The sequence below is a fragment of the Podarcis bocagei genome, assembly GCF_964188305.1.
Source record: "Podarcis bocagei genome assembly, chromosome: 11".
Classification (NCBI taxonomy): Eukaryota; Metazoa; Chordata; class Lepidosauria; order Squamata; family Lacertidae; genus Podarcis; species Podarcis bocagei.
The window spans coordinates 42,677,378-42,930,132 of NC_138136.1; the positions used below are offsets into that span (position 1 = coordinate 42,677,378).

Below are 252,755 nucleotides of genomic sequence, written 5' to 3' on the forward strand. Positions count from 1 at the left end.
AAAACAATGCAGCAGCAACATCTGCCTGTTAAAAACTAGCATAGATGAACATAAGGGGTCTTTTCTACATGGAGGCATTATGGCATAGGAACTGGCTGTCATGTCTGGAAGGCTCTCAGGCAGGGCCAAGCTGCACTCCTGTTGAAACATCCGCCTTCTGAGGCTCAACACTTGGTAAGTGGAGGAAAGGCAAAGTCCTGCATGCTATGTCTGCTGAAATTCTCTCTTCTACACAGCACTTAAAGGTGCAGGAGCACAGTTCTCTTTTGCACCTGGGCATGCTATAAAGAAGGCACACAATCCAGCATCTAATCAGAGGCAGACTTAGGGCAGTGCTACCGGTTCTGCCTTTTGAATTATGGAGCTGGAGGAGACTCTTGAGAGTCCCATGGACTGCAGAAAGATCAAACCTCTCCATTCTTAAGGAAATCAGCCCTGGATAGATCCTGAAGCTGAGGCTCCAATACTTTGGCCACCTCATGAGAAGAGAAGACTCCCTGGAAAAGACCCTGATGCTGGGAAAGATTGAGGGCACAAGGAGAAGGGAACGACAGAGGATGAGATGGTTGGACCGTGTTCTTGAAACTACCAACATGAGTTTGACCAAGCTGCGGGAGGCAGTGGAAGACAGGAGTGCCTGGCGTGCTCTGGTCCATGGGGTCACGAAAAGTCAGACACAACTAAACAACAACAACTGATTCTGCCGCACTGGGTGGCGAATCGAGGGGGCACTGCAGGGCATCGCAACTATGGCATAGTGAATTGAACAGAACGGAATGCTAGAGGTGTGGGGCACCAAATTTTGGCCTTGCACAGGGTGCCACAAAAATTTGGAAGACCAAAGTCTGCCCCTGATCTGTAGTTCCAGGTGGAAACGGACCTCTGGCCCAGGGATTTTGTCTGAGCAATAATGCAAAGCAGCAGCTGATGATTCCTGTCTTTTGCTAAAGAGAGTTCAGTGTGGAAAGCAAGGAACTTGGCTGCTGAAAGGTGACATGTAGCGTTTGGGAGCAAGTCCAGCAATGACTTTTTCATGGTGAACTTGGATTAGTTGAGTGGAGGTGTTAAGAACATGAGGCTAAGGCAAAAAAATTCAATGAGCTAGTGTTAGGGTTGCCACCTTTTTTATTTTTCTGGCAAGGTTTCTGTGCCTTTGAGCAGCTGCATGGACAGGAAAGAATTCAACATGGACTGTTTCCCCCTACACCCAGCATGGAGAGGTCGAATTGAGCTTTTTAAATTATTATTATTCATTAATTTCATGCTGGTGTCAAACAGAGTCAAACAACGTCTGAAAAGCCACAGGTTCCTCATCTCCTCTCTTAGGTGAAGGGCTGTAGCTGAGTGACAGAGGACATGTTTGAGTAATTCCATGAATTCGTCAACCTACAGATCTATTTTTCATTTTCATATATATAGCTAACATGTTTTACGTCATTTTAAAGATAATTTTTCAACATTTTGTGATCTGGAAACAGTTTTTCCAAAATGGAATTTTAGACATGAATAAAACAACCAAAAGCATGACATGCAAGATGATTCAGAATTCTTCATTTCCCACCCCACTAAAGTTCTGTTAAAGACCTCTCCAAAAAATAGACAAAATGTTAATGACTTTTTGCTTTCTCATTTGATGAACTGACAAAATATGTTAGGATCAAAATCAGATGAGCTCACATTGGCTGATTATGTAACATAGGTCACAAACCACACACAAATGAAAAATCTATAGATTTTTAACTTCATTCTCTTCTTTGATGTTCTTAGCATTAAGAAAATGCGATGTTACCTGAAATGTGTTTAATGGCAACATTTCTTCTGACCAATGTAACACCATTTTACATAGCATCAATGTGCTGTCATGTGTGCCATTTCAATCTCTTGCTAGCTAGGGCTGTCATAATTAATTCCTGAGAATATTGTGATTCTTAGGCCTATTATTTTTACCATACCATCAGATGTAGGGTATTTGATGGAGTTTCACAAAAATAAATAGGTGTGAGTAATCAAGAGGCTTAAAATATTACTAAACCAAATAATGGTAAGGCTGTACAGTATGTAGCTACTAGCTGCATTGACTACAGTGGTACCTCAGGTTACATATGCTTCAGGTTACATACGCTTCAGGTTACAGACTCTGCTAACCCAGAAATAGTGCTTCAGGTTAAGAACTTTGCTTCAGGATGAGAACAGAAATCGTGCTCTGGCGGTGCGGCAGCAGCAGGAGGCCCCATTAGCTAAAGTGGTGCTTCAGGTTAAGAACAGTTTCAGGTTAAGTACAGCTCTCTGGAACGAATTAAGTACTTAACCCGAGGTACCACTGTACTGTATATTCTGCCTTCACAGTCGGAGACAGTATATATGCTCCTGAATTCCAAGTTGATGAAAATCACAGAAATTAGACTGCTGTTGTGCTCAGATTCTACTTGCAGGCTTCTCATGTGTGAGAACAAGATGCTGGACTAGATAGGCATTGGCCTGATCCAGCAGGATTCTTCTTATATTTTTATGTTCTGTAAGAACTAAAGTACAGTACTGTCCTTTGCTTCTTTTGTTTAGGTTTTGAACTTCACATGCTTTCACGATAACATAAAGTATGCTAACATCTTCAGTATAGTTCTGCTCCCAATTAGCAAGAAAATCCAGAACAGCAATACAGCCAGGATTTCCCCCACTTCTCAGCTCATCAGGTTTGTTTCAGTTATGCTGAATGTAATATAAAGACAAGTACTGCAGAATGTAATATAAAGACAAGTACTGCAGTGCAGACTATGGGTAGCTGAGCTTTCAGTACCAATTCAAAAGGCAATTTGCAAAACTGATTTACAAAAATGGCTTAAGCATTCATCCTTATTGCCAAAGGATGTGCAAAAGAGATCAAGTCATTGCAAGGCAAATGTAATATTTCTGTGCCATCTTATGCAACATTGTATATGTAGTGCAACTGGCAAGGAAGTAAAGACTGCAGCTCAAGATTAATAAGGAATCCATCAGGAAATGACTATCAGTAGCTACGTTAACGGAGTTCAGGTCTGCTGAATTACTTCCTAGGGAACAAAAAAATATATATCTTGCTGTCAGAACCTTTTGAGAAATCTTAGAAAGCAGATAAGGTGTTACAGAGCTGGAGACAGACAGATGTCTCAATCTTCAGGAAAAGGTGATCCCAGGGAACTTGAGACCAGTCAGTTTGTCTCTGAAAACAAGGAAGATACTAGGAACAGATGACAAAGGAGTCAATTTGTAAGCATCTTATTAGTGGAGTGATTAGCAGGAGTCAGCATGGATTTGTTAAGAAGAAATCTTGACAGATGAATCTTATCTCTCTCTTTTTAAGAGTGCTTATTAATGGTGGTTCATCAACATGGAGGAAACACAATAGTCTTCAGTGTTTTTATCAATGACAGCACATTTCACACCCACATCCCGAGAATTCTGGTTCGTTGTAGTACAGTTCTCAGCAACCCTTAACAAACTACAACATGGAAATGGCTTATTGAATACTTACAAATACACTGTAAACAGATAAGAATATTAGCAGGATTATTGTAATAACCAGTTTTATAAGAGTGTATATTTAAAGTAGATGAATAAATGAGCAACTTAAGTTAATTTGGATATGCAGAAAATATTAAAAATAAATTTAAGGAACTGTGGAAAGAGGGGGAAGGAAGTCGAGTTTTGAAATGTTAAATTGATTGTAACATTATTGAAATGTATAAAACTCAAAATAATAATAATAATAATAATAATAATAATAATAATAATAAATAAAAAAGAGGTGGTTTAACAACAACTCTCATCATCTTTGATCATTGGCTAAACTGACTAGGAAGTATAGGAGTTCTAGTCCACATCTGGGGTCCCAAGATAAAAGAAAAAGAACACTGCCTAGAGGAGTGGTGGGTGCTCCTTCACTTGAGGTCTTCAGGAAGAGGCTGGATGGCCATCTGATGGGGACAGTAGCACCCTTGCGATGGGGCAGAGCTCCTCACACTGGCAATGCTGCAACTTGTCTGGATGGCGATGTGGCAGGGTAGAACAAGGTTGATGAATGGGTGCACCGAAGGAAGTACCAGATTGTCTCAGCCAACTCACCCACTCAGCTCTGACGTCCTGCCCTGCCCCACCTATGTAAGCTGCAGTCACTTTGGTGTCATGATGACATCTCTGACCTACTCCACAGCCTGCTACCTGTTTTGGAGTGCTCTCACTTTGGATATGAGTAGGAGATTGGGTTAGGTGACCCACAAGGCACCCTCCAACTTCTGCCTTAAGTCCCAGTGGGGGAAGTTCCTGATCCCAAGAGTAGCTTCATATGCTCGGTGATTCACATCCTCAGTGTGATTGTGTAGACTGGTTCCCACAATAACTACATTTGGCTGAAAGTGGATTTGCACTTTTTTGTAATGTAAATGCTTTGGCATGTGACCCTTAAAGTAGTTTCCGAACAAACCACAGTGGCTGATCCAACAGAGGACTGTGAGAATCACATTGTGAAGTCTGTTTTTAACTTAATCTTGTGGGTTTCCTCCCCCACTGCATCCCGTGACGTCAATTATTATTTTGATATTGTAACAAAATTCAGCGAGTGCTGGGAGTTGTATGTCCACATATGAGAAGTTTGAGTTTGGTCCAATGGACTTTTATTAGTGTTTTAAAATGAAAACTGTTGTGAACTAATGAGTTCCCTTGGTACAGCTGGCAATGGAAAAAAAATATTGTTATGTTTATGGCTCAACACAAAGCATTGCTGACCTCTGTGAGCACAGATGAATAGTATTATTAGAAGCTCTGAAAATCCTGCCCTACAGAGATGCTTCTCATAAATTTTAAGGCTGTATTTATCAAAGCATAGTATATGCTTCATCCGTACTTGTTGCAGTTCTCTAGGATCTTACAGATGCTGGGTTGCGTTTGTTTTGCAGATATACATATGCTAATTCAGTGAGTGTAATCCAGATGTCATCCTCTCCATAAATACTTCCACTTCAGGAGAATGGCAGTTTCCCAGCACCAAATGTTTGCGGGAAACAATGGACCATATTCAACTATACAGTTTTGCTAGTGGGAGCCTGTGCAAGAAGTTCTACTAGGGCAATTGGCGCTTTCTTTCTCTCCTTCTCCCAGGTACACCCCCCCCCATCATCTCTGTGGGGTTGGGAGATTCCCCCCAGAGCACTGTCAGGGAGGAGGAGAAGGGAGATTGTGAAAATACTTGTGCTGGTGGAGCAGATGCAATACTGCAACATTTACGTAATCTCACCTACAGATTCTTGCTATGGTAAACACAACAAAATTGTTAGTATTGAAGCAGTGGAATAGCACTTGTGTCCTAGCCTCTTATCAGGCAGTGCCTCTGACATCACTGCAAGAAGCATCATAAGCCTTCTTACTGGAGCCATTTTAAAAAACGCATCATCATTTCAGAACACATCATCATTTCAGAACACATTTTTGCTTCCCCCTCGCTACTCTTACTACTCAAGGATCTGTGCCTAGAGTTTAGACCTATCTTTTATGCAGGTTTAGAAGCCCCTCTCATAGTGATTTCTTGTTTTGCCTTATGAGCAGTGTAATTTTAAACACTTTTAAGTATTTGAATCTGTGATAACTTGTAATTGAGTAGAGTGTTAGACTGTCCTATATTCTTCAAATAAATAAATAAATTCATGTTTTGTAATATTTGTATTATTTACTCTTTTGTAAGTAGTCTTGGGAATGTCAAGTGGCCCTTGAAGGGTGAGATATAAATGTCAGAAATAACTAAAGTGTGATTAGACTAATCTACCTGGAACTACCGGTAAGTGTAGTTACCCAGAACTCATGAATCGAAATAAAGATTGCAAGCACTTAATAGTTTAACTCCAGCAATCTTATTGTCGTAATAGTATGCACATTGCATAAACTTCTTAATTATTATTTTTTTACAATCCAAAGTGATTATTGTAATGTCCACTAGATTGTATGCCATGATACTGACTCATTATCTGAGTGCCTGTATAGCTAAAACATCCTTGCACAAGAGTGGAAGTATCAGCAGGTTTATTAAAATGGAGAAGTGGAGGGGAATGGTAATGGAATGACTGGTTTAGTTGGATGCAGGAGCAGGAGCACTCCACATTGCAACATTTTGTTCTACGGCCCACTAGTGACTAGTCATTTAGATATCACATATAAGGAAAGGCAGAAGAGAAACTCGGCTTTGTAGAAAGTGCTTGAACAATCATTTCTGTAATTTTATTTGCATTTATTTATTTATTTATTTGCATGGAGACCTGTAGTTGTTGTTAAATTCTTTTTACTGTTAACCCATGTCTCTATTGTGTCATCCTAGTTTACCACCTTGCCAACTGAGCTCCATTTTCACAGCGCATGAGGCCATTTTCACTTAAACTAGATTCCCCCCACATATCAATCAACTGTAAAATGTTGGTTATTGCTAGAATGCAATTTCAGTCATGTAATATTGTGGGGTTTTTTTTGCTTTCTATGCCTTGCTAACAATATTAACAAGTAGCATATTCCAGACTAAAAAGCGTTCTTAATGACACACTATGGAAAATGTCCTGAACCTGAACTCGAAGGATCAGGAAACAATACAAGGAATCTTTAATATTTATAATTCGAGAACTTGTCAGTCTGCTAAATCCTGTTTGACATTGCTCTGTTGCCTTGTAGGTTGACATTCTATTGCTCAACTGTTTCTTGTAAGTGTCGGTGAGGTTGTAAGGTGAAATAGTTTGGACATGATGCTTGAATGCTGAGAATGTCGCATTGAGTAGTTTTGTTGTAGCACAGGGGTTGGCAAAGTACGGTTCGTGGGCTGGATCAGGCCCGCGAGGGTCGTTAACTCGGCCCGGCCACTGTCTGAGCTGCTTGGAAAAAAATACAAAAAAGAGCAAAGCTGCCATGCATTTTCACACGAAGTCCTCCTTCAGGAGGTGCAGGAGGAGGAAAAGGAGGCAGAGTTGCCCCTGGCGGGAAAAGAGGCACCATCTAGGGTGGGGGAGGAGGCGATTTATGGGAGGAGGGAAAAGAGAGAGGGTGGGGAGAACAGGCAGGAGCTCTCCCTGCTGGCTGCTTGGTGGTGATCCGGCCTCCGCTGCTGGCAGTAGGGCCCCCATCCCACCCCCGAAGTGTGGAAGAGGTGCCAGCAGCAGGAGGCCCAGCATGCCACAACACACCACCAAACCCAGGTGATGACCCTCCCCCCATTCAAACAATGACTATCATCAGTGCAGGTAAGAAAAAAATTATTTTTAATTTTTATCATCTACAATACTGCCTGGCCTGCCTGGTGCTCTTGCATGGAATGTGTCCTTTTAAAATGCATCTGTGGGTTATTTGTGGGGCCTGCCTGGTGTGGATATTGTGCATAGGAATTCGTTCATTCCCCCCCCCCAAGAAATACAGTCCGGCCCCCTACAAGGTCTTAGGGACAGTGGACCGGCCCCCTGCTGAAAAAGTTTGCTAACCCGTGTTGTAGCATCAAAGGACTAAGTGGTAGTTTTGAAATGCCTGTAATAAATACATACTCAGAAAGATAGAATATTGGAAAAAAACTGAGATTATTATTGTTATTATTAAGAACTTTATTGAAAATTTTAAAACCAGTTACCAAACACAGTGTTGTCTTCCAATACAAATACATACAGTATTCAGGTGTTAAGTCCTGTATGCAGTCAATTCTATATGTTACATAACCATATTCTACTATAACAATTGCAGTGGAAGTTTCAGCTGGGCAAGGGGGTAAAATTTCTGTGGCAAAATATCATTTTTTTATGTTGACAACAACCACAGCAACAACACCCTTCCTTAGGGAAAAACATAGTTCCCCTGATATAGTCATTGAATTGGTGTGTATGGAACAGCCTTCCTTTCAGCTAAAATGCAGTATTTCCAGATTGTACAGTGTTAGGTCTGTTATTATCAGTGAGTGAATCACTGATCTCTTGGTTTTATAACTGATTTGCATACTACAATCTCTTGTATTCAAAACAGATAATTAAGATGACAAGGCATGGATTGCAAATCATTTTAATATGGGTAATCAACTTATTTCCACATCCCACACACTTTTCCAATAAGGTTTTAGACAATAAAATCAGAGAGCCAACACTTCCTGGAATTTGAAAGCACATTGGAAATATAATTCCTCTTGTTATATATAAAAAATTCAGAGTTGCATACACATTTCGGACTCTTCTGCTGTCCCACTATGTCAGTGGAGCAATTTGTGTATTTTATATCTCAACAAACCTTATTACAATATAGGTTGAGATATAAAAGTTCAGCTAGTAAGTTCCAGGGCTTTACAGTGATTCAGAGTCAACGTTTCTGACTAAGACCCGTCGCAATCCATTGCAGCTGGGACTCCCCAGGACATGTTGGGTTTTATTTAATGCAAGTGTAGCTATATAGACAGATGTAATGAAAAACACGTGTCCAATCTCTCCCTTGCATAATTTTATCACAATTAAACCACCTCCCTGAATTTTATTGTTATTTTTTTTAAAAAAATACTTCTTTCATTTGTATTTTTAAGAACTGACAGACAGGGCGAGGCGAGGGGAGTGAGAGAACAAAAATCACATCTCCTCCTTTAAATGCCCATGACCGCTTCCGGCAAACTGTGAGGAGAAAAACTGCGCGCGCGCGCGCCCATCTGGAAAGCGTAGGGGGCGGGAAATGAAGGGCGATTGCCAGCCTCCTGGTGGAGAAACGTACCGGCTTGGAGAAACGTACTTGAAACGTCGGAAAGAGAGCTCTGATTGGCCGCGTCGGAAGTCAACGAAAAAGAAAGATTGGTAGGATGAAGGGCATGACGGGGGTGGGAGAGAATCGCTCGGCGGCGGCGTCGCGAGCCGGAGCACGCCGGCGGTGTGGGCGGAGCCTGCGCGAACCCCGCCTTCCCTCCCTTGGTCGCTCCCCTCCCCTCAAAGCACCAGCCCGTCGTCCGCGAGGGCCGCATAATAGTGGCGGCGCCTCAGGAGGTGCTTTGTGGTGCCGTCGGGGAGAGAGAGGGAGCGTGCTCCGCGAAACCCGCCACCCCCTCTCTCCTCCTCCCTCGTCGCCTCAGCTGGCCCTGTGGCTGGATGCGGCTGAGCTCGGGCTCCCAGCCTCCGCGCCCCTGCCGCTGTTCGTGAGCCCGGCGCGGTCCAGACGGAGTCCCGGGCGCCGCCGCGATGTTTGACAAGACGAGGCTCCCTTATGTGGCGCTGGATTTGGTGTGCCTGATACTGGGTACGTCTCGGCCGGCCGGCCGCCCTGAGGGGAAAGGGGAGGAGGGAGGCGGCTGCGGGGAAAGGGAGGCTTGACGCCGGGGATGCTACTTCGCTACGCGCTTCTTTTCCCTCTCCCGTCCCCCCTTCACATAACACCCTTGTTTCGCGGGGCGGGCGCTGCTTTTTTGCGAGCTGCTTCGCGAACTACGCCTGAGAGCAGCATTCGCATATGTACTTATATATCCCGTACCTATATTAATATCCGGTGTGTGGAGTTTCACATGCGGTAGGAAAAAAAACTCGCGTTTAATACGCGCTTGAAATATGGGTGCGTGTGAACATACATACATATGCGATACGTGTGTCCTGGTCTGCTTGGCTTCCATTGCATGTCAAGGGGCTAAACTTCGCTTTTCCCACCTCCCGCCGCCAAGGCTGTGAGGAAGGCTTGGAAAAAAGAGGGCGGTGGGGCAGTGGGCTGTAAATACCATACTTGCTTCCCCCATGTGCTCTGCCATCTTCCCCGCTTGCCATCACATTTTATTGTCACTGCTGTTTTCTCTGTGCTTCTTCCATCCCTAAACTCACCTAAATTCGGAGGTCAACCCCCAATTGTCTCACCTGAAGAAACTTGGTCACTGCAGCTTCTTCTGTCCATAGCAGGATTGTGTAGAGTGGACTGATGTAAGAATTGGTTTGAATCACTAGTGTACACCGAAAATTAAGAAACCTACCTCTGTACACTGATAGTAGGTAGGACAGCGCTGGTAGGGTTTGTTGTCATGAAGCTGAAGTTTACTGGAAAACTGATGATATCATTTCCCTCCTATCTGGACAGGCTTGTATTTTTTTTAAAAAAGGAATAGCCGTGAACAGTTGTTCAGGTTGTTGATGTAAAAAAATGCAGATTTCCTTGATAACCGCGTCCAGCTTTCTTTGTCTATAGCTGCTGTTTGTCATCCTTACAAGCTGTGAAGAAATAGGTCTTCCCATTTCGGTCACAAGATGTGAACACTCATTTCTAGGCTTTATTTTCTGAATATTATTTTCCCTTTTTCTGATCAAATGAGGAAATGAATATCCATTAGAGAGCTAACTGGAAAAAAAGTGAGTAGTGTGCAGGTTTTCTTTTCTCAAGAATGGTAAGATTTCTTATCCTTTTGCATTAGGCAGTTTTATGTTGTGTGGCCTTAGAGAGCCTTGTTATGATAAGGATTGTGACTTAAATGTAATTTTGGTACTAAATGATCAATTGCCTTTATAACTAAATGTTTAGAGACTTTTCCTTGGCAAGTGGTACTCTTAGTTTGCTAGACACTCATCATTTAATTACTAGGAATGATGACTGATATCTATAGTTGATGAGTACTGGCAGTTTGACCAATGCTAAACATTACAGATTAAAGTACAGTTACAGATAGGTAGCCGTGTTGGTCTGCCATAGTCAAAATAAAAAAATTCCTTCCTGTAGCACCTTAAAGACCAACTAAGTTAGTTCTTGGTATAAGCTTTCGTGTGCATGCACACTTCTTCAGATACACACTGAAGTGTGTATCTGAAGAAGTGTGCATGCACACGAAAGCTTATACCAAGAACTAACTTAGTTGGTCTTTAAGGTGCTACAGGAAGGAATTTTTTTATTTAGATTAAAGTACAGTAGTTGAAAATTTGTCACAATGCAAGAAGAGTGAGTGAGGGAACTTCTTGCTGTGTCTATTCTGGCATTTAAATAGAAAGAATGAGGGAATTTCTGTGCAATTGTCTTCTGTCAAAGTTAACGTAAGATCTTGAGCTATGTCTTACCTTATCTATTTGAAATCCTTTCCAATTCTGACAGCAGACAGCAAAGAGGCAACAGGCCAATTTCAGTGTGACCATTTTTCTGCATGGGAGAATATATGAGAAAAATCTGTACTGTACCTCTGAATACTGTAAACGAAAAACCTGCAAAGAGGAGTGAACAGGAAACTAGTATCCTGTTTGTGGCATGCTGTTATAAAATCCATGCAGGTTTCTTTCTTTTGCTAATAAATTATATTGCTAGTGGTTATGCATTTGAAAGGCCTTAGTTTTTACCATGAACCCAGTAGCTGGTTTAAGGCTAGTTTGTACACCGCTTAGGGAGTGGTTTATAAATCTTCTAAATAAAAATTCAATCTCAGATCTCCATCTTTTTTATATTGAAATACCTTACAGGGTTACTGTAATACTTTCAAGTTCATGTATATGTGAAGCTTCTTGAATTAAGTGCTATACAAATGCTTTATAGTAATAAAGATATACATTTCTCCCAATGGAGAAAAGTTTCTGGAACTGGTTTTATATCTGCCAGCTAATGCATCTGAATAAAAAAAGGATGCATGCAGCATCTTTTTTTTTTTTTTTTTAGTACATGCTCCTTACTTGAATACAGTGTATAGTTCATGGATGACCATTTAACTGAAAAAGGGAGAGTTCATGTGTGGTTTTCTTCAGGTTCAGTGGCGTTCAACATTTGGATGAAATAGTTGATACTTCCAGAAGCTCAATTCAGATATGTCAAGCCATGTTTAAGCAAGTTGAACAATTGTTGGCAGGGCATAAGCAATGGCTTCTGATGAGCTAGCAAACCAGAACTGGAAAACATGGAAAACATGAACCAGGGTTTGTGATAACGAAGATTGCATTTCCCCAAATATAGCCAAAGAGAAGCCCCAGCAGCAAAGAGTGGGCAGAAGGTAATACAGTAGTTATTTGCAAGCTGCAAACCTGAGATTCCAAGGGATTATATTGCAACAAAATTAATAATTTACCCATGTATACTTGAGGTTACGGTGGGTGATTTGATAATTATATCTCAAGCGGTGATGTCAGTTGTATCTTGCATCATTCTGTTTCAAGCATCACAGGTGGTTAAAGTGCTGTAGATTATCTCTCATGTCTTAAGAATTGAAATGGTAGCTCATATTGGGTGGCATCACTATATAGGTGACACCCAGCTGTATTTCTTCTTGTCATCAGAATCAGGTGAGGTCATGTAGGTGCTGGACTAGTAGTCTCTGATCATTGTAATGGGTTGGTTGAGGTTGTATAAATTAAAACAGAATCCTGATAATACAGATGCTTTAGTTTCATGGTTCCTGGCTCCAGGAATTATGTGAATGACCTGTTCTTGACAGTGCTGCTCTCTGCTTGAAAGAACAAGTGTGTAGGTTGGGAGTGTGTGCGCTCGCGCACTGTTGGATTCTACCATGTGACACTACATTGCAGCAGCAGCATGGAATGCTTTCCACCAGCTATGGCTGTTTCTGCATGGGGATACTCTGGCCACAGTAATCCCTGCTGTTAATGTCTCATTTGGATTACTATAATGCTGTCTACTTGGGGCTGTTCTTGAAGATGACCTGGAAACTCCAAGTAGTGCAAAATGAAGTGGCTTGGCTTCTGAGTGGAGTTCCCACATCTGTTTTTAAAAGATTTGCACAGGCTGCCAGTACATTCCCAGTCTCAATTTTAAGGTGTTACAGATGACTCATAAAGCCCTGAATGGTTTGGTATCTAAATACTTGAAAAAGAACTTCTCCCTATATAGTCCTAATTTACCAGGGTTGCTCTCCTTATCGTCCTTATTGTGGGAGCTTTATAACTGGAGCTGACTTGAGGTGGTTCCCCTGCCTTGGAACTCTTTGCTTTATGAAATCTTGCTAGAACATGCACTGCTGTTATTTCAGTCTGAGCTTAAAACCTGATATATTTGGATTTCTGATCTTTAAAAATTGAATTTTTACCTTCTTTTGTGATTTTATTGATGTTGATAGGGTTATTTGGCTGAATTTGGTGTTACCCTGTCCTGAGATATTCAGATTAAGGGCAGGATATAAATAGCCTAGCTATGGGTCTAATACCTGACCTGCTTCTTACATTACTTAATTTCAGAGACATGAAATAGCAGGATACCTATTTCTGTGTGCTCGAGAATACTGAATTTTTTTTTGTTTTTGTTTTTACAAGAGTGGTTATTATGTTAATTCAAGAGAGTGGTAAGAGACAGAGAGTATAATAACATAAGAAGTGTTTGTTGAATCAGATCAAACCTACCTCATCCTGCATCCTGGTCCTCATAGTTGCCAGTCGCCCTGTGGCATGCCTTTCATGTAGTAGCTTGTAGGGTGATCTGATGTTTGCATGAAATTCTTGTTGCTTGTCTGCCAGGCTCTCTATATTTTGGCTGCTGCCAGCAGGAATCTGATAGGGTGAAACCAGTGGGAGATCTGTGGTTGGTTTCTGTTGGAGTGCTTTGCACAGCAGTCCAAAAGGAAAGATTTTTAAAGACAGGATTGGTTAAATCACTTAGAGATTTTTGTGTTCTACAGGTGTTAGCCTCAGTCTTTAAACATTGTGGGTATTTTGTATTGCAATCTCAGATTCTAAGTGTAGAAGTAATGTAGGGCAGGCTCCACCAGGAATTAATCCAATTAAAGACTGATTATGATAGGATTGCTTTTATTTTGTGTAGTTCTCAGTTAAAGGAGACCTTTGCCTAAAAAATATTCTGGTGGGTTGTGCTCCATGTTCATATTCTGTCACCCAACACCCAATCACAATGTATTTTCCTTTCTGGAGATTTCCCCCCAAATATGCTATAGTTGTTTGAGCTTGTTCCCTGGGTCAGGGACTGGCAGATTTCAGGTTTGCAGGATGTGCTGTGTCTGTGTCTTTCTTGTCTGTCTGTTTTTACTAGAACTTTCAAGATCCACCAACCACAGCCAAGCGCTAGGTAATGGGTTGTGTTGTGTTGTGTGTGTGGACATATATTTATGGCGGAAAGCCTTTTAGTTGTTGTGGGTGTTGTTGTTTTTTAAAAATACTGGGACTCAGAAACCCTTGCTGATCTTACTGATAATCACCCATAGATCTACCAGTACATGCTGAACTGCCTTTTGATTACCCCTGGTCTGAGTAATCAAAAATCGATGCTGCTTATTCTGTGTTTTTAAATGGTATGTTCTTAATTGGAACATGTGGAAGTGGCTATAACATTTGTGTGGATATCACCCATTAGGGCCATGTGTTAGGAAAGCTGTTTGATCAGCTTCAGTATCTCTACCTTGAAGTCTGGCCCTTTGGATTATTCAAAGTGCATGCAAAGTGTGTTATCTGCTGCCTTGTGGGACATCTTTGGGAGAAGAAAAGGCTAAGAGTAAACTCTACAGAAATCCGGAGTAGAGTTTTTAAGGCGGTTGGATGTCTTGTACGCCTCCTTCCGGCAACTCCTGCAGCCAAGCTGGTGCCAAATGTATTGCTTTGCTTTGTTTTGGACCACATCGGCAAGGCTGAGAGAGGGGGGCATCTTGGAGTCTGGGTAACCTAGGACTTCCATACACACAGCCCAGGCCTCTGCTTCACAGAGGAGATGCACTCCATTGTCTCTCAAGACAGACAGGTGCCAACAACAGTGTGAAGTGTCTTGAACATTCAAAATGCTAAGAATTATAAGCTCTTAATTTATTGCTGAAAGACCATATTTATTTTTAGCTGAAGTCCCATGTTACATATGTTGTTCAGTAGGGAAGTTATGAATCCAGGATTTTGACGGATACAAGTAGAATAATCCTATGTGCCATTTTCTAGAAAACACAAAGACTCACACTATATTTAGCAATTGGGGCTATAGTTCTACCCTATAGAAACACTTGGCTCTAGATGCAATGAGGAAATACATTTTTCCTATTTCCTGTCAATGACTCTAAATTACTGCTCTCCTAATACAGCTGATGAAACAATTCTGGTGTTTAATTTACATTTGGCTTTAATTATGATGTTTGCTTCCAAAGCTGTGAGTAATTTAAGTTCCACTACACTTCAGGTTTGCTTGCCTACTTTCTGTAAAAATGCTGCTGCAGGGTGACTAAGGCTGCGGTCCTATACCCATTCACCTGGAAGTAAGCCATACTGAGATCAATGGGACTTCTGAGTAGACATGTCTAGTGTTGTATTGTGGAATACTGCTGATGGGGCCCAAAAACAGGTTGTAACCAAATGTGTGTTACGGCTGCCTGATTATCCTTTCAAGGGGGTACAGTAAAGGAGAAGCAGTGGGGAGGGGCATCTAATCCTTTTCCAGCTAGTTGTTTCCCTTATTCTGCCCCCCCCCCCCCGGTAACTTCTCCCATAGTGTGTTAAGTGTGTATGCCCCTTCCCATTTAAAATTGTGGCAAAAAACCAGGAGGTAGCAAAATTTAGTTGCCCCCACTTTCTGCTGCATTTCCACTCCCCAGCACTGCAACAAAAAGTGATTTCCTTCCTTTATCTGAACAAGAGCAAAGTGTACTTTATGTCTCTGACATAAACATTACTTTTAGTTAGTTTGATCCTCCAGTCATTTGACTTCTTTTCTCTGTAGGTAGAAGGTTACAGCTTCAATACAGATCTGAGATTGCTCCAGTTCTCTGTGCTCCTGCCAACGTAGCAGTCTGAAAGCATACCAGTGCATGTAGATAAATAGGTACTGCTGCGGTGGGAAGGTAAATGGTGTTTCCGTGCACTCTGTCACTCATCACGGTGTCCCACTGTGCCAGAAGTGGTTTAGTCATGATGGCCACATGACCTGGAAAGCTGTCTGCGGATAAATGTCCACTCCTTTGACCTGGAACGAGATGAGTGCCACACCCCATAGCTGCTTTTGACTGGACTTAACTGTCCAGGGGCCTTTTACCTTTTTACTGTGACCAGTTCTCTGTGGGCCTGTAGACCAGTCTGCATTGCTTGAGTATTACCACTCTCCTTGTTCACTGTGAGTCCCAAGGTTCTGTGTAATACCACTTAATCATACCATCACAGGGATAATAGACTTCTGAGGAAGAATGTTGCTTTCTTTTCTCTCTGAGCCTTTATAGATACACCGGATGACAGAACTCTAGATGTCTAGTGGTAGAACTCTAGATTTCTAGGTGTAGAAGCTGATGGCAGTGCCAGCAGTTTCTAAGGCTTCTAAGAAGTTCTCTCTTTTGGGTCAGAAAGAAGAGCATAAATGGGCCGTATAAGAGGTTGCCATTTCTCTTCTGACAGGGTTTCTTCTAACAGATACGTAACACACAGAAATGTTACATTTAAATGCTGGGGGAAACGACAGCACTTAAGACATAAGGTGCATGCCTAATAAAGGTGGCAAACTAATTGTGCTGTTGCCCATGTGCCTTGTCATTCTTATGCTGTCTTAATGCTTTAGGCAGCCATTGTTTGTAGGATGCATTCTTGATACAGAAGATATCATAAACATGCTTTCAATGGACTGAAATCAATGGGAAAGCTTCTTGGTAAATGTGTTGGTGATTGTTGTACAGTTTTTTAAAGATGGGGAGTGATCTTAAATTGGAAAGGCTTACTTTCAAAATATTGTTGTAAATATTCCTTAAGTTCCCCAAGGTATTAAAAGATCACATTTTATTGTGGAACAAAGCAGAAGGGCTTAAATTGCAAAATCGCCCCCCCCCCCCGGTCTGGCATAGTTTCTCAGTGGTTGGTCATGCCTGTGATACTCTTGCTGCCAAGAACAGCACTGGGGAGCGCTGTCATTGTGTAGCATAATGGCAGTCTACCATACCCAGGCCCAGAGGCAGTTAACCTTCATCATAATTCTGTTTGCTGCAGAGGAAGTGAAAGAAACCAAACTATGGTTTTACTAAGCCAGAGTTGGTTTTGGGCATCACACTAGATGTTTTCTTTTGAAAGCAGGGCAATAAGACAGTTTAGCCTGAAGTCATCAAAGCCTATCTTACCACCAATTAATTATAACAGTTTTCTATCTAACAGGAAGTTGTACAACTATACTTGAGGGGTTTGTAGCTTTTATTCCCATCTGTAACTCATGCATTAAATTGTTAAGGACTTAACAACTGGGGCTTCTGTTCTGGCTTTTTGTGTACATACTCAGATTGCTGTGCTAGACAGTCCAGTTGTTCTGTAGACAATTTTCCCCCATTTATGGAGAAACAGCCCATAAATATGGCTTGAAGAAGAGCTGGAAGTAAGGGCAACTGAAACATGTTCTCAGAGTTGTTGTTGAGAAGCACTTTTACAATTGGTTGACTAAGAAACATATTTTCAATTGGCTTGACCATGTGGGAAGTATAGAAATTGCTTTGCCTCTTGCATAGTTTTATATACCCAAATCTGTTATCATGCAGTCTGGCATTTTTCTCTTGACAGCAATTATTTCAACCATATGAAACTTTCTTTGTATTTGCATGTGTGTTAAAAAGTGTAAAACAATAAATAAATAGCAACAAAAACAATGATATTTCCCCCTTTCCCCAATTTTTCCCATATGGACCAAATCTGGATGACTCTTGATGCCACAACATATTGGTGGAATAAACTTTGAATATGTAGTGAAGATTTAAAACCCAGTAACTAATGTTGTATGTTTACAAGTAAAACAAAATGGGCGTTTTAAACCAATTTAAACAATGACCATCAAGTGATGTGACAAACTGATGAATTGTGTGATAGAACACTTTATGTTGGTTGATTTAGTTTAGTGCAATTAAACTGGCATTTGACAGTTAAGTGGTATGTTTGGGTCTGTGAATCAGGAGACAGTAAATAAGAAACACTGTATGGAACAATTTTGTCTGCTTTGTATAGTCTTCCTAGTATATGCTCTTAAAATATGAATAAAATCAGAAATTACTTGTGCCTATTCCAAATTTCGATGGTTTAGAGAGAACTGTGATTTAAATAGTTCTCTGATAAGCCTAATGCCATGCTTTGTATGCACGTGTGTCTAATAAGACCTCACAAACTGGTTGCTTCTGTTATGTTTTCTTGTAATACTGATAGTCCATCCTTGGACCATCTGGGAATCTCCTGACTTTACCTTGGAAACAACAGCTTTTGTCATCTTTGTATTTAGTGGGTGTGTCTCTTCTTGGGAATGATTGAATGAGTCTCAAGGTGGTATTACTGTGGGGGGGAAAATAAAACTCCAAAATGCCCCTTGACTCTTTAATTGACCTATAGTTGATAGGATTTTCTGCATGAGCAGGCCTGTAGTAGTTTAGCTACATGTGTTGCCAAATGGCTGCAGTTAACTCTCATAAAATATAGTTGTACTGTCCTGAGCAGTGTCCTTATGATTATACTAGTATTTGCTACTATATTAGATCAGTTAGATAAGCTGACAGCAAAGATTGACAGTAATCCCTCATCTATGCATCAAGCCCAATTCCATATACATGAAAATCATATATAATCAAACCTTTGGAGCTACCCTGCAGTTAGCAGGTGTGTGGGGTGGGGGAGAGAAAGAGCATCCCCAGCATGCCCAGATCCAGTGCACTGAGTGGGCCTGTGAACGGGCTTTTTGAAAAGTAAGAGAAAACCTGGACGAAGTCTCCATCTTCCACACTTGTTGCAAAAATTAAAGGGTACTTTGACTGGCATAGTCAAATGTTTTTTAGGGAATTTTCCATACTCCATGAAATGATGGTTTGGATTGTTACATAGGAACTTATTGCTTAGCGTATATTCACACTTACGGCATAACTTCAGAAGTGAAGCTTCTCAAGGAGAATTGCCATGTCCTTTAAAATACAGAAAGATTTTTATTCTGCAGGAGATTCCTCTCCCTTCAAGAGTTGCTTGCATTTGCTTTGGCCAGAGCTGTGGCTTTTTTAAAAAAGAAAATTTTATAATGGTTATTCTCACATTTTGCTGGAAAGGATGATGGGTTAGTTTTCCACCCAAGAAAAATCCCAAACTGCCCTTCACATTTGTTAAAACGTGTGTGTGTGTGTGTATGCGCGCGCGCGCGCACACACACACACACACACACACACACACACACACACACACATTTTAGGATGCCCATTACTGGAGCTCTTTGCTACCTTAGAAATATGAGCACCTATATATATTCTATTAAAATATTTTACTACTTAAAACATACATTGCAATTTGGTTTATGTCCCACAATATAAAAATGACATGGTTTTAAAGTAAGTTCTGGAAATGTTTCCAGTCTTGCATGCTATGGAAACTCCAGTGTGCCAAGGGAAAGGATGGTTCCCATTATATCCAGAAGGGCTTTATGTTTAGTACTTTTGTTTCACGGTGCACTTCATGTAGTACGAGGTGATAGTCTAGTCTAGTTCAGTATTGTGCCAACTCTGGCTTATGTTATACCATAATGTGGTTATGAAATGGCTATTAGTTTGTTTGTCCCCAGTTTCCCACTCCCATAGTCCTATTGAAAGAAGAAGCGTATACTGGAAGGAGAAGTATTTGAATGTTCTTCCTGTTACTCAGATGCTGTGTACAAAGTTCATGGTCATTCACTCCCTTTTACGCAAAAGTGACAGTAGTGTAATACTTTCCATTAGGTACCATCAAAATTTACAAAGTAGTGCACAAGCTTTCAAGTTCAGCTTTTCAGTAGTTGCTCAGTATTTTGTGATTTTTTGTGATGCTTTAAACACTCCTCTTTGCTTTGGATTTTCTCTGATGGACTGGCATAGCTACCAGTTTCTTTTTCTTTTTCATTTAGTGTGTGCACACCAGTTTAGGGTGGAGACAGGTTTTAAATAATTGGCTGATTTTACAGGCTTTATATGGAATAGAAATATACTAGATTATAAAAAGAAGTCTTTCTAATGTGAGAAAGTATGCCTAATACTTGCTTGTCAACATAAAGTGTTGCTTAATAAACCTAGTGACAGTCTGTTAAATTTCCAGTGTGAAGATTAAATTGTCCAGCATAAAATGAAATGTGCTTTTTAAAAGGCCTCATTTATACCTGTACTCTAGATGAAACCATGATGTGTGACTGATTCTGAAGTGCTTTGTAAAGGGGCGCTCTCCTTCTCCAGTATTTGTAAAAAATATTTCCCCACTCCACAGTACGTATCTGGAATTCTGTAACTGATTTTTGCATTGGTTTTTCTGCCGTGGGATGTTCTGCCATAAAATGTTCTATATAATCTAGAGGCAGCCTTCTCTGAAGCCGCCTTATGAAGCTTTGTTTTCCCATCTTGCCCTTTTATTTATTTTCTTTTCACAGTTGATAAGACTTTAAATAGCCATGGTGAAAGTACACAAGATCAAAGTAATTTTAAGCAAACAGACCTGTGATCCACGTTGCAATAGGAGAGGAAGTTGGCTGACCCTCTGAACTATTGCATTGAGAGAGGGTTGACATGTAAGTCCTAGGTTCAGCACCTATCATCTTGAAGAAAAAGGTATCTGGTTGAAGAGTAAGGAAGAGTTGCTTTCTGTGAACTTTGAGACCTGCTGCAAAGCTTGGTAGATAATACTGGACTGAATAGACCAGTGGTCTGATGTTTTATAAAGGCAAAAACTTCTGTTCCAGGTGTGGGGAACCTTTGGCATTGCACTGTTGCTGTATTACAACTCCTGTCAGTCCCAGCAAACATAGCCAGTGGCCAAGGGTGTTGGGAGTTGTAGGTCAGCAACATGTGGAAGACCAGAAGTCCCCCATACTTGTTTTATTCCCACAGTACTTAGGTAGTAACTTATTTCTTTGCACTGGGGCCCAGTCCAAGGGTTGTATCCAATGCTGTCAGTCCGCTGACTCAAAGGCCCTTGTGCTAGTGATGGATTCCTGTGTTGCACAGCATTGAGAAATACCGGTAAACCAGCACAATTGGTCTGCTGGTGAAACCAATGATTTGATTAATTTATGTTGCATATACTGTAGTACTTAATAAAAGCAATCTAAGTGGTTTGCAAAGAAACCTACAGAGATAGCCAATAAATATTTAATCAAAGACCTATGTAATTCAACCAAATTAGAAAGTGAAATAATTAAAATTGCACTAGTGGAAAGGGCTCATCAACCTTGGGAAGGTAGCTTATCTAGGAGAAGGAAACCTCTGCTGCTGGAAGAAGTGCTAAAGGAGTAAACCCTAGACAAATCTGGAGTGGAGTTCCTAAGATGGTTGGATGGTGCCTTGTATGCCTCCTTCTGGCAACTTCGGCAAATTTCTTGCTCTGCTTTTCTTTGGACCACATCAGTGAGACCAAGAGAGGGTTCTTGTCGTCTGGGCAGCCCAGGACCTCTATACACACTGCCCAAGCTTGTGCCCCAGGGATGTCACTTCAGTGCAGCTAACACAGCGGTTTGACTTCACCCCTGGAGATGTACTCCATTGTCTCTCAAGACAGGCAGATGCCAACTACTACTACTACAACAACTACTACTAGTGGAAATATTGTGAAACTATTTTTTATTTTACTGCCCTGTATGAATTATACATGCAAATGCAAGATTTTGGGAGAAGTCCTGTTGTGCAGTTGGAAAACAATGCGAAGATTGTATATTTATTATTATTTCACAGTGTTTATGTACCATGTGATTGTAATAAAACCTCATAAACTGAACTATAATACAGGATTGCTATTTTAGCCTACAGATAAAGCAATTCAATACTTAGGAATTATTTTTTTGTGAAGGATAGCTTTAATTGATGGTACTGAGAACACACATGATTATTATTTTTGAGACTATTTTGTTTCTGGTCTGTTATATCTGAGAATGAAAGAAAATATGAAAGATGGCTTTATTAACATTACCGTGTGCATGCTTCAGTATGTTTTAAAAAACCTTTTATTAAGAAAGCTGCAATATACAATTTATTTAAATCCAACAATTAATTAGTTGTGATCACCTTAAAAAAAAAATCTGTTCACAACCTTCTTATGTTTGGTTTTTGATTGCCTCTGCTGTGCTGCTGCTGTAATCTAACTTCTTGCTTCCTTTAGTGATTTGAACTACAGAATACTGTTTACCAGGAAAATATTTCTGAAACCAAAGCTCTCTTTGTATCTATTCAAAACAAAAGAAAATGCTTGAATCTGTGAGCAAAGTTGGAGGGGGCTCTATTGCTAGAGCCTGATGCTGTTCCTGCCAAATAGCATTTATGGCTTCTGTCTGTGTTCTGCAGTAGCTCTTTTCTATGGCAAAGGATACCAAGCTTCCTGCTAGAAAGCCACATAGCTGCATGCAAATTCTCTTAAATTCAGGAATACTCCCTGTGCACCCTTTGTACTTTCCTTTGTGGTTAAAAGCGGAAATGTGAGCTGATTTCACCATTGAAATGCCAACTGTTAATCAGTATCATGACAGAAAAAATATAGCATGGATCAATGTGGTGGTTTCAGCTATGAAGTTGGCTTTTGTATTTGCTGCATATGCAAGAGATCGTTGAGGGACATCATGTTATGTTAACAGAACATCTTGTTATGCTAATCGGGCATGGTTGGGCTATTTTTGCTGTGTGTGGTGATTTTCCAGGGCTTATAAAAACTTCAATCTTAGCTGGAATATTTTCCTAATGTAAACCGATTAATTAAAAAACCAGGCATATTTTTGCCAAGGGAAGCACATTTTTCACCTTTGGATATTAACATGTTGGCACTCCTTTTCCTGTGGACTTTAACTTTCAGAACTGAGGATTTCCTTTTGGTTCCCCCGCCCTGCTTGTGTTTCCTTCCCTAAAGGCTTCTAAGCCAGGACAATTGTGTCCAATTCTCCCAACTGAAATGCTTGGCTTTTTGGCTAGCGGATGCTGTGGTTAGATAAACTGGTGTTAATTGACCGAAAGTTCACATTTGTGTTGGATATAATTCCAAAAGTTTTAATTCTGTAATTTATTTTTAATCTTGTCATTTGGTACTTTGAAAAGGATTATGATAATTTTTATTTATGTATATTAAGCTATTTTATATGGGTTTTCAGGGCTGTGTGACCCTCTCAGGGTGGTTCACTTAATAAAATAATAGATCTCTCCATATAGCAGCAGTGAATAAATTACTTTTTAAAGCCTGGACCAACCTCAAATAGGTTAAAAGTGAATGTAATGCAGCCAATTTCTTTAAAAGCCACTAATGAAAGAGCAAAGAGCACTTCTGTGGGAGGAAGTTCCATAATGAGGATAACAAATGCCCCAAAATTAGGCTGGAAAACAGATTAGAATTGAACTACTGTAAACAATCAGTATCTTAGAGAAACACCTGGAACCATGAAACCACCCTTTCCAGTATCTTATTGAAGAGTGGAACGTGAGATATTGGCTAATAGTTATTAATAGCCAGAGGGTCCACATTTCCATTTTTTGAAACATTTTTGTCTAACCATTGCTTCTCTGAGATCAGTAAGCATTGCACTCTCAGAGAAGCATGAACTGCCACCAAGGTAAAGGTGATAAGCCCTAACCTGGCAGATTTTAATAATTAGGTAGAGTAAGGATCCATAGGCAGATGATAGGCCTTAATTCTCAACTCTCCAATACATTTGTCCATGTCACCAACTGGCATAAGCTGCAAAGCAGCCAGCACCACCTCTGTGACTCCTTCTGTAAGCTCAGACAAGGAGATTGTTACTCAGCAGGGCAGGTGGTACAGCAGCAGAATCTAAGGCTTATCTCTAGTCCTTGACACCATGTAGAGAGACTGAGAGCTAGCTGTCTGGACACACATTTGCTTTCCAGCCATGTTTCAGTAATGCAGCAAGAAGTTAACAACTTCCCATTAGTTGATCTAACATTCACAAAAAGCACCTTGAAATTGTGGGTGCCTACAGAATGGAGAGGGAGCACAGATACCTGGCTCCCTTTCATCTACCACGTCTACTTCTCACATGCCATAGCATCCTCCGCTCCTTAAAATCCAAATGGTGGCCTCTTCTTCCTGCCCCCACTTCATTCCTTATCCCTAAATTCATTTTAGCTCCAACTGACTTAAAATTCATTGATAGAACAGAGCCACCAATTCCAATTAAATATAATTATATCGTTAACGTAGGTGAGAAGAGAAATATTTTCTTTGGCTTTGTGGAAGAAAAATGATAAAGTTGGTGCACCATCTTGCATTTGTGATTCTTCTCTCTTGTTGAGTGCCGGAGCGGTTAAGATATAGCACTCCACCTGACCAGGGTATATAGTCCCTTTAACCCAGAGCCTTCCAAACTGTGTGTTGCAATACAGTGTGTAGGTGTGTCGCATGAACACTTCCTGCATGCCTCCCAGGGCTAGAAAGGGGTTAGTTTAACCTTTGGTTTGCTAGTAAAACTGAATTACTTGTTTCACAAAATGATGCATGTCTAAAAACTGTGCCACCAATATGAAAAGTTTGGAAAGCTCTGCTTTAACCCAATCTGCTTTGACTGACAGCAGTTGTTTAGGGTTTACTTATCCTTTGAGTTGGGGATGACAAGGTGAAGACCTTCCTGAATCCAGAAAGTATGCCATATCATAGGAATCTTGTCTTAGTTTAGACAAGCTGAATCATGAGCCTGATGAAAATAGGTAGCAGCTTCCTTGTCCTTTTATTTGTCAGGTTTAATCAGACCACAAGGATTAGATCTGTACCTCAAGGCTTGTGACTTCTAGTCTCAGAACTGATTGTATGCTTGTAATTTGGTTGTGAGCATTATTGACGTCTCCCCTATAGGTTGTGCCTCCATTCCTGAGAAATCAACACAATTGCCTCCTTCTCCATCACTGTTGAGATTGTTCATGAGCATTAGTGGCTGTGTCATAGAATGGTAGCTGTGAATTGCAGACAAGAGCTACAGTTGTCCTTACTGAATGTCTACACAATATTTGGTGTATTTTAAAATATTGTATTTATGCCCCCTCTCCTCATAAAGGCTGCTTGAGGCAAATGCAGGGTTGTTGATGTTTTTTAAATTCTGGTTTCCATGATTAGTGCTTCCTGCTGTATCACATAAGTAAGGGCCGTGAAACCTTTTTCAGTCTGAGGACTACATTCCCTTACTGGCAACCTTCCAGAGGCCACATGCGTAGTGGGTAGACAAGTGCATGTAAATTTTACCTTCATACAATAGACTGATTTCTATTCACTGTCTCACACCCCTCTCTATCTTATATCCAGGCAAAGAAGATTTAATACCACTTCAAGGACAAATTCCAGCCAGACAAAAACACTCAGAGGCCTAGCTCCACAACCTCCTTTAAGGAGTGTGGCCTGTGGAGAGTCCAAAGGGCCAGACAGAAAGGCCTGGAGGACCACATTAGGTTCCCCTTTCTTGACTTAAGTGATATTGTATCTTTCCTTTTTTTTAAATGGTAAATGAGGTCAAGATTCCTTCTCTCCCAGATCAATGTTCTCTTGTTTCCAGTACCTCATATGGTCTTTATTTTTTAATAGCTCCACAGCCACTCCCAGTTCATATTTCTGAAATGTTATGAATGCTAATATAGGACACACTAGAACTTGCAATGACTTGTTTGTAATTGCTGCTGCTTCTAGTTGCATATTGTTGAGAGTGAGCAATGTTCAATTTATAGGACCTGTCTCACCAAGCTCCTTTAGCAGTTCTATTTTCCTAATGTAAGATAGGCTTTTTATTTGGTAATTTAGGAGGGGCAAATAAGGCACACCTTCTAGTAATTCATTGGCTTGCATCCAGAGATGTTTTCTGATAGTCGAAAGGCACTTCCATGTGCACAAAGCAGCCCTGCTGAATTCTCCTGATTCCCCGTCCCATTGCAGCTCTTCATGTCCCATCAACCCCTGTTCCAGATGGTCCCTGAAGCTTCTGAAGTGGCTATTTGGGGAGGCCCACAGCTTGTAGTGGAAGAGGTCAGCAAGGTCCTCTTGTGCTAATGGAGTTTCCCTTATCCAGCTCTGGCTCCAACACTTTATATGAAGTCTATTTTACAGTTTCCCCCCTCTGATTTAGTCTGTTTTATCTTGCTCAAGATCACCGAGTATATGGGCAAGCTGGGGTTGCAAACTTGGTTGCACCTGCTGCTTGAATGGAGCTCTGTTCACATAGGATTTCCCTTTCCTTTTCACCTCACTGTACACCCCCCTCCAAATCTGCTCTGAAGAATCCCTCAGCCCTCTGGAATAGTTGTTGAGGGTGGGCTTTAGGGGAGAGGAGGAAGTTCCATTGTGCAAGCGAAAGTCTGTTACATGAGTGGAATGGTAGTGTTGGATACCACTTTACATCTTGCACAGATCAACCATTCAGTCTGTTGGACTAGCTCTTATGGTACCCTAACAATCTATAACTTAAATTTAATAAATTTTGTCCATAAACTTTTTAAAAACTTCTTTAAAAATCTAATACAATTTTTAAAATCATGGTTTTTTAGAGAAAACCTAAGAAGAAGAAAAATTAAGGATAGGGATATGGAGTAAAGAGCTGTTGAGTTGCCTTACTTAAGGCCATTAAGGTCATACATGCCACTTTAGAGCACTTCTGCAGGTATGTATTTATGTCTTGCCCTTCTGTTAAAATGTAATCAAAGGTACAATAAAGGTAAAAGAAAAAAGTAGCAGAAGTTTTAAAACAACACATGAAAGCTGGCAAGGAGAGGAGGAGATGTTGGGAAACCCCTGAAAGTTCAGCAAAAGGAAAGCAACTGAGCCTGTCAGTGTTTTAAAAAGGCATTTGTGCATACCATCATTGGAGTGTGTACTGGTATTTTAAGGTTTTTGAACTGGCATGGAACAGTAGAGGTGCAAATGACAATAATAGTTGCCTGCTAAGTAGGTAATGTAAAGAGGCTGCAGTATGCAGTGCTTCAGTTCATGTATCACACCAGCTATGGTTTTGCAACCAACAGTTACGAACTTGCAGACTTACAGCAGTTAAACTATGGTTTAGGCCTGTTTGTTTGTTTTCATTTCTTATCTGCTTAGCACTCCAGGCTCACTCCCATCTTCATGGTTCACTCCCCGCATTGGCAGGAAAGACTGCCTGAGACCCTGAGGGACACTCTATTCCATACCCTCCAACATTTCTCTGATGAAAATAGGGACACCCCATTCCATAAGGATGATTTTACTATTTATACTCCACATATCTTACTGGGTAACCCCAGCTACTCTGGGCAGCTTCCAACATATATAAAAACCACAATAAAACATTAAAAAACTTCCCTATACAGGATTGCCTTTAGACAGCTCAGGGGTCATATAACCCCATACCCTCCAACATTGCTGCAAAGAAAATAGGGACATCCTAAGGAAAACTGGGGCATTCTGGGGTCAAATCAGAAACCGGGACAGCTTCTCTAAATCAGGGATGTTCCTGGAAAATAGGGACACTTGGAGGCTCTGCTATTCGTATTTCTCTCAACATTTCCCCCTTCCATTTACCGGGGGGGGGGGGGAGAGACATAATCAAATAGTTTTTTTGAGGTGTATGTTTTGAGGCAATGTTTTATTTGTATTTTCTTTTCTTTTTGTGTGTTGCCCTGGAAGCTGTGCTGAAGGGTAGTATAGAAATCATTTAAACAATTAACAAACAATTCCCATGGGCCTTGACGTATTTGCAGTAATCTGTTAAAATTGAAGGTGTGCCTGAGTCCCATGGAAATTAATGGGACACAAGCACAATGTTAAACACTTGAACCCAATGACTTCAATAGAGCTTTTGTTACACTTGAGAAGAACAGTCTGGCTGGATCAGATATCCTTCAGTCATCATTTGGTTTCCATTAGGAAGCCAGCTAAATACATAGAGATCACAAAGATGATAGCCAGCACTCACTCTGACCCAGTATGTAGTATTGCTAAGAGAAGCATACTGTTTCTCTATATGAAGGTTCATTTAGCTGTCATGGTTAATTGCTTTTGATGGTTTTATAGCCATTAAAGCTAGTGGCCATCATCACATCTTGCGGCAATGAATTCCGCAAGTTAATATATCTGTCAGTATGTTTTTATATGCAGGATCCTACTTACAGAATTGGTATAATTATTCTCTCCTGAGTGAATCTTTCTCCGTGACTGTCAATGACCCTGGTTTCTATTCTGTAATTTAGCCAAATATGAAGGGGGAACTTTCCAAGGCTGCTAAAAATGAAAGTGCAAGAGAAGGGGTTACCCTTGAGAAGGAACATGGCAAGGCAAAATGCTACTGATAAAAGCTTACTCTTAACCATAAAGTGAGTGAGTGTGGATGGTAAAAACAAAAATGTTTTAATACTACCCAAGTTAGAATTGTTATGCTGCACAGAGTTGAATGGTAGCCAGAGTCTTGTCCTTCCTTTGTCACCTTGGCATTATTTCTTTTCTGAATTGCCTTGGGGGAATCAAGTTATCCTCCCTATCTAATTTTATAGACTACTGTTAACATTTCTAAACTTGCCATGTATGCTTGATAGAAACCAGACATCCTCATTACTGAGTTTTTGCTGTGGAAGACAGTGGAAAAAATGGTTGCGAAAAGCTAGGAACCCTGGCAGGGGCAGTTTGGCAAGGAGTGTGGGGACATCATTCAACAGAACTTTGAGTTGACTGGTAAGGGTGTTGTGGAAATTAAATGTGGGGCATCTGTGGAGCAGTTGGCATAGTGAGAGACTGAGTATACATATTGAAAAACGGTGCCATGTTTTAAATAAACCTGTAACAATTTATGTGCATGTCCATCAAATAGCAAATTCAGGTTGTTCACTTTTCCCTGAATGAACACTGACTGTACTAACCCATAAGGCAATTAAAATGGAGCATTTGCATATAAGCCAAGTTAGTGGCACTGTATGCATTCATGGGGCTGCAGTCCTATGTTCACGTGAGAAGTAAGCCCCATCTAACCCTGTCGAAACTCCTTCTGAGTAAATATAAGCAGGTTCAGGTTGTATATCTGCAGAAGTCATTCAGCAAAAATAGTGTTAAATCTAAGCTTGGATTAGAGTGTGAATCATGCTGCCAGATCCTGTACTTCTAGGTAGTTACAGCTATAATTAGAGAAGCTTTGAACCAATGCTTGAAAGGGCACAGAGAACCTTTTATTTTTTTAACTATCCAGGAATTGGTATAGGTGAAGATTCATATTCATATTCTAAAGCAAGGTAGAATAACAAACACTTGTAAGATTATTTCTTTTACTAACTTGGTTCTCTCTCCACCCCTCAAAAACTGCTAAATAAGTTGCTGGATAAAATGAGATACCACTATGCTTAAGACTTGACATGGGCTGCTTTCCATGTTAATGTTATGAGAATTGCTTTGAGTTTGCCACATCCACGACTTTCCGTTCTTAAAGTTCTGGTAAGCTGCAGGTTCGCCTCTGTTCATTTCATCCACACTGCTTTGGCACCCTGACCTGTCTTATTTTACTCTCAGACCCTTTATCCCTCCACTCTGTTCGCAGAAATGGTTATCTAGGATTTTTTTTTAAAAAAAAGGTTGGTGTTTTGATCAAAATGTACAATTGAATGAGCAGAAGACTATTTTATTATTTATACTCATTAAATTTGTATATTGCCCTTTACCTGCAGTTCTCAGGGCGTTTACAACATAAAATCACAATATAAAACACCAAATGCACAATAAAATTGAAAACCAAAATAACCCAATAGCCCCCATTCCCTTTCTGCTAGTGCAACACCCTGCACTGTATTCCTTACTATTCTGTAGCCCGCCCAACTAATTATAACCAAGGGTAATCTAATCTCATTATAATCAGGGGTAATCAGTAGTTTTACTCTTAGGAGTAATACTCCCCATATATTACATTGCAAGGTGCTGAAGGCCTGCGAGAATTTATTTACCCTTTCCTTTCAAGGGAGTGTATGTGGTTTCTCCACCCAAATTCTACCTTTAAAAGTAGCCCTGTGAGGTAAAGATGAAAGATAGTGACTAACCCGAGGTCACTCAGTGAGCTTCATGGCTGAGTGTGGAGAACTTGGGTCTCCCTGGTCTTAGTTCAGCACTCTAACCACTGCACCACACTGGCTTTCGTGGGTCATGTAGGCTTTTGACGTAATCTTGAACCAAAAAGCAAGAATGGTTTTTATTTCTGTGGTTAGTATGACATTTGCAGTAGTGCTAATCCTGGGATTCTGTCTCTGGATAATGAATGGTAAGCAGCTTTGCTGCGGAAGTGATGGTTTCACTGTGGTATCCTGTAAATATGTGGTTGTGATTGTGGGGAAGGGGGATGGGGAGAGCAAAGAGACTGAAGAAGTAATGTCCTATGGAGAGAGGGTTTTACCTCACTTACCTCACTACTATTCACAATTTTTAAAAAAATGTTGGTTAGGGTTATTTCTCACTTAAAAAAAAAAGTTGGAAGAGACCTTTTTTGTACATCTCTTTTTGCTTTGGGTGCTTTGGTAAATTCCTTTTCTCATTTTGGAATTTACCTTGAGATTAGAGTCGGTTCAAGCAGTCATCAAATGATGATAATGCATACATCAAATGTTAAGTTGCATTTGGATAATAAATAGCAGAGGCTGACGTGAACACAACACACAACATCACAGGCTGATCCTCTACTCAATGTAGGACATTTATACATTCAGTTATGAGAGCCAGGAAGGCATGGAGGTTAGTGCCTGTACATCTGAGATGCTAGAAGTTAAAATACCACAAGGTATGGCACAAAAAGATACTGGGAGAGGGGGAGGAATAATCCTCAGCATAACAAATACAGGGCCCCCTTTCATGTTTTTAACCTGGAAATTCTAAAAGGCGTAATGAATGATAAGAAGTGGGTTAAACTTCTCAAGCTGAGCTTCACTAACCAGGCAAATCTGCCATGGAATGAGCAATGGGCCTACCAAGGTCTGGGTTTTTCCAAGCAGTCTTCCTTAGTATGACAAATATATTAAGAATGACACAGACACCATGCTTGTATTCCTGTGCCTGCAGCTCTGCCTTCTTGAGAGTCGCAGCTACTGTCACTGCTGAGAGGAGCCTTGACCACCCTTTCATTGTCAAAGCTATAGGCCAAATAGGGGTCTTCTAATTACAGTACCTCTTCTTAAAAGTTACAACTCAAACATCAGTGATCATAGGGCTGCAAACTATCAGAAGAGCTGAGTACCATCTTCCAACACTTGATCCCTCAAGACTAGATTTTTCACACTACATCCCCATCCAGACAATTTAAAAACAACAATTTATTTAAGGTTGCCACATGCCCCCTTTTTCTGGGACATGTCCTCTTTTTCATGGGTAGGTAAAATGAGAGTCCGTAGTCAGCAAATGTGTCCTCTTTTTTGTTCTTCAAAAAAAGACTGAGGGTAGGCAAATCTAAAACTACAGCGGAGTTTGGGTACTAACCAGCACAATCCACATTTCAGCATATTATAAAAATCTCTATGTAAGTGGACATGAAGGTGTACAGTCTGTGTGTGCTTGGGGCTGAGGGTTGTTCCTGTCTTGAAATATGCATGTTGGGATGAATGTAATATTTAAATTGGAGAGTATATACGAGTCCCATCTCAATATGGGAAAGTGAAGGGGAAAAAACAATCCACAGTGTATCTCCCTGTAAAATATTTCACTGGGATACAACAATGTTTTGTTTTGGTGGTTTTAGTTGTAGCAGTTACTGATGTCAAGGAGTAAGCCATAAAAATAAGAATCCATGAAACCCTACGCCCCCTCTAGCAGGGAAGAGGCATTTTCTCTTGATATATACTGAATGTCAGAGAACCGCTAAGGTGTAGTGCAACTATAGATAGGATTCCCTCTTCCTTCCAGCTTGCTATACTTGGGATGCAGGGTGCTCATCATGTGTGATAACTGGCAAGGATGCTACAGTGATTCAATAGACACAGTTAGTTCAAATTGTACTTCTACTCTGTAACTTCATTAATAACCAGTGTTCTTCATCAAGCTTTCAGAAAATTCTTCCCTTTTTTCCTGGCTTCAAAAAACATTGTCTCATAAAAATAAGCCCTACATTCCTTGCAGTCGTTCCAGTTCTTATTTATATTCTGTCCAAGTTTCAAATTCTTTCCCTTTTGATTATTTCCATTCCCACGTTATCAATCCAAATAAACATAGCAGCTAAATAATTTGCCTCATAACTTGCCTTATGTGGAAAGCATCATTCTGGTATCTGAACTCTGCGCTATTCTCACTTCTGCAGTTGGCAGGCCTGGTTGCTGGTATCTATGGGACAGATAGGTAAATGGGGCTTGGAAGTCTAGGCAGTTTGTGTGCACTGCATGATACTGAATACGCTACACTCTTGAGTTTTGCATGTTGCTTAGTAGTTTCGTCCATGCTTGATAATACGTATAGATAAATATTTAACTGTGTATCTTTTTTTCCCTTCCCCCAACAGCTGGCTTACCCCTTGCTGTTCTAAACTTGGCAAAAATAAAGCCGTATCAGAGGGGCTTTTTCTGTAATGATGACAGCATCAAGTATCCGTTCCATGACAGTACCATCACATCCACTGTCCTCTACGCAGTGGGGTTCACACTGCCCATTTCCTCTGTAAGTAGCTGGCAGCTGTGTGGGGAGAGTCTGAAGTGTGTGCTGAGAGCTCATTATTTGACCAAGTCTTTGAGAAAAGAAAAGGAAAAGGCTTGGCTTAAATGTACTTGGCTGACTAAACATTTGTAGTAACAGAACGAGAAGCCTCTGTGAAACGCATTAATAAAGCAGCGATGGTGAGCCTGCCCCATCGCCCCATTTCAACTCTCATTAGCCCCAGTCAGGGATGATTGGAGCTGTATTCCAAAACTTATGAAGGACACCAGGTTGGGGAAGTTGCTCTATTTAGTTGTAAGGTAAAGGTAAAGGGACCCCTGACTATTAGGTCCAGTTGTGGCCGACTCTGGGGTTGCGCACTCCTCTTGCTTTATTGGCCGAGGGAGCTGGCATACAGCTTCCGGGTCATGTGGCCAGCATGACTAAGCCGCTTCTGGCGAACCAGAGCAGCACACAGAAACACCGTTTACCTTCCCGCCGGAGTAGTACCTATTTATCTACTTGCACTTTGACCTGCTTTCAAACTGCTAGGTTGGCAGGAGCAGGGACCGAGCAACGGGAGCTCACCCTGTCGCGGGGATTCGAATTGCCGACCTTCTGATCGGCAAGTCCTACGCTCTGTGGTTTAACCCACAGCGCCACCCGCGTCCCCTATTTAGTTGTAAACCAATATAATTGTTGGCACAATTAGTGTGTACTGTTAATATGTATGCTTCCTTGGGAAATGTGTGCATTTCAAAATGGGAAGCCACTTTAATCGCTTATTTGAATATTGTTGGGAAATTTAAATTGGTTATATTATTTAAATTTATCTTAATTGTCTTGATTTAAAGCAATTCACCTTGGAACCAATTAAGAATTTCTGCTTTGGTGTTGAAGGGACTGCTGGGTGAATGAATGAATGAAGTGAGTTTAGAAAAATGTGTTCAATTAAATAGGTTAGCTTGTCTTTGTATTTAAAATTATGCTGAATTAAGAATGTCTGTATGAGGTACGCTCAGTTAAAATGACCATTTGAGAGCCTCAACACTTCCTTAATTTAAATGTAAGATGTTTAGCATGACCCCTTTGATATAAGATTCACTGAATTAAGTTGTGTTTACTCCTAAATAACTGTATATGGGATTTTATCCTTGGGATCATGGGGGTGTTTGTGAGAGATCCAAATCCATTTTTTACTCATGCACAACCTTTTATCATTGAAATACTGAGCTACATCTATTGGAATTGCTCATTAAAGGCTCTTGCAAATATAGCGAAGTGTGTTTTAAGAGTCTTGCTGTTAAAATAAAATGAGGACCACCATTGAAATACCTTGAGCAGTTGAAATATGCCTAACTGCTAAGATCACACTAATTTGTTATAGTAAACCTCTTCTTGGAAGTAATATTTCATTTTCAGTCTACACTACCCAAAGTCAATAGTGCTCATATGTTTGCTCTTTACTTCAGACACATAACATTACAGTGTTAATACTCCAGATCTCTCTAAAAGCAAATAAAATTCTTGCCTCTTAAGCTTGTACATGCTGCTGACACTTAATGCCCAAATAGTTTACTTCAGCTGAAAAATGCTGTTGGGATATAGGAATGTCATTTGCTTTCTTGTATAAAGAAAGCCACTTCGGTTTAAACTGTACATTAATGTACAGTCTTGCCAACATTATTGTGTATAAATACACACCTCTTGTCATATGTAAACCTAGAAAGTAAGAAAATGATTTCATCTTTGTCAAGAACATAGAAAATATCATTTAGTTTCAGTACAGCATATTTGGAAAACAAGATTATGCCCTGAAAGGATTATGCGCTGTGAGGAGAACTAGATGCAATGTCATGTATGGGTCATTCCATGTCCTGTCAACGCGGTCATGTCACCCACCATCTTGGATTTTGATGAAACTTGGTGTACACCCTTCCCTTATGGTTGAAAGAAACCCCCTTAAATTTCCCCCCTTCATCTCAAATGGTTTTAATTTTATAGCACTTAAATTTTCATGAAATCTGAGTTGTCTGTCCCTCTTGAGACCCTTGGCACATGTACATTTTATATTTTTTCTCCATAAACAATGATCAGATCTCTTTGAAATTTTACACAGAGCTCAATAAGAGGATGAGGATTTCAGGAAAAAATACACCAGCACTCAAAAGATTTTACAAATGCCTATTTTTTATATATATAAATGTACTTTCTTTAGTGGAAAACCTTGGTTTAGAAAACCTCAATTTTCAGCTTGTGGGCATGATGGAACCCCAAGTTTTTGATGTTGAAAATGATTTTTTTTTGTTTTTTGGACATTGTGGGGAAAAATGGCTACTGGGTACAACTTTCCTACAACCCACAGCTGTAATAGAAGAAAATAATGAAAGCAAGTTGTTCATTATAAAAATTAACATAATATTGGTTATTATAAGTTTTTTAAAAAACCCTTGTTTTTTGCGTTGATTTGATGTGGAATGACCCCATGGATAAATTTGCTACATTATGTAGCGTAATAGAAAATGGATCTAAATTATGCAATTCAAGGATTCTGAGAAGATAAAACCTAGCTAAAAACAACAGCAGCTGTCGTCCTTCAAAATATTAGCAAATGTCTCTAGGTTCTGGATAGGCTTGAGCTCTGAAACAGAAGGCTTTCTGCAGTGGTTTACATTATAGTTGCTGTGACTTCTGAATGAGAATTGATTTCGTTCAGCTCCTCACCTAATCTAAGGTATTATCCAAACCATATATTTAAAGCACTCTTATACCACTTCAACAGATATGTCTTCCCCCAAAGGACTCTGGGAACTGCAGTTTACCCCTCACAGAACTGCAGTTCTGAGCACTCTTAGCTACTTTGGGGGAAAGCTATGACTGTTAAAGTAGTACATGAATGCTTTAAATGTATGGTGTGAATGTGACATAAGATTCCCCCACCTCTTCCAAGGTAATGGAGAATAACGTCTGTGAATGTGTGGTTATGGTTTCTTAGCAATTCAGTTTAGAAAACAACACCAATGAGTGACTTGGATAACACAACATGTTTCAGATACTCGCCTATATACCCCATGGTTAATAACTCTGCCTTGTTCAAGAGCACCGTTAACTTTTCCCGAAGGGTAGCCAACTTGGTCTGTTGTAGCAAAAAACAAGAGTCAAGAGCCATAAGAAATGTGTTAGTCTTTAAGGTGCCACAGGATTTTTGTTTCTTTATCATCTTTAAGCTAATCTGACGTTGTGGGTTAGGTTTTCCATCAAGGCTAATCTCCAAACACGATCATACCAGTTAGTTACTGTAAATGCCAGGGACATTTTCCATCCTCCCGCTACTGTCATTCTGGCAGCTACTAATAAAAGAATAATGAAGTCTTTATAGAGCACTTTGGAAAGGGAGAGTAAGGCTAAAGAAGGATATCTAGGCACAGTGTGATTCGTGAATATTGGAAAGGTGATTAAATCTTGGATCCCAAAACCAAGCTACATGAAGACAATGCTACCATGTATGAACATAAGAGCCCTGAACAGAGCAAGTGCTCCAGCAGTTAGGAGACAGAAGTTTGATTCATATAATTTAATCCTCCTCTGAAAAACCAGTAGTGCACCATCTTTAATGTTGCCTCCCGTCCTGTGGCTGAGATGGCTTTAAAGGGAGGGGAGGACCACAGAGAGTACCATATCAAGTCTACAATGGGTTCACCAATATCTGCTTCCCAGGCTGCTTTTAAACTTTGCAATTTTCTATATTTGATTCCCAGTAACATAAATTAAAGAGCAGAAACTACTCCCTTGCACTGATTGTATTTCCTGAGCCTGTGGTCGAGGGGGTTGAGAAAACAAAAGTTTTCAGGCACTCTGCTCTAACTCAGATTAACAGCTGTTTAATAAATGAAGATCAAGAAGATCAAATCTATCCATTCTTAAGGAAATCAGCCCTGAGTGCTCACTGGAAGGACAGATCCTGAAGCTGAGACTCCAATACTTTGGCCACCTCATTAGATGAGAAGACTCCCTGGAAAAGACCCTGATGTTGGGAAAGATGGAGGGCACAAGGAGAAGGGGACGACAGAGGATGAGATTGTTGGATAGTGTTCTCGAAGCTACCAGCATGAGTTTGACTAAACTGTGGGAGGCAGTGGAAGACAGGAGTGCCTGGCATGCTCTGGTCCATGGGGTCACGAAGAGTCGGACATGACTAAATGACTAAACAACAACAACAAAATGAATGATAGAGATTGGCAGCAGTACTCAATTTCTTTAAAGCAAGGCTTGCTATGTACTTTTAAGTGCCCGAAGCCACTGCCTTTCAGGGTCTGGCAATGAAGCAAGAAGCTGCACAGGTGTTTTAAATTTCCCATTAACATATAAGTCATGCAGATGAACAAGCCCCGCCTCTTCCCAGACCCCAACGTGACCATAACACTTTGGGCAGGAAAATTTTTGATAATCTTGGTAGGGGTGTAGGGGGGAGAGCATCGGAGCTAAAGCCTGCTGTCATCTCCTCCACACATACAGCCTAGTAAGAAGAATGGGATTTTCAAGACTTTGGAAGGCAAGTTGAGAAAGGGTACCAAAGGACAGGGTTTAAAATCTTGGGGACACATGGGAGTAGTCCATTGACCCAGGAGACATCTTTGCTATGGTTAATAATGGGTAACAATTGCCTGAGTTGGCAAGGTTCCCAATACAGGCATGGATTGGGGACTGCTATACCTCAGTTCTTAGCTTTCTTTCTTTTATTTTCTTTTAAAAGACAAGTTTATGAACCCATAATCTTTCCCCGTGGTGAAAGAAACCTATAGAGAGACAGGGAGAATAATAGGAAGTGTATGAAACCACAGTAGCCATGGTTTAATAACAATAGCTGACACACAACCAAGCTAAGAGAGTAGTAAAGGATGCCAAGAGATAACATCTTGCTTAAGACGCTTCAACAGAGGATCATAATTGTTCCTTCAGAGTTGGGCTTGGTCTTTGGTTACCAGAATTCCCAAATATTTGAAAAATGTTTCCTGAAGTGTAAGATTGGACTTTTGTGCAAGAGAGACATCATCAGAGACCTCATCAAACCTTGGGATGTGAAGGCATATAAGTTGGGATTTTGTATAATTCACTTCTAAGCCATATTTGTTTGTCACTCAAGCAATGCCACTTGTAGGCAGTTTCTTTGCATGTTTAATGAGAGGTCAGTCCTGGTGTATGGATTGAGGGTTACTCCTAGAAAGTGTGCATAGGGCTGCAGAATTGGATATTTGTGGGGAAAATATCAATCGGGTATCCTGATTAAGCTAGAAATGAATAATGATCAAATAGCAAAATTAGTCTCTGTGTTAAATCAAGAAACTTGGCATTTGCCTATTGAGCCATTGGCCAGTCTTTTTCGCTATTCTGCCAGCTTTGATTGTAAAGCCATTCTCAGGTGCTGCTGAACCAGAATCTCTGGTGCTGAACAACTTGGAAAGCTCTTGATTATTGTTTAGCTAATACCTTGAGGGCCTGAGTTTAGAATGCACTGCACATGAAAGTACATTCTGCAAAAAGGGGGGGGGGAAGCATGGCAAAAGGGAAGGGAAGGATCAGTGATTTCCCTGGGGCTGCTCCTCTTTTGACTCTCGTACAATTCAAAATGAGTCACTTTGCTATTATTCATTAAGAATTTGAACAGCTGAAACCATCTGTTTAAAATGCACAAACATGGAGCATTAAATTGCATGTTGTGAGCCAGTATAACTTGATGTTGATGTCTAGATGAGCCCATTTGAATGCTGTGGAGTAAACGCCCTCCTGAGCTAACTATGTCTTTATGTTGAACTAACCTTTACGTTAGACACACAATAGTGTGTGTAAATGATTAAAGGTAGCATTTTTCCTATAGCAACCTGGCAAGAACAAAACTGAACAAACATAATATCCTACCATTTTGCTTCTTCTTCTTCTTTTAAAGTTACTTCATAAAAAGAAGGCCTTTGTAAAACTTTATGGGTGTAATCTGTATATTGGGTGTATTCTGTCTTGTTCTTTATTTTGTTCATTATTATTCATCTGTGTATAATGAAAGGTTTTATGTTCTGAGGCTAAAACAGCTTCAGAGGAATGACTGTATGTTTGGGAAGGGCTATTCCCCTCCGGGCCCCACGCTTGTGGTCCTAATCCTTCTTCCTGCCTAAGATAAATAGTGCCCCCTAAATCCTTCCTGTGTTAATTCCTTACGCACAAGTAACATGTCTAGTTGCTGTCTATGTTCAGTGCTAAGATAACTAATTCCAGGGACAGTACTTGTATGTACATGTACATGTGTGACCTGCAGTAAAATGTAAGAGTGTACAGTGGTGCCTCGCAAGACGAAATTAATTCGTTCCGCAAATCTCTTCGTCTTGCGTTTTTTTCGTCTTGCGATGCACGGTTTCCCATAGGAATGCATTGAAAATCAATTAATGCGTTCCTAGGGAAACCGCCTTCAGACCAGGTCCGGGGACAGTCTGTCCCCGGACCTCTTCTGAAGGCTGGGGGGGGGGGACAAGGGCTTTTCTTCCCACCCCCAGCATTTTAAAAAACCCCGGGACAGCGGAGGACTTCTCCGCTGTCCGGGCGATCTTAAAATGCTGGCGGGCGGCATTTTAAAATCGCCCCGGACAGCGGAGGACTTCTCCGCTGTCCGGGGCGATTTAAAAGCCCCTGGGAAGGCAGGCAGGGGGGACAAAGACTTTTGCCCCCCGCCAGCCTTCAGAAGAGGTCCTGGACCTCTTCTGAAGGCGGGCGGGGGGCGAAAGTCTTTGCTCCCCCCCCGCCTGCCTTCAAAAGGTGTCCCCGCGGCGGCGGGAGGTGTCCCCTGCCCCCCGCCCGGCTTCGGAGCACCGGGAGAAGCGATCTCCCCGCAGCCCCTTGCTGCAAAAGACGTCCGGGGGAAGCGGGGAAGAAGCGCTTCGCTTCCCGCTGCCCCCGGACCTCTTTTGAAGCAAGGGGCTGCGGGGAGATAGCGATCTCCCTGCAGCCCCTTGCTGCAAAAGACGTCCGGGGGAAGCGGGGAAGAAGCGCTTCGCTTCCCGCTGCCCCCGGACGTCTTTTGCAGCAAGGGGCTGCAGGGAGATCACTATCTCCCCCCAGCCCCTTGCTTCAGAAGAGGTTCGGGGGCAGCGGGAAGCGAAGCGCTTCGCTTCCCGCTGCCCCCGGACGTCTTTTGCAGCAAGGGGCTGCAGGGAGATCACTATCTCCCCCCAGCCCCTTGCTTCAGAAGAGGTTCGGGGGCAGCGGGAAGCGAAGCGCTTCGCTTCCCCGCTTCCCCCGGACGTCTTTTGCAGCAAGGGGCTGCAGGGAGATCGCTATCTCCCCCCAGCCCCTTGCTTCAGAAGAGGTTCGGGGGCAGCGGGAAGCGAAGCGCTTCGCTTCCCGCTTCCCCCGGACGTCTTTTGCAGCAAGGGGCTGCAGGGAGATCGCTATCTCCCCCCAGCCCCTTGCTTCAGAAGAGGTTCGGGGGCAGCGGGAAGCGAAGCGCTTCGCTTCCCGCTTCCCCCGGACGTCTTTTGCAGCAAGGGGCTGCAGGGAGATCGCTATCTCCCCCCAGCCCCTTGCTTCAAAAGAGAAGACCCGCTGTCCCCGGGGCAAGCTTCGTTTTGCGAAGCAAGCCCATAGGGAAATTCGTCTTGCGAGGCAACTCGAAAACGGAAAAACCTTTCGTTTTGCGAGTTTTTCGTCTCGCGAGGCGTTCGTCTTGCGGGGTACCACTGTACGTTTGCACCATAAGAGGAGTGCCGCTCCCTTAGCAGGCATCCCATCCCTCCTGATTCCTCCCCCCGCCCCCATAGGAATGTTGACTGTTGCAGGTCTAGGATCAGGTTGAAACTAGGAAAGTAGCTTATGGTAACCCTGCAATGTTATCTGTTGCTTTTATCCCCTTTGGAGGCTGAGCCAAGTGAGTAGTATACAGCAGCCTTCACCAACCTGGTGTTGTCCCGGTGGTTTGGACTACAACTTCCATCAGCCCCTGCCAGCATGGCTGTGCTGACGGGGGCTTATGGGAGTTGTAGTCCAAACCATTTGGAGGGCACCAGGGTGGCAAAGACTGGTATAGAGCAACCCTCTGCATTGTAGTTTGCTGTTATGCAGCTATTGTTCATTGGGCTGTGCTGAGACTGTAGCTTACGGCAGCCCTCAAATGTATTCCATAGTTAATACTGGAGATCAGGGGCAGGCCTAACACTGGTTCAGAATCACAGTCAAAGCTCCCTCATGCCTCTCAGTTTGCAGCAAGTCAAATCTATTTAAATTGCCCTCTCAGATTTTTTAGCATGCCAAATCCAGCACTCAGTTGTGTGCAGAAGCCTCACCCATCAATGACTTACAAGCAGACTAATTGCAGTTTTAATGTCCCAAAATGAAACATACAATAATTTTTTTGCACATGAAGTAGAATCTGAGATAGAGCATAGTGCCTGAGTTTGTTGTTAACTTTTGTTTTCTCAACCCCCTCAACCACAGGCTCAGGAAACACACACATCGCAGATATACTGCAACATTTTGTTGCAAGACCGCACTTGTATATACTAAAAATAAACTCATTCCCACAGTGCCTGCCCTTATGTGGCAAAATTGCATCACCCATGAATAGGAGGGAGGCATTGGCATGCGTGGGTGAACCCCAAGGTTTGCAGAGGTACGAAAAATCTTTAGAAAAAACTCAAAAGGGGGCTGCCTCCCCCCATGGTTCGTCAGTGATTGATTTCTCTCCCTCCCTCTTAAAGAGTAATTACATTTGCTCTGCCTGTGGCAATAAAGATGTCTACTATTCTGGGACTTGCTTTAATTTATGAACTCTCATTCCTGTATATAAGATGTATGCTCACAAAATTGAATGTGCACATTACAAACCTCCCTTGTGCAGCCTTTTCCTAAGGAATTTAGGCTGTGCCTTTATAACCTGTTTCAGGGCTGTGCCAGGATGTAAACATTACTGCAAGTGGAAGTAGACTGGGTTTCACAGGTGTAAGAGCAGGTTTTGTGGGAGTGGTGAAAACAAGATACATCTTGGTAACATGACTGGCTTAAAAAAAATCCCTCTATTTTCTATTCCTTTAAGTAACTTCCTGTTGTTGTTGACCATAATGAGCTTGTGGCAGGCAGTGTAGCCCAATGCATAGAATAATGGTCTTGGATCTGAAATATTTCTTCATATTTGAACTTAGCTGTAATCTGCCTTGTGTTAGTAATACGTAACTTTCTTTTCCTCCCCATCTCCCCCCACCCCAAAGGTATTAACATCTTTAAAGTATCAAATAGGATTTAAGGCTGCTCCACAGATTGCAAAGTGTGAATTCGGTACATATGGGTGATATCCAACTAAGTTATACTTGGAGTAGACCCGCTGCAGTCAATAAATTTAAATAACTTATTCAGCTATGACTAATGCATCTGGAAGCAAGGATTGGCTTTAGCTCCCTCACTAGGTGTCAAACCCACGTTTGCCTTTAATGTGCGAAGCTGTTATTATTGTAAGGATAGTCCAGGCAAGATTGTGTTTTGGCACATTATTTATTTTTCATTTTAAAAGTGCTATATAAATGATCTCAAAGCAGGCCTTGAAACACTTGTTTAGGCAGCAATGTTGAAAAACAAGTTTGAGAAGTTTAGATAATTAATGTGGTTAGCCAGATGGGCAGTATTGTGCACTTGTTATTGTTGGGTTTGCATGTGGCACACAAACCTAGGTTCAAACTCCTGCCTCCCATTCACGAGTGACCATACTTGAGTGTCTTTAGGTAAGTTACAATCATTAAGCCTAACCTTCACTATAGGCTTGTTTGTGAGGCTAAAACACTGCCTTGAGCAGAGAGTGGAATGCAAATGCAAAAAATAAATCAATTAACATTTCCTGTCAAAACATTTCTTAATTAAGGAGTAAAGACTAATGCAAACAGACTTAAGCCTTACGTTTGAACTCCCTTTAAAATCTTTGCCAAACTAATTCAGTTACTGATTTGACCAGCCTGATCCTCAAAAGGGCTTGTTGCAACCTGAACTGAAGATGGAGCATGCACAAAACACTGAAGTGCAAATAGAAAATGAATTTGAAAGAGGCTGGAGGTACATTTGCCATGCCGAGTATTCCAGTACTACTTCTGAACTAGTTTATTTTGTTCTGTGCTATCTGCACATGGGATTTTTAATTCATTCTACTGCTCCCTCCTCCATGATGAATGCAATAAAGTTTTCTATATCTAGGGTCTGGAAAATTATGCAGAGATCACAGAAAATATCAGTTTGTAATTCAGTCCAAAGTTTGGCATGAAAATCTAAACTCTAATTTAAAACAAACACACAAACAAACAAACAAACAAACAAACAAACAGGAAAGATAAGTTTTAAAGTGTATGAATAATGTACTTTAAACTAGGTGGTCACTGTAAGATTGATAGTGATCAGGATGGGTAGGTTTTGCATAGCACTTTGTTCCTTATCCACCCCCATGTGTGGCTGCATCACAAAGCTGCTTCTGAGAATTTCATGAGTAGTTTTCATTGTGCAGTATGTATGTATGTGGGTGCTGTGCATTCTCAGACATCTCTTAGGGCAAAACTATACAAGGAATTAACATTACTTCATCTCTTTCCTTCTGTTCTTCATAATGTCTAAATCTATCAACATAGAATTAACATATGTGATAGGTTTTATATTCTGATTTTACACTGTGAACCACCCTGAGACCTGCGGGTATAGGACACTATATAAATTCCATAAATAAATTCATAAATAAATAAAAATAGGATGTGATTTGACATTGTGTGTCTTGCTCTGTCTCATCTTATTGACTGATAGGATGTTGTCATGTCATGAATTGGCTTGAATTTAGGCATTATGAGGAAGAGAAGGACAGAGGCTGGTCCCAGCTGAGAGGAGAGTCTCATCTAACTCCTTTTTCTTCCATAAGGTCTTCCTGAGTAATGGCTGTTGAGAAGTTACTGACAAATTCCTACCCTGGGTAGATTGATTAATTCTGCCCATCTTCATTGGCAGGCCAGCTTTCAGCATTTTGGACAGAGGGAACATGAGTAAAATAACAGTTATTGGAAGATTTGGTACCATGCTGGAATATTTTCAGTGTTAGATTAGAACTGGAAATGTGCAAATCTCTTTTAAAGGCATACTGATTAAAAACTTTGTTGTGACTATGCCTGGAAAAATTAGAAACAAATGACCTTGTTCCCAAGTTCTTGGGCGTTCAGTTGAAATATGCAGATTATGACAGGAGACAAGAAAGAGATAACAGCAAAAAGAGCAGATGGTTCTTAGACTTCAAAGCTCCTCAATGTAAATTTGCAGAGCTCCTATTTGTATTAGTGAAGTTTACTTATTGCTTGGACTTTGTGCATGCCATACCACACAAAGTTTGGCATGCAACATGGAGCTGTCTTCCTGAGACTGTTTTTGTTTTATAAAAGTGTAGAAAAATTATAATCTTAAGAAACATGGAACAGTTTTGAAATCTCTGTACATTGTTTGCTGAACTGCTATGATTGATATAGTGGTGTGTGCAAGGGAGGCAGCAGGTTTAGTCTTCTGTGCCTACTTGTCTCTCCATCCTCCAGTAGCATTATAAATGGGAAGATTCCCTGATATAATTATTAAAGTAGATTAAAAGTGTTAGGCTTCCATGGCAGAGATTTTTGTTGTAGAATACGTATATTTACCTCGGTTCATTGTTTTCTCTGTTTACATTTGAGCTCTGTACTTTGTTTGCTATGGACAGTTGATATTGGGCAGATTTCCTTTATTGGCAACCTTTTAATGTTTATTTTTTTGTTGATGAACAAAATAGGTTTCAGCTACTAATTAGGACTTTTTTTTATCAATTTACCCCACCCTCTTTACTGATGTGTTTAAAATGTCCTGTTGAATAGGGGCCACAACCTCCAGCATTCCTGAAAGGACATATATTAATCCCTATATATTTCTGACCACTATGGAATTTTGCAATTGAGGGTTTCTGAGGGCTGATCTGACATTTAATTATGGAACAACACCTACTTCTTAAAAAAAAATAAAAATACTTTTTGACATGTGTATCATAATGGGCACATTCTAATATTTGGGTTACTTGCATGGTCAATGAACCAATGTTTTCCTGATGTTTGTGCAAATAAAATTTTAAGGATCACAAGTGGAACTCTGTAGTCTTTGATTCCAGTAAAGCAGAATGTTCCATGGGGTTATGTCTTTGAAGTAATGTTTATGTTATTAACTGGCTTCTGTAGTTAAGTGTTCACCATTTTCAGATTTTGTCATTTTGCTATTATCTAAGAAAAATACAAGTGTAGTTCTTAGCAGATTTAATTTTGATGTTCATGCTGAGCACTTGGTGCTAAGATAGATTCCTTGTAGTTTGCTGATAAGCTGAACTCCTACCACTTTTTTGCAGTGCCGTATATCTCCTGTTCTTTAGGTTTGTTAACTTTGCATGTTAATTTGCTCATAGCTCTCCCAATTCTGGAATTAGTTTTATCCAGTGTTTTTTTCTGAAAAAAAAGTTTAGGGGTACTCTCATTTTCCTACTCATATTGAAATACTGCCCCTCAATGAGGCCAAACTTAAATTCACAAAATGTTTAGGGTGATGCGTACTCCTACACCCCCCCCCAAAGCACTGATTTTATCCAATCTCATCGCATTACGTTCATTTCTAGAAATAAGTTGCAAGCCTAGATGTACTTAACTGACTATGTGGTCTTACCTGCCAGCTTCATGGCAAATTATGCCTCCTCTGAGGTAGTATCTGTAGGTTGAGCAGGTCAAAATGTGATTCTTGTCACTACCCCTCCCTCAGATTCCAGCTGCAGCAATGAAGTGTGGAGCATCCCAAAGTTTATAAGATTAAGGGACTAGAAGGAGTTGACGCCTGTGTGTCCTTTTCATTCCTACATCTCTTTTGCTTATCATTCCTACAATCATTGTCTTCTGATCTGTTGTTTGGATTTAAACCTGAGTTTGCTTACTTACATCATTTGACAGCCTTGAGCCTGCCTCAACTAAAAATAAGGTAAAATGTATTCTAGCTTAGGCTTTGAAATTCTGCTTTATTTTCATTGATGGATATTTATGGATTCTTGTGGTGAAGATATTTTCAAATAAGGTGAGTGTGTAGAAGGCAGAGTTTGAGGCAGAAGTCAGCGATAATGCTGGATGCTTTACAGAACAAGCAGTGACCAAGTTATACCAGGTTCCTCTACATTGTCTCCTCCTGCTTTGGCATCATTTATCAATCCATTTCACAAGTGTCCCTGGGTAGAAAAGTTGTCTTGGGATGAAGTTGCAAATCTGGTCTGCTTATGGGCAACAAGCTAACTCTGAGGGCACTGGAGTTGCCATAAAACTATCTTGAAGAGCGCAAATTTTACAAATTGAATGTGCACTTACCACACTTGTGTGGGTGGAGAGATGCTGGAAAGCTCTTCCTGTTCCCTTTGTAAAAAATTTATTCTTCTAAAAACCTTTAATGCATCCATTAAATCAGCATGTAAAGGTGAAGTGGTACTATTTGCTGCATGTCTCCTTCACGCTCTTGCTTCCTGCTCTGGATGGAAAGTGCTTGGGGTTAAACCTTTTTGAAATACCCTGTGTAAAATAATTATCTTATTCTTTTTGCTAGTTGGCTTGCCTTTTGCAATTCTGACTGCGAGGAATACTCCCTTCAAACGAGGAGTGTTCTGTAATGATGAATCCATCCAGTATCCTTACAAAGAAGACACCATTTCATATGAATTATTAGCGGGGATAATTGTTCCCTTGGATTTAATTGTTGTAAGTTTCCAGCTCATTTTCCTCCATTACATTGCATTTTGAAAAGTTGTCATACCTTGTTTGCTATTGGATAACCTGATGTCAAAGGAAAGCACTCTTCCTGACCTGGAAGAAAGAAGTTTCAGTTCTTAGTGAAAGTGAAACTGAGCAATAATACTGTAATGACATTGCTCCATGGCTAAGCATTTATTAAGAAAAAATTGCCTAATGTTAAGGTGGATTGACATTCATCTTCAGACATTGAAAAACAATGTTTATTAATGCTTTTTATCTTACTCATTTGCATGTAAAGCCTGCTCCATTCTAAAACCTCAGAGCAGCTAATGCAATATTTAAGCACCCACTCACATATAGATACATACACTATCTACTTTCTTTAGACTCCAAATGGAAGAATTGAAAATCTAGACCCACTGCTTGCTCTTAAAAGTCAGCTAAAATAGGATAATCCTGCTGTGTTTTCAAAGCATGGGTAAGGGAAGAAGTTCTAAAGTTCTGAGACATCTGGGGAAACGAAAACAGCCTCATGATAAGAACATGTTAAAACTGGATCCAACTAAAGAGAACAAAAATGAACCTTGAATATTTTGCTCTTTATTTAATATTTGATTGGTAGTCTTGAGCTTGATACAAACATTTTTTATCTATGCAGCCGTCCACCCTAATTCCATAACATTTCCATTAACTAATATATCCATCCCAACCTATCTTCCTATGGCTCCACACAGGCATGAGGAGAATAGTTTAAGCCCCCTAATGGTCACTAAAAGACAGTTTTATGCTTTTAGATGGTGCCCTTAGGCCAGTGGTGGCCAAACTTGGCCCTCCAGCTGTTTTGCAACTACAATTCCCATCATCCCTGACCACTGGTCCTGTTAGCTAGGGATAATGGGAGTTGTAGTCCAAAAACATCTGGAGACCCAAGTTTGGCCACCACTGCCTTAGGCAGTTTGATTCTATCTATCTTGCTCAGGGCTACAGAGCAGTAAAACAATTGAGATAAGGTGAACTTTCTGCAGGAACCTAGATGAAATATGTGCCTTCTTTCTGGGGCACCTCAATTTTACATGGTATGGATTTACCTTGTATGCTCTCCCAAAGGTCCGTTCCCCCACTCAAAAGGCCAGTTTGCCCACAGGTGTCAAGCCTTCTGTTGACAGGCTGCTTTCCTGATCTAAATCACTACCCAAAGCTGCTGTTCCCACTGCAGATGAAAAAATGCAGGGATAGCACTTCAACTAGTGTTCTCTACATCCCTATAAAGCTAATACTGTTCATGTGATTTTATTTCAAGAAAAATGGCATAGAGGAAGGGTTAAACACGCCCCCCCACAAGCAATTCATCAGGGTCCTCATGGTTGCCTTTTTTAAAAAAAATGGACATCTTATCACATTTTTTACATGTCATATATGTTTGCTATAGACCAGTGTTTCCCAACCTTTTTTGGGCAAAGGCACACTTGTTTGATGAAAAAAATCTCGAGGCACACCACCATTACAGCCCCGTGACGTCAGCGCGCAGCGTCACGCTGGGAGGGACGCACGAAAGTGTAAGTTTCAATTTTTTTCCCTCCCCTTTGCTGGGGAACCTCCAAGCTTTGGGGGTGGGGGGGAGGAGGCAGCAAAGCGAGGCAGGAAGGAGAGCACGGCTTGGCTGGGTGAGCTTTGGCAGGGGCAGGGAATGAGAGCCGCGAGGCGGGCGCTGCGGACGGAGGCGCTGCCCGCCGAGCTCGCAGGCAGCCAGGCAGGCAGACGGCGAGAGCCCCGCGCTGGGCGGCCTCTCCTCGCCGCCGCCGCCCCGCCTCTCGCCGCCCGACTCGCCCGCCTCCCTCCAGGCAACATCTCGCGGCACACCAGGCAACATCTCGCGGCACACTAGTGTGCCGCGGAACAGTGGTTGGGAAACACTGCTATAGACCAAGCTATTTCTAGTGAAGTTTTTCCTTTACTGGGAAATTGATTGTGCTATAGTTAGCTAGAATGTGGTCATTTGCTCAGGTGTACTGAGCAGTCAGTGCTAACTTGTAAAAGTAGAGCCAAAGTTGCTATTTAGACAAATTGCTAACTTGGTTGCAACACAGATGAGAAGGTGAGTTTGTAATTCTTATTTTTCTCTCTCTCTCCCTGCCCCTCAGTTCAAGCAAAAATAAACTTGTCTGCAGCCTTCTTTGTTCAGAGAACTCATTTCCTTCCAGTGTCTCTAGTTATTTTTAATGCTCCCTGTTCTAAAAGCAGTTTCAACACTTTTCAGCCAAGGATGATCAGTGCTCTATGGGCATGATCAAGAGTAAAGGCAGTGTCTGGTTATTTCTTGCTTATGCTAGACAATTAAAGAAACAAACCTGATGGATTTCTAGCCTTTTTTTGAAAAAATAAATGAAGTTTTTACACTTATCTTATGGAAAGCCAGTTACTTTCAATATGATGCTATTATAACAAAACAAAATAACAACAACAACAGAAATGTGCATGCAAGCCATAGATGCAGGGAGTACTTAACACTTTAAAAGTGCATTGAAATGTGTCAAGCCCTGATGACTTGTTTAGATCCACATGTGTTGGAGGGAGAAAACCCAGAGAGAGAGAGGGGGGGGGGAGAGAGAGAGAGAGAGAGAGAGAGAGAGAGAGAGAGAGAGAGAGAGAAAGAGAGAGAATTCTATCCAGCTCTTCATTGCAAGCAATTTCAGAGCCGGTGAAAAATTAAAAACCTAAAACACCTGCATAAAGCACTATAACAACAGAGCCAAGCAAATAATAGCCAAAATCATTTTTTGATGGAGGTGTGCAGCTGGTTCTGGATAGAGCTACACTCCCCCTGAAGAGTCAAGTACACCACCTGGGACTTCTCCCAGACTCACTGCCTTCTGTTTAAGAAAGTACAGGTGACATTGGTGGCGAGAAGTACTTCTTACAAGCTTAGTGCTGCACCTGTCAAATCCATGGATTTAGCCGCAGTGACATACGTCTTGGTTATGCCCAGGCTACATTGCTGCAATGAACTCTTGAATACTGTTTGGAAATAGCACAGAATGTGGGAGCCAAGCGTTTGGATTATATTACACCAATTCTGTTCTGGTTACAATACGATGTAGCTCTGACTCATTCAGTTGGCTGCATCTTTCAGGTATTCTAGAATGAGTGATACAACTGCTAGGGCTTGCGTATAATACACACGCAGGTTTAGTCGTTTGAGGACTATCCCTCCCTCCGGGTCTGGTCTTGACCGGACGGATACTGGAATCAGCAAGAGATACCCACATGACCTGAAGGTGCTGCTGTGCAATGCCAGGTCAATGATTCATAAGACCACTGCTATCCATGACTTGATTGTGGATGGAGGACTTGACCTGGCATGTGTAACAGAAACTTGGTTGGATGAAGCAGATGGGCCTGTCTTTGCCGCTGCTTGTCCACTAGGTTTCTCTTACGCACAGCAACCCAGGCCCTGTGGGCGGGGAGGGGGGGTTGCAGTGATTTTGAGGAAGTCATTAGTTTGCACCAGGCATCCTATTGGGAAGACCCAGTTCTCTGAGTGCATGTTCTGAAAGTTGGGCAATAGGGGCAGTACAGGATTCATTTTGGTGTACCGACCTCCCCGCTGCACCAAGGATTCGCTGCCCAAGCTGCTTCAGGTTGTGGCGGATGTTCTCCTGGAGACACCTAGTTTGGTTGTCCTAGGGGATTTTAACATCCATGCTGACACAACCTTACAAGGGGCCACTCAGGACTTCGTGGAAAGTATGGCCTCCATGGGGCTGTCCCTGAATAAGTCTGGCCCAACTCATGCCTTGGACCTGGTGTTCATGATGTTGGTGATCTGACACTAAGTAAAAGCGAGACTAAAGAAGTGCCATGGTCAGATCACTTCCTGGTGCAACTGGACTTCTCCGTGACCCTTCCCCTTTGCAGGGAGGTGGGACCGATTCGGATGGTCTGCCCCCGCCACTTAATGGATCCAAATGGTTTCCAGAGAGTGGTAGGGGATGCTTTATCCCATGTTGATGACCTTTCAGCTGATTCCCTGTGGCCTGCTGGAATGTGGAGTTAACCAGGGCTATTGACTGTTTGGCTCCAAAGCGCCCTCTCCGATTGCATGGAGCTTGGACAGCCCCGTGGTTTTCCACAGATCTGTGGGCAATGAAACAATTGCTGAGACGGCTAGAGCGCCGGTGGCGGATAACTCATTCTGAAGCTGACCAGACACGGGTTAGAGCTCAATGCCAAGCCTACCAAGTGGCGGTAGCTACGGTGAAGAACACTTTCTTCACTGCCTCTATTGCATCTGCAGAAAACAGCAGCAGGAGACTCTTTCAGGTGGTTCACAATTTTGCGGAACCACCTGCTCCATCAGGGCCCATATGGACCACATGATCTCCTGCAATGATTTTGCAAAGATTTTTTGCAGATAAAATCACTCAGATCTGGGAAGAGGTAGACTCCACCGTGGGAGCAGGGCCGGGGCGGGAGAGTGCTAGAGTCCTGTCTAGTCAAGTTGCATGGGATCAATTCCAATCTGTTACCTCCAAGGATGTGGACAGGCTACTTGGACGAGTGAAACCAACCACCTGTCTCTTTGATCCTTGCCCATCCTGGCTTATAAAAGCTAGCTGGGAAAGGCTGGGCTATGGGCTTTGCGGGGTGGTGAATGCTCCTCTCTGTGAGGGAGCCTTCCCAGACCCACTGAAAGAGGTGGTTATCAAACCGCTTCTTAAAAAAACATCTTTAGATGCGGCCAATATGACCAACTATCATCCAGTCACAAATCTTCCATTCTTGGGCAAGGTGATTGAGCGAGTGGTTGCTGAACAACTCAAGGCACGCCTGGAAGAACCATTTGGATCCCTTCCAGTCGGGATTCAGGCCTCATCATGGGACTGAAACTGCCTTGGTTGCACTGGTCAATGATCTCCGGCAGGCTAGGGACAAAGGTGAGAGCTGTTTCCTAGTTCTGCTGGATCTTTCAGCGGCTTTTGACACCATGGTCCAGAAGGATGTTATGGTCAGTCTAGAGGGGATAGGAGCTGGGGGCACTGTTATACAGTGGTTCCTCTCCTTCCTCCTGGGCCGTGTTCAGAAAGTGGTGGTGGGGGATGAGTGTTCAGACCCCTGGGCTCTCACTTGTGCGGTGCCTCAGGGTTCTGTCCTCTCCACCATGCTTTTCAACATCTACATGCAGCCGCTGGGAGAGATCATCAGGGTGTTTGGGCTGGGTGTTCATCAGTATGCGGATGATACCCAGCTCTACCTCTCTTTCAAATCAGAACCAGTGAAGGCGGTGAAGGTCCTGTGTGAGTGCCTGGAGGCGGTTGGAGGATGGATGGCGGCTAACAATTGAGGTTGTATCCTGACAAGACAGAAGTACTGTTTTGGGGGGACAGGAGGTGGGCATGTGTGGAGGACTCCCTGGTCCTGAATGGGGTAACTGTGCTCCTGAAAGACCAGGTGCGCAGCCTGGGAGTCATTTTGGACTCACAGGTGTCCATGGAGGCGCAGGTCAATTCTGTGTCCAGGGCAGCTGTTTATCAGCTCCATCTGGTACGCAGGCTGAGACCCTGACCTTTAAAGCCTTAAACGGCTTCAGTCCAGTATACCTCAAGGAGCGTCTCCACCCCCATCGTTCTGCCCGGACACTGAGGTCCAGCACCGAGGGCCTTCTGGCGGTTCCCTCGCTGCGAGAAGCCAAGTTACTGGGAACCAGGAAGAGGGCCTTCTCGGTAGTGGCACCCATCCTGTGGAATGCCCTCCCACCAGATGTCAAAGAGAAAAACAACTGCCTCATTTTTAGAAGACATCTGAAGGCAGCCCTGTTTAGGGAAGCTTTTAATATTTTAATATTCTGTTGGAAGCTGCTTAGAGTGGCTGGGGAAACCCAGCCAGATGGGCGGGGTATAAATAATAAATTATTATTATGCACATAATCCCCGTAGCAGAGGTTGCCAACATAATGCCTACAAATGCCAGTGTGCTCGCCAGTACCTTCTGCGGTGCCTGCAAAAGGGCTTCGTAAATATCTCCCGAACACTTTACAATGCATGACTGTTAATTCAGTTCCTGTTTGTGCTTGCTCAGCCTCTCCTGCATTGAACATGTCTTCTTAAACATGTCCACATTTTATTACATACCACCAGCTTGTCCTATGTGATGTCCCTTCAGCAGCCATTTTCTTAATGGTGCCCAGGACACTTTATCAAAATTTCAAATGGGCTTACTGGCACAAAAAGTTGGCAGCCGGTATCTTACAGCCTGCTATTCAAAACTGAGAACATGAAAACATTAAGGCACATGGCATCTTAAAGCTTTTAAGAACTGAGGCTCCAATTCTGTAGAGCCACCATTATCATTAGCATCACTTGTTGCCTTTTAAGTCCAGTATAATTAGGCTTGCCATTGGGGCTGGCCTTACCATTGGGTGGAGTGAGGCCACTGCCTGGGGTGGCAGGGAGTGGCGGTGAGATGTTGGAGGACAGGTGTGTGGGCCACATTCATTGTCTTCTGTTGCCTAAGCTAACCTGCTGCACTCAAGTATCATCATCAGTGTTGGAGTAAAATTCAACAACCACCAGTTATTTTCTGTATATGGAATTTGTTGGGGTGCCATCCAGTCCCTGAGATACCAAAAATACAGTGGAACCTTGGTTGTCGAATGTAATCCATTCTGGAAGACTGTTTGACTTCTGAAATGGTCGGCAATTTCAATGGAGAAAATTGAGAAATTTGCCTCGGAAGCTGTTCAACTTCCAAGGCGCGTTCGAAAATGGAAGCAATTACTTTCGGGTTTTCGGTGTTTGTAACCTGAGGTGTTTGTAACTTGAGGTACCACTGTGTTTACTAGGATTTATTTTAGAAAAGCTAGATCTCTGACTACCCCCTTTTTCCTTTAACAAAGGTGACATTAATGCACTTTGTGTTGAGAAATGTACCAGTACCATGGTATGTGCCCTTACCAAGCAAATATTTGCTGGTTTGACATTTGTTTTCAGCCCATGACTTTAGCTTCCTTAAATCCACTAACTTACCTGAACTGCAGTAGGGTATGAGCCAAATATATTAGGGAATCTGCCTGGTAAGGAGGCAAAGCTCAGAAGCCCCCTAAGATTTGAAAATAGCTATTGGTGACCACAGTATGTGGAAGGGTAGAGATTTAACTCTTGTCATAAGTCTGCATAATTACATTGAAATTAAATGTTTATACACTACAAAACAATGGAGTGGCTCTGGTGTTAACAATTAGATAAGCACCTGCCCTGAAACTCTCTCAAGGTGGTAACCAAGCAACACCCAATAAATGTGACCAAGCACCTGAAACCAATCTCAGGTCAAGCACCTTGCCAGCTGCATTAAAGTCAGTGAGGTCATTGTACGTCATCAGTTTCTGAGAGGAGGCATCACCCAAGTTCACATTGGAATTTCTTGGAGCAAATGTCCTAGGGCACCTCCTAAACCAGCTTCCAAGAATTCTGTCTCGGATGACTGGTATGCATGTTACTGGAAGGTCTGTATACAAATGAGTTACCACCTGTGGGGCTGATGGAAGCACAGAAAGCAGCCGTGCTCAAATATATAACTGTTCTCAGGTGGATTGTCTGGCATGTTACATAGCATATCACACCATGTTTTGCATAAATTTATCACTGAGAATGCTGATCCTGACTAGTTTGTAAAGACTCTGGGAGGCCTGAGGGGCTTCTTTCTCACTGCAGCAGTCAGTTTTCTAAGTGTTGTTGTGGTTACCTTCTTGTATGAGGCCTGGAATAAGTGCTTCCATTGCCCACCCATCCCTCCAAAAGAAAGGAAAGCAAAACTGGTGAATAGCCCTGCCTTTACAGAACCTATGGTATTCATCCAGGTCCTAGTTACACATGTAAGGTCTGTCGGATGCTCCATGTTGATGACTGAATGTGAATTCAGAGAGATCTTTTAGCCATTGGGTTTTGTGGAAAGGCTTCTTATTAACGCTAGAATCCACAGAGATTTAAGTACAAATGGAAAACATTTATTCCTGTTTATGCCCTTATAAATGCAATAAATGTTATTCTTGGGCGGTGGTGGTGATACTTAAAATCAAATTCTATGGGACAGAGGTGCTATGTGGACAACGTTCTGGATGTTGGTGTATAACCCACTGTTCCCTATATTCTGTTTCAGGCTCCTAAATATTTATTTAATCATATGCTATCCGCAAGCTTTTGGATATCTTAAAGGCCTAGTAAACATTCGTGATCCTATTGTATATGATGCCCTACTGATTCACTTGCAGCATATTGATATGTTAGTGACGGATGGCTAACCAATGTGCATATCCAACATTGCCACAGTAGGAATTGTATTCATTTTTGTAGAAGTAGATTTTTGTCATTTAGCCTTGGCTAGAGATTTTCATTAAGGGGAAAATCTTCTAACCACCCTAACTTCAGTCAGGTACTTATAGTCCATGTTGTTAGCCTCCAATTCACATAATCTCTGACACTGGCTAAACTGGCTGGGGCTGTTGGGAATTGCAGTTGAATTCCCACAGTTTCCCCATCCCTGCCTTAACTGGAAATTACCCACTCTTGTGATTCTCTAACCTTGCTTGTGGACCAACTACTGTTTAGAATTGTTTCCTATTCTGTTGTGCACAGACTTCTATTTTAAGAGGAGAAACTAAAATTAGTCCCAGTTATGAAACAACAAGCACGAATGCTTCTCATGCAACCAACTTGCTTAAACTTGAACATCACCTCCCCCATAACAGTCAAGTTACAAAGCTGTATCTTCCTGTAGATTTCCAAATCTAGCACTTTTATTATTGTTTCAGTAAAGCTTCACATCCTGGAGGAAGGATGCTCTTTTAAAATACTCCATTTTGCTGAAACATGGGAGGTTCCCATGTTAAAATCTGGCCTTTAGCAACCCTGGCAACTGTGCTCTCGTCTAACCCTTTAACTTGGTTCCTGAGTTTCCAGAATGATCACGTTCTTGGCAAAGAAACTATTTCTTTTGAGTAGAAGGTTAAGAATGAGTGGAAACTTGATGAGGAATAAAATGTGCTGTGTGCTGCGGGTGCTACTACTGGGTCTTTTGTGAAGTAGTGTGGGAAAGGTTGTTATCTCTGGAAAAAAAGGTGAAGGGTTGCCTTCCATTCATTCATTAAACCTTTGCTTCATAATCAAATGAGGGAAAAACCAGAGGTTCCTGTTTACTTCAGTGATTTTTGGCTCAGCCATTTGAACCAGACATCCAAATGATTTCCAGAAATTGTTTGTTCTTTTTATCATTACTTAAATTTCACATAGTCAAAAATCAAATTTACCTATCCTGAAAATCAATAAAATGAACTAAGAAACCCCACCATATTTACCCATGTACGAAGCAACTTTTATATCAGATATAACATTTTAATGGTGTTTCTTTAACTCATGTCTTTCTGGTTTCTTTTTTTCTATTTCAGATAATCATAGGAGAGGCACTTTCTGTGTATTACAACCGCTTGCACTCCAATTCATTTGTGCGGAACAACTATATTGCCGCTCTTTACAAAGCCATTGGGACATTCATTTTTGGCGCAGCTATTAGCCAGTCTCTTACGGACATTGCCAAATACTCTATAGGTAGACTGAGGCCTCACTTTCTGGACATATGTGTACCAGATTGGCCACGGATCAACTGCAGTGCAGGTTACATTGAAAACTTCAAATGCCTTGGAAACAAAGCAAAGATTAATGAGGCGAGGTGAGTCTGTTAATTTAAGATATTTTGGCATGAAGACTTGTATGATGAAATTTCCTGGCAGAAGTGGAAATTCTAACTACTTTCTAAGTGGGGTACTGATCCCAGCAGAAGTGAGTTTTGTGGTGATGATGTACTTGAAGTATAGCTCAGTGTATGAACTCATATTTGTCTACTGTCAGCACGCAGAATGTATTGCTGAGGTAAGTGCTTCCATGAACGAAAAACGCATTTTCCTGAATTCATTATGTTAATTGATTTCAAATAATTACAAGCTGCTGTAGTTGCTGTTAGTCCACATATTAAGATTTCAGTGATGCAGCACTCTCAGCAAATCCTGTAACATTATTAAGGCTTGCATCAGTATTTTGGTCACAAGTTGTTCCTTTTGATGTAATGGCATCATCAAGAGCAGGATGGCACAGGTAAGTATAGGATAAGCTGTTACAGATCCTGATGAATCATAGAATCATAGAATCATAGAATCACAGAGTTGGAAGAGACCACAAGGGCCATCGAGTCCAACCCCCTGCCAAGCAGGAAACACCATCAGAGCACTCCTGACATATGGTTGTCAAGCCTCTGCTTAAAGACCTCCAAAGTAGGAGACTCCACCACACTCCTTGGCAGCAAATTCCACTGTCGAACAGCTCTTACTGTCAGGAAGTTCTTCCTAATGTTTAGGTGGAATCTTCTTTCTTGTAGTTTGGATCCATTGCTCCGTGTCCGCTTCTCTGGAGCAGCAGAAAACAACCTTTCTCCCTCCTCTATGTGACATCCTTTTATATATTTGAACATGGCTATCATATCACCCCTTAACCTCCTCTTCTCCAGGCTAAACATGCCCAGCTCCCTTAGCCGTTCCTCATAAGGCATCGTTTCCAGGCCTTTGACCATTTTGGTTGCCCTCCTCTGGACACGTTCCAGTTTGTCAGTGTCCTTCTTGAATTGTGGTGCCCAGAACTGGACACAGTACTCCAGGTGTGGTCTGACCAGAGCAGAATACAGTGGCACTATTACTTCCCTTGATCTAGATGCTATACTCCTATTGATGCAGCCCAGAATTGCATTGGCTTTTTTAGCTGCCGCGTCACACTGTTGGCTCATGTCAAGTTTGTGGTCAACCAAGACTCCTAGATCCTTTTCACATGTACTGCTCTCAAGCCAGGTGTCACCCATCTTGTATTTGTGCCTCTCATTTTTTTTGCCCAAGTGCAATACTTTACATTTCTCCCTGTTAAAATTCATTTTGTTTGTTTTTGCCCAGTTCTCTAATCTGTCAAGGTCGTTTTGAAGTGTGATCCTGTCCTCTGGGGTGTTAGCCACCCCTCCCAGTTTGGTGTCATCTGCAAATTTGATCAGGATGCCCTTGAGTCCATCATCCAAGTCATTGATAAAGATGTTAAATAAGACCGGGCCCAAGACAGAACCCTGTGGCACCCCACTAGTCACTCTTCTCCAGGATGAAGAGGAACCATTGATGAGCACCCTTTGGGTTCGGTCAGTCAGCCAGTTACAAATCCACTGAGAGGTAGCAGAGTCAAGACCGCATTTTACCAGCTTCTTTACAAGAATATCATGGGGCACCTTGTCAAATGCCTTACTGAAATCAAGGTAGGCTATATCCACTGAGTTCCCTTCATCTACCAGGCTTGTAATTCTGTCAAAAAATGAGATCAGGTTAGTCTGACATGACTTATTTTTCAGAAATCCATGCTGACTATTGGTGATCACAGCATTCCTTTCTAGGTGCTCACAGACTGTTTGCTTAATGATCTGCTCCAGAATCTTCCCTGCTATTGATGTCAGACTGACTGGGCGGTAATTATTTGGGTCCTCTCTTTTCCCCTTTTTGAAAATAGGGACAACATTTGCCCTCCTCCAGTCTGCCGGGACTTCGCCTGTTCTCCAGGATGAAGGACACTGAAGAATCATGCAGATGTTTTCATGTATCCAAGACAACATTTTGAGTCATTTGTAGACCAACACTGTTCTCCTCCATACTCCTAGTACCATGCGGCAAAACAAGTTTGAAAAATGAGAGGACAGAAGTTTGGACAGAAGATTTGTGCCAAAAGTACTTCTTTGGATTACAGTTTTTGAAACTAGAATGGAGTTGGTTATATTTAACCTGGACAATTAGGAGGTGATATGATAGCCAAATGATATGATAGCCATATTTAAATGTTTGAAGAGGTATCATGTAGATTGTGGAACTTTTTTTTTCTTTAGCAGGCTCAAATGAGTAGAAAGGGGATTTTGACTAAGCCTCAGGAAGACTAAAGCTGTTTGACTGTGGAAAATCATCAGAAGGTGGTGTCTACTCTTTCATTAGCAATTTTTAAGCAGAGGCTGGAAAGCCACTTATGAGGGATGCTTTGCAGCAGTTTTTTCTACATTAACAAAGGGGGCATATGATCTTTGAGGTGCATTCCAACTGTATGGGAGATTTCCACCATTAGTTAAAGTTGACCTATTGAAAGCAATAGACTTAACTTAAAACATTGGTTTACATTAGGTAAGGCTTTGCAGTCCACAAGTCTCTGGATTCTTAGGAGGATGTAGTCAACAACTGTAATGTCTTAGTAAATAAAGATCAGCATAATTTTTAATAATAAATATTGGCTGTTGTGCTTGCCAGTAAAATGAAGTTCATTCTAAAACAGGCAAGGGTTTCATGGTATAAAACTGAATTGAAATGGTGGCAGCACATCAGTAGGGGGTTGGCAACCTGCAGAATAGCTGCGCTTGTGGGAACTGTTGGTTTCCTGTTAAACCCCAGCCAGCAGCCAAGGCATTTAAGTAGTAAAAACTTAATCATTGTGTTAAATGTTTTCTTCAGGTTAGACATATAATTAAATTAGCGGAACTATATGATTAGAAAGGTATGTGTCCTCATGTACCATTAGAAAAATGAGTTCGGATTTGGAAGAATATTCTTTGACTTAACTCTCTGTCTGAATTTTAAGGATCACACACACACACACACACACACACACACACACACTGAAGGGAACACGACTGGTTTGCCTGCACATGGCACCAAGTTTTGAGGGCACTGCAGCAATGACTTAGAACAGAAGGCAAGTGGTGGGGTGTGTGCTGAATACCACTGGTGAAGTTTGAAAGCCCAGAGTCCACTGCTGCACCTAATGCATACTGGCTGCAACCATTTGTGCAGAGGTTCCGTTTCTGGCCCCCACACGCATAATCTCATTCTGCCCTGTTATGCCCCCAGTACATTCTGTCCCGTTCTGCCCTCTTCTGGGTCCAAAAGAACCCACACGTTGGTGGTTGTGTGCCAGTTGGATGCACGCTGCCTGTATATATTTCATTTAATGTGAGTACGTTATAATTAGGACTTTCAGGGAATCTGAACTGAGAGACGTAATGAGCCTTTAGAATCTTGTCTTTCTAAGGGACCTTTTGTAGCAATATTTTATATTTTAAGGGCATCATACCAGAGGAAGACTTTGAACTGATAGCAGCTTAAAAGGTGATTTGTCAAAACTGGAAAAGCTCTATGTCACCTTCAATCTTATCTAATTTGGGAGATAATTATATTGGGTCTTTTTTGGACTAGTGGACATATATTTGGAGTGTTGTGTGCCCCAGTCACACAATGGCTGCTATTGTGGAGAAGGGATGTACTGGCAGAAAACAAAATTAGAGTGCTTTCATCGTTCTCCACCCCCATCCCTGGGCAACCTCAGGGTTACCACAGGAAGTCAGCAGTTAAAGGCTTAACAACACTGTTTTTGCCAAAGCCAATCCTAAGCCAAAGGCTAGGCTGCCATCTTGTATAAAGACACTTATGAAGTAGCTATGTTTACCATTGCACTGTAAGTAACTATGCAGTTAATTCTTAATGAATACCCAGACATCAGCTCCTGTACAATAGGAGACACGTCCCAACTTCTTTGCAAAATTTTCGCACTGGCCATTTGAGGAGAGGGTTCTTTCACATTCATCCATGCTTACTGTGTAAGTAGTTTCCTCTGTAGTGGAAAAGCACATTTCCCCCAGCTTTATAAAAACACATGAGATCCAAATGGCGTTCTTACACATGAAGGAAGCAGCTTTGCAGTGTACAATAGGGGATGGGAACCAAATGCTATTGGCTTCCAACTGTCATTAGCCCCAGCCGTCAGGGCCAGTTCACAGCAGATGGAATTTGTAGTCTATCAACACCACAGGTTCCTCTTCACTTTAAATCAGTTACATATAGGGCACTCACTACAGCTACAGAGATTAGCATAAACTATATCACATTCTCTTTTTAAAAAGAAAGAAAAAGGAGAGGTTTAATTCATGAGTATCTGGAAAGAGAATCATAAAACCAAGTGCTCAACCTGTAAAAGGTTCTGTGATTTCTCTTATCCAGGCAAGATAGTCCTCTGTGAGAAGAGTATAGATACCAGGGTAGCGTTGATTTCCACATTCTGATTTAGCACCAAAGGAGACAATGCCTCTTTGCTTCCCATTGCATATCAAAGGACCACCAGAGTCACCCTGGGAAAAGATTATACTATATTATTATACTATATTATACTATATTACTATTATATATTACTACTATACTATACTATACTATACTATACTATACTATACTATACTATACTATACTATACTATTTTTAAGTAGCCTTCAGCTACTTAAAAAAATAATCTGTAGGAGAAACCAATCATCAGTCTGTAATGACATGTCAGTGGCGCCCATTGGGCTTGGTAGAGCTGAGGGCTGGGAGACCAACAGTAGGTGGAGCCAATGACAAGCAGAGCCAACTAATTCTATTTTTGGATCCATCCTTATTGCTGAGTTCTACAAGGGCAATATTGAGACTAAAGAGGAGGAAGCTCTGCTTTATGCTTCTTGTAGAAGTTGCTTAAGCTCAGGCTTTGGCAAGTCTCCCAGGAAAACTCATATAACTAGGCAGGCTGAATAAGAACAGCCAGATGATGATCACTAATTTTGCCAAAGAATAACACCTACACTTTCCTATGCTTTCTAGTTGAATAACCAACTAAGGCTGTATTATGTTTCCCATTGAATTCTGTGGGGCTTACCTCTGAGTAGACATGTGCATTGATTGCACTGTTGCCTATTTAAAATTTAAGGCATCCAATTCACTTGACAAGAAAGATACTTAGAAAGATAAGTATAAAATTTATTTTTTTTAGCCCCAGAATATTCACATTCCATTTAAAAGTACCTTCAAAAGCATAATGTCATTTTCCATCGTCTTTTCATTATATTGTGGGTGACCATATCTTCCAATAATTTTAATGTGGTGTTGTTGTTGTTTTCCAGTTAGTGAATGAGCACCAAGAAAAACTATTGCTTGTGGAATTGATTTTTTCCTTTCTTTTCTGAAAAGATAAAAAAGATCAAAGATTTGATCAACATTTGCTTCTAGCAAGTGCATTAATATTTGTTTTGCACTCTCCTGTGTTTTTGGCTTTACACAATGTTCTTGAGTCTGTGCTGTCATACAGTACATTTCACACTCTGCATACTGCATACTTAGGCTGCAGTCTGAAACATACTTAGGAATAAGCCCCACTAGACACAATGGCCCTTCTGAATAAACATGTAAGATTTTGCTGTTTTTTTATCCATTTTGAACTTAATTGTCTATATAAACAGTACAGGATATAATACCCCATTGTTTACTGTGTGGTTGAGAAGCCAAAGTCTACTGGGCATTGCACAGAAAGGTATGAATGGAAAGCCAGCGTCTGTTTCCTGATACAGAATACCGGTACGTCATAATATCTGAAAGACTGCCTCCTTCCCAACAGATGCTCTTGGCTGTTAAGATCAGCAGAGATTCCTCTTGGTAGTGCTGCTGCCCTTGGAAGTTCAGCGGATGGCTACCCAGAAGATGGTATTCTTTGTAGGAGACCCTAAGCCAGAGGTTTTCAACCTTTTTGAGTACACAGCTCCCTTGACCAACTACATTCTTTCTGCGGCATCCCTGTGGGGCTCAGGAGCCCAGTTATGTCACCCTTGCCTGCAGAGCTGGCAGCCTCTCATCCTTTTTCAAACACACTCCCTTGTGGAGGGTTCCCTCAGCCGCCTCCTCCCCTCTCCTTGGGAGTCCTCTGGGCAGCCACAGTTGCCGCCCCTGGTCTCTTAGCTGCTGCCCCCTGCCTCAAAGATAGCTGCCTCCTGACACTGCCCCACAGGGGCCTGGGAAGTGCCCCCTGGCCAGCCCCAGAGGCATCATTCACCGGGGGAGCTTGTAGCCAGGGCTGCTGCAACGAACAGCTATGCAAGCCTTTGGGAGGCAGAGATGCAAGAGGGCATCAGAGGAGGAAGGGAAGAGGAACAGAAGCCCACATCACCCCTGACCATCATTCAAGGCACCCCAGGGTGTCACAGCACACTGGTTGAAAACCACTGCCCTAAGCTGCATAATCCCCCCTCAAACAGAGGTGCATCTGACTCCTTCATTGAATAGCTTTGGCCTTTGAATTGACCTGAAAAGATTTTTCACCTGGGGCCCTCTTCAAATATCCTGGGGGGGGGGCATATGGCCCCCATCTGGAAACATTGCTCTACACCTATCAAGTTAAGACTTCTAGAAGTTAAAAACAGCTACATTCACTCTATATTTTTATAAAGTAGTTCATTAAATCTTCTCCACTGTTTTAACACAATGAACTTGGGTCCATAAAAGGTTCTGTTCCCCCGTCCTTGAAGTCAAGCTCGAGGAACTCTGGAGAAGTTATTTTCAGGAGTTTGCTGGCTGATAAAACACCTTCACCACTTCTCTTGTAAAATAGCTGCCACAGCTTTGTACCAGTAAATTACCTACAGGTTTCAGTATATTGATTAGCACAATAACCAAGCAAGGGGAGGGGGGATGTTACATTCCTACTGGAATCATCTTCATCTTTGATCATAATGAAGTGTTGACTTGCACATGTGATGTGAGCCATTACAGATTAAACACCACAGATAAAGCGTACACATTGAGCTGTGAGTTATCAAGTTAATCCTTCAAGCACTGGAAAATCAAATTTATGTGCATGTCTTTGTGAATCAGCCACAAATACTAAGTAGTCAAGTGACATGCAATTGTGTGTCCTTTGTAAAAGTGTTAACTTCATAATGATCTGCACTGCTTTGAACTTGGGACCACAAAATGAAATGTTACCCAGATTTTCAACCCACACTGCAATATCATATTGCATGTAAGTCACGAATCCATGATTTACTGCGGAGTGGCTAATGCTAACCTGTGGCCTTTTGGATGTTGCTGGATTACAACTCCCATCATTACTGACTATACTGGCCATGCTGGCTGAGGCTGTTGAAAGTTGAAGTCCTGCAACATCTAGTCTTGAGTACCACAAGTTGCCCAACCCTGATCTACTGGTTTTTCTTGCCATTCTCATCTTCTTGGATCTTACAGCAGGCAGCTACTACTAGCAGCTCATACTAGGAGGCAAAGGCTGTGACCTGACAGAATAACAACTAAAGGGCTTGCCTAAAGGGCCATGCAAAACTGATACCAGGAAGAACTTTGAAGAATAGACATACTTCTCTATACTTACAGAAAACAATGCGCTGCTGTTAACACCCAGTTCCTTTTAATCAAAGTACCTCCGCATAAGGATGTGTTACCTTCAACACGTATAATGAGGGCAGCCATATAAGGTCTTGAGTGTGGAACTGATGCTTCGCCCCCAATTATATCTGCAGATTGACCTAAGCAGAAATAAGACACACTAATCAAATTGTGTTATATATGCTGTTCTTCAGGTTAGAGAAAGGATAATGTGTTAAAGCACATGCTGATAGGCACATCAATGGAATTTTATGTTGATTCAATGGCATGCTGAACATTAGGACACCAGTTAATGCTCCTGAAGCCTAATTCAAACACTTTTGGCATAGTTGCTGCTCAAAACTGCAATGGTGTGATCTGCATGGGCATGCAAACATTTAAATGCTGTTCCCACAAAAGTTGATGACAGATAGCCTGCAACGTTTATGAGCCTGCATCACATCCATGCAGCGGCCCAGAAGTAATCACTCCTGTGGGATTGGGAGACCCACAATTGTAGTCAACCAACTGTTACTCAGGGAAGACCCATTGGAATTAAGTGACTGAAGTTAATTGCCATTAATTTCAATGGATCTCCTTTTGAGTAAAAACCCCAGCATGGAAAAAGGTTTTATTTTTCATCCCAGCTACATGGGACTTTGGCCATATGATTGAAAATAGAACATTGACATAGAACTGATAATTCTTTTCTGTGGTGTTATACTTTCCAGATGCTAGAAACAAAATGTTGGGTGGGCCCAAGTCCCATTAAAATAACAGAAATTTAGTAAATAGTAAGTACCTAAATCTTGGGATGCGGGTGGTGCTGTGGGTAAAACCTCAGCGCCTAGGTCTTGCCGATCGCATGGTCGGCGGTTCGAATCCCCGCGGCGGGGTGAGCTCCCATCTTCGGTCCCAGCTCCTGCCCACCTAGCAGTTCGAAAGCACCCCTAAAGTGCAAGTAGATAAATAGGTACCGCTTCCTAGTGGGAAGGTAAACGGCGTTTCCGTGTGCTGCGCTGGTGCCGGCTCGCCAGAGCAGCTTCGTCACGCTGGCCACGTGACCCAGAAGTGTCTCCGGACAGTGCTGGCCCTTGGCCTCTTAAGTGAGATGGGCGCACAACCCCAGAGTCGGATACGACTGGCCCGTACGGGCAGGGGGGGTACCTAAGTACCTAAATAGCAATAGTTTACATGGCATTTATGTATGCTTAAACCTTGCAGCTTTGTCACGCTGGCCACGTGACCCGGAAGTGTCTCCGGACAGCGCTGGCCCACGGCCTATAGAGTGAGATGGGCGCACAAACCCCAGAGTCTGTCAAGACTGGCCCGTAACGGGCAGGGGTACCTTTACCTTTAAACCTTGTTCAATCTGCTTGTTTTCTCATTCTCTTTTTGTCTAGCTTTACAAATGCAGCAGAATGAAGTGGGGGAAAGTGGATAATCTGTAACATTTCAGATGGAAGAGGTGATCACATTTTTAAAATCCCTCTGACATACTGTACTTCAAAAGCTCCCTGCAAGTAGAATGCTAGCATGGCAGAGGTAGTGCTGGGCTAAAACCTCTCTGCCTGATGTGCTTATTTTCTTCTTGCAGGGTAGGTTTTCAGATAACACCCATTCCCCAGCAACTGGAAGTAGCTCTGTCCCTTCTGTCTTGAATTTATTATAGTCAATTTAATACAGGTGCCAGGCAATAAAAATTCCATTTTCATAGGCTTTCAGAACTGCTAATTTTTAATTTAGAATAATTATGAGTTTGCAGTCTAATTGAATGGACTCTTCCTGTTTTCCTTTGTATCCTTTATTTCATTTTTTTAAAAGTATTGCACATTTATTCTAATATGCTACTTCATTAGCTGCCCTAACATACATTTCTGCTGCAAGTGTGGGATATAAATTATATAGAGCAGTCCTAACTAGTGGCTTGAAGGTGCCTCCTGCCAGCCACAGTGTAAGGTGGGCAGCTTCTGCAATTTTTTTATTTTTTATTTTTTGGCTATACTAGCTCCAGAGGTGCCCAGATCAGACATTCTCCAGAAGCTGGATCCATGGCTGGCCTAGCTGTCACCCAGCTGCCATGACATCCCTTTTTGGGGCACACTGTTGGCAGTAGCATTGCCTCTGCTGCAACACTTTCTGTGGCCATATTTGCCCCTTTCAATGCATGTTCTGAACTTACCAACATGCCAACTTAATCTGCCTGAATTTGAAATCTTTTAACAGCAGCAAAGATTCTACCTACTTGGCATTAGCAATCAGTGGTAAGTCCTTCAAGTGGGGAATGGCTGGACAGCCAGGTTTTGCAAACTTGACAAGAGGGAGGTTGGGTGGGTATCGAGGGATATCAGAAATCCCATGAATCTGAAGCCAGCCCTGTTTTCCTTACACTGAATGTGTTGGGGAGGGAAGACAAAACAGATGTAGAACTAACTTACCAGTCTGAATTTTGAAGAGAAAATAAGACGCCGAGAAGGACAAAACCAAGAAAAGCCCCATGGTTTGGTAGCTGCTTTGAGTCCCCTTCAGAACATGTGCCTGCTATATATAGGTTGACTATCTGAAGGAAGTGAGCTGTCGGTTTTTTTCTTTCTTTCTCCTTGCCTTTCCCCCCTCAAATTATTCTACCTTTTGCCCCTCCCCTAGCCAAGATCAATAATAGCAAAAGTGTGTGTGTGTGTGTGTGTGTGTGTGTGTGTGTGGCATTGTCCCCTGGGTTATATGGACAAATAGAGAAATTTGAGAAGGTTAAGGGAAAGGCAGACAAAAATATTATAAATTAACTGGAAAAACTGAGTCTGTTTTTCCTCTACTGGAGTAACAAAGTATATGCTAGGGGACATATCACAATATTTGTTGATAATATAAATAAACAACTTTTATTACTCATGTTCCAATAAGGTCATATTTCTGTGGCCCAAAATAGCATTTATAAATAATGACATAATATTCACATACACAGTGTAAATTTACAGAATTTACACAGTTCTGTAAATTTTGTTTGATGTTATAATTGTGTATCCAATTACCTTATATCTGCATTTTTTTATTTTTCTATTGTTCGTAGCATTATTTGTAATATATAAAAATTTAATAATAACAAAATGGGGAAAATGGGAGGTTTCCAAGTGTAATGGGGAAAGCAACGGGGATTCTTTCCCTGTGGGTGCCACATCCATTCTGAGCATCTTGACTAAACCTTACTTACATTAAAAGCAGCACAGGTGTACAGCTAGCAATTGAAATGCCATGCCAGTTAAGACAAATATGTGACTTGCTGCTGTGAGTCTCAGCAGCTGTTAATTTTAGAAGTGTCTGACCTGTGTTGCTTCACATAAACATGGGAGGCAGGGGAAAACAGCAAAGCACCTGGGTTTTTGCAGTGCCACATACTTCTACTCCTCCATCCATCTAGACTTGGCTGCCCATTAAAGTCCTGTGAACAAGAGCTGGTTGACATCTGTTGTTGGTGAGAAGCTCATTGAAAGGTGCTAAGGGCTTTGCAAGTGTGATTTTAACGTTTTGCAACAGATGCCAAAATATCCAAGACCAGCACTGGCACTCTGCTACTGTGAACATGTGGATATGCCCACAGATGTCCAGGTAAATGAAACTTAACAGATGCTGGCACTTTAATGATTGCATTAGTTCTTCACAGACTCTGGTTCATAAGTGGTGTATGTGTGTTTTATAAGATTATATTTACACATTATTTACAGTTGAGTTTGTCCGTAATGCAACTGTGGCAATCACACAGGGTCCCCAGACGTTTAACAGTCTATTGATCCCTGTGCCACCACTGTACTCGCTTCCCCGCTGCCACCAACCAGTTACTCTCTGGTAAAACACTGAGTCCAGACAGTTGTTAAAAGTGAACCAAAAAAATCCCAAGTTTATTTTACAGACATTAACAAGTTTATGGTTTCTCCAATAATATTCCTGTCAGTATCTTAACTTTAGTTTCTTTACCGGCCTATACCTTCATAATACCTTCTGACTGATGATCTCAACTGTTTGACTGACTCCTCTTAACAAATTCTCTTACTGTCTCCCACCAGACTAGCCCAACCCACAGACTTGACTTATCTGTCTCTTCTAAGTCCAGACTGTCTTCTCCATTACCCTAACTCTAACTCTCCCCTCCCCCCAAAAAACCCCCAAATTATAGACGGTTAACTCTGCCCCCGGGTTCCCATTGGTTAGTCATTTTACAATTAGTTAACCCTTTCCCTATGAACCCAGTATGATGTCACACACCTAGGAGGGCAGACGCCACAGCAACCTTCAAAACCGTTTCCCTCAAAGAGCATTATCCAATGAAAGTTAAGTTAAAGTCCAGTTTTCTGTTAATAGGATAGATTTGCAGCATAGTCTGAAGCATCTTTGGCCAACACTAAGTCCTGTTCAGTAGAATTTACTCTCTAGAAAGTGCATAGGATTACAACCACATTTTTAATTCTTGTCCACTGAAATCAATGCGGAGAGTGCTTAACTGGCTGGATTGTGTCCAGAGTTACGATTCCTATGGGAGAAGCTGGATTGCTCTGTAAAAGTGAGAAGTTTTATTTGGGCTGTTTGCTTGTGCTGTTTCAGCAGCAGCTTTATGAGCACGTTGAGTGGCCAGAATATCTTAAAATTGTTACTTAAAGTAAGAAGCTGTTTTTATATGTCCTTATAACACCAACTAAATGTTGGTGTCAGTTTTCATTTTACTCAAATCATTGGTCTATATTTTTTTATGTCGCTGTGCTAACATGAGCTGTCTTACTGCAATTAACATACAACTTTAAACCTTACTGAAAGAGTGATTCCCACAACTGCACATAAATATGCACATCTAAATTTAAATTGCCTTTGTCTGGCCTAAGGAACGGCACTTGGTATTTTTAAACTAAAAAAAAAAAGCATCTAGGGAGCAAAGTAAGGTTATTTTGAAATCAGCCTTCAACAAATGTGTCAGTAAAATATAAATAGATTACATGTTAATAACATTTTCCCAGGGTTGCAGTTTACCTGATCTAAAGAAAAATAACTGTGTTGCTACCTTCAGATTCAGAACAAGTTGTCTAGTTTTCGTCTGTGCACAAGCTGCATTTAACTCCCTGTTCCCCCGTGAGAGGTTCCGTTAAGCTGGTTTCTCATCCGGTGTATATCTCAATATAATAAAAAATAATTTGTTATTCAAAGTGGCACTATAGTTGCTTTCATTCTAACAGTAAGAGCAGATGGCTGAATCCAACAGTGGTTGGATGAACTGTATATTTGCCTCTCTTCAGTGGATCTTCCACAATACTGATAGCCTTGTCTTTTTTTAAAAAAAAAAAGTATTTTGGTTTGTTACTTTTTAATAGGGCATGTGCTGTACTTTCAAATTGGAGAAAGGAAATGTTAAAGCAATGTGTGGTAATATTTGTTAAATCGTATACTGCCTTATATTTCAGAGAAGCCATTGGTTTTCTCAAAGTCGTTTTCCAGGAGGAGAGGCAGCATATAACATATATTCAGATTAAAGCACCAAATAGTTAATTTACTAAAATATTTAAATGGCTGAAATCACTAATAAGGGTGCACCACTTATTTTAGCCATAGCACAACACACCCATTTGGACTGGTGGTGCATGATGGCTGTGCTTTTTCTTTCTTTCCCCCTTTTCCTCTGTACCCATGGCAGGGAAGGGTCATGTGTGAAATGGCCATAAGCAAATGCAGGTATAAACATACATTTTTAGCATAAGGTGCCCATCTGTTCATAATGTGTCTTTTAAGTTATTACAGGAGGTAAGGCAACAAAAGTTTAACCAGGGGGAAACTTTTCTATTTGTAGGTGAGGTTAGAGTGCTAACATCAAAACTGGAAGGAAGCTAAAATAACTCTGGCGTACGTGCTACATACACTTTAAAATATTTTTAGGATTTAATATGGGATTTGTATTGCCAATTGTATACGTTTTCATAGTGGAAAATGATATGCCCCGTTTTTTTTGTAGAAAGGTCAGGTATATTAAGATGAGCATTCCTTGACTTGCTGATCCAACTTCTCAGCATAGTAACTATAACACTGAAGGAAAGCAGAGCAGAAGCACTAGACTTGACCTTGTGTACTTGTTTTTACCATGAATAGTCAGCTGGCAAACAAAAGAGCTCTGTGTGAGGGGGCACTAGTTGAAATTTACCCTACTTTTTTCTTATTTATCTTGTTGCACGTGCTTCCTAAGAAACAAACAAAAAATCACTGGGTGACATTCAAATGTGTCAGCCCATTTGCACAATGGAATTCTGCCTGTGCCAATGACATTTCCCCTTCCTTTCCTTTCCCCTGCTGCCCCCTCCCCCAAAAAACCCTTCATTAAAATATGTCAATTCCTTCACATAAGGACACAGGAATCTACCTTATACTGAGTCAGGCAGTTGGTTCATCTGGTTCAGTTTTGTCTACACTAGGGGTAGCCAACATGGTTGTATCCAACATGGTTGTAATCCAGAAGCTGTGGACTCCAACTCCCATCAGCCCCAGGCTACATGGCTATGACCAGTAATGATGGGAGTTGTAGTTGTCATTGGCCTTTATTGACATAAATTTAAACAATAAAATCATACAAATACATTAATAATCCAAACACATACAATATATAAAAGACTAGATAGCCACAATTGAGTAAATCAGGCAACTTTAGATTTAGCTTTAAAAATCTCAGCTAAATACAATCTTGGTAGTTTCGGGAGTATTATCCCTCAACAAATATTGGATTACCGACTCTTTGTAAATCAATTATTTTAAGCTGTAAGGGAGTCACTAGGAGATCTCTGCAAAGGGTGTCAAGAAGAGGGCAATCCAAAATTATGTGAGGTATTGTATTTGGTGTTTTCTTATTACAGGAGCAGGATCTGTTCTGGAAGGGGATTTTTTGTAGTTCCAGAACATCTGGACACAATCATGTTGACTACTTGTATCTCTGGTTTACATGGATGGTTTTTCAGACTGGAGTCTTTACCCTATCTGGAGTAGTCAAGGGTTGAACTGGGACCTTCTGCATTCAAAGTATCTGTTCTACCAGTGAATTATGGACTCTCCTACTTCACAGCTAACTCTTCAGTAACAAATGCTTGCTGACAGTTTCACAGGGATTCTAGCATTTTGGAAGGCTTTTATGCCACATATCTCAAAACTATCCTTTTAGATGAATGTACTTAACTTTTTGCAGGATGAAACACTGAGATTCCAAAGGATTATATTACAAAAAATTTAATAACTTACCCATGCAGACTTGAGGTTACAGTGGGTAACTTGATTATGGTAAATCAAGTGGTAATGTCAGTTGCTGTATCTTACAGTGTCCTGTTCTGGGTGTCATGGACGGTTAAAGTGATATAGATTATCTCTCAGTTCTCAGAAGTGAAATGGTAGGTTAATAATTGTCACAATTGTCAGGCACACATTTATGCTACCAAATTTGGTAGCATATTGGGTTCTACCACTATACTGATGACACCCTTCTCTATTTCTTGTCATCTTAATCGGGTGAGGACATTCTGGTCCAGTGTCTGGTCACTGCAATGAGTTGGACGTGGGTATCTAAATTCAAAACTGAATCCTGATAATACAGATGCTGTGTTATCCTGGGTCCAGGAATTAAGTGTTCTTGACAGGGTTGCATTATGCCTGAAATAACATGCATATCCTGGGGGCTAGATTCCACCTTTTGACTGAAACCCTTGTGTCATCAGTGGCGACGCATGCTTATCCCCAACTATGGTTGCTGTTGGACGGAGATAGTCTGGGCACAGTAACCCATTCTCAAATAACTTTTTATTTAAATCCATTCCAATCCGTCTTCAGGCCTGGCCATGGGACTGAGAGTGAGACAGGGTGTGTGTTGCCTAGCTGCTGCTGCTGCTTCAGCTTCTTGATCTCTCTGCAGATTTCAGTACCATGGTATCCTTCTGGAAATTGAGCACACTATGCTACAGTTGTCCTACCTAACCCACAGGCCCTTAACAGCTGGGGACCAGTTCACTTGCAGGATCACCTTATCTCATTTGACTGCTTTGATCTGCGGACCTGGCACTGTTACAGGTGCCACATGTGCCACATAAAACTACTTCTGCAGTTGTAAGAAATTGATCTTATAGTGTGGGAGCAGCACCATTTTGAAACTTCCTTAGCTATTGACACTAGGCAGACATCTTTTTTCAGCACCTGCTTAAAACATTTTTGATTAGGCAAGCCTCTCCAGACACATAAATGTTGACGTGTTGTAATTTTTTACTGTGAATTTTAATTTAATTTAATCTTTTAAATGTTTTTAATTACTTGTTTTAAAACGATAATTTAATATCTCTTGCAAACTACTTGGAGGTTTTATTACAGTTCGTGTGTTTGTGTGTGTGTGTGTATAGTTGAAATAAAATGCTGTATATTATAGAATAATATGTATCATTAACATTTAAAGGAGGAATGTAAATAGGAGAGGAATATGAAAGAAGAGGAGAGAGAAGAAGATTAACGAAAATTGAGGGGTAGGTTAGAGGTTTATTGGAAAAGAGGAAGAGCATGATGAATAGGGTGAGTGAGGAGGAACATTTCAAGTGGAAGGAGAGCTGGGGCAGTGGGAAATGAAGAAATCCTGGGGTTTGACAAGTAGGAAAAAATAGAAGGAATGGAATGTGCTCTCTCTCTCTCTCTCTCTCTCTCTCTCTCTCTCTCTCTGTGTGTGTGTGTGTGTGTGTAAAATCTTCTCCTGAGTCTTATATACCTGAATAACTCAAAATGTAATTCTGAAGGTTTTCAGAAAAAGAAGCTGGGGTATGGCTAGGGCCCTATCAAACTAGGCAGCCAGGGAGTCCTTTGGAGCCAGGGAACTGAGCTGTGCTGGGAAGCCTGGGTGGGGGCCAGCATTCAGCAGGCAGCTGGAGTCAGCCAGGAGTTTCATTGCTCAGCCATGTTCTCTCTGGCTCTCCTCCCCGGCCTGATTGCCAATCTCTGCAATGACCTTTGCTCGTGTGCTGCTTACACGCCAGTGTGTGCTAATGCTGCAGTTTGGTTTCCAGCTTGGAACCACTTGTGCTGCTTGCACGAAATGCCTCTGTTACTTCATTGTTTAAGAGGGATGATCCTGTCCAGCCTCCTTGAACTGCACAATAGATTAACTCTCCTTTTGGTTTAAATCCAAGTCTCTTCTAGGGGAAAATGTGTTTGATTATCCATCTCTTCATCGAGTTAGGAAAATGTCCTTTTCCATTAAGTCTCTTGCCTCATTTTGGCTAGTTTGACTATTCTTAGGTCTCACCTAATCCCCTCCCCCCCCCCAAATCATTCAAAGCTGTCTTTCTTGCTTTTAATTCCAACTAATGTTACTTTTATGGGACGCGGGTGGCGCTGTGGGTAAAACCTCAGTGCCTAGGGCTTGCTGACCGTAAGGTCGGCAGTTCAAATCCCCGCGGCGGGGTGAGCTCCCGCCATTCGGTCCTAGCTCCTGCCCACCTAGCAGTTCGAAAGCACCCCAAAGTGCAAGTAGATAAATAGGGACCGCTTACCTAGCGGGAAGGTAAATGGCGTTCCGTGTGTGGCGCTGGCTCGCCAGTGCAGCTTTGTCACGCTGGCCACGTGACCCGGAAGTTTCTCCGGTCAGCCTAGAGTCGGTCACAACTGGCCCGTACGGGCAGGGGTACCTTTACCTTTAATGTTACTTTTAGTAATTGTTGTTGTTTAGTCGTTTAGTTGTGTCAGACTCTTTGTGACCTTATGGGCTAAAACTCCATTTACAAGGAACAGTTTGAGATTATTTAAATTAAAGCTGAACTCTTAACAATTTGCTAACTGACTGATTATAGCTAGATAGATGCTTCTACGTACGTACGTGTGTGTGTGTGTGTGTGTGTGTGTGTATAAAATATTAGATGCTTCTACCTATGTGTATTATTGCTGTTGCTGCTGTCCCACCTTTTAAATCTAAATTTCAGTTTAAATTCATTTGGATGCTTCTATTTCTTTAGGATGATTAATGTTAAACTTGACTGTTCCAGTTTTAAACATGGACAAAATGTACATATTCAAAATAAAATTAATATGTAGTTGCATATATGGAAAAAGTGCTCCAAAGGGAGGCTTTGCTACTTCAGACAAGTTACAATTAAAGCATCCCCCCACTTTTTGTTTTGTTTTCTAGAATTCATTTTTGAAGTTGGTTGTAGAGTAATGATACATTTCCTTATACACTTCCCCTAATTTAATTGTTGTCACCCAGATATTTATTTTTCCCGCTTTGTTCAACAATGTATCTACCTCACTTGAGGTCTTATTTATTTATTTAATAATATATCAAATTTAAAAATAACCTACTTTTCTAAACATGCTATATATAAAACTTGATAAAAGGACACACAGTGCAACTTTAAAAGATTATCATTTTAAACTAGCAGCAGAGTAAATTTCTCTCCTCTAATAGTATTCCAGCTGGGTATGTGAATATATAGCACTCTTCGTAGTGGCAATACACCATCCTGTGCAACATATTCAAAAACAACAACAACATATTTTCAAAAGATGAAAGAGTTAAAAAGGACACAGATTTCTAAGATGCATAAAGATTTGTTAACTTATTTAATTTTATTATTTTTTCTTTCCTTTTATATTGTTCAATAGAACCATGTAATACTTAAAAAGACTGTAATTGTTTTGAATATCGTGTACTGTCAATCCATCAATTCAAAAGCAAACCTTGTGCGGCAGGTTAAGTTAAGAAACAATGACTGGCCCAAGGTCACCCAGTGAGCTTCATAACTGGAACCCTGGTCCCCCAATTCTTAGTCCAGCACTTGAACCACTCCACTGCACTGGCTGTCTTGGATTACTTTATTTAAAGCAAACTGTTACTTTGAGTTCTCCACATTGTCTGTGACTTTAGTAGTGGTCTTGCATGAGAGTGATATCCATGCTGACATTTTCTCAGAAATTGTAACAGAAATCTTGGCTCCTAACAGCAGGAATTGCTGGACGCCCACTCTCCTATAATATGCCAAAGTTCCACTTGAACTTGTGGAATGGTTTCAACCAGCACCTTGCAGATCTGATTTATGGTTGAATTTTGTGTATGGGAGTCTTTGAGGTGAGCGATGCATATTCATATATACCATGGGTGGAAGTTAGTATCGTTTGTGCAGGATACAATTTCACGGCCTACAATAGAAGGGAGCTCTGTCTTTCTCATCAAATGAACCCTGCAAAGGTTTTGCTATTGAGGTAATACATCTCTGTATTTTGGAAACTATTTTCAGGCACAAGCCAGGATAGGGATAGAATTTCTCTTTATACAGAGCACTGAAATAAGATCTTCAGATGTTTTCAAATTTGCTGTCTTTAAGTTGGAGAACAGAAAACATCACTTCAGTTTTTAGGTTATATATGTTCAAAAGCAAAACAATCTGTGTAGTGGGAGGCTTGATTAATTGGTTTCTTTGCATTTAGTGCAATTGAGGCAGTACTTGGCAATCAAGCATAAAAATGGAGTTTACAATCCTGATCCAGCCTGACAGACTCTTAATTGCAGCATGCATCAAAAAGTTTCTCCAGAGATAGCTCTGCAGAGTTGTTTAACCAGGTGTTTGGATCAGTTTTGACTAGGAAGATGAATTGGTGGGTAGCTCATAACATTTTGCAAATATTTCAATTTGATAAAGGGTTTGCCTGTAACTTCAGAGGACTTGCTGCATAGGAAATGGTGCCTTCAGAAGCATGAAGGGTGGTTTTCTTCCAGCTCTTCTGGAATCACAAATGACAGGAATGGAACGCAAGTTTTTGAAACTGATGTTTTTAATAGAGGAGAACTCATATTGGTTACTGGAAGCAGCCAGTGCTGTATACCTGTTTCTTTGAGGCCCAAGTAAGAAATTTTGAATGATCACCAGTAACATTACCATTGAGGGTGGCAATATTGTCAAAGTCAATTCTGAATAATAGAATCATAGAATTGTAGAGTTGGAAAGGACCCTGAGGGTCATCTGGTCTAAATGCTCCCCCCCCGCCCAATTTCAGTTGCTGGATTGCATTTCCTAAAACTGAAAAGACATTGCAATGGTCATTAGTATGATATGGAATGTTGTGGTGCCCTATATATTGTAGATGACTTTTAAGAAATAATAGGCCATTTGCCAGTGTCTGCTGAAGACAGGAGTGCTGGGATAGACAGATTGTGGGCTGATCCATCAGATATGGTCATTACTCAGAGCAAGCTGTTGTTTAATGCTGGCTCTTTAAAATAGAAACAGAAAAATGCTCACTTAAGTCAGCTTTCTGAAATAATGCTTTTGGGGGGGAAATCCATGCTTTGTGTCTTCCGTTAGCTTGGATTGTGGTTATAGTTCTGGGGTTAGAACTACAGGCTTGCTCTAATATTCATGTAGTACATTTCTTATACTCTTTAATTTATCATGCACATGCTCAGAGGTGCTCTTTGTAGCAGAAATGTCATTTTAAAATAGATTCCACATGAGCTGTGGTTCAAATGTAAACCTTGGAAAGAGTACAAACTTCTCATATTTAGTAGTCCCATTGTTGATAAGCCACAGTACTTCCGTTTTATTTTAGCAGCTAATGGCAGTTGTGCCAAAATGAGTGCATGATGTACACTGAATTATAAACCCCTTGGGTTCTTAAAAATACCAATTAATCTTACTTTTACTGGGAAAATGTGAAAATAGCTTTATGCTTAGCAGGTTAGCACATTATTGAGAAAATTAGCATTTGCAGTCCAGCAGACCCCTGGCAACCAGCTGAACACAGCTTCTGGATGTGGTTGACACAGGAATCTTAAGGGGAATCCCACAGATGGGCATTTGTAGGAGCTCCATGCTGCTGAAGCAAAATGTTCTGAAATGCTGTGACCAAATACCTAAACTGTGCTTAAACTGTCCATGTTGCATATAAACAGTCCCGTTAATGCAATCTGTAAGTTTTGTAAGAATTCTGTCTTCTGGATCCAGTTACCTATATTCTTCCTTTTCTCATTGAGGGTGAGGTGGGGAACTCTTCTAGAAAGCTATTTATGGAAAGAAAACAAACTCCGTTGGCCATGTTTGCATAGGACATTAAACCAGACTTTCTGCTTTGTTATGATTTATTGAGAACAAGGAGCATGCAAGTACAATTGTTCCGACTTACCATAACTCCTCCCTTAATGTGAGGAGCAGAAACAAACTAGGACGCATGGGCTTCATGTTACCTCCTAACCAGGGATTGTATTTTGTTGTTCCCTAACAAGCTACAATCAGCAACACAACAACAAACTATTGCTCCACGTTGGCTAGCAATCTTGACTTGCTAGGGAGAAACAAACCATGATCCTGGTCCAGATGTAACTTCCTGGGGTTTTTGATTGTTTGCTTGTTTTGCTCAAGGGAAAATCATTGCTTGATGTCAGTAAACTATGATAAGCCAGAAAGGCTGACTTCTCATTTATGTTTGATACGACCATTGTGTTCTAAACTTTGCTTCATTGTAGTCTCTGTGTCCTTGGAAAAGTCATTTCTGCATTAAGACACAGAGGAGGATGGGAAGTCTATTTTCCACCCCAGAAAAGAATTGGCAGTGTTTTCTCTTGTATCATGTATTATTGCTCTGATAAAAGTCACTACATCAGGAGATAGTGGGTGATTAGCTTGTTTTCTCTTAATGTATCTTAGAATACAGTTATAGAGAAACACTTTCATTTTTTTGTACACAAACAGCAATTGCAAATCTTGAACTCACTGTGATACTCTGGTTATTTACAAATGTAAGTCAATACACAGAACATGAATTGAGAGTGGTTGCTATAGCTCTTCTCAGGAATCTGCACTTGTACTTTGAGCATAAGATGGCCTGTCCTAATGATTTAAGAAGAGAATATGTTGTGCAGTTTGTTCTTTTTAAGAATGCATAACTATTTAAATCATGTTGTGACTCTGAAAACCTGAAGAATAAGAAACACACATCTTTCATGTTTGGCTTTTTAAAAAGGAATTCATACTCCATTCCTGTTGAACAAATTATTCCTGGTATTCTGTGGTACTATACTTTCAGTAAGTTGCAGAGATAGTCTGTCTCAATATAAGGACAACAATAATTCCAAGAGGCACAGTAAGCAGTGAACAAAACAATAGTTGTGTTGGTTAAGTTTCAGGGAGGATTACAGTTTGGCCTGTATGTTATAGCAACTGATGCCCACTAGATCTGGTGGGGCCACAAAGAGGTCACAGGGTTGTGACCAAGTTCGGGTCCCCCCCCCCAACCTTGCAAAGCACCTTGCAAAGATGCTATAGTAGACATTTAAGCATAGCTATTTTACAAACAGTTAACACCTTACTAAACTGAAAAAAATATGTTTTATTTTGGTTCAGAAAGGGTCTGTGCTGCCACAATTGCTTCTCTGCTGGGATGAAAAACCAAGGTTCCTTTTCATCTATTCTGGTTCTTTTCCTATCCTACTCCTTTGCAAAGAAATCGTGGACACTTAAACATTACAATTCTGTGAATACTTAGCACTAAGGGTCTGTCTTCAGAAGGAGTCCTTGCTTTCACAATTTGTAGTGTGTATTCATGCCACAATAACTGTACATTACTCAGAGGTTAAGGCCCTCTGAATTCCATGGGGATTCAGTCCCCCCTGGTATATACAGGATTGCAGCCCAAATGAGTTAATCTTAAAGGTACCACACAGGACTGGTAATAAGGGACTCCAGGCTGTGGAATAAAATCCAGGAATATTAAGTGGACTAGGAATTGGTACTAGCAGTGAGGGTTATCAATTGAAGTTGGAACATTCAGGATAAAAGGAAGTACTTATTCACACAGTAAATGGACTTTGCTATTACAGTGGTGCCTCGCAAGACGAAAAGAATCCGTTCTGTGATTTTCTTCGTCTAGCGGTTTTTTCGTCTTGTGAAGCAAGCCCATTGAAGGATTAGCGGATTAGCGCTATTAGCGGCTTTTAGCGGCTTATCTGCTGAGCGAAGCAAGCCCATAGGAAATTTGTTTTGTGAAGCACCTCCAAAACGGAAAACTCTTTCGTCTAGCGAGTTTTCCGTCTTGCGAGGCATTCGTCTTGCGGGGCACCACTGTATAAGGATGTAGAAATGGTTGCCAATTTAGATTGTTTTAAAAGTGGATTAGACAAGATCATGATGAGATGGCCATCATTAGCTGCTTATCATCAGTATCAGAGGCAGCATGCTTCTGAATACCAGTTTCTGGGGATCATGAGTTGGAGATTACTGGATAGCTCAGTTGGTTAGAGTGTGGTGCTGATAACTCCCAAGGTTGCAGGTTTGATCCCCATAGGGGACAGCTGCATACTGCTGCAGGAAGTTGGACTAGGGTCCCTTCCAATTCTATGATTCTATTAAAAACTGTTTTTCACATGCCCTACCTATGGACTTCTCATATACATCTGTTTGGCTACTGTGACAACATGGAATGTTCATTTGTGGCAAACGTAGATTTTCATGGAACTTTGGAGTGTCAGGCATAGCCCTACTGGCTTTAGCCCAAACGTAGCAGAGTTTTCCTGCACAGCGAGGAAGCTAGTTGCGGCAGTAATGACTAGTCAGCTAGACTCAGAATAACTATTTACAGGATTTATTAAAAGGAAAAATAAAACCAGCAGAGTTTCTGCATACAAATAAAAGCAAAATAAATCCTCTTTCTTTCTCTCTCTCAAAACCATACACAGCACTTCTAACTCCTAACACACCTCACCTCAAACTGTGCTAGCAATCCCTAGATAACAGAGTTGAGTGCTGCTCGTTAACCAATCAGAGTGAGTAGTTTCTAGGTCAAGCAGACCTGGGCTTTCTGCCAAGAGTAAATTGACACCAGCTGGAGTTAATTGGTGAAGCTAGAATCTGCAAGTTTCCCACAAGAACCAATTAACAGAAACTGAAACCGAAACTGAACACCCCCTCACAGATTCTGCTGAACAATTAACACCAAATACACCTATGTAGGAGATCATTTTTCCAGCAAACCTAAACTCTTGCACATTCGCTTGTTCTTTATCTTTGCCAATGGTTTAGTTAACACATCTGCTACATTTTCTTCACTTGACACATAAGTACAGGTGATTACATTGTCTTGTACACAGCAACGTACATTTTGGTATTTTACAGAGATATGTTTGGAACGCGATTTGAAACCCTCTGTTTTACTTAAGGTTATACAAGCTTGATTATCAATGTAAACTTGTACTGGTTCTCCACAATTTACATTTAAATCTGTTAACAAATGCTTGAAATAAATCACCTCGTTGCACAATTCACTCAATGCGGCGTACTCTGATTCCGTTGATGACACACTTACAATGTCTTGCTTGCGTGACCGCCAGCTGATTAAAGCTCCACCGACCATTATGACTAGTCCTGTGACAGATTTTCTATCTGGCAAATTTCCCCAGTCACTATCACAGTAGCAACTCAACATTTCGTCCTCGGAAGAATTTAATTGTAACATATAGCCAATTGTCTGTTTGAGATACCTCAGAACTTGTTTTACCCCTTTCCAGGCATTTAGTGTGGGTTTTGAGACCAATCTACTTAATATGCCTACTGCATAGCTAATATCAGGTCTGGACCACTGTGCTATATACAATAAACTTCCAATTACAGAGTGATATACATCAGGGTGTTCAAATTCAGGACTCTCATCTATATGAAGTGTTTTTATGAAACCTGGATCCATAGGCACCGCTGCCCCTTTGCAATCCTGCATCCTGTATGTAGTCAGTAGTTGTTTAACTTTGTTCTGCTGACTAATTAGGCAGCTGCCATCTTGGGCCCAGCACACTTCCAACCCTAGATATGTCCTAACCGGGCCTAAGTCTTTTGTACACCCACCTGCAGCCTACAATCTTTGCCCCCTCAGGCGCTGCTACTGGTGTAAAAACCTTGTGCTCATTCAGAGAGGACATCTCTTCCTCCATTGCCTGTTTCCAGCGCTCTGCCTCCTCTTTTGGTAACTTTAACACCTCCTGAAAACTCTTGGGCTCTGCACTTACACTAAACACATTTGCAGTATCAGGAGAAAAACGCACTGGAGGCACTCCTTTGTTTTGTCTTTTAGATCTTCTGGGAGAAAATTTTTCTTCTGACCCACTTTCCTCCTCAGAACTGCGACCTCTCTTTTGTTGCTTAGCCACTGGTCTTCCACTTTCTTGAGAGCTCTTATCTGAACTTTCCTCCCCCTCAGACTCTGACTCTCTGTGTCTACCTTCAGAGTCATGAAGCTCCTGGGAAGGTTCAAACCAAACCTCAGTATTGGCATGTAGTCTCTCCCAGCCACTATGTTCACAAAAACTGGCATTCCTGGAGATCACAATGCCATTTGTCCCTTCAGCAAAGCGGAAACCTTTTCCCAGCTCTTGGTAACCCACAAACACTAACTGTTTGGTCTTAGGATCTCCCTTCTTCCTCATTTGTTTCGGAATTAATACCCAGGCTTTTGATCCAAACACATGCAAATGGTCAATTTTAGGTTTTTTCTGAAACAATTTAAAGTACGGGGTTGTACCTATTGTTTGATGAAAGAGCCTATTTTGGAGATAACACGCGGTGAGCATGCTCTCCCCCCAATAAGACATGGGCAAATCAGCATCATCAAGCATGGCAAACATCATATCTTGTAAAGATCTGTTTTTCCGTTCTGCAACGCCATTCTCCTCTGGGGAAAAAACGTTGGTTTTTCTATGCCCAATGCCACGCTTTTGTAACCAATCTCTAAAGGCATTTGACATAAACTCGCCGCCTCTGTCCGTCTGAATCCTTCTGAGTTTAACAGACAGAAATCTTTCCACGGATGCCACCCAGCCTTTAAACTTAGTGAACACGTCACCCTTATTCTTCATGGGAAAAACCCAGGAGTAACGCGTAGCGTCATCCACAATTGTTAGTGAAAAGCGCGATCCACCCCTGCTTACAGCAAATGGACCAATTACGTCCATGTGAACCAGCTGTAGCGGTGACTCACTAACTCTGTCACTTCTGGGGTAAGAGACTCTGTGGGTTTTAACCTTTTTACAGACATTACAATCAAGGTACTTGTTACAACTCTTTAAATTACCCCCATCAGCTAATTCAGACATTTTTAGTACACTTTTCCAGCAAGCATGCCCCATTTTCCTATGCAATAAGTGCACACAGTTGTCATGTATAGCTTTGTTATCAGGCTGAGATTTACTGACTACTGCTGCAACTTGAGATCCTGCTTTAAGCCAAAACAAGCCTCCCTCTGACTTAGCAGTGCCTAAAATCTCACCAGCCTTCTTAATAATGCAACTGTCTCCTTCAAAATGCACTTTAAACCCAGCTTTTAGCAAACAATCTACAGACATCAGATTGCTCCTTAATGAAGGCACACAAAGTACATTTTGCAGGCATTCACGAAGACAAGGAACAAAAACTGCACCCCCCGAAATCACTTCGGAAGTACTTCCGTCTGCTAGAGCCACCTGGCTGCGCTGTGCTGAGTTCTTGGAAACAAACAATTCATCTGAATTCACGATGTGGCGAGACGCTCCCGAATCGACCACCCAGACCGCTTGTTTCTCATCAGCAATCTTGACCTCGCCGGTCACCAGCTGAGCCGACTGTTTTTGTTTGAAGAATTTCCTTTTCCGCTGCTGCTGCTGCTGATCTTGTCTCTGCTCCTGCACCGGCAACTGAGACTTGACCAACTCCGGACATTGTCGTTTTAGATGCGCAGAAGACCCACATCGGAAACAACGCCTAACAGCAAACGCTGACTCCTCACCGGTACGCTGCTCTTGCTTCACCTCTGGCACGGCATGAGAACTCCTTCCAAACCGCCCACCTGTAGAAGCCTCTGCAGCCACCGACCTTTCTTGCCTCTTCTGCCATTCTTCAATCAAACGCCCAGTAACGTAACTGACTGATAAATCACGCTCCTGTATGCCTTCTAGAGACAAAACTAAATTATCCCAGCTTTCCGGGAGAGAACTCAAAATAATAGCCACCTTCTCCTGCTGGTCTAATGCACAGTCTCTCTCCTGGAGCGCAGAAAACTTTAACTGTAAACTGTGTAGGTGTTCCTGCATTGTAACCCCAGGCTGTAACATTGCCTTGTACAATGCCTTGCGAATGAACAGCTTGGAAACCGCTGTCTCACGCACATGGAGTTCTTTAAGTGCTTGCCACACACCTCTAGCTGTCTCGATTCCCCTCACATACGGCAACTGGGAATCTTCCAGCCCCAAGACAATTGTGGCCCTTGCTCTTTGGTCTTTATCGAGGTCTTCATCATCAGGCTTCGTAGGAAACTTACTCACCACTTGCCAGAGACGATCCCTCTGCAGCACTGCCTGCATGCGTTCCGACCACAGCAAGTAATTGGAGTCATTCAGACGCTCAAAAGCCATCTGAACTGGTTGTGAGGTCATCTTGAGAGCGATGTCCCTGGAACCCGGAACCAGCTACTCACGACCACCGAGAGAGAAAACAGGAACCACAGCACCCAGCACTCACACGCTGCAGCTGTTGTCCTTGTGTCCGCTGCGTCACCAGCTCACCACGGTCAGGAACCAGCCAGAGAACAACAACTTCTGGAACTACTGGAACCAACGCCGTTGATGCTGACACCACCGCAACTCAGGCTGGCAGCACAATGCCCATAACCTCATGGAACTTTGGAGTGTCAGGCATAGCCCTACTGGCTTTAGCCCAAACGTAGCAGAGTTTTCCTGCACAGCGAGGAAGCTAGTTGCGGCAGTAATGACTAGTCAGCTAGACTCAGAATAACTATTTACAGGATTTATTAAAAGGAAAAATAAAACCAGCAGAGTTTCTGCATACAAATAAAAGCAAAATAAATCCTCTTTCTTTCTCTCTCTCAAAACCATACACAGCACTTCTAACTCCTAACACACCTCACCTCAAACTGTGCTAGCAATCCCTAGATAACAGAGTTGAGTGCTGCTCGTTAACCAATCAGAGTGAGTAGTTTCTAGGTCAAGCAGACCTGGGCTTTCTGCCAAGAGTAAATTGACACCAGCTGGAGTTAATTGGTGAAGCTAGAATCTGCAAGTTTCCCACAAGAACCAATTAACAGAAACTGAAACCGAAACTGAACAGATTTATTGCAGCATAATATGACAGGTGCTCACTTGCACACCTGCCCCATCTCACTATTCTGGAAACAACTTGGAAGATCCACCAAAAATGTTTCTAATGTTGTTCCATCTGTTCCAGTCCTCTCACTTTCATGCTCTTTCTCCCTGCCCTGGATTCAACCTTTGCTCTCTTCTAATTGTGTGAAATGTGAGTTTGTAGTAACAGGCTGAAGTGCTTAACATAATTGGGTCACATTATTATTATGTGGAACGTAAAGCTGTCAAACTCAGGTTATTTAAACAGAAAGCACATGACATTTATGAAATGTCTGCAGAGCTTCTTCAGGGGATACAGAGTTTTACAGTAAAAACATACATACCCCAGAACTACAAAATCCAGTGTGCAGACTATGTCAAGGTATTAAAATCCTAACTTCCCACTGTCTTGATGGTGCTTTTCAGATGGATCCCAGTAGATGTTTTTCAACATGTATATATGCATGGGAAGAATCATGCTAGATTATTTCCTGCTTAGTGGCCCCACAAATAGGTTTTGGTGGAAGTCATCCTTGTGTTAGAGGCTCCTTCACAGCCCTAAATAGCTTATTCTAAAAAGAAGTGTCAACATTAGACTTAATGAGCCAGAGTGAGAAGTCAAAATAAAATATGCACTCTTGGTTTGTATTATCTGACTTGTTGAAATAAACCCTTCCAAGAGAAAAATATGTGAAGCCAGTTGTCATGAAACAATAATATACATCCTGACAGCTCTGGAGGCCTGATGTATGGCTGCTACTGGGATGATTTAAGTCTTTTAAGAATGTGATGAAGGAGAGGGGAGAGAGACAATAAAGTCAGGGCTTGATGTTTCCACCAGTGGGGTACTTTCACTTTGGGGAATGCTTATTTATCCAGTGGTGGGGTTGGGGACGGGTGGGTGGGAAAGGTGGCAGGGTGGAGACCAAGGGAGTTTACGCTCACCAGCACTGGAGTGGAGTCTGGAACGAATGTTCAGGCTCTTGGCTGGCAGGGGAGACGGAATGTTCCGAGTCAGAGCTGCTTTTGGAAGAAGGGGGTTAGCTGCCTGCAAAGGAATGTTTAGCAGGCCTTTCTATTGTCTGTTTCTCCATCCCTCTGCCTCTCTCTGTTTAATGTATTAAAACTGTGGGGCAGGAGGAGGGAAGAGAGAAAACAAATGTGTGTGCAGCTGACAGGTTAATAAGTGACAGATACTATTTCCAGCTGGGATCTGGATGCCATAGTAGGTAACTTTTGCTGAAGCTGCACTGAGTGATATCGTTTTGGTCATAGTAGTCTGTGTGCCGGGACGAGCGTGATGTGTGTGTGTGTGTGTGTGATATGAATGAACTGAAGCACAAACATGGGAGCCCCTATAATGTAGTCAACACATGGATATTTATAAAGCAGAATGCCGTTTCTCAGTCGTGGCAAACTTGTATCCAAGAACAGAAAACTAATCAAGATGGTCCCCAATTTTAGGGTTAGCTCTGTCGTGAATTTTCCTAGGCAAGCTGTTTGCCCTCTGCCAATCCCACCCCACCCCTCCACCAGTATTGCAAGGATAGTAAGACCAAGCCTTACCACAGAGGTGGGGAACCTCCAGACCACAGGTCCAGTTTGGCCAGCCAGGGGTCCCAGTTTCTCCCATCAGGCTACTTCTAGGAAACCACACCCACATGCTCCACACCTGATGTCATATGTGGCATCATGTGTAGCGCAGGTACTAACGTGGCTTCAAAGGAAAAATTGGAAGCTTTAAATTGATATTTTCATGTTACAGGAACCATACTTTAGAGCTCCCAGGTGGGCACATTCACTGAATCTTTTCTGTGCCTGCTAAAAACATCTCCACCCAGCCTTTCTAAAAGCCTACTCAGATGTGCAAAATATTTCCATGTGTTTTTAATCTGCCATTAATTTTAATTATTTTTTTCAATGCTTTAATCAGTGTTTCTCAAACTTGGGTCCCCAGGTGTTGTTGGACTACAACTCCCATCATCCCTAGATAGCAGCACTAGTGGTCAGGGATGATGGGAGTTGTAGTCCAACAACACCTGGGGACCCAAGTTTGAGAAATAACTGCTTTAAATAGTTGTTTTTACTGATAACCTGATTGTGTCATTCTTTTTGGAAATTGACTTGAGGTGTTTTGTTTTTAACAGTCAAACAGTATATACATTTTAGGGGGAGGAAGTAAGAGTGAGTTTCCAACTATTCCTTTGCTGGAGAGTGGCACACTTCCACTGCCCACCAGTTTATCCTAATGGGCATTGAGACCATGTCTTGCTCTAGGATCAGGAAAGGGCTTGTATTAAAGCCCCTTTTAAAATGGTTCCTCAGTTGATGCAACAGGCAGAGAAATCATTAAACCATCATCCATTACCCTCAACAATTTTCAAGTGCTCTGTTGGGGGCAGTGGGGGGGGGGAGTTTGGGAATCACTGGTGCAGACATACTGAGCTTGATGTACTAGTGCCCTAACTCAGTATAAAGGAGCTTCCCGTGTGAGCTTTGCTGAAGCTTTATTTTGCAAATCAAAGGTGAACTTTGTTATACAATTGCAGAGTGTCAAAATCTTAATGACGTATGTATAAATTGTAATAAGTATGTGGGCATTCTCTTGTTTTTCAGACTGTCGTTTTACTCTGGACATTCTTCGTTTTCCATGTATTGCTTGCTCTTCCTAGCAGTAAGTATACTTTTTAGCAGCCAGTTATGATGGGTTTTTTTTTTGTTTTGCTTAAAAAATCTGTTTATGTTGCATAGCATGAAGCTGAAACATTTGCTGAATCAGCATTTCATTTGGGCTGTTTGTGCAGAGGAAGCATTAAAATGAAAAAGGCTGGGCTGGGGTGGATCTTTGCTCTGAGATCTTTTCACTTGTACGGATGGAATATTTGTCCACTGCATGTTAGGTAGGCTTTTCCCTAAATTGTCCAGGGAGTCTTTGTGTGAAGGCCAGTTCAAGCTCTTTTTTTGCTACCCTAGGTGGAAGTCTCGGAAAGTGCATCCCAGGACCACCTGTGACATTACAGAGGGTACCAGGACGCTTTCAGTTAGTGTCAGCTATCAGCCACACCAGCAGTGATTCAAGACCCGGGACTAATGCACAGCTTCTGATATGGAAGGCACCTTTGAAGTGTGACACCCCAGGCAGCTGTCTACTCTGCCTGTATGGCTGAGCCTATCCTGAAAAGTGAGCAGCTCATAAAATGCAGCAGCCGCCATTTATCTGAAGCTTAGGCACTTCAATAAGCAGCATGGCCAGGCTCGCTTTGCAGGGGGAGAGTCTCTTTTCCCCTTTCTACCTCTGGCAAACTAAGCTTGTCAGAAGCAGTAAGGACTCTTTCTAACTGAGAGTCCTAAGCATTCTTTTTGTAACTTCATGCTTTGCTCTGGGTGATTTGGGTAGGCTTAGCATGAGGCAGGGAGTGTGATGCAGATGATGGTCTATCTAGCGCAACCAGTCTCTACTTTAAGCAAACAAAGCAAGGAAGGAAGCAGGGGATGGGAATCCGCCCATCAAATGTTTTACAGGCTTCAGCAACATAAATACTGTACTAATTTGTGACTGCCACCCAGTCTTGATAAGCTACATTCTAGCTGTTTGTTGCTCTTTGTTTTTGGCCAGGAGAGAGGTAACTACCAAAGCAGATGGGACAATCTAGTCAAAATGGAGATTTTAGCTTTATGTCTGTGTATTTAAGCAAACAAAACGAATACAAAAAATGTCCACACTTTTTCAGTGGGGTGTGTAGGAATGAATATTGCAAGTTTTTCCCAGCATGGTTCTGTGGACATGTAAATTTATCAGAACCTGAAAAACTAAAACTGTTAAAAACAATGCTTTTAAATTTTACGTAGAGAGGTTTCTTGCTGTAGGATTGTTCTCAGGAGGAAAATATTTGTGTTTTTTTAAGAGCACTTAATTTGCAGTGTTTGTTTTATTATTTCTCTGAAGCATTTCAAAGCTGCTTCAGCTCCCAACAGAATGACAAGCCTGATCATCTAGCCTGTGGTGACATTAATAAAAATACCTCCTTTTTTTTTTGGTTGGGAGCCATAGTTAAGCATTGATTGATTCTTTCCTGAAATCAGACCTCTTATTTTTGTTGTTGTTCTTGGAGCCTATAAATTGTAGGCTTCCAAATCAACCTTCTTTACAGTATATGGAATAAAATTATCCAGTCATGGACAGTGGCAGTACTACTGACAGTGGTGTCTTAAAAGTCGTCTAGCTCTGCCCGATTTGAGCTGTGCTATAGAACTGTCCTGTGTCCAGCTGCTCTGCCTGGCAGCTGCAGGGAAATTTTCTGGCACTGCTACTGAAAAATCCATCAGCTGGAGATGTTTGGTACTGAAACCAGAGCCTTATGCGTGCAACGCATGTGCTCCAACACTGTCATTTCAATGCAAAGAACATTGATGCTTCAAATGCTTATATCTGTCCAAGGGTGTATTAATTATTATTTAGTCTTAGAAAGTTGAGGAGTCAGCCCAAAATCAGAGGGATGAGTGACTCTCATTATCAATTTTGCATGGCAAAGTGAACAGACTTCACACTTTTAGGAGACTTTGGTGTGCTGAGCTAGTCTTGCGAATGCCTCCATGCATGCCCAGATCACAGCTAGCCACATAAAACATTCTACAGAAAAATAGGTTGAATTGAGATGTACTAAGCTGTGTGTGGTATGTGCTGGACAATTCTGAAGACTGGTTTAGTTGTTCAGCATAACAGAAGTCTATCTTAGGTTGACTTTGGCACATTGGCAGGGGAAATGCTACCTTTACAAGCAGATCAATCTAATCCTTGACATCTTTATCATGTATTCTAGTGATGGTGTAGTAAATGGGTCTCTCCTACCCCACGAGTATTAACCAGGATGAGCTAAAGAGAGCCTTGAGAATTTATATGGAACTTCTCCCTGTTTGGAATGCTCTCAATCCTTAATGAGTTAGTGGCTATGTCTTGTGCAATAAGAAAGGGCTTACCCCAAGGCTGGTTCTGCCTATTATTGCAATTTGCTGCTTACAAGATACAGATGTGATCCTCTTTCCCTCTACGTAGACATTTCACGGCTCCTAACTTTTCCATGCGGCAACACAGAGTTCTGCCAGTGGCCCCATGTCAAGTCTTATGCATCTGATAACGCGCCCCCCCCAAAAAAAAGTACTTTCTGACCAGCTTCAACTTGCCATTTACATGCTTGACTCCAGCTGCAGTTGTGTGCTGCTCGTGACTCCCCAGTTCCTAACATGTGGCATTACTCACAGCCTGGGTTAATCATAACCAGACGCCTGAAATTTCAGCCTCCTGAGGGCTGGAGGAATCTGACTTATGTTAGTGTGACTGACTGCGCACGCACACACACACACACACACGAAAACAAAACCCAACCAAAAAGGCTATGATAGTACAGCCACCACATTGGCAACTAGATTCCAGCTCTGCCAGGATGACTGGAGGAACCAATAGAATTTCCCTAGAGTCTCCTCAGCTCATTGCCATTCACTTCAAACTATATCCATTAACTTCTTCCAGAATGCAGTAAATTGCAGCTTCTTTTCTGCGGGAGTGTCTGCTCCGGTAGATCCCACAGTTTGTCAGTTACTTAAATCAGCTTGCTGAGCCACAAGCCCAGGATTGTAATGGGCACAGTCTGTGTCAGAGTGTTAATTCCTTTTGCCCCTCCCTTTCCAGTAACACTGATGCTGCTGTAACAGGCAATTTAGATTTGAATTGTGGTCTTAGAAAAGCATTTAAGACCTTCTTTTTTTTTACATCTGGAGGTGGTCATTAGGGTGACAGGTTTCGACAGCAACAGTGGGGACACACCCACACATCTCCCTTGCATGTTTGCTTGCTTACTTCTATTCATTAGAAATATCTGGAGATGTGTCAGTTGAGCTGAAGAAGTTTCATTTTCTGTAGTGTCCCCTTTTCAAGGGAGGTGACATGCTAGGATAAATGTGTTCACAACTAGGAGCAATCTCTGTCTGGAGAGGCTGAGCTGTTTAATCCTCTGCTCTTGAGTCCCTTCCACTGTTGGCTGATATATCCCGAGTTATTTATGTGTGACCAAGCAATGCCACAGCTTGCTTAGCTGATGTACTTGTGTGTTTCTGTTAATTCGTACATTTTCTAAAATGCTTTGGATGTTCACAATAGGAAAAAGATAAGAGTGGAGACCTTCCTCCCTTAATTAATCAGTTAATTCAGTTGAGACTTGTAACCTTAATAATATATTGTGTGTGCAAATATCCATGGCTAGCAATATCTGTAGCTCCAGTAATGTGGTTTCAGCAGTGAGTGGACCCATCTGTCAGTTTTCACATACACACATGTCACTCACTACTAACATTCCTGCTTTGCAGGGGGTTGGACTAGATGGCTCTTGGGGTCCCTTCCAACTCTATGAGTCTAACAAAATTCGCTTGCTTTCTACATGAAAGTGACATTTTTGTAGCAACGTAGTCATGTGCAAAGTAATCCTTGGGCAGTGGGCCGGTGGGGGGGGGAGGAGGGACAGAGGGAACTCAGACCAACCCTCTCCTTTTCAACTCGCTCCCATAGGGTTTGGACTTGAGTTATTTTGAAAGGGTAAGGTCTCGCACAGCTCTCAGCCAGGTCAATCTGTTTGGTAGACTGGTGAGGAGCTAAGTGGCAAAGTGAGGGAACTAGCAAAGACGCTTATGGGCTGGTTTTTATTTTGGCTATTGAATGTTCGCAGATATTCTGTTATCAGTTATCTGGAAAGAATTTATAAAATTGCATGCTAGCATGCCTTGAGAATACTGAAGGCTGACAACTAATGAGTGAAGGTTGCTTTAATGGAGTGAGCTAATGATAGTCCATTTCCCTCCCCTTTGCTTCCTTACAGGGCACAATTGGCTGACGGCAAGGGGTTGCATCTATTTAGAGAGAACTGAATGAAGGGAATGATTCATGTTTATTTCCTTGTGGACAGTTGAGAGAATGTAGTCTATTCTTTGACTGGCATAATGGGGGCAACAAGTGAAGAATAAAATGCAAAATTGACCTAAAAAAAAAAAGATTTAAAAAAAATCTAATTTCTGAAGAAACGCTTTTAAAGGGGAAACATTAGCAAGATTTTAAGGTAAATAAAGTTGGTTTTATGATGTGGATTTTGATCCCTTCCCCGTTCTTGTTTGGAATCTAACTTCTGGTTAGCTGGGCAGCTGCCCTGAATCTTACTGACTCAGGAGTGGAAAGATTTACTTGACGTGGAAATTGGACTTGTCCTTTGCCTATGAAAATGCAGCTGTTGTCGTGTCTTTTAGCATTTGCGTTTATTGAAAATGGCCTATTCCTCCCCCAACCCAGCCAAAGCGCGGAAAAATAAAAATCCTATATAGAGGTGATTCATGACTTGCTGTCCTTGTAGGGGTATCCCAGGAGACAGGGCTACATGGTCTTGTATAGTTCATGAAGAAGGTAGCAGTCAGCAAATAAACTGTACCTGGAATACGAGACTCATGTTGGACCAAATACGTTCACAGGCAGTTGTCTGCATATAAGCTGTTTGCTGGGTTTTGGAGCAGATATTTACATGGAGCTTAACCGTAATCTGTGCCATTTGCATTGTGTTGACATGATCCCTTTGCTACAGAATTGCTTACAGACTTAAACTATGTTTAAGTCTCCTTTAAACTTGTTGCCTAGCAATTTAAATAAATACTCCTATTACACACCCAATGGATACTATATGGCAGCATGTTATCAGGAAGGTTGGTAGATAACCCTGTTTTATCATTGAGATTGTTTATATATATGTCTTAAGATAAGCAAAACAACATTGCTCTGAGCTGCCATGAACCCTTAATTTACAAATAAAGCAATAAGAGAAAGGGGCGGGGATGCAAATCTCCCAGCTGTCCAAGGAAGCCAGTAAGACAGAGCAAATGTGTTGCTGTCCCATGTCTTGCCAGGGTCTTGATGATTTGGGCCATACATGCACCTTTTAGTCCAAAGGTTGCTATGCCATATTTTGTAGCAAGTCTTAACATACATACTGATGAAGTAATTTGCAGTATGTCAGCGCCTGGGTGGGGGAACTGAGGAGGAGAAGAAAAAAGAACCCATTATCCATACTTATCCACCCAAACCTCCCTCCTTTGCCTGACTGGCAGCAATTCTTGCTCTCCATAAGTAAGCTGCAAGCCAGGTTCGATCTTTTTTCAGACAGATACATCTGTTCTCTGTTGCTAATGGGACTCTGTAAACAGATCCTTGAGGTTAATTTGGGAGTTAGCATGGAGGATACATGTTAGGAAAAGGTTGTCACTTTTATGTCCTACTTGCTGAGTACACAGAAGCATCTGGCTGGCTGATGCTGGCAATAGAATGTTGAACCAGGTAGGTCTTCAGTCTGACCCAGCAAAACATTTGTGGGTGGGGGTTGATCCATCATTTGGGCCTAGTGAGCAGTACTAATGCTTCAACGATGCATGTTTTCTCTAAACTGAGGTCCTCTTCTGTCAACCACGTACACAAGACATGAGCCGAAATCTTTGGGGAGCATAAAACCAGCCAAAGTCTTTGGGGTTATATGCCCTGATGGAGACTCGCTTTCCACTGTATTACTTTATTTATTTCATAAAATTTACATACTACTTGATTGTAAAAAAACAACAACCTCGAAGCAGTTGGCTTATTGGAAGGACAGGCCTACATTGTGCCTCCAGTCAATGAAGTTTAATTTCCCAGTACAGTGGTACATCAGGTTAAGTACTTAATTCGTTCCAGAGGTCCGTTCTTAACCTGAAACTGTTCTTAACCTGAAGCACCACTTTAGCTAATGGGGACTCCTGCTGCTGCCGCACCGCCGGAGCACGATTTCTGTTCTCATCCTGAAGCAAAGTTCTTAACCCGAGGTAATATTTCTGGGTTAGCAGAGTCTGTAACCTGAAGCGTATGTAACCCGAGGTACCACTGTATCTGTTAAATGGGATGTTGGGTTTTGTGCTCTTTCTTTGTTACTCCTCCACCAAATAGTTGCTCTAGACTCATGCAGGTGTAATTTCATGGGATCCTGGGATTTCCATTTGTGGCTTTCTGAGTTCCTTAGAGGAAGTGGAAGACTGTACTTGGAGCATACAATAAAGAGCAACCAGATTTCTGTATCAGAACTAGCTTGTGAGTTGTTTAGGGTTGCCATACATCCAGAATTTCCCAGAATACTGCAGCCGGAAGCAGTGTCCAGGCATAAATCGGCAAAATGCCCAGGAAAATCCAGATGTATGGCAACCCATGTGGGCAGTCTCTTTTTTAAAACAAAATCTCAACAAGCTTTGTGTCCGGATTTTCACTTTTTGAAATATGGCAACCCTAAATTATGCAAATTTACATACCGTACATGGTGAATTTTAATAATTTTGTTTTTCCTGCACATGGGAGGGGGGAAATAAGCTCTATGGGGCACCAGTGCCTCATCTCCTGTTGTGTACGGTAATAATTCCTACTGGAATATTAGTAAATTAAAAAACTTAGCATTTTTGAACCATGTAGATAAATTGTGTGAAGGAGCCCAGTTTGCTCCCCCACCATGGCATGTAAATCAGTGTTCTTGGAAAGAAGAAGCAGGACTGAGTAGAGAAATCTCTCCTCTCTTCTGAGAGCTAAAAAGGAAGTATATAAGGTTACACTGTGTGGCTTCTTCCCTTTTTTCACATGCTACCCACAAACTCAATATAAGTGGGACATGCAACAAAATGCCACAAGCTGCATCGAAAGTGGCCTTTCCCCTCACTGTTCCCAGTATATTGAAGAGAAACAGAGGTGAAGCATTTGCTGAAATGAGCTGTTAGTGGATTTGATCTGCACAAGAAGCAAATGACATTTTTTATATAGGATGTGGCAATCTTTAATCCACGCACTAGTTGGAATTTTACACCTTTATCTATGGTCTTGTGCTTGTAACATGTGCCAAAATATTAACATGATGCTGGCAATCCAGGCACCCATTGTGTCCCTAGTTGGTGCAGAAAGAAGCCATCTTATTTGCTAATGGGGGTTCCTCCGAACCCCAAAACCAGCTCTGGTGTAATTCTATCAATCTTCAGCTGCCCCTTCAATTTAGATGCTCGAAGATTGACAGGTTTGCTATTAATCTGAAGGCATGGGAGTTGCCAAAGAGATAGATGGCCACATCTTTCTAGGCTGTCTAGGTTTCTTTTTCCTTGAATGAAAGAATATATTTCCCCCATCCTTCTCAAAAGTAAGATGTAACAGTAGCTTGTGGGGCATTTTAAAGAAGACTGAAAACCACCCCCCCAAGCACAACTTCTCTGAGTAAAATTGAGCCCCAAGCAGCTGCTTTTAAGTGTTCCTTTAAAAGAGAGAGATGCAATCATGGCTCTGCCGTGTCATGTCTCTTTTGGCCCTAAGTGAAACAGAGATCTATATCTATTTCCGTACTGTAATCTTTGTCTAATGGTAATAACCATTACTTATTAGAGCCTATAAAACATGTTTTAGTCTTATTTGAAGTGCTTGAGGAGGCAACTCTGAATAATGATCATTTACTACTTCCACATGCATAAAATATATCACAGTGGTTACGTTCTGTCTAATTGCTGGTTCAAAGCCAATCACTGAGCAACACAAGACCTAGTTTTTGCACTGATTTATAAAGAGTACTGTCAGAGCTGCTTCCAGATCCTAGCTCACAGAGGATCACGCTAGCCAGCGATCATTAAGTAAAAGCCTTTATTGAGTTACAGTTTCCATTCTCAAGCTGCTGCGTGCAACTCTACGTCTAGTGGTTAGATCGGCGAAGCTCCGTCTGAGTCTCCGCCCCTTGTGCACCAACTTAATATCCTAGCCCTGCTCCACCTTTTCCGCCTGACTGTTCTCCTCTGGGTCCCTCTGCCCCCCGGGGTCTCTTCCTTCCGGGATTCTTCTGACGCCGACCCCCCGGACCCTCCTGTCTCCTTGCGCCGGGCTTTAGGACCTGGCTCCCTTTCCGGGCTGCCTACTGCGTCACTTTCCTGTGCATTTGAACTTGGCGCGCGCGCCCAACCTTCCACTTTCCGTCTGACCGTTTCTTCGCTCCCCGATGGAGGTGTGGCCACTCCTGACTCGTGCCCTCCCCCCTGTTGTGAGCTGCCAGCGCTTGATCCCTGGCACCCTTCCTCTTCCCTGCTCTCTGGCGGTGATGCTGGTCCCGATTTCCAACTGCTCCCCTCTGAGTCCCCTCTGGCTCTATCTTCCTGGGGTGTCCCCCTAGGCTCCCCCCTTGCCCTGGCCACTGGTGCTCCTTTCTGTGAATCTTCTGATTCACTGGAAAGACTCGGAGATCTCGGGTCGTCATCATCACTCATCTTTTCTTCTGCCTCCTCCCCCTCGCTCTCTGTTTCCTCCCTTGCCCTTGCCTCTGCTCCTGAACCCCTGACATCCATCCCCCCTCGAAGCCCCCTCTTCCCCCCTCCCCTCCTTCCGGTGCAGGAGCTGGGTGCTGCTGTGTCAGGGGGACGAATGTCGGATACAGTTCGCTTCCCGTGGCGGGCCTCCATCTGAAGTCTTCCGGTTCTTCCTCCCTGCTCTCGTCGACGACGGTCACCTCCGCTTCCATCTCTGTGCCGCCGTGCTCGAAACCCGGGTCGTCCCCGAAAACGTCCATGTCCGTCTCTCCCTCGCTTCCTTCTGGCGGCGTTGCTCATCCTGGACCTTCCAGCCACTTTCTGCGCCACTGCTCCTCTGGTCTATCGTCCCACCAATACGAGGGTTCTGAGGCAGATCCCGAGGGTGACCCCTCCGGGGAACGGGCGTCTCGTGTCGGTTCCTCCTCCGAGTCGAACCCCCGGAACGTGCTGGCTGAAAGCGTGGGCGTGAAAAGCCAGTCGTCGAAAAAGTCTTCTGGCATTGGCCTATGCGGGAAGAGGGCATGAAACTCTTCTTTGAGCAGAGGTTCGTCCAAAGCGTAGCCCGGCACCCAGCTGTTGGCACTGGCCGGGGTGCCCTCCTTGGCGAGAAGGTATTCTACCCCCTCTTCCCCCCATCTGGAGTCCAAAATCTCCGTGACTTCGTTGATGCGCTCCTCCTGTGCCACTCCCGCGTGCCCGGTTCTCTCTCTGAGCGGACTCGGTGCCGTTCCTGGTTCCTGAAACCTGTGCGGTGCCTTGTAGGGAGTGAGCACCGATCTGTGGAACACCGGATGCATCCTGGAGCCCTCCGGAAGCGCCAGCCTGAAAGCCACCGGGTTGACCTGCTCTTCGACTTGGTAGGGCCCCAGTTGCTTATGCCCTAGTTTCTTCTTCGCCAACGACCTGGCCGGCACTGCGTGGGCTGCAAACCAGACCCAGTCTCCCCCATGGATCTCTTCTCCAACCCTTCTGTGTTTGTCCGCTTGTACCTTGTATGCGTGTTTGGCCAGCTCCAGGTGCCGCCGCAGTTGATCGTGGACCTCCTGCAACTCCGACGCGAACGCATCTGCTGTCTGCGGCTCTCCCTCCCCCATTCTTTCCAGTCCCGGGAAGGTTCTGGGGTGCCTCCCGTTGTTGGCGAAGAACGGCGTGACCCCCGTGGACACGTGCTTCGTGTTGTTGTAGGCGAACTCGGCGAGAGGCAGGTAATCCACCCACGTCGCAGGCTGTTGATTCGCATAACATCGCAGGTACTGCTGCATGATGGCATTGACCCGCTCCGCTTGCCCGTTGGTCTGCGGGTGTCTAGCCGACGCCAGGTTGATCTTGACGTTCAGGAAGCCCATCAGCTTCTGCCAGAAGTTCGAAATGAACTGTCGCCCTCGGTCGGACAGAATAGACCGCGGCAGACCGTGAACCTTGAACACGTGGTCTATGAACAGTTTGGCAGTTTGTTCCGCCGTGGCCACCTTCGCACACGGAATGAAATGTGCCATCTTGGAGAACAAGTCCACCACCACCAGCACGGCCGTCTTGCCCCTCGAGCTGGGCAAATCCGTGACAAAGTCCAGGGCCACTCTCTCCCATGGTTCGACCGGAGTTTGCAGCGGTTCCAACAGTCCGGCCGGCGGTCTGTGCACCGGTTTGGCTCTCTGGCAGGTGTCACACCTCGCTACGTAGTCCGCGACCTCCCCTCTCATTCCGGGCCACCAGAAGTCTCTGGAGACTAATTCCACCGTCTTCTCCTTGCCAAAGTGCCCGGCAGTGGGCGCGTCGTGCAGCTGCTGCAGTACCTTGGCGCGAAGTTCGTCTCCCGGCACGTAGATGGCCCCTTTACGGATGAGCAATCCATCTCGCAGCTGGAACTCGTCGGTCGCTGCCGTGCCCCTGTGCACCTCTGCCATCTTTGCTTGCGCGAAGGAGTCATCCTGCAACGCTCGTCTCACCGCCTCCAGGTCAACTGTTGCCGCAGCGCACGCCCACACTGTTGGTGCGAAGATGTGCATGGCGGCCGCTGGTGTTGCCTCCTCCAGATACTGCGGCTTACGGGAGAGAGCATCCGCCATGATGTTGGTGTCCCCCGGGACATATTCTATTCGGAAGTCGAAGTTCGCAAAGAACTCAGCCCAACGTATCTGCCTCTGGTTCAGGAACTGTTCCGTGCGCCAGTGCTCCAGATTCTTGTGGTCCGTGCAGACCTGCACCGTGTGCTTGGCGCCGATCAGGAAGTGCCTCCAGGCTTTGAACGCTGCATGAATGGCCAGCAACTCCCTGTCCCAGATGGTGTAGTTCTGTTCGGACTTGCTGAGCTTCCTGGAGTAAAACGCTCCCGGCCTCCAAACCCCCTGCGGGTCTTTCTGCAGCAGGACTGCTCCCACGGCTCTGTCCGAAGCGTCTGTCTCCACCCTCATCGGCCTGCTGGGGTTGACATGAAGCAGCTGCTCTTCCGACGCGAAGAGACGCTTGAGTGCCTGAAAAGACTGCTCCGCCTGCTCTGTCCAGATGAACTTCTTTTTCTTGGAGCTGAGCGTGTCCGTGATGGCCGCTGTCTGCATGGCAAAGCCTTTGATAAACTTGCGATAGAAGTTCGCGAAGCCGACAAACCGTTGGACCTCCTTCCGGTTGCGTGGGCTTTTCCAATCCAACACTGCTCGAACCTTGGCGCTGTCCATGGCGAGCCCCTTGTCAGACAACTTGTAGCCCAGGAAATCCACCTCCGTCACGTCGAATTGGCACTTCTCCAGCTTGGCGTAAAGCCTATGCTGCTGTAGCCTGCTCAGCACTTCCTTGACGTGTCCGTCATGCTCCTGCTGCGATTCCGAAAAGATCAGGATGTCATTCCAAGAAACAGACGCACGTCTTGTAGAGGAGCCCCGCCAACACGTGATGCATGAACGCTTGAAAAACGTGGGAGCCATTTTGCAATCCAAAAGGCATAACTCTATATTCGTAGGTGCCCAGGGGCGTGAACATGGCTGTCTTCCACTCATCTCCTTCCCGCATGCGAATGAGGTTGTACGCCCCTCGCAGGTCCAACTTGTTGAACACGCTGCCCTTCCGTACCTTTGCGAGGAGGTCGTCGATTCGGGGCATGGGGAAGTCCGATGGCTTGGTCACACTGTTTAAGATGCGATAGTCCACCACAAGCCTCTTTTGGGGCGTGTCCCGCTTCTTAACAAAGAATACAGGACTGCCCCCCGCCGCCTTGGACTCTCGGATGAAACCGCGCTCCAAATTATGATCTATGAACTCTTTGAGTTCCTGCAGTTCGTCCTCAGACATGGAATACAGCTTCCCTTTGGGCAGCGCCGCCCCCGGCAGCAGGTCAATTTTGCAGTCATATGGTCTGTGGGGGGGTAGCCTGTCTGCCTCCTTCTCGCAGAAAACCTCCAAAAATTCTGCGTACTTGTGGGGAACCGTTTGCAGCGTGCCTAGCTGCAGCTGTGACTCCTCTTCCTCTCCTTCCTGCCGGGGCATGATGCAGTGTTCAGCACAAAAGGAAGAGCCGAAGGTCAGCTGCCTCTGGTACCAAGCCAGCGTTGGGCTGTGCTTGTCCAGCCAACTCATACCCAATACAATGGGCGTGTCCGATAGTTGAGTGACGTTGAAGCTGATGATTTCCCTGTGATTCCCAAGTCGCATCACCATTGGTGGCGTCTGCTGCACCACTTGCCCCCCTAGCAGCTCCCTGCCATCCACCGTGACAACCTGCAGGGGCAGCGTGGCAGGCAGCAACTGTATAGCGTGCCGGTCGACAAAGTCCTGCCCTATAAAGTCCGCATTGCTTCCTGAGTCAATGGTGATTGGGACGTCCATGGTGATTCCATTGGGCAGCTGGAGCGATGCGGTGAGCCTCACTACTGGTTTGGGCGGGAGGGGGTCCATGGGCTGTAAAATCTCTGGGGACTGCTTCACTGACACGTCTGGCTGGGCCCCAGTGCCTCTTCCTCCAGCCAGACTCCGTCGTTTCCCTGCTGCGTTGCTGCAGTTACCATTGCTGAGGCTGCAGTGTGCTTGTGGAGCCTCCGGGGACACTCTTTTGCCATATGCTGTGGATCATCGCAGATGTAACACTTCCTGTTCCCTCTAGGAGGCTTCGCTTTCACTGCTGCCGGTGCTAGGGCTCTGGCTGCTGACTGAGCCCTTGCACTTCCAACCTCCATAGGTTCCGCCCCTCCTCCTGGCGGAGGCGTGGATTGCGCACGCGCTGCTTCTCTGGGAAGGAAGGAGGAGCCCCTGGCTGGTTCGCGCCCTCCACGCCCTTCGTCCCTGCTCCACGGACGTTCTTCCAGCCGCACCCCCACCGCCAGCGCCCTCTGAACGATCTCCTGCGTGGTCCGGGGTCTCTCCCCCCTCGCAATTTCATCTTTAACCGAGCTGTGCAATCCCTCCCAAAACAGGTCTCTTACAGGAGCCGAATCTCTGTCCCATTCCAGGGCACTGACTAAAGCGAAAAAGCGGGCATGGTACTGCCTTACGCTGGCCCTCCCTTGCTTCAGTCCATGTATCTGCTGCCGAGCAAGATCCACGTCAATGCTTGATAAAAAGCACCCATCCATCGCTTTAATAAAGGCATCCGCATTTTGGAGCGCCGGATCCTTATCCCTCCACAAATTGCGCAGCCATGCTTTAGCATCTCCATGCAAATGGGACATGATGAATCCCACTTTCTCTTGCTCATCTCTAAAGTCTTTGTTCAGCAGTTGCAGTGCACACATTACATCTGCTCTAAAGTTGGGGTACTGTTGCAGGTTCCCATCGAAGTGAGAGACCAGACCGCCTGTTCGTCTCCCCAACCCAATTCCCTCCTGTTTGGGTGTCAGTTGCCCTTGCTTCGTAAGCATTTCCAACCTGACCTGGAGATCCCTGTAGGCGGCAGCTGCCTCCTCCTCTCTCTTCCTGGATGCAAGAGCCTCGGCATTCAGTTGTGACACTGCTTCTCTGAGTTCCGCTATCTGCTGCTCAGCCGTCATGTTGTCTGCCGTTCGTGAGCTCGCTAGTAGGCACCCGCTTTCTCTCCTCTCCTTGAGGCCGTAGATGCCCACAATTAAGAGACGGAGCTTACTGTCAGAGCTGCTTCCAGATCCTAGCTCACAGAGGATCACGCTAGCCAGCGATCATTAAGTAAAAGCCTTTATTGAGTTACAGTTTCCATTCTCAAGCTGCTGCGTGCAACTCTACGTCTAGTGGTTAGATCGGCGAAGCTCCGTCTGAGTCTCCGCCCCTTGTGCACCAACTTAATATCCTAGCCCTGCTCCACCTTTTCCGCCTGACTGTTCTCCTCTGGGTCCCTCTGCCCCCCAGGGTCTCTTCCTTCCGGGATTCTTCTGACGCCGACCCCCCGGACCCTCCTGTCTCCTTGCGCCGGGCTTTAGGACCTGGCTCCCTTTCCGGGCTGCCTACTGCGTCACTTTCCTGTGCATTTGAACTTGGCGCGCGCGCCCAACCTTCCACTTTCCGTCTGACCGTTTCTTCGCTCCCCGATGGAGGTGTGGCCACTCCTGACTCGTGCCCTCCCCCCTGTTGTGAGCTGCCAGCGCTTGATCCCTGGCACCCTTCCTCTTCCCTGCTCTCTGGCGGTGACGCTGGTCCCGATTTCCAACTGCTCCCCTCTGAGTCCCCTCTGGCTCTATCTTCCTGGGGTGTCCCCCTAGGCTCCCCCCTTGCCCTGGCCACTGGTGCTCCTTTCTGTGAATCTTCTGATTCACTGGAAAGACTCGGAGATCTCGGGTCGTCGTCATCACTCATCTTTTCTTCTGCCTCCTCCCCCTCGCTCTCTGTTTCCTCCCTTGCCCTTGCCTCTGCTCCTGAACCCCTGACAAGTACATAAATATTCTAGGTCTTCGTTTTCTGCATGATGACTTGTGTAGGAAAACCATGTACAAATTGTGCATGTAACTGCACATGTAACATTTTTGCTATCCTTTTCTTTGTGTGAGGCACCAGGCGAAAACATTTTTCTATAGCCAGGCCTTTGGCGGATTGAATGTTCTATGGCAGGGGTCAGCAAACTTTTTCAGCAGGGGGCCGGTCCACTGTCCCTCAGACCTTGTGGGGGTCGGACTATTTTTTTTTTGTTGGGGGGGGGGAATGAACGAATTCCTATGCCCCACAAATAACCCAGAGATGCATTTTAAATAAAAGCACATATTCTACGCATGTAAAAACACGCTGATTCCCATACTGTCCGCGGGCCAGATTCAGAAAGCGATTGGGCCGCATCAGGCCCCTGGGCCTTAGTTTGCCTACCCATGTTCTATGGCCTTTTAAACGTGTTTGTGGGAAGGGGGTTATTGGTTTGTGTTTGTGTTTTATTATTATATTTTATGTTCTTATCTTGTATTTTTATGTTGTGATCTGCCCTGTGATCTTCAGATAAAGGGTAGTATACAACTTAATAATAGTAATAATAATCTGTTTTCATGTGTGACTGATGGACAGCGCACGGAAAGCTTTTTCATTTTCCTCGTTTGTACTTTCCCTAGCAGAAAATAGCTTATGATCCTGTCCCATGGTGCCTTAGGAGTCTGCCTTGTTTCAACCTGAAGGCCATAGTTTCCAAGACACAGGAAGTAGAAGTTCTACTTTATTCTGCATCAGTCAGACGTCCTCTGGAGTACTGTATCCAGTTCTGGGCCCTGCACTTTAAAAATGGGATATTTCAATTAGGAATAGGTTCAGGAAATGGCAACAAAGATATTCAGGGGTGTGGAAAGTAAGTCCTATAAGGAAATGTTTAAGGAACTGGGCATGTTTTGTCTTGAGAAGGCTATGGGGTGGGGCTGTGGAAGACCCAAAGGGTTATCACATAAAATAGGTGTCCCAGATGGCAGAACTTGATCTAATAGGCATGGCCAAACTTGGACCTCCAGCTGTTTTGGGACTACAATTCCCATCATCCCTGACCACTGGTTCTGTTAGCTAGGGATGATGGGAGTTGTAGTCTTAAAACAGTTGGAAGGCCAAGTTTGGCCATGCCTGGGCTTAAACTACAGGAGCCGTTCAGTAGTGGAACCAGTTGCCTAGAGGGCTGGTGGGCTGCCCCTCACTCAAGGTCTTCAAGCAGAGGCTGGATAACTATTGTAGTTCGGGATTTCCTGTGTCAATATAGGATGAACCTATTTTCTTCTGGAATTAGAAGTCTTGGTGCTAGAGGTGGAGAGCTGACCTGTTGCACTATTGTAACTGAAAGCAATTTTGGTGTGCTATATCCAGCTCTCTCCCAAAGAACTATGTGGTCTGCTAGACACAGCCTCTTCATCTTTGCAGAAAATGCTCTTAAAACTACAGTTTTCTTGCTGTTAATAATTACAAATAAGAAACATAAGGCCACTTTTAATACCGCTTGCAGTCATTTTTGCGGTTTAAGGGAACAGCACCCCACATGCATTTATTTCTACTCAGAGCTGAGGGAATGAAAACCGAATGTTTTCCTTTTCAGGCAAGTTGGGAACCTTTTTCAAACACAGAGCTGTATTCCCTCATGGGAAGCTTTCTGGGGGCCAGAGGCAAAAGTGGGTGGAGCAGTGGTTATTTATTTTCTCACCTTTCCTAAATCTGTCTACTCCAAGTAAAAGTCAGTTGAATACAATCCATTATAACCTGTCACTGCAGCTACCTTTGATTTTAAATAGAGAAGAGTGGGCAGCAGTTGCGTATGCTCTCTTGGATGGGTGGATCTTGGCCTAAATGTTTTAAACTCTTAAAAAACACGCTTATAAATACCTTTGCAACCCTGCTAGCAGCAGTTTTTGTCTTTTGGGAAAGGAAGCAGTTTCTAACATTTTTGGTTCATTCTTCTTTGGCCAGTCAAATAGCAGTGGCAAGCTTTTATTTTACTCAATTGCCCACATTATAATTTGAATTGCTCTATCTGCACAGCTTCCTAATAAAAGCATTTAGCAATTATGTTAATATTTTATTAGCTGCCCCAAGAGTTACTGTTAAATGTAAGCATATAAATTGTAAAATAAACTAAATAAATATGTCATGTAAATGTAGGATGTTTTATATTAGAGTGAGAGAACAGTGTCTTCTACCCTTGTCCTAAAATGAGGTGAAGTGTATGTAACTGACAATGAATACTCATCTTACTCTTCAAAGCAATGGCATGAAGCTCTTAGATTCAGTTCTGCACTAAGTGTGTTTCTGGACCTAATTCATGAAGTGGCTTTGCATTATCTTTATCATGCTGCCTGGAGTGCCCCATGAGTTCTTTAGCACACTACAGCCTATGTGCTGTGCTACAGCAGCTGCAGTTGGGTATACAGGCTGACAGTGACTGTGTACACACAACACCTATTCATTTCAACACTACCGTATTTTTCGCTCTATAACACGCACCCGACCATAACACGCACATAGTTTTTAGAGGAGGAAAATCCGTAGGCATGCCACCCGTAGGCATTCCCTCCATAACACGCACAGACATTTCCCCTTACTTTTTAGGAGGAAAAAAGTGAGGGTTATGGTGCAAAAAATACGGTAATTATACTTAAGCAAAATTACCTACCATGGTTGTCATTGCAAAATACATGCTTATGAAATAATAATAATAATAATAATACGGTGGTACCTCGGGTTACATACGCTTCAGGTTACAGACTCCGCTAAGCCAGAAATAGTGCCTCGGGTTAAGAACTTTGCTTCAGGATGAGAACAGAAATCGTGTTCCAGCGGTGCGGCAGCAGTGGGAGGCCCCATTAGCTAAAGTGGTGCTTCAGGTTAAGAACAGACCTCCGGAACGAATTATGTGCTTAACCTGAGGTACCACTGTAATAATTAATTTATTATTTATACCCCACCCATCTGCCTGGGTTTCCGCAGCTGCTCTGGGCGGCTTCCAACAAAATATTAAAATACAATAGTCCTTCAGATATTAAAAGCTTCCCTAAAAAGCTTCCCTAAAATATATGACCTCTTCAAGTTAAAAATATATATAAAGGATTAATGGTTCTCCAGAGTCTTGGCTGTAAACAGCAGGCATGGTCTGACGCACTGTCTCCAGTAGTTCTGCTTTTGGTTTGTTTGTAACCCCTATGGTGCTATAGAGAAGGGCCTAAAACCACAATGGATTAATTCTTAAGGAAAGCTTGAAAGCTAAAACATTATCTTGTACACCCCTTAATCTGGGCCCAGTCCCCTACACACATTCATTTTCTCCCCAAAGTTCTGCCTTTCACTCAATCCCCTTCAGAAAAGAGTTCTGAAAAACCTAAACTTAACAATGTTAAGTTCGCACTGAGATCCAGTTTTATAAGCAGATGATAAACTGCCCCCTTTCCTACCTTCATGTAAGAGACTCATGAGAACATATCTCATCAGTGTTTGCTCAAAATATTTGTATACCACCCTTCATCCTGTAGATTCCATAGATTAGCTTGCTTTATTCCTGTACAATCAGACTGGATGAGATGCTAGAAAAATAGGGTCCCTAGCACCGGAGAGAAGGTGCTTCCTTTGTGAATTAGACACATGTAGAGCAAAGGAATCTCTAGAGGCCAAGTCACCAGAATTTGCTGTAAGGCAGGTTTGGGTTGGGTTAGGTCTGTTGAGGGCAGTGGACATAGGTAGAGCCAAAATGGTGCAGGGCACCTCCTTTGCTATTGAACACTTCCTCCCTCTAGCTTTCCCCATGTCTTCCCTCCTTGTCACCCACATGAAATTACTGATCGCCCTCCGTCGGGTTGCATGATGTAGACTGTGACAAAAGAACATTTGAGGAGGGGGAAATAACACTCCCCTCGTCATGGCTGGAAAGAATTACTTGCTTACTACTGTTCCTCTTGTGATCAAATCTTCTAGAGCAGTGTTCCCCAACCTTGGGCCTCCAGCTGTTTTTGGACTACAACTCCCATCATCCCTCGCTAGCAAGACCAGTGGTCAAGGATGATGGGAATTGTAGTCCAAAAACAGCTGGAGGCCCAAGGTTGGGGAACACTGTTCTAGAGTATTAACAGTGACTCCCAAAATCCATTTGACTGCAAGCTCTGCTTGCTGCAATATTTGTAAATGCCTTTCCAAAAGCAGTTCATTCTCTGCTTCCACTTGGGTCTGTGGCTTCTTCTAAAAGGTGGTGCATGTGGGAGAAGTGGAGCATTTCACCAGAGAGTGGGAGGAACACTGCGCTCAGGATGTATGTGGTGAAGAGGCTGTGTTTTCATTATGAGTGAAAGCTTAACCACATTCTATAAACACATCTCGAAGGGAGCTGTGGGGGTATTCTAATTTAACAAATTAAAGGCACTTTTAAGCGGAGACCACCAAAGGTTAAAAGCATCTGATACCTAAGGAAACGGCAGCCTTCAGAGAAGGACAAAAATGATAGTGGAGAAATTCAACTGCCATGCTGCTAATTTATGAATGTTCCTCCCTTTGCTCAGGGCCAGGCTGCATGTTACAGGGGCCTTGGCATTTGCATCTCTACGGCAGGCACTGCTGTAAGCACTTTCCACTTGTAGTGATTTGTGTCATCACTTTTCTGCTAGCAGGCTAGAAACGCATCACATTATTACTTCAGTTCATAAGGCAAGTGCCTCAACTTGTGAGACCCAATGTGGGACCTTGTTAACTTCACAGGCTGGAGTTTCTCTTTGAAACTGGGATCGCCGGGCTCCAGTCCTGTTTGCTACAGCTGCTCCGCTGCTCCCAAGAATTTTCTTGCATCAAAGATATATGACAATATATCATTAATTATAGTATTGTACTTATTTTGATGATTCTGGAGTACCGCTTGTATGTACTACATGCCTTGTAATAGCGGGTACATTGTGACTAATACAATCCGTTGTACTTTGCTTGCCATGTACTGTCTTTGTATGCTGGCCTGGACCCGTTTTTTCTATTTTGTTGTTATACAGCGGGTTCCTTATTTTTGTGCTCAGTTGTCACCCTGGCAACCTCAGATTACAGTGGTGCCTCGCAAGACGAAAAGAATCCGTTCCGCGAGTCTCTTCGTCTTGCGGTTTTTTCGTCTTGCGAAGCAAGCCGATTAGCGCTATTAGCGGCTTGGCGGATCAGCTGTTAAGCGGCTTAGGATCAACTGATAAGCGGCTTAGCGGCTTGGGAAAAAGGGGGGGAAACCCCCGCAGGAACTCGCAAGACATTTTCGTCTTGCGAAGCAAGCCATAGGAAATTCGTTTTGCGAAGCACCTCCAAAACGGAAAACCCTTTCGTCTAGCGGGTTTTCCGTCTTGCGAGGCACCACTGTAGAAGGTCCAATCTTTTAGCAGGCCTACTCTGAAGGAAGCCCCATGTGTTTTAAAGCTTTACTGTTGAAGTACACAAATACTTTTTTTAGTACAACAAAGCAGTGTAGCTATTATTTTACTGGAAAGCAAGTGTATTTACACATGCCCTACCAGTTTGTTCTGGGATTGTGGGAATGGGTTTTCTCATCTCCAAACCTAGGGAATAGGTTGCTCTATTCATGTTGGGGCACTTACTGCTTGAAGTGATGTCCATCCTGAAACTTCAGTCTGTTGGTTTAATGAATAGCTTGGCAGGGGGCAGGGAGAGGCAAAACGGGTGACTTAATGGAGGCTACAGGACTGTTTGTTGTTGTGTCAAAATGGGCACATAACTAGAACTAGTTAGCTGTCTTTATGACTTGAAGCTGCCAGATCACTTGTGTAAACAATAATAGGAGAAAAGGGCTGCCAATTAATGAATTGGTTGCGTGCATGTCAGCCTCCATGCATAAGTGGGTGTTTTGTTTCATAGAATGCAGGGAGGGAGCGGCTGCTGTTGCTCTTTGTGATGACAAGGTAGGGGCCAGCCAAGCTCAAGCTCTTTATCTAAATTCAGAGAAGGAAGCAGTTAGCCTGTCCTATCAGCTAACAGGCATGTAAAATGAAAGTATGCATGTGCAACAAACAGCAGCAGCTGCTGCTCTTAAAGGGAAATCGTCAGTTATTTGAAGTGACAGTGTTTGGTGTAGACGGCTCTGGAAGGCTCTTGTTGGCATTTGTCTGTCTCAGGAGACAATGGGGTGTGCCTCTGGGGGTGAAGTCAAAACTGCTGGAGAATCACAGCACCTGCTGTGACTGCAGAGACCAGTAATTGCATTAGCAGCAACAAAGTGATTTCTCTGGGGCTGCCCAGATAACAAGACACCCTCTGTCAGCCTCGCTGATGTGGTCCAAAGGAAAGCAGAGCAATACATTTGGCACCAGCATGGCTGTGGGAGTTGCTGGAAGGGGGCATACAAGACATCATCCAACCGTCTTAGGGATTCCACTCCAGAATTGTGTAGGGCTTACTCCTTAGCCTTCTGAAGATGTCCCACAAGGCAGTGGGTATGGATTTCTACTCAGGGTTTACTCCCAGTCTCCCAAATGAGTATAGTCATAAGGCAGTGGAGGTTTAGGATCAGTTTCCTTCTCCTCAATTGGCTACCTTCCCAGGTTGACAGGCTCCATCTGCCCCTCACTTCCCTCTACAGTACATGCAGAAACTGCTTCTTGGCTGTATAGAGTTACTAGTTCTTAGCCAGCTGCTTCATACAGCACTTGAGATTGACTGAGGTGCTTATACAACTTGAAAACCCACTGATCTGAACTGTCACCAGCAGAAGAGGTGGGCATTTGGATCCTCTTTTTCTTTTGGACTTGTACATCAGCTGCTTTTATTGTTGGTAGAATGAACAGCCCAACCTGTGCCTCCTGTCTCATTGCAGCCTAGCTCCACATCTTAAATAGCTGTGGCCCAAGTAGCTACTTTCCTAAAGTCCATGAATAAACATTCAATCCGAGTTTCCTGTTTTGCCATCTCAGCCTAGTTTTGTAGATACATTTCTGTTTTGGGGACAGCATTTTAATCATCAGTTCAGTTTTGACAGCTTGGCAAATAGCACGAAATCCTGCCACCTAGATTTGTGTCCCGGGCCCTCAAATCTCTTTGCTTATGGACCACAATCTTCTAAGGGACTGTCTTAGGTCCCACCTTCTCTCCCACTCATAACCACATATACCACCTTCCCTCTTATGTGTATAATGTTCCTCTGCCAACTACAGCAATTGCGTGTGGAAAAACCTTATTAGCAAAGGAATGCATTTTTCAATGTCTTCAGTGGAATTCCTAAGCTGGAAAGAAGGAAGTATGCCAGCTCTGTACTGCCAGCCTGCTCTTTTTAGACCACCAGCATGACTGCTGTCTCAAGTTCTCACTGGGACTAAATGATTTACATTGCTGTAGAAGTTAGTCTCAAAAACAAGCCTTGAGGAAACACAGCATTAGCCTTGTAAACTGTACTGTGTAATTTTGCTATGTTGGACTTCAGCAGCAGCAGGAATTACCTACCTTTGCTGTTGATTGTGAACACACATGTATACATTTTTGAAAAATATGCCTGCAGACTGTCTTAGAAACTTCAGTTTTCTGTCAACAAAACATAGCTGGAATACAACTTCGGTCTGTGGAAAAACCTTTATATGGTTTTCTAAACATTGCTCCATGCAGCTTTAAACTTCAGCTTTTTTTTTTTAACCAGCAGAATGAAATATTTGGATGCCAAAACTATGATGTAATAGCTGCTTTGAAAAACCGATTAGGCATTCCCCAAATATTTAACTTTGGAAAGTAGCACCTACTGCTCACATAGAGCATGCTCTGTGTATATATTCATTTACACAACCATAATGGTTCTAACAGGTACAAGGAATGGTTGAAGTTGTCTGTGGGAGTGCTAGCCACAACCTGCATCCCATCAAGTCCAGTTACTGCCTGTTTTAGAAAAGGTTATGCCTTTGTTACAGGTCAGACTGTGGATTATCCAAAGCTTGATCTAGTCCGGTTTCATGGATTTGTTTTATTTTGAGTTTCTGCAGCATGAGGCAATAGATAAGGTACTTGGCTAAGCGCAGCCTCCTGTCGGTATTGTGGCTCATAACATCAAGCAGGGAGGAACTGACCAGTTGAATCCAGGGTGTAGTTCTGCAGGTGTCATCAGTGTGGTGTCCTTCAGATGTCCTCTACTTAACTCCCATCAACTGCAGCCAGCCTTGCCAGTGGTCAGGAGTGATGGGAAGACACCTCGGCGCTTCTCCTCACCACCATCATCACCAGCTACAGCTGCTGCTCCACTTCCACCTTACTACCATCTGCTTGCTTGCAAAACAGGGAGCCAAAAAGGAAGCAGGCAGTGGCATTTGCTCCTCTGTTCTCTGGGCCAGAGCAAGAGGCAAGTGAACAGAAGGAGCAGGTCCACAGAGCTCTTGGCAGGGGGCTCCTTGCTAGACTATAGCCCATGGTAGATGCTAACCTGTGATGGCTCTGGAAATAATGAATTGGTGTCTGGCATTAGTAATGGACTGTAAGGGATAAAAAACAAAACTCATTTCAGATCAGAAGGATATACTATTGATCCCAGTGCTGATGGACCATTTGTCTGCCTGGGAAAATGATTTGAGCAGGCTGAGTTTGGGGATAAACTTGAGTGGCTTTGTCATACTAGCTGAGGCTGGTGTGCCAGCCGTGACTTGTCTCAGACAGACAGCTTGGCCATTGTTATCTATGCTCCAGTAACCTCCATTTTTGATGAATGCATTGTAAGTGGAGTTGCTTTCTAAGACTATAGAAACTTCTGTTAGTTCAAATTCAGCTGGCAATGGTAAGGTAATGCAAGTTCTTAAACAAGTGTACTGGCTCCCAGTGTATTTCTACCCACACCTTAGGAGGGCCGATTCTTGCCCTCAGCATCTCTGAGATCTTGCTTGGAGGCTTTCCTGAAGGAGACTTGGCCATCAGAGATGAGGCAGTGGTGATTTGAGGGGCAAGGGGACTTCTCAGTGGAGGCACTGTGGTTGTGGAATTTTCTCTGGAGAGAGCATTAGCTTGTACCAACTCTACCACTTTGGCAGTAGACAAATAACTTTTTTATTTTTCCAAGCCTTTTAACTCCATTTCACCTGTATGGGTTTATGCTGGGGGTTTAGGCCATTCATTTTATTCTGTATTTTACTTTGTATTTTTATTTGTAATCCACCTTGAACATTTTTATTGAAGGGAAAGTATACAAATTATTTAAATATGAATTCATTTCCCATCTAGGCATTTGAATACCTGCCTGTGTTTAGCAAGGATCTCCCTACTCACAGCTACTATTGAAGTAATGAATGGTTCCTTTAGTGCTATAGCAGATAATTAAGGAGAATATGCCTCACATATTATGAAACATTGTGCAGCTTGAATCAAAAGGTGGATAATATGCAATACACAATATGATCCAATTTGCAAGCTCCATAGAAAGGGTATGTGTAAAATTAGGCCACAACTCAGCACAATGTTCATTATGGTACAAAAGTATTGCACTTAATGTTGTCCCTAGCAAATCAACAGAATATCAAGTTAGAACTACTGTATTAAAAAAAGACCCATCCTATTTCTGCCCACCCTGTTAACTAGCTAGACTTCTGTATTTCTAAACTTTTGTCCCTTTGGTTTTAGCTTTATCTTCAGGCCAGAATGAAAGGCGATTGGGCAAGACTTGTGCGTCCTACGGCTCAGTTCGGTCTTATTGCAGCATCCATCTACGTGGGCCTCTCCCGTATTTCTGATTACAAACATCATTGGAGTGATGTGTTGACCGGACTTATCCAGGGAGCACTGGTAGCTATACTTATTGTAAGTCCATGCAAAGTTACTCTACCATTTGATCAATATAGCTTTTTGGCAAAATTACTTTTGCTGACTTGATGATGAAACGGGGTGGAGGGAGGATGCCTGGACAGTGGTGAGATGGGGAAAACGTAGTATATTCACTACGCCCAGTGTCAACGTTTCTTTTTCCACTCCTCCTTTAGAAACCATGATGTATGGGTGGGTTAGGGTACATCTCTCGTCCCAAAACTATTTACAAAAGTGAAAGCCTTTCCAATTGGGACTAGCATGCATAGATTATTGGCACTTGCCCCACTTCCCTTTCTGACAACAAAGATGAAAGAAGCCTGAAGTGCGTATAAACATGCTGCAGAAGTTAGGCATTAGGACTGGGAAATATGTGGTTTGTGAGTACTTCACCCCCACTCCTGGGAGCATCGTGATATATTGTCTACATCATGATACATCAGCATATCTCAGCTGCTGCTTCCTCCCTACCTCAGGGATGAAGACTCAACCAAGATACATTGCCCTAGAGTGCTGGGTGCCTCTGCGTGTATGGAGGCTTGATCAGCTGCGGGGTGGGCAGCCTCCCACCCATTCCTCAGCTGATTAAGCACCCACCCTCTGGCTCACGTGAACCAGAGGCAGCCCTGCAGATGAAGTATGAGAAGGTTGTAGGCAATCACCTTCTCAAGCTCTGTCTACCTCTCTGTCTGAAAGGCAGGCAATTTGAGCTAGTCAGTACCTGTTTTCCAACACTGTAATATACCACCAACTAAACTTCCTGATATGGTGGTATGTTACGATGTTGGAAAGGAGGAAGGGAGGAAAAAGGCAATTACTGGCCACGGAGACGATTATTGTCATGGTGTGCAGCTTCTGCCTCTTCCTGTCGGCGTTGGATGGGAAAAACTGCTTCCTCCTCCAACGCCTGGAGGAAGGAGTCCTGGCTCCACCTGTGCTAAGGCAGCCCTGTGAACACTTGCCTTGGCAAGAGGTAGCCCACCCACACCCCTGTGCAAAGGCGGTTCAGATGCACAGCTTCTTTAAAATGCTCTGCTGAGGGAGCACACAGCTGAGCCCCCACTCTGACTTGTGGGGATGGTTTAAGGAAGCCTGCTTCTCAGCTGAATAAGCCATCCACCTCCAGCTCGTGGGAGCGTGGAGAAGTTTAAAAAAACTATCTGTTGTATGGTAGCAGAGGGACTCGGGAGCAGTGGCTGCTTCACCTGCAATATACCACCAGGTGAAGCTACCATTGTGCTGTGGCCCTCAGCTCCCCAACCACCACAATGTATTGCCAGCTCAAAATGTCTGAAACCGGTATGGCAATCTGATTGCCATACCAGTTTCAGACAATTTATTGGTATACTGCCCAGACCTATTAGGCATATTTAAAGAATCATTTTGTTGTACTCTCTCTCTCTCTCTGACAGCTGTCTCACTGCCTAATGTGTTCAATTTGTTTATCCAGGTTGTGTATGTATCTGATTTCTTCAAAGACAGAGGTCGTACATTTAAACAGAAGGAGGAAGAAGATTCACACACAACCTTACACGAGACACCTACCAGTGGAAATCACTATGGCAGTAATCACCAGCCATGATAAAGTCAACAGCTATTACCCTGTGGAATATCCCCTTCTATAAAAAGAAAATTTCAAGCATTTCTGACCTATGTAAAGAAATAAATTAAATGCCTCTTGAAGGGACTGCTGCTGCTATACTTCTTGGATGCTCACTTTACATGTATATAGTAACACTTAGGTATCTAAACTTTAAATCTCTATTGGTTCAAGCTTTTGCTTTAAACACACAGTATTCTGGCTGTTGTTTTTTTTTAATTAAAAATAATGTGGTAACACTTATGTACAAACAGCAATGGTATGTAATATGCTTGCTAGCATGAGGCTTATGGTGAAATACATACAATAATGTTAAGCATCTCTCCTGCTTGGGAAGGATTGGCAGATTCTGTCGCTAACTTTACACTTCTGCCTCTGAAGAATAATTAGTGATGTTCAAACGCCGTGCCAGGACAATACTTATAGGTAAAGACTTGCAGCAAATACAATATCTCTCTTGATTTTGGTAATGCCTGTTAAGGGAAGAAAATAATATGATGTCATAAGAGTAGCTGTACCTATTGCTGATACTAGCAACAGGGGATATATTAACAATGCACCTGAGTTGAAGCTCAGTATCAATTTCAAACTGAGTATCATTTCCCCAGTTTCCATCTCAAATGTGTGTATAACTAGTTTGAGGGGGCTGTGGAGACATCAAGGGCTTTCCAGTTACCTGCTCCATAAAGAATTGGATCACAGCAGATAAAGGATACATGGAACCTACCATTAATACATTAGGGACACTCTGACTTGTTTAAGAAATTTAAAATTGCCTGTGAAAAGACTACATTTCAAGATGCATGCAATTTATAAGAAGCTGAACATACAGACCTTCTGCAAATTTGTTTTCCAGTTCTGTGTTTCCAATGGCCTTTGCTGCTTGACACATCTGTCGAAGCAATTCTTCTAGCCGCCTCATACAGCGTATTATGCTCCCTGCATGAGCAAAAAAGGGCTTGCAGTAAAAGCAGACATTTTCTAATGAGGAATAGCAGATCCTTTTCTACCAGGTAGTTGTAAAGCTGTCTACTTAAGCAGGACTGAAACATCTCAGTCCTATAGTTTTTCCCCAAACAGATAATCATAAGGTCATGAATATTAATTTTCCCAACTTGTGTTATCAGAAAGGATGGGTTCAAACTAATGTTATCACCTATAAGTCAACCTAAGGCAATGGTTTTGACTACTTCTTATTGCACAGACTTCTCATTGCAGCTCTCAGGCTACCCCATCATAAGAAGCAGGGTACCAAGCTTCCTTCTTCCTAACCTCCTGCATATTTTTGTAGTGCGTACATGAAGGAAATGAATCGCTTCATTTCAAAGATTATGGGATACATTTAGATACATGGTGGAGCAGCTATAAGGTGTGGAAATCTATAGGCTAGGAATGTGTGTTCTTCTCAGTTTGTAAGTTAAAAAGAAATGAAATCAAAGTTTTATCAGCCAGTCTCAGCAAGAGATTAAATTTAATCATTTGATTCCGGATCCAGCAACTCTAATAAAAAGCCACCTGGAGTCAATTACCAAAAAGACAGAAGTCTGAGCCAAAAGAAGCTGGGATATATCCTCCAAGGGTTTGCTGCATGCTGTATTCTGAGCAAACCATCACTTTGGTTGTATAGACTGACTTCTCTTACAGGGCTCATTATGAAAATGCAACCAAAAACACTTTTACATCCACAGAAGCATTTTTGTATGGTTAAAACAGAGGATGTGTGTATGGAGTAAAGGACATTTAAATATACTCCATCTGCCTTTCTGCTAGACATACTGAACTATATGAACTTTCTACTTTCCAGTCTCTCAACCACAACATGATCTGCATGGCCACTGAAATTTCACTTAAGATGGACTTTGTCATGACAAAGAGAAAAAGTGCCTTTCTCTCAGTATTTACTCCTTCTTCTGTTAAAGGGATTGCTTATCTGCCATATGGAAACAAGAATGTGCCATTTACTCTGCGTTTGCAAAAATGGGTGTGATGGTGGTTTGGGGTTATGCTACTATGGTCAGTGCCTTGTCTGTGTTTTATATAATTTCTACCCTACCAATGAAAATTGCTACTGTGGGCAGCTTACAAAGCTTAATTATCCCACCCTGCCTGATGCTGCATGTCAAACTTGGCCCATCAAGCAAGTCTCCGTCTCCAGCTAGCAGCAAAAAGTTCACTTATTGGGCAAGACTTATGGTTACTACCTATCTACATGGGAAAGGAGGGTGGGGGACATTTTTATATGGCATTTACAAATGCAACCATCCACAGAATTGATTGCCTGCTTCACTGCAACCAAATAAATTGTGTATATGACACAAGTGACTTCAAGCCTCTCTTATTCTTTACCCCCAATAACATTTCTGCTGCCTCCAAAGTGATGACTGCTACAGCACACAATCCATGCCATCATTGCAAAGATAGCAGAAATGGCTAGTGGCTGGGAAGCAATCAAAGCACCTGGGACAAGGTGCAACAACAACTTCTCATTCTCCCTCTTGTACCAACCACACAAGGTTAAAAGACAGTTTTGATCCTATGCATAGTTGACATTTGAGTAGGCTTCACTGAATTCAATGGAGCCACGGATCAGGCTGTCTACATTTATGCACATTGAGAGATACAGAACACAAGGGACACACTGGGGAGAAAGAGAAAAAAGAAGAGCAGAAAGCATGCCATGTGGAGGAGAGACAAGAGAGAAAGATTCTCCCACAGGCTGCTGATTAGGAGGCCTCAGTGGAAGGGACTGTTGTCATGCAAACAACTGTACTATCCTACCATCCCACACCTCTGATGCATTAGTAGTAATACAAGTGCACGCACCTTCAAAGACATCTGTCATTTTGCATATGTGAGCAAACGTTGCTCCATTGGCCCACGTGTGCACGACATCCATCAAGTTTGGCCTAAACGCATTCAGGTAGTTTTCCTCGTCAATTTCCAATTTAGCTTCTGCTGACACTTTAGCGATTCTTTTTGCACATTCCTTTAAAGAGGATTTTGAAAATTTGAGACAAACCAAATAAAAGTTATCTTCCTGAAATATGCACGCCAGACAATTGACTGTTAACAAGCTGAGATTATTATTTTCAGCAGCAGCAGTGCTAGATTTATATGGCCCACTCGTTCCGTAGGTAGCTTACAAAAGAACAAGAAAATGCAATGTTCAAAAACAAGATTAAAAACATCATTTCTGATAAGGGAAAACACAACTGACAAGAAGCTCAATTTGAAAAATAAAACAACTTGCACAGAAAGCTAAGACTCCGTTGACAAATTAGTTGTATAAAAGGCATGGAGAAAATACAAAGGTCTGGCACTAAAAAGTCCATAGAGCCAGGAGAGCTGCTCCATGAACTTCCCAGTCAGGGCGCCATGGGCAAGAAGCTGCACTTCCTAGCAGCCACCCACTTCCCAGGGCCACCTGGGCCAAGGTCTCTGTCGAGTAACTTAAGGCCCACGCAGGTACATGAAGGGAAATGAACTGTGTTGCCTCATACACACCTGCTTCACTCCTCCCTTCAAACAAGTGAGCAAGCCAGGAACACATCAGATAGTGATCATTTTCCTTTACATCTAAACTAGGAAGTTTTGACTAACGGCATCCAAACAAGTCAAGACATTAAGACAAATTTAAATCACCTTGGTTTGTTCATTTATCATACCTTCCAGTTTGGATGTAATAGGAAACTAGTTAACTGGAGTTTTCCTGGCTCCTGATGAGAGGAGCAGAGCAGCTGTGTGTGAGATGTATGAGGGATAATTGTTTTGCAACATTTATAGACTGATTTCTGATTAAAAATCTCCAGGCAGTTTACAAAGCAGTATCTTGGTTTGTTAATCTAAATGCAGCCACTGAGGAAGTGGAGACTGCCAGGCAGATGTCTTCATGGGCCTTCATAAGTAAACACAGAAGAAAATGCTAGTTTAACAGGCTCATGTTGCTCACTGGTATGCAAAAACCATATTGGATAAGTCACTAGTATGCAAAAACCCTCATTGGATAAAATATTCCAAAAGCCCTCCCCTCACCCTCAAGCTATCTTAATGGTATTAAAATTTAAAGACAAACTTTAAAAGATATCAAGAAAGATTTTGGATTATATCATCCCAAACACCCTATAAAATTTAATTTTTAAATGTACGAAGCTAGCACGATGTGTAGGCATATCAAGAGCTGTGCCGGTGCAATATCTCAAAGATATACTATGGTGTATGTTTAGGTTACAGAGCAGGAAAGGGAAGGTAATTGACTTTTAATGGCTTGTAAAACCATTTAGTAATGAATGCGGCATTTCCTAGGCCAGAAAAATCTGCTGAAGTTTACCTGCATTTGGCGAAGGGGGCCTGCCAACTGTTCTGTTAGTTTGGGCATTTCACTAGACTGAAAAAAAGATGAAGAAAGCATCAATATCCATTCATTTGGCATTATTTAAATTAATTTATAATTTTTTCTCTGAAGACCACAAGTTATGTATCTGGTGCACAAAGTCTGAAACAAGCAGAGAACCTGTGGGATCAAATGCTTGGTGGATTGTGCTCATCAATCCTTTAACACTCTTAAGAAAGCTTCTTTTACAGAAAATAGACCAATAATAAGAGTAGTGCCAAACTTCAGTCCAGAATATGGGCCTCTGGACTTCTTTTCAGTGAAATATTATCCCAATGCCAATATATTACAACACATCAACTTGGAACAAAAATAAACTTTGAGATTACCACTGAACCACAGAATTTCAAAAATGCTCTTTAGATATTTGACATAGAAGCCAATGATTACAAATAATTTATCACTGAAAAATGCAACTGAATGACGAGGGGAAAGAAATACTGAACACTGGCCATGCAAAAGTAGAACAGCCTTCACCTTCCTCTTCTATGCAGCCTGCCACACGCCCTCAGTACCTGCTCCAGATGATTAGGGGACCCCTCCAGAGCAGATTCTGGGGGGTGCGTAGGGGGCTGGAGTGCGAGGAGAGGAAAGCGAAGTCACACTGTGAGAGGAAGTCCACCTGCACAACAGTGGATTCCACCTAAGTTTCTGATACTTATTTATTTGGCATTTTCATTTCCGCCTTTCAAAGAAGTGTCTTTTTCCTCTCTACTGAATATATGCAATAAACTTTGGGTGTTTCATGTGCACATCCACTTCTGCTTATGTTATTCAGAGGGGCAGGGGCTCCTTTGGCAGCAATATGGGATGCAATGCAGGACAACACAGTTTTAGGGTGTGGGGGAGAACAGAAACCAGAAACTTCTTTGTGAATGTACAGAACTGCTTTCTTCTCATCCATAAAACTTTCTGGATCCTGACCAATGACACTTTTGGAATGCACTTTATAATATAGGAAAATTAAAATAAAAACAGCTAGGGAAATTAAAATAAAAACAACCGAGTTTTTAAAAATTCATTTTGAGACAAGGAACTCAGTAGGAGATGTCTTGATTGTTGTGGGTGCCATTTAAACTCATTTTTTCTCTGCTCTGGTTCTGTCTGCTTGACTCTGTTTCCAGCTTCCTCTGGTGTTACTTATCAGGAGGAAATCTCAACCCAGTGAAAGTCCAGGACTCTCTTGCTCTCCCTGCACGGTAGTGTCTGATCCTGCATGTACCATGCCCATTTTTTTAGCTTAATGAATCTTGAATCTAGGATTGTATATTAGTTTTACAAATGCTTTTTAGCCCCCTTTTCTGACTAGAAAGCAAGGTAGAACAAAACATTCATTTAGATATAAATTACGGCTAATCAAATTTAGGTTTTTCTGGTTATGCAAACTTAACTTACATTTTCTTGAAATACAAAGCAGCTTAGTAAAGCCGTTGCTTGCTCTGCAGATAAGTCATTGAAAAGTCCATTGAACATCATTTCCGTCAGCAACAGCTCATCAGCACTGGAAGAGGAAATGCAATCGACAGTGTTAGATATTTCTTCGTCCTTTTATACATTTGAAAGCAATTTTCTGGAAAACTGATCAGGAGCTTCTGTTCAAAAGGCAGAAGAATTAATAATAAAGACATTTAATTCAGAAAGCGCCCTTCCACTACCAATGGGAAAAAGAGAGGGAGCAAGCAAGCAAGCAAGCGAAGAATCTGGATGTCGTCATAACTTTTACAGATGGCATACCAGAAAACTACAGGGGTCCTGAGAAACAAAATTTGGAAACAAAGGTCAGGATGGATTAGCATGTCATGTAGTGTTCAGAAGCTGAAATTGGATTTGCTGGAGGAGATTAAGCCAGAAGAGCAGAATCTACACTGCACTTTGATGCCAGAACTATGGGGTAAGGGTTTTGGCTTGCCAGATGGATCGATCCCTGCTAGCCTCCTCCCATGTGCTCTTCTGGAGATTCACCCAGCCAACGTCTGGGGGTGCTTGGGGGAAGAGGAAGGGGCCAGTGCATGAGCAGAAGCCGTGGTGCAGGGCCTCCACTAACAACTCACCAGCTGAATCCTGCCCAGTGTATTTTATGAGACTGAAGGGAATAAACAAACTTGGCTAAGCATGTTTATTTGGAGAGAAAGAACAAAATTTAAAAAGGACCATATACCAAGCGTCCAAATAATTTTCTACGCTCTAATGGTTACTATTACAAATTCACAATATATATTGGGTTAATTCTGCCAAGCTAAACCAGGACACCTCTTATTTTCAGATGTAACATTAGCAAGTTAATATACAATCATAGAATCATAGAGTTGGGTCATCTAGTCCCACCCCCTGCAATGTAGGAATCTCAGTGAAAGCATCCATGACAGATGGACACCCAAGCTCTGCTTAAGAACCTCCAAGGAAGGAGAGTCCATCTCCTATAATGGAACACTCTGCAGAATCTAAACACTGAACACAAAGAAGTCGCATAAAGTTTCAGATTTCATATTCTTGTTCTGGGTTTGCAGCTTTTTGTACCAATCAATAGTGTTGAATATTCAAAATATGTTAAGGTGTTGCTATCAGAAAGTGGGTGCCACTTCTAGATGATTTACACAAACACCATAATATTTGTTTTCTAAACTAATATAGGGATCTAAAAAGTAGATACCATGTATCTTTGACATCACATTTCAAAGTAGGATCCAGACAGTGGTTTGAAGTATGCTCACAAACTGGGCCCACCCAATACAATTTTTGACTTTACTTCCTTTGAGCAAGAGATAACTGGTGCCACCCTGATAAATGGTAGGGTAAAAGTATTTCAAATAAACTGCTTCTGAAAGGACCTGCAATTTCCAAAGTAGTTTGCTTAACTGGTTATGTGGGGGCTGCTGTTTAGAAGAACACAAACCAAAGCCCTGCTGGGTTCATGGCGTTCTCTGGATCCCAGCGTCACTGTGCTTTTCTGTCCTTCAAACTTACCCTGTGTTTTACTTTCAGTAACCTAGGATCACTTCAATACTGCCCCCCATATGTTTTAACATGAGATTTTTCCTTAGCGTCATAATGTCCCATAAGATAAGAGGAAAACTGCATACAAACATCTGTTCGCCTGTCTTTTCTACAACAGTAACATACGTTACCTGCTGATTTCACAAGCAACTCGGCCTTTCATCTCTATGACGTCCGAGGAGGTTGCAAAACCCAACCTTCTCAAAACACGTTTACGACACTTGAGCTCATCCATTTGTAAAACAGTCCTGGCTTTCTTCAGTTCTCGTTTTGCTGCTTTAATGTCTACAGCGATCTGAAGTTAAACACAAGCAAAGAGGTGTTACGAGGAATCAGGCATTAAGACACTTTTGACCCTGTCTCCTGGAAAAACCCCAAAGTTTTACTGTGAATGTAAAACTTCAATCTCCACAGGCCACATATCTACCCATACATCTGCGAAGCAAAGGGAGAAACAGATTTGTGAGCAAGAAAACAAAAAAAGTTAAGAATTTTCTATGGCAATAATGCATTACTATTGTAACTATTGATAAGATTTCTAGCCCACGCTTCCCCATAACATCCCAGGGCAGGTTACAACAGTGCGAAAATACAATATTAAAATCAGTTAGAACAGCTTACAATCAATATTTCCCAGATGCCAATGTCAGAGTAAAGAGGTGGGTCTTAAGCATCATATAATGAAAACAAGAGACTAAAAGGGCCAGGCACCACTCTGTGAGGAGGGAATTCAGAGCCTAGGGGCTGTCTTCTCCTGGGCAAACCCCCCCCCTTACTGGAACTTCAATGGGTGGCAAAATTACCTAAAGGGCCCCATCTGCTAATCTCAATCCCTGACAGAGTATGTAAAAAAGTAGGTGGTCTTTCAGATATTTGGACCTAAGTTATTTAGGGCTTTGAACGCTGATGTGAGCACTCTGGACTGGTCCCTGAAATAAACTGGTAACAAGCACAGCTGTTTTAAAGCAGGAGTTAAATGAGTTCTAAATGATGCATTTTGGACCAGTTAAAGTTTCCAAGGGGAACCCTACGTGGAATGTGTTGCAATAATCCAACCTGGAAGTTACCAGAGCATGGAGCAGAGTGACCAAGTCATTTCTGTTGAAAAGGGGGCATATAGCTGCTTGAGCCTCCAGTGATAATGCTGGATCCAGTAGTACCCTCAAGAGGTCCCTTTCAACATTGTCCAGAACAGGCCATCTCCCCACCTACCAGGGAACTCAGGACACATAACACCCATGTTGTATTAGGATTCAGCTTCCACTTATTGGCTCACAACCAGCACATCGCTGCTTCTAAGCATTGGTCCACCCAACCCCCTCTCTCAATTCTGATTGGATGGAGCAAGAGATGTATGCTCAAGTATAAGACTACGATTTGAGAAAAAACAAAACAACCCCAGCTGGAATTCTTAGCCCTGTAAAGACTAATTGACACTATCCAGACCACATGAGGCACTACACCAAGATGCCTGCAGACACACTTCCATCAAGGACAAGAGCCAAGTTGAGGGCCTTGGGGGAAAGGGAAAAGACAGTCACCACCAGCCCGAAAATCCTAAGCCTTCCCAATTCTTTATGCCAATCTGATCTGGAAGAATATCAAATACAGCAATTTCTCAGAGCAGCTCTTATGATAATGTTTATACAACTGGTTCTTGTACTCAAATGCAATATTCACGTACATGCTTGTAATTACCAAACATACACACAGACATAAATTGTGTCTTTTGCTTTTAATGTTACTCAGAGGTGGCATCGCCCTGCCTGCAAGCATTTTGAAGGAAAAAGTCATGGTGTAGACATGTGAACACCCTTCATATTAGATGAGATGCATATGTTTTGCTCTCGTTTTAGAGTAAGACTACACAGTGAATCTGCCTTGAGCTTCTGGGTATGAAAGGAAAATCTACCATTTCCAATTCACAAAAGTGCTTCAGCAATGTGTTTCCAAGAGATATTCCATCCTCAAATTATCTGGAACTACTACCAATTTACCTGTGTACTTATGTGGCCCATTGCTTGAAGGCTAATGGAATGATTGACAGGACCGATACCTGGACAGATTCTTTGACCACCTAGTGCAATATTATCTACTACCTGTCAGCAAATTGGCCAGATGTCTCTCTCTTCACCCACCACCTTTTTTAAACTGGAGATGCTAGGGACTGAGTCTGGGATCACCTGTATGTAAAATAAGTATCACCCAATTATTGTCCCTCCAAAATAAGATGCACTTGAAAAGCTTTTCCTTACCTGTGCTTTTCTCTCACAAAGTTTGTACACAGTTTCCAAATTAGAATCATTGTGAAGTGGGTGAGAATACATCCTGTGCTCAAACGCTTCTATTTTTTGGATTACTTTCTTCAGGCCTGGATCTTTAATGCCCATGTCATCAATAGGATCCAGCAAAGGAACACCGTCAGGGAACCGTTTCTGCACTTCCTTAAAAAAAGACAGATAAAAGCATTTTTTTAAAAAAAAAGTGTTTAAAAGTATGATCTCTATTTCATCATGGCATAAAGATGTTTTCCGATCTCTGAGAGTTGATATCATGTATTGGTTAACAGACTGGGCTACAAATAATGAACGATCGAGTTCGAATCTCACCTGTGCCATGAACTTCACAGTGGTCTTAGGTATCTGATATGGGCAATAACAACACTGACTTATCTTACAAGAAGGGTAACAACTAGATCATGAATGTGAAGTACTTTGTTTCTGGAAAAGAAGAGCTATGCACGTTCAGCTTTTCAAAGTTACAGTACCTGTATTGACTTCAGTACGCTCTGCCTGTTATCAAGAGGCCTCAGGTCTTTGGGTATATATAGGCGAACACTGCTGATTGCTGACAGAAGATGCACCAAAACAGGAACAACCTATTAAAACATATGGTGATGGATGAACTGAAAATGCACATTAATCTCAGATTGCTAAGCATTTATATTGTTTTGTGCACAGCATACATTGAGCATTGCCTAGACATCTCTTACTTAATACAGTTAGAGTTTTCAGAGATCATGCTACACATGTGTATTTAAATAGTGCCTATTGCATGTGTTAAGAACTACAGCATTCATTTGAGCATTGATTTTCTACATAGTCTGTTCAATTTGGCTTCACAAGTAGTTTTCCTGAAGAGGGGAGGGGGAGAGGCAAGCTCCAAAAAATAATAAATTCCATTTTAAGATATATTGGAAAATGATGACCTCTGAATGATTTTATATTTACAACTCTGCCTGACAGGAGAATGTCTCCAACTGACCCAAATGGAGTCACTACAATTATCTTCTAACAATGCTCAGTGACAGAATGTGCCTAGCTTGGGGCCAACTGGAATAGTTTCATTATGGCGAAGGCACTTTTTTCTTCTTCTTAAAGTCCACAAAATAAATTGTCAACTCTGTGTTGGAATGAAGTGAAGGGAAAATGTCTTTAATGTTTAATGGCTGCATGAAAAAGGGAACTTTTCTCCTGTCAAGCCAACAAATAGTTTAACAGACTCTCAGAGCCCGCCTAATTTTTTTTTTTTAAAGTCAACAGAATATTAAGGGGCAGCACAAGAATGAGAAGAAGAAGAAGAAGAGGAGGAGGAGGAGTTTGGATTTGATATCCCGCCTTTCACTCCCCTTCAGGAGTCTCAAAGCGGCTAACAATCTCCTTTTCCCTTCCTCCCCCACAACAAACACTCTGTGAGGTGAGTGGGGCTGAGAGACTTCAAAGAAGTGTGACTAGCCCAAGGTCACCCAGCAGCTGCATGTGGAGGAGCGGAGACGCAAACCCGGTTCCCCAGATTACGAGACTACCGCTCTTAACCACTACACCACACTGGCTCTCGCAGATCTTGGGATTTACCACTGAAGCCTGCTATAAACTTGAATAATCTTTTTTTTTTCAGGGCAGGGGGAGATGGGAGTTGAAGTAACTTTGCTACGGTTGCTTTAGCCGAAGAGTTCTAAATCATTGTTATGCATCCTCTGTTCTATGTAAACTCACTGTTATGCTGTCAGAGAATGGTTGAAGCACAGAAAAAGGAAGGAAGACAAGCTATGGATGTAAAAGAATCCATCTAGCTACCTAATAGTTCATGCAATATTTCTAAGTCTTGGGATAAAATACACAGACTATAAATTATAGGCCATTTCCCGTTTTTACGAATCACTTGTGAATATAGCTATGTACATTTGAAAGGTAACCCCAAATGATGGGGGGGGGGGGAATTAACAAATGAAAATGCAACAGTTTTTCATTCCTTCTTGGCTACATGTATTATTAGCCAGGCAAGGAATTGCATATAAGATGGGGGGGGGGAAGAGTTATTTGGGTTTTTTTAAAATCCCAAACAAAAACCAATGCATTACATTGCAGAACTGTATGATCAACTCAAATCTAGTTACCAACTGCCTCTTGGAGGGTTAGGGGACTGAATTTGGAATCAGAAGAGTCTGTCAACACTTTTGTGCTGTTTTATAGCATTGTTTTAACGTCTGCTACTTACTGCACATGGCCTCGGGCCGTTCTTTAGAAAGATGGCTGGGATATTTTCAGAACAAGCTGAGCAGCTCAACCCTCATGGATAATAGCTGGGTTTATCTTAACCTTTTTCCATTTGGTTGTACACCTATTGCATTTATTGTACACAGCCTTATTCCTTCCTACTTTAGGGACGACCCTTATAGTTATGTGAATAACTTGACCACCCATCTACCCAGCAGGGAATGCTGCAAGATGCAATTTCATCGAGTTAGACTTTCACAACCCATAGACCACTGCACCATCTTTTACATCAAAACCACTTCTGTGATTTCCACTGAGAAGCAAACCACTCTTCAGCAAACGTTTGAGTCCACACTTATCCCCAGGCAGTGACATGGGACCTACTTGTTATTATCAATGTAAGTCTATCGTTCTTCCATACTCAGGGTTGCCATATTTCAGAAAGTGAAAAGCCATACAACTGCTGTTTTAATTACTTTATGGGGGGGGGGGAATCTCACCTGCATCTCCCCTTTTTCATCGGGTTTTGCTGGTTTTGCAGCTTCAGTTGCAGAATTTTTTAAGCTTTCTTTGCTACAGTGCAGGAGGACTTCAGCAACATAGAGTGGGTCCAGCTCACCAGAGTTAGGCTACAGTGGTAGCAAGAAACCAAGTTAGTATGAATAAGGAGATATTCTTTAACACTAGTAAAAGAAGTGTGAGAAACAAGAATGTTTCCATTAGTTAAGTTCTAAATATTCTTTGACTGATATCAAATTATATAGCTCCACATGTTGTTATTCTATATAAACCTGAGAATATTGATATAAATCCAGAATAGCTCCTTGGCTGAGGTGGACTATAAGGTTCTTGATCAAATGAAGTCAATCTTTGCTATGGCAGGTTGTTAAGAATTATTAGCTTTTGCTTGCGAGCCTCTTTCGATCCATAGCTACACAGATCACTCAGTCTATGGCTCTCTGCCATAATTTGACGGGAAATCTGAAGAGGGTCAAAACTCCAGAAAGCTCGAGAATTATTCAAAATCACAACAGAAGCTCAGTTAGTATACTGAAGATCATGAAATGGTCTAAAAGGATACTAGCATAGTTAAAGAACAGAGTCAAAGAAGCTCTTAGCGGCAAGAAGGTTTCCTTCATAAAATGTATAAAAGCTTAATGAATTATTTGCAACTTTCTTCACTGCGGAAATGGAGGGCAAATTATATAACTGCCAAAATGCTTTTTCCAAGAAGGGAATCTGAAGAACTGAGGATAGCAGTTTGTGACAAGAGCTGAAGTTCTAGAGCTAGAGCCTTATTGACAAACCTAAAACTGACAAATCACCAGGTCTAAATATTATCCACCCAGGAGTTTTTAAAGGATTAATATACAAAACTGCTTAACTTCTAACAAAAACTATGGATAAGGAAGGACAAAAATCCAGTAAAGCAGATTGTTTTAGCAAGCCTAATATGTAGCAACATTGCTGCTTCTCCTAAAGTGACCTGAGTTGTAGATTTGGGCCAACTATTATTTGTGTTAACTGCTGATTTTTGCTTCCCTGCCCCCCAAATTGACTGGCATGTGCAGAAGGCTCAAGAGATGACCTGGCCTCTCTTCCCACACTGTTTGAGGCACTCATGAACAGTAAGAGTCTTTCACAGTATCTTGGAAGAGGTTCTTGGAAGACCTCCTCCTTCCCCCAAGTTCTAATCCTAAGAACTTGAGAGATGGGCAACTGTTGTCTCTCTCAAGTCCTAACCAGCATCAGGGTTCTCCCTGATGCAAAGAAAACTTGGAAGAGGCGGGGTATTTCGCTTTATGCTGGGAGGAACCCAGGGGCAGGTATTTGCCAGAAAGGGATCTGTGGTTACCGTTGCTCACCTAGACCACAATTTAGTTGCCAATGGCTATGTTTCAATTATTTATATATAAAAGACAGATACAGCAAAAGCCTGTTGGCAAAGGATCAAATCAGAGGGCAAGAAGTGAAACACCTCACCTCATCATACGGCATGCTAAGGATACAGTGGTGCCTCGCAAGACGAAATTAATCCGTTCTGCGAGTCTCTTCATCTTGCGGTTTTTTCGTCTTGCGAAGCACAGCTATTAGCGGCTTAGCGGCTATTAGCGGCTTAGCGGCTTTAAGAAAAAGGAAACAAACTCGCAAGATGTTTCGTCTTGCGAAGCAAGCCCATAGGGAAATTCGTCTTGCGAAGCGACTCAAAAAACGGAAAACCCTTTCGTCTAGCGAGTTTTTCGTCTTGCGGGGCACCACTGTATTTGCATCTCACTTCCTTTTGAGAAAAGAAAAGAGGCTTTGCTTGACAGGGGATAGCATGTGAAGAGGACTATCAGAAGACATTGGAAGAATTTCACACTGTATCACAGATAGCTTTAAAACGGCCAGTTGTAAACAGAAACACATGATTTGTTCCACTATTAGATTACCCAATAATCAAAGTATTTATTCATAAATCCAGTTGTGGATAATACCATCCTAGTTCGTACAAAAGATATTTACAGCAGCTGTTTTAATTTTGGTTTAAAGAGCTCTGTTTACTTGTGTCATCTGAACTGCATTTGAAAATGCAACCCATATGTGGAAAAGCAGCTTTAAGCCAACATGTTAAAACATGTGCTGTTTACTCAAACTTGGAACAGGCTGACATATGCATAAAATACTCTAAGGGCACACAAAACAACCAATACCCGGTTACATCATCAGTACTGGCTGCACTTTAAAACAGGTAGCCAAGTATGTCATGCAGAAAACTCCAAAAGGGAGTCTTTTTAAATTCTGCTGGTAACATACAGCGTGCGTTACACAGAGAAAAAGAGAAAGATGCAAGTTAAAATAATACCAACAAGACAAAGTTAGCCTAATAAATCCAAATTATCTGGGCACCATCAATATCTTAAAAATTAATCAAAACAGCGAGTGAGAGTAGGCAGCGCTAGGAAATAGGACATTATTCGTATTTTAAAGCAACAAAGAGTTTATATGGCATCTTAATATGAAAAGTCGTTCTAATACTGGCAATTAAAAAAAAGCACAGGGAAATACAGGATTCCTTGAGCAGATGGCAGCATATTAGTTATGAACTCTGAAGTGTCATTTTAAAATATGGCTTTTTCCTAGTCAGGTATATATTTATCTACCAGTGGAAGAAAAGGCCATTGTTTTACCTTCACATTTGATTTCTTGGAGAAGTTCACCACCACGCCCCAGCCAAAGTCATCATCTTCATTTTTTACCTAAAATCAAAATCAAGCTAGTATATAAAGCTGCGTCTGAAACAATAACTTTCAACATATTCTGACCTTAAGGGAAATTACTTCATTTGTAATACAGACGGTTGTAAACGATCAAGTCCAGAAGTGAATCTGGAAAGAAAGTTGGTAATTATATTGTTCACTTCAAGGACAGCTGAGAAATCAAGTGAAAATTGCACATGTCCACCCCTCTCCCCGCTCCAGCAGAAGCCCTTCTGTTTGTGGGGTGGCAAATGTGGATCCAAGCCAAGAAAATTAACAATCAATAAATGTAACAGCTACATGTGTAAACAGCTGCCAAACAGCAATATGCTGGTCATTGGGGCTGGATTCAAGTAACCAATCCTGTTAGTGGATGTCAGCTACTGCAACAGGGCTTTCCTTGCTTCTTTTCTCTGCCCCACAACCCATTTGGCTGTGGAGGGGGAGGATAACCCCACAAATAGTGGGCAGTTGGGTGGGATCATTTCATTATCAGTTCTCAAGATATATCATATTAATCTCCTATGTAGTGCAATGCCTAGTATTAGAGAGGCAGCAATATGACTAGACTGGAGCTAGCTGTGCATGGGTGACAGTAGGAAGGTATTTTCTTTATAAACAAGACTAGAATTGACTTTTCCAATTTCAGGGGGGAAATGACGAACTAAGATTTAGAAATAATATTTTTTTTCCTAATCATGCTAAATGTCCCAAAACAAACAGATAAAGCAAATACCGCACATAAAGCAAAACTCTCAGAAACATACTCCTAACAAAACATACAATTTATATGAATGAGGGAGGGGGGAGGAAACTCTAGATAAAACCAGAACAGAACAAAACACAAATAAATACAAAATTTACAATGTGAACTTCCGAGATACCTCTTCTTTCCTGTGGATATTTTTCTCGGTATGATGACATGTTTTGCTATTGTCAATAATTTTATTATGCTGCACTGTTTCTGAAATGTTCCATTATATAGTAGTTATTACTATTACTTATTGTTAATAAATGTATCTTGTGCATCTCATTAATGGAGTATTAAGACCCACAGGTGCAAACCCCCAACATTATGATGGCACAGGAGCCTCATAGAAGAACGGGATGGTAACATGCTTCTGTTTCTACTTTAGCAGAATGCACATTACAAAAAACATAGAAGTGGGGGAGGGAAACAACTTACTTTTACCAGCCTCCCTGGCTGTAAAAATGGCAAGCAGTACTTTGGCTTGTGAATGTACTCTTCTATTTCTTTACCCAGTTTAGCCAGCTGTTGTCTGATTTTATAGTAAATGACGACATTTTCCTCATTTGGAATTTCAATCTCATTGTACTGCTGTTCCAACTTACTGACCTCTGCAAATAAATATTGTAAAATAAACAGATTATATGAAGCGCACAATATTGTAGCAAACCATGGGCAAGAGTATTCCTCAAGGAAGCACACTATCCATATGTAGAAGAATCCCCCACAGATCATCTTGTTTCCCCTCCATTTCCTTCCTCTTCCTGGCAGGGGCCCTCAACCCCCCAGGGTGTTACAGGGAATAACCTGGTGCAGTGCCAGCATACCAACTGGGGGGTGGGGGGTGGGATGGGGACAGTGAAAGAGCATTCTTCTAACTTCTGTGGGTGCCTCTGGGTACTGGCTTACTATTAAAAATTATTTTGTTGGAGAATATTTGATGCTCACTTCCAAGGACTTCTTTACAATTTAAGTGCACACTCAAGATATGCTAGAAAATATAATACACAAAGTGTGAATGCAACAGAATTGTGCCAGCAAACAGATGCACTGTATAGGGATACTTGTCAGAAAGCTGCATTCGCAGCATTCAGCACTTGGTTTGTTAAAGATTTGAACATCTGAAACCTTCCTTCAGCTGTACTCAGTGGCTGGGGATCTGACAAGCAGGCAATGAGTCCTATATATCCAAGGAGACTCTGGGCTTGTGTTCTTTCAACAACAACCTCCTGCCTCCACCCACTCCAGGTGCAAGACGGCAAATTCCTTTCGAAAGGGAGGTCACTTGCAAAAGCAGCTTATGATTTGGCAAAGGCATCTGTTATTAAAAGCAAGTAAGACAGAAAAATCCACAGAACATTCCCAAGCGCTTAGGATCCTGGCAACTGGGGCGAATAATGGTTCTTGTCAACTAATTTCATATTCATTAGTAACATGTTAACTGGCTCTGTGGTGAATACTGTGCAGGTAAGCCCTTGGAATATACAGTGGTGCCTCGCAAGACGAAATTAATTCGTTCCGCAAGTTTTTTCTTCTTGCGAGTTTTTCGTCTTGCGAAGCACGGTTTCCCATAGGAATGCATTGAAAATCAATCAATGCGTTCCTATGGAAACCACCTTCAGACCAGGTCTGGGGACAGTCTGTCCCCCAACCTCTTCTGAAGGCTGGGGGGGGGGACAAGGGCTTTTCTTCCCACCGCCAGCCTTCAGAAGGCTATTCTGAAGGCTGGCGGTGGGAAGAAAAGCCCTTCTCCCCACCTCCCGCCCCGCAAGCTCCGGGGACAGGAGCGCTTTGCTGCCGCCCGCCAGCATTTTAAAAGCCCCCGCTGTTCCGGGGCGATTTTAAAATGCTGGCGGGCGGCAGCAAAGCCTCCGCTGTCCCGGAGCGATTTCAAAATGCTGGGGGTCGGCAGTGAAGCCTTCGCTGCCGCCCGCCAGCATTTTAAGATCGCCCGGGACAGCGAAGAAGTCTCCGCTGCCCCGGGGGCTTTTAAAATGCTGGGGGTTGGCAGCGAAGGCTTCGCTGCCGCCCGCCAGCATTTTAAGATCGCTCGGGACAGCGAAGAAGTCTCCGCTGCCCCGGGGGCTTTTAAAATGCTGGGGGTCGGCAGCGAAGGCTTCGCTGCCGCCCGCCAGCATTTTAAGATCGCCCGGGACAGCGAAGAAGTCTCCGCTGCCCCGGGGGCTTTTAAAATGCTGGCGGGTGGCAGCAAAGCCTCCGCTGTCCCGGGGCGATTTCAAAATGCTGGGGGTCGGCAGTGAAGCCTTCGCTGCCGCCCGCCAGCATTTTAAGATCGCCCGGGACAGCGAAGAAGTCTCCGCTGCCCCGGGGACTTTTAAAATGCTGGGGGTTGGCAGCGAAGGCTTCGCTGCCGCCCGCCAGCATTTTAAGATCGCCCGGGACAGCGAAGAAGTCTCCGCTGCCCCGGGGGCTTTTAAAATGCTGGGGGTCAGCAGCAAAGGCTTCGCTGCCGCCCGCCAGCATTTTAAGATCGCCCGGGACAGCGGAGAAGTCTCCGCTGTCCCGGGAAGGCAGGCGGGGGGGGAGCAAAGACTTTTGCCCCCCGCCGGCCTTCAGAAGAGGTCCAGGACCTCTTCTGAAGGCCGGCGGTGGGCGAAAGTCTTTGCTCCCGACCGCCAGCATTTTAAAAGAGGTCCCCGGAGATTTCCGTATGGGCTTTCTTCTTGCGAAGCAAGCCCATAGGGAAATTCGTCTTGCGGAACGACTCAAAAACGGAAAACTCTTTCGTCTTGCGAGTTTTTCGTTTTGCGAGGCGTTCGTCTTGCGAGGCACCACTGTAAATCACGGTCTGCAAATTGACGAAACAATTAAGTATTTCACATAACTTACTTTCAACTACTCCTGGAATAGCTCTGTAATGTTGGAATTGGTAAAAAGATTTCTCTAACATGTATTCCGGGTTAATTTCTTCCACACGCAGCAAATTTAATACCATGTTGTATGTCAAATGGAAAGCACTGTTTAGAGGGTCAGCAGATCCCTAAAATAGAGAAATAAGATGAGCAAAAGCAGGCAGCATTCATGTTTAATACATTTTATCTTGGGAATACAAATGGAAGCCTGACATTTCAAATCCCCAAATTATTCTTTTCAGTATGTTCACATGCAATTTATATATTGCAAGAATCATGCAAGTGTTCCAGGATGCTATTTCAAGGTAAGCATTACAGAGAGACAGACAAACCTAGTGGATCTCTGTAACGCTTACCTGGGAATGGCAGGGAGTGTGTTGCCTATGGAGCAGCTGCCATTCCCAGAAATGGGAGAAATTCACGTGCAAAGAAAAGTTACTGGACTAGGGCCTATGGCTGCAGGGTTCCTTTCGCACTTGAGAGGCCATGTTAATCCATCTAAGAAAAGCTGAGAAAAGTCTCACAAAGAGTAAGAATGTCATCCTAACACATACAAAGAGAAAACTACATCTGAACTTGAAGTCAGTCTTTCACTTGCATTATTTAATAATGATTCCACCCTCTTAAAATATCAACTTAAATATCTGATATGTATCCAACTAGCAGAACAGAAAGGAACCATTATGAATAATCTGGATAATCTCTAAGGAAATTAAAAAACACACAATGCAAAGGTTGAATGTATAGCTTCAACTTTAGGTGACTGTATTCATTTTTTGAAGGCAGGGGGGAGACAACAAAATAGAAGAATGTAGGATTACGAACCAGGTAAGATTTAAAAAAACAAAACAAATTTAAAAACTAACCCACCAAAGACGCTTGCTATATTGGTATAAAAAGAAAATTTTAGTAGCTAGGTTAAAGCTAATTTAGCAGCTATTATAAATTATGAATGACCTGTTCAGAACAACTTTTGATTTGAGGGACCAAACATTAAGCATATTTCTGCTTCCAATAATGGCAGCTGTACAGAGAAGCTAACCAGTCCTTATGATGGAAAGCTGCTGCTACAAGGAGAAATTGTGAGCTTCTACTCAGCATTATTTTTACCAAGAGGCATATTGTAAATGGATCAAGTGTGGAAGACCTAGCAATATTGGCTCCACCCCCTGACACAGGCAAAGGGCTCTTTAACCCACTGCTCCTCCGGGTGATCAGCAAAAGAGGCCTGGGAAGAGCTATCCCCTTACAAACTTCAACTGCCCCAGGGTACTGAGCTGCTGAAATGGTCTTTTATCATTGCTTGCACTGTCTTGCATGCAATAACCTAGTTTGACCATTCTGTGTTATCTGTAACTTCCCAATTGTAAGTCTGGTACTGCAGAAATGGTGGTTTCACATCCTAGTTAAGAAACCAAGATTACAGTACAGTTCACACATTTGGAACTAACAGGAAACTGTGGTTTAAACAAACCATGATAGAAACAATGAACTTAAGCACACACTGGAAAGAGGGGAGAAGATGAGGGTCAATGATAGCTCTCAGCTTAATATTGGTAAAAGTCGTTCTTTTCTTCCTTGAGGGTGAAAGACCTTCCCATTGATGTAGAATGGAATACCAATCACTGTCAGCTAGTTATTTTGTAATGCTCTAAGAAGGGTGTTTATTTTGAGGCAATTTATTTATTAAATCCCATGTTTCCTCAAGGCACTCAAGACGTTCACATTGTTCTCTCTTCTGTCTATCCTCATAGCAGGCCTATGACGCACTTTACAATGAGAGTATAGGGCTGGCTCAAAGTCACCTAGCACCATTGCCAAGCAAGGATATCTGAACATACATCCCCACAGTCCTATACTCCAACTATTCAACGAAGGTTGGACCATACATCAAAGATTTGCTGGTACTCAACAAAAGACAAAGCTGGTTCAAGACATAAGTCAAGGGTGGCTGTGTTGGGACTGAGGTGGAAGAAGCCTCAAGTTTGTGTATTTACTCCTTCCCTCTGGGATGGATATGAGATGGAAATCATTCCAACCTCATAAAACTGTGGTTAAACTTCACTATGGTTTGTTTGAAACAAGTCCAACTTGTTTCATTTCATGGGTTATGAAGTTGGTTTGTTTGAAACAAACCATAGCCAAGATTAACCAAGGTTGAAATAGAACACTAAATTGCAGTTAATAAAAAATGGAAGCAAAAGCTTCTCCTCACAACTGTGCTGCGGGCAGGTGACACAAAGGCTTATTGCAACTTGTTTCTGTCATGATAAACCAGGAGGTTTACCATAAGGACTGATCTGGCCCAAAGTTATATCAAAACACTTGCCCCACCAGGATGCCAATTACAAAAGGTTATTGCAAATTGCAGGAGATGGATAGAATCAGATTGCCAAGTGTAGTTTGTGACTTCAAGGAACCTGTCAGTGAAGGAAGAAAAATAAAGACTTGAATTCAGGGCTGTGAGGTGTGTTTTATTCAATGTGTGCATACTGCATTAAAACCCCAAACTGATGACAGCTTCCTAGGAAGTTTCCCATTTTCACACACACTACTTGTTGTTATGGCCTTAATGGCTAAAATAATAAACATTTAACTAACACTTTTACTTTAACATCCTTCCCACCCAGTTTTGTTTTCCTTTTTTTAACTGAAAAGCACACCATAAAATACTGCACTATGACCAATTTGGCAAACACAAAGCAGTTGCCAAGTAACTTAATTTGGGCAATAAAGCAATCTGGCACCTGCAGAGTGGGCAAAGAAAAAGGGGAAATACTAACAGCTCAACATTTTCCAGAGATGGAAAAGCACATCAAACAAAGCTATGCAGGCTTCAAACTATATGACACAGGGTGGACCAACGTCTATCTTGCATGGTCTGTTTCTTCTTCTTCTTTACAGGAATCCCTGTATTTCGCTGCTGGGCTTTAAATTTTCAGAGGAAGAGTGAATTGCTCAGGAACTCCAAACCTCCTCCCCACCGACCACTTGAAAATTGCTAGGGAACTTAATTCTGCCTGTTGTTCAGCAACTGTAATGAACTGTGCTAAAAGCTACAGTGCTTTTTAAAAGACAGATGGAATTCAAATACAGTAAGAAATAAAAGAAGCAATAAAATACAATTAAAACCGAGTATGAATAGTACACAGGGACATGTGAGAAGAGCCTGCTGGATCAGGCCAATGGGCCAACCTGCAACCAGGGTCCAAACACCAGAGCACTCTCCCCTTCTGTGGCTTCCAGCAACTAGCATTCAGAAGCGTACTGCCTCTGAGTGGGAAGGCAGAGCTTCTGACATGGAGGCAGAGAGGTTATTGCCCCCTTTCCACTCACCACATGACTGACCTGATGAGCAGACCATTTGCTTTGTCCTCATCATGATGCTGGGCAATGGTCGAAACCTCTGCACCCTGAAAATCACCCACTCCAAACACACACAACCCTAGCATCTGATGAGCAGGAAGAGAGTAATGAGAAGTGCTTGGATACAGGGAAGATACTGAAGAAACCCCAGGAAACCAGATGCTGGCATAGCCACCCCTCAAGTTCCCTGGCACCACTGCTCACATGTGCTGCGTTCCAGGCATTTCCTCCCACTGCAGCCACCTTCTCTATAAGACTTGGAGCCAACATGTGCTTCATCCGCCTCCCAGCCCTAATCCTCAATGTGGAAGAGGACATAAGGACATGTGTGCACTTAAGCAGGCCTACTCAGACATAAGTTCTCTGGGCACAGTGTTGTCACTGTTCTGAAGCCCAGAACTGCATTTATTACCCACCCTCCCTCTTTTACTTCCAAACTCTTACAGGAACGGCTGGTTATCACCACTACAACACCTAACTGCAGTTTGTGTGAAAGAGAAGGCAGATGCAACCTCTTTCAGTGCTGTTTCCCAGAAGCTGCAAATGGTAGCAGCTCTAGTAATGCTGGTTCTAGCACTTCAGCCAATTCCACTGCGATTGGCAAAATGGGTGTGTGTGTGGGGCAGATCCAGCCCACCCTTTGCCACCACTGTTCTAGAAGCACTGAATAACTTGCTGTCACTTCTTCTGCCTGAGGTGAACAACACTGCCTGATGTGTTTCTTTAGGAGCAACACTGATTGCAAATAATTGCAAAAATTTGGTAACAAAAACAACCTATAAGATACCATTGTCAGAAAGCATGTAATTCTACTAGATAGAGGAACTACATACAGATTTAAGGACGTGATACTGTAGTTTCCTGAAATGCAAGTCCGTGATATGCTGCCTAGTAGATTTAAGCCTAATGTAAAAATAAGCCTGCCTGGAACAAACGTTTAAAAATGGGTTTGAATTGAAATTATTCTAGCTGCTGTGCTCTGAGTAGCAAAGCATTGAACATACTGACTGCTGCTGCTGCTGCTGCTGAACTGCCCTGGCTATTCATCCATGCCAGGCTCTGGGCTGGCAGGTCACATCCCTTGGCAAACTGAGGTCAGTTAAGTTTTCAAAGCCTGCCCACACATGGAGATGCTTGGAAACATATGCGAATGAGCTTGATGCAAAACCAGACAAGCCTGCAATTAAGCCTGTGTGTTCAGCTGATGTTTACACATGGGCTCTACACAGCTGGACAGATTCCACTGGCAGCAGCTTGAAGGTTTGTGTCTCTGTCTTGTCATAAACACAGAGATCAGGAGACGATTTCCAACAAGAGATTAGCTTTGGGGGTCAACTGTAAAATATAGGCTCCTCCAGGAAGAAATAATATGAAGGAAAACTGCATGGGAATGAATACAACAGAGCAGCAGGGGTGGCTAACCTGTGGACCTCCTGGTGATGTGGGACTCCCAACTCCCTCCAGCCACTGCCAGAATAGCCAATAGCAAGGGCGGTGAGATATGTAGTTTCGCAACTGGTTAGTAACCCTGTGTTTGAGAGGTGCTTTCGTCATGAAGTATCCACAGCATTCTTCACAAGGGCAGCCAGTTATTTAAGAGGGAGCATCTGGCAGACCGAAGCGTGGGAAGTGCCACTAGCTGTGAGCCAAAGAGGTCACAGAATCATGTTCAACTCCCACAGGTTTCAACAGATTAAAAAGACATATGTTCAGGATTCCAGCCTAGGTAAATTATATTTCCAAATGAATTGTCATTTTATAAAACTAAGCTGCTACAAATGAAAAGCCTGCAAAAAAAAACCAATCATGGGAAGGTTTACCAATTACTGCATGGAGTCAAGGCAGTGCACAGGCATCTGCATGTGTACTAGAGCTCTTCAGGACTGCTCTTCTTACGTGTCCCCTGAAAAATCACTCCTCAAGCTTAGGGGGGACTTTTGGGAGAACTGTTCTGAGGCACGAGGCACCATGACCTTCTGAAAAGCAGGATCTCCCACCCTTCATGCAAACGCTTTGCAGGCAGGCAGGCAGGCACAGGCCTCTTGGGATCCCAGTCTATAAAATGAGCAATTTAGAGATCCAGGCTTTCTTTCATTTTGCCAAACTTCTTAGGACTCAAACCTGCATTGCAAATTAAGCTTTCCAGCTGAACTTTCTTGAAACAGTCTGTTAATTGAATGGAAGTAAGATAATACTGCTCTGTTTTCCCCAATCTGGAATACATTAGCCACAACTAAGATTAACCATAAAGGTTTGTTGAACTATAGGATAAAGTATTGGCCCTTAATACAGTTTGCTATCTAAACCAGCATACACATACAACTTGCTCAATTTTACTTAATGTACCATATTTTTCCGTCTATAAGATGCCCCCATGCATAAGACGCCCCCTATTTTGGGGACTCCGGTTTAAGAATATGGGGGGGGGGGAGATGGCCCCCATGTATAATATGCCCCCCAATATTGGACATTATTTTTAAGGGGGGAAACCTAGTCTTATCAATGGAAAAATACGGTAGTTTAAATTTGGAATTACCCCCATAACCACACCCTTCTGTGCTCACTGTCACAAAGCCTTTAGAAGCAATGCACCTCATGGATTTCAAGGACAGGGGAAATGCCATTTTCTGACAGTTTCCCACTACAACGATAGTTCCAAATAGTGGTTCAAATCTGTTAGTTATTTTAAGCATGAGCACTACAGAGATTAATAGAACAGTATTACTGGCATCTTCCAATGAAAGCAACTAGAGTATACAAGGTGCTCATTTTCTGCCCTACAAGGAAGCACAAAATGCTGCAATTAACATGGGTTTGCCACCAAAGATGGCAGGCCAGTGTAAAGTTCCTCCTCCTTCATAACATGAAGTGCAGATTATTCCATTTCCCAGCATCTTACTATGAATTTCCTCACATCACACTTGCTGCCGCTGATGTAGAAATACAGTGGACAAAGGGTCAGTTGTATTACAGATGTGGAACTGCAATGTGTACTGAGGTAACTGGGAAACTAACATTCTCTTTTGCGCAATGCATTCTCCGCCCTAGGGACAACGTTAAAAACCCAAAACCAAACACTCACCACATTATGCACAAAATGGGCCACATCACTCTACTCTGAATTCACTCTTATCTATAGCAAGAAGTTACTAAACACCTGCTTTGTTATCAAATCTGGAACCCTCCGGTTATGAAAAACGGAAGTCTAATGCCAGCTTCCGATTCACATAAAGATTACAGGTTAAGATCTGTACTTCAGTTGACTGGAGGATGGGGGACCAATGCAAAAACCAACCAACAACCTTGCACAACTATTATCCTAAATGAAATACAGGATTAATATATCACTACAGTAACTACTGTTGGAGGAAAGTTAAAATTAAAGAGCATTATTTCACATTATGCTCTTTATACACCTTTAGCAATATTCTTGTCAGAGATCAAGATACCTTAAGAAGTTGTTTTCCAATTGTTGGGCTCATCTTTTCATCCACCATCAGAATAACTATTCCCCTATCATCCATGCCTCGACGTCCAGCACGACCAGACATCTGAATATATTCACCTGAGGTGATCTGAAAGAATAACAGAATTAGACAAATAGGCATATGTGCAAAAAGAAGTCAAGGCTCTCAGTCCAAGTGGGAGGGAAGCTACATGAGGGATGAGGCAGGAGGAGGGGATACAAAGGCTGAGTAAGAAGCTATATTTTTAAAGCATGTTTTACATATAGGAAGTGACTGCGCCAACAGTATTTCAGTATTCCAAAAGTAAGGTTACTAACAGAGAGAAGGGAGAAAACAACAGAAAACTGAAGCAGCAGTCTTAAGGTTTGTGAAGTAACAAAGAACTGGTGAAACAAAGCGTGTGTATAAAAAAATTAACGGAAGGCAAAATCCAAGCAACAACATAAATTTTTGGAAACAATGCCTTTAGAATCAGCAACAAAGGAAACCCTGAAATTAAGCTCAGCATGCTAATGGTTGCTTTCTGTACTCAGACTGATGGGTCATAAACTTAAGTGACTTCAACTACAGTGGTACCTCGCAAGACGAATGCCTCGCAAGACAAAAAACGCGCAAGACAAAAGAGTTTTCCCTTTTTTTAGTCGTTCTGCAAGACGAATTTCCCTATGGGCTTGCTTCGCAAGACGAAACATCTTGCGAGTTCTGGCGAGTTTGTTTCCTTTTTCTTAAAGCCCCTAAGCCGCTAAGCCGTTAATAGCCGCTAAGCCGTTAATAGCTGCTAAGCCGCTAATAGCCGTGCTTCGCAAGACGAAAAATCCGCAAGACGAAGAGACTTGCGGAACGGATTAATTTCGTCTTGCGAGGCACCACTGTATGTGTTGCAGCATCTTGCTTATCCAGAATGTTGTATCTGCTTACCCATCGGAAATCCTTCCCATCAAACTTTCGGGCACTTGTGAACAGCACTGTTCTTGCCGGCATGTTTATTCCCATAGCAAAAGTCTCAGTTGCAAATAAGGCCTACGGAAGCAAAGCAATGAATAAGAACAAAGTAACTCTGTTTTGGAACATGAGATGAAGACTGAACTAAATTTCCCTGCATTTGGATGGTCTATAACCCAAATTCAGAATAAAGCTAGGCAACTGAAGGCTCAGAGGCACCTGGCTACCAGATGCTTACTACCTGACCAATGTACTACCTCTGATCCCAAGGATATATCTTTATTTGCCATGCGCTTCTGTATCAGAACAGTAACAGGCAGAGGGCCCCTTAAGCTATTCTGTAGCATGGGCAACAAAGAAAGGGAGAGGTGTCTGTTAGTGAGCAGCTGGCTTGAATGTGAGAAAGTCGCAAAAATTAAGTGAAAGGATCTGTCAAAAATTCTCTTGCTCTTCACGTCAAGGAGGAAGTTGTAGAAAAACACTTGATTCTTACAGTGTTCGTCAGCAAGAATGTTCCTCCAGCTCTCGCTCAACTCACGCCTTTGGCCCCTTTGCAATATTTGTTGCTGAGTAGGACCTTACAATATTGCACATTAGTTCAGTTCAGAGATAAATGCCCTGTCCATAAGACTGAATGACAAAACCCAGCAATTAACAGTTATAAAGCTCCTAAAAAGCAATTTATGAAGGAATTTGCTGTGGTTTTTAATTTATAATCTGGTGTTTCATGGTCGATTCTGTAGTGACAAAGATCCAATGTGTAAGGACACTCGTAAAGTGAAGGGAATTACCAATACATGCCTAATAGTACATACCTTGATCAATCCTTCAGAGAAAAGTATTTCTATGGTTTCCTTTAGAATAGGAAGCAACCCCCCATGGTGGATTCCAATGCCTCGCTTCAAAAGTGGAAGAACATGCTCAACCTGAGAACAAATATGGATCACATATTTCACTTGCAAAAGAAGGGATCAAGATTTACAGATTTATCAGGCTTGTAAGTAGTCACTTGCCTAACTGCTTGTTGTAAGTAAGTATTTTCTCCAGGCTAACTGAAAGGAGGATTTACAAAGACTGTCTAATTTTTTTAGTCCACAGGTCACTAATTTAGGCATGTGTGGCTACATGAAATTCAATTTCAGTGAGCTAATGTATTCATGGATTTCCTTGTAAGTCTAAAAGAGAGCAATCTAAGAGTCAACTCTTACATCCATTGAACACATCATCAGAACTTTGCTTTTCAAAGCAACATAGTTTTGTCTACATTGCCTAGGATTACAGTTAGGCCATTCAACATGATAGAGAGCTTTATTTTTCTAAACTCATTTATGTATGTTAAGATGGAAACAGATGTTGGACATTACTTTTTGGTGGCCATGTAGCATAAACTCACTTTAACGTCCCACTTTCAAAATGCACAATAATGGTCTGAGAATTCTGAACAGTCTTAATTATCCTTAAGCACTCACTTGAGGAAGTTTTTTGTCTTCATCAGACAAACAGTCAATTGCATTATTAAACACTTCTTCAACCATCCTTTTTTCCTCATCTGAAAAAAGGAAAAATTTCTGCATAAATATTTTTGTTTTATATATAAAAAAATCATGCTTGTAACCCAAAGGATATAAAAGTACCATCAAAAAGCCCACTAAAAAAGGTCCTATGTACAAAATAACTTGACTCATAAATAGTAATGGGGATGTGGGATAAATTGGTAAGATATTTCTCTTGCCATGTTACACAGCTCAGAGGCCTCTCTGGGTTCTTTAAAGAACCCTCAACACCACACCCATTATAGGATTGTAAATACAGGCAACATAAATAAGTCAGATTCTGGCACTTTTAATAAGTTTATATAAGAATTCATTAAATGTTAATTATACGTAACAAGAACATTCAAAAATTCTGGGATCGACCATTTTTTTTCATCTGTCAAACAATGAAATGTTGGAGAAATCATTAAAGAATTGGCAGATTACTTTTCTCTTCTGCAGTCCAGCGTTTGGTGGCAAAAGAGCTCTCCTGGGAGCATGACACATATAACTCTTACTGTGGAAAAGGAGTGTGCTCCCGCAATGCTCCAAGCACACAAAGAGATTCAAACGGTAATTAGTTTACTTAAATAAAATTTTACGAGTAACGTGCATAAATTAAAAAGACAATTTTATTTTGCAAACTGTACTACTGTGAAAACAGACACAGAGTTCTTGCACGTTGCATGCCAAAATCCACAGTAACATGATCCGAACTCTGTGAGTCAAGGGGAAGTTTCTGTCTTAAACAGCAGTTCCATATTCTACAAAGCAAACTGCTTTCGAATCAGAGGAAGTCTCAAAAGCCATGTTTTTGGGAAAAAAAGAGTTAGCATACTTGAGACTAAGTGTTGTGTCCAACTAAGTTATACTCAGAAGAGACCTACTGAAATGAATGAACCTATGTTTATAATAGACATTCATTTTAATGAGTCCATTCTAAGAGGAACTTAGTTGAATACAACCATAAGCAGCTTAGATCTTGGTCGTTGTTAAGTAAACCATCTATTAGAAGTATATGCAGGAAGAAGTTAGTACACACCTGTATTGAAGTCCAGTTTTGTCATCTGAAGAGCATATGCTTCACAATCTTTCTTACTGAAACTGAATATAATTACTGGTTGAAAGTTTCTTTCCATTATCATCTTTACAATCTTAAAAACATTTGACGGACCTACAAAGACAGCACAGTCAGAAATAAGTATAAATGTTGTGGAAGGATAGGAGGCAGAATATATTAATTTTCACTGCTGTTTATCTCACAACACATTTTGCACTGAAATGTTTATACCCACCTTTTGTTCCTCCTTTTCTACCTTTTTGGTCCCCTTTAGCTAAGTCACCTGCATCTCGAAGGACTTGCATGGCCGTGTTAAAATTATCTTCTCTAAAATCACCCTGGGGGAGGGAAAGTGAACTTTATTGACATGTAAACACTACCATCCAAATGCAAGAGAGGTGTCACCAGGTTCAGAGAAATCCCAAGGTTTGCAGAAGTACAAAAAAAAACCCACCTCAGAAAAAAGCCCACGGACAGGGGAACAACCCAAAAAAGCCCATTGAGCACTGAGCATGTGCAGTAGCCACTGTATCCCAAGAGGTTGTTGGAAGAGAAAGGTGGAAATCCTCATCCCACAGAAACTAGAAAACCCTGTATTTTAAAAATCACAGCATAACTTACACAACAGCACAGCTCCCTAGAGCAGTGTTCCCCAACCTGTGAGTCATTAACTGCAAGCAGGATTCAGGCTTTATAAGGAAATCCAACATAATGACTGCTTTTAGTCCTTAATGTCCTTAAATGTCATGATGATACAACTTGGTTTTGATGGCACATTATAATGTGCTGTTGATGCTTGTAAAGTTGCTCTCTGGCAGCACATCCAGTGACAGTTCACTGTGCGAGGGCCTTGTGGCAAACCGAGTTAGTTAATAGCTTAATCAAGGGTGATTTGAAGTTTGTTTAGTCAAAATTTGTCCAATGCTTTTCTGCGGAGAAGCTTGAGTGGGTGTGAAACCCATTTGCAACTGATGTTACAAAGTGGTCTTTAGAAAAAGAACAACTCATTGAGCTGTCATGTGATAGGACCCTCAATTAAATTTTTTTAGATGTGAGGTTATAAATAAATAATACTGAGCCATCAGGCTGGGTTTCCCCAGGCACTCTGAGCAGCTGAATTATCTGAATTTTGGCTTCATGTTAACAAAACTACTGAATACCCTGATCTTGCTGATGGAGCAACACCTGTGATGCTGCCATTTGGTAGTGCATATCTTTGCAAAGCAGGGTTTCCAGCAATGACTACTATGAGGATGAAATACAGCAGCAGGCTATGTGTTAATAATGACCTGAGGCTCTGTCTGACAGTCATCTAACCCCATATTGACCTACTCATTGGCAAAATGCAAGCTCAGCCATGCTACTCATGCATGCCAAAATAGCCCATTCAGTTTGTTATAACGAACGCTGTTTGTGAAACTCTTACATTTTTGGAATAAAATTTTAATAGCTGATGCAATCAATGATTGGTGTTCCTACATTCCCATAAAAACTGCGATTGACTTTGCAAGTACTATCATCTTTCAACAAAATTCCACATTAATATGGGTGCTAAGTAAAGTTTTGCTTGTGTTACTCAAGTAATGGTTATAAAATAGGCATGCTTGCCATTAAAATACATGAAACTGATGGTTGTCGAAGACCCTAGCTCCAAAATTCATGTGACTATAAATCAATGGGTCACTATTCCAAGTAAATTTGGACTTGTGGTCACCATACTGAAAAGGTTCGGAACTGTTGCCCTAGAGACCCAGGGCAGTTACAATGAAAATGTATCATACACTCAAGAGGCTGAAACACTATCATTTTATGTAAAAACAAACAAACAAAAAACCCTTAACAAAGAATTCAGCCTTAATAAGAAAATATGATCTAATATTTAAGGGGCCCCACACTGTAGGATTATTTGATACAAAAAATACCAAACTAAACCAAAGACTCTTGCTATATCTTAACAGAGGAAGTCCTTTTCCTAGCGCTGATCCCTACTAACCAGGCAGAAGAGGGAGTTATTAGCAAGCCTGGAGGAATCTCAAGATTTTCAAAACACAAAAATATTTTCAGCTTTCTGTTCTTCTATGCTGCGTGGCAAATCATTTTGGAAACTAGGAGGGGTATTCAAAAGCAGACTTTGCTATGACACAAGTTTTATGCGCCATAGATGCACATATGGCACAAGTTTATGCTTATGGATCAGTATCTGCTGTTCAATTTTAAAAGTATCAAATATCGTAGTGGGCTTTCACAAACCCTTGGATGTGCCTACTGGCCCTTATTCTTCACCCCACATCTTTCATTTTTGCATTTTACATTACAAGTACAGGCATCACCAAAATCAATCGAACAATTCCTTACATTTTCATCAACTACAAGATGGAGTCCATCTCCCCCTGCTGGGAAGATATAATGTTGCAGCGGAGTGGGTCGATAATCTGTGTAAATCACATGACAAGGCTGGAAGAGAGAAACCCATTATTTACAAAATTTATAGCGCCTTTATAAGCAGTACACAGTGTATTTGACATGTTCTATATTACAACCAGCTGAGCTAGGTTTTCAATACAGGCTTCTCAACAAGATGAATGACTCCCTTCCTGTGAAGGCAAGCTCAGTGACAGGATCTGCCCATTACTTGAAGTTAGGGACAATTCCTGGTTCAGACATTATGTAAAAGTGAAATAAAAGGCTTCTGAACTCCTCCAAGGGGGCAGGGGGTGATGAATGAAAGCCAGGAGAAGGTTGGGCTCATTCACATAGCCCAAACCACAGTTTAACATCCAAACAAAGTCACTGAATTAACTAGAAACTTCTGAGGCATCATTCTCTAGAAATCACTGCCTTCTAATGCAGTATGATTCCAAAAGTTATTTCACATATAGAACTTTACCTGTTTGTGAAGATGGCATATCCATTCAGCAAATTGGCGTGCATTTGGAATAGTGGCAGAAAGGAACACATAGTGAACGTTGTCTGGGAGTAAAATGATGGTTTCCTCCCATACCACACCACGCTCTAAAAACAGGAAACCCACAGGAAACGTTATAAGACACATTATTTCCATCTGATTTCTGCATGCATGAATCCATACACAATTAGCAAAAATGCAATACCTGAATCCCTCATGTAATGAATTTCATCAAATATAACCCAAGCAACTTCACGCATGACTTCAGAACCTCTGTAAAGCATACTTCTCAAAATCTAAAAAGAAAAATAAATTTCAATTAGGAAAGAAGACTGTGACATGGCCACTGCCATAATTCACCTTCAGCCCACAGAACAATGCATATAATGCATTATAAACAGGAATAAATACATTGACCAAAATCTAAGCCCTATTTACAAATAACACTGTGATGCAAGATTTCTTTAAGGCTCAGGATCTAAAGTGAAATTTCACGAATCCTTTACTTATAAAGGATTGCAACTGCTGTGAGTGCTGGAAGGAAGCCTGCTCCTTCCTGCAAGTCCCATTTCCACCTGGCCCAGGAGGCGGGGCCCAGACTCACAGCCACTGAGACACTGCTGGAACAACTCTTGGGTTGGGGCAACCAGCTAAAAAGGTTTAAAATGTTTTAAATGGTTCTAATTTTGGCTCCTATGTTTTGTTTTTGTCAGGTTGGGGTTGGTTAAATGTTTAGTTGGGGCTGACGGTTATTTTAAGTTGGGTATAACTGTAAACTGTTATTATTGTTATCATTATCATCGACTTTTATTGCGCTAGCCATAGGCCATGGCATCATTCAGAAAAATAACAAAAGGAAAAACTGCAATAACCATGAAAATCATCAGGCACCACACATACAGTATACACCATGGTCACAACTACTAAGATTCTTTGTTGCATAAAATAGAATAGCAGAAGATTCTCTAGTAAAATGTGCCAAATTAAATATCCAAATCCCTTTTGCAGTTGACTGCTATTTTATCTAGTTCTTTCCTCCTGATCTTCTTAGCTGCCAACACATAGAGTGCTACTTTACAAGTTACAAAGTCATCAGTATTGCTCAGCAGCCATTTCACCCTTTCCACCCTATTCAAGTGAGTTCCATTCGGAAACAGGGGTTTTATGAATCAGTCTTTTGGGTCTATATATAATAGGCACTGCAATAAATAGTGGCACAAGTACTCCACACAGGGTTGCCCATACAGACAAAGTCTCTCTTCATAATGTATTTAATTTTTATTAATTAAATTTTTATTGTTGTTGTTGTTATTATTATTATTATTGGTTTCTACTGATTTGTTTGTCGCTTGTATAGGATATTCTCTTTTTTATGTTTTGTTGTCGAACATTTTGGGAGTCACAGATTACGTTCGAGAACCAAGTTTCCATTGTATAATATAAAAATAGTTGCTATATGGGAACTTAAGAGTACAGACAAGGAAAGGTGCCATGACAGAGGGAAGTTAAAATGGTTCAGCATAGTATATTGACTTTTCATAGTTATTTTTGCTATAGACAACTATTTGTTTTATCCTCAATAACACAAATTGGGTATTGCACACTGTAATCCTAAACGCACTTACTAAAGGGTAAGCCCCATTGAACACAGTGGGACTGACTTCTTCGTAAACATAAATATGAGCCACCAACACTCCAGCAGAGAAAACCAGTGTCAGGACAGGGTAACTCCTAGACAAACTTACCTCCGTTGTCATTACAAGACAAGATGCTGTTGGATTGATGGTGACATCCCCTGTCATCAGACCAACATCTTGAAATTCTTCATACATCTCACGATATTTTTGGTTACTGAGAGCTTTGATGGGACTAGTAAATATCACGCGCTGTTTTTCCCTTAAAGCTAAAGCGATGGCATACCTGCAGGGCATATGAGATTGAGCATTCATTAAAATGCTATTGGATCTATCAATAGATTTGTAAAGGAGACACATTTAGAAACAAGCTACAGGCTGAAATCCAATAAATGCAAATAGTAGTCCAGTCAATGTAAAACAGGAGAATGGATGAGAAAATCTCAAGCATTCCAATTCCATACTCTGCCCCAAACACTTAAGAGCCTAAGAACTGCAGATCTATAAAAATAAACAAGAGACACAAAGGATCAGATCCAGACTTTACCATCAGTGAACAGAAAGTTGTCTTCTGTCCACAGAAAGCTTTTGACCCAGTAGAGGGATCCTACTGGTGCCGATGGGGAATTCTGTGATTCCCCCTCCCTCTACAACCTCCAATGCCACCCCCAGCCCTCCAAAACAGTGTGGGAGGTGATACTAGGGACTGGCAAAAATCACTTTCCCCTTCCTTCTACTGGCAGCCTTCCAAGAAAAAATATTTTGGAAAACCGAATTAATTTTTACTTTCCACCATTGAGTATTTTGGGATAACTTACAATAACCCCCCCCCCGGCATTTATTTTTAAATTCATCTCAGAATTACTTACTCTGCACACACTGTTTTCCCTGCTGATGTATGAGCAGACACCAGCACCGACTGATTGTTATCCACACACAGAATAGCTTCTCTTTGAAAAGCATCAAGAATGAATGGATATTCCTGGGGGGATAAAATCAACACATATACCTTAATTTTTGTCAAGTATCTTCGTAGAATGTAACTTTGTATTAAAATTTTAGAACAACTGATCATAAATCACTCCAATGTTTCTCCTGAATTCATTATAGAGTGGAGCCTTTTTATTTTTATTATTATTAGAAAAGGCTTTTCACGTATGTACTTCAAACTCCGAAACATAGGAAACTGCACTCCTGATACTAATCAACACAAGCTGGCACATTTCTGCAGACTGTCTTGACATTATAAACACTGTACATCTCTTGGGATACTGAAATGAATGCAACTGCTAAACTATGGAAACTGATATCCCCATGTATGAAGGAAATTACACTTAAAAGACCACTGTGAAGAGAGCTTTGCCATCTTGCTTGTCTACATGGAATTTATGACTAGCTCAAATTGAAAAATAGAGCACTTTTGATAAACACATTATCACTACCTAAAAACCACCATCCTAAGACTTCTGTTGTCTGTTAACCTTCTTCTAAGAAGCTGAATTAATAGATTTTGCTATACTTTGTGTTAATGAAGAACCACACAACAAGAATGTGAATAAAAACCTTCACCCAACCCATAAGCAAAGGAAATATCCCAATGCTAGAATGAGATCAAGAGTCCCAGCTAATAATATTATTGCTATTCTAATTCCAATGTTAAACTGAGCTTTCCAACCAATTTTAACAAAAAGGCTGGTCAAGTGAAAAGTCATAGGAAGCTGCCTTATACAGAGTAAGACCACTGCTCCATCTAGCTCCATACTGTCTACTCTGACTGGCAGCAGCTCTCCAGGGTTTCTTTTTTTTTTGCCGTTAAATTTTTTTTATTATAGTCCAACATCTAAAAGACACATATACATTATTAATAATGAAACAAAACATGGGAAAAAAACAAAGATAATAAAATAATTCAAGAATCAATATACAATCTTTACGTTCTTTGACTTCCCACCACCACGACGTGACCTCTATCTCAACAATATGTACAGCAGTATCTTTTGCTAGTCGTCGTGTTCTACCTCCGTGCCCGTCTTGGCTGATTAGGGAGTGTCCAGATGTTGCGCGGACCCCCCTGGTTGAAATTATCAATTTGTCCCTTGACACGGGGACATTCCCAGGGGAACTGAAGGAAGCAGTGGTGCGTCCACTCTTAAAGAAAACTTCATTAGATCCCTTAGACCTATCCAATTACCGCCCAGTTTCAAATCTTCCATACCTGGGTAAGGTAATTGAGAGAGCGGTTGCTGAACAGCTTGGTAGGTTTCTGGAGGAAACATCGGCATTAGATCCATTTCAGTCCGGTTTCCGTCCTGGTTTTGGGACGGAGACGGCTCTGGTTGCCCTAACAGATGATATCCGTAGACAACTGGATCGAGGCGGGTCAGGACTGCTGATCCTTTTAGATTTGTCAGCAGCCTTTGACATGGTCGATCATGATCTTCTGGACCATCGCCTTGCAGACGTGGGGATACAGGGCATAGCCCGTAACTGGTTGTGCTCTTTTATCTCTGGTCGGGGACAGAGGGTGGCACTAGGGAGGGAAATGTCGTCACGCCACTCCTTGGTGTGTGGAGTGCCGCAGGGCGCAATTCTCTCCCCAATGCTTTTTAACATCTTTATGCGCCCCCTTGCCCAGATTATCCGGAGCTTTGGGCTGGGCTGTCATCAATATGCTGATGACACTCAGCTCTATCTACTGATGGATGGCCACACCAACTCGGCCCCTTACACACTGACCAGATGCTTGGAAGCTGTGGCTGGATGGTTTCGTGGGAGCCGATTGAAACTAAATCCTTCGAAGACAGAGGTCCTATGGCTAGGTCGGGATAGCATGGGGATGAGGGACCAACTCCCTTCTCTTGCGGGGGCCCAATTAGTGCCATTGCCTTCCGTTAAGAGTTTGGGTGTAATCCTTGACGCCTCCCTTTCCATGGAGGCGCAAGTCACAGCAACAGCCAAGGCGACATTTTTCCACCTTCGCCGCATCAAGCAGTTGGTCCCTTACCTTTCCCGCCCCGACCTGGCCACAGTGATCCATGCGACAGTCATCTCCAGGCTTGACTACTGTAACTCGCTCTACGCAGGGCTGCCCTTGAAGCTGTCCCAGAAACTCCAGCGGGTACAGAATGCTGCAGCGAGGCTCCTCACAGGGTCTCTGCCATGGGAGCATATTCATCCAGTGCTTTTCAAGCTGTACTGGCTCCCGGTGGAGTACAGGGTCAGATTTAAGGTGCTGCTTTTGACCTTTAAAGCCCTTCACGGCCTAGGACCCTCGTACCTACGGGACCGCATCGCCTTGTATGCCCCACGGAGAGCCTCAAGGTCCATAAATAACAACACCCTAGTGGTCCCAGGCCCTAAGGAAGTTAGATTGGCTTCAACCAGAGCCAGGGCCTTTTCAGCACTGGCCCCAACTTGGTGGAACGCTCTGTCTCTTGAGACCAGGGCCCTGCAGGATCTGATCTCTTTCCGCAGGGCCTGTAAGACAGAGTTGTTCCGCCTGGCCTTTGGATTGGAGCCAATTTGATTCCCTCCGCCCCCTTTTTCTTTTTTCTTTTCCTTCTCCTGCAATGAGGCTCCATTTTAATATTTTAATGTTCCATTATTTTAATGTTGTATTTTATTTTTGTTTTTAAGTTGTAATCACTCATCTTGTTTTTATTATTGCTTGTAAGCCGCTCTGAGCCCGGCCTTGGCTGGGGAGGGCGGGGTATAAATAAAAAATTATTATTATTATTATTATTATTATTATTATTATTATTATTATTATTATTATTACCTCGCGGTTTTTATATTATACCTACTGTGATTTTGGTGTTTCCTAATATCGTCTCCATGTATGAAAAGAATTTGTTCCAGTCATTAATAAATTTGGTATTTTTCTGATGCCTAATCTTTTGCGTCATTATTGCTAGGTCAATATATTCAATTAGTTTGGTTTGCCAGTCCGTAATTGTTGGAATGCTGGGTTTTTTCCAGTTCTGCGCTAACAGTACCCTAGCGGCTACTGTTGCATACTGGAATAGGGTTTGGTCGTCCTTATTGATCTCACTCCCGGCCATTCCCAAGAGGAGTGCCTCGGGTTTTTTTGGGAAAGTATACTTTAGCATCTTTTTTAGTTCATCATAAACGGAGCCCCAGAACTTCTTTACTTCTTCACAGGACCACCACATGTGGAAGAAATCTCCCTCTTTCTTTTTACATTTCCAACAGGACTTATCTCCGTTTTTATACATTTTAGCTAATTTTGTTGGGGTGATGTACCAACGGTACATCATCTTTTCCATGTTTTCTCGGAGGCCGACACACGCTGAGAATTTCATATCCTTAGTCCATAATTTTTTCCATTTTTCATATTCTAGGGGGTGTCCTATGTCTATGGCCCACTTAATCATAACCTCTTTGACTTCCTCATCCATAGTATCCCAATCTAGTAGTTGGTTATACATTTTAGTTAGGAGCTTAGACTTCCCTTCTATTATTTCTAACTGGAATTTGGATTTGTTTTTACTCATTCCAGCTTTTTTATGTTCATTCCATAAGGAATTAATTTGGTGGAATTGTATCCACCCCGCTAGTTTATCTTTTAACTCTTCGTAGGGTCTAATTTCCCATCCTTTCTCAGATCTTTTCAAAAGTTCAGCATACGTCCATCTTTTACCTTCCATATTCACTTTCTTGATTACTAGAATGTCTATGGGTGACAGCCATAATGGGGTATCTTTTTCTACCAAGTTCTTACATCTATTCCACACTTCCAGCAACGCTCCTCTTATGATGTGATTGGAAAAACCTTTATGCACTCTCCCCTTATCTTGCCATAGGTAAGCATGCCACCCAAACCTAGCATTGAAACCCTCCAAGTCCAGCAAGTCGGTCGGTTTCTTAGCCCTGTTTGCAGATGCCAGAGATTGAAACAAGGACCTTTACAAAGAACTCTGGATAATGCTTTTGTCCAAAGTGTCTTGAGCAAACAGAGTGATTCATTGAATCATCTTTCTGCAACACTCAAAGAGTATCAAACCAAATATATGTTTAAGGCCACACAAGTAATCCCCACAGGAAATCTGGGGTGCAGTCATGTTATTAAATGTTAACCTGCTTGAATTACTTATATACCCAGCAGTTCCAGCCAGATATCCCTCCTGCATGTGCTGTAACATTCAAAACACAAACCTTTGCAGCTTTTCCAGTTCTTGGCTTCAGGGCTATAAAATCTTCGTCTGCAGGAAGAGCAACCTAAAGAAAAAATGTTTTAAATATTTACATTAGTAGATGAAATTTATTAACTTCCTGCACATTTGCAGCTACCTTTCAAACCTGTACCCCTCTCCCACCACTGATCTTCTAAGACATTTTACAATTAGCAGAAAAAGCAAAGAATTGAATGAAGACACTGCTAAAACATTGCTCAGAAAGTATGTTAGATTCTCCCTCAGTAACAAAGCTCCCAATGCCTTTGGGTTGTATCCAACAAAGTTGTTTAGTGCAATGAGAACTCCTCTCCAACTTCTCTCCCCCACACCCCTCCCAAACAGAATAGAGAAGCACAGGAAGAGAAGATGAAGTCCCAGTGCGCAGGTGTAAGTCCTTGTTCTAATGGGACAGCTTTGTTGCATACAACCCTTTATTTCAGAAGCAAACCTGTCTCAAACCATTTCTTCCATCAATAAATGCTACCAGTAGCAATTGGCTCTATCCAATGCCAGTGCAATACATCTTCTATTTAAAAAACAATAATTAACTTGTTATTTAACATCCTAGTTACTCCAGGTACATTTCAAATAAAAATGGTAACAATTATGATATTGTTTGAAGCTAAAATGTGACAACTGACACTAATGGAGAGGCAGAGAAAAAACATTGAAATGTTGCATTTTTAGCCCTATGAAAATTGTCCTGTCAATTGGGGTTTGACAGATTTGCTGCAGCAAATTAGAACAGTGAGATTTATGGGTGCATTTTTTAAAAAGGCAAGTGAGATAAAGCTTAAAAACTTTGCCCATTTCCCCCCCTGTTTAACTAATAATATCTAAAACAGCCCCCAACATCAATTATATGTATATCAACTGTTTACTTTCTGTTCTCCAGCATATTCTAGTTTAGCCAATAAATGAAACAAGGACACAAATATATAGATGAAGACGGGGGGCTATGAAGACAAAGGGCAGCTCAATTGTTTTCATTTTCAGACACTTAACATCAAGGAGCAGACATCACTGAGACAAAGATAGCCCTCAATGCAAAGGCGTCCAACTATATCCTCCTTTAATTTTCTCCAATGTACGTGAATGATTTGCAATACTTCATTTTAAAATGTAACATCAAAACATTACTAAAAGCAGAGTTTTTAAAGTATCTACTATAAGAGCCAGGAAATTCAAACAAGTAGTAGCATATACAACAAAATATAACAACCACTGACATTAAACTCACCTCATGTGTACAACCTTCAACAGTTTCAACTGCTTGTACCTTTATTTTTGGCATGAGGTCTGCCAAACTGAAAGGAAAAGTGCAAATTAATACTAGCAATCATTAACAAAATACCCCATACATTTATGAAGGTTGTTGGTTTAATTAATTATCATGATATCCTGACTAAGCACTATGAAAAAACAATGCTTGTCAGTCCCTTAGCTAGTACAATCATTATTACACATTTCCCACAATATGCCAATTCCAGAGCCAGCTTAAAAAACTGCAAGACAATTTGCTACTCATCTTGTCACCTGGGGCAAGTAATGAATGCCCCAGGCTCAAAGCACCATAAAAAACTGCTACACGCCTGCATGTTCTCTGCTGTTCCCTCCCCCACTATCATCATAGTAGTGTCCCAGTTACCTGCCCTAGCCTTTTAAAGAGGAAAGCCAAGAAGAGAAGTGGGCAGAGGCCCATGCAATAATTATTCATAGGGCTAATGTTAGGAGACTGGAAATTTAGTTGTGGTAAAGACTGCACTATAAGTAGCCTGTCTGCTTTAGATCAGCCAGGACAGGAGAACTCCCTTCAAATATTTATTAATGCAATTGATTCATAATTAGGAGGCTACATCATATATTCATTTACTTAGTTCAAATTTATCAGAAAACAATTATACTTATTTGGCATTTAAGGGGAAAAAATGATATGTTTGAGTATCAGCAACAAATACTAATTCATGAGTACCTAGCCAAAATATTAAACAGACAAAGACAAAAGAAGCCTCATCCAGAGAACTTGTGCCATCACAAGTTTGCAAGAAAGGTGATTATATAAATGCAAGAGATAAAAACTCAATTTGTTAGTCAATAAAACACAACAGAAAAAGTATATCCCAGCACTCAACAGAAGCAGTTTCAACTCCAAAGTCCTAAAATTCCAAGCTGTGTCTTTCCTTTAGGTTAAGCAAGAGGGCAAGTATTCATGGCACAAAGTTTTCAAACATGCTTTCCTTCATATGATTATTTATGGCAGAATAATGTGATATAAGCAAATGTTTACAAAACACTTATGAAAACTCAATTATGGTGCTTGTTGTAATCTTTGCTGGCCAGTTATCATGCAACCATTCAAGCCAGTGTTTCCCAACCTTTTTTGGGCAAAGGCACACTTGTTTCATGAAAAAAATCTCGAGGCACACCACCATTACAGCCCCGTGACGTCAGCGCGCAGCGTCACGCCGGGAGGGACATGAATTGCTAGCAAATTACATAATCACCTCCTTGAGGGCTGGCTCATCTTCTCCGAAGGCAGAACCCCATTAATTAACAGCACAGACTCACACCATAGCCAAGACGAGGGGGGAAAACCTCAGTCATGCACAGTCATGCACATGTGGGGGCTAAATGAGGACGAAGACTGGGCAGAGAGCAGGGTTCAAATCACCCCACCTGGCCAGGACAATCCCTGGGTGCTCCCTTGGGCCACTCGCCTGACCCACCTCGCAGGGCTGTTGTTGCGAGGATAACACGGGGAGAACCACGCGCGCCCCCGGGAGCTCCTTGGAGGAGAAAGCGGGCGATGAATGCAATGCACGAAATATATGAGAGGCGACCAGGTTTTGCAGGTGAGGGGCCCCCGCCAGCCTCCGCTTCCAACACCCGGCGCAATGACGCCGAAGTTTCCCCCCGGGCTCGGCTCGGGGAGCAGCGCTGCTCCCCCCGGCTCCCCTTCGCCCTCCCGGCTCTCTCTGCCGCCCACTGGGGACCCCCCTCACCTGCCAAGTCCGGAGTGCCGGTGGAAGTTGCATGCATGCATGCAGGGCGCCGCGTTGCCATTGCATTGCACTGCACTCCATGCAACGCCTGCACGCATGCATTGCCTTGCACGCCCGCCAAGGGGTCTCCCCGTGGTCCGATGCGTCCCCTCCGGCGCGGATGCAGCATTGCAAAAATAACCCCCCCCGACGCAGCCCTACCTAGGGGGCAGCCTCCGCCGCTCCGCCTCCGCGGGGATCCCCGGGCTCCATCCTGCCGCCCGATCTCCGCGGGGGCGCAGGCAGGCTGTGCGGAAGAGCCCCTGCCCGCCCGGCCGCCGCCGCTGCGCTCATTCCATGGCCGGGAGAAGAGCGTTTAAACAAAACGCCCGGCCCGCCAGGCCACGCTGGGAAACGTAGTTCACGCACCCCGCGCGGGCGCGGAGCCCAAGGGCGAGGGGACTACGGATCCCGGCAGCCCCCGCGCCGGGGACGGAGGGGGAGAGGCCAGGTGCAGGGATGGAGGGACGGGTGGGCGAGCGAGTGAGTGAGTGGCAGCCGCCAAGCCTTGGCCGAGAGCCAGGAAGGGCCTCCCCGGAGGAGGAGGAGGAGGAGGGAGGCGCAGAGTGGGAGGGAGGGAGGGAACCCCAGGGGTCATCTAGTGACGGCGCCCCAATCGAAAATTTGACTTTAAAAAAAAAAATCTTTCGAATTTTTTAATTTTTCCCGCGGCACACCAGGCAACATCTCGCGGCACACTAGTGTGCCTCGGAACAGTGGTTGGGAAACACTGATTCAAGCCTCTAACATGCTTACCTGAGATCTTCTGTGGTGGTATCTTCCAACTTTGGCTTCTTTTCAAAAACTGGAATGTCTGTGCTATCGACCTCTGCATCTCGTTTAGTTTTTGTTGGAAATTTAGAGGATGCTGCAGATTTGCCATCTGATTGTTTCCTGAAATACAAATCAACAAAAAGGGTAATTGTTAGTAAACTCTCAAAATCTAAACAAAGCTCAACAGATTTCCAACAGGATATGAAATGTTACATTCCCATTTCTTTAAATGATGCTTCATGGTGAGATTCAGATACGAAGTTCTCTCTGTAATAACCACTGACTTTCGCAAATGGTAAAATTCATGTGGAAGGAAGGAAGCTACCAGATGAGGCCATGACCTGGTGGAGTTTACATACACTACTCCCAGAACAAGCAGCAAAAACTCAGCATCTCCAAAGTTGGTTGGCTGTGGACCCATCACTTATCTGACACTACTAGAGGCAACAGGGCCAGTTGCTGTTTTTTAAAAAAATAAATAAATAATTTTTTTTCTATGTATACATCTTCTAACAATATTTCTCTAACAATTTGCCATATTTTCCTCCCTCCTCTCCTGGACTTCCCTCATACTCCCAGGGCCAGTTGTTATCATCACTATCATCTCCATCAGAAGGAAATGTCTCATCTGTTATCCCATAGTGAGGGGATTGCATAAACCTTTCAAATATGCACAGAATTCATTCGAAATTTGCTGTTATTTGCTGCAGGCAACACAGTCTGAAATACTGTGGGGACAGGGAAGCTAACCCTGCAGGTGTCAACCTTCAAGTGAGGCTTCAGAGATTATTGTGGGGGAAAGGGAAAGGCTTCCACATGTGGGAAGCTCCGCTGGCGCCATCATATATCTTTAGGCGCCAGGCAAAAGCTTCCCTCTATAACCAGGCCTGTGGCCTTTTAGAAATTTGTGGGATATTTTTAATGTATTTCTTCCCCCCGCCCCCCGGCTGTAATGTATGGATGTGGGGTTTGTTTCTAAGTCGCTTTGGGGTGATGTGTGGTGCTCCCAAAACTTTATCCAGTTTGCAAAGAAAGTTAGCGATCCCCTATCACGGAGAAACGTTTAACAGGAAACTACAGCCTCCCCCTCTAGTTGTCTCTCAGGAGACTTCGAGGGCGTCCCACCACCCGCGAAACTGCAGCCATCTCCATAGGGACGGTCGAACTTCGCCCTTCCGCCTCTCCTTCTCAAGCTCTCCCTGGATCCTCACCCGGCCTTGCCTACAGCAGCGGCAGCGGCAGTCGCCTCAGCTGCCCCCTTCGCCTTCTTCGAGCCGGAAGCGGCGGAAGGGTCTTCTTCGAACACGCTGAACAGCTCGTCCCCAAAGGCGTCCGCCATCTTTCCCACTCCCCGGCAAACACACGCGAGAGGCACTCCCGCCACGCACCGCGCGCAGGACGATAGTGTCGCGCGCCCTAGAGCGGCCTTTTAGGCTGAACTTTCCGGCGGACGTTGAAAGGGTCCCCCTGATCCTCAGAGATTAAAAAAAAATGAGACACGCAGGGCAGCTCGAAGGGAGCTGCGTTATTCTGTTACACCAAAAGCAACAGAAAGGTCTTTTTTACGCCTTTTTATTTATACCTAAAGGGTATAAATAATAAAAGCATTATTATTATTTTATTTGGCTACATTTGCACACATTCTTATCTCTAGCTGACCTGTCACCGTCTACCCTTCTTTCCTGGGGTTGCCTAAAGTATACCTTTAAAGCACATTTTAAACACAACCCATGAAAGAATTATGGGCACTGCAGCTGAGAAGTTGGGAACTGTATTAAGTGAAGGGTTGCTGAGAATTATAGCTCTATGAGGAGCAAACAACAGTACGCAGATACTTTTGAGCGAAAAAATGGGCTTCAAATATATCGTATGGTGTTGTTGCTCAGCCTTATTCATTTTCCTTGCACGTCTCTGTTAACACAACCACCTTTAAATCCAGTGGGGATAGGATCACAACTACTTTAGAATGTCTCCGTTTATTTCTACGAGCAGCTCTCCCATTCCGCCTCGCGGGACATTTAAAAATATTACAGTACTTCCATAGCTGTCAACCCTCCCTTTTTGGGCGGGAAATTCCCTTATTCCAGCGCCGTTTCCCACTGCTTCCCGCTGCTATCCCGGATTGTTAGATATCCCGTAGACTGTCCCCGGGACAGGTGAGGCTGCTGATCCCTTATTTTCAAATCTGAAAGTTGACAGCTATGAATATTTCTTCTTTTTATGTCGAAGTTAACATCCACCTTCCTTCCCCCAAGGGATCCTAGTGCGGCTCCCAATAAGAACCACGTTACAAGAACTGCGACACGTTGCACAAAACAGTTAAAAACCAGCTGAGAACCAGAGAACCGCCTTACAACGACTCTTCACTTTTTATGTCTCTGTGAGCGTAGAGACAGAAAAGTGTTGTTGGTGGGGGTTTTTTTAAAGCGGAAGAGGAGCTGGGAAGGTGGGGGAAGAGAGCAACCGGAAGTTCTCTTAGAAAACGGCAGGAAGTGGCGTACACCTTTGGGCGGAAGTGCCCGTAAACACGAGTCAAAAGCTTAGGACGTGCCCGTAGCTGCCTGCGGCCCAATCAGAGCGGCTGTCCCTGCGGGAGGCTTGCCGAGCCCGGATGCCAGCGGAGCCGGCGCGAGGTCTTTGTGCGGGTTCCGCGGCGGAGAGGGGCGCGCGCGGGCGTCGGGCATGGGCGGCAAGAACAAAAAGCACAAGGGCGGCAGCGGCGCCGCGGGGGCTGGGGCGGTCCATCCCGCCGCGGTAGCCGCAGCCCGGGCCAAAGCGGTGGGCGCCGGCGCGACCGAGTCCGGAGCCGCCGGCGAAGCTGCCGGCAAGAGAACCTCGGCGCCCCGCCCGAGCCCCGCTGGCAAGGACCCGCGCCTGAAGCAAGGTACCCGCCACGGGAACCGCCTTCGGAGGGTGCAGGGATCTCCGCACGCCTGCTCGGAAGCCAGCCCCACCGGCCTCCATGGGACTTACTCCCGCGTTGCGTGCCGTGGAGGATTTCAGTGGGCATTCATTAAGCTTCCCCTCTGCTCGTTTAAGGCAGAAATCCGACAGGTGAAGCGCTTTCCGTTGCTGCCTCCCCAGGCTGCAAGGAAGGTTGGGACTAGCCGCGATGGCTACTGTTCTCCCTCCGCTGCCTCTGAAGGCTGGTTGCTGGGAGTCACAAATGGGGAGATTGCTGTGGGGCTTGGGTCCCTCCTGAGAGCTTCCCCAAGGAGCTTGTTTGGCCGTTGTGAGGATGAAATGCTGGACCAGATCGGTCTTGAGCCTGATCATCTTACCATATTGCTTCTTGTAACCTGATTTTATACTAAGGATGCAGGCCATGTTTGAAAGCCCATATGTTTGGATTGCTGTCATGAGCTGTAGGTGGAGCTGCCACTGAAAAGTGCTCAGAAACTTCAGCAGGGCGCAAAGAACAGCAGTTGGGTGGTTGACCCAGGCTGGTTCTAGGCAGCAGGTGGCTCCCTTTTTAACAGCTCCACTAGCTATGGGTCTGACTCCAGGCACAGTTCAAAGTGCCTATACAGCAACCGAGATCCGGGCTATCTGAAATACCACATTCCCACATACAAACCTGCCCAGGTTTTGAGATCTTTAGGGAAGGTCCTTCTCTTGGGACGCTTGGTAGGGTAATGGAAGAGGGCCTTCTTGGTAGATGCTCCCAGATTCTGGCTCCCTCTCTGTTATCCTTCCACCAGCAGGTGAAAACCTTCTTATTCCAACAGGTTTTGGGGAACTGACTGCTTTTAATAAAAGGGTTGGTGCTTTGCTGTTTTTATTATAATTATCTATGTTTTTAATCATATACATTAATTTTACTTATATTAATGTTTTCTAATGATTTGTGGAAAAGCTGGAGTATAAAGAAATATATAATAATTATAATAATTAATTACCCATGTAAGCTTTCCATATGTGATTCTAGCCATGTTTAAGCTTCATGTCTGCTAGACTATTCATGTGTTGTTGGCATGATGTCAATGATATTTCTGCCCATGCCATTGCTTGCTTGTGCTCTAACTCCAGCATGGTCTAGTATATGTAAAAGGAGTACACTGATAACAAACAAGTATTCCAGTTACTTATATCAGGAAAGCAGTGTTTTGACTGTCAGTTTTGCCTCTGTATGATATTACTCAAATAATTTTTGTTTGGCTACACAGGTCCAAAAACCTACAGCTTTGGTTCATCATCTGACTCTGGTGCTTCCGCAAATGCAGATAAATCTATTCTTAAGGTAAGGGCATCTGTTAGAAGGGAAAGACTCATGTTTTGTTATGTTAGACTAATCTGAAGTATAAATATTCTACATAAGTAATATTGAGCATTCCTTCACCTTTAAAGCATCACACGCTATTAAGTAATTTCCTTACATAGATGCGTATTTAGTGCATCAATCTTTTCATGTAGTAATCTGAACAATTCATGCCACAGTGTATATTCTGTTTCAATGGGCTTACAATTGTGCTCAGCTATTAATGCACTGCAGCTAACAGTTTGCAAGAACTTGTTCTGGTTGTAACTATTTTTTGCCTTCACAGGTAGTGATTAACAGTAACTTGGAAAAAAGAATTATTGGTGTAATCAATGAGCATAAGAAACAAAGCGGTGAACAGGGAATGATTTCTAGAAGACTTACAGCAAAGAAATTACAGGTGAAGTATGAGAAACAAACGTAGTAAATGTTTGGGAACAGGGGAGTCACTGAAAAGGTTTAATCATAATTCAAGTTAGTTTGATTTTTATAGCTCCATGTGTCTTTTTTTAAAAAAATCTTCATTGAAATTGATAGTGAAGACTTTTTCGTTGTGTTCAGCCTTGTCCTACTGTTCATCAGCAAACAAGGAAGAAAGGAAACCGGCCTTAAACTAGGTCAGAACATTGGCCTATCTAGTTCAGTATTCTGTACATTAACTGGCAGCAGTTCTCCAGGGTTTTAGGTAGGGACCCCCCCCCAGCCCTACCTGGAGATGCTGAGCATTGAACCTTACACTTCCTACATGCACTGAGCTATGGATTTATTTTGAAAGATATGTGCAAGAATATATTTGTGGTTGAACTCAGTTTCTTTCTCAAGCACACATTGCCAAACCATTTCAAACCTTAACCATGGACAATACAAACTAAGATTCTAGATCAATTTTTGAAATCGGAATTTGAAGCTGGCTAGCAGGCCTTGCTTGAGAAGGGAACACAGTTAATGTTAACCATAGTTTCTCAGTGTTGGCATTGCCCTTAAGTCTGGTATGGGTAATTTGTGGTTGAGGGTAGATGGGTGGGGGAAGGAGTACATGATCTCACATGGTTCCAGTTACAGATAGGTAGCCGTGTTGGTCTGCCATAGTCAAAATAAAAAAATTCCTTCCAGTAGCACCTTAAAGACCAACTAAGTTAATTCTTGGTATGAGCTTTCGTGTGCATGCACACTTCTTCAGATGCATCTGAAGATGTATCTGAAGAAGTGTGCATGCACATGAAAGCTCATACCAAGAACTAACTTAGTTGGTCTTTAAGGTGCTACTGGAAGGAATTTTTTTATTATGATCTCACAGTTCACTCCAATCCCTATAACATAATGAAAACGTTGGGTAGGGTTGCCATGCGTCTGGAATTTCCTAGACATAGCTGGAATACGGCAGTTGGAAAGAGTGTCTGGGTGGAAATATCCAGAAAAATCATGACACATGGCAATGGAAGTCTAGATTTTGGAGAACCTTTTAAAAATAGACCCAAAACTTCAAAGATCAACAACTTTGGGCAAAACTAAAAAAAAAAGCTCACCAACCGCCACCCCACCCAAAAAAATTTTGTATTCAGATTTTCACTTTCTGAAATATGGTAACCCTAATGTTGGGTTCCTCTGTAACATCTCAATACTAGCTGACTACCTCTTTGAACTGTTAACTTAGCATATTATACAAAGCTTTTGGGACTGATCCCAAGGAACTCTGATTGACACATGTAGCTTCCAGTGAGTATGGATTTCCTCATGCCCTACACATTGGGAACAGCACTACACTTCCAGTGGGATAAAACAACTATGTAATAACAGTAAAGGGAGATTGCTTTTTCAAGTGTTTCCAAGATAAAAAGCCTGGGGCAAGTAACCTCTGTTTCCTTAACATACTGTTCTTTATAGGATGTGTACATGGCTTTGCAAGGATTTTCTTTTAAGACTGAAGATATTGAAGAAGCTATGAAAAATACTATTTTGTATGGTGGTGATCTGCATTCTGCACTAGACTGGCTGTGCTTAAACCTTTCTGATGGTAAATATAAAGGAAAAATCTGGCTTTGAAGTTTAAGAGTGCTGCTTGCAACTGAAATTGACCTATTCCTGTCTTTATGTATTCCTCCTTTTACAATTGGTTAAGAAAGTTATAGAAGCTTGCATTCATGCTAGTAACCTACCACTTGCTTACTACTTGGAACTACCATGGGGAATTACTTTACTGCAGGCTTCCTCAACCTCAGCCCTCCAGATGTTTTGAGACTACAACTCCCATAATCCCTGACCACTGGTCCTGCTAGCTAGGGATCATGGGAGTTGTAGGCCTAGAAACAGCTGGAGGGCCGAGGTTGAGGAAGCCTGCTTTATTGTATTGCACAGAGTTTAACTGCTAAATAAAAAAATCAAGTAGATGTTACACATATTAAAACAGGCAGTTTCAAAATTCAGACAACATATATTTGCCCTCATTTAGTTGAAACAGTTAATATAGGGCATAGGTATATAGGTTTTCATGAGATCAGCAGGAGGAGAATAGTGAATATATATTGGAATATCTAAGTGCACTTACTTTGGGACCAAACAGTTAGTGTTGAAATTATTATTGGAGTAGAACTCAATGAAAATAATGGGAGGGTTTAAACTCCTTTTTCTATACTGGAACATCGCAGTAGTATGCACATGTAAAGAACATGTGCATAAGCATTATTAAATTTCAACTTTTCTTTTAAAGATGCATTGCCTGAAGGTTTCAGTCAGCAGTTTGGGGAAGAACAACAGAAAACTAGAGCAAAATTCCATTCTCCTTTGCCTCGAAGTGAAACTCCCCAGGCACCAAACAATAAAAAGAAGGAAGACGACAATGAAAAAAAGGTACTTTATTGGATATGGAGAAACTGTGTGAAGGGTTTTTTGAAGCCTTAAAAAATACAAAATCAATGAGTAAGGAAACTACTTGTCAATTTTCATTTTTTATTGATTGAGTGATTTTTTTGCCCTAAATAGTAGAGTGAGAATATTTTAAAATAAATTAACTTGGAGGAATTAAATCAAGAGGTTCCCTTACAACTAATAAAATATTTTAGGTTTTATTATTACTTGTTGATATCTCATATTTTCCTAGGCCATGTTCCTGTTTACAGTTTAATTTAATAAACCCTTAGGCTAGCAATCCTAAACTCACTAATAAATAATCCCCGTTTGACACCGTGAAACTTCATTCTAATTAAATATGCAAAGGATTGCACCGCTTCACTCTAATCTATGGTCTGTTTTCGCTGACTGAAGTGGTAGAAACAGGTGTGTCAGTATCAGCTGATCTTTAAAGAAAACCTCTTTCCATTCATAGATAGATTGAGAATAAAAAAAGTAGGACCATCTCTTTATAGAGAGCACCTGCCTCGCATCGAGAACGGCTAATTATAGAGAGTGAATAATTCATGTATATTCTCCTTATCAAATTATTTTTACACTATCCAAAGGCAAACACAGGAAAACACAAGGATATCAGCATGAAGGAATGGATATTGCAGTATGCAGACCAACAGAGTGACGAGGAGAACAGCGAATCTGTGAAAAATTCGGAGGAAGAAAAATTTGATCCGGTAAGTTTATAAGCCATTTTATATAGATCTTTGTTCGCTGAAAAGCATGGGCATTTTCAACAAATTTAACAGGCACCATGTTAGGTTAAATACTTCTTGATTTCAACGCAACCTCATTATGTTTACATGTACTCAAGTACAGTGGTGCCCCGCAAGACGAACGCCTCGGAAGACGAAAAACTCGCTAGACGAAGGAGTTTTATCGTTTTCTTAGCCGCTTCGCAAGACGCATTTCCCTATGGGCTTGCTTCGCAAAACGAAGCTTGCCCGCAAGCTCCGGGGATAGCGGGGAAGCGCAGCGATCTTCTTCCCTCCACCCCTTGCTTCAAAAGAGGGGACAGAGGGGAAGGCGCACGCGCCTTCCCCTCTGTCCCCGGACCCCTTTTGAACCAAGGGGCGGCAACGGGGAGAAGCGATTCTCCCTGCTGCCCCTTCCCTTGCTTTAAAACAGGTCCGGGGACAGAGGGGAAGGCTCGCGCGCCTTTCCCTCTGTCCCTGGACCCCTTTTGAACCAAGGGGCGGCAATGGGGAGAAGCGATTCTCCCTGCTGCCCCTTCCCTTGCTTTAAAACAGGTCCGGGGACAGAGGGGAAGGCTCGCGCGCCTTTCCCTCTGTCCCCGGACCCCTTTTGAACCAAGGGGCGGCAACGGGGAGAAGCAATTCTCCCTGCTGCCCCTTCCCTTGCTTTAAAACAGGTCCGGAGACAGAGGGGAAGGCTCGCGCGCCTTTCCCTCTGTCCCCGGACCCCTTTTGAACCAAGGGGCGGCAACGGGGAGAAGCAATTCTCCCTGCTGCCCCTTCCCTTGCTTTAAAACAGGTCCGGGGACAGAGGGGAAGGCTCGCGCGCCTTTCCCTCTGTCCCCGGAGATTGCGGGGCAGGCAACGGGGAGAAGCAATCTTCTCCCTGCCACCCCTTGCTTTAAACAGGTCCGGGGCCAGAGGGGAAGGCGCGCGGCGCTTCCCCTCTGTCCCCGGATGGTCTCCATAGGAACGCATTGATTGATTTTCAATGCATTCCTATGAGAAACCGTGCTTCGCAAGACGAAAAACTCGCAAGAAGAAAAAACTTGCGGAACGAATTAATTTCGACTTGCGAGGCACCACTGTATCCATTAAAGTATGAGTCCTTTGTCGTTCATATCAAACAGCTTGTTACATAATCGCAGGCCTAAGAAAACTGAAAATGCTTTTCATAGTTCTAGAACTCTACTGTGAGTGCTTAAGAGCAACTTTCTTGAGTTGATGCAGTACAAAATGCTTACCATCATCTTTCACTCTTTGTAAGTTAAAAGAGCTCTAAAAAGAAAGTTGCTTCTCAGCTGATGTTGTGGAGATGAGCAGAGATTAAAGATCAGAGTGAGATTGTCACGAAGAGACTCTGATCTTAGTGTGTTGTGGAGGGGGGGTGGAGATTGTAAATGCTTTTGTAAGCCTTCTCCCTCTTCCCATTTGAGATTGGAGGGGAAGTCGTTTTGACAGGTGAGCATCCCCACCCAGCTGTCAATCATGTCTTGTCATAATGAGTAGATTATGAGTAGGTGGGTAGACCACCTGTTAGATTTGGCCCTACGAGGCCAATCTGGCTCCTGGAGCCAAAACTGTCCCCCAGTCCGGTTGTAGACTGTGTGCCATTTAATCTGCACTTGCATAATAACTAAGTAGCTCATCTGGAACAGAATGAAAGATATTTACACTTGGCTGGGAAACTTGTGGAAGCCAAAGAACAAGCAAGTTCTTCCAAGCAAGACAAAAACAAGCAAGGACAGAAGGTGGCGCAAGAGAAAATAAGGCGCATTCAACAAGGTAGGAGCACTCAAAATTCATTTATCTGTAGCACGTTGGCGGGAAAACACTATTGGTATTGAATGTGAAGAAGCATGTTTATTGTTGGTGCTATACAAACATGATTGACTTTTTTATTTCCATTATGAGATTGATCAAGTTGTGTGTGCAAAAGCGCAATTGCTCCCATTCCACTTGGTACAAAGGAAAGCGAAATAAGTTCCTTCATACTTGCAGGTTCAGAATTCAGAGCCTGGCCTTTCTGTGTTACACAAATGCACACAGGGAAGTTTTCATAATGTGACTGACAAGACCCGTGTCTCGTGCCCACTTGGCACTTCTCAAACATTACTAACACACATAGGAATGAGAATTTTCTGATCTTCAACCCAAAAAGATATTCCCCCAAGCCATTTAAAGATATGCAATCCACTCCCTCCTCTTTATCCTTCCCACTATGGTAGCCAAGGTCTTACCTGACTTATGTTTCCTTCTTGGCAGAAATGGCAGGACTGGAAGAACACCCCGTGTTTAATCCTGCAATAAAAGTTACAAACCAACCAAGTGACAAGAAAAAGGTTCCTGTGCCTCTTGAAACGGGTGGTGCATTGAATTTGCGCATGCTTGAAAAACCTCAAGCTCCTCCTGAGGAACAAAAAGGTATGGAGCAGTTTGTTTAAAACAACATAAAACCTTTATCAAGAATTATCTAGAATAAATCACCATCCTTGTGTAGAAATGCAAGGAAGAGAAACCCTAAAATGGCACGATGTGATTTTCTTAGGTAACAGGTTTTCTGACATGAGTCTGCAACATCTGCAAGACCTGTCATTTAGCCTGATGTAGGTTTACTACCTTGAGCAGATCTGGGAAACTTTTAGGCCTCCAGCTGAACTACAACTCCTTTCAAACCCATGGCCAGGGTTGATCGAACTTGTAGTTCGGCGGCATCTGGATTACGAGTCTACCGCTCTTAACCACTACACCACACTTGCTTTCCCACACAAGACCCTAAATACACGCTAGTCAATAGCTTTATTTTAACTGATTGCCCTGGTTTTTCATAAATGTGATATAGGACAGGATTCTACAATTTATATTCATCTGGATTCTTGCACAATGTGGCATCCTAGTGTTAATAGGATTATTAAGAAGTGGTGCTAGAGGTAATCACTGTGTTTTGTGTTCAGAATTAACTGTGCATTGTCCCGCAAGTAAAAGCTTTCTCCACACCCTTTCCTTTGGGCTAAGGGAGATCCTTCTGTATGCATGTGTTTAGAGGCTTAGCAGGGGGCTGTATATAAATCGTACCACAGTAAGACCTGTGTGTGGAGTCTGAATTAGTGGTCGGGATTGAATAGGTAACACAAGAATCAGTCAATGCTGTGCAGTATAAATCAATGCTGACTTGCATAGTTCTGTGTTTAAATCATTCATCCTTTAATTCTGGTAATGACCTCTGTGTTGTCGTGCAAAATAATGAATGGTTTATTGATTGATGTTAGTGAAAAAGAAAGAACCTCAGGACGTGAGGAATTTTGATTATACTGCTCGAAGCTGGACTGGGAAATCTCCCAAACAGTTTTTGATTGACTGGTGCAGAAAACATTATCCCAAGTGCCCAAACCCATCTTTTGAAAAAGTTCCAGCAGGAAGATATTGGAAATGTAGGTATGTACTGATGTTAACTTTCCTTTTGACTTTGCTTGATAATTTTTAATTCCTTTCCCATTAATTCTAGTATGATTATGAATGGATAATTAATGACTTGCTATATATCTACTGAATGCATATAAAATGCCCATCTTTAAAACAGATGGACTTGATGCCGGTCTCATTCATACAATAAGTATTTGAAAAAGGCTGATTTTTTCCCCAGTTGGAAAAACTGAGGCAGAGGCAAAACTGAGGTTATGGTGACTCCATAGTGTGGAACAAAGTCTTTGCATATGCTTTTTTGATAAAGGTGATCCTGAGCAGCCTCTCACAGTCCCTAGCAAATAGCACAGAATGCTTCTGTTAGTGTTCCAAGTACTATGTTAATTCCACCCTCCCTTCAGTTCCAATTTTAATTCCTATCCACCCTCAGCCAGTCAGCATTTGGTACAGATTAAGTAGTTAGATGGAGGTGTTTTCTCTCTCTTAAGTATGCCCTATCACAGTTGCATGAAATTCTGCTGATGGAGGCAGGTGAAGAGGCAAACAGTGTACCATTCTAAACATCACCACCTTCAGCCATCAGCATAGGATTTTATTAGGATGGAGTTGCTAAGTGGAAACCCCCCCCCCATTATTATTTTTAAAATGAGGATGTTTGTTGAAACACAATAGAACAAACACATGACTATGTGGGGTATAAAGTGGGACGAGGGGTAACTGTGGTACCTCGGTTTTCGAACGTAATCCATTCCGGAAGTCTGTTCGAGTTCTGAAACGTTTGAAAACTGAAAACTGGAAGCGGATGCTTCAAAATGGAAGCCTCAGTACGGAAAACTCAAAATGGAAGCCATGTTTCCTGTTTGACTTCCGAGGCACATTCGAAAACTGAGGCATTTACTTCCAGGTTTTCAGTGTTCGAGTTCCAAAACGTTTGACTATGGAGGCGTTCGAAAACCGAGGTACCACTGTAGCTCTGTGGTATCACTTAAAATCCCAAATGTGTAGAAGGGTTAACTTTTTGAATCCTGCAGTTGAAAGCCATCCTTTATTCAAAGTAGATATGATTGCTGTGTGACTTAAAATGAATTTATACACTTTGATTTAACTTCTTAAGGGTGAGAGTTACCAAGTCGGCTGATGAAACAATGACAGCAATTCCAACAATCCTTACGGAGGACAGCATGCAGGCTCAACACCTGGCTGCTACATTAGCACTTTACCAATTAACCAAAGGACAGGTGAGGTTTTGTATATGATTGAACTCTGAAAACTGTTCCTAGTGCAGACAACATTTAAAATCGTTCAGTTGCATTTATTATTATTTACTAGATTTATATCTGCCCTTCCTCCCAAAGGAACCCAGGGAAGCACACCTTACAGGAGTTGGTTCATACTTGCCAATTCACCATTTGGTAGCTCATGTATGTGAACATGTACCCTTTGGAGGCTGGTGGATCAGGAAACATGCACACTGTAAACGTCCTGTTACCAGGTCCAGTGCATATTTCCCCTAGTTAAAGTGTTTTGTTTTGTTTTTTTGTCTCTTCCGCAGTCAGTCCATCAGTTACTTCCTCCCACATACAGGGAGGTTTGGCTAGAATGGAGTGACACTGAAAAGAAAAAGGAAGAAGAAAACAAGATGGAAACCAACAAACCCCGTGACCAGTTCATTGCTAAACTGCTAAACAAGCTGAAACAGCAACAGCCCCAGCAGCCGCTGGAAAGCAAGCCCCAAATATTGGAAGATGCAGAAGACTCTTGGGAGAACTTGGTTTCCGAAGAGGACTTTGGTGGTCTGTCTCTCGACAGCCCAGTTACAGATGACCTGGAACCTGCTAGGACCCTCTTTAAGAAACTGCAGAATACGCCTAGATACCAGAGGCTTTTAAAGGAGAGGGAGCAGTTACCTGTGTTCAGGTACCGACATGCCCTCATAGAGACTCTTAAAAAGCACCGAGTTGTGGTTGTGGCTGGCGAAACAGGCAGTGGCAAAAGTACCCAAGTTCCACATTTTTTGTTGGAGGACTTGCTGCATAACGAACGAAATCTGAATAAGTGCAATATTGTTTGCACCCAGCCCCGAAGGATCTCAGCAGTGAGTTTGGCAACCAGAGTATGTGAAGAGCTGGGCTGCGAAAGTGGACCTGGAGGAAGAGTAAGTTGCCTGTGGGAGGGTGGCTGTGTGCTCTGACTTAGGCCTTTTCAAATTATCAGTTTATAATGGGACCTCTTATCATAGGGATTTCAAGTAGAGCCCCTCCTTGCTGTGGATTTCGCTTGAAGCATCTCTCCTAATGACTGGCCGACTGCTATACTGTTCATATTCTGGTATTCTTTTGCAAAAATGATTAGTGCTGCAGAGAGAAGCTATTGCATATCCTTTAAGAAAGCATCACCAGGATAGACTAGCTGGGAGTCTGTAAACCAAAAACCAAACCCCACTGAAAAACCATCTTGCATTGGCTATTTAGTGTTTAAGGAGACTTAAGTCCAAGAGTGCTGTGTTTTTGTCAAATAGGTAGACTCTGCAAAGCAATCATTTTAAAACTAGATCCATACAATTTTCCCCAGGAGTAAGACTTTTGATTCAAAATGCAGCACAAAATCCAGCCAGTAATAAGTTTACTACAGGCTCACCCTTTGTATACTAATCTGTTTTTCTTTCTTTTTAAATTAAGAATTCCATGTGTGGCTATCAAATCCGTATGGAATCCCGAACAGGCGAGGCCACTAGATTGCTTTACTGTACAACTGGAGTTCTTCTTCGAAAGCTGCAAGAAGATGTTCTTCTTTCTAACGTGTCTCATGTTATAGTGGATGAGGTTAGCAACACTTTCACAGTTACCTGCAGAAGACTGGAACAGTGCAAAGCAACATGTTTTATAGAAAGCCCTTGCTTCTGTCTCATTCATTAACTCGCTTTCCATTCTGTTTTTTTCAAGGTCCATGAAAGAAGTGTTCAATCAGATTTCTTGCTAATTATCCTAAGAGAGATCTTGCACAAGCGTTCAGACCTGCATCTAATTTTGATGAGTGCCACGGTAGACAGTGAGAAATTCTCCAGCTATTTCACTCACTGTCCCATACTAAGGATTTCAGGAAGAAGTTATCCTGTAGAGGTAAATATACAATTGCACTCATATCTTGGGTGTGCTATTAAAATCCAATTTTGCCTATTCTCAGGCTATAATCCTGAGTCCTTATTTGAAAAGACTCTTTGTTTAAGAAATCTTCTTAGGAAGCCATGTGTCCATATTTCTTTTAGTCCTTCAATGAAATGCCATATAACGTTTTTAAACTTATACCTGAACCAAGTAATGTATTTTTGATTTATTTTTGCTTGAACCCATGTTTTGAGGGGAGAAAATGTTTAACATGAGCTGCTCTTGTATAGTTTCACAGCACAACAGGACAGAGGAGCCTTGTGCCAAAGTTTAAATTATCCATTTTTCAGATAAGCCTTTATAGGTACCTATTTCAACAACAACAAAAAAGCAAAGCTGGTCCCTTCCTTTCTTAATACTCAAAACCCTGCTGAAGTTTGTTTAAAGTAACGTTCAAAGCATAATTCTTTTTTACACAACTCTAGGTTTTCCATGTTGAAGATGTGATAGAGGAAACTGGTTTTATCCTTGAGAAAGATTCTGAATACTGTCAGAAATTTTTGGAAGAAGAGGAGGAAATAACAATAAATGTTACTAGCAAAGGAGGAGGAGTTACAAAATACCAGGTGAGACGCTTTCTCCACAGGGGATTCAATTTCCTTTCATGAACAGTATTTCAACATCATACTGAAAACCCAGTGCAGAACAGTTAGAAAGTGGATTCTGAACATGCATTTTAAGAACCCCAAAATGGGCTTCTCTGAACTTGTTACGTAGAGGATGAGTGTGTACGATAACCATGCTACTGATACACTTGCATCCCATATTCTTTTCAAAGGGAAACATACATGAGGTTGCCCCCTATTTATCTTCATGAGGATCCTGTGTGGCAGGTTATTTGAGGGATAGTAATTGGCCCAAGGTCACCTAGTGAGATTCACGACTCATCAGGGATCTGAATCCAGGTTTCAGCAGTTCAAGTCCAAAATTCTATCTGCTGTTCAACACTGGCTCTCTTACTAAACCCTTATAATAAAGGGTCTTTTTGGACTGCTAATGGTTTCAGTCCCATTGTATCTGTGGAATGGCATGTTGGTCCTTCACCCACTGTAAGCCAAGGCAGATCAGGAGAGTTAAATCATGGGTAGGCAATCTAAGGCCCGGGGGCCGGATGCAGCCCAGTTGCCTTCTAAATCCAGCCCGCAGACGGTCGAGGAATCAGTGTGTTTTTACATGAGTAGAATGTGACCTTTAATTTAAAATGCATCTCTGGGTTATTTGTGGGGCATAGGAATCCGTTCATATTTTTTTCAAAACATAGTCCGGCCTCCCCCACAAGGTCTGAGGGACAGTGGACCGGCTCCCTGCTGAAAAAGTTTGCTGACCCATGAATATCAAAGTAATTTGGAGGTTGTGCATCTTGACTTACCACAAATGTTTTTAGCCAGAAGTCTCATACCTGGCATTGCTCAGGAATTCTAAGAAGCCAAAAAAATTAGTGCAGTTTTGAAAGATTCAGTCTGCCATTGTGATTCAAAATGGCATCCAACTGTATCCAAACATAGACCAAAACCTCCTTGATCTCAAGAATCATTGTGCAAAATTTGGTTGCAGTATCCTAAATGTCCAATTGCATAGAGAACAGACAAGCCACTTTCCAAAATATAGCATAGATTAAATGTGTCTATGAACAGTGTCATTTGACCTCAGTATCTAGGTAAAGTATTTGTTTTATGTAGTAATCGTAGTTAATACAGCTTTAATTATACTGTTTTTTCATTTCTATGTTTATGATTTTGTCATCCACGTTGCAGTATTATAAAACAAGCTATAAACAAATACCCATTTTGTTAACCCATTTCAGAACTTATATTTCCAGTGTTCTTTCTCACCCCCTCCCACCCTTTCTTAGGAACATGTTCCAGTTCAGTCTTCACCAGGTATTGATTTAGGACCTTACTACCAAAAATTTAGCAGTCGAACCCGTCAAGCCATTTTTTATATGAATCCCTACAAGATAAACTTTGACCTCATCTTGGAGTTGCTTGCATTCCTAGGTATGTCTTTTTGGAATTATTTTTAAAGCTGTTAGAAAGTTACAGACCAAAACGTTTTTTTTAATGCCATATATTAAGGCTGCTATCCTTAATATATGTCCTTGTGGGACATGTTTGAGGGGGGGAGAGACTAAGGAGTAAACCTTACACAAATCTGGAGGTCTTGTTCTCTGGGCATCCCAGGACCTCCATACAACAGTACTCAAGAAGGGTCACTTCGGTGCTGCTAACGCAGCAAAAATGGCAGTTACAAGTTACTGATCTCTGCAGCCATAGCAGGCGCTGCGATTCTCAGGTTTGACTTCACTCCCTGAGGCGCATACCATTGTCTCTTGAGGCAGATGCATGCCAACAAGAATCCTATGTATCAGGATTGGGGAGCCTCACGCCCGTTGGTCAAATGCAGCGCTCTAGATGTCTCTTTCTGGACCTTGGTCACACTTCCTCACTGGCCCCCTCCTTGACACTTGCCTGTCATAATGCCTTTTCTTGCCTGGATGGAAGGAGGGTGTGTGTGGGTGTGTAGCTTAGAAACCTTGGCTTTGCAATGCAGTAACACAGCTTGCTGTGCAAAGAGAACAGCCACACCCATCCCTCCACTAACTTAGATATACAGTAGTACCTTGGGTTATATACGCTTCAGGTTACATACGCTTCAGGTTGCAGACTCCGCTAACCCAGAAATAGTGCTTCAGGTTAAGAACTATGCTTCAGGATGAGAACAGAAGTGGTGCTCCTGCGGCGCAGCAGCAGCAGCAAGAGGCCCCATTAGCTAAAGTGGTGCTTCAGGTTAAGAACAGTTTCAGGTTAAGTACAGACCTCCGGAACGAATTAAGTACTTAACCCGAGGTACCACTGTAAAACTGCTTAGAGCTTCTTGTAAACTGTCCTGACAATTTAGCAGTATGCAAATTCTCTTGAATAAAAAGGACTGTTTACCTCTGACCACACCCACCGTTGCCAAGTGGCCCCCAGACTAAAAACAAGGACCTCCCACCCTGCTGTACACTCTTCTGGACACCAGGCTCATGAAACTCCATGTGACTTCTGAGTTAGCATACAGAAGATTGTTCTGTGTATGAATGGCCACCCTGGGCTCCTTTGGGGGGGAGGGGTGGGGTATAAATTTAATAAATAAAATAAACATGATGTTGAATTGTTTGCTTTCCTTAATGGTAGAACAGTGGGTGTCTAACCATGGAATATTGGCTTTTTTAAAAAACCGCAAATCTGAATGTGAATTGTTTTCTTTTTTGTTTCCTCTATAGATAGAACTCCCCAGTTCAAAAATGTAGAAGGAGCTGTCTTGATTTTTCTGCCAGGCCTTGCTCATATCCAACAGTTGCATGATCTCATTTCAACTGACAGAAGGTTTAATCTAAGGGAGAGGTAAACTAATTATTCTTGGAAAAACACTGATCAGTTCGCATGGGAAATAGGTGCTGTGTGTATGTAATTTTAAATAGATTATGGAAAGGCTAAACAAATTTGCTAGCTGAAAAGATGAGCCTCACTTGTTTAATGGATAAATTTTTAAATGCTGCACAAGCCAGGACCCAGAATTCCCCTCTCCAGAGAAGCCCCCTTTGCTATCATTTATTCGATGGACAAAAATATTCATGTTTCTGCAACACTTTTAAGGAACTGCTAATGTAACCATTGTTCAGTTCAGGTGTGGGGAACCCTTGGCCGTCCAGATTGAGCTGCCACTGTTGAACTACAACTCCCATCATCCCTGGCCATTGCCCTTGCTTGCTAGGGCTTACAGGAGCTGTGGTTCAGCGATATCTGGAGGGCCAAAAGTTCCCACCACCTGCTGCAGACCATGCTGGATGAGTCAGGGCAATGATGTTGGAGGAAGGTTGAAGGTGCTGAAAGAAATATAAGCCTGAAAATATGGTAAGCTGTATGTGCATGGGATTTTGCCTTCCCAAACTTTTAAGAAGCCATCAGTTGGCGGGGGCAGCATTCAAGCCGTATTTTCTAAAATGCAGCCATGTGAGCCTTTCTTGAGTTAATTCTAAAATGGGTCCACATATGAATTAGCATAATGACCATTGTTTACTTTGCATAATGTCTAAGACATGCAGTCTTAGAAATAAACACACAGTCATTCAGTGTTGTTTTTTTACACAATCCTTTCAGGCACCAGTTAATAGCACTGCATTCTGTTCTGTCCACCCAAGACCAAGCAGCTGCCTTTACATTGCCCCCGTTTGGTGTTAGAAAGGTATGGTTTATATAACTCTCTACACTCTGTCTGTCTCATATTGCGTTCCAGTCTGATGTTTCCTCCTCCCTTTATCGGCGTAGCAGACTGCCTTCACTTCACATCTTTCAAAACACGATTGATGCTGCCAAATTGTACATATGCTGCCCGCATCCCTTTTATGCTATAGAATCGTGTCTGCCTGTGCACAATGTGTGGGTAATAAGCAAGATCACTTCCTCAAAGGTGGCAATCTTTTGCACATTTATTTGGAACCAAGTCCCTCTTAGCAAAATGGAGCTTGGTTCTGAATAAATATGCATACAATTTGATGGCAATTGGCATGCATAATTTTTCAGAAGTAAGAGATGATAGTTACTGGGCAAAGTAATGTTTCTCCAGGAGATGGAAAGTGGGTGTTCATAGTGCTTTTAGTAAAGTCTTCAGAAATGAATGAATTGCATTGCTGAGAATGAAGAAGATCATCCATATTGATTCATGATGAAATACAGAGTGACTTTACCTAGATTCTAGAGCATGGTGGTTTGCTGGACCACCCTAGACCCTAGTTTGAAAGCATCATAATAAATACATCAGCTGTTCTGACAAAACATTCATATGAAATATTAACATTCCATTCAACATATAAAAAGCAGGACACACACCCCATAACAATGGAAAACTTTGGCAGCACACTAACAATGAAACACTTAACAATTTTTTTGTTTCTTTTACAGATTGTTTTGGCCACGAATATTGCTGAAACAGGTATTACTATACCTGATGTTGTTTTTGTAATTGACGCTGGAAGGACAAAGGAAAATAGGTAACACTCAGTGTTGACAATTGGTATTGAAGTGCTTTTGTAATGTGAGCGCAGTGCTCAAAACTCCCATTGTTCTAGGCACATTTTGCGACAGGGAGTTTCATTAGCATGAGCAGTTTCTGAGCTCTGGGTGCAGTACTGTGTCTAAGATTTCAGATTAAAACTACAGAGTGGAAGGAAAGGTAGACCTTTTTCTGCCTACCCACTTCCAGCTACTCTTTGAAGACCAGAAAAGAGACCCTCTTAAGAGTATTAGGGGGGTGGGCATTAGGGGTGGGTTAGAGCATTTGAAAAATTAACATAATATTTTAGCTGCAGTTCATTCATTTTCAGCTTTGTATTCTTGTTATAAAAAAGTGTGCCTAGCCATTCCATTGTTGCACCCACAACCTAGGTTAAAGGTGACATTTAGCTCCTAGCTCATATCTCAATTTCTAATACTATGTGAGCATGTAGTATAAAGTGCCAGTTAACCTAAGAAACTCTTAATTCCTCAAAAGGCAGTACAAGATAGGGCCTTTTCTGTGGTGGCTCTCCATTTTTGGAATGCTCTCCCCAGAAAGACTCACTTGGTGCCTTTGTTGCATATCTTTAGGCACCAAGCAAAAGCATTCCTCTTCTCCAGGCCTTTGGCTAATTAAATAATGTGTGGCCTTTTAAATTTGTGGAGGGTGTTGTTTTTATTGCTTGTTATGTTATATATTTCTGTGTTCTTGTATTCTAAAATGCCCTGTGATCCTTAGATGAAGGGCAGCCTAGAAATTTAGTAAATAAATAAATCTGTTTAAAAGTGATTGGTAACATGGAAAATGCACGATTATTTTCGTGGCAAGACTTGATTTCTGTAACCAGAACCATGCAGTAGTATGCTGTGTCTCAGGAAAGCAGTGGTTTTTGTTTTGCTGGTTGCATATTCTGTGGCATGGAGTTGTATGTAAGAAATACGGAGCTCTTTCGCAAGAAAATCAAGATTCTACAACTAGCATGCATAACGGATATTTGCATGTGCTCATTTTTGTTATACAATCCTCCCCCCTTTTTGTAAAAAAAATTCTTTGCTGATTGGGTAAGAAAAAAACTTGGTCCTGGAGGAAACTAACAGGTGCCCAGATGATGGTGCTAAGGAAAGAACTAGGAACTATTTTTGGTGAAAAAATCCAGTATCCTGTCCACTATAAACTCTAATCTCAGTCCTCTCACAGCAGAAACCGCCTCAGTTCTTTTCAAGTTATTCTCTTTAATACTGAGTATTGTATTTCTATGCTAAGGTTGTAGAAGAAAAGGTTGCAAGATTCTGAACAAGTTGCCATGTTCCTACACTAGAGTCCACAGCCAGTACTTCTGAACCCAATTGCAGCTATAGTGTGAGGTTGTCTAGGACAATCATCAGGTATTTTCGAACTAAGGGCCATTTTTAAAATCCTAGTTTGCTACATTGGACCCATTTAAAAATATATATTAATACATTTCTTCTCCCTGCTGCCGCCTCCATCCAACCTGCCTGGTCTCTCTACTTATCCATCCTATATCATCTTGTCTTTCAAATCTTTTCTCTTGGGACTCTTCAATTAAAGACCAAGTCTCTTGTTATCTTCATTGTTCACAGGAGCAGAAGTTTCTAAGCTACTTTGATTTCTCACAGGAATGTGAGTTTACTTTCCAGAAAATTAAATCACACCATGCATTTTAAAACACCACGGTCCGTTTTGAGGTAGATTCTACGAAGGTCAATAGGCATCTGTAATTGCAACTAGTTTGATGTGACTGTAGAAATATTCCACTTAGACTTAAAGGTGAAGCAGATCTTGCAGAATCTGCTTGCAGAGAAAGTTCTTAACATGGCTTTAACATTTACGCTTTAATGGAAATTTGTGTTTCATTCCCTTTAACCCAGATACCACGAAAGCAGTCAAATGAGCTCATTGGAGGAGACATTTGTCAGTAAAGCTAGCGCACTACAACGTCAAGGGAGAGCTGGTCGCGTGAGGGATGGATTTTGCTTCCGAATGTACACCAGAGATAGGTAAGGCTGTCTTGGCTTTCAAGATTTAGACGCTAAGCAAGTAGTACTTATGATTGCAAATAATCTATTATGGTACTTCACTTGGCTGTTAAATGACTACATGTATTCTGCCCCCCAAATATTTCTCTGCATAGTACTTAAGTGAAAAAGGCCCTTTCACCCACAGTGAGTTTCATAATGGACATTGACAGGCATTTGATAGAATTAGCAGAGCCCAAACTAGTCAGATCTTGATTAGAACTAACTTGCACTATTGTTGTGTTTTCCAGTACCCTCAGTCAATGAAATGGCCGCCAGCTTAGTTAACACTGTGTTACGCCTGTGTACATAATCTCATGGCAGATTTAGCAATATGAACCACATCTTACTGCATCTCTCCTTTGTGTTTTTTGCAGATTTGAAAGTTTTGCAGACTACTCTGTTCCAGAAATATTGCGGGTGCCCTTGGAAGAACTGTGCCTTCACATCATGGTATGAGATTTTCTGTTTCAATTATTAATACTTCTGATTTATCGGGAAAGCATAAGAGGCTGGGTTTGATTTCTGAAGGCCTGCAGGGGGGAAATGGAAAAGTTTATTTATGTCTTAAGCACCTATTTGATCCGTGCAGGCAGAGGGCAGGAACAGATGTTAAAGTTTCATATTGCCATGCACATGAATGCAAGTACTGTAAAGAAGAATATTTTTTAGGAAATGTGTATTTTGGTGGAGGACATATATCCATAAAGTTATACTTTATTATTATAGGATGCTGTTAGATGCATTTATCTCTTCCTTGCTCTTGGGTCATCTACAGAAATGTAATCTTGGCTCTCCTGAAGAGTTCCTCTCCAAGGCCTTAGACCCACCTCAGCCTCAAGTAGTTGGCAATGCCATGAACGTTCTACGGAAGATTGGGGCTTGTGAATTAAGTGAGCCAAAACTGACTCCTTTAGGCCAACATCTTGCAGCATTACCAGTCAATGTAAAGATTGGTAAAATGTTGATATTTGGTGCTATTTTTGGCTGCTTGGAACCAGTGGTAAGTTGACCGCCATTACATCGACTATTTTCTAAACTTTAGACAGTATCAGTGCTTGCAAAATAATTGATAATATTGAGGACCTGTTATCGTCTTAAGGCATATATCTATAGTGGTACCTTGGTTCTCAAACTTAATCCGTTCCAGAAGTCCGTTCCAAAACCAAAACGTTCCAAAACCAAGGTGTGCTTTCCCATAGAAAGTAATGCAAAATGGATTAATCCATTCCAGACTTTTAAAAACAATCCCTAAAACAGCAATTTAATATGAATTTTACTATTTAATGAGACCATTGATCTATAAAAGGAAAGCAATAAACAATGTACTGCAGTTACACAATCAATCAGTCAGTAGATGAACTGAGTTCCACACAGTCACAAAAACAAAACAAAAAAAGTGCTGCAAAAACAAAAATGCAAAATAAATAGCCAAAACAGACAAACCTCAGAGTAACACTCAAAACGGAAGTGTGGCACTCGAATCGGAAGCATAACACTCAAAGCAGAGAATGTTCGGCTTCCGAAAAAAGTTCATAAGCCGTAACACTTAATTCCGGGTTTGCAGTGTTTGGGTTCCAAGTTGTTTGAGAACCAAGGTACCACTGTATCTATCTATCTTCTATCTATCTATCTATCTATCTATCTATCTATATCTATCTACTGTATCTATCTATCTACACATCTACACACCACTTTAGCTGTTTCAGGGCAAACTGGCGTGTGCCACTTTCTGAAGTTTGTAACAATACCCAAATAGGATGTATTTTTCAATAATATATTTGAGACATTGCTCAATTAAGGATAAAGAAAATAGCTCTCCTCATCATGCCTTACTTAGGAGGTTTCAGAAATTTCCAACTTGGCATTTTTTAAGAAACAGAAGGTTGAACGAGAGGGATCTGGGCAGCTTTTATGTGTCATTGCCTTTCACTTTCCAAATCTTTCAGAAATCTGTGATCACATGTAATGCTAGCTCCTTGCTTTCATTTTTCCACTGACAAATTATAGCTCAGCTGCTTAGGGCATGGTGCTGAAAGCACCAAGGCTGCAAGCTCGATCCCCATAAGAGACAGCTGCATATTCCTGCCTTGCTGGGGGGGTTGGACTAGATGATCTTCAAGGTCCCTTCCAACTCTTTGAATTCTTTGAATTGTGTAGTAGAGTTCTGTGGCGGTGTAATCACTTTGGTTCTTGATCTTATGCAAACTTAATGAAATAGATACCGGTGGGAATAAAGATGTAATTGCTATTGGATTTAATGTATCATATCTTACTATGGTTTGCAGGCCACTCTTGCTGCAGTAATGACAGAAAAATCTCCATTTACTACACCAATTGGAAGAAAAGATGAAGCAGACCTTGCGAAATCATCTCTGGCTTTGGCAAACTCAGACCACTTAACAATTTACCAGGCATATCTGGGGTAACTCAAGTATTCTTTCCTAAAGCATTTTGATCAAAAGAATGCATTCTGTGATAAACCTTTCATTATTATTTATTATCCAGACTATACAAGGTGCTTAGGGTTCACTTAACTAGTCTTCCTTCCCATTACTGTCATAGTGCTATGCTACACTTTTGAAACTGGGGAAGTACAAAGTATACAGTGTTATGGCAGCCAAATTCTCTGCTCATTTTGTCTTCTGTTTCAGAAGAAACTGCCTTTAGTGCCAACAGAAATGGTCTATGTTGCAAATGCAGCTGTCATAGTGCTAACTGGGGAAAGGGGGGGTTCCAACCAAGGAACTGCAGCCATGCTATAATACTGTACCCCCACAAAAGAGGGAAGGTATCAAGGAAGCACAAAAGTTTGCAGAGCTACAAGAACATTTAGGGAAGGGAAAGGGGGGACCCCAAAAACAGCCTCATGAGGACTAAGCCTGCTCCATTCTGAAGCACTACTTCCCATATTCCTTGACTGTGACTCTTTTGTGTTCTTGCATCATGAGTCTTTATCTTATAATAATTAGGAGAGCTGGTTGTTGTTCTTTTGCCTAGATGGAAGAAAGCTCGTCATGAAGGAGGATACCGTGCTGAAATGACTTACTGCAGGAGAAATTTCCTCAACAGAACTTCGCTATTAACTCTGGAGGTACCAGCAAAGATTTTGCCATTTAAAACACTTCAGCCTTGTTTAGGGATTTATAAGTGGCTTAAATGAACACACAAGGTGGGGAGAACACCACATGTCCACACACATTATTATTGTTGTTGTTATTATTATTATTATCCTGCCCTTTTCCCTGATAGGACTCGAGGCAGCTTACAGATAAAAACTAGAACTGCTAAAACCATTGACAAGCTCAAGTGGAATGGGGCCTTAATGTTCTCATCTAGCAACTAAAATGACCATAACCCTAAACATCATTGGAGAAAGTGGTATCTGTTTTCATGCAAATAATGCAAAATAGATGGGGCTAAACTCCATTGTCTCTTTCTGATTGCTTTAGAACTCCTTTTGCAACCGAGGCTCTAAATTTCTGTAGTAATGCGTGATATTTGGGCCCTGAACTTTATAGGCTAATAACTAAACTAATACAGTGGTGCCTCGCAAGACGAAAATAATCCGTTCCGCGATTCTCTTCGTCTAGCGGTTTTTTCGTCTTGCGAAGCAACCCTATTAGCGGATTAGCGCTATTAAAGGGTTAGCGGCTATTAAAGGCTTAGCGGCTAAAAGGCTATTAGCGGCTTAGCAGCTTAGAAAAAGGGGGGGGAAAGCGAAAAAAATTGCAAGACTCGCAAGACATTTTCGTCTTGCGAAGCAAACCCATAGGGAAATTCGTCTTGCGAAGCGCATTGAAAAACGGAAAACCCTTTCGTCTAGCGGGTTTTTCGTCTTGCGAGGCATTCGTCTTGCGGGGCACCACTGTAATAGAAACACCATGCAGAAATCATAAATTTTATTATCTGTTTATAATATATTTAGAAACTAAAATGAAATGCAATCAAGTTTCTCACCTTTTATGTAAATGTGTTTAGTATCTTCATTAATCAAGTGTAGTTTACCTGATAAACTAAAAGAAAATAGGCTGCCGTTGTTGGAAAATCTGTTGTTGAATAGTGATTGAATTGTTAAAATGTTGCCATTTGCATCTATTTCAGGATGTTAAAAAAGAGCTAATCAGGGTGGTGCGGGCAGCAGGATTTGCAGCGCCCTCCTGTCACCATGAAGGCACACACGCCCTTTCGCTGCAAGAAATGGTCCTCCTTAAAGCTGTGCTGACTGCTGGGCTTTATGACAATGTGGGGAAGATAATGTACACCAAGTCTGTAGATATCACCGAGAAGCTGGCATGCATAACAGAGACTGCTCAGGGTAAAGCCCAAGTTCACCCTTCCTCTGTGAACAGGGACCTGCAAACCTATGGGTGGTTGATATATCAAGAAAAGGTAAGATCTGCAATATTCTGCCAAGCAGAGGGAATGGCGCAACAAATCTTGAGTTAGATGTCTTGCAGTGCTAGGAAAACGATATGCTATTCAGGACCAGGATTTCTCACCTTGGTTTAAGTGGGCATGACCTACAACATCTTAGATCTATGGTACTTTGTAAAACAGTGGTTTCCAAACTATGGTCCACAGACCACTAGAGATCTGCAAGCTTCATTCAGGTAGTCCACAGCATGTCTGCATTAAATATTCATGTTGATTTTTAAATGTATTTTTATTGCTTATTTTATTTATTTTATTGCAGTGTGAATTTTATGGAATTCGAATTGAATACAATAAAATACCATATTTTTCGCCCTATAGGACGCACTTTTACCCTCCAAAAATGAAGGGGAAATGTGTGTGCGTCCTATGGGGCGAATGCAGGCTCCTTGGCTTCAGCGATAGCAACGCGAAGCCTCCGAATCCTGCTCCGGAGGCTTCGTGTTGCTTTTGCTGAAGCCAGGAGAGTCTGCTCTTTGAGGCTGGCGGTGGGGGAACGCAGCGCTTCCCCCATCGCCAGCCCCAGAGGATGGGGGGCAGTGGGAAGGCAAGCGACGCCTTCCCGCTACTCTCCAACCCGGCTTTCAGGCTGGCGGTGGGAGAGCGCAGCGCTTCCCCCATCGCCAGCCCCAGAGGATGGGGGGCAGCAGGAAGGCGAGTGACGCCTTCGCGCTGCTCCCCGATGCCACTTTGAGCTGCACGCTCTTTAAAGACTGCGCGGCTCTTGGGGGCTTTTCCCGAAGGAGGGAGAAGGGACTGACTGGCTGAGTCAGTCCCTTCTCCTTCCTGTGGGCTTTTGCGGGAGATGGGGGAATTCCCCCACCTCCCGCAAAAGCACCCAGAAGCCGTGCAGCCTTTAAAGGGCGCACAGCTCTTGGGGGCTTTTCCCCAAGGAGGGAGAAGAGACTGACTTGCTGAGTCAGTCCCTTCTCCCTCCTGTGGGCTTTCGTGGTAGGTGGGGGAATTCCTCCACCTCCTGCAAAAGCAGGGAGAAGGTCTTGGAGTAGCGCACAGGCTGCGTGCAGCCTGTCTGCTGCTCCCAGAGCTGCGGGGGGGAAATCATATTTTTTCCCCTTGATTTCCCCCCTGAAAACTAGGTGCGTCCTATGGGCCGGTGCGCCTTATAGGGTGAAAAATACGGTACAATAAGAAGTAAAAAATACGGTACTATAAGAAGTAAAAGCAATAAAAAAAATACAGCATCTAGCGTAGTTCTTTAGAATTGCCACAAGAGGCAGAACAATCATTAAGTGGTCTGCCCATGACCTTCATCAACTTTCACATCATCCGTGGGAGAAAAGGTTTGGGAACTACTACCATCAAATTTTCATTGTGATCCATGGCATTTGGTGTACAGTGTTACCTTGGGTTAAGTACGTAATTCGTTCCGGAGGTCCATTCTTAACCTGAAACTGTTCTTAACCTGAAGCACCACTTTAGCTAATGGGGCCTCCTGCTGCCACCGCGCCCCCAGAGTACGATTTCTGTTCTCATCCTGAAGCAAAGTTCTTAACCCGAGGTACTATTTCTGGGTTAGTGGAGTCTGTAACCTGAAGCATATGTAACCTGAAGCGTATGTAACCCGAGGTACCACTGTAATTGTTCAACATGCTTTCAAAGGGCAGTGTGTAACAATTCCCTGTGGCAGAACAATGATGTTCTGCTATATCAGAAGCAGCAGTTGAGTCAAGTAACATAATTATTTGTGCTTGTGTTTTTCATGCAGATAAGATACGCCAAGGTGTACTTGAAAGAAACTACTTTGATTTCCCCCTTCCCAATTTTGCTTTTTGGCGGAGACATAGAAGTATTGCATCGTGAACGGCTTTTGTCTGTTGATGGCTGGATCCATTTTCAGGTATGTTTAGTTCCCCTTTTATCCACCCAGGTTGGGAGAAGATTTCCAGTTTGTTAAAACACAGTTTCCCCATTACATCAGAGCCAGAAAACCAGTTTAAATGCTTCTTATAAACCTGCTTTACAAATCAGATAAAATCATCCTGATTTTGGATGTGGCAGGAAACTGATATAGCAAATCAGTTTTCTCTCAATCTAGGCATGCAAAAGGAGGGGTGGGAAGGTCCCATCACTTGTTCTCACTCCAGCAAACCATGGTTGGTTTTCAACAGCAAATTTTTAAGATCTGATATGTTATTAACAAACTGTTCCAAAGGGGAAATATAAGATTTAATATTCCTATTCTTGCAGGCTCCTGTCAAAATCGCAGTGATTTTCAAGCAACTGAGAGCACTCATCGAGTCTGTTTTAAAGCAAAAACTTGAAAACCCTAAAATGTCACTTGAAGGTAATTCCCCATCCCCAGCACAGCCATAAAAATATTGAACTCGGTATATGTAAAATTTGTGGAATAGCAAAACATATGCATCATTCTCTTAGATTTTATGTATGATGGATGAATATCATATACCACTGGGGGTGGGGAGGTCACTATTTTGCACAGCTTTCTTCAGCTCTGAGCACTTTCTTGATGTAAGCTAGTGCGTTGCAATATTTCAGTTATGTTTGGATGCAGGAGTCCCCATACATCCATGGACTTCTCCCTTAAGGATTCCTACATTTATTTCAATAAAGGGACCTATCTTTCATACACACAAAGGAATGTGTGCTCAGAAAGGGTCCATCTATTGAAACAAATACATTGCAGCCTGTATGCCACAGAGATGCAGGTAAACGTTAGATTTGGTATTGTGCCTTTCATTGAACATGAGTAGAGTAGTTCTCTGTGGATAAGTTACCAAAATAAAATACAAAACTGATTAAGGTAAACTCTTACTGAAACAAGATAACTATAAACCTTAAAAAAAACCACCTTCATTATGTAGAATGGTGACTTAGCAGCTCAAATTTCCAGTGTAACAAGCACACTAGTGCCATTTCTGATTTTGCCCGAGTTTATTTTAGCATGAGACACACACAATGCATTGTGTGTACATAGCATGGCTTCAGATAACAAGGCCTCTCATCAGTTCACTTTCTTTCATGTTCAACAGCTTAATGTGTCCAAATCCCATGGCACACTTTCTAAATTTTATGCAAGTTTTTCTTTCTGAGCAAAAACTGAGGGAGATTGGACATCACTGCAAACACTAAATAACCATAACAATAGCTTAACAATCTGAATGCACAAAATGGTTAGCACTGGCCGCTGCAGATGGTTATCTCTCAACTACTTTAGGCAAATACCTCAACATAGGAATCAAGTTGTGAATCAATGTGTGGCGGGATTTAAAATGCGGCATTTGGTGATTGATGCTAGAAAAATTAAATAGATGAACTCACTGTTAGAAATATAAACATGATAGCTCTTGGGATTATATTCCAACCTATTCTTTTAAACACAAGAAGGGTTTTTAAACCATAACCTGAAAACTCTGTATCTATGGTCCATGTATTTAATTGTGTGCACAATTCTAATTTGTGAATAATCAAGCAACCTCAGGTACATTAATATCCCAGATCTGAAGAGGCTGAACTTCACTTCCTTATCATTTCAGTCCTCATGATACTTTGTGCTGCTTTAAGCAGGCAGAGTGCAGCATGACAATCTACAATACACGATCATAGTTCTTGATGGGGTTGGGAAATACGGCTGAATTTTCCATTCTTCGGTACTTATTGTCATTCTATTCCCCAGATGATAAGATTTTGAACATCATCAAAGAACTGATAAAAACAGAAAACACTACCTGAAACAAGAATTTGGCTGCAACTACAGAACCACAATAATTGGAAGAAGAAATTTATATCTTAAAGTAAAGAACATGCTAACTGTAAAAGAGCATAATTCTATCATGTGGAAACTGCTTGGACTTTGCATATATTTTCTATGTCATTCTGTGAAGAATAGGAATGCATTGTTAAAATGACAATAAAATTGGGTGGCCCTTGTTGGAATGTTTTTAAACTGTGGCATCAACATAAATGGTTTCAGTATTAATGTGATACATGTCAAGGAGAAAGTGTGAACTTAACTTGATTATGTTTTCAAGAGCAGAATTTGAATTTATGGAATAGGTTTTAGTTCTCTTTAGGAATATGCAATTGGGGAGCAGGAGACTTTTCTTTGCCAAAGTATATGTGCTACGTAATTATCAATAGGATTTTTATCTACATCATGGTAATTTGATGCAATACATTTTACAAAATTGCTGTTCTTTGATTATTACTCATGAGGTGAGTTTGAGAGAGCAAATTACAAATCGGTATTTGTAGAAGCCATTAGTTCTGGAGTTCCATTAATCCTTCAGAACCCATTCTCTTTTGCATTGACATCATGTGCCTGAATTGAGTATGTACCAAACCGTGAGAGAAAAATGTTAAAGGTCTTTCACAAATAAATATTTAGCATTGCACATCAAGAATTTAAAAGTATGTTCTTCAGAACAAAAGATGTAATAAGGAAAAATAAAATAACCATTACTTTTTAATAAGCCTAAATCTTCGAAGAACTTCTCTCCTGCAGAGTCTTCCTCTTTCTAAGCATCCATTTGCCTTCGTCTTCTTTACAGAATTTGAATTCTCTCCCCACTTTTTAAATGTACTGCAGAAGCTACAAGAACTCTGTTCAGTCTTTAGATACCAGCAATGAATCTATAATCCAGCCAAATAAAATATTTTCCACTCATATTCAGCTGAACTTTCAAGTCATTGTTTTGCCTCAGACAGCATAACTGGGAAACAAAATATGAATGTATTACATTTATCTGACCGATCTTGAAATATATAGGAAAGTTCCTGCTAAGATTGATCAAAGTAAACGATAAACCGGATTATATTGCTGCATCATCACAACAATCCTGTGATGTTGATAAGGTTGTGAGAGTTATTTGCCCCAGATCTATCAAGGTTCAACACTGGATTGCAATTTATGTTCATATAAAATTAACAGCTGCATGAGCTCCTTGTGCAATTTTCTATTCTTATTTTGGATGTGGTATTTTGCAAATTTTGATGTCGGTTTCATTTATTAGCTTTAAGTAGGCTAAACTGTTTTGTTGCATATACCATATGGAAAAGGCCTTTGGAAAACTTTTAAGAGATTGCAAAATGTGACATGTTTCCCTTTCACCAGCTGAAGCTTCCAGTTTTCTCGTCTGGATAAGCCATTGGTGATGAACCCTGTTTTTTTAATGAACTAGTCCTTGAAATGATTGAGATCTGTAATGTAGTTTGGAATGCAACAAATGAAGTTCATATATTTTGTTCACACTTGATGTTAACAATTATTATCACTAAAGATTGACTTTCTAGATAAATTAAGGCACTGCATTCCATTTTTAGAGAGTTGCACTGAAACTCATTTGCAGCTACATATGTATACTATTTTGTTCTTATTGTTATGGTAGCTAATTGTTTGTTGCTGACAAGCTGTGGTGCTTGGTCAGTGCTTTACATATATTGAGGATTTGCCTTTGCCCCTTTAGTTTTATTTACTTGTTGTTTTTGGAACTGAGGCTGATTAAAAAACAGTGTCAAGAGTCTGAGGGGAAAGAACAGATCAGGGTTCTGGTTGTTGTTACCTTCAAGTTTTAATTCTCTTATGACAGAAACTAGCACTGGTAATAGTTGCTTTCTCCTTTTTCTTATACAAAAATTGCCTTTTAATAGGAATTGCAAAGTAGTATGCTTAAAAATACAAGGTTGTTTGGTAAACAACATGCATCTTAAATTGAGGAGGTGTAAGCACAGTCAGCGCTGTGGGTTAAACCACAGAGCCTAGGGCTTGCCGATCGGAAGGTTGGTGGTTTGAATCCCCGTGACGGGGTGAGCTCCCGTTGCTTGGTCCCTGCTCCTGCCAACCTAGCAGTTCGAAAGCACGTCAAAGTGCAAGTAGATAAATAGGTACCGCTCCGGCGGGAAGGTAAATGGTGTTTTTCGTGTGCTGCTCTGGTTTGCCAGAAGCGGCTTAGTCATGCTGCCCACATGACCCGGAAGCTGTACGCCAGCTCCCTCGGCCAGTAAAGCGAGATGAGCGCCGCAACCCCCCGAGTCATCCGCGACTGGACCTAACGGTCAGGAGTACCTTTACCTTTACCTTTACCTTTAAGCTATGATTTACATATATTGTAGGAACCGAAGGAAGGAAGGAAGGAAGAAAAAGAGAAAGATAGAAAGAAATTACTAATTTTAATGTAGAGGATTGTATCACGCAACATACAAAACTAGTCTGATAGCTTGCTTCATTGATCCAGCAGAGGGAGCAATTTGCCTGAATAAATTGCTTTTCAGACATTCAGCTAAAGAAACTTCACATCATAGGTGTACTTTTTAAGTGACAGGTTGCAACCTGCTTGGCAGGGGGTTGGACTCGATGGCCCTTGTGGTCTCTTCCAACTCTATGATTCTATGTTTCTCTATTCTATAGAGAGGCTTGCTTATGAGGGAAGTTTATGGTTTCAGCATAATGTCAAAACCACAACAACCTATAAGAGGTTGAAAGAAACACTAGTACTTGTGACAAACACACTTGTTTTCCGTTTTGGAACTCTTCACCCCATTTTGCTGAGCTTTTCTACTTTGCAGGAGAGCTCTTGGTACTCTTTTTAGAAGGTCTTCGTAGTGTTTGTAGTTCTTCGTGTCTAACGGAATTACCAGTTGGAACAGATGCACACATCTCTCTGTTAGGGTCATAACACTGCTCTGTGATCAAGAAAAAATTCAGCATTATGCAGCTAGTAGCAGTGTTGATACTTAATTACTAGAGTCACCTGGAGTAGAGAATAGTTTATGATTAGACGGCTAGGAGTAAGCTAGCTTTTTAATGGTTGAGATCCCCAAGGGAAAGAACAGATTTAGTCGCTGCCCTCATAATATCCCCCTGCACTTTGAATCCCTTTACTTTCTCCTCCATAAATGAATGGTTGCATTCATTCCCAGGAGTATGATGTAATATGGCAGAGGATATTTTGAGGGGGACACCTTACATTTCAGTGGTAAGCAAGGGGAATATAATAGCAGGTCGTGGCAATGTTTGGGAGGGGGTGCATAGAGAAGATCTGGGGAGGTGTAAGACAAGGCAAGGACACCCCTAGTTTCAACGGACTCTCTTTCCTATGAAATTTCACAGACTTGAGTAAAACGAGTTCTCTCCATCCAACCCCACTCTCCCAAACCAATGAACAAGAAGCTGTCCAGAACAGGGCTATGCAGTTAAGAACACAACTTGATTTTTGATGTCTGGGGTCTTTAGGGCAGAGGGCAGAGCTGATGCACATATATCAATTTATGATGGACTTGCACTGCTCATACATGTAAGTTCATTGCACCATCCACATAACATTGTCCTCTTCAAAATGCCACCCCAGATTTACCATTTTGTTTTGGAAAGTGATTCCACTTAACTTCCTACTTTAGTTGTGAGTTGCCTTTTACTCCTATCCGAAAGAATAAAGTGCTGCATTTTGAGTACATTGTTGCATTGAGGGCAACTGCACAACTACCCCAGAAGACCAAAACCTGTGAAGACTTGCTCCTGCCCAATCCTCCTTTTTACTTGTTTTAACAGATGGCATATTGGTACATTATCTGGTCAATTTAATAACAGAGTGAGATCATTTTCTCAATATGACAGCTAGTGAAATTGTTAGGTTAACTACAACCCTGACATTTCAAATATTGTACATGTGTAATCCAGGGCACTGTGTTTAGTAGAAAAAACCCTCTGAAAATAGGACATTTGCTAGCTCTCAAAATGAGTTCAAAGTGTCATGGATAAGGTACTTCAAAGATAGGCAACAAGTTGAAATGTGGTACACATGTAGTGCAAAGCACAGCAGAAAAGTCTCTCAAAACATGACATTTGTGCACCTAACAGTCAAAATATTGATAATGATTCCTCTTAATAGAAACTACCATTCCAACATTCCAAGCAGCACATGTGATGGAATGATTAGAATGGCTTGGATTTGGGGGCAAGTTCTAGTAGCAATCAGAAAGAGTTGTACCGGTTGGATACAGGGTCTTGCACATTTCAGGGGAACCATTGAACCCAATGAGACTTCTGAGTAGACATGGATAGTATTACGGTACCAGTTCCCACTGAAATCTATCAATCTTACTAACTTTTCAAGCTGACTTCAGTAGAACCTAACTGCAAATTAGTCTGGATCCAGACTTGTGCTTGCAGGAAGCATGTATAACATTCTATTGAGTAATGCCATAATCTACAGCATATCAAAACAAAAAGAATCAGCATGGGACTATGTATTAGGGAGCAAGACATTGCTGACTGCATAATCATCCATTTGCTTTATTTCAGCCATGCGTTCCTGTGCTACTATTAAAGTTAAAATTAGAAGGAACTTTGTGAGGGCCTAATACACCAGTATTAGGTCTGTATAGTTAAAGCTGTGGTTTTCCTAGTAATGATGTATGGAAGTGAGAGCTAGACCATAAAGAAGGCTGATCGACAAAGAATTGATGCTTTTGAATTATGGTGCTGGAGGAGACTCTTGAGAGTCCCATGGACTGCAAGAAGATCAAACCTATCCATTCTTAAGGAAATCAGCCCTGAGTGCTCACTGGAAGGACAGATCGTGAAGCTGAGGCTCCAATACTTTGGCCACCTCATGAGAAGAGAAGACTCTCTGGAAAAGACCCTGATATTGGGAAAGATTGAGGGCACAAGGAGAAGGGGACGACAGAGGACGAGATGGTTGGACAGTGTTCTCGAAGCTACAAACATGAGTTTGACCAAACTGCAGGTGTCAGTGGAAGACAGGAGTGCCTGGCGTGCTCTGGTCCATGGGGTCACGAAGAGTCGGACATGACTAAATGACTAAACAACAACAATACACCAGTAACATATAAGCTGCCTGGAAATGCTTTGATGTGGCAATACGGCTTACATTTAGCAGTGACTCTATCCTGGGGGGCACCTGAAATATAGAGGCACTTTCCTGAATTGCCTGGTATCTTTGTGCCACCACTGCACATTCCTTGTAGAATTTCCATGCCATTTTTGGGACCCAGTTTGCTAAGCAACTATTTTAACAACGGCTGTCAACCAGTGAAAGTTTAAAATGGATTAATTAAGTATATTAAATCTAAAAACAAATAACACAAGTGCATTGTCTTGGGAGAGACATTCCCTTCTGTGTAAGGGGGTGGGGAGATGCCTCTTCTAAGGTGGAATTTTCCATCAGCCGGCTTTTTAAAAAGGTCATCCGATTAACAGACAGCACACCTTTTTAGTGGATCAAAAAGTTTATCCCCCTCGTGTAAAGCACTTCAGGTCTATTCTTAATGCAACTTTAGTAAGCCATCTTGAACTTTTAAATGGAAAAGGTGGCTTCAGGGTGGCCTGGAATAGACATCTAAGCCGTATCGTACAGCCACCGCTTAGCAACCTTTCTGGTGGCTTTCATGTGGCAGATGGACCCTCGGTGCGTGTACAAGTTCGTCTGAATGAACAAACTGAGAATATAGCTTGTATCGTGGAGTGGAGATACTTGGCAGTTAGGTTCTATGGCTGTGAGGGAAGATGGCGTCGTCCTTGTCACCCTTTTTTCTTTTCTTTTTTTGCTCGCAAGCATTTGTGAAGGGACCTTCTCGTTTTTGCAGGCCAGGAAATCGCACCCGCTTGGCTTGGGGGGGGGGAAGCCAAGCCAAACGAGGGAAGCTGCTAAATAAACGAATTAAAAACACAAACGAGCCGGTTTTGAAGTGTACTATTGAATGTCTGTGCTTAAATCGTGACTATTTCGATGCCCATTCGAATGGGGAGATCAGACGAGGCCCCGGTGGGGGGTGGAAATAAATATCACAACAAAATGGCAGGCGCCTCCTCCGCGGGGGACGACGACCCCACGGGGAAGTTTATTTGGAGGAAACAGGAGCTTCGCGAGGGTTGGAAGAAAGGCCCTCCTGGGTCCCCTCTGCGCTTGACGGGAGCCCCACACTCTTCCCCCGCCTCCAGGCTTGCAGCAGTTAGTTACACAAGCGGGAAAAAGGCGCCCCGCCGCCGAGGAACCGAGAGCGGTTCTTTCGCCGGGAAAGCCGTCGAAGCGGAGGGCCGGGAAGGCGCTGCCCTCGGCGGGCGGGACCAGGGGCGGGGCGTCGCTCCCCAACATATAGCCGGCCCCGCGCGCCTCCTGCTCCTCGGCGCTGCCCGGGAGGCGGCAATAAGCGCGGCAGCAGCAGCCGGAGCGGCAGCATGGTGACGACCCTCCCTAGCGAGGCTCCGGGCAGGCGGCGGAGCCCTCCGCTCAAGCGGCAGCGGGCGGAGGACGTGACCCCCGAGGAGCGCCCCGAGGCCCCCGGCGCCGTCGAGGCCGGCCTCGGGCTTCGCGCGCCGGTCAAGAAGAGCAAGGCCCCCCCGGTGGGGCTCCTCTCCGGCCGGGCCGGGTCCCCGGGTCGCCGCCGTTGCGAGCCCATGCGAGCCCTGGAGAGGCAGACCTTCCGCGACTACGGGCAGAGCTGGTACCGCTTCCGAAAGGAGCTGGAGGGCAAGTTCCACCCGCTCGACCCGCTGGCCCAGCAGCCGCAAGTAAGCGGAGGGTGGGTGGAGGTGGCGGGGTTTTGCTTTTTTCACACACCCACCCCCCGAATGAAATACACAAAAGGGAATCGCGGGCAACTTTTGGCGAGGTTAGAAAGTGAGCATCTACTCATGTATTTTGTACACTCTTGTTCTCAACTCTTTCTGACACGGAATCCTGTAAACGTGGGAGCAGAATTGTGTCCGCTCTGACTGGGCAAAGTCCCAGCTCCCGTGTACAGTCTTCTTGAGTACACTTAGTGCACAGGTAAGATATTTCACAGGTTTTGGGGCAGAGACAAGAGGTGCGCTCCGACTCTTCCCCATTATTCACATTCTGTGTGATGTATGAAGAGTCCTAGATTTCTTCTTTCTTTTCCTTCCATTGTGTCCCCCGCTCCCTAACTTTTTTGTGTAGGAAGCTGTATGAAACTGGGTAGATCGGCAAAACAGATACACGTATTTCAGTGTTTATACATACACATGCTAGAGAAAGCTGCTTTCCAGCTGATCCTCACACAAATACCATGGGCGCAGGGGGGCAGCTGCCCCACCCCCCCTAAATCAAGTAAATCAATAAAAATAACTAACTGAGGTTCTGCCCCCCTTAACATAAATCCAGTCTACACCAATAGATGTGGTCCTCACACAAGATGGTCAGTTTTCATGTGTTTTCTGTGCAGAAAACAGATCCCTGAAGGCTTTCTCTTTTGTCGTTATGAGCTCTTCAAGACAGAAAGCAAAGTGAAAGCACTTACAGTGGTACCTTGGGTTACATACGCTTCAGGTTACATACGCTTCAGGTTACAGACTCCGCTAACCCAGAAATAGTGCTTCAGGTTAAGAACTTTGCTTCAGGATGAGAACAGAAATTGTGCTCCGGCGGCGTGGCAGCAGCAGGAGGCCCCATTGGCTAAAGTGGTGCTTCAGGTTAAGAACAGTTTCAGGTTAAGTACGGACCTCCGGAATGAATTAAGTACTTAACCTGAGGTACCACTGTAATAACATTTGTAGGTGAGAAAAAAAGATCCCTTCACTCCTGATTTAGCAAGGCATCAGCTACAAGATCTTAGGCAAATTTGGGGTGACAGATCCACATGATAAGATAAAGCTTAATGCTCCGGATAGGCTGACCCTGAGAAACATTGGGAAGTTATGATCAGAGGCCACTGGGCAGAGCTGTCAGTGGAGTGGAACCTGAACTTACAAGAGGTTGGACATTTAGAGGGAGTCTCAGAGAGTACCAGCTATACACCATGCTCTGACTTGTATCTAGAAAATGCATTCTGGAATATATCTTTCATTTTCCACATCCAACATCACCATCTTTGTTACACATACTGTAATTTTTTTGCAAGTCTTTGTCATTTTTGGCAACTGCAAAGAATAGCATAATTATCTGCATATAGTTGTCTGGCATACTGTGCTTGTGCTCTGCAATCTCATTCTACCTCTGGCACGTTGCTTTCCTGTGAGCATCTTAAGCTGATGCTTAACATTTGTAAAGCATCCCACATGCTGCTTATAATAATAATAATATAATAATAATAATTTATTATTTATACCCCGCCCATCTGGCTGGGCTTCCAGCTTCCAAAAAAATATTAAAATACTGTGATACATCAAACATTAAAAGCTTCCCTAAACAGGGCTGCCTTCAGATGTCTTCTAAAAGTCTGGTAGTTGTTGTTCTCGTTGACATCTGATGGGAGGGCGTTCCACAGGGAGGGCGCCACTACCGAGAAGGCCCTCTGCCTGGTTCCCTGTAACTTGTTGAGTGGCTTTATAACCTCATGAAAGCATTTTCACACACATACTTTTTCACACTTTACTGGATTTTCCTATACCTTTCACACACAATTTTAACTACAAAGGAGGGTTAGGGGGAAAGTGTGCAACATGAAATGTGTGTGTCTTTTGTTGCACGTAAATGTTTGGTAGGTATTGTACCAAAATAGATGTTTGTACACCCATCACGTGAGCTGTGCAATGGAGTGGTGACAATAAAGGGCAACTAGGATCCCATATATAATATGGTGTAATTAAATATTAAATACTACCAATGTTAAATGACAACATTGGTTGCGGATTATAAATCACTCATAATAACTAGGGAAATGAAGTTCACAACAACTGCAAGCAAGAGATCATGGAATAGAAGTGGGCTTAAAAAATAAAAGTGCATCTGAACACTTGGAGATGGTATGCAGAGAGATGAACCTAGGAAACCACCCAAATTGTTGAGCTTCTTTTTAGAAACCTACCCAAATTGCTGAGCTTTTTTGGGGAAACCTCCCCCCAAAATAAGCTTTTGGAGCTGTTTCTGCTGCTTTCCCATCGCGTTGCCATACATCCTGGTTTTCCCTGACATTTTGCCGCTTCGGCAAAATCCCCCCCCCCCCGAAAACCAGGACACGTCAGGAATTTTCCTGACATATGGCAAGCCTAGATGAACCCCATTACTACTTTTCACCCTCTACCCCAATATGTGCTTCATTGTTTCTATGGGAGATACTGAAGAAAGAGTAGTACATCTCCGTACATGCCTCCCCTGAGAATATATTTTCCCATTGTTGTGTGCAGCAGTCTGCTTCCATTTGTGAAAAGGTTGTATGTCTACTTTCAGCATATATGCAGTCCTTTATTTATAACTCCTCTATTTGTGCATGTGGGACATAAGCATTATGTTGTAGCCTTGTGCATGATGGTTTCTGCAGCCACCACAAAAATTGCAAACATCTTGCTGCCTTAAAACAAAGTAAAAATAAACTCCATCATGAAACCAGGCAGCTCTTTTGATAACCTAGTTTCTTTGATTTCTGTCACTGGTGTTCATAAAAATCATTACACATGGGAGAATAATTTTGTTATTTCATTTGAAACTAATACATAGTACTTATTTACAAGGCAGGAGTAAGGAATTCAGTAAATGTCCTAAAACTTTGATGTAATATTTTGGTTCTCATTAATAAGAGTCTATAATACAGTAAATGGTTGCCTCTTTATTTCATTATTGCCTCTTTTCCCATCATAACCTTTTCTCTTCTCTGCTTCCCAGATAACTGCAGAGGCTCGGTGCAAACTGATCAGCTGGCTAATTCCAGTACATAAACACTTTGGCTTCTCTTTTGAGTCCTTATGCCTGGCAGTAAACACTCTAGACCGCTTCCTTACCACCACCCCAGTGGCTGCTGACTGCTTCCAACTCCTAGGGGTCACCTCCCTCTTCATCTCTTGCAAGCAGGTACAAGGACTTAGAGGCTCTCCCCTTTGTTTTTTATTATTATGATTAATTCAGTTTATATACTTCCCTTTATTAAAATATCTCAGGACCACGTACAACATTAGAAACACATTACAAAACATCGATGATAAAAACTTAATAAAAAACATACTGACAGATTGCCTAATAGTAAAATAATCATCATAATAATAACAATAACAGCCCTCTCCTTTGTTTAGGTAGTATGGTTTGTTATTGCTATTGAATACATACTATAAGAACAGCTTATAACAGAAGGGATCTCTGAACCATAGTGATTTAAGAGGCTCCAATAAGTTACATGAGGTTCCTGACTACAGTTGGGTCACTTGTAGGTTGCATGGCTTTGTACTCTGATACTAAAGATGTGTTCATAAATTCAAATATCTCAACCCATTTCCATCCTAACAGATTCATTTTTATATGAAAGAATGTAAATAATATGGCAGACATGTAGCTCAGACTCTTAGGGCCTTTCCAGAAGGTATTTCACTGCTAACAGCTTGCTATCCCATGGATCCTAAGATCAGATAAGCTAACTTAAGGAAGTTCACAGGATGAAAGTTTCCTGTTCCCTCCTTCCTCCTTGCAGCCATCTGTGCCCCTCAAAAAGCCTATTGGAAAGATCAGGAGTCCTCCTGCACAATGTGAGAAGGAACATGTGGGGAGGGTGGGGGTAGATCACCTAAACTCATGCTTGGATCATAAGATATCATAAGGACATTTATAGAAGGAAAGTTTCCCATCTCCTCCTTCCATAAGCAGCCCCTCAAACTCCCATCTCAGTCTAGTTCAGGAAAGACCCTTGACCCTCCAAGAGAGGTTTTTATGTGGTCACAGGTAATAATAATAATAATAATAATAATAATAATAATAATAATAATAATAATAATAATAATAATTTATTCCCCTCCCATCTGGCTGGGCTTCCCCAGCCACTCTGGGCGGCTTGCAACCAAATATTAAAATACAGTAATACATCAAACATTAAAAGCTTCCCTAAACAGGGCTGCCTTCAGATGTCTTCTAAGTAGTTGTTGTTCTCTTTGACATCTGGTGGGAGGGCGTTCCACAGGGCAGGCGCCACTGCCGAGAAAGCCCTCTGCCTGGTTCCCTGTAATTTGGATTCTCGCAGTGAGGGAACTGCCAGAAGGCCCTCGGTGCTGGACCTCAGTGTCCGGGTAGAACGATGGGGGTGAGACGCTCCTTCGGATATATTGAACCAAGACCATTTAGGGCTTTAAAGATCAGCACCATCACTTTGAATTGTGCTCAGAAACGTACTGGGAGCCAATGTAGGTCTTTCAAGACCAGTGTTATGTGGTCTCGGCGGCCGCTCCCAGCCAACAGTCTAGCTGCTGCATTCTGGATTAGTTGTAGTTTCCGGGCCACCTTCAAAGGTAGCCCCACGTAGAGCGCAGTTGGGAGGAGAGAACAGGAACTTTTAGTTCTGTGAAGTTAAACTAGCTTAACTTAGGATCTAAACCACTGTGTTCACCAAATTTCTCCCAAACAGGGAAGGTGTGCACAGCAGTTGTAGAGATGAGCAACAACCGTAAACAATATAATTGTGCACAGTCAAATTGAGGCCATTTAATTCTCTTGTTTTGAATCAGGAGTAGGAAGCTTTTTCTGTTAAGCACCATTTTTCCTCAGGAGTAATCTGTTGGCGGGGAGGGGTAGGCCAGAGGTCCATGGGGCTGGTGGCTGTAATAGGAGAGTTAGAATCAAAAGTAGCTAGGGTGCTCCTTTCTTTATTTCTGCTTCTGCCACCCCTCTGAGCATGTGTGTGCTTTCTCTGTCCACATTCCCTTTCTCCCTGTTTCTTCCTTCCTCATCAGGCACATTAAATTAGGCCACAAGGTTCCCGACTCCTAATTTGGCTAGAAGAGAGTTAAGCTTATGTGAAACTCCCACCAGGCTGGAGGTAGGCTGTGTTCCTGTTTAGTTGCATTGCATCTGACCTTGACTAAATTACAGGTGATAATGAGAAGTGCTTTACCTTTGGGAATATAATAGCAATAACACATTTGTACCAGTTACAGATAGGTAGCCATGTTGGTCTGCCATAGTCAAAATAAAAAAATTCCTTCCAGTAGCACCTTAAAGACCAGCTAAGTTAGTTCTTGGTATGAGCTTTCGTGTGCATGAAGAAGTGTGCATGCACACGAAAGCTCATACCAAGAACTAACTTAGTTGGTCTTTAAGGTGCTACTGGAAGGAATTTTTTTATTTTGACATTTGTACCAGTTCTGGAAATACCCACAGGCATTGTTTTCTTTTATATTTTGTGCTAATGGTGTGCACTCTTTCCTTTGCTTGTGTGCCTTTCAGGTGGAAGTGCACCCACCCAAGGCGAAACAGCTCCTCGCTCTTTGCTGTGACACTTTCTCTCGCCAGCAGCTCTGCAACCTGGAGTGCATCATTCTGAACAAACTCCACTTCAACCTGGCAGCCCCCACCATCAGCTTCTTCCTGGAACACTTCACTCATATGCGGATGGAGGCTTGTGAAGTTGATGCCTGGGAGGCCAAGAATGCCAAAGCTCTGGCCAAAGGTGTGGCTGAACTTAGCCTGGCCGACTATGCTTTTAACAAATACATGCCTTCCTTGCTGGCTGTTTGTTGCTTGGGCCTGGCTGATCAGATGTTGCAGCATCAGAAACCGCTGGACTTGCAATTAAGTGACTATCCAGAGGGGGTTTTACAAGATTGCTTGGACAAGCTGCACTTACTGGTGTCTTTGAATGAGGACTCTCTGCCTCTGGTGCTACCCCCTGAGATTTCAGATCAGTGTCTGCACTTAGAAAAATGAGCCGACCAAACAAAAATACTTGAAGACCATGCATTTGGAAGTTTGTCCGATTTTTCAAATGCATGTACGGAAGGACCACTGGTAGTTGCAATACCTCTCAAATAACAGTATTCTCTTTTTAACTTTTGTTCAATAGTCTCTTCAACGAGTTTTACATGATATTTATTTGTAATGGAAGCTGTGTTGTTGGTTTAGAACGTAATTTACTAAGCAATGGCTTCTCTAATCTTTTAAATGTAATTTCAAATTCATATTTGCACAGTAAACTTGTCTTATATTGCACTTGCATTATTTTAAGTAACAAATTGAAGTTGTAAACAGCGTACATTATGCCTGCTTGTATTTATTGAGATGATAGTTCAGTGCTCAGCCATAGGAAAGACAACAGTACTGTAAAGGCATTTATCTAATAAAGCTTTTATCAGTAATTGTCTGTAATGGCACTGGCATGTCACCTTTTCTGTTTCCTTTTATGTGGATTGAGGGTTACAGGGAGGAAGAGTTCAGCAACACCTCCCTGCCTACCACACATCCCTCAACCCACCCACTATTTGACTGTGTTTGGTGCAACCAGCAGGTATTAAAAACGACTCAGTCCTATATCGTGTCCCTTACAGCACAATACTGTGCATGTTTACTTTGAAGTAAGTCCCCTGTGCCCAAAGAAGCTTACCATCTAGTAAATGTGTTTAGAATTGCAGTTTTGGAGTTAGACCCATGTCTTGGCATTAAATGTTGAAAATCAAGTATGTGGAATCTCAGGTCTGGGGGCCAAGTGCAGCCCACAAGCCCTGCTTTGCACCCTCCTGGCTGATCCCCCCCCCCCCCAGATTGAATGTGTTGAATGTGTCCTTGAACTCTGACAGTACTTCTCATTTTCCTGGATGGAGGACAGAGATGGATGTGTGAGTGTGTGAAGAAACTAGACTATTGTACAAAGCTACAATTCATATTTACAGTGGTGCCTCGCAAGACGAAATTAATTCGTTCCGCGAGTTTTTTCGTCTAGCGAATTTTTCGTCTTGCGAAGCACGGTGTCGGAAAAGTTTTGGAAAAGCTTCAAAAATCACCAAAAACCTCAAAAAAGGCTACCACACCGCGTTCTATGAGTTGCTCCTTGAAGTCAAGTCGCAACTGTATTAACGGTGTTAAGAAAAAGGAAACAAACTTGCAAGACGTTTTCGTCTTGCGAAGCAAGCCCATAAGGAAACTCGTCTTGCGAAGCAGCTCAAAAACCGCAAAACCCTTTCGTCTAGCGAGTTTTTCGTCTTGCGAGGCATTTGTCTTGCGGGGCACCACTGTATTGCTCTGCTCACTTTTGCCCTCTGGCCCTGTCTACCATTTTGTCCACAAGGGAGTGCTGAACATCTTCACCATGTTCTGCTTTCCATCATTCATTCCCTCTCCTCAGCTGATTTTCCCCTACCCAGAGTTATTTCTGGCCTTGAAACCTAACTGGGAGACTCTACTACTGTGTTTTGATGCCACCTCCAATCTAAAACAGGTCTGGCTTCGTAATGTGGAGTCTGACCCTTGCACACTTGGTTCACCTTCCCTTTTGTGTGCCATGACAAAAAAAAATTTTTTTTACAACAAAAAAGACTAATAATAATAATAATAATAATAAAATTTTATTTATACCCCGCTCTTCCCAGTTCAAAAACTGGGCTCAGGGCAGCTAACAACAAATTTAAAACTCTTAATTATAAAAGCATAAAATACAGTATAAAAACATGAATAACTATAAAATTCAAAAATCAATTTAGGGGAAATAAGCATTAGATAATCCCCAGGGCTAGCTGGCTGAATTAGTCCTATTGGGCCAGCAAGGAGACCAGGCGAGAATTAGCTGTGGGGTCTCAGAGCGGGTGATCTTCATAAAGGGGGAGGGGAAGGGAAGGGAAGGGAAAGGACAGGACATAGAAGAGCAGGCTGAGTTCAAATTAAAGGCCAGGCGGAATAGCTCTGTCTTACAGGCCCAACGGAAGGAGGTTAAATCCTGAAGGGCCCTAGTCTCATGGGACAGAGCATTCCACCAGGTCGGAGCCATCACTGAAAAGGCCCTGGCCCTGGTGGAGGATAGTCTGACTTCCTTAGGGCCCGGGACCTCTAAACTATGGTTGTTCATGGACCTTAAGGTCCTCTGCGGGGCATACCAGAAGAGGCAGTCCCATAGATACGGGACTTGTTAGAAAATGTTGCTGTGTACCCCAACTCCAGTGAGGTGTGCTCCTGCTCAGGACTCCGTAGGTAGCCTGGAATGGGAACCTTGTTGCAGTGTGCAGAGCTATGCAGGCTCGTTGGGGAGGTGGATTTCCAATGCAGTCTTCCCACCCCCTGTAGGCTTTTGCTGTTCCATTGGATGAGATAGTAGGTGCCATGAAGATTCCCCTGCCTGAGACCCTGGAAAGCCAAAGAAGACAATACTAAGTATGATAAACAAATAATCTGACCTGGTATAAGGCAGCTCCCTATGTTCCTGTAGTGCCACAGGAGTCAGGGTTGGCACTTCCACCCCGGAGCCTAAGTTTTTTATAGAGTAGAAACATACAGTAAAGTAGAGTAAGCAAGGCTTCTTTTTTCCTCTGGCCTCTGCAGGGAAGGTTCCCCCCACCCCTCAAATTCATATAAGGCCAGTGCTAGGGAGAAAGTTGTCCTCCCTGTCTGCCTGCCTGCCTGCCTGCCTGCCCACCTCTCCAAAGCAGGACCTGAGTTCAAATCCTATTGTCTTTCACCCAACGTAAAAAGACAAGACCTCATTTCTAGGAGTTCAGGGCAAGATAAGGCCAGCAGAAAAGAATCTGAATGATGCCAGTCCCAGTTGTGTTTTGGCTCTCATTGATTTGCACCAAAGTGCAGCTGCAACAGCCATAATAGGATTCGTTACACTTCTTCCACAGGTCTGCATTCAATGAAAGAAACTACCATCACCGCTCCCCCCCTTTTTTTTTTACAAAAGGACACAGACCACCTGTTATGTAGTGCAAGGTTTCCTTGTAACAGATGCACCTGACAATCTTGGTGTATGGATGCCCTATGTCCCACCTTTGGCGATACCCATTTCAGCATACATTGACACACCCTGACGGATTCGTTTGCCATATGTCACAATATACAATGTGAGTGGCAGCTTGCAAAGAAAACCTCTGTGCATGACTTTCCGCTGGAGATGCTCCTTCACTACCGAGTTTTAAATTGCTCTCTCCATACGTAGGCTGTGCACACGTTACTGGCTTAAAGTACAGCGAGGACATTCTTTTTCTCAATTCCGATTTAAGACATTTTACGAGGAAACACATAGAAACACAGTATTTAATAAGAAAGGACAGGGCAGATACAGATTGTGGCTAATGTGTGTACACCACTTCCTAAACTGGCAGCAGGAGTGCACTGGATTCAGAGTAAACAGGAGTGTGTATACAACCTAAACTACAGTGGTACCTTGGGTTACATACGCTTCAGGTTACATACGCTTCAGGTTACAGACTTCACTAACCCAGAAATAGTGCTTCAGGTTAAGAACTTTGCTTCAGGATAAGAACAGAAATTGTGCTCCGGTGGCGCGGCAGCAGCAGGAAGCCCCCTTAGCTAAAGTGGTGCTTCAGGTTAAGAACAGTTTCAGGTTAAGAACAGACCTTCGGAATGAATTAAGTACTTAACCCGAGGTACCACTGTATTGTATTTTGGCTCAAAGGAAACTTTGATCCATGCAGCTCCATGGAATCTAGCCCTGCAATACTTAATTTTAAAAATGAAAAGTCCTGGGGGCCCTAATCTTGCTGTAGCAACACGTCAAACCATTGGAGTGGGAAGGCCTTCCAACTAACCAAGATACAGAGTGGACTTGTATCTTACACCGGGGGTTACATTCCCTGCACAAGCAACCTTACTTTCTGGGGCTGGCGTGAGGTCTCATGGGGCCATCCGAGATCTTGCAATGGCCTCCAGAGCCTGGGAGAAAAGGTAAGCAAGGCGAAGAGCTTTCACACTCTTTCTGCCCTGATAAAACCAGATGTGGAAAGAGCTTTTAGGCTCTCTGCCTTTCATGCACTTAATTTGTGCCATTTCAACTGGCCAGGCACCAAGTGCATAAAGTTGGAGACTTCAACTCCCTTGACATCTGTTGGATCTCAAACTCAATAATGTAAGGTTCATTCAATTCTTCAATTGTCTTGCAGTCTGCCCTACCACCTTATCCTGCTGAACTGTGTAGATCAGGTAGCTGCAAGCCATCAAATCTCACCTAATCAAGCAATGCCCATGAGCACTTGAACCACCACAAAGAGATGCTCAGTGATGCTTAAGGCACTGGTCCTGTGTGAGAACACTTAACTTGGGAATCGCTGGGCCCCTAAGACTTACATCTGAGCAAACCTGCCTAGTTCTGGGTTGGGCTGAGTTGGGAAAGGTTCAGCCAAGGGCAACCAAAATGATCTATGAGATGGAGAGAGTCCCTTAAGGAAGAAGAGTTGGTGTCCCATCTTTCGTTAGCCCAAAAATGGAAAATGACCGAGGTCCCAACCAAAGAAGAATGGCAACTTAAACTATGGAAATATGCGCAGCTTGCAGATCTAACTTATAAAATAAGAGCACAAGAACATTCATTTAAAGAAGGTTGGAAAATGTTTATTGAATATATGGGGGGAATTTGTGTACACTTGAAAACGTTGGCAGCATTAGGATAAATTCAGCAGTGTAAATAAGTTTTGATGGAAGTAATAATGGAATACTGAATGGTTTAGTGTATATAAAATATACAGCGATTTATGCTATACAAAATGAACCATGGAAAGAGAAGAAGAGAAGTCATTGATTGAGGTTGTTTAAAGGTATATTCTCAACTGTAAAACAAAAAATTTAAGAAAAAATTATATTTTTAAAAAAGGAAGAAGGGTTGCAGAGTTTGGGACTTTTCAGTTAAGAAAAAAGGCATGCAAGAAGTGACATGATAGATGTTTATAAAACTATGCATGGCACAGAAAAAATGGGCCAGGAAACAGGTTTCTCCCTCCTTCATAGCACTAGAACTTGTGGACGTCCAATGAAGCTGAAAAGAGGCTTAGACAAATTAATGGAGGAGAGGGCTATCAATGCAATGCTGTATCTCCACAGCTGGAGGTAGAAATACTTCCCAATGCATTGCTGGAAACCATGGGAGGGTTTGTGCTCTGGTTGGCCACTGTGAGAATCGGCCATGTGCCGGATCCAGCAGCATAGGAGCCAACTCCTAGGGGCCCAGGTCCCTTCAGCTCTCCAGTAAAATATTTGAGGAGGCCGGCCCCCTCCAAAGTTGATGGCCATTGCCATTCAAATTGTGTGTGCGCGCCGCCATGTCATGTGATCAATTATTGGGACGGAGCTTACCTGGGCTCCCCAATATTTTATCCCAGTTGGCACCCCTGACCAGCAGGCTACTCTTGTGAAAACGTGTGGTGGTGGAGGAGGAAATGGGTGTTTTGCACATGTTCAGAGGCACCCTCCAATCTCTACGGGTGAGAGAACCAGGGCAGACTGAGCCATGGGGAGAAGTGAATTCCCGATCGGCTCGCCTCCCGTCCCTGGAGAATTCACCCGAAGCAGCTCCCCGCTCGTCGGTTGGCCGCGGCGCCAATGCCTGGCGAAAGGGCGCACTTTGGCGCGTGGGCTCCGCGCGGCGGCCTCGGCGGCGGCTGGGTCTAATCCCAGAGGGGAGAGGAGGGGAGAGGGCTGGGCTGGGCTCCCTTGTTGCCAGGCTGGAGCGTGCCAAGGCGAAGGCGCCACCTCTGGCGCTCAATCGGCCGCCGGCCCGCCTCCCCTCGGCTCTCTCCTCCCCAGAGAGGCGGCCAGGCTCCCCTCGAAGGGCGGCTCAGATCGAGCCCAGCCAGCCGGCCGAGCAAGTGCCATGCAAAGCCGCGGCGGCAGGCAGGCCTGCGGCAGCCTGTGCCCCAACAGGGTGCAGGATCTGGCCGAGCGGCTGGGCAAAAAGCCGGGCAGTAAAGCAGAGAGAAAGGTGCGTTGCTGGAAGGAGAAGGCGAGGCTGCGAAGCCCGACCGACCAGCCTCTCGCCATCTGCTCTTGGCAGAAATAAACGCCGGGGAAACCTGTCTCCCTGCCTGCAGCAGCCGTTCTGCGGCGGGAGACAGCGTCGCCCAGCGGTTAGAGCAAGCGCATTTCCCCAGCCCCCGGCCAGGAAAAAAGGCAATTCCAATATGCAACCATCGCTAGAAGATGGGGACTAATAGCCGGGAAAGGAGTGTCTCTGAGCACGTGCAGAGCTCTCTGCATGCAGAACAACCAGTTGCCATCTGAAGTTAGGTGAAGGTGTTTCTACTGCAAAGGGCACAATTTTCAGGGAAAACTAAGCCCCGGCACCTTTTGTTTTAGATGCCCTGTCCACATAAGGTTGCCCTTACAACGCACTCCTAAGTACCGGTACTTTTACCCAGTAGTAAGGATTCAAAGGGTTATTCCGACCTAGCCCTCTGCATGTTTACTCGGAAGTAAGTCCCCAGTGGCGCTTCACTTTCTCTAAAGTAAATGTGCCCAGAAGAGAAACACTGAAACCTTAATGCTGTTGTTTGTGATTGTTTGCCGGCAGGTGCCACGGAATAGCAACCTCAGATGCAACCCAATAGCCATTTATAACGACCCACCTCCGGATTCTGTAGATCTAGGTGAGTGCGTTTTTTTTTAAAAAAGCCAATTTAACTACCCTCTTTCGTATCGCAGTTCGTGGTGTAATGCAGGGGAAACGCAAGAGAACACTGCTCGGAACTTGCCTCTCTTCCAGCAGGGAAAATGCTGGGGCATCATAATAATTAATGTGGGGGGGGGGGAACCTTGTTCTGACACATGAATGAGGTGATAATAAGCATTTAATAATTGTGTCAGATTAGCAGAGGAAGTCAAGAGACGGGGGAAATAATCAGGCAGAGGCTGCCTACTTCTTTCCTTTTATTTGATGGCATATCGGCTTAATGCTAGTCAGTAACTCTTCTGTGCAAGGTTGTTTGCATTTTGAATTAAAAGCTAAAGATTTGTGTTTCAGCTGACTGTGGGTGGTATTTCACCTGGTTTTCCGCAAAGTAGACTCACTGAAATGAATGGACATGACCCATTAATCCCAACAGTTCTTCTCGGAGTAAAAGTTAGTTGACTACCACCTATTCGCTCGGAAGTAAGCATCCAGGGTTCAATGGAAACTACCTGTCGGCTTGCAGTGACTATGATCCTAATAGATTAAACAGTATGCTTTGTACCCCTATTGTATGTGCGTGCGTACAGAGAAAGAGCTGTCTGCTTTTTTGAACTCTCTTGGGGGCGTGGCTAGGGGAGCCGCCCTAATGACCTCCTGCACTTTAGATTTTACAGCTACCGCAGGTGCCTTGCTTGAGAAGAGACCACTACTAAGGTTACTCCTTTAGCAATTTGTATTTCATAGAATCGTAGAACTGGAAGGGACCGCCAAAGGTCATCTAGTCCCAGGAATCGACACAACCAGAGGACTGGTTAATCTGGAATGAAATATTTCACACACACACAGGATTTGCGTTTCTATACTGACAAATCTAACATGATTTTCTTGCATTAAAAAAAAAAAAACTTCCCAGTCTCCTACCCTTTTAAATAAACACTGATCTGCCTCCCCCCCCCCCCCTTTAGCGTTGTCGACCATCGATTGGCAAGACTTAGCCGACTGCACGGGCGTCTTTCAGCAGGAAGTTTCTAGAGGCGCTGCAACAACCCAGCAGGTAGTTGACAACCGTCGCCCCCTCATCCTCTTTGGTCTTTATTGACACGCTTTCCAGACCTGGGCCCGAAGCAGACGTGATGCTGTTCACCCCATTATGCGTGATGACACCTCCCCTTTTAAAGTCGAGGTTGATCCGGATCGGGGCTATGATGGGGGAAAGAACTAGCAGCGCTGGCTCAAGACACTTTGCAAGGAGAAAATGCTCCCAGGCCCAATTCCACATGAAGAAGCCAACCGGTCTGGCAGTGGCACCATCTCTGATAGCGTCCTCTATCCCACACGGTGGCAGCAGGCCAGCCTGTATAGCACTACCCCCTGACCCGCCCCAGGCAGCGTGTGCCACCCTAAGGGTGCCCCTTCACAACAGTAGGGCACCAAACTTTCATGGTTCACATGACCAAAGGCGAACCTCCCTAGATTGCGCCTAAAGGGATTTATTTGGGCGCAAGTACCTCCCTTCCTGTATGGTTCATGGATGAAAGCACACTAGAATTAGGATCTTTTTTAAAAAGGAGAGAGAGAGAAGCGGGAAACCTCAGTTAACGGAAATGGCGCTGTTTATAGTGGGTCCGGGGTATAGTTGAAGCGCATTCGAATAACATGACTTGCCTCAAAGAATCCTGCGAACTGACGTTTTCCCTTCACAGAGCTACAGTTCCCTGTCAAACTACAGTTCCCAGGATTCTTTGGGATGGGGGGGACCAATGTGCGTTGAATGTGCTTTAAGTGTATCGTGTGGATCCGCAGTGCAGCTGCTTCCCTTGTTTTCCAGTGCTTTGCAATAAATACCGGTTGCAGCACAAGACCTGTCCGAGACATAAGCGCTGCCTTTCTTTGCAATGATGCTGCTACCTTTGGCAAGGGACGCTGACGAAGTCACTCCCGCTCCGCATCTTTTTTTTTTTTGTTTTTTTGTGATAGGCTAGGAAGTAACGTCCCTTGAGCACAGTTCTTTCCTTCTGAATAAAAGCGAGCATGATTGCGCGGTTGGGCAGTTTTATCTGGGAAGAAATCTGAGCCCCCCCCCCCCCAAGAAAATAGCCACCAGACTATGTAATGTTTCAAAGCACTTTGGATGCAGCCCACAAAAAGAGCAGAAGCTAGCTCATCTCTTTCAATGAATGAATCTTTATTTGCATCAGCCACCAGCCATAGCAATAAAACAAAATGCAGTATGTAGAGGATAAAGGTAAAAAGTTAAACTTTTGAAGATCGCAACCCAGAAACCGGTTAAATCTGCTTAAGGACCTTTTGCAAACCCAAATTGACTGTCGGTTTAAGCGGTTGATGGGTTCTTATACTGCTAGGAATCTCCTCCTCTTTGAACCTACGCAAGGGGCGTGGCTAGTACGTCCCACCTGAAAAATTATACAGTTCAGGGTTAATTTTCGCCCGGGACTAGCGGAATGCCCCGCTCAAATGAATCTGATTGGCTGGTGAGGCTAGCCAATGAGAGTGCGCTAAGAGACGTAAAGGGAAGCCCCGGTGGCGAAGCGTGAGGTTGGGTTTTCCAGCTTGTTTCTTACCCTGAACATTTTGGCAGGGATTGCTGCTCTCGCATCTCCTCCTTAGGCGCCGCTGCGTAGATAGCGCCTCTTGCTTTCTCCTTTTGCCATGGCAGTGCAAGCTTGCCGGCTCCACTGTTCAGCATGGCCAGTGGATTTTCAGGTGCGTTTTATTAAGTGCGTACACTGAAACTTGCCGAAGAATGAGCAGCGAGCAGGAACTGAGAATCGAGAAGGGTTTTTCCCCCCTAACTGCCTCGTTCCTTTTGTATATTTCAGAGCCCGTGCTTGCAACCCGAGCCAGAGTTTGATTTCCAGGAGTTTCGCGATGCCGTGGATAACTTCATATCGGGCAAGTATACCGAGTCCAGTTTAAAACTGCGCCTGTCAAAGAGGAAAGGGCAGTCTTAGGACGAACGCTTAGTGTGAGGACACCTGGATTAAAAACCGGTTGAAACTTTCGGGTTTCTGCATCCTGCACGGGTCTATTCAGAAGTAAACAGTGTATTTATTGGGTTTTTTTGTCTTTTAAAAACACTTTTACCCAGTTAATCTGGGAATCCTTCTTGATTGATAAATATCTTTAAATCAGCTAAGGACTATAATCCTATTTAATTCACAAAATACTTTTGCTCATTGATTAGGCTAAGACTTAAACTAGGCATGATGAGAGATCTGTGACTGGATATGTTTTGCCCTCTAATGAAATAGCAAATTTAGGACACAGGAGAAAACTTAATTAGGAAAATGGTGAGAGAGGGAGGAGACTAAACTTCACTTTCTCAGTACCATGTTTCCAGTCAGATCTCACATAACCTTTTGCCTATTGGAAATTCAAAACAAATTAGCTGGAGATCAGATCTCTCAATGCCACAGCTAGTTTGATCCTCAATGTGGATTTGTGTTTAAAGCTTTTAAACCCCTAGGCTGTAAACCTATACATCTCCACCTTGAAGGAAACAAAGCTGAACACAATGGAACTTATTTCTCCCCCTGGCGTACCACCCATTATTCCACCATGCAGCACAAAACCTCAAGATAAAAACCTGGCGAACCAAAGGCTTATATCGCCTAATAGACTTTTATAAAAATAACAAACCCTTGTCAACACAAGAAATACAAGACAAACAATGGAACTTATTTCTAAGTAAATACGTGTCAAATTTCTGTTAGACAGCATTTTTAGGTATTTATTTAGAAAAGCATTTCTATACCATCTTATCATAAAATATAAGGATGGTATGTGGTGTTAAAACATAAAACACAATAAAAATTAAAATGCAGGCGATAATTAAGGTGACTGACTAATGAGATTTGCTTTAAAGCACAGGCGGGCAATCTTCAGCCTCCAATGAAAAAGGCTGCTCTTGTTTATTTCAAAAGGTTCAACTACGGTAGATGAGATGTTGGATAGCCATAATCAGAATCTGCCATGATTTGTATCAAAGTTAAAAGCAGCTGCAGGGAGTATGGAGACTGGTTTGGAACTGCAGCTTGTTCCCCGTCAAACCCCACCAAAGCTGCTATTTACTGTGGGAGGGAAGGACAGGTTAAGGGAAATAATTAAAGCCCTCAGCCCAGCACACCACTCTTCCATGCAAGGGTCCTAATTGGTCTTTCAAAAAGCAAAGCAGATCTTAAACTACTTCATGTTTTGTTTGCTGTTCATCTGAACTTCAAAGTCACAATTCATTGTGCCAAAAGCACCTTGTGTTTGACCTGTGCATGTCAAATAAGGAGTCAATCAGCTGTATCACTTGTTTCTTATTGGTCTCCCTAGACCCATCCTCTCTGATGCCACCTCTGCTGGACTGCGCTGATTTCCCTTTCCCTGTGGATGATGGAAGATCCTTCAGCCCTTGCTTTCGTCAGCCTGCAGAGGACGATTCTGCCTCTCAGATGAATGCAGAAAACATCTCTTCCACTGAGCAGTACTGGAAAGACTTAGCAAATCAGAACCAGAAAGCTCTAGGGGATGCACTTGTGGAAAACAACCAGGTATAAAAATAAAATGAATATGGGGAAAGAAAGTTACTCTGAAGCCAGCCTGACTGGTTTCTTTGCAGGAAGCCACTTAGGACAATGACATGGATTTAAGTTGGAACAGCACACTGAGATGAAACATACTTAAATGAAAGCAAGTTGCATTGGTTTCAGTGACACTTGTGTCTAAAGAAAAACCTGAATATGAATAGCTTAGTAAATGACTTGCAGACTGAGATGTCCATTTGCAATTCTTAAATTATTTTGGATTGGCCCTACCGCAGTGTTGCAAACTTACTTACGCTAGTAAATTTCATTTTACTCAATGGAGCGTCCTTTTGAGTAAAACACACAGTTGTGGAATTTGTTCACAGAAGGATCCAGGGTTTCCTTTAGCTTTCAATAAAATGTAAACAAATCCACAATCCATTATACCAAATGGAAGCAATGGTTGCTTTAATCACAGCTGTTCCCGGTAAAGTGGACTTCACATCACAGATTCAAATTCTATTGAACCCGGTAAGGTGTAAATTATGCATTCAAGGAGGCCAGTAGGAAAATGATTTTTCTGTTGACTTTGGCTGGGTTTTCCCCTCTGTAAAATTGCATTTTGCAGGACTTGCTAAGATTGTTGGAAATTATCACCTAAACATTCTACAGTTGTGGCTTTTGAGATGTACTTGCAAAGTTAAATGAGTGGGGTGCTGTATAAGAATGAGAGGAGCATATTGACAAAAAAATATACATTTAAACTTTCCTCTAAGGCAGTTCAGATCTGAATACAGCCCACTAGCCTTTAACAGTGGCCCACCAGAAGCCTGATCAAGAAACCTTTTGACATCTGCTTGCCAGTACACAAACATTCCCCAGCAGCATTCCCTAACCTGGTGGCCTCCAGATGTTTTGGACTGCAATCCCCATTAGCCCCAGCCAGCACGGCCAATGATCAGGGATGGTGGGAGTTGTAATGCAACTTCTGGAGGGCACTAGATTGGGAGAAGGCAGATCACTCTTTGTACTCCAGTGACTTTCAGAACTTCATCTCCTATTCCTCTCCCAACAGCTCCAAGTGACATTGACCCAAAAGCAGGAGGAAATTGCCTCCCTGAAGGAAAGAAATATCCAACTGAAGGAACTGGCCAGCCAAGCGAAGCAGCTTGCCTCTGTGCTGGATGTAAGTACTGGAATGTCTTTCTCAATTTGGCGTCTTTTTTGGCAGTTGTCCTTGCTGATCTGGATGTCCTGCTGATGTTGCATGGGGAGAATGGAACCTCTGTCTCTCCACTTGCCCAAGGGCACATTCATCTCCCCACAGGGTACCAAATAAGGTTCAGGAGCTGAACCCTGGTCATTCTATGGTGCTGTAAATCCCAGTGGGTAACTATGTCAGATCCACAATCCTATATCCTTCAGGAGTATGAGGGTTTTCAGCAATTTATTCTGTAGGGGGTGCTGTTGGTTTAAAGAACATTAGACTTGTTGATTTCCAACCCCCCCCCCCCCCCTTCCAGGTTGGCATACACTCATGCACTGAATGATTTAGAGTGCTTGATATCTTTGTTTCTTGGCAGAAGCTGATGATCCCACAGTGCAAAGACAGCACAGACCTCTCCCTTGCCAATGGCCCCAACAAGAGGAGCCTCAAGCAGGTGACCATCGCTGAGCAAGAGGAGGAGGAGATGGAAGTGAACGAAATTTTGCGGGAAATATCAGACAGATGCAATGCAGCCTTGCAGTCTGCTGATGACAAGAGAAGCCCAAAGCGCCCTCGGGGAGAGAACGAAACAATCCACATGTATGGTGCTTTCCAGGGCTTGCAGACATGCAGCAGCCACAGTTCCCTGGACCTCCGTGGCAGTGAACTTGAGGAAGGAGTGTCCTTCACGACAGCCATCAATGAGCATTGTAACATTAGGACGCTGGCCTTCCCCCAAGGCAATGCGTTTCTGGTCAGGACAGCCACTGGGGGTCACAAGTTTAGATGGGTTCCCAGGTGATGAAAGAAGGATGCAATCAGCCGACTACACTTGCCTCTCTTTCCAGTGACTTCCTGCCAAAGAACTGCTCATCTTCCTGCGTAGTGCTGCTTCCACCAAGGCATTTCAGGTGGGGTCTACTGCTGACAGCTGACTGATGTCAACCAGAGTTGCTAATATTTAGCTGGAAACAGACATCTGTTTAAAATAGACAAACACAGAGCACTCTCTCTCTACACCCCCCCTTTAAGTAAGCTGATGCCAAACTTCTTGTTACTAATCACATTTTCTGTTTTGGATTCCTGGCCCATGATTGCACTCCAGAGAGCCAGTGTGGTGGTGTGGTTAAGAGCAGTAGACTCGTAATCTGGTGAACCAGGTTCGCGTCCTCGCTCTTCCACATGCAGCTTCTGGGTGACCTTGGGCTAGTCACACTTCTGTGAAATTTCTCAGCCTCACTCACCTCACAGAGTGTTTGTTGTGGGGGAGGAAGGGAAAGGAGGTTGTTAGCCGCTTTGAGACGCCTTAGGGTACTGATAAAGCGGGATATCAAATCCAAACTCTTCTTCTTCTCCATAATTGGAAGCCATGTCCTGTAGACTTCTGTAACATATTCACCAATCCTTGCTTGATGACAGATGGGCCATCCAACCTCAGCGTAAAAACTTCCAGTTAAAGAGAGTCCACCACCTTCCAAGGGAGCCCATTCCACTGCCTTGCTGTCAGAAAGTTCTTCTAAAGCTTAGCTGGAATCTCCTTTCTTGTAACTTGAATCCATTGGCTCCAGAGGGTAGGACCTGACGAGAGGTGACTGTTTGATGAGAACTTGGAACAGACTCCCTTGGAAGGTGCTGAACTCTTTTTTATTGGAAGGCCATCTGTCATGGATGCTTTAGCTGAGATTCCTGCACTGCAGGGGGTTGGACTAGATGACCCTCAGGGCCCCTTCCTACTCTACAATTCTGTGATGATATTTTGATGAGAATTCTCTCCCCGCTGCCGCCTGACCATCTACTTGTTGGAAATCGATGGTTTAACAGGCGCTACCTTGTTTCCTTTTCAGTGTCCCAAAGCTACTTAGGAAGACTTAACGATTTTCACTGTCTTTGCCTAAAATACATTTCTAAGCAAGAGATAAAATAGTTGATTTAATGTAAAAAGATCTTCCTCTATTTTCAATGTTCAGGTGTGAGTGCCCTTACTTATATAGTCAAAACAATACCATCCATGCACAAGATGGAGATATCGGCAGGCTCTAGAGAACCCCAATGTCTGTAGAATGAAAAATGAGAATCATCCTATGCATGTTTAATCTACTCAGAAATGAGCCCCACTGAGCTCTATGGGACTTGCTTGTAGGAGTGTGTGTGTGTGTGTGTGTGTTTGGCAGGGTGGTGGTGGTTATAGCTTCAAGGTAAGCAACCATGCTGCAGAGGTTGTAGAAACCGGAAGAGAGCTAGGGTCCTTCCTCTTGCCCCCTCCCTTTCCCTCAGATGCCTACTGTGCCACAAATGGCTTGCTTTGGTGTGTATATATAGGCATGTAAGCAGAGATATCCCCCCCCTGTAAACTAGCCACATCGATAGACTTATTTGCAAGGCTGCTTGATGCCTAGCTCTGCTAGATGCTGCTTATAATGCACTCTAAGTCATCTTCTGTATGTGTATATATATATATATATATATATATGCTGTAATGGTTGGGAGAATGTTCTGCATGCACAATTTCCTTCTAAGTTAACACCACAACCAGAAGCATTGAAGTACACGACCCCCTCCTCCATTTTCTTAAAAAGGTCCCTTGAGTAGACCCAGCAGCCTATCTAAATTGGGGGGTAGGGTTTGAAGAAGCCAATTTATGATTTAGAAAGGGTGAGACTGCAGTGCTGCTATTGCTTTGAGGTATGCAGGTAGAGGGTTGGGTGTCCTCAGGGAAGTCTATGAAGGATCACCATACAAGAAGTTCTCTGGTGACTAGCAAAATTTGAAGGTTTTAATGGAGAAAACAGATGAGGGATCTTTTTCAGTCTTGGTTACTAATACAGTCCATTGAGACTTCTAAACAGTCATGATAAGTTCTGTGGATCCAGACTATATACTTATTATTATTACTGTTGTTATTGGAACAAATGCTCTTGGTTTAAGTGGCATCTGTACAAAATTTTGCTACCCACATTCTTTCAAACTTACCATTGAAAAATACTAAATCCAGGCATACCTTTTTGTGTGGAGCTAAGATGTTTGAATATAATTTTTATAATACCCAAAAGTTTACAAAACCAGGCTTTGTACACTGATATCTGTATAGTCTGCATTCCCACCCCCACCTAGAATTCCAGTGATGCTTTTGTGTCCATTATGGCTTTTGATTTCATTGTTTTTATTTCTGTGCAAGTGCTGGTGCTCATCTGAGCGAAAAGTGTAACTAGACTGGTGACCCACTGCCTCTATACTTCCTCAGCTTGATTTGAACCAGGAATGATAAATATTTCTGAGTGGTATTCAGCTAAGTTTTATTCAGAGCAGACCTATTGAGATTAATGCACCTAATTTAGGCCTCATCTGCTCTAAACATGTATAGCAGTATCATACCCCTTTAAATAGTCATGGCTTCCCACAAAGAATCATGGGAAGGGTAGGTTGTTTTCCATTTCTATTTTAATAAAAGGTTTTTATTTTCAACAAAATATAAACAGAACATTAAGTTCCCCCAGCTCCACCCCCGGAACAGAAGATTAGGGTGTCAGATTTTGCCATAAATCTGTGTGCACAAGTCAGTGGGTGCCAGTCTTCCGAGTGTTCATTCAAATATTTTATAAACAGGTACCATATGTCAGTAAAGTCGTTCACATTGGATTTGTTGTTCAGGATATGTAACCTTTTTGTCAGTTTTTCAGATAAGGCAATAGTCCACACATTCTGTCACATATCGTGTGATATGCAGGTGCCCAAGTCCTTTCTATAAGAAGTTGTGCCGCCACCAGGAGAAAAGAGATGAGTTCCTTATAAAGTAAATTGAGCTGTGTTAATAAACCCAGGCTTGGATAATGTTGTACAACTCTACGATTCTAGGCTGATTTGTAATGTTGCTCATTTCCACATGACCACCACAAATCAACTGCCTTATATCTTCTCCCACATGTTGGTGAAGTTGTTTTGTCTGTGCAACCAAATCTTAAAGGTCTTAAATACCCTCTATAAACCATGTAAAATCTCCGCTTTACATGGTTATTTTTATTACTGAAAACACTGCTGCAACACTCGTATAGCTGTGCCCTAGTATGAAATGGCTCCCACTCAGTTCACTTTGCTTAAATAAGTTGGGGCTATTTTCTTCGCTCGCACTCTTTCCCATGGTGTCATATTGGTCCTGCTTTTGCAGTTAGACTATACGGCTTGTGTTTGCTTCCAAGTCTAATCTATGGAGAAATAGCCAAAGTGGGAATATACAAACACAAACATGACCATTAGCTTGTATTAGGTATTGCCTTTAATGCTTTGTAGGAGGCTTGAGTGCAGCATTCTTCATAATGTTCTGTTACCCTTTGTTGGATTTGGCTCTTTTCCTTAAGCTGATCACAAGTCACTGGCATCTCACCGACTTTTATTTCACTATTTTCTCAGAAGTCTTTTTTTAAAATGAAGAAGCAGGACACGTTCGGCCAACCTCGAAGAAAAGGCTCAAACCATTTTGAGGTGACTTCATAACGTTAAAAGCAAGATCTCCCTTCATTTGTTCCACACATCAATTTAAACTTGGTCATGTGCCGCTGTTTACATTTTCAGTACGTTTTTAGCAGGTAGCTGAAGGCAGGGAAGTCAAGAAGTGTAGCAGTTTTCTGCAATACTGTAGTAGGTGTACCAAAAACAGCCATCAGCTGTCCCTCCTTGCACCAGACACCTGTTCAAACTCTTGTCAGCTAATGCCTACTTATTTGCAATATTTACTTCACACTCTCTTAAACAAAATCTTGGGGGGAAATCAGAAACTGTAATTTCCCTCAAGTTTATTCACACAGCTGGATCCATTTAAATAAATAATCAGCATTAACCTGGTGGCTTAGTTGTCATGAAGTTAGAAAATTTTTTTTAACCTTTAGTCAGGAGGTCACTAAATTAAAACCTCTTTGGCGGTCTTTGACCCGGCTTTTTCCTTCTCAAGTCTGCTCAAACTGCTATTACTTTGGCTACTTGCATCCCCCCCAGCTGAATTACCATATCTAGAAACTTTGGTACAATGGTAGCTGTCGAAAGCCCTGAAGCGCCAAGGCCAACTGTGGCCATTTTAGTTTATTGCTTATTTCTTTATTATTACAGCTATATCACACATCTCCCACCCTCTCCAAGAACTCAAGGTGGAGTACATGGTTCTCCCCATCTTATCCTCCCAGCAACCCTGTGAGGTAGGTTAAGTTGAGGGACAGCAACTGGCCCAAGGTCACCCAGGGAGTTTGAAGGGTACACATTGGGGTTTCAATCCTGCTCTCCCAGATCCTAGTCCAGCCATTATGCTATTGTCCCCAAAGAGACCTCTTTTCTCCTATTCACATTGGAAAATGTTTAGTCTCAGATTTCTAGCTCACCTCACATCCTTTGAACAACTTTGCATACAGTTAATAGGAACCACAGTTCCAAAACTGGTATATAAGCTAGCCAAAGTCAAGCCAAGTTCCATTAATTTCAACAGGAGCATTAGGCAGTCATTAGGCATGAGGAAGGGGGACGCGGGTTGCGCTGTGGTCTAAATCACAGAGCCTAGGGCTTGCTGATCAGAAAGTTGGCGGTTCGAATCCCCACAACGGGGTGAGCTCCTGTTGTTCAGTCCCAGCTCCTGGCCACCTAGTAGTTCGAAAGCACATCAAAGTGCAAGTAGATAAATAGGTATCGCTCCGGTGGGAAGGTAAACGGTGTTTCCGAGCGCTGTTCTGGTTCGCCAGAAGCGGCTTAGTCATGCTGGCCACATGACCCGGAAGCTGTATGGGGGCCAATGCCGGCTCCCTCGACCTAAAGAGCGAGATGAGCGCCGCAACCCCAGAGTCGTCCGTGACTGGACGTAACGGTCAGGGGTACTTTTACTTACCTACTTACCTTTAGGGATGAGGGATGAGGAACCTTTTCACAGGTTAGTGGTGGGTGGGACCATGGCCAGTGATGGGTGGGGATGAAGCCAGGAGTGGTCAGGGCCGGAGCCCAAAATGGCAGGGCACCCTCTTTTCCCTCTGTTTTTCTGTCGCCTTCTGTTATCGTTTTCTTTGTGACCATCTCTCCACTTGCATGAAATGAGACTGCAGGTTCCTCACATGCTTTCATGGTAATAAGTCCTATGAAACTTAATGAGTATGCATGTATAGGATTAAACTGTTAACCCCTTGATTAGATCTCTCCGAACTGAAATCATTGGGACTTCAAAATGCTGGATGTTGATTGGATTGTCCCTTAGTATGAATTGTTCCATTCACACATTCTGGAAGAAGCTCTTGCTGCTTCCAGATGACCTGTATATTGAGCATTCGCCTTATTTAATTGCACAAAGTTTGTGCATAGGTTGGATGGTGTTGCATTAAGCAAATATTATCCTAGACTTTCCACTACATTTCCCCACCACTTTCCTTGTAAAAAGTTTGATTGGGGGCGGGCGGGCAAGTAGTGGCTTTGTTGTGCAAGTGCTCCACATCAACTTGAATTTCATGATCTTGAATATATGATTGGATGCCATCCCAAAATAGGGACTTCTGGAAATGCCCTCAGTTTCTAACATAAATAAATGTGCTGCACATTTGTGGGAAATTAAATTTGCTCCTTCACTGGCATATGAAAAATAAATTATTTACACATTTAAAATAAACACACCTATTAGGAGCCCTATACAAACTGCAGGCTGATATTTTTGAGCACATTAGCAAGTCAAGTCAAGGAAGATGAATGAGAGGTCACAGGACCAAAACAGCTGGTTGCCTCCTCTCAGCTATCAGTGACATTTCAGGTTAGTGGTGTCAGAGATTAAAGTGAGTCCACTGAGCAGAAAATAGAAGTGAGTGGGAGAAGTCTTTTTATTTTCATCAAATGAACTTTTGCATTCAAGACTGAGGGGTGCCCCTCGGACTTCCTCCCCCTCCAGGTTTCAAACCACTTACGATGATGATTAAATATGTATTGGTTGCTTAATTAAAAATTTTTTTTTGTCTCAAAGCAACTTAATTTTTTTAAAAGCATACAACACCAAATTAAAATGCACCAAAATATTTTAATTCTTAATTTTAAAAAAAGATTTTAAAAACCAGAAGTTTAAAAAGCATATGATTATTCCCCAGGAACACTTTTATCTCGGCTTATTCTGAACTTAAAAAGCAGAATAACCACAACAGCTGTTCTTAAAAGGAGGGGGTACCCAAGGCTAGTCATAATCAGAATAGGCCCAGGTAAATTAATGTGCATGTCTAACTTGGATTCATTCATTTCAATGGGTGCATAAGTCCATCACCCTCTCCGACTAAATTTTATAAAAGGAAGGATGCTTACTTAATTTTCACATAAATATATATATTGTCCTTTCTATGTGCTGATAATCCTATGTTTCCCTTTTTACAGTCATTTTTATTAGTTTTACATATAATCACATTACGTAACACCATATCCTCTTATTATATCTCTTTGGCTCCACTGAGCCTAACGACTTCCCTCCCTCCTGCCTAATGGTTTACAAAATTTAATTTTACATCATCATCATCATTCTTTTTTGCATTTCCCTTCCTTTCCTGTTCTTGTTATGACATATCTTAAAATATTACATTACTCAACCTGAATAGGTAATCTTCAGATAACCCTGCTAGTGATGTTAATTGCTTACAATTGTCTTTCAAATATAATATAAATTTGTTCCACTCTTTTTGGAATGCTTGATCTCACTGGTTCCGGATTCTTCCCATCCGTTTCGCCAGTTCTACAAAGTCCATGAGTTTCATCTGCCCCTCTTCTTTTGTTGGTAATTCCTGTTGTTTCCATTTTTGGGCTAATAAAATTCTTGCCGCAGTTGCAGCATAACTTGTGTCGGTATCTCTTTACCCACTATACCCAGAAGGAAAGCTTATGGTGTGTTTTTTTAACAAAAGTGTTTTTAAACATTTTCTTTAACTCATTGTATATCATTTCCCAGAAATTTTTTACCTCTTTACATGTGGTAAAAGTACCCTCCTTTTCCTTACATTTCCAACATTAATTTTTTGTTCTATATATTTTAGCCAATTTAACTGGTGTTAAATACCATCTATACATCATTTTCATAATATTTTCTTTAAACGTGCTGCATACAGTAAATTTAATACCTTGATTTCATAACCTCTCCCATTCTTCCAATTGTATATTGTAGCCAATGTCTTTAGCCCAATGTATCATTACTGAATTTACTTCTGGCAATCTTCTATTTTCAGTGCAAGTATTCAGGCTGCACAATTACAGCTGATTAGAAGGTTGTGCACCACCCTCTCTGCGAAGTGACCAAACTTTTTGCTATACAGAAAGAGACGGGGCAACGCACTGGAAAGTGTGGGAAAGCACTGGCTTTGAGGCAATGTCATCTAACCTCCCTGCAAACAGATAAGAATGAATGTTCATTATACAGCCAACATTGTCTAATCTCTCTGGAAACAAATCAGGATGAATGCTCAATAAACAGGTCACCTAGAAGTGACAAAGTGGCAACTGTGAAGTCCTAGGCTGTCTCAATCACTAAGTGGTTATATAAAACATAATCCTTTGCGGTAACTGAAGGTTTAGCCCACAACTAGAAAGGCTTTTGGCAAAAATAAATAGATATTCTTTTCAATTTATTGAACAATATACAGCTGTTTAAATAAAGAATATAAAAAACTCAGGTTACGGCCCTAAAACGGAGATTCAGCCAAGATTACATTGTTTACTGTACCTGAGACTCACCTACAGTGGGCTGTTATACTGCTTAAAGTCCGTGGTTACCACATAAGCCCAGAAAGTTTATGAATGCAAATGAATGCAGTTCCAACAATGGCTGCATGCTTAATCAAAGCACTGACGTTTAAATTGCAACCTCTGGTATGCATGCAGTTCATAAACAAAAAGTTCATTTCATTTTTCTGTTTACTTTTCTTCCTGGATGAAATAGAAACACCTATAAAAATACAAAGGGATAATAGAATTGGATCTCAGTAGCAGAAGTAGACCGTGCTTTTCAATGCCTTAAGGAAGCTGGCATTCCTTCTGCTGGTAGGCAAAGTGTGCAGGAAGGAGGATTCTCAATAGCTGAAACTGAGAAAATACATGTATTTTGGATAAGTAACGTTCTCCACAATTGCTCTCTGCTGAAGGAATGCTTCGATTGTGTAAATACATTTACAGCCCTGCATTTCACGGGAAGAATGGCTTATACAACCAGGACATTCATTTTGTTCGCTTCTATGCTAGTTTGCTGAGGCACTGATTTTCTGCAGTCAGCTGGAAGACGAGTGGGAACAGTGGTTCCATGTTGCACATTTTAACATTCCCTTTCATCTTTTGCCTTTTTCCTTTCCTTTTTTTTTAATTAAAGATTTTCTTGTTTTACAGAAGTATGTGTAATGTCTCTTGTATTTTTTCCATGTAACATTGTTACTAATCCGTTTCATTTGTTGAAACATTAGGGGGAATGGGGAATCCCCAACATAGAAGCATATTACATTGCCAACCAAATACGCCATATAATCCCATATATACTCGAAGATGAGACAAAACAATGGGTACACCTAGAGAGGGACACAATTGAAAATACCTGCACCACAGCATACCCAGTCCTCCTAAACAAACTAAAGAAAATTCCCACAACACTTAACAGGTACACACAGACCATGCTCAAAGCATGGGAAACAGAAATCTTTTGCCTTTTTAAGGTTCTGAATCTGAGGGCAGGGACTGTGGTGTTGTTGTCGTTTTATCTGCAAGTCATAAGAAGAGGCTGCTGGATCAGGCCAATGGCCCATCTAGCCTAGCATTGTGTTCTCACAGTGGCCAACCAGATGATATGGGAGATAAAACTCCACCTACAGTGGTACCTCGCAAGACGAATGCCTCGCAAGACAAAAAACTCGCTAGACGAAAGGTTTTTTCGTCCGCGATTTCCCTCGCAAGACGAATTTCCCTATGGGCTTGCTTCGCAAGACGAAAACGTCTTGCGACTTTGTTAAGCCGTTTAAACCGTGCTTCGCAAGACGGAAAATTCGCTAGACGGCAAAAATTGCGGAACGAATTAATTTCGTCTTGCGGGGCACCACTGTATTTGTGGTTCCCAGTAACTAGTGTTAAGGGGCATTCTGCCTCTGACCGTGTCATGGCCAGTAGCCACTGATAGTCTTATCCTCCATGAATTTGTCCAATCCTCTTTTAGATTCAGCCATCACTTATTCTTGGGGGAGCAAATTCCGTGGTTTTAAGTGTTTGGTGTGTGATGAATGGCCTTTTTTTTTTTTTTTTAGCTTGCCCTGAATCTTCCAACATTCAGCTTCATTTTATGTCCCTGAGTTCTAATGAGAGAGAAGAAAAAGCTTTCCTCTTTTCCAAGTTCCTCTAGCAATCTTTCAGACTGAAGAACAGAGTATAAATGCTGTTAACAGCAACACTGGGTTGCCTGAATACTGTTCACGAGGATATTATTTTAGAATTAAAAAAATTCCAGTGGTGCTGTATGGCAATATGTTGTTTTTATTGTATCACTCGCTTTCCAGAATTCTTCATTAGACTGGAATAATGTTACTTAGGACATCCATCTCTCTCTCTCTCTCTCTCTCTCTCTCTCTCTCTCTCTCTCTCTATATATATATATATATATATATATATTAAAAACACACTCTTAAATGCAATTCACTCCAGAGGGAGGGCATTAGGTTTAACCATGGATTGCCCCTCTTAAAATAAATGAGACAAAGCACTTAACGTGAAAGTCCTGTTCTTGAAGAACTGCCAATCAAAATTATAACAGAATCTAATATAAGAGTTAAAAACAAATGAAAAAACGATAGGTGTGTGACTAAAATTACAGCTCCTTACACATGCCTATTCCTATTTCATTAATACCAGTTAGCTGTATTCTGGTGCGCAGCTTCGTTAACGTTCTGCTATCCCACAGGGTCAAGCACGCAGATTATGAAACATTGAATACATTGTGTACAATTAACAGGGAAATCAAACATACCAATGGAGCAGTTGCAACTTGGAAATCCCCTTGGCTGTTGGGTCCTTGTCTACATTCCGAACAATTCCCACAAGTTAAGTAAAAAATTATTATGAGGAAATATTGAATGGGTCTTTGATTCATAGCCATCATTGTAGTTAATGTCAACTTTTAATATATTTAAAATAAAAAAATTCCTTCCAGTAGCACCTTAAAGACCAACTAAGTTAGTTCTTGGTATGAGCTTTCGTGTGCATGCACACTGTGTATCTGAAGAAGTGTGCATGCACACGAAAGCTCATACCAAGAACTAACTTAGTTGGTCTTTAAGGTGCTACTGGAAGGAATTTTTTTATTTTGACTATGGCAGACCAACACGGCTACCTATCTACTACTTTAATATATTTGATGCTGCTGCTGCTACTAATATACATCAAGCTGTCTTTGTTGGAGCAGTTCTTGGGTCATTACCACAAAAAATGTAGAGGAAATATCAATTTGCTATTTTTTCATTGACACCTAGGAAATGGTTGTGTCATGAAATTCTACTCAATATTGATCCAATGTATAGTTAGCAGAGTAAAAACTTAAACATGTTGCAGGATTCCCAAAAAATAGACCAGAGGCAATTAATATTTCATCCAGCAGAGCTTTATTGCTACTGAAGGCAAATGAGCATAAATGGTCACAAATCTAATACATTCAGGATTGGCACTGTCCATAAGAAATCTAGTTGCAGCAGACTTAATCTAAATTTACAATAACTTATAATAAGACTAAACCTTAACACTATACAGTATACAGAACACCACACCAGAAAGAAAAGAGATAGAAAGAGAAAGAGAAACCCAGGGTCCTTCTGGCCTTTTATGGTCTGCATGACCTTGACTAAAAGAGAAAACAGACCCAGATTAAACCAGCTGTACTCAGCTTCTCTGAAGGAACAACCCAAACACCATGAACCCAGTGGCGTAGCATGGGTTGTCAGCACCCAGGGCAAGGCAAGTAATTTGCGCCCCCTAACCCGTGGATTTGCGCCCCCTAACCCGTGGATTTGCGTCCCCTAACCCTAACCCCCAGATGTTGCGTCTGGTGTGGCCGGCCCCCCCTGCATCCCCCACGCTACGCCACTGCATGAACCTTCTGCTTGTTCCTTTCACACAGAGAAGCTTCCAGAACCCTCTTGAATTAATTAGATTAGGAAAGATCTCTACGCATCAGAGCAATACTTTCTGTACTAAGAAATGCAAACCACCAGATGGCAGATCTATTACCCCATCTTTCTATAATGATGATGGCGTAATGAGCCAAGATGCTCTGATTTCATGGGAGATGAAGTCGTAACCCATGAGCGTTACTCTGCCAATGCAGGTAAACTCCACCATCAGGATTGTACCCACATTGCAGCGGGGTTGTGGCTATGCCAGCCTTGCAAAGTAACCCAATGTTGTTAAACACTTTACCCCCCCCCAGCGGTGTAGTGTATGACAACCCTGAAATGTAGTTATCTTGGTTTGGTGGCCTTTCTCTGTCCAGGAAATGCAGTGGGAGGGTGGCTGTGTAGTTGATTGTTACAAAAGTGCAATTAGTTAAGGACTGGAGGAGATGAGGGCAGCCAGGGAAATAGCTGAAGGTTTCGCTTGTAAGCGTAAAGAGGTTGTTGGGATGCTAGACCTGTAGAAGGGCAGCTGATCTACCCAAAGAGAAACAATGCAGGTGTAGACCCATATCCATCAGAAATGGTAGATTGCCTTCTGAGAAGCTAGATATGTACATTTGTCCATTTGTATGTAAATATAAATAAAATATATAAATATAAAGCATATTTACAGTACAGTGGTACCTCGGGTTAAGAACTTACTGGTAATTCATTCTGGAGGTCCATTCTTAACCTGAAACTGTTCTTAACCTGAGGTACCACTTTAGCTAATGGGGCCTCCTGCCGCACGATTTCTGTTCTCATCATCCTGAAGCAAAGTTCTTAACGTGAGGTACTATTTCTGGGTTAGCAGAGTCTGTAACCTGAAGCGTCTGTAACCAGAGGTACTACTGTATACACTTTCCCCAATCCCCAGAAAAAATTGCTGCAAAGACCCATGGGGGCAACTTTCATTTCGGTGAAAGCTAAATACAAATGAAACCTTCCCCCTGTTGCGGACCCCTCCTCCTTTTCTGCCTTACACTCAGCCTTTGTCTCCACTTTTGGTCTAAATGTCCAGCACCTCGAGCCACTTAACATGGAGTATTTACCCTTATAGTTTAGTATCAGTTGTACCTTCCAGTGCTCTTAAATGCAAACACGTTCACTTTAAAGGACAAAAGCAAGGAACCAGAGTGTTGCCTCCTTGGCTATTTATTGCAACACCTGCAAATCCTTATCGTTTGCTCTCCTATGACGGCTATTTTGGTAGCTGTCTCAAGCTTCATACTGCAGAAGTGGCAGTTCTGTAAAAGGGAGGGAGATGTAGCCTGTTGACTTTTAAGCATATGATCCTAAATGGAAGATATGCCAGTTGAGGGCCTATAGCTAATTACTGAGGACCCCCTATTTTTCAAAAGCCAAGCCATGGACGTCCTACTTTTGAAAATTTTGATAACTCTATCATAGTTACCTCTGCAAAGCAATTTTTTTTTGAACAAAATGTGGGTTAAACCCTAATAAGCCAAGGATTTTAGGTATACTAAAAAACAGACTAGGGCTGAGCGAGATCTGGTTTTCAACATTGTGATATATCAGCAGCTAAACATTGGGATATTCTGATATAAGCTGCTACGCCTCAGTGCCAGGGGAAGATAGTGCCATTATGCCTTGAAGTGAGGGAAATCAGCTGCCCTGTTCTCCGTTCTGTGTGAGGAAAGGCAGCTCAGATTAGCAGTGTGAAATATACTGTACTCGGAGTCCTGTAGTGATTTCATGCTCTTTATTGCAGCTTGTAAAACAATGATTAAATTGCCCCCCAAACCTCAGGCTTTTATATGCACTATTTACACAATGAGTCCCATCTGATTGGCTGATTCTGCTTCCCTCCTGGAGCCTGATTGGTCTTTTCCTGCAGGCCAATCAGTTGTTGCATTCTTGCCTATTGTTCTAGGATCCAACACAGTACATAACACAGTGTTATTGGCTAAGATCATTGGCTGAGATCATCATGTGATTTTGACGGTGCCTTGAAATCTGCTGCCCTGCTCTCACTCGGGTGTGGAATGATATATTGCTGCGCATTGCCGGGTTAAAATTGTTATTGCGCTGTGATTTCAAAACTGATTTTGGCCAATATATTGAAAAATCACACAGCTCTAAAACAGACCATAAAATTTGTGATAGTACCATGCAAAAATTTAGTTTGGGGGGGGGGAGTCAAGGGATGGGGCCACAGACCCCCTGGGTGTGTTCCGTGGACCTCCGAGGGTCTCCGAACCCCTAACTGGGAACCACTGGGCTATATGATTGGGCAAAATCTGCATTACATTACAGTGGTACCTCAGGTTAAGTACTTAATTCGTTCTGGAGGTCCGTTCTTAACCTGAACCTGTTATTAACCTGAAGCACCACTTTAGCTAATGGGGCCTCCTGCTGCCGCCGCACCTCTGGAGCCCGATTTCTGTTCTCATCCTGAAGCAAAGTTCTTAACCTGAAGCACTATTTCTGGGTTAGCAGAGTCTGTAACCTGCAGCATATGTAACCTGAAGCGTATGTAACCCGAGGTACCACTGTACTGCAAAACTGGATCTGTTGCCACTAGGACAGATATAAGAATATACTGTTAGAAATTTGGAGGGTAAGGAACCCCTAAATTTCTGGGTGCTAGATTCTCCCCATAATTCTGGATCATAGGATGAACAAACCTAACAATGGCCAAGTTATTAACCCATTAAGAAGGCCATTAACTCTGGTAAGACATAAAATGGGGAAAGCTGCCTTCCTGAGGTGAGAGATAGTTAGCAGAGACAAAAGGCCAGAGTTTCAGGAGGAAGGGGCAGAATTGTATTTACAAGGATGGCTTCAGATTCTGAACTTACATGATGAGAGTGAGTTGGCCAGAGTGGCTGGGGGAACCCAGTCAGATGGTTGGGGGTGCAAATAATAAAAATATTATTATTATCATGCAGGAGAAAGGAAAAGAGTGAGAGCGAGGAAGAGGTGAAGTGTGAAGAGTTCGGCAGGAAACCACAAGGTGTATTTTGCCCTGTTCAGTCTCAGACTGAGGGCAAGCAAGGTTGCTTACACGCAACAGCATGCATGTGTGCAGACGGGGCAGTTTAAAGCTCAGCCTGAGCGGCTGGAAGGCCAATGTTAAACTCTCCCCCATTTCATTTCATCCTCAAAACCACTGGGCCCAAGCACCGTGAACCTTCAAAGTTGGAAGTAAACGTTTTAGGTCAAATATGTGGACAGGCAAAAGGCTCATCTTCTGTTCCAAACTACCCCACTATGCTATACTTTCAATAACTCCTGCTTTAAAATAAATATAAATATAAATATAAATATAAATATTTTCTTTGGTTAAAAAAGTATGTGCATTGTCTCTTTTCAGGTTGTAGGCTTTTTTCTACAGATCAGTTACATTCAATGTGAGACATTAGTGTTGCATACAGTATAAGGTTGGGGGAGTAGGGGGTGGGAGAGTGGTAAGATTTAGTGTATGTGTGGGGTTTTTAACCCCCACTTTCTTGATATAGATTCAGCTGAGTTAGTTCTGGTGCCCACAATGTCTAGTGTAGTTTTGACCCTAAATTTGTATGAACAGTGCGCAAACAAAGTCATGCTTAGAACAAACACGTTATCACTGCAGTCCCTCGTTAAAATGATAAGTACCCTATCAAACTGGACCTGAAGTGCTGTTAACACACGGCAGGCATTCGTTTTTATATTTCTAGGTAAGAAAGTGTGAACCAAGTTAAGAGATCTGCATGCCACAACCTGCAAGTGAGCTTTTGCATTATTTGCCTTTATTTACAATTGGTAGAGCTGTCTTGCGGACGGGGCACAATGCATGTGGAACTGGGCAGATGGGAGCCAGGGTCCAATGACATCTTGAGAGCTACATGTCCCTCATTCCTGCCACAGTTCAGTCATGATAGCTGGCTTGCAGGGTGGAAAGGAAGAAGGTTCCTTCTAGCCTCACAATGATCCCTTCCACCACTTGCCTACATCAGGTGCACATGAGAGCCATTGAACTGTATTTCTTCTAGTACTTTCTCCTCCCTTGGTTGGCAAACTGAACAAACAATTAAAAAAAGATTACTTTCCAATGGTATTGTTGTCTTCAATCGTTAGGCTGCTTTTAAATTGACGTGAAATGCCCACGGGCTGTGCTGCATTTGAAATCACCTGGGCGCACATGAATGACTCAATAATAAGGAAAGTCAATTGTAAAAAAAACACTCCCTTCAGAGGTGAAAGATTAATGTTAATACTGTTAATCTGTAATAAACCACATTGCCCTCTGGCATTCCACCCCCTCTCCAACTTGATTTTATCCTATATTTGGTAGACAATAAAAGTACTTAGGCAGAAAGGTATATTTGCTTGTGCTTAATTTATTATATATATATTTATTTGTGTGTGTGTGTTTTTTTCTAATTCACTTTTCAATTCGGTCAGATTCCCAGCTATTAACAAGTATTTCTTTAATGCAAAGAGAAATATGGGGGGGGGGGTCTGCTTCATTGGTAACTGGGAACACAAAACCAAGTCCATTCTCTACAAACCTTATACACTGGCATGATGTATTAGATGGAAAACCACCTGCCATTCTTCCAAAACATTTGTCCAGATCATTCACTCTGGGGCGCTATTGTTGTTTATTTATATAAGTCTACCAAATAGCATTGTTCTCTGGGTGGCTGACAAGCATAAAATGATAAAATGCAATTAAAATACAGTGTGATAAAACATGCATATTCATAATGTTAGTGGAAAGTTGTAAGTTGATAAATCTGTTGTAAGTGCTCAGGCTATTGTATGCAAACTACTGAACTGAACACCTATTTGGGGTCCTGTTTGCATGCTAATAAGAATCCAAGCTTAGTTGTGATTTGGGCATCCTCACTTATTCATACACTTGTTTGTTTGTTTGTTTGTTTGTTTGTTGGTTGGTTGGTTTGTTTGTCTGTCATGTCTGTATCTGACCTCAGATCTGAGTTTTTAAGGAGAGTCAATCAATATAACTTTATTGTTCTATCCAAAGGCAATGACAAACCCACAGCAACAGTACCAATAAAACTATAGAGATTACATCCATAATAATGAACCAGCATCCATGATACAAGACAGAGCTTGCCAGAGTCACAACAAGCTCAAATCCAACTTGATTTCAATTTAAACCTTGGAAACACCACAACAATTTATAGCGATTTTATCTAACTCCTTTTTCCTTTTTAACTTGTATTTTTTTTTGCAGCCATTGCACTCTGTGTGCTACAAAGCTATAATTGTCACTTAAAAGAAACGGGACCATTTCTGCTGAGGTGACCTGCTTGCTTGTGTGAACAAAGGTTTCAGAAAGCAATCTCTTGGGTCTCTATCGAAGGGGCAAGCTAACAGATAATGAGTGATGTCTTCCACTTGAGGTTGACCACAAATATAAAATCTGTTTGCATACAGGACCTGGTTTTAGTTGCCATCCAAGACTGCAATGAACATCACTTGGAAATGCAGCTCAATGAAAGCATTTCTTAAGGAAGCTGGTGAGAGTTTGGTCAGATAACTAGCTCTAAAATGCTCTGTTCTGAAGAGTGGATACCAAGGGGAAAATCTGGTGTTTCTAATTAGTTGCAGATCCTTTCTGGATTCTATCCAGGAGAGCCAATCCCTTAGTCAACACTTATTCAAGGTCAAAGCAGAACTCAGTTCTGGAAAATAATAATAATCTAAAACATCTTGACAAGCTGCTTTGGAAAGTTGGTTATCTCCCAATTATATATACTATTATAGCACAGAGCAGGAAAAGATCCAATAGGCATAGAAACATTTTTTAAAATATACTTTTAACTGAGCACAGTCTGCTCTTGCCTTAATTGTTGGCCAGCTGGATTCTGCACAAAGGACAGCAATAGGTCTGAGCTCCTTAAGTCCCTATTAGATTCAGTAGCTAAACAATTAAATGACATCTATCAATATTAGAACTTGAAGTCAGAGACCTACTTTTGCACCATTATGAATGCTCAGGAAATGGACCTGGAGGAGTCATTTTCCATTCTTGACTCAACTCCTTCAGAGCCAAGGCTACTGATGTGGATGAATATGCTGATAACTCAGTTGCTATCTTCCAAGGAAATGATCTTGGCTCATCACCTAAACAGAAGTCCCCCAGATGATCTGCAGGTGGCCATTCATAACTGGCCAGTGAAGAAATTCAGAGGAATAATGAAAACAGAATCTGAACTACAAGCAGGAATTCAAGCCTTTGTAGGGGCTCCCCTGGTATTAGAAAATGGTTTACATTGTTTAGGAGAATGTATATCATATTTTCCTATTTTATTTCCACAACCACCTTGTGAGGTATGTTAGGGTGAGAAATAGTGATTAGTCCAAGATCCAACCACTAAGCTTCATGGCTAAATGAGGCTTTGAATTTTGGTCTTTCTGGTCAACACAATATACCCTACATTGGTTCAGCTACAGTATTACTAAAATACTAGATTACCTCCAAGGATCCTTCTAACATTATAGGATTCTATTATCCTCTCTTTTGGACAATGCAAAAAAGCACCCACCCTATTCTGAGAGGTAAATTCCAGATTTTGTTTATTGAAAATAGTGCATGGAATTGAGTTTCATGATGAATAGTAGTTTTCGGGTAAAAAAGAATGGATTGGGGATAGAGAGTTCAAATTGGCTTGTGCAGAGCTGCTCCCATGGGTGGTTATGGATTGTGTGCATAAATTTCATTGAATGATAACTTGTGTGCATTTGCAGAAATGTGATTTATAAATGCTAACGATATATATAAATTAAATGAGCGAAAACCAAAAGCCTGTTACAGTAGAATAAAATCAGAACAGCACCACTATGACAATTCAATAATGCAATGCAGGGGGGAAAAGCAAATCCATAAGAAGTCGAAACTTGGAACGCTCTAAAAAGAAATGAGGCAAGCTTGTCATAAAAGCACAAAATTTGTTAACTGCAGTCAAAGTTTCTGTTTGCATATTGACAGACTTGCTGAAGAACAACACACTCCCATTGGCATGTGAAACAAAGGACATTCAAGTATAAGGAACAGAAAGTTTGATGTTCTGCGTTAAGTATTCCTTCAATAATGCTAAAAAGCTCCTTTGGGGAACAATGTGTACGCATCACTGCTATTCACAACACCCAGAATTAAGGATTAAAAAAATACAATTGGCTAGATGACCACGGAAGTCATTCCTGCCTCTCTTTTCATAGAATCTTAGAGTAGGAAGGGACCCTAAGGGTCATCTAGTCTAACCCCCTGCAATGCAGGAATCTCAGCTGAAGCATCCATGACAGATGGCAATCCAACCTCTGTTTAAAAACCTCCAAGGAAGGACAGTCCACAACCTCTTGTGGGAGTCTGTTCCATTGCCGAACAGCTCTTATTGTTAGAAAGATTAATGAACATTTAGTTGGAATATCCTTCTAACTTGAAGCCACTGGTTCGAGTCCTACCCTCCAGAGCAGGAGAAAACAAGCATGCTCCCTCTTCCATGTGACGGCCCTTAAGATATTTGAAGATGGCTATCATATCTCCTCAGTCTCCTCTTTTCCAGGCTAAACATACCCAGCTCCTTCAAGTGCTCCTCATATGGTTTTAGTTTCCAGACCCTTTGCAGATACTCCCATTTGCTTGTTTCCTTTAGGCTAGTAGTTAGCATCCATCTGCCTCGAGAGAAAATGGAGCACGCCTGGGTGGGGGTGGTGAAGTCAAACCGCTGGAGAATCACAGCGTCTGCTGTGGTTGCAGAGACTGGTAACTTGAAATTGATGCCTCCCGTGTTGTTTTTGCTGCTGCACCAGCAGCAGAATGACCTCTCCGGGGCATAGGCCCGGGCAGTGTTCATGGAGGCCTGGGCTGCCCAGATGTCAAGACTTTGCTGATGTGGTCCAAAGGAAAGCAGAGCAATACATCTGGTAGCAGCTTGGCTGCCGGAGTTGCCAGAAGGAGGCGTACAAGGTGCCATCCAACCGTCTTACAGACTCCACTCTGGATTTGTGTAGCGTTTACTCCTTAGCCCTTTCTTCTCTTGAAGATATCCTGCAAGGCAGCAGATACATGCAGTCCTGAGCTCTGTGAAGGAATGGCAGGATGCAAATGTGGTAAAGAACCACATGATCTCAGAACCACTGGCAGTCATCTTTGAGAATTCCTGGAGAACAGGCGAAGTCCCGGCAGACTGGAGGAGGGCAAATGTTGTCCCTATTTTCAAAAAGGGGAAAAGAGAGGACCCAAATAATTACCGCCCAGTCAGTCTGACATCAATAGCAGGGAAGATTCTGGAGCAGATCATTAAGCAAACAGTCTGTGAGCACCTAGAAAGGAATGCTGTGATCACCAATAGTCAGCATGGATTTCTGAAAAATAAGTCATGTCAGACTAACCTGATCTCGTTTTTTGACAGAATTACAAGCCTGGTAGATGAAGGGAACGCAGTGGATGTAGCCTACCTTGATTTCAGCAAGGCATTTGACAAGGTGCCCCATGATATTCTTGTAAAGAAGCTGGTAAAATGCGGTCTTGACTATGCTACCACTCAGTGGATTTGTAACTGGCTGACTGACCGAACCCAAAGGGTGCTCATCAATGGTTCCTCTTCATCCTGGAGAAGAGTGACTAGTGGGGTGCCACAGGGTTCTGTCTTGGGCCCAGTCTTATTCAACATCTTTATCAACGACTTGGATGATGGACTCAAGGGCATCCTGATCAAATTTGCAGATGACACCAAACTGGGAGGGGTGGCTAACACCCCAGAGGACAGGATCACACTTCAAAACGACCTTGACAGATTAGAGAACTGGGCAAAAACAAACAAGATGAATTTTAACAGGGAGAAATGTAAAGTATTACACTTGGGCAAAAAAAATGAGAGGCACAAATACAAGATGGGTGACACCTGGCTTGAGAGCAGTACATGTGAAAAGGATCTAGGAGTCTTGGTTGACCACAAACTTGACATGAGCCAACAGTGTGACGCGGCAGCTAAAAAAGCCAATGCAATTCTGGGCTGCATCAATAGGAGTATAGCATCTAGATCAAGGGAAGTAATAGTGCCACTGTATTCTGCTCTGGTCAGACCACACCTGGAGTACTGTGTCCAGTTCTGGGCACCACAATTCAAGAAGGACACTGACAAACTGGAACGTGTCCAGAGGAGGGCAACCAAAATGGTCAAAGGCCTGGAAACGATGCCTTATGAGGAACGGCTAAGGGAGCTGGGCATGTTTAGCCTGGAGAAGAGGAGGTTAAGGGGTGATATGATAGCCATGTTCAAATATATAAAAGGATGTCACATAGAGGAGGGAGAAAGGTTGTTTTCTGCTGCTCCAGAGAAGCGGACACGGAGCAATGGATGCAAACTACAAGAAAGAAGATTCCACCTAAACATTAGGAAGAACTTCCTGACAGTAAGAGCTGTTCGACAGTGGAATTTGCTGCCAAGGAGTGTGGTGGAGTCTCCAACTTTGGAGGTCTTTAAGCAGAGGCTTGACAACCATATGTCAGGAGTGCTCTGATGGTGTTTCCTGCTTGGCAGGGGGTTGGACTCGATGGCCCTTGTGGTCTCTTCCAACTCTATGATTCTATGAAAGATTTGGCCAATGCTAGCATGGACCAGAAGCTGAACACCTGCAATTTTTATTTTATTATTATTATTATTATTATTATTATTATTATTATTATTATTATTATTATTGCTGCTGCTGTTATTTGCCATGGGTACAAACCAAAGCAATTGTAACAGTGGTCTGTTCATTTACCATTCCTTCTCCAGATAAGTTACCTGGTGAAGCAGTGTCCCTTTCCCACATGTGTTTGCAGCACCTACTTAATGTAACATAGGTACTTAAGATGTTTCTTAAAATAGCACAATATAGTGGGGGTGGGGGTGGGGGAAGAGTTCCAGGCTCAGCACATGTCTGGGCAGCTGGCCACGTAAGCTGTAAACTCATCAGTTACTTCCATGGGAAAAACTGTGCTGATGTGATCAGGGAACTCTGTGCAGACAACCTCCAGCATATCTTGCTGGTTTGCTGCTGGGTCAGTTCAGGGAGGAACCATACAGGTAGTTTATGGGTTTTGGGCTTGTACAGGATAAACATTTTTGGTGGTAAGGTTGGACATCTCTAGATAAATAGATAGATATAGGTAAAGGTAAAGGACCCCTGGATGGTTAAGTCCAGTCAAAGGCAACTATGGGGTTGCGGCACTCATCTCGCTTTCAGGCTAAGGGAGCCGGCGTTGGTCCACAGACAGTTTTCCGGGTCATGTGACCAGCATGACTAAACCGCTTCTGATGCATGGAGGACCGTGACAAGTGCCAAAGTGCACAGAAATGCCTTTTACCTTCCCACCACAGTGGTACCTATTTATCTACTTGCACTGGCATGCTTTCGAACTGCTAGGTTGGCAGGAGCAGGGACAGAGCAACTGGAGCTCACCCCGTCATGGGGATTCAAGCAACTGACCTTCCGATCAGCAAGCCCAAGCCTTTAAATAAGCACACAAAAGCGACTAACCTAAGTTTGCTTTTTTACTAACGTCTCAAGGGGCTAGTAGGCTGCTTTTCTGTGCTGGCCAGAGCAGCAACCAGCATGGAAAGATCCACAGCATACATTTTAAGGTATGGCAATGGTGTGTTTCTCTGTGTTACAATTTCTATATTGTAATTTGCTGGATTGGGGAGGGAACGAGTCTCACACCAAATTCCCTTTCATTTAGTGCTCTTGTCAAACACAAAGAATCAGCACCACCTAGTGCCAAGCAGAGTTACACACATAGTTCCAGAATCATGTTGTTTGTAGCCAGACGACAAAAATTCCTGTTATATCTTAGAGACTCAGGTGGTATGCACACTCCTGTTTACACAGCACCCAGTGGACTCCCACTGCTGGCTGGGAAAGCGGTGTGCACATGATGTTAGCCACAATTGTATGTATCTTGCAGTTTCTTATGAAATACTGCTTTTTGATGTGTTTCCCCCCCAAACCAACTTTGATCTGAACTGAGAAAAAGAATGATGTTGTCAAGGTTTTAAACTAGTAATGTGTACACAGCCTCAATGCCAAACTACATATTAGATACTGTAAAGAAAAATCTAGACAGCTGTTTCTCGTAGTGAAAATTGGTTTCAGGAGTGGAGCAGAGAAACTGCAGGGTTCCAAATAAAAGTTAACTTTTTCAAACACCTGCCCTGAGTCTTGTGGGGAGGGCAGGCTGTTGAAGGGGGAACTACAATGGAAAAGCATTGGGTTGAAAAAGGGTTAAACATCCCCTTACCCACCCCAAATTACAGCCTCCTTAATCACAATAAGAAACAGCTGTCAGATACTGCATACATGTGCTTGTGCCTAACATGTTTGGTCATCATACCTGTGACCCAGAAAACTGGGCCTTGAAGGAGCTTCTCTGTTGACTTGGTTTGCATGTCCTGTAAAACCAACCCATGGTTCAGTGTGAGCTCTTGGGAGATGAGATCATGGCTGCTTTGCTGTTCCCCAGTCGTTCTGCTGCTGTGCTGAGCTGAGCTGTGCTGAACCGAACCATGGTTTGGCTTAGTCACTTAGTGTGTCATCTGAACCCAGGTTTGTGGTTTTGCTCTCCTGGACCAGCCATAAACTATACTGGAGGTAATCTAGGCTGCATCCCCTGCAATATAGCATCCTGGGTACTGTAGTTCATAGAATGCTGCTGTGTCCTTCATTACATTCTGTGGTAGCCAATTCCATGGTTTAGCTATGTGCTGTATGAAGAAGGGCTTTCTTTCTTCTGCCCTGAATTCCCTCTACGTTTCTGGTGAGTAAAATGTACTGGTAATAGTTGCTATCCAGTCAGAGCTTTTCTTCTTATCACTTGGGAAAAGAAAGGGCAAATGGAGTTTGCCATTGGCAAAGGCAGAAAAGGAGCATGTACAGCAGCCACAGCTTGCCCTCAGGTCACTCTTTACACACCTGGACACACCTGGCAAAAAAAGGGATAACATTGTAAAGAGCAGCCACCCCTGTGGTTCTCTGTTAGCAAGGGCCAGTTCTATTGTGTACAGTCTCTTAGCTGCCACTGTGTAAAACCACACTCCCCTGTTCCCCCAAACCTCAAACTGTCACTACTTTGTTCCAAAAACCGGTTAAGATTCCTATAGTTCGTTGTCCCACAACACTTACAAAAAGTCAAGCACTTAAAACGCGGAAACGAGAACCTAAGGACATAATCAACTGTACACTACCCACATAATAAACAAAGGACAAAGCAATGCATATTTCATCATAGTGCAAGAATCCTGACATTTCCATTATTGTCTTTATAGCATTATTTGTCAGAAAGGGTGAGTCACTCATCATGGACTAATCCGTGGCACCTGAAGGGTCCCTAGTGTGATCAAGGTAACCTTCCACATTTGAAATAATAAGCACATAAGGAGTTTACAGGTGTGCCTTGTCAATTTCCCTGTCCTTGTTCCCTACCATATTCCTAGGGCTTGGGGTGAGTTACGTGCCTGTGTGTGTGTGTACACACACACACACACACACACACACGTATATTAATGCAAAGCACAGAGTCTTGGGTTAAAAACAAATTGTTTCTGGGAAGATGTTTGCTGATAACCCCATGAGACCCACTGACATTTCCCCATCAGTTTGGAAACAAGCAGCCTTTGACTGAAGGGGCCATCAGGGTTCCTTTTTCCAGCTTTTAGCTGAAAGTAGCACTGGGATCAGGTGCACACCCCATATGTTTAGACTAGGTATTGAGGGCCACAGTCCCTTCCGGAAAATCTTTTAAGGTCCACATAATAATGGTGGGCGAGGAGAGAGGCAAAGGTGGCTAGAGCAACGAACGTAAATTCTACCTTTGTACACTCATTACAGTACACACTACCCTGGGGTAGACCCAGTCTCCCAGCTTGTTTTGGGCATTTCTACTCTTAGGGCCCAGTAGAAGCATCTGATGCTAAGCAGGTGCAAATACGATCAGTCCATTTGGATTGGGAGAGCAGCCAGGAGGAGCCCCATGAGAACAGCATATACATCATCATGAACTTTTATGATTCTTGAAAATAAAAGGGAGGAGTCAAGTGCAATTCTCTTCCCGTATGTGACTGTGGGCTAAGGGCCTAGTTTTCATTGAGGTGGGTACCTTATGTTTGGATTATACCACCTCAGACTACAGTGGGTGGATTCTTACAATACTGAATGCTCCTGCATACAGAGTATAGACCCCCTGCACATAGAGAACTAGGGATCAGGAACAACTTCTAGTTTCTTTTTCTTTTTTTAAGTGAGTCTTTATTGGTTTAAAATACAAACGTAAAACGAAGGTAAGTATAGAAAAGTTAAATACAAAAAAAGAGAAAATATCAAGACATAAAAGAAAAAATTTAAAAAGACAAAAAAGAACCAAAAATTTATACAAAATCATGTCTATCAAATAAAAATTTCTGCATAAAACTTCCAACTGTTCTCATTATACTGTTTCTGTTGTCATGGTTTTATTGCACAGCTTTACTTTATACCCCTTTTCATACATTCCACTAGAGTACAACTTCTGGTTTCTACATGGGAAATTTTTAAATGTTTGATATGGAGCTCACCCTTGGGGGGATTGCAGTCGTCCCCTTGATTCACAAAGTCCTCCTGCTAATTTTTTAAATCTGAAACCAGCCTTGTGAATGCTAATTGAACACTGCACCACCAACCTCGGTCTCCCCCCAGCTAGCCCCCACCTGCCTGCTTTCTTACAACCAGTCCAGGAGCTGGCACTGCCTGTCACCTTCCTCTTCCTTAGGGCCCCTCTAAGGCCCCTCCCACAATTTATTGCACAATCATGATTATTTGGGCTCATGAGGCAATCGGGGGAGTTACATGCAATCACACTTTCAATACTGCTTGTGCCTGGGGCAGTCACTCTGCTTCATTTCCAATCAGTGTATATTCCGTAACTTCCTGCTGAAATCCTATACAGATTTTTGTTTCTCCAGAGAGCAAACACAGAACAAATCAATGAGACAAAACTGGGCTTGATTTCACCCAGGTCACAGACCCACTTTGGCACCCCCTCATGCACATTTGCATGTACACACACACATATTCAGGGTGGGAATTTCAATGGTGTCCCTCTGGAGCAGCCTTTCTCAACCTGTGGGTCCCCAGATGTTGTTGAACTACAACTCCCATCACCCCTAGCTAGCAAGGCCAGAGCTCAGGGATGATGGGAGTTGTAGTCCGACAACATCTAGGGACCCACAGGTTGAGAACAGCTGCGAGGCTTTACCAGGGGCAAAACACCCAGCTGCTGCCCCCACCCCCGCTATGGCTGTGTCACCACCAGTGGTTACAATGTCTGGATCTGGGACCTAGGATCTCCAGACTAGGATCTGGGAGACCTGAGTTCAAATCCCCACTCAGCCACAAAGCTCATTGGGTGACCTTGGGGCAGTAACAGTCTCTCAGCCTGACCTACCTCACAGGGCTGTTGCGAGGACAACATGGGAAGGAGGAAAACGATGGAACCCCCTTGAGCTCCTTGGTAGGAAAATGTGGTATAGAAATGCAATAAAATAAAAGATTTAATGCACCATTTCTGCTTTAAGAACACATTCCAGGCTACACCCACAATAAAACACCAGACTAGAGAGCCCAAAGTCTCAGTGCTGTCCCTTGCACAACTCAGCCTGTGTCTCTCTTTGGTGTTGCGGTTGTGTGTTCATGTTTTTAAGTTCAGTCCTGGTATGTTTATTATCACGTTCACTAAAAATCTTGGGGGGGGGGGGGGAGAACTAATAATTTGCTGCCCTTTCCAGACAACGCCTCCCCCCCCCCATCAGCCGCGGTGGGGGCTTGTTAGGATCGCGTCTCAAGTTACACCAGCCACCTCCCGGGGACTACAGCCTGGAAAGGATCTTCTCCCAGGAGATCGGTTGGGGAAGGGGGCGAGCCAGGCCCTTCCGCGCTTCTTTGCCCGCCGCCGCGCTCTTTGGCGCTGCTGTTACCTGCTCTACCCGCGCTGCCCCGCGGCAAACAATGGAGGAGTTTCCGCTTCGTGCAGCAGAAGCGGGGTTTTGCCCGGGATCGGAAGAAAAGACTGAAGGGAAAGTGGAGGAGGCGGGGGCCGCGCCGTTTGTGCGAACGTTGCGCGCCGCCGCGTTCCAACGAAGGGAACCTCCTTGCGTCAGAACACCGGTTCAGCCAATCAGGAGTCGGGGCAAGGGATTCCCGCTCTCCTTGCCGCTTGTTCTGTCTCTTTAAATGGTTCCAACCGAGGAGAGACCTCAGTGGAGACTGGGAATAGGGTAACGCAGCAAGGGGGTTCTCTGCGGAGACAAGCAGCAGGTGGGCATAGACTGGAGGAGGGGGAGAATAAGGCAACCTCAGGAGAGCCTCTTGAGAAGCAGCAGGCAAGATCAGAATCTCCTCTAGTTGTTTGGAAACATTCATTGCTCTAGCCTGGGGGGGGGGGGGAGGATTCCATCCAGTGGGGGCGGATCAGGAAAGAGAAGCGATTGTTCAGCTCCAGCAAGTAAGAAGCCAGCAAGCCCCTCTTCAGAGATGGAGTGGAAGTTAGAAAGATTCGCAGCCCGGAAGGTCAAGACGGATGAAAGTGTGTTGTGGGTAAATCTACGTCCTTCAGTCTCTCTCCGCCCTCCCATCACTTTTTTTGTTGCTATCTTTTCTTTTCTTTTCTTTTTTTACATTTATATCCTGCAAAATTTTAATTTCAACACTCAGTAGAGTGATCTGAGTGCTCAGTGCATTAAGCACTGGCCAGCTTAGCAATCCTACCCGTGTCTTCTCAGAAGTAAGTCTTATTTGAATTCAGTGGAGCTCTCCCCCCCCCCCATGAAGTTAGGATTTCAGCCTTAATTAAAACTTCAACTATTAAGGGTGCAATCTTATGCACATAAGACCTGGGAGAAATCTCTTGTTTAATATGGTGGGACTCATTTCTGAATACACCCACATTGGCTCATGATGTTAGGGAAAAACTATAGTGGGACTGATTTCTGAGCAATCACACATTAGATCCCTGTGTTAGAAAACCTTTGGAGGCCAAGACTGGGAAAATAAAGGTCGGTGCCTCTAATTATGATGATGATGATGATGGGTCTGTTAGGGTGTATGTGGTGTTCCTTAAAAATAAGGACCGTCTAATTCTAATACAATAAATTGCAAGTTACGGAAGGCTACACAGCCACACAGTTCATTCTCTTTTCCAATCAAGACGTGCTTCCAGATTAGTTAGGATGGGTAGTTTTGTTTTGTTTTTTTACAAAGCCCTATACAGAAATGCGCCATGAGATGGAGGGGAGGGTGTATGTGAAAGGTCACTAGGCCTGGGCAAACACAGCACATGGTTTGTTACGTCACTAAGAATGTGAACTGACCTCTTCATGGTTCAAACCTGACACCTAAAGGTTGAACTGCGTTATTGTAACATCTCTGTACGTTTGCTTTCTAGGAGAAAATAATGAGAACTCTGGGGACAAACCTCCAACAGACCAGAAACCTAAGTTTGCAGATTCTGGCTAAGGTGAGTGTTTATAAAACTGCAGAACTGACTCTGCAAGCTTTTGATTGCCTGCAACACTTTTGTGTCCTCTGGAAGAGAGTATGGGAAGTGATAGGCATTGTGTGGTAGTTCTTTCCTCCAGTATAAGCTTACATGGATGTTCTAGGAGCCAAAACAGATGAATGTGTTAACAGTGTATAAATGCTGGTTGTGGCTATTTACTGTTGGGAGTGTTTGGTGGTAGAAGCAGTGCTTTTTTCTGGGGGGATGCAGGGGTACGCACACCCCTAAACATTTTGTGAATCTTGGTACTTTTGTCCATTTACTGTATTTATTTTTCCCGATTTGAACTATAAAGTTGTGATTTTCTTGAGTCAAAATGAGAGAACCCCTATACATTCTTTTAGGGGGGAAAAGCACTGGGTAGAAGCAATTCTGCGTTGTAAGTGAGAAGGAGCAGACGCTGAACGTGAACACAGGAATGTACCGCTTTGGCAGTGCAGTACTAGCTGGCTGTTTTGGATACCTGTTGTTTTACAGCTGCTGGTTGCACTCCATACTGTTGCATTCCCAAACACCACAAATGTAATGGGAGTGCGCCCCCTTGCGAACACTACTGGGATGCCCAGCTTTAAAAGAGGTGCTTTAAAATTCCAGATTTATTGCCTTGGCTCTGCAGTCAGAATCACTAAACCATTCTTTAACCACCTTGACAACAGGGTGGCTTTTTATTTTTATATTTTGGATGTCTTGCCCACTCTTTATCATAGGGTCCTAAGGCTGGTAGCAACGATATAAAGGTAGTAAAATCAGTTAAAATGATTCAGAAGAAAATGGTGGGTTCTAATCGATCTATATACATACACAGACGTATATAGTTGAAAGGCTGGGGCAAAGAGGTGTGTTGCCTGCATATGAAGAAAGCTATACAACGAGGGTGCCCGTTGCATCTCTGCCCAGCTTCCCTGTTGTCGGAGTGACCCTGCTGTGACGCTGTCTCTCTGTGTGTGTGGTGGAATGGCAGTGTATTGTTAGCTGGATGAATATCTGAAAGGCACCAGCTGACATTCAGCTGCCAGCCTACGGCACATATTGTGATCATCGGACAACTGCAGGGGTTTGTATAGTAAGATCTTCGAAAATGTTCTGGCATTATTTGAGCACGCTTGTTAGCTGCTTTGCAGAGTTCTGAACGTCACAACAATCTTCTTCAGGCGTGGTTGTTCAGAGTGACAGTAAAATAAAGGAATAAAGTGATGTTTATGGATGGGTCTGGTCACCTTGAAGTGCTTGGGAGGTTCTGGGAACTAGGATATATCTAATCTTAATGAATGTAACTTACCCAATATCAATGGCTGCATTAAAAGTAAATCAATTTCCATATAAGCAGGGAACTGGACACCTAATATTGATGCCCCCTACAATATTCCTTTCATTATCCCATTTTGTTTTACATCTGCACTGGGAAGCCATAAAAAGGATCTTGTAAGCAGCCATTGCCAACCTGGTGCCCTCTAAGCTGTTTCAAACTACAACTTCCATCAGCTCCAGCCTCTGTGCTGGCTAGGGGTGATGGGAGTTGCAGCCCGAAACAGCTGGAAGGCACCAGGTTTACAAAGTCTGGTCTAAAAGTGTGCACTATTTATGAACAGCTGTTTATTTTAACAAGAGATGTCGTTTCGTGTAGCATCTCTCACCCTGGCATATCCATTTGATTCCGTTTGACCTCTCTCTGTGTGTTTGTGTGTGATGGCTTGGCAGTGTACTATTAGTTAGCTGTTGTACCTATTCCAGCAACTAAATACACTTCCATATCATTGCATGACCATGCGTCATAGGCTAAATGCTTTCCATTTGTCTCTGATGGAAGAGGATCGTTAACAGCCACTGCTGCGGAAACCCACCAGTGCCTGCGGTGTTGTGAAAACTTGCAATAAGATAGCCTGTTTCTGATCAAACTGTTGGCTTTTATGAATTTGTTCTCTGCTCTTTCCAACTCTGGCCAGTTGCTTAACTCATCTCTTCCAGACTAGCTTGTCTGCTGAAGTGAATATATTGCCATATGGTGAAAGGGAAGAAAGGAACAACAGTAGAAATAACAGCGATGGTTGGGGTGGGGAACTTCAAGCTTGGGGGCCAAATGTTGCTCTCCAGGTCTCTCAGCTCCTCTAAGGCAGTGCCCCCTCCCCAGGCCCCACCCTTTAATGGTCCTGCTCTGTGACGTCCTTGAGTGTTTTGGCCCAGCTGGAATGTGTCCTTGAATTGCAATTATGCCACTTGCTTGCATGGATGAATTGTATGTAGAAACCTCTGGCTTTTGCATGGCTGGAATATAGCCTACTGTACAAAGATTAAGAGGGTCGCAGGTGGCGCTGTGGGTTAAACCACAGAGCCTAGGACCTGCCGATCAGAAGGTTGGTGGTTCGAATCCCCGTGACGGGGTGAGCTCCTGTTGCTCAGTCCCCGCTCCTGCCAACCTAGCAGTTCAAAAGCACGTCAAAGTGCAAGTAGATAAATAGGTACCACTCTGGCGGGAAGGTAAACGGCGTTTCCGTGCACTGCTCTGGTTCGCCAGAAGCGGCTTAGTCATGCTGGCCACATGATCCGGAAGCTGTATGCCGGCTCCCTCGGCCAATAAAGCAAGATGAGTCGGTCACGACTGGACCTAATGGTCAGGGGTCCCTTTACCTTTACCTTTACAAAGATTAAGAGGCACACCGGTTGCTCCACCTACTGGCATGCGTCCCCCTAAAGGCAATGTGGTATTCAAATTGGGAAAAAAGTTTTCCATCTATGCGCTGTGGGTTTGGGAGTCCAACGCAGGAGATGGGGATCTAGCCCCTGAGATCCTCTGGCACAAAGATAAGTCACATCTTTGGTAGATTAGGCAGACTTAAGACTGTCTCTCCTCAATGCCAAGGATGTTTATAAGGATCAAGGGATTTCAGAAAAGTGGCATTCAGAAGCATCTGAATGGCGAGATGTCTGATTCTACAATGTAATATCCAAAGGGGAAACTTTTAGTCAGACTGTATGCTGAAGACTTCTGGAGGACCCATATCACTGGGGTGTTCAAGTGTCTATTACATGAGAAGTCACTGCCGTTCTGAAATTCTGCTTCTTCTGCACGTGCAAATTGTTTTCAGTCTGTAATGGGAGTATTTACAACCAGCAATAGTTACATTCATTCTTTGTTCCGCAATCTAGTCTGCATTACCCTTCACACATGTACAAAATATGCAAGAGAGATTCAGTGCACATTTGAGCCTCATGTTTAAACACCAAAGTTCACACAATCTTCTCCACACAGTCTTTCAATGTGTGAGCCAACCCCACTGTACAACTCTGCACAGTGAGGTGTTGTGTAGTGTTCTTGTCTCCATCGTTATTAACTTTCAGGGGGAATCCCTGTTTACCCAGGTATCTGGTGGCTGAGGAACACTACTGTTCTTGGCAACCTCAAGATCATTGGATGGAGGAATATTTTTAAATGCTTTTAGAATGTTTTAAACTGTAGCTGCTTTTAGATTTTTTTATTATTATTAATAATGCGTTAACTGTTTCAGAACATTTCTGCTTTGCTTTTAAATTGTGCCTCTGTTTGCCACTCTGGGCTCCTTCTGGGAGGAAGGTGGGATATCAATTCAATAAATAAAATATATTCCGACTTGATATCTGCAAGCTCAAGCTACTTCAGAAGTTCTGCTCACATACCAATGTATGAATACCATACAAGGAGGACCTCCTCCCCTATTGCCAGTCAGGATTCTTCCTCAACTTGGGAAGAGCTTTAGACATGTACATCGGTACATCAACATAACCCCTTCTGATGTAGCTTGAACATGGGGACATCAGGGGAGTGTGGCAATTCCATAGCCACCTCCACACCTTCTTTCATCATGCTGAGGTTTGTGAGGGGGTTTGTCATATGTGTCCCCCTCTGAATAGACTATTTCAGCAAGCAGGGTACAGTGGTACCTCAGGTTAAGAACTTAATTCGTTCTGGAGGTCCGTTCTTAACCTGAAACTGTTCTTAACCTGAGGTAACATTTTAGCTAATGGGGCCTCCCGTTGCCGCTGCGCCATTTCTGTTCTCATCCTGAGGTAAAGTTCTTAACCTGAGGTACTATTTCTGGGTTAGTGGAGTCTGTAACCTGAAGCGTCTGTAACCTGAAGCATCTGTAACCTGAGGTACCACTGTATTAGGATGTGATATTGAGCAATTGCTAACTTCATCTGTTCTAACAACATGAGGTGAAATGTTTGAACTGCTGAGTTTACCAAAAGCCCAAATAATCCTTATCTATACAGGACATCACTAACACCAAGCAGCACAGGAGACAAACTTCACAGGTGGATGATCAATATTTCCCAATAACTGAGGTACGGATTCTTTTGTATGGGACTCCCAATATGAACTGTATTGGTAACCTACCATTCTCCATGCAAAATAAAGTAGAGAAACAATTATTACACATTTTAGGGTGTGTGTTTTTTGGTAGTATGAAGAGGAGAACTTACTAATGGTTAAACTTGCTATGTTCATGCACTGGTATTTATGAATGGCCTGCCATGACCATGGGATGTGGAGGAGAGCGCACGCAGGATATCTGTCAGCAAGGGACTGTGTTAAGGAAGCTTTTGACATCATGGCAACAGTTTCCCCAAAGCCAGCATTTCTTACTGGACCTGTAAAGGGTATCCATTCATTTGTATAGGATCTAGTAAAGGTTCCCTTTTGGAGTGACTACTGCAGTAGAATCTGAACCTGCAGGCCCCCAAATATTGACTACCAAACTAGTTCCTGTCCATGTGGCCCCCAGAAGAATGTAAGATGGAACTTTTGCAAAGCTAAACACTGACGGGTGCCCCACCCCTCTTTTCACCAGAAGCCCCCCCCCCCCTTTAGGATCACATTCCATAATTCTGTTTCTTGGTCGTACTACAGCAGTGATGGGGAACCTGGGTCAATTTTGGTCCTTCAGGCCTATCAGTCTGGTTCTCAGGAGTCTCCCCAGCTAGAAACCTCCCTCCCCCCGCAAAAACTATTTGGGCAATCATTTCTGTAAACTCTGGAGTTCTTCCAAGCCTGCTGATACCTCCCTCTTGTATGTGGATAGCGGTGCTTTGGTTTCCTAAGTGTCCACACTCACAAGACTTAATTTGCTATTAGTATGTAGGAAAATTATAATTTCCCTCCCCCCCCCCTTAATGCTCCAGTTTACTCAATCGTGCAATAGAAAATTATTTTGCAAACCAGTGTATAGAAGAGAACACCCCAGCAGACTTGGCTTATTCTATCTCTTTTTTAAAAATAAAACTTCTTCATAAAAACTATTTACATTTTGTTATTCCCCCCCTCCACCTCACCCCACCCTCAATGGAGCATGCATTTCTTGCCGTTGTTGATAAAATGCTATATTTTATCAGCTTTAAACAGAATGATTCAATGGCAGGACAATTTCTCACGCTGTACTTTCATTATTGGGTTAAATAGTGTTACTTGAGTTATTTGGCAAACGGTGTTTTCATTAACCTGCTGGGAAGGAAAGAATACCTTATTTTGATTCATCTAGGACAGGGGTAGAGAACCTGTGGTCCTCCAGATGGGACTACAATTCCCATTATCCATGACCATGGGCCAAATCCAGGGTTCAGCTGGGTGAATTGCACAGCATACCGATGCTTCTCTTTGCTCATGTGGTTTAAGAGCTGCTCCTTAAACAGAAGAGTTTTCTGTCGAAAGCTACCAAAATTTTATCCAGTAAGAAAAACCACTGCTTGTCCAGCTTTTACCATTATTAAGCAGGAATGTACTAAGGGCCGAGGAGAGAGGTTGCCCTGTGGAATCCAAAAGGCACACCCGCTTTGTCAGAGGTCTTCCCTTCTTTTCAAAATGATCTGCCTGACCAGAGCAGCTATATCTGGCTTGATGCTTTCTATGGGCTCTTCGGGTCTCCAGAACTTCACGACTTTCCCATCTGGGTTGATGAGATACTTCCAGAAATTCCACCGAGGCATAGCTTTGGAGGAATCTGCAAGAACAAGACAAGATTAGTTTGTATTGCAAGCAGAAAGGGGCACCATTCAGATTTGATTTTTTTTTTTTAAAAAACAAAACCCCCTTATAAGAACAGAAGAATGTTAGAACCCTAGAACTGTAGGGTTGGGCTCCAAGGGTCATCTAGCACAACCCCTTGCAATGCAGGAATCACAGCTAAAGAATCCCTGACAGATGACAGAAGACCCAGCTGCTGGCTCAGGCCAGTGGTCCATCTTAGTCCAGCATTCTGTTCTCACAGCGGCCCACCACTGCCGTTTTCAGAAACTGGTATTCTGAAGCGTACTGCCTCCAAAAGATGCGTCAAAGTGCCACTGAGATCGATAGGAATGATGTGCTTAGCTCCCACTGATTCTCTGGACTGCCAAATTCTTCCTCCTAATGAATTACAGTAATATGAAACTAGGCTCCTGGAGCTAATCATTATTGCTGATCAACACACAGTCCATAGCTGCCTTTCCACATCTCTGCTCATCTCTCCCCTTTGCTCAATTCAGTGGGGTTAGGATTTCATCTTAAGGCCTAGAATCTTGGTGGTGGTTTTAAAAAAACAAGATTCTTGGGAAGCTGGGTTCTGTGTCCAGTACCACATTTTGTATGTTTTCCTGTCCACTTTCCCCCTAGAGGTAACGCTGTACATGCTTACCTATTAGAAATTGAAATGCGGGCGATGCTTCACTTCCTAGAATCTTTATTTTCTTGAAAATGGGGAAAGTTACTCTGTAATTTGATTTTGCAAGATATTCAATCTGCCGGCTTGTGTCTGGCTCCTTTTCCCCATACTGATTACAGGGGAAGGCTAGCACTGTGAAGTGGTATGGTCCAAACTCCCTGTGCAGTTCCTGCAGCATGATGTAATTTTTTTCTGTGTGCTGGCAGTAACTAGCCACGTTAACAACCAGAGACGCCTTCAGGGAGACAGAAAACAGGGCAGTGAGAAAGAAAGAGGATGAGAGACTGCTTATGCCAAAGTTAACAAAATGGCTTTACATTCTGACCATCTCAGTTATTAATGTAGGAAAAGTATACACGTTCAGCTTAGCTTCAATTGCAGAAAAACAGCCATCCATTTATTCAGCATTGTTTTAGCCATTGGCTGCCACAAAGTAAACTTCTTCAATTGCAGGAAGGAAAATATTAGTACCAGCGATTACTGCATAGGACTGTTTTCCCCCACTCTGGAGAAATTGCAGGGATTATGTAAACCATCAGCACAACTTCAATTCACCGAAATGCATTGGCTAGATTATTCCTAATGTTTACAAAATCCAATTGTTAACAGTAACCGATGCATTTTTAAAAGAAAGAAATGGGACTATTAAAAAGCCCAAGAATCAAACTCATCAATTGTTTGCATTTCACAATAGTTAGCCATTGGATTCTGCAGACGTTTGCAGCTTCTGTAATAAAACAAGAGAATCATTTTGATGACTTACAAAAGAACAGGCCTGTTAGAGCAGACCAAAAGGCCAGCTGGATCAGACCCTCTGTTGACAACAACCAGATGACTCTGGAAGGCTCACAAGCAGCACAGGAAGGCACCAGCCGCCCCACCCCCTTGTAGATGCTAGATCAGGAACGTGGAACCTGTAGTTCAACAGGTGTTGAACTACAGCTTCCATTTGCCCTGAACGTTGGCCGTGCGGGCTGGGGCTAATGGGAATTCAAGTGTAACATTTCCCATTCTATGTGCTAGATGTTCATTGCATATGATATTAGGAGAAGCCCTGCCGTTGCTGAAACTACTTTGTTGGAAGTTAGAACGTCTCCATTTACACCAGCAAATATTATGAACTGTTTCTTGTACTCAGGAGACTTGGATTCCCACTTCCAGTATTCTTCTAACTGCTAAAATAAATCTACATTCACAGTGTTGTTGTTTTTTTACAACCAGACTGCATCTCAAAGGACGTAAAATGTCATTATTATGCACGGAGAAGACAATCGCTCCATGCAAAGATTTCAGAAACAAAATACGTGTCACTTACTTTGCCTCTGTATTTCTCCAACGAAACGGTCCTGCCTTTCGGATCCATCACTTCAAAGGAATAAAAGTCTTTGGGCTTTAAGTACTTAAGTTGCAGCAGGCCGAGTATGGCTGTGAACAAAACCATAGAGAAGAAAATGATTAAAACCCTGGTTTTCAGCCTCGAGCTTTTCAAAGAACACGCTGCCAGAGGCAGAGGCAGAGGCGGCTCCATTTTGGAGGATTTTGGGGGAAGTCTCAGCAGGCCTGGAATGTGAAGGAGGAGCTGAAACACAAAACTCACAGCAGCTTGGAAAGGGAGGTGGAAGAGGGAGCCAGAAGGCAGGCTGTGTCCTGTCCCCCCCCCCCCCAGCCCAGACTTTGCCTAAAGTTCTAGGCTGCGGGGTCTAGAAACTGGTCTATTCTTTATCTTTAGAAGAAATTTATTGACAGCAAGTCAGCATTTTAGAAACCCTTTTCCATTTAAATGCAATTTCTTCTGTTTTACAATTTGGCAACAAACCATATTTTCTTCTCGCTTTCCTTCTCCCCCACATTTTTCTCCCAGACTGTCATCTGATCTATGGTTATGCAGGGGATTAGAGTGTTGTTGTTGTTGTTGTTTGTTGTTGTTCTTCTTCTTCTTCTTCTTCTTCTTCTTCTTCTTCTTCTTCTTCTTCTTCTTCTTCTTCTTCTTCTTCTCTTGATTGCTTTCATTAGAAACTGGTCTACTCATCTTGCAAATGAACTAGTGGGCATAATCTGATTCTCAGAAATCGCTTTGTTAATGTTAACGAGAATGTATGTAAAGGACCTTGAACAGTTAGAAAGAGTAGGCTGGATCCAGGGTAAACAAACAAGCACAGGCATGTCTACTCAGAAGTAAGTCCCATCAAGTTCAAAGAGGCTTATCCCCAGGTTAGTAGATACAGGATTGCAACCAATGTTAGTTGCACTTAATTCCCACTGGGACAAATAGGGCTTTTATCCTGTCAGGCTTCACACATTTATTTCACTGATACCTAAATGCCGCTAACTCACAGCACAGTTTCTATACCAGGCTAGTAAATCCCTCTGAGTTAAATTGGTCTTATTTCCAGGTAAGTGCAGACTTACTCTGGAAGCAATCTATAAATAATAATAGCAACAACAATAACTATTGAAACAATATTTGACTGCACAAAACCTAATCCATTTATTTATAGTGTGTTTAATAAATATAAGCAACTTTAAACTATTATGTATCACCGTTGTTGTCACTTTACTGCTTTTTGTTTTAAACAGACTCCAGGCAAGACTTCCTATTCACATTTTAAAAGTTCCCTTGTGAAGAAACTGGCATCTTCTCCAGTTGCTAGTAGCCCAATTTCCACAAGGTGGCAGCAGTCACGCAGCAGAAACCAAGGGGAGCAAAGTTTTGCAGAGAGTCCTGCTACCTCAGATGATGGGCCTGATCTGATGAAAATCATGACAGTTCCAAGTCAGTGTACAGAGATGGGTGATTCCCTCAAAGTAAAGGGGTTATTCTAGACATTACTCCATAACTCCAGATTAATAAATGCAAAAAAATTGAAAATGATATACAGGTGGTATTTTAACACCTAATAAACTAGCCAAGATGTAGAAGACTATATCAAGTAAATGCTGGAGAGGCAAACAGGCTGAAGGATCATTTTTTTCATATGTGGTGGACTTGTAGAAAAGTGACAGGCTTTTGGGAAATGATACATAATGAATAGAAGAATATGTTTAAAATTGTGATCCCCAAAAGTCTGAAGCATTTCTTTTGGGAATAATATGGTGCAGAGGTCCCAGAAAGTTGCTTAGATTATTTATGTATGCTACCACAGCAGGCAGAATTCCATAAGTGCAGAAATGGAAAGAAGAGGAGGTTCCAACAAAAGAGGAATGGTCTTTAAAACTATTGGACTGTATGAACATGGCGAAACTGACAGCAAAATCATAGAATCATAGAATCATAGAATCATAGAGTTGGAAGAGACCACAAGGGCCATCGAGTCCAACCCCCTGCCAAGCAGGAAACACCATCAGAGCCCTCCTGACATATGGTTGTCAAGCCTCTGCTTAAAGACCTCCAAAGAAGGAGACTCCACCACACTCCTTGGCAGCAAATTCCACTGTCGAACAGCTCTTACTGTCAGGAAGTTCTTCCTAATGTTTAGGTGGAATCTTCTTTCTTGTAGTTTGGATCCATTGCTCCGTGTCCGCTTCTCTGGAGCAGCAGAAAACAACCTTTCTCCCTCCTCTATGTGATGGAAGAGAATGTTTGCGGAAGAGTGAGAAAATGCTATAGTCAAATGAAATCGCAGGCAGGACTGCAAATATAAGCAAAGGAATGAGAATGATAAAGGAATGTAATGTAGGATATATGTTATAGAAATAAGTATTACATTTAAGGTGGTAGATGAAGGATTTGAACAGAAATGTCATGGAAGTAAGGATGGGAAGTCAAAATGTTAAGGGAATATTGCATTGAAACTGAACCGAATTTGCTAAATTGTAGGAAAATAAATAACAATTTATGGATCAAACAATGCACAAAAAAGGACAGATCTCTGCTTTCTGTCTCTGTAAGCTGAGTTTGGTAACATGGGGAAACTGTTCAACAATGCAACTACAGCTGACAGTGAACAAAACAGGTGATTAAAGCCTAACATAGTTTTGGTGTAACTGAACAAATAGAGCTCAACCAGCTTGGCACATCCTGATTAATATTATTACTAGTCTAACAACAACAACAAGCTTCCACATGTCTCAAGGTGACATTTAAAGACCAGGTTCCTGAAAACCTTCGTCTTCATCTCCTGACAGTTTCCTGAAACTTGACACAAACATCCTTAAAACACAATTAGAAGTACCGTACTTCTCCAGTTAATCTGTGCCAGGAAGCAAGTCCTTTGCACTTATGTGCACTGTCATAGCTGGAGCAAGCTAAACTGTCATTTGCCAAAGGTGGGCTGGGTGGGTTTCTGAAGAGTCTGTATTCAAGATGAACCACAAAAGCCACAGAAAGCCAAGTGCCATGAGAAATGTGGGTGGAACTGTGATTTGCGTATGAGCTGGAAATCACCACAGAAAGGGGGGTGGGCAACCTTTCTCAGCCTCGGGGCTGCAGCCTGCTGTGGGCAACCTGCCGGGAGTCGCCTGGGACCAGATGCAAAAGCGTTCGGAACAATAGGTGTGGCTCTTACTGTAGGCTACATTCCAGCCATATGGAAGTCAGAGGTCACTGCACACCCACCTGCGTTGTCTCTCCATCCAAGAAGGCCTTATCTGAGTTCATGGACACAGCCAGTGAGGCAAAAAGAGTTGAGGAGGACAAAGAGTGGCCAGTGAAAAGTGTGGCTGAGGAGAGGGGACACTGTTAAGTTGTGGATGAACATATCAGATGACACAGCGATTCTTCAAACAGCTCTTGTTTATTCACAGGCCAGAACAGAACTGAACTGAAGGGTTCAGCCAGCCTGCTTAAACAGAGCTCCACTACAATGCAACAGTAACCACTTTCTGTAACTATCCAATCACTGAATGCCACTTTCAATCCCTTATTTGCATATGTGGACCTGAGTGAAAACTATCTACAGTATCCCCTGCTGGCCCAGGGTGAGAACTTCAGTACATAACAGACACGGCCTAGGGAGGGTCCTAAGAGCCCAGATGTAGAGGGTTGGAGGCAGGGCTGGCCTTAGACATTTTGGCACCTGAGGCAGACCCCAAAATGGTGCCTCCTTCCCTGCTGAGGAAGAAAGGATGAGGAAAGATCTACATCAGGAGTAAGAGAGGAAGAAAGATCTACCTTGGGAACAGCTGCCCCTGTGGATTTTGACACCTGAGGCGGTTGACTCGCTTGATCTTATGGGTGGGCTGGCCCTGAATAAAAATCTACATTGGGATCAGCTGCCGCTGTCACCTCACCTGGGTGGCTGGCCCTGGTATTTGGCCCCCGGGACTGAGGTTCACCGCCTCTACTCTCATACACACCAAACTGCCTGAGCACTGTTCTTGCTGGGTCTTCTTCCGAAAGCAGTGCCTGTCCCTTCATAAGCTCCAAGGCACTGAGAGAGGGTGCAACCACCCAGCCTTCTGCCCTTACTGACCCTCCTCTTGCCACCCTCTTCTGTCTGCTGTTGCCAGCAGCGCTGTAGCTTTGCCCCCATTGTAGTTGGAGTCAGTAGGGCAGTTAAATAATTTTAGGCTCTGGTTTTATCCTGCCGCCCCCAGATGCTAAGATGTGGTCTGATAGGGCCCTGTTGTTAGATGGTAATGTTTATTATTGTGAGCCCTTGTGGTCAGTCTGCAGAGTGGGGCCCTAAAGTCCTGGCACCACTTCTGGGAGAGGAGATGGGATGAAGGGACTACTGAAACAACAGTGTGAGAGGCACAGGATTATATCCTCCCTTGCTGTTGCAGTGTTTTAAAGAGGTGAGTCTCCCAGTCTTTAGGGGATGACCCGACAAATACCAAGTCAGTTTTTAAAAAACGAATCAGCAAAGTTTGTCCTGTGTTACAAGTTATGGTGCTGGTTAAAAGACTAGAATCCGTGGCTGAAAAGCTTTTGGTAGCCCTCAGCTATGCTTGCAATAGTTCAGTTACAGGATTATGGTGCTTGCATCTAGAGGAGGACTGTTGGGCTGCAGTTCAACATACAGTGGTACCTTGGGTTACATACGCTTCAGGTTACATATGCTTCAGGTTACAGACTCCACTAACCCAGAAATAGTGCTTCAGGTTAAGAACTTTGCTTCAGGATGAGAACAGAAATTGTGCTCCGGCGGTGCAGTAGCAGCAGCAGCAGGAGGCCCCATTAGCTAAAGTGGTGCTTCAGGTTAAAAACAGTTTCAGGTTAAGAACGGACCTCCGGAATGAATTAAGTACTTAACCCGAGGTACCACTGTATATTTTACTCAAAAGTAACTTCAACAGAAATCAAATGGGACTTAAAAACCAAGGGCTGTTCTTTTCTCCACCTTCTTCTCAGATTATAATACAGAATTTACAAGCATTAAGCAAATCTGTACTGTTTTTCTCAAGGGAATATGGCATCTGCAACAAAATGTTGCAGTGTGGAGTGCTCCTGTTCAGGATTCTAGTCAGCTTGGAGACTCCATTTCAACATGGGGCTCGAACCCACAACTCTGAGATTAAGCATCTCATGCTGTACTGACGGAGCTACCAAGGAGCTTTTGCTGGATCTGGGAGCAGACAGGAAGCCAGTAGTCTCTTCCTGCTGCCTGTTTTAAGGGTTCCAGGAAGGCTGCGTCCAAGGGAGACTCAAACGGCATCTGGTGAGCCTGCCTTTCAAGACAAAGCAGGCCTGTGGCTGAGAGATTCCTGAAAAAGCATACCAGTGAGGAATATGTGTTTAAGTTGAAAGTTAAGTTCTCATATAAAATTCCCTTCATGCCACTACATGAGTTTCACATTCGCCTCAAGAAGCGTATCATGTGAACTGGGCATTCACAGGGCAGTGGCAATTCCCAATATTAGGATGCCTGGGGAAAGTGTTGCCTTAATCATGGTATTTGCTGCTAATAAAGACTTTGATTTTTCCATTTGTGTTTATTTGAGTCCACATACTGTTAACTCACACAGTGACTCTCAATGTTAGTTTCGTTTTCTAGTTTGGTTTCTGGTGAGCTCAAATGCAGTGGGAACTTGTTATCTACAGATCTATGTGAAATGAAAACGGTGATCTGTTATTTTCCCCCAATTTGGTTGAGTTTCTTCACGAGTCATGCATGGAGGGGTGAGGCAGTGGCAAAGTCAGTGTGGTGCAAACGTGACAGTGAAGTTAATCTGTTGTTTCCTGCAGGTGTGTTTTCACTACACCATCTTGCCTCTTCCCCTCTCAGTCCCACTAAGCAGCAGCAACTAGACCAGAAGGATGTTCGATAAGTGGCCCAGTCCCACCACACCATCGGCTACTGGATACAAATATACCATGCAGGAAATCAGATTTGGCCGCGCAATTGACATCCTGGGGCTACTTCAGAGTGAGGGCAATGTCCTTGCTCTGAATTGGCTTTATGACGGTGCCACATAATCAATCAGCTTTGGCTGCATGAGGACATCACAACGTCCCTTGAAGCAAAAAGCACTAACTTTGCTCAGTATAAAAGGTAAAGGGACCCTGACCATTAGGTCCAGTTGTGGTCGACTCTGGGGTTGCGGCGCTCATCTCACTTTATTGGCCGAGGGAGGTGGCGTACAGCTTCCGGGTCATGTGGCCAGCATGACTAAGCCGCTTCTGGCGAACCAGAGCAGCGCACGGAAATGCCGTTTACCTTCCCGCC

The 252,755-nt window shown here is 42.7% G+C and overlaps 7 protein-coding genes and 1 long non-coding RNA gene across 11 annotated transcripts; 6 read left to right on the plus strand and 2 right to left on the minus strand.

Annotated features, from left to right (window-relative positions):
• Positions 1 to 8,963: 8,963 nt before the first annotated feature.
• Positions 8,964 to 112,269, plus strand: PLPP1 (phospholipid phosphatase 1). 2 transcript variants are annotated; one of them, XM_081213179.1, is made up of 6 exons: positions 8,964 to 9,249; positions 46,053 to 46,204; positions 55,635 to 55,915; positions 86,209 to 86,266; positions 110,407 to 110,583; positions 112,037 to 112,269. In XM_081213179.1, the coding sequence occupies exons 1-6, from the start codon at positions 9,192 to 9,194 to the stop codon at positions 112,166 to 112,168; spliced, it is 858 nt and encodes a 285-aa protein (XP_081069305.1). In that variant the 5' UTR covers positions 8,964 to 9,191; the 3' UTR covers positions 112,169 to 112,269. The 2 variants fall into 2 exon arrangements, with proteins under 2 accessions (XP_081069305.1, XP_081069304.1); XM_081213178.1 differs by lacking the exon at positions 46,053 to 46,204 and adding an exon at positions 32,287 to 32,441 and having other exon boundaries at positions 8,966 to 9,249.
• LOC308597572 lies at positions 9,913 to 11,391 on the plus strand. The gene is made up of 2 exons (XR_014013058.1): positions 9,913 to 10,635; positions 10,883 to 11,391. It is a non-coding gene; the product is annotated as an uncharacterized lncRNA (long non-coding RNA).
• Positions 112,270 to 112,382: 113 nt separating the features above from the next.
• MTREX (Mtr4 exosome RNA helicase) lies at positions 112,383 to 156,222 on the minus strand. The gene is made up of 27 exons (XM_081212715.1): positions 156,054 to 156,222; positions 154,825 to 154,962; positions 152,268 to 152,334; positions 151,008 to 151,070; positions 146,702 to 146,814; positions 145,944 to 146,118; positions 144,404 to 144,494; positions 144,181 to 144,305; positions 143,649 to 143,747; positions 141,529 to 141,631; positions 141,276 to 141,407; positions 140,171 to 140,250; positions 139,517 to 139,627; positions 138,678 to 138,779; positions 137,742 to 137,867; positions 130,904 to 131,054; positions 128,492 to 128,664; positions 127,237 to 127,305; positions 124,567 to 124,695; positions 122,338 to 122,448; positions 121,826 to 122,014; positions 119,702 to 119,865; positions 117,972 to 118,077; positions 116,514 to 116,570; positions 115,010 to 115,172; positions 113,021 to 113,125; positions 112,383 to 112,659 (listed from the first exon to the last, which is right to left on the minus strand). Exons 1-27 carry the CDS (start codon positions 156,179 to 156,181, stop codon positions 112,607 to 112,609), a joined length of 3,123 nt encoding a protein of 1,040 aa, XP_081068841.1. The 5' UTR covers positions 156,182 to 156,222; the 3' UTR covers positions 112,383 to 112,606.
• A 1,173-nt stretch (positions 156,223 to 157,395) lies between these two features.
• DHX29 (DExH-box helicase 29) lies at positions 157,396 to 185,437 on the plus strand. 2 transcript variants are annotated; one of them, XM_081212655.1, is made up of 27 exons: positions 157,396 to 157,726; positions 159,009 to 159,082; positions 159,387 to 159,500; positions 160,985 to 161,114; positions 161,808 to 161,947; positions 162,556 to 162,678; positions 164,355 to 164,481; positions 164,962 to 165,120; positions 165,966 to 166,131; positions 167,234 to 167,357; positions 167,672 to 168,274; positions 168,798 to 168,941; positions 169,062 to 169,238; positions 169,709 to 169,849; positions 171,136 to 171,280; positions 172,549 to 172,669; positions 173,426 to 173,510; positions 174,227 to 174,315; positions 176,210 to 176,338; positions 176,734 to 176,809; positions 177,135 to 177,359; positions 178,645 to 178,781; positions 179,357 to 179,450; positions 180,461 to 180,748; positions 182,517 to 182,648; positions 182,999 to 183,095; positions 184,446 to 185,437. In XM_081212655.1, exons 1-27 carry the CDS (start codon positions 157,525 to 157,527, stop codon positions 184,499 to 184,501), a joined length of 4,098 nt encoding a protein of 1,365 aa, XP_081068781.1. In that variant the 5' UTR covers positions 157,396 to 157,524; the 3' UTR covers positions 184,502 to 185,437. The 2 variants fall into 2 exon arrangements, with proteins under 2 accessions (XP_081068781.1, XP_081068782.1); XM_081212656.1 differs by lacking the exons at positions 157,396 to 157,726; positions 159,009 to 159,082; positions 159,387 to 159,500; ... (3 more) ...; positions 164,355 to 164,481; positions 164,962 to 165,120 and having other exon boundaries at positions 165,993 to 166,127.
• A 4,112-nt stretch (positions 185,438 to 189,549) lies between these two features.
• On the plus strand, positions 189,550 to 197,802 carry CCNO (cyclin O). Its single transcript, XM_081213156.1, has 3 exons — positions 189,550 to 191,297; positions 194,347 to 194,532; positions 196,885 to 197,802. Exons 1-3 carry the CDS (start codon positions 190,965 to 190,967, stop codon positions 197,362 to 197,364), a joined length of 999 nt encoding a protein of 332 aa, XP_081069282.1. The 5' UTR covers positions 189,550 to 190,964; the 3' UTR covers positions 197,365 to 197,802.
• Positions 197,803 to 203,111: 5,309 nt separating this feature from the next.
• On the plus strand, positions 203,112 to 211,373 carry MCIDAS (multiciliate differentiation and DNA synthesis associated cell cycle protein). Its single transcript, XM_081213300.1, has 7 exons — positions 203,112 to 203,353; positions 203,942 to 204,017; positions 205,006 to 205,094; positions 206,881 to 206,953; positions 208,382 to 208,599; positions 209,648 to 209,758; positions 210,156 to 211,373. Exons 1-7 carry the CDS (start codon positions 203,246 to 203,248, stop codon positions 210,579 to 210,581), a joined length of 1,101 nt encoding a protein of 366 aa, XP_081069426.1. The 5' UTR covers positions 203,112 to 203,245; the 3' UTR covers positions 210,582 to 211,373.
• A 25,870-nt stretch (positions 211,374 to 237,243) lies between these two features.
• Positions 237,244 to 248,396, plus strand: CDC20B (cell division cycle 20B). Of its 2 annotated transcripts, none has more exons than XM_081213272.1 (4): positions 237,244 to 237,516; positions 238,364 to 238,435; positions 242,726 to 242,797; positions 247,726 to 248,396. In XM_081213272.1, the coding sequence occupies exons 1-4, from the start codon at positions 237,454 to 237,456 to the stop codon at positions 247,969 to 247,971; spliced, it is 453 nt and encodes a 150-aa protein (XP_081069398.1). In that variant the 5' UTR covers positions 237,244 to 237,453; the 3' UTR covers positions 247,972 to 248,396. The 2 variants fall into 2 exon arrangements, with proteins under 2 accessions (XP_081069398.1, XP_081069399.1); XM_081213273.1 differs by having other exon boundaries at positions 237,244 to 237,505.
• GPX8 (glutathione peroxidase 8 (putative)) lies at positions 243,876 to 246,720 on the minus strand. The gene is made up of 3 exons (XM_081213247.1): positions 246,464 to 246,720; positions 245,122 to 245,383; positions 243,876 to 244,449 (listed from the first exon to the last, which is right to left on the minus strand). The coding sequence occupies exons 1-3, from the start codon at positions 246,674 to 246,676 to the stop codon at positions 244,286 to 244,288; spliced, it is 639 nt and encodes a 212-aa protein (XP_081069373.1). The 5' UTR covers positions 246,677 to 246,720; the 3' UTR covers positions 243,876 to 244,285.
• Positions 248,397 to 252,755: the final 4,359 nt, after the last annotated feature.

Coding starts and splice junctions, on each gene's coding strand:
- PLPP1 (XM_081213178.1), top strand. CDS start 9,192: ATGTTTGACAAGACGAGGCTCCCTTATGTGGCGCTGGATTTGGTGTGC. Junction 32,442..55,634: donor TCACACTGCCCATTTCCTCT/GTAAGTAGCTGG, acceptor TTTCTATTTCAG/ATAATCATAGGAGAGGCACT. Junction 86,267..110,406: donor ATTGCTTGCTCTTCCTAGCA/GTAAGTATACTT, acceptor CTTTGGTTTTAG/CTTTATCTTCAGGCCAGAAT.
- MTREX (XM_081212715.1), bottom strand. CDS start 156,181: ATGGCGGACGCCTTTGGGGACGAGCTGTTCAGCGTGTTCGAAGAAGAC. Junction 154,963..156,053: donor GCTGCTGTAGGCAAGGCCGG/GTGAGGATCCAG, acceptor TTTGTATTTCAG/GAAACAATCAGATGGCAAAT. Junction 151,071..152,267: donor TTGAAGGTTGTACACATGAG/GTGAGTTTAATG, acceptor TTTTTTCTTTAG/GTTGCTCTTCCTGCAGACGA.
- DHX29 (XM_081212655.1), top strand. CDS start 157,525: ATGGGCGGCAAGAACAAAAAGCACAAGGGCGGCAGCGGCGCCGCGGGG. Junction 177,360..178,644: donor TTGGCTGCTTGGAACCAGTG/GTAAGTTGACCG, acceptor TATGGTTTGCAG/GCCACTCTTGCTGCAGTAAT. Junction 182,649..182,998: donor ATGGCTGGATCCATTTTCAG/GTATGTTTAGTT, acceptor CTATTCTTGCAG/GCTCCTGTCAAAATCGCAGT.
- CCNO (XM_081213156.1), top strand. CDS start 190,965: ATGGTGACGACCCTCCCTAGCGAGGCTCCGGGCAGGCGGCGGAGCCCT. Junction 191,298..194,346: donor CGCTGGCCCAGCAGCCGCAA/GTAAGCGGAGGG, acceptor TCTGCTTCCCAG/ATAACTGCAGAGGCTCGGTG. Junction 194,533..196,884: donor TCTTCATCTCTTGCAAGCAG/GTACAAGGACTT, acceptor TGTGCCTTTCAG/GTGGAAGTGCACCCACCCAA.
- MCIDAS (XM_081213300.1), top strand. CDS start 203,246: ATGCAAAGCCGCGGCGGCAGGCAGGCCTGCGGCAGCCTGTGCCCCAAC. Junction 205,095..206,880: donor GCGCTGCAACAACCCAGCAG/GTAGTTGACAAC, acceptor TGTATATTTCAG/AGCCCGTGCTTGCAACCCGA. Junction 206,954..208,381: donor CGTGGATAACTTCATATCGG/GCAAGTATACCG, acceptor TGGTCTCCCTAG/ACCCATCCTCTCTGATGCCA.
- CDC20B (XM_081213272.1), top strand. CDS start 237,454: ATGGAGTGGAAGTTAGAAAGATTCGCAGCCCGGAAGGTCAAGACGGAT. Junction 237,517..238,363: donor CGGATGAAAGTGTGTTGTGG/GTAAATCTACGT, acceptor TTTGCTTTCTAG/GAGAAAATAATGAGAACTCT. Junction 242,798..247,725: donor AATATTTCCCAATAACTGAG/GTACGGATTCTT, acceptor TGTTTTAAACAG/ACTCCAGGCAAGACTTCCTA.
- GPX8 (XM_081213247.1), bottom strand. CDS start 246,676: ATGGAGCCGCCTCTGCCTCTGCCTCTGGCAGCGTGTTCTTTGAAAAGC. Junction 245,384..246,463: donor TGGAGAAATACAGAGGCAAA/GTAAGTGACACG, acceptor GTCTCCCTGAAG/GCGTCTCTGGTTGTTAACGT. Junction 244,450..245,121: donor CGCATTTCAATTTCTAATAG/GTAAGCATGTAC, acceptor TTGTTCTTGCAG/ATTCCTCCAAAGCTATGCCT.